General features: G+C 40.6%; 18 protein-coding genes, 7 long non-coding RNA genes, 65 other non-coding genes and 1 pseudogene across 96 annotated transcripts; 36 read left to right on the forward strand and 55 right to left on the reverse strand.

The window, feature by feature from the left end:
• Positions 1-2,867: 2,867 nt before the first annotated feature.
• On the reverse strand, positions 2,868-8,509 carry LOC146681878 (uncharacterized). Its single transcript, XR_014917849.1, has 3 exons — positions 8,363-8,509; positions 4,062-4,119; positions 2,868-3,867 (listed from the first exon to the last, which is right to left on the reverse strand). It is a non-coding gene; the product is annotated as an uncharacterized LOC146681878 (long non-coding RNA).
• On the forward strand, positions 6,999-10,937 carry LOC146681879 (uncharacterized). Its single transcript, XR_014917848.1, has 3 exons — positions 6,999-7,184; positions 7,421-7,533; positions 10,052-10,937. It is a non-coding gene; the product is annotated as an uncharacterized LOC146681879 (long non-coding RNA).
• A 3,200-nt stretch (positions 10,938-14,137) lies between these two features.
• LOC146681880 (5S ribosomal RNA) lies at positions 14,138-14,256 on the reverse strand. Its single transcript, XR_014918353.1, has one exon. It is a non-coding gene; the product is annotated as a 5S ribosomal RNA (ribosomal RNA).
• A 356-nt stretch (positions 14,257-14,612) lies between these two features.
• LOC146681881 (5S ribosomal RNA) lies at positions 14,613-14,731 on the forward strand. Its single transcript, XR_014918345.1, has one exon. It is a non-coding gene; the product is annotated as a 5S ribosomal RNA (ribosomal RNA).
• Positions 14,732-16,320: 1,589 nt separating this feature from the next.
• On the reverse strand, positions 16,321-19,323 carry LOC146681882 (uncharacterized). The gene has a single exon (XM_085447607.1). It carries the CDS (start codon positions 19,132-19,134, stop codon positions 16,798-16,800), a length of 2,337 nt encoding a protein of 778 aa, XP_085303733.1. The 5' UTR covers positions 19,135-19,323; the 3' UTR covers positions 16,321-16,797.
• Positions 19,324-19,565: 242 nt separating this feature from the next.
• LOC146681883 (uncharacterized) lies at positions 19,566-24,705 on the forward strand. The gene is made up of 2 exons (XR_014918262.1): positions 19,566-20,096; positions 22,042-24,705. It is a non-coding gene; the product is annotated as an uncharacterized LOC146681883 (long non-coding RNA).
• A 19,077-nt stretch (positions 24,706-43,782) lies between these two features.
• On the reverse strand, positions 43,783-48,782 carry LOC146681884 (uncharacterized). The gene is made up of 2 exons (XR_014917893.1): positions 48,250-48,782; positions 43,783-46,305 (listed from the first exon to the last, which is right to left on the reverse strand). It is a non-coding gene; the product is annotated as an uncharacterized LOC146681884 (long non-coding RNA).
• A 244-nt stretch (positions 48,783-49,026) lies between these two features.
• Positions 49,027-65,312, forward strand: LOC146681885 (uncharacterized). Its single transcript, XM_085448801.1, has 3 exons — positions 49,027-51,483; positions 58,915-59,035; positions 62,424-65,312. The coding sequence occupies exons 1-3, from the start codon at positions 49,169-49,171 to the stop codon at positions 64,833-64,835; spliced, it is 4,848 nt and encodes a 1,615-aa protein (XP_085304927.1). The 5' UTR covers positions 49,027-49,168; the 3' UTR covers positions 64,836-65,312.
• LOC146681886 (uncharacterized) lies at positions 56,996-62,172 on the reverse strand. The gene is made up of 2 exons (XR_014917845.1): positions 61,579-62,172; positions 56,996-59,679 (listed from the first exon to the last, which is right to left on the reverse strand). It is a non-coding gene; the product is annotated as an uncharacterized LOC146681886 (long non-coding RNA).
• Positions 65,313-71,161: 5,849 nt separating the features above from the next.
• Positions 71,162-72,091, reverse strand: LOC146681887 (E3 SUMO-protein ligase ZBED1-like). The gene has a single exon (XM_085448802.1). The coding sequence runs from the start codon at positions 72,089-72,091 to the stop codon at positions 71,162-71,164; it is 930 nt and encodes a 309-aa protein (XP_085304928.1).
• Positions 72,092-76,289: 4,198 nt separating this feature from the next.
• On the reverse strand, positions 76,290-164,813 carry LOC146681888 (OX-2 membrane glycoprotein-like). 2 transcript variants are annotated; one of them, XM_085449698.1, is made up of 3 exons: positions 164,716-164,813; positions 79,907-80,245; positions 76,290-77,079 (listed from the first exon to the last, which is right to left on the reverse strand). In XM_085449698.1, exons 1-3 carry the CDS (start codon positions 164,768-164,770, stop codon positions 76,766-76,768), a joined length of 708 nt encoding a protein of 235 aa, XP_085305824.1. In that variant the 5' UTR covers positions 164,771-164,813; the 3' UTR covers positions 76,290-76,765. The 2 variants fall into 2 exon arrangements, 1 of the variants encoding a protein (XP_085305824.1); XR_014918261.1 differs by lacking the exons at positions 76,290-77,079; positions 79,907-80,245 and adding an exon at positions 162,461-162,592 and having other exon boundaries at positions 164,716-164,778.
• Positions 91,259-94,590, reverse strand: LOC146681889 (OX-2 membrane glycoprotein-like). Its single transcript, XM_085449173.1, has 5 exons — positions 94,123-94,590; positions 93,609-93,947; positions 93,160-93,486; positions 92,908-93,002; positions 91,259-92,754 (listed from the first exon to the last, which is right to left on the reverse strand). Exons 1-5 carry the CDS (start codon positions 94,175-94,177, stop codon positions 92,725-92,727), a joined length of 846 nt encoding a protein of 281 aa, XP_085305299.1. The 5' UTR covers positions 94,178-94,590; the 3' UTR covers positions 91,259-92,724.
• On the reverse strand, positions 97,188-111,667 carry LOC146681890 (OX-2 membrane glycoprotein-like). Its single transcript, XM_085449130.1, has 8 exons — positions 111,609-111,667; positions 107,275-107,330; positions 101,007-101,345; positions 100,591-100,923; positions 100,476-100,514; positions 100,276-100,375; positions 98,601-98,651; positions 97,188-98,350 (listed from the first exon to the last, which is right to left on the reverse strand). The coding sequence occupies exons 2-8, from the start codon at positions 107,327-107,329 to the stop codon at positions 98,218-98,220; spliced, it is 1,050 nt and encodes a 349-aa protein (XP_085305256.1). The 5' UTR covers position 107,330; positions 111,609-111,667; the 3' UTR covers positions 97,188-98,217.
• Positions 113,449-113,567, reverse strand: LOC146681891 (5S ribosomal RNA). The gene has a single exon (XR_014918398.1). It is a non-coding gene; the product is annotated as a 5S ribosomal RNA (ribosomal RNA).
• On the forward strand, positions 113,925-114,043 carry LOC146681892 (5S ribosomal RNA). Its single transcript, XR_014918447.1, has one exon. It is a non-coding gene; the product is annotated as a 5S ribosomal RNA (ribosomal RNA).
• On the reverse strand, positions 114,902-115,020 carry LOC146681893 (5S ribosomal RNA). Its single transcript, XR_014918399.1, has one exon. It is a non-coding gene; the product is annotated as a 5S ribosomal RNA (ribosomal RNA).
• On the forward strand, positions 115,378-115,496 carry LOC146681894 (5S ribosomal RNA). The gene has a single exon (XR_014918448.1). It is a non-coding gene; the product is annotated as a 5S ribosomal RNA (ribosomal RNA).
• Positions 116,351-116,469, reverse strand: LOC146681895 (5S ribosomal RNA). Its single transcript, XR_014918400.1, has one exon. It is a non-coding gene; the product is annotated as a 5S ribosomal RNA (ribosomal RNA).
• Positions 116,827-116,945, forward strand: LOC146681896 (5S ribosomal RNA). Its single transcript, XR_014918449.1, has one exon. It is a non-coding gene; the product is annotated as a 5S ribosomal RNA (ribosomal RNA).
• Positions 117,800-117,918, reverse strand: LOC146681897 (5S ribosomal RNA). The gene has a single exon (XR_014918417.1). It is a non-coding gene; the product is annotated as a 5S ribosomal RNA (ribosomal RNA).
• LOC146681898 (5S ribosomal RNA) lies at positions 118,276-118,394 on the forward strand. The gene has a single exon (XR_014918437.1). It is a non-coding gene; the product is annotated as a 5S ribosomal RNA (ribosomal RNA).
• On the reverse strand, positions 119,232-119,350 carry LOC146681899 (5S ribosomal RNA; annotated as a pseudogene).
• LOC146681900 (5S ribosomal RNA) lies at positions 119,708-119,826 on the forward strand. The gene has a single exon (XR_014918450.1). It is a non-coding gene; the product is annotated as a 5S ribosomal RNA (ribosomal RNA).
• Positions 120,681-120,799, reverse strand: LOC146681901 (5S ribosomal RNA). Its single transcript, XR_014918401.1, has one exon. It is a non-coding gene; the product is annotated as a 5S ribosomal RNA (ribosomal RNA).
• Positions 121,157-121,275, forward strand: LOC146681902 (5S ribosomal RNA). Its single transcript, XR_014918451.1, has one exon. It is a non-coding gene; the product is annotated as a 5S ribosomal RNA (ribosomal RNA).
• On the reverse strand, positions 122,113-122,231 carry LOC146681903 (5S ribosomal RNA). The gene has a single exon (XR_014918402.1). It is a non-coding gene; the product is annotated as a 5S ribosomal RNA (ribosomal RNA).
• Positions 122,589-122,707, forward strand: LOC146681904 (5S ribosomal RNA). The gene has a single exon (XR_014918452.1). It is a non-coding gene; the product is annotated as a 5S ribosomal RNA (ribosomal RNA).
• Positions 123,550-123,668, reverse strand: LOC146681905 (5S ribosomal RNA). The gene has a single exon (XR_014918364.1). It is a non-coding gene; the product is annotated as a 5S ribosomal RNA (ribosomal RNA).
• Positions 124,026-124,144, forward strand: LOC146681906 (5S ribosomal RNA). The gene has a single exon (XR_014918453.1). It is a non-coding gene; the product is annotated as a 5S ribosomal RNA (ribosomal RNA).
• On the reverse strand, positions 124,982-125,100 carry LOC146681907 (5S ribosomal RNA). The gene has a single exon (XR_014918403.1). It is a non-coding gene; the product is annotated as a 5S ribosomal RNA (ribosomal RNA).
• Positions 125,458-125,576, forward strand: LOC146681908 (5S ribosomal RNA). Its single transcript, XR_014918454.1, has one exon. It is a non-coding gene; the product is annotated as a 5S ribosomal RNA (ribosomal RNA).
• On the reverse strand, positions 126,419-126,537 carry LOC146681909 (5S ribosomal RNA). Its single transcript, XR_014918404.1, has one exon. It is a non-coding gene; the product is annotated as a 5S ribosomal RNA (ribosomal RNA).
• On the forward strand, positions 126,895-127,013 carry LOC146681910 (5S ribosomal RNA). Its single transcript, XR_014918455.1, has one exon. It is a non-coding gene; the product is annotated as a 5S ribosomal RNA (ribosomal RNA).
• On the reverse strand, positions 127,792-127,910 carry LOC146681911 (5S ribosomal RNA). The gene has a single exon (XR_014918405.1). It is a non-coding gene; the product is annotated as a 5S ribosomal RNA (ribosomal RNA).
• Positions 128,268-128,386, forward strand: LOC146681912 (5S ribosomal RNA). Its single transcript, XR_014918456.1, has one exon. It is a non-coding gene; the product is annotated as a 5S ribosomal RNA (ribosomal RNA).
• Positions 129,229-129,347, reverse strand: LOC146681913 (5S ribosomal RNA). The gene has a single exon (XR_014918419.1). It is a non-coding gene; the product is annotated as a 5S ribosomal RNA (ribosomal RNA).
• Positions 129,705-129,823, forward strand: LOC146681914 (5S ribosomal RNA). Its single transcript, XR_014918347.1, has one exon. It is a non-coding gene; the product is annotated as a 5S ribosomal RNA (ribosomal RNA).
• Positions 130,661-130,779, reverse strand: LOC146681915 (5S ribosomal RNA). Its single transcript, XR_014918365.1, has one exon. It is a non-coding gene; the product is annotated as a 5S ribosomal RNA (ribosomal RNA).
• Positions 131,137-131,255, forward strand: LOC146681916 (5S ribosomal RNA). The gene has a single exon (XR_014918457.1). It is a non-coding gene; the product is annotated as a 5S ribosomal RNA (ribosomal RNA).
• On the reverse strand, positions 132,093-132,211 carry LOC146681917 (5S ribosomal RNA). Its single transcript, XR_014918407.1, has one exon. It is a non-coding gene; the product is annotated as a 5S ribosomal RNA (ribosomal RNA).
• Positions 132,569-132,687, forward strand: LOC146681918 (5S ribosomal RNA). The gene has a single exon (XR_014918350.1). It is a non-coding gene; the product is annotated as a 5S ribosomal RNA (ribosomal RNA).
• On the reverse strand, positions 133,530-133,648 carry LOC146681919 (5S ribosomal RNA). Its single transcript, XR_014918366.1, has one exon. It is a non-coding gene; the product is annotated as a 5S ribosomal RNA (ribosomal RNA).
• LOC146681920 (5S ribosomal RNA) lies at positions 134,006-134,124 on the forward strand. Its single transcript, XR_014918458.1, has one exon. It is a non-coding gene; the product is annotated as a 5S ribosomal RNA (ribosomal RNA).
• On the reverse strand, positions 134,962-135,080 carry LOC146681921 (5S ribosomal RNA). Its single transcript, XR_014918408.1, has one exon. It is a non-coding gene; the product is annotated as a 5S ribosomal RNA (ribosomal RNA).
• On the forward strand, positions 135,438-135,556 carry LOC146681922 (5S ribosomal RNA). The gene has a single exon (XR_014918352.1). It is a non-coding gene; the product is annotated as a 5S ribosomal RNA (ribosomal RNA).
• Positions 136,399-136,517, reverse strand: LOC146681923 (5S ribosomal RNA). The gene has a single exon (XR_014918367.1). It is a non-coding gene; the product is annotated as a 5S ribosomal RNA (ribosomal RNA).
• Positions 136,875-136,993, forward strand: LOC146681924 (5S ribosomal RNA). Its single transcript, XR_014918459.1, has one exon. It is a non-coding gene; the product is annotated as a 5S ribosomal RNA (ribosomal RNA).
• On the reverse strand, positions 137,831-137,949 carry LOC146681925 (5S ribosomal RNA). The gene has a single exon (XR_014918409.1). It is a non-coding gene; the product is annotated as a 5S ribosomal RNA (ribosomal RNA).
• LOC146681926 (5S ribosomal RNA) lies at positions 138,307-138,425 on the forward strand. Its single transcript, XR_014918460.1, has one exon. It is a non-coding gene; the product is annotated as a 5S ribosomal RNA (ribosomal RNA).
• LOC146681927 (5S ribosomal RNA) lies at positions 139,268-139,386 on the reverse strand. The gene has a single exon (XR_014918410.1). It is a non-coding gene; the product is annotated as a 5S ribosomal RNA (ribosomal RNA).
• Positions 139,744-139,862, forward strand: LOC146681928 (5S ribosomal RNA). The gene has a single exon (XR_014918461.1). It is a non-coding gene; the product is annotated as a 5S ribosomal RNA (ribosomal RNA).
• Positions 140,641-140,759, reverse strand: LOC146681929 (5S ribosomal RNA). Its single transcript, XR_014918411.1, has one exon. It is a non-coding gene; the product is annotated as a 5S ribosomal RNA (ribosomal RNA).
• On the forward strand, positions 141,117-141,235 carry LOC146681930 (5S ribosomal RNA). Its single transcript, XR_014918462.1, has one exon. It is a non-coding gene; the product is annotated as a 5S ribosomal RNA (ribosomal RNA).
• On the reverse strand, positions 142,078-142,196 carry LOC146681931 (5S ribosomal RNA). Its single transcript, XR_014918420.1, has one exon. It is a non-coding gene; the product is annotated as a 5S ribosomal RNA (ribosomal RNA).
• LOC146681932 (5S ribosomal RNA) lies at positions 142,554-142,672 on the forward strand. Its single transcript, XR_014918348.1, has one exon. It is a non-coding gene; the product is annotated as a 5S ribosomal RNA (ribosomal RNA).
• LOC146681933 (5S ribosomal RNA) lies at positions 143,510-143,628 on the reverse strand. The gene has a single exon (XR_014918368.1). It is a non-coding gene; the product is annotated as a 5S ribosomal RNA (ribosomal RNA).
• LOC146681934 (5S ribosomal RNA) lies at positions 143,986-144,104 on the forward strand. Its single transcript, XR_014918463.1, has one exon. It is a non-coding gene; the product is annotated as a 5S ribosomal RNA (ribosomal RNA).
• Positions 144,942-145,060, reverse strand: LOC146681935 (5S ribosomal RNA). The gene has a single exon (XR_014918413.1). It is a non-coding gene; the product is annotated as a 5S ribosomal RNA (ribosomal RNA).
• LOC146681936 (5S ribosomal RNA) lies at positions 145,418-145,536 on the forward strand. The gene has a single exon (XR_014918464.1). It is a non-coding gene; the product is annotated as a 5S ribosomal RNA (ribosomal RNA).
• On the reverse strand, positions 146,315-146,433 carry LOC146681937 (5S ribosomal RNA). Its single transcript, XR_014918414.1, has one exon. It is a non-coding gene; the product is annotated as a 5S ribosomal RNA (ribosomal RNA).
• Positions 146,791-146,909, forward strand: LOC146681938 (5S ribosomal RNA). Its single transcript, XR_014918465.1, has one exon. It is a non-coding gene; the product is annotated as a 5S ribosomal RNA (ribosomal RNA).
• On the reverse strand, positions 147,752-147,870 carry LOC146681939 (5S ribosomal RNA). Its single transcript, XR_014918397.1, has one exon. It is a non-coding gene; the product is annotated as a 5S ribosomal RNA (ribosomal RNA).
• LOC146681940 (5S ribosomal RNA) lies at positions 148,228-148,346 on the forward strand. Its single transcript, XR_014918466.1, has one exon. It is a non-coding gene; the product is annotated as a 5S ribosomal RNA (ribosomal RNA).
• Positions 149,189-149,307, reverse strand: LOC146681941 (5S ribosomal RNA). Its single transcript, XR_014918369.1, has one exon. It is a non-coding gene; the product is annotated as a 5S ribosomal RNA (ribosomal RNA).
• On the forward strand, positions 149,665-149,783 carry LOC146681942 (5S ribosomal RNA). The gene has a single exon (XR_014918467.1). It is a non-coding gene; the product is annotated as a 5S ribosomal RNA (ribosomal RNA).
• Positions 150,626-150,744, reverse strand: LOC146681943 (5S ribosomal RNA). The gene has a single exon (XR_014918421.1). It is a non-coding gene; the product is annotated as a 5S ribosomal RNA (ribosomal RNA).
• LOC146681944 (5S ribosomal RNA) lies at positions 151,102-151,220 on the forward strand. Its single transcript, XR_014918468.1, has one exon. It is a non-coding gene; the product is annotated as a 5S ribosomal RNA (ribosomal RNA).
• Positions 152,058-152,176, reverse strand: LOC146681945 (5S ribosomal RNA). Its single transcript, XR_014918370.1, has one exon. It is a non-coding gene; the product is annotated as a 5S ribosomal RNA (ribosomal RNA).
• On the forward strand, positions 152,534-152,652 carry LOC146681946 (5S ribosomal RNA). Its single transcript, XR_014918469.1, has one exon. It is a non-coding gene; the product is annotated as a 5S ribosomal RNA (ribosomal RNA).
• Positions 153,495-153,613, reverse strand: LOC146681947 (5S ribosomal RNA). The gene has a single exon (XR_014918422.1). It is a non-coding gene; the product is annotated as a 5S ribosomal RNA (ribosomal RNA).
• On the forward strand, positions 153,971-154,089 carry LOC146681948 (5S ribosomal RNA). The gene has a single exon (XR_014918470.1). It is a non-coding gene; the product is annotated as a 5S ribosomal RNA (ribosomal RNA).
• Positions 154,931-155,049, reverse strand: LOC146681949 (5S ribosomal RNA). Its single transcript, XR_014918371.1, has one exon. It is a non-coding gene; the product is annotated as a 5S ribosomal RNA (ribosomal RNA).
• LOC146681950 (5S ribosomal RNA) lies at positions 155,407-155,525 on the forward strand. Its single transcript, XR_014918471.1, has one exon. It is a non-coding gene; the product is annotated as a 5S ribosomal RNA (ribosomal RNA).
• Positions 156,368-156,486, reverse strand: LOC146681951 (5S ribosomal RNA). Its single transcript, XR_014918423.1, has one exon. It is a non-coding gene; the product is annotated as a 5S ribosomal RNA (ribosomal RNA).
• On the forward strand, positions 156,844-156,962 carry LOC146681952 (5S ribosomal RNA). The gene has a single exon (XR_014918473.1). It is a non-coding gene; the product is annotated as a 5S ribosomal RNA (ribosomal RNA).
• On the reverse strand, positions 157,817-157,935 carry LOC146681953 (5S ribosomal RNA). Its single transcript, XR_014918415.1, has one exon. It is a non-coding gene; the product is annotated as a 5S ribosomal RNA (ribosomal RNA).
• Positions 158,293-158,411, forward strand: LOC146681954 (5S ribosomal RNA). Its single transcript, XR_014918474.1, has one exon. It is a non-coding gene; the product is annotated as a 5S ribosomal RNA (ribosomal RNA).
• Positions 164,814-166,964: 2,151 nt separating the features above from the next.
• LOC146681955 (nectin-3-like) lies at positions 166,965-172,120 on the reverse strand. Its single transcript, XM_085449697.1, has 7 exons — positions 172,025-172,120; positions 170,213-170,551; positions 169,799-170,113; positions 169,539-169,638; positions 169,300-169,350; positions 167,870-167,989; positions 166,965-167,162 (listed from the first exon to the last, which is right to left on the reverse strand). Exons 1-7 carry the CDS (start codon positions 172,077-172,079, stop codon positions 167,153-167,155), a joined length of 990 nt encoding a protein of 329 aa, XP_085305823.1. The 5' UTR covers positions 172,080-172,120; the 3' UTR covers positions 166,965-167,152.
• Positions 172,121-174,241: 2,121 nt separating this feature from the next.
• Positions 174,242-179,380, reverse strand: LOC146681956 (nectin-3-like). The gene is made up of 7 exons (XM_085449696.1): positions 179,312-179,380; positions 177,517-177,855; positions 177,103-177,417; positions 176,843-176,942; positions 176,604-176,654; positions 175,174-175,293; positions 174,242-174,461 (listed from the first exon to the last, which is right to left on the reverse strand). The coding sequence occupies exons 1-7, from the start codon at positions 179,364-179,366 to the stop codon at positions 174,452-174,454; spliced, it is 990 nt and encodes a 329-aa protein (XP_085305822.1). The 5' UTR covers positions 179,367-179,380; the 3' UTR covers positions 174,242-174,451.
• A 3,260-nt stretch (positions 179,381-182,640) lies between these two features.
• On the reverse strand, positions 182,641-187,936 carry LOC146681957 (nectin 1b-like). The gene is made up of 7 exons (XM_085448020.1): positions 187,878-187,936; positions 185,551-185,889; positions 184,311-184,628; positions 184,199-184,237; positions 183,987-184,116; positions 183,750-183,800; positions 182,641-183,488 (listed from the first exon to the last, which is right to left on the reverse strand). Exons 1-7 carry the CDS (start codon positions 187,930-187,932, stop codon positions 183,308-183,310), a joined length of 1,113 nt encoding a protein of 370 aa, XP_085304146.1. The 5' UTR covers positions 187,933-187,936; the 3' UTR covers positions 182,641-183,307.
• A 577-nt stretch (positions 187,937-188,513) lies between these two features.
• Positions 188,514-191,945, reverse strand: LOC146681958 (OX-2 membrane glycoprotein-like). 4 transcript variants are annotated; one of them, XM_085449381.1, is made up of 7 exons: positions 191,888-191,945; positions 190,994-191,094; positions 190,399-190,737; positions 189,950-190,276; positions 189,838-189,870; positions 189,635-189,731; positions 188,514-189,481 (listed from the first exon to the last, which is right to left on the reverse strand). In XM_085449381.1, the coding sequence occupies exons 2-7, from the start codon at positions 191,064-191,066 to the stop codon at positions 189,451-189,453; spliced, it is 900 nt and encodes a 299-aa protein (XP_085305507.1). In that variant the 5' UTR covers positions 191,067-191,094; positions 191,888-191,945; the 3' UTR covers positions 188,514-189,450. The 4 variants fall into 4 exon arrangements, with proteins under 4 accessions (XP_085305507.1, XP_085305505.1, XP_085305506.1 ...); XM_085449379.1 differs by lacking the exon at positions 191,888-191,945 and having other exon boundaries at positions 190,994-191,359; XM_085449380.1 differs by lacking the exons at positions 189,838-189,870; positions 191,888-191,945 and having other exon boundaries at positions 190,994-191,359.
• Positions 191,946-199,852: 7,907 nt separating this feature from the next.
• Positions 199,853-207,045, reverse strand: LOC146681959 (OX-2 membrane glycoprotein-like). The gene is made up of 7 exons (XM_085449265.1): positions 206,963-207,045; positions 201,929-202,267; positions 201,536-201,829; positions 201,424-201,456; positions 201,241-201,337; positions 201,098-201,164; positions 199,853-200,453 (listed from the first exon to the last, which is right to left on the reverse strand). The coding sequence occupies exons 1-6, from the start codon at positions 207,024-207,026 to the stop codon at positions 201,122-201,124; spliced, it is 870 nt and encodes a 289-aa protein (XP_085305391.1). The 5' UTR covers positions 207,027-207,045; the 3' UTR covers positions 199,853-200,453; positions 201,098-201,121.
• Positions 207,046-216,228: 9,183 nt separating this feature from the next.
• LOC146681960 (OX-2 membrane glycoprotein-like) lies at positions 216,229-221,971 on the reverse strand. The gene is made up of 7 exons (XM_085448076.1): positions 221,863-221,971; positions 218,034-218,372; positions 217,614-217,913; positions 217,501-217,533; positions 217,295-217,391; positions 217,144-217,208; positions 216,229-216,528 (listed from the first exon to the last, which is right to left on the reverse strand). The coding sequence occupies exons 1-6, from the start codon at positions 221,924-221,926 to the stop codon at positions 217,166-217,168; spliced, it is 876 nt and encodes a 291-aa protein (XP_085304202.1). The 5' UTR covers positions 221,927-221,971; the 3' UTR covers positions 216,229-216,528; positions 217,144-217,165.
• A 2,960-nt stretch (positions 221,972-224,931) lies between these two features.
• Positions 224,932-225,588, reverse strand: LOC146681961 (uncharacterized). Its single transcript, XR_014917926.1, has 3 exons — positions 225,549-225,588; positions 225,370-225,442; positions 224,932-225,123 (listed from the first exon to the last, which is right to left on the reverse strand). It is a non-coding gene; the product is annotated as an uncharacterized LOC146681961 (long non-coding RNA).
• Positions 225,589-225,647: 59 nt separating this feature from the next.
• Positions 225,648-232,590, reverse strand: LOC146681962 (OX-2 membrane glycoprotein-like). The gene is made up of 4 exons (XM_085448803.1): positions 232,512-232,590; positions 226,969-227,031; positions 226,053-226,391; positions 225,648-225,964 (listed from the first exon to the last, which is right to left on the reverse strand). Exons 1-4 carry the CDS (start codon positions 232,588-232,590, stop codon positions 225,648-225,650), a joined length of 798 nt encoding a protein of 265 aa, XP_085304929.1.
• A 2,633-nt stretch (positions 232,591-235,223) lies between these two features.
• LOC146681963 (OX-2 membrane glycoprotein-like) lies at positions 235,224-239,298 on the reverse strand. Of its 3 annotated transcripts, none has more exons than XM_085449295.1 (7): positions 239,156-239,298; positions 237,488-237,826; positions 237,100-237,393; positions 236,970-237,008; positions 236,793-236,862; positions 236,659-236,701; positions 235,224-235,516 (listed from the first exon to the last, which is right to left on the reverse strand). In XM_085449295.1, the coding sequence occupies exons 1-6, from the start codon at positions 239,217-239,219 to the stop codon at positions 236,677-236,679; spliced, it is 831 nt and encodes a 276-aa protein (XP_085305421.1). In that variant the 5' UTR covers positions 239,220-239,298; the 3' UTR covers positions 235,224-235,516; positions 236,659-236,676. The 3 variants fall into 3 exon arrangements, with proteins under 3 accessions (XP_085305421.1, XP_085305420.1, XP_085305419.1); XM_085449294.1 differs by lacking the exon at positions 235,224-235,516 and adding an exon at positions 235,547-236,424 and having other exon boundaries at positions 239,156-239,297; XM_085449293.1 differs by lacking the exon at positions 235,224-235,516 and having other exon boundaries at positions 235,547-236,701; positions 239,156-239,297.
• A 5,357-nt stretch (positions 239,299-244,655) lies between these two features.
• On the reverse strand, positions 244,656-247,351 carry LOC146681964 (OX-2 membrane glycoprotein-like). The gene is made up of 5 exons (XM_085448804.1): positions 247,288-247,351; positions 245,407-245,745; positions 244,991-245,284; positions 244,873-244,911; positions 244,656-244,765 (listed from the first exon to the last, which is right to left on the reverse strand). The coding sequence occupies exons 1-5, from the start codon at positions 247,349-247,351 to the stop codon at positions 244,656-244,658; spliced, it is 846 nt and encodes a 281-aa protein (XP_085304930.1).
• Positions 247,352-255,333: 7,982 nt separating this feature from the next.
• LOC146681965 (uncharacterized) lies at positions 255,334-259,100 on the reverse strand. The gene is made up of 7 exons (XM_085448036.1): positions 259,013-259,100; positions 257,435-257,773; positions 256,992-257,303; positions 256,878-256,916; positions 256,681-256,780; positions 256,541-256,587; positions 255,334-256,275 (listed from the first exon to the last, which is right to left on the reverse strand). The coding sequence occupies exons 1-7, from the start codon at positions 259,074-259,076 to the stop codon at positions 256,049-256,051; spliced, it is 1,128 nt and encodes a 375-aa protein (XP_085304162.1). The 5' UTR covers positions 259,077-259,100; the 3' UTR covers positions 255,334-256,048.
• A 1,141-nt stretch (positions 259,101-260,241) lies between these two features.
• LOC146681966 (uncharacterized) lies at positions 260,242-267,059 on the reverse strand. Its single transcript, XM_085449300.1, has 7 exons — positions 266,928-267,059; positions 263,757-264,095; positions 262,611-262,919; positions 262,493-262,531; positions 262,302-262,389; positions 261,591-261,653; positions 260,242-261,426 (listed from the first exon to the last, which is right to left on the reverse strand). The coding sequence occupies exons 1-7, from the start codon at positions 267,004-267,006 to the stop codon at positions 261,309-261,311; spliced, it is 1,035 nt and encodes a 344-aa protein (XP_085305426.1). The 5' UTR covers positions 267,007-267,059; the 3' UTR covers positions 260,242-261,308.
• Positions 267,060-267,714: 655 nt separating this feature from the next.
• Positions 267,715-269,657, reverse strand: LOC146681967 (uncharacterized). Its single transcript, XR_014918258.1, has 4 exons — positions 268,678-269,657; positions 268,447-268,572; positions 267,929-268,037; positions 267,715-267,767 (listed from the first exon to the last, which is right to left on the reverse strand). It is a non-coding gene; the product is annotated as an uncharacterized LOC146681967 (long non-coding RNA).
• Positions 269,658-273,213: 3,556 nt separating this feature from the next.
• Positions 273,214-276,792, reverse strand: LOC146681968 (OX-2 membrane glycoprotein-like). The gene is made up of 6 exons (XM_085449459.1): positions 276,738-276,792; positions 276,276-276,377; positions 275,857-276,105; positions 275,325-275,639; positions 274,291-274,372; positions 273,214-274,193 (listed from the first exon to the last, which is right to left on the reverse strand). Exons 1-6 carry the CDS (start codon positions 276,775-276,777, stop codon positions 274,142-274,144), a joined length of 840 nt encoding a protein of 279 aa, XP_085305585.1. The 5' UTR covers positions 276,778-276,792; the 3' UTR covers positions 273,214-274,141.
• Positions 276,793-279,302: the final 2,510 nt, after the last annotated feature.

The following is a 279,302-nucleotide window of genomic DNA, read 5'->3' on the forward strand; positions in this document are numbered from 1 at the left end:
CAGAATTAGTGTCACAAAAGGTAAAGAAGTTCATAATTTCATATAACTTTAATAATATGTGTATTGCTCACTGAGTAGAAGTGAATGCAGATGTTAGTGTTGCTCTGCATCTGTAAAAAACAGACCTGACTATTTGTGTGTCATATGTTTGTTTTGTTTGTGTCTTTGTCCCCTGAAAACTCATGTTAAAGATGTTCTGAGCACAAGGAATGTGTTACAAACTGTTACTGTAATCTCATTACATTTTTTAATAATGCAGTAATCTAACTCAATCCTGTATTAAATTTGCTAATTACGTTACTGTTACAATGATGTAAGATGTAAGTGTAAGAGATGGCACCTGTGCTCCTCTGACAGACAACTGGCTGGGAGTAAAGAGAGATAATGGATTCTTACAGGGAAAGTGGCCTGGTAATGCTATGAAATACAGAACTGGATAATACAGGATTTCCTGAACTGAACAAAAAGGGTGGACTGTAACAGTAAGAGCCCCTGGGGGTCTGGTGTGTTCATCTTTAGTTGTGTTTGAGACTTAACCTGCTGGAGGTTCTTATTTGATGATTTTAGTGTCTTTATTTTACATTTTAGGAGTCTTTTAAAATTTGTTTTCAATAAGAAATTTATGCCATATGAAGTTGTATCTCCAGTCCATTGTGTGTTTTTCATGTCCTTATTTAATTTTGGAATATTTAGTTTTTCTCGTGCCTGTGTTGAGCCTTGACTTTTGTTTTAATTAAATACCTTTTTCTTCCCTTTTCTCTGTTGTGTCTGCATTTGGATCCTTATTTGAAATGTAAATCTGAAAAGCAATTGCCTGCAATTCTTAGGTGCACTCAGTTTATTTATGTAAAGAAAAATAATTTAAAGACATTGTCAATAGTTTGGCCACAGGAACTGCTTGCAGGACTCAGCTGTGAATAACAAAGCACATCTGCATGCTATTGTGGTCATTTCTCCTCACATTTGCAATGTTTTTCTGAACCACAAAAAGAGAAGTGTGTTACAATTGGTGCACTAGTGACGTAGGTCTTGATTATTTTTGGAGCTACTTAAAATGTATAAAAACTGAAGCCTCCAGAGCCAAGTGTCAGTTCTTCTGCTTCTGTGACAGAACTGCGTGTCTGAGCTGCACCAGACGTGATCTCTGCTCATCAAGTCTTCACTCCTCAATTGGTAAGAATGTTTTATTTATATTATGTATATTTATACACACCAAATTTATGGATTTATGCTCAAATTTAAATAAACTTTTCATTGAAATCCAGTTTTACTATGAATTCACAGTAATCACTGACACCTTCAGAGCATTACATTCATTAAAGACGTCTTCTCACCTTCTCTTCCAGACGACCGACACATACCTCAACCACTGCAGATTAACCAACCACTCATCAGTAAAGCACAAAATAAGGTAAGTGTCCTCATGTGGAAAGGACTTAAATACAACTCCCATATATTACTAATGTAACAGATCCATTTAGGTAGAGTAAGAACACTACGCTGGATGTCTTTTAATGCAGGAAAGTCCTGTTTTATACTGCACCTCTCTGAGGAGAATATCATTGTTCCTACAGACCATCAGCTCCATCAAAACCAAAGCAGGAAAGACTAATCCTGTGGCAGCAACAAATCATTTACATTTAATATCTGAGGACAGTTTCATGATCCAATATCATAAAATTTTAGGCCTGCTGTCAACAATAACTGCAATGTTGATTCACATGCATACATGCCAACCCTCCCGATTTTTCCGGGAGAATCCCGAATTTCAGTGCCGCTACCAAAAGTCTCCCGGAGCCACCATTCTCCCCAATTTCTCCCGATTTTCCACCCGGACAACAAAATTGAAAAACCATATCCCAGATTGGCCCAGCCAATTCCAGTTTCCAACAATGGATACTACTACTGCAGCTACTTAGTTTTAATTTTACTCTTATTACTCTTTCTGGGTCACAAAATAAACTTTTAACATATTTTCAGGCGACAATATAGCTGTGTAAACTTCAAATATCTGAGCCGGGGAGAACAGCAAACTCCTGGAACATCGTTTTCAAACCCCCGCGGTCTTTCGCTACTCAGGTTAAACATGATATATAAGTCACTTAAATAACTGAAACATGTTTTTGTTATTGGGTTTTATTTGTTCGTGAGTAAATCGGTTTGGCTGAGATTAAAGTTATTAGATTAGATGAGATTAAATAAAACTTTATTAATCCCTCGGGAGGATTCCTCCGGGGTTTTCACACAGCTGAATAAACGTCAAACAGAAAACTGATTAAACAGAAGTGTGAGATGGTCAAAAATTTACGCCAGCGTCCGGTTATATTTTAGATAGCAAGGAGCAGACACCTGAGTTTCACTCCACCGAGAGACCTCGTGACGTAATTCTGAAGGCTAGACCGTCCAATTTCACAGTTGCTCATTTCCGGTCTGCCCGGCTTTTGGAGGACCCAGCCCACTTAGACCACGAAGGCCGGGTCCTCAGGTGGACGCAGACTCTGAATTTGGACACCCCTGGCCTGTTTCCGGCTGGACAATAATAACGGTGACATTTAACTTATTTTATCCGATAAATAAACACTGTAAGATTCAAGTTTTTTGTATATATATATATATCTCTATATATCTATCTATATATATATATCTATATATATCTATATATATATATATATATATATATATATATATATATATCTATATATATATATATATATATATATATATATATATATCTCTATATATATATATATATATATATCTATATATATCTATATATCTATATATATATATATATATATATATATATATATATATATATATATATATATATATATATATAGATATCTATATCTATATATATAGCATGGTGGTGAAGGGGTGATGATTTGAGCTTGTCTTGCAGCTACAGAACCTGGGCCCTTGCAGTCATTGAGTTTTCCATGAATTCCCTTGTATACCAAGTAGTCTACAGTCAAAACTGAGTTTTGGTAATGCAGCAGGACAAAGATCCCAAGCACATCAGCAGAGCTACAACAGAATCAAGGTGTTGCAATGACCAGGTCACAGTCCACACCTCAACCTGAAAAACAGTGCTGGGAAATTAAGAGGGCTTTACATAAACAATACCACAAACCTCAATGAACTGACAAAACGATGTAAAGAAACGTCAGGCGAATGGAGACTAAGAGTCATACAGAAACAATTTGGTGACGCTACTGCTGCTAAAAGGTGGCTCTGCAAGCTACTCACTCATGTACAGTGCTTAGTTTTTCAGAGTACTCTATAGATTCCCATGAAAACACTCTTTTCCACATGACTGTATGTCAGATAAAAGAGATACGATCTGTGAAGAGGATTCTGAGAAGAGAAAACATCTGGGGACCTGTCCCGAAAAGTTCATTTTGTTCATCTGGACGTAGAGTTTTCAGTAGCAGGAACGCTCTGTCACTCATCCGAGTTCGACTTCAGACTTCTTCTGTCTCGGCTCAGTGCAGGTTTCCCCAACCTTTGTTTGAATTTAGACTTTACATGTTGTCCAGTTTCAGGCAAGGGAACTGAAAATTGTGCTGAGGATAAATGATAAATTAGGCAGATGTAAATGAACAACAGCTGCAGGCTGGTGGCTCTGACATCACACCTGATGGACACCTAGAAGGCTAGATTCAATTGTTTTGGAGTTTCTGAAGACCGTCTATGACTCTGGGGTGACATCAATCATCTTTTATGGTGTGTTCTGCTGGGACAGCTGGGGCTTCCCTCTTTCCCCTGCTGGGATGGGCACGCACACGTCGCTGAGATGTGTGGTCTCAGGTAACTGGTACTGCTGGAGGCTGCAGGTGACATAGTCATACTATACCAGTGTAATAACTGAAATAACACAAATAGAAATGAATAAATAAACAGATAACATAGTCACATGAACAAGAGGAGCCTATAGAGATTCTAAGTAGCTGATCTTGCAAAAGCAAAATGTGTTCTGCACCACAATGCATTCAGGTCACAATTCTGATTGCAAAAGCTGGCAGATAGGACAGGATATTAAAAATAAAACAAAAACCCACCTCCCACCACATGCAGGTCATCCTAGCAGCACTGAGCAGCTCCTACAGTGACACGCTGCTGCAACAACAGTGTGCCAGGAGAAATTTCAGATGATATCTTTCCAGCTGCTGTCAGACTCTACAATAGAGTCTTAGTGCCCACTTTAAAATTAGGTGTATACAACATCAGGGGAATAACAACACGTGATATATTACACCGTGCCATTATTTACTTAAGGCCTGAGCATTTCAAAGGTTACTGTGTCTGATGTGGGCCTGTCTGATCATTACTGTGTTTTCTTTGAAAGTAAAATCTCAGCCCACACAAATATATCAACAACAGTGATCACAAAACGGTGTATAACTGAACACAGTAGTGCAATTTTTAACCAGGTCTTCCCATTAACACCTGACCTGTCCAAAGGTTCAGTCAATGAGCGCGTCAATAGCTTCAATGCTAACATGTTAAATGTAATGGACACTATTGCTCCCATTAAGGTGAAGGTTATCTCTGGAAGGAAAAAGTCTCCATGGAGAAACTCCACACTGGTGAAAAAAGAAAAAAGAGAGTGTAGGAAAGCTGAGCGCAGATGGAGAAAAACAAACCTCCAGGTTCATTATGACATTTATAAAGAGAAACTTCACAATTATAATTTACAACTGAGGAATGCAAGGAGGTCCTACTTCTCTGACATCATCACTAAAAACAGCCATAATGCTCGGGTCTTATTTTCTACAGTTGACAGGCTAACAAACCCTCCTGTGTCAGTGGCAGCTGAACTTCATTCGACCATGGCCTGCAATGACTTTGCCAAATTCTTCACTGAAAAAATCCAAAAAATTAGACAAGCAATTGGTACATCAACAGCAGATCCAGGATATGTACTGTGTCCACCAAAAAACTGTTTAAACACCATGAAACAGTTTCAACCTATTAACAGCAAAGACCTGGAGGACATCTTAGGTCAACTGAACTCCTCCTCCTGCTGTTTAGATGTCCTGCCAACAAGTTTTTTCAAAAAGGTCTCAAAGACTTTAGAGTCAGACCTGTTACAGATCGTCAACTTTTCTTTATTATCAGGTGTGTTTCCAGAATCACTAAAAACTGCTGTAATCAAACCTATACTGAAAAAGGACAATCTTGACAAGACACAAATGAACAACTACAGGCCGATCTCAAATCTCCCGTTTTTAAGTAAGATCATTGAAAAAGCAGTTTCTCAACAGCTCAGTTACTTCTTAAAACAGAATAATTGCTACGATGCCTTCCAGTCAGGTTTTAGACAGAACCACAGCACTGAAACCGCTCTGACCAAAGTGTTTAATGACATATGTCTGAATACAGACAGTGGAAAAATGTCAGTCCTAGTTTTACTGGATCTTAGTGCAGCATTTGATACAGTTGACCACAACATATTACTCAAACGACTGGAGAACTGGACAGGTCTTTCAGGAACTGTACTAAACTGGTTCAAAACATACGTAGAAAACAGGAAATACTTTGTATCAATAGGTAACTTCACATCTGAGCAGACAAGTATCACATGTGGAGTTCCCCAAGGTTCCATCTTGGGACCCCTTCTGTTTAACATCTACATGCTCCCACTGGCACAGATTATAAACAACAACAAAATAAACTATCCCAGCTATGCAGATGACACACAAATATATATCACAATGTCACCAGGAGACCGAGGCCCTGTACAGGCTCTTGGTAAATGCATTGAGGAAATCAATGACTGGTTGTGCCACAATTTTCTCCAGCTAAACAAAAACAAAACTGAGGTAATAGTCTTTGGCGCCAAAGAAAAACGATTACAGGTCACCAGAGAACTTCAATCTATACATCTAAAAACCACAAACCAGGCGAGAAATTTGGGTGTAGTGATGGATGCAGACCTAAACTTAGAAAAACACATTAAGACAATAACAAAGTCAGCTTACTATCACCTCAAGAATATATCAAGGATAAAAGATCTGATGTCTCAACAGGACCTGGAAAAACTAGTCCATGCATTCATCTTTAGTAGGCTTGATTACTGTAACAGCATCTTTACAGGTCTACCTAAAAAAATCAGTCAGACAACTACAGCTCATTCAGAACTCTGCTGCTCGAGTCCTCACTAAGACCAAAAAAGTGGACCACATCAGTCCAGCTCTGAGGTCCTTACACTGGCTGCCTGTCCGTCAGAGGATAGACTTTAAAGTTCTGATGCTGGCCTATAAAGCTCTGAATGGTTTAGGACCAAAATACATCAGTGACCTCCTGACCCAGTATGAACCATCCAGATCCCTCAGGTCATCTGGATCCGGTCTTTTATCAGTTCCCAGAGTCAGAACCAGACACGGAGAAGCTGCATTCAGCTTTTATGCTCCTTATATCTGGAACAAACTCCCAGAAAGCCTCAGATCAGCTGAAACACTCAGTTTATTTAAATCCAGGTTGAAGACTCACCTGTTCTCAGCTGCATTTGAATAAAGCACCAAATCCACACTTTAAGCTTAAATTTCAAAACTTACATTTAACTACTGATTTTATCTACTGTTCTGATTTTATCTGTTTTGATTTTATATACTGTTTTGTTTGTTTGTTAATTAGTTAGTTAGTTTATTTGCTTGTTTTAATCAATTTTAAATCATGCTTTTTATTTGTTCTTGTTTCTAATGTCTCTGTAAAGCACTTTGAATCACCTTGTTGTTGAATTGTGCTATACAAATAAACTTGCCTTGCCTTAACAAAAACTAAGCCAAAAGGCAGTTTCTGCACTTTTTTCACAAATGTCAATATTTTTTTATTTACTTATTTTTAAAACATGTGGTTTATTGAATTGAAAAAAAAAATAGCTGCAATTGTTGTAACGCGAGCTATGAGAGACTACCTGCATCTGCACCTGTTGTCACTGGTCCTCACATCATGTTTGCAGCATGTTCTGAACCACAAACAGAGCAGTGCTAACTGGTGGGCTGGTGATGTAGACACTGATGCTAGTTAATTTAAGGTGGGGCTGCTGAAATGTTTAAAAGCTGAAGCCCCCAAAGTTTTACTTGTCTGTGACACAAATGAGCTCCAACCTGCTCAGGTAGAATTTACTAACAGCTGAGCTGCACTAGACCTGGTCTCTGCTCATCTTGACTCCTCGTTTGGTAAGAACTTTTTATTTGTATATTTAAAATCTTTTATAGACAACAGGCTTATTTTGAATAACTCGATCTCCTGCCACACTTATACTCACATTCACTAACCAGATATGGGCTTTAAAACATGCATCATCTGGGTTCTGTGACCATGAATATCGTGAATAAGAAATGTGCATGCACAGGCAGAGGCCTATCTTTTTTTATTTATGTTCAAATAATGTTCAATTTTAATTCCCCTTTAGAGCATTTCATTTACTGAAGACATCTTCACCACCTGCTGTTCCAGACGACTGACTCGTGCCTGAACTCCTGCAGGTTAATCAACCAACCACTGATCAGTAAAGCAAAAAATACGGTAAGTGTCCTCATTTGGAAAAGTTTGCTTAAAAGTTTCATAACTTTCTAATATAATAATTACATTTAACAAGAATGTTGTCATGACTGAGTGCAATGACCGTTTCCCTCTGTAAGGTTCAATGTGTGGATGCAAGTAGAGAAGTTGCCTTTAGATACACCTCATGAACTCATCAACTGAGAGTTAACAAATCATCAAATTTATTTAAATTACTTAATTTGTTGTTCATTTTCACTTGTTTACCATATCTACCATATGTAAGTAAATGATTAAAATTGCCTGTTTTAAAAATATCCAGTAATACTCTAAAAAACGTACACAATATTATTGTTCAACATGTCCTCCAGTGCCTCTGATAAGTTTCAAAATATTTACTGAAGAAAAAAATGACTGGTTTAGATGTTGAATTTTTTGAAGCTGTTATATTGATTTTGATTTTCTTTATTTTATCATTTAATGATTTAAAAGACTACATTAAAGTAACGACAGCTGTTTTTGGTTATTTTTAAATGATGGTTGGCGTTTACTAGATGACCCTCAAGCACCAGGAATTCCTTGCTTACGGCCACACATTGAACCGTAAATGGCGACGTAGACGCGCAAATTATTTTCTAGAGTAGATAGCGAGCCAAAATTAATATTTCAACTGAGGGGTGCTTTGCAGACATATTTTCAGGCACTTTCCAATAACCTGCAGTCTTTACGGTGAGGACACACAAACATTAACCCGACTGGAACATAACTGTATGAAAATATATCACCTGTATTTATGTTCGCTTCGTAGTTACACTGTTTAAAACAAAATATTAAACCAAACTGCGGTAATTACCTGTCCAGCAGAGAGCTCAGGTAAATTCTTTCTGTCTGCTTTGCTTTATCAGAGATCGTCTGTCTTTTCCTTCCGACTTGTCTCTCCGCGCTTTCTGCTCAAGTCAGCCCCCTCCTCTGCCGCGCATGCCCGACGGGGTCTGCGCAGCGCGTGCACCACAGGTGTGGAGAAGTACTGCTTAGTGTTGCAGTTTCAAAATAAAAGCTGCCAAAAAGCGAAACATGCTGCCTTCAATGTTTCAAACCATGTTCCAGGGTTTTTAGTTCACCATGTATAATGTTAAAACAAGAAAATAAAAGACAGATCTGAACGTTTGAAAATGTTTTGGAAAAACTCCATAAAGAATAGATGAAAAACACTGAAATTATCCTTTTATTTATGTTGATCCATTAAGTTGGTTCATTTTTTTGTTACATAAGTTGTTTTTAAAGTTAAACTTGTGTGGGTTTCTATATAAGTCAATAAAAAAAACAACAAGCCATTAAAAATGAAAAGTAAACTCTGCCAAAGAAACTGAGAGGTTCTGGAAGCGTGGAGTTCAGTTTGCAAATTTATCTAATGCAAAAAACATCTATGAATAAAACTTTGTTGGCCAGCAGCTTTTCAAAAAGACAAAAAAGAAAAAAGCTGGTCATAAAAAGAAGCTATTATCTGGGGGGAAATAATCATTTGATCCCCTGCTGAGTTTGTAAGTTTGTTCACTTATATTAAATGATCAGTCTCTAATTTTTTAAAGTATTTTCATTTTGATGTAATGAGACAGAATATCAACCAAAATTCAATAAAAAATATATTTGCTAAAATAAATGAATTGATTTATATGTCACTGAGTGAAGTAAGTATTTGATTTCAAACACAACTTAGTACTTGGTGGAGAAACCCTTATTGCCCAGCACTGCGGTAATATGTTTCTTGTAGTTGGTCACTGGGTTTGCTCACATCTCAGGAGGGATTTTTTTCCACTCCTCCTTCCACAAACTCTCTAAATTCTTTCGATTTCTTTGCTGCTGTTTGGTAACTTTAAGCTTCAGCTCCCTCCACAGATTTTCTTCAGGACTGAGGTTTGGAGACTGCCTTAGCCCCACTCCATGTCCTTGTGCTTCTTCTTTAGCCACACCTAAAGTATGCATCAGTGGTATGTTTTAGGCCATTGTCATGCTGGAAGACCCATCGATGACACATCTTCAGTCTTTTGCCTGAGAGAAAGTGGTTCTTGTCCAAGATTTTGCAGTACATGGCTCCATCTACTGGCCGCCTCAGTGTGGTGAAGTCGTCTTGTATCCTTGGCAGAAAAACAGCCCCACAGTATAATGTTTCCACTTCTGTGCTTGACAGTGGGGATGATGTTCTGTGGGTTACACTCAGCATTTCTCTTCCTCCAAACAAAGTGGGCTCAGTTCATGCCACAGAACGCTTGTTGGGTTGTCGAGGATCAAAAACTTACTTCACTCAATTATATGCAAATCAGTGAAAAGAAATCATGTATTGTGTTTTGTTTCTGTTGGTGTTCTTGTCTCTCTCCAGTAAAATAAAACATCCACAAAAAATAGAGACTGTTCATTTCTTCATAAGGGAACAAATTTACAAATTCAGCAGGGGATCAAATACTTACTTCTGCCACTACAGTGATGACGCTTTTGTTGCATTAAATTCTTGATCTGGAAAATGTTCCTGTTTTTCTCTCTCCAGGAAACAATGAGGATCATGTTTACCTGTTTGCTGCTTGTGCTGCCCTTTGTTACTGGACTCTCAAAACCAGCCAATCTTCAACCCAACCGAATTGAGAAGCGACTGAATGAAACAAATTATGAAAAGTTTAGACGACAGCATGTAGATGCCAAGATGAGCGTGAAAAAATGTGATACAGAAATGAAAAAAAAGAAAATATATGCTGATCGAAACAAATGTAAGGATGTTAACACATTCATCCTCAGTGATTACAAACAGGTCAAAGCCATTTGTAACGGTCAAGGAAGATATGATCAGACGAATGGCACGACAAAGAGTGTAGCAAAGTTTCGCATTGTTAGATGTGACCTAAAGAACAATGGAGCCAGGAAACCCAAGTGTCAGTATAAAGGCACACTTCTCACTAACAGAATAGTTGTGGTCACATGTGAAGGAAAGTTACCTGTGCACTATTGTGGTGATGAAATGACCTTTGAATCCAATAATGCAACTATAGGAAAAATCCCCATGCGCTCTACTTCTGTACCCACAAATTTACATTTCTGAGATAACAAAAGAGCAACATTTAGCATCAGCTCTAACTAAACGTCGCTGGAAACGTCTTCTTCATTATAAGTTTTTATTTGAGTCTGTCTTAGCAATAAGTATATACATTTTTTAACATGTGATCAACCTCTATTTCTTCACATGTTACATGAAATAACACAAAACTATTATTTCCTTCTGATTAGGGAAATTTATATTCATCCCACCAATACCGACATATTAATTGTACTGACTGTAGGATGCTGTGTAGAAATAATCTCTTAGATCCAGCTTGCTTCTAATAAAATATTTTTTATCTGATCACAGAATAAGCATATAATAAATGTCACTTTTTGGTGTTTGTTGGTTTTTATATATTTATTTTTTAACATTTGGAGCATCACCAGTTACAAGACTCACAAGCTGACAAGTTCTTATTCAGCGCCCTGTCTCTTGTTTCTTTTGTTTTTAATGTCATCCAATTTTTTTGTTTTCATTTTGGCATGCGATTCATTTCTAAGACTTTTCTAAACGTCTAAACGTCGTTGCCATAACGGAGGGGGCTTGAGCATTTGCCCCTTTCCTCTTGGACGTCCCAAAAGCCCTGTTCTTGAGGCATTACTATTTTTTAATCTGTGTACATGTGCTGTCTGTGCCCCTCAACAATAACATTTAACTAATAACCCCAATTTTGCTAAATAAAAGGATCTGGCTTCCACTAGTCACATGATGCCCATTAACTAATTCTCGACTTTGACGGCAGAGGGCATTGGTTACGAGATCACAAAGAACATGCACATTTTTTGCCGCCTGGGTGGTGCGGAGCTGTAAGCGAAACACACAAAGTAATTGGGAGATGCAGACTGGTGCAACAAAAACCAGTAAGTAGGTGTAGAGCGTACACTGTAGTCTATAGCAGCGGTCCCCAACCCCCGGGCCACGGACCGGTACCAGGCCTTGAGTCGTTTGGTACCGGGTCAAGAGAGTTGAAGCTCGTACCGCACAGAAAAAATAAATAACTTACATTATTTCCGTTTTATTTATTATCCGACTCTGAACAGTGTTTTATTTGGAAAAAGACTGAATTCTCTCAGTTACTTCAGTCTATGACTGACTCTTGACGCATGTCAAGATACATTAGTTAATATTAAACCCACAAACTAGCAAAATTAGTAAAAAACAGATGTCTTTGGAGGGTTTCTTTGCAAAGGAAAAAAGGCCCAGTGAGGAGACAGAAGAAGAGTCTATGACAACTACTAAGAAAAAGAAAGCTGCATTTAACAGACAACAAGTGGATATATTGCAACAAGTGATTCCCATGCACCAAGCCCGCTCTGCATAATATATGTGGAGACCAGCTCTCCAATGAGGCAATGAAGCCTTCAAAACTGCTTCGTCACTTGGAGACATTAAAAAACAAGCCTTTGGACTAGTTTAAAAGAAAAAAGCAGGAACAACAGGGACAGAAGCCATTACTGAGGGCCTCCACAACAACAAATACAAGTGCACTGAGAGCATCATACTTGGTGGCTAACCGTATTGCTAAGGCTAAAAAGTCATTCACTATTGGTGAAGAATCGATCCTTCCTGCCACTAAAGACATTTGCTGTGAACTTTTCCCCTTAATATTGGTATGATCCCAGCTCAGGCACTGAGCGAGGGGGCGGGGCAGCTGCTGCCTGCGAGTGCGCTGTTGGAGAAGCGCAGCGAGGCAGACAGAGAACTGAAGTTTGACCAGGTTCCAAAGGAAATCATTCGTACTGTACAAATAATGTAAATATGACGGTGCATCACAAAAGATTGATATCAAACTGATCACTTGACCCATATTATGTTACTTGCTCTTCAAGTGAATCAACAAAAGGTGAAATGAAAAGCCGAACAACAACAATGCTGTTTCTTTAGAGAGTCTCAGCTTACATGTGTGTTTATTTCATATTTTCAGTTGTTTCCCTCCACGGCTAAATAAATCGGTTTCAGTTATGCACTGATATACAAGACTGGACATAAGGAGCTTCTTTCAAAGAAAAACTCTGGTAGATGTTATTTTATATATTATGCTTTGTATGTTGTTCAGTATATTTCTATGCAAAACAAAAGGAATTTCAATACACAGCAGTACATTCACAGTTGAAACCAGATATTTACATACACTTTATGGAAAACACAAGAACATTTTTTTACTGTACAACATCAATTTAGAGTAAACTTGTTTTGTTTTGCATAAATAAATATTGAAATATATTTTGAATTAGTTAAAGAGAGAGAGCTGTCTCTTTTTTATCACTTTCACCAAATTTAGGAGCACATATACACTAAGTTTATTGTTAATTAATAAGAAAACTCCAGACGATTCCATTCTGAGCTGAAGAAGCTTCTGATAGGTTGGTGGCACACCTGTGGATGCATATAAGTCAAAACACAGAGCCTGTTTCTGTGACATGGGAACATCAAGAGATGTCAACCAAAACACCTGGAAAAGAATTGTGGAGCTCCATAAGTGTGGCTCAGTTTGAATACAATTTGGTGCCATTTACAATTAAGAAATACAGACAGTTTCTCTCTTTACTCTTAAAGTTAACAAATATGTTTTTTATATTTATCAACATAAAAAATAAACATTTAGTCTGATTTGATGTTACAATTAAAAAAGTGTTTTTGTTTTTATCTGAAGAGTTTGTAAATATCTGGTTTCAACTGTATATTTGATGATGTTGGTGTTTGGTTTGATTGTCAGCACAAAGAGGGAGAGAGAGAGAGAGAGAGAGAGGGAGAGAGAGAGAGGACAGAACAGAGATGAACAAGAGCAGGTGAGACACACATGTTAGTCAAATGGTTGTTTACCAAAAGTATCAGCGTATCATAGGTCCTCATGTATCTCGTACCTAGTGTTTCTTTTTAGGTTTGTTATTTTTCAAATTCTATATTTATTAACTTTTGCAGGCTTGTTTGCACAACAAGGTTAAATAATTATCTAAACTTTTCTGAATCTAAATATTGTACTTTGGTAGAATTAAAAAATAAGTGTAGTGCAGGTCTATGATGATTTTTAGTGCTACTATCATCTAGCTCTGATTCTGGTTCTGTCTTGGTTAAATCCTAAGTAGTCCTGCTTTTGAACTGTTGTAGTCCTGTTTTAATTCCGGATCAGTTCTGGGTCTGGTTGAATTGGGGTTTAGTCCTCGTGTCTTGATACAGCCCCGACTTCGTTCTGCCTTGCTGCTTAATTAAAAAACTACTTTAAGGTGTCCTGCACATGTGATATATTTTTCCCTATATGAATATGAACTCAAAACAGAGCCAATTAATCTTTCAGTCATTTCTTCCCCCCCACCCCCCAAGTCCCAGATGCATACTACCCTTTAGGGCTAAGCCCCGGGTGTATCAAATGTCTGCCTCTGCTCTGCTCTACAACAGAATCACAAAGGTGTCTCCAATAAGCTGCAGAGATGATTGTTGTTTTAATTTTTTAACGGTACACAAGCAAAAAATTAGAAGAGAGGTCATGAAGTTTCTTACTAAACAGTAGCGCCCTCTGCAGTTTGTGTGTGGAAGTGCAAAAGCTTACAGCACCTGGTATTCCCAGGCGGTCTCCCATCCACGTACTGACCAGGCCCGACCCTGCTTAGCTTCCGAGATCAGACGAGATCGGGCGCGTTCAGGGTGGTGTGGCCGTAAGCGAAAGGTCAGCTCAGAAACGGCGTTTTTATACATGCTGTAATGACACATACACGCTTACGTTTTTGTTTTCTATATTTAAGTTAAAATGTCCAAACGACAAAAATGTTGGACTTCCAAATCGACCCAACACACCGTGTGCTCTCTGTCACTTTAACACTGTGCTGTAATCAACGAACATGTCTTCTTATCGTGATGTTACTGCGGGAAAAGCATTTTTGCAGCTCAATTTGAAGCTGCAGTTAATAACGAAGGTTTGCATGTTGTCGCTGTAACATATGAAGTTTAGCACAATAATATAGATCAAACTGTGAGACATTTGCCACCAATAAAAGGTCTTTTTCACAGCTTTGCTTTCGCTTACGGCCATACCACCCTGAACACGCCCGATCTCGTCTGATCTCGGAAGCTAAGCAGGGTCGGGCCTGGTCAGTACTTGGATGGGAGACCGCCTGGGAATACCAGGTGCTGTAAGATTTTGCACTTCCACACACAAACTGCAGAGGGCGCTTCTGCTCCTGCTTGTGCTAAGAGGCATGAGAAGTTAACATTTATGGGTGATAAAATCCTTTTTCTATATTTTTAACATGAGAATATCAGTTTTCCATCTTGTGTTCCAGAGTAATCGGACAAAAGACAAACGTAGAACAAGGAAAAAAGAGGCCAAGTGTCTCACCTATAAAACAAAATAGAATAGAATAGAATAGAATTCAACTTTATTGTCATTGCACATGCACAGGTACAGGGCAACGAAATGCAGTTTGCATCCATCCAGAAGTTCTTTAGTGATATAGATATATTACAATATATATTAGCAATAATATAGATATGTGAGTATATTACAGAAATGGGTCTATTATGGTATGTTATAATGTACACGGTATGAAGTATGTTGTGAATATTCTATAACTATAAGTATGTACAGGCTGTAGTGAGTACAAGCTATGTACAGGATATGAACAGGATATAAATATGAAAAACTATACAGAATATGAAATAAATAACTTTACAGAATCTGGGATATACAGCTATACAGAAATGGGAACTATGCAAGTTGTAAACAGTTGTAGGATTAAAGATTATCGAATGTACAGAATGATTATTTACACAGAGCTATACAGTAGCTGAAAATTACTGTTTTCTGAATAGTCTCACACAGATAAACATTTGCAGGGAATACCTTTTCCTTCAAAACAAACGTCACAGACTGTGTTTTTCTTTACTGATTGTATTTGAGTAGAAACTCAGATTAAAATGGCATGAGTGCTCATAAAACGATTTAACTGTAAAAGTAGGTGTAGTGGATCACTTTGCATAGATGTAGATAAAAGTGCAGTAAGCAAAGACTACAGTGGTCATTGAGCAGCTGTTCCTATAATGTGAATCTGGGATAAAGGCAGAGATTATTTGTTTGCCTTTGTTTCCTGGTTCTTTCTTTCTTATCCAAATGGAAAAAGAGAGCATAAAAGTACTGTTTACAAGCAGCTTATCTACCTCATTGTGCCCACTATCATAAAATCTTGGTTGACTGAGCACTGAGCCATCTACCACTCGAAATTGAACCTGTGTGGGACAACAACAAAGTCCAGTATACTAAGTTTCAGTAATGTGCAGTTTTTTCTGTGGAAGATGTAAATCTAAATAGATGTCGTATTGTATGCATAATATACCACTGAAATGTATAAAACAATTTCTAAAGACAAATTTCAATTTATTTTAGATTTTCTCAAATCCAAACAGCGCTAAAAGCATACACACAGTCAAATATTTTTCATACGAGGTGCTGAAGGTTCTGCAATGTTCTGTCAGTGCGCCCCAGGGCAGCTGTGGCTACAATGTAGCTGCCATTACCAGTGTGTGAATGTGTGAATGACTGAATGTAGTGTAAAGCTCTTTGGGGTCCTTGGGCACTAAGTAAAGCGCTGTACAAATACAGGCCATTTACTGTGCGTGTGTTTATGCTCAAGTGTATGAATAAATTAGTCAGTTTGAAACAGTTGCAATTTAAACAGTAGAAGAGTGGCACTATATTTATATATTTATAAAGAATTTCAAACAACAATTAATTGATGGTCAAAGCAGGTTTATTTAATTAATATCCAGATTTCCAATTAGTTCCGAATTGATTCAGCAGCAAATCACATCACCAGTCACTTCAAGGCTGTATGTATTATTGTAAGGTAGACCCTACAATAATACATACAGAGAACCCAACAATCATATGACCCCCTATGAGCAAGCACTTTGGCGACAGTGGGAAGGAAAAACTCCCTTTTTACAGGAAGAAACCTCCGGCAGAACCAGGCTCAGGTCGGGGCGGCCATCTGCTGCGACCGGTTGGGGTGAGAGACTGAAGACGTTTGTTGTAGGTCTGATTGAAGGACTGATGTGATGGTAAGTTGTCTGCTGCTCCGCTTTGAATATTGAGAGATTAGTTGATGGATTTCAAGCCAAATTGTGCCCAAGTTTAAGACCACATTCATTGGTTGTTTTTGTTGATGTTATTGTTTTGGGCTTTTTTTCCACAAGAATTTCTAGCTCCCCTAGAATTCTGGCCACCCAAACGATGATTGCTGCTGAGAGAGCACAAGGTTTTGTCCCCCTGTACTATTCATGTCAGTGCAGGGGGTTCTCCTTGAGAGGCCAGGGTGGAAAAAGGGATGCTTCAGAACCTCCAAGGGTGTTATGCGCTGATTTGCATCCAAGGCCAACATTTCTTTGATTAGCCTTACAAATAATGTTTGGCCATTTTCCGGTCCTCGCCTAACCTTTAGCAGTTGTTCGAGGTCATCGAGACGCTTAAGTTTTATATATCGAGTTTCTTTAGATCGATAATGTGTCTCGTATTGAAATTGTTCTTGGGTCTTAAATGTCCAGCGCTGTTTGTTGTAGTTATCCTCGATGAAGTAGCAGTCAGTGTACAAGCCAGACTCTAGGAGATGATCTGGTAGCTGACCCTGGGTTTCAATTATGAATTTTAAAACATCATAATCGTCTTCCCCAGGATAGAGAGGCACCCCTGTAGCAAGCTCCACAGCTACCAGCCCCAGAGACCACATGTCGATTGCTTCGTGGTATGGAATGCCAAGCATAACCTCAGGTGCACAATAACCAGTTGTCCCCACACAGTCACCAGGAATCACTGCAGAAGCAGGACATGCGAGGCCAAAGTCTATGAGTTTGACTTTGACGGGAGACTCACTGCGGTTCACAACCATGATGTTTCCAGGTTTGAGGTCAGCATGCACTATTCCCACAGAACCCAGGTGGAACAGAGCATTTGCAAGCTGATGCAAAATTGGCCTGAGTTCTCTCATTGGGAGACCTTGGTTATTCCGGTCCCCAATGTAGTCCCACAGGCTTTGGTCGAGCAGTTCGAAATTCAAGCAAATGCGCTGTCCATCGAGGAAATAGTCGTTCCATTCCACAATGTTGCACCTGTCTGGATCCAAGCGTCGTAGCTGCTCCAGGATGAAAATTTCCAGTTTTGCCTGGAGCAGAATTTCAGGGTCGCTCTTGTTGACTTTAATAGCAACAGTTTTGTTATTTTTTGTATCGCGACATCTGGTTACAACACCAAAGCCTCCTTCTCCAAGGAAGGCCTCTACCACGTGGTGATCTCCTAAAATGGTCCCTTCCGTTATTTGAAGATCATCTTCAGAGGCAGATGGGTTGGCTGAGGTGTTGATGTCTCCTTTTTGAGGAAATTCAACTGAGTTTTGGAAACTGCAGCTGAATTTTTGCGATCCATGACTTTTCCAGCTTGAAGGCTGCTGAGAGAGCACAAGGAGTTCTCCCCCTGTACTATTCATGTCAGTGCAGGGGGTTGTCCTTGAGAGGCCAGGGTGGAAAAAGGGATGCTTCAGAACCTCCGAGGGTGTTATGCGCTGATTTGCATCCAAGGCCAACATTTCTTTGATTAGCCTTACAAATAATGATTGGCCATTTTCCGGTCCTCGCCTAACTTTCAGCAGTTGTTCGAGGTTATCGAGACACTTAAGTTTTATCGATCGAGTTTCCTTGGATCGATAATCTGTCTCATATTGAAATTGTTCTGGGGTCTTAAATGTCCAGCGCTGTTCCTTGTGGTTATCCTCGATGAAATAGCTGTCAGTGTACAAGCCAGACTCTAGGAGATGATCTGGTAGCTGACCCTGGGTTTCAATTATGAATTTCAAAACGTCATAATCGTCTTCCCCAGGATAGAGAGGCACCCCTGTAGCAAGCTCCACAGCTACCAGCCCTAGAGACCACATGTCAATTGCTTCATCATATGGAGTGCCAAGCATAATCTCAGGTGCACAATAACCAATTGTCCCCACACAGTCACCAGGAATCACTGCAGAGGTGTTACATGCGATGCCAAAGTCTATAAGTTTGACTCTGACTTGAGACTCACTGCGGTTCACAACCATGATGTTGACAGGTTTGAGGTCAGCATGCACTATTCCCACAGAACCCAGGTGGAATAGAGCATTTGCGAGCTGATGCAAAATTGGCCTGATTTCTCTCATTGGGAGACCTTGGTTATTCCGGTCCCCTATGTAGTCTGACAGGCTTTGGTCGAGGAGTTCAAAATTCAGGCAAATGCGCTCTCCATCGAGGAAATAGCCGTTCCATTCCACAATGTTGCACCTGTCTGGATCCAAGCGTCGTAGCTGCTCCAGGATGAAAATTTCCAGTTTTGCCTGGAGCAGAATTTCAGGGTCGCTCTTGTTGACTTTAACAGCAACAGTTTTGTTGTTTTTTGTATCGCGACATCTGGTTACAACACCAAAGCTTCCTTCTCCAAGGAAAGCCTCCACCATGTGGTGATCTCCTAAAATGGTCCCTTTAGATATTCCAAGCTCATCTGAGCCGAAGGATGGGTTGGCTGACATGGTGTAATGTGTCTGTTTGCGCTGTGAATTGGTGAGAAACAAAACTGAACTTGTTTTGGTTTCTCTCGTAAATTGCTCTCAAAACTTCTCAAAAGGGTTTTAGTTGCTGCAGGTCAACGTCCGTTAAGCATAAAGTAACAGGTGAGCGCTTCTATTTATAGGTTTTGGATCAAAGCAAAGTTATGACGTCAGAAAGGATCAAAGCAAAGTTACCACGTCACAAGCGATCGAAGCGATTCTAATATGTGCGCATGCGCACATATGAGAAGCGATCGAAGCGATTCTAATATGTGCGCATGCGCACATATGAGAAGCGATCGAAGCGATTCTAATATGTGCGCATGCGCACATATGAGAAGCGATCGAAGGGATTCTAATATGTGCGCACGCGCACACACGTGCTTGTTTGTGTAATATTGTTCACAGTAAACTTGACCCTAATCAATTTAATATCAGTCAATCAAAGAAAATGTTAGTTTTGGAAAATTTTAAAATGACATAACTGACAGTTAAAACATTTTTTGTTCATGTATTTGTATTTGTATTGTCTTCGGGGTTTTTTTGCATACCACGTCAAGCTTTTCTGTATATAGTCATGTCGTAGATTTCGGAGCAAACAAGAAATTGAATTGGATTTTAATATTGCAGTGCTTGGATTTCGGATTTGGTGCTTAAAACTTCTTGAAACTGTAACCGTATTTCATTCACCACAAAGAACTATCTGATTGAATAGTTTTCTTATCAGATAGAGAAATAAAACGAGTCGCAAAGTCTAAAAGCAACATTTGTCTGCCTGGGCTGTACCTCTGCACGTTAGTCTGTTTCAGTGTGTGACCCCCCACCCCCTCCCTGATCAGTCGGGGGTGAGTGCGCTAATGTGCCTGGAGGCCGTTTTAATGAGTGTTTGCTGGAAAACGAAAAATACAAGAAGGATTTGTACGTTTTCACAACGGGGGAGTTGCGTAAGTACTAGTAAATAATTTTCTCGAGTGTGTACGTTACACATGTTATTTGTTTAAAATTGGTATTATTATTTTGCTAGCTAGCAAACTCGCGGGATAAAGGATTGAAGTGCACTCAGTGCGATACAATACGGTGGCGCTATTCTAACAGTTAGTTATTGCAGGGTAACTTGTAGAATATGCTGTGAATTGAACCAAGATTACACAGCAGTAGCAGTAATACGAGTTACTTCCCTCAAGTGAAAGCGTTAAACGTTAACCCGATGCTTAACTAGCCAACGTCAGGCTTTCTGATTGAAGGCTAAAAGCGACGTTGTCACCAAGTAAACAGAATATTGATGATATTTTTGTGTATCGCTGCAGCCTTTTCAAGTATTAACCTGGTGTCTTTGGGAACAGCTTAGGGGGAAATGACGGTAATATGACTGAACCATATGGGAAGAAAGAATAGGCACTTTTTTGTGCTAGCGAAGTTTCCTCGCTTTCATTCAAAATCTGTTTATCATTAAACAATTGAAACATAATGGCTTCAAGCTGACATTGAGGCCTGTGGGGCACTATCAGCCACTGAGACAGTAGACAAGTGACTATTTCACACTTTAAGGCTGCCTGTTTATTTAAGGGAGATGAACAGTACATTCTAACTGTACATAATAATATCAATGATGATAGATTAAATAAATGGGTTTTTGAAAGACGCTTGTGCATTTTTAAAGTCTAAAGTGTTGAATTGATCTGAGTATGTCATGTGTTCAAAGCCTCTCCCAGTCAGTGCTGTTCTCTATGCCTGTCTTACTCTACATGATGTTATTAGCACAAACACTTTAAAGGTGATAATTAGGTCTACAACAATAACACAGACTGCAATGTAGTTAAGCGTCTTACAGTTAGTTTTGAATGAATGAACTTAAAAAACAACACAAGCAAAGATCTGTCTCCTCCTGTTTTTTGTGTCACATAAGAAAGAAGCATCAATATCTGATGAGAAGACTTATTAATTTGGCCTTTCACGTGGTCTTACTCAGGTGATGCGAAGTGAAATATGCATCCTTTTTATGGTAATGTGCTGGAAAATGTTGAAAATGGACATTAAACGTGCTTACAAAGTGCTTGAATTTGACCCTGAAAGGTGTATGAAGCCAGAAAAAGTCACACTTGGAGTAAAAACCTCTCATAGCAAGTTAATCATATTCAATTGATTTGATGCTTTCAGCACAAAATTTAGCCACACAGTCAGGACAGCGTCTGATTTACCTTCATCGGTAAACGTGTTTATGCAGTACATAGTAACAGTGTGGCTGAGTCCTCTGGTTCAAATCAGTTCCAGTACATTTGGAGATGTAAGTCTTAACCTTTCACATGCATCGGGAAGGAAAAAACATTTAATCTGCACAGTACTGCCGAAGTGCAGCGATACATTGTGAAGTGCACATTTGCATTTGTCATACAGTACCGAGCAAAAGTCTTGAACCACCCCCTTATTTTTTCGTGTTTTGCCAGGTCAGTCTGTGTTAACGGTGTTATTAACTGCATTCTTCAACTAAAGAAGTGAGAACAAATGATGTGGGCTTTTGTTTTTTTGCAATAGGCTGCAAGTAAATGTGTACAGATACAATTTAAAATTGGTTCTTTGTTAAGTTTTGTGGTCCTTTCCGTGACTTAGGTGTCTGTTTATGTTTGAATGTTTCAGAGATTAGTGTGAAGGGTCTTAACAGACAAAAAGTGGTCAAATACAAGCCCTGGATTAAAAATCAGAAACACTTTAAAAAGCCTGGAGAGCTATTCCTTAATACCACTTTAAAGATTACAGGGAAGTCCGGATCCCTGGAAGCAAATGAGGGATGGCTCAAGACTTTTGCACAGTGCTGTACATGTCATGTTCCCTGTTTTATAGCTCAGCTCAAACTGACACGTTCTCACTAACTGCTTCTCATTTTCTCCACAGTAAACTTTGACCACTTCCAGATACTGCGGGCCATCGGGAAAGGAAGCTTTGGAAAGGTAATGCAGCCTCCATTTTTCACGCCACTTGTATATTGTTTGCCCTTAATTACCCACCACGGTCGTCATCTCTAAAGAATCAGTGCAAGCGAAGCGAAATGTGCTGGGATTACACTTTAGTTCTCGTGTGCTGCTGTTATTTAATAACAGTTATAAATGCAGCTGATGTAATTATTTCTATAAAGTCAGTTAGAGGAGAGCCGATTTCTATTTCATCTCACTCAATCTAGGTGGGAATTTTGACCCCACGTCTCAATTTAATTACACAGCAGCAAAATTCTGCGGCTCTATTTGTCATCGCGCTCAACGGTTGGGCTGAAGGCAGGAGGAGAACTTAGTGTGTGTGTGATACACAATTGGGGCTGCAGAGATTGGAATAGTTTACCTTCATTTGAAATATCACTGCCCTGTGCACATTGTCGGCTTTAAAATTCAAACTTAAAGAGTTTGTAAGTAAACTGGCTGAGATGAGACAGACGATGCACCGGGTCCTCGTCTGAGTGCTGGCTTTCAGTTGTGCTGTTTCTCTTGCCCAGCCATGCACACACAGACACTGTGCTACACTTACACAGTGAGACAGATGCTCACAGAGACGTCCAGATACATTTTGTCCTTGCTGGAGGTCATCTTGTGTTTTTTGGCCCACTGTGGCCTCACACCGAGCTCCTGCTGTTTTTTGAACACTTTAACAGCACCAGTCTTTAGCTTCCTGTTGAACACACTTAAGTGGGGGAGGTGTTATTATTAGTGGTAAATGATTTGTGTATTTGTTGGATGCACCTCAGAGCAACAGGAAACATGACACGACACGCTCCAGTAACCTGCAGTCTTTACAGTGAGGACACACAAACATTAACCCTCTGCTCCTTACAGAAACTCTCTAAATCCTGTAAGTTTCTTGACTGCCACTTGGAAAGTTGAAACTTCAGCTCCCTCCACAGATTTTCTACAGTACTGATGTCTGGAGACTGACTAGACCACTCCGTGATCTTATAGCACTTCTCCATTAGTACATACTCAGATCAGCTTGCTGTGACTCATTTTCCATTACAATCAAGTACCACCTAATGTGCGTGGGGTCATTACAGCAAAGCGGCCCGATGTCCATGTTGTCATTTATGAGCAACACGAATGCCACAACAAAGGAAGACGTCGCAGCGATGATGTATCTGTGGCTTTTTGTCACACTTGGAAACCACGGTGTTGTGCAGCTATTTGCCTTGTTGCAGGGTTTTAAAAAAACTGCAGTTTTGATTTTAGTGAAAGACACCGTCTCATGACTCATTGAGTGCCGCGACTGACAAGCCAATCCGTGGCCTGCAGTCTGACGATGTCACATTTCCTGACTGCTTGGAACCCCGACTAAGTCGTCCTGTAGCCCACATCATAATGTTTCCATCTCTCTGCTTGACTGCAGGGATGCTATTTTTTGCATCACACTCCTATTTCAAAAGGTCAGTTAAAGCCACATAATTTCGTTTCATCTCCCCACAGCACTTTCTCCAAAGTCTTCCCTGAATCATTTAGATGTTCACTGGCACTTGAGATGGGCCTATACATGTTTCTCCTTGAACAGGTAGCTACCCTATGTTAGCCTAGCTTTCTATCACTGATGCTCTGTATGTATGCTGCTGCCTCTCGTCTCGTGTTACTTAAAAAATTAACCCCACAGGTTCAATAACCGTATCTAAAAATCTCTCAGTGAAAGTTACGGTTGAAGGTTTGGAAACATTTTGGGGTAGCCAGTGTTAAATAGAGACAGTGCCACATTCTTTATCTAGTCATTGTAATGAAAGAAGCACATTAAAAACTATATGAGAGTTTGCTTTTAACAAGCATGTAATGACTCTACTTAAAAACTGAAAGTAGCATTTTGTGGATGTTTTCCCTGCTGCCCGATCCCATCAGTCTCTTAAAGCATCATTTTTTATGCGCCCTGGTGTGACAGAGGTTTCATGGCGCTACAGGTTACCTGAGCACATCAGGTATATTACGGTTGAAAACCAGTGCCCGGCCTTCCAGTGGGTGGTCGACCCCTCGTGCACAGCTCAGGAGTCTAAACGACCCAGCAGTTATGGACATGTGTGTTTTTGGTGTGCTGTCCCTCCTTCTCCCTGCTTGCAGGTGTGTGTGTGTGTGTGTGTGTGTGTGTGTGTGTGTGTGTGTGTGTGTGTGTGTGTGTGGATGCCGGCGTTTCTGAGAGCACCTGTTTACAGGCACCTTCAGGCCTGGTGGGTGTGGCCCTGCCAGGTGGTTGGCCACACCTGAAGACCATCACACAGCTGATCAAGCCTTGTCGGAGGAGCTACTTAAGAATGCGGTGGCGCTCTCTCTGACGCTGGATCATTGCGTGACTTCACGTTAGTCTCTCGGCCAGTCAGTACGGATAGTCTGCCGCATTGTATGTGTCTTACGGCTGCCTGTTTGTTATCTCCCCAGGAGAAGCGTGGAGACGAGAGGGCAGCGAGCACGGGGTGCTCAGACACTGAGGAGCGGAGACAAGGAACACTAGCACTGGGAAGAGGACATTTCACGGGAGTCGGGAACGCACTGCGGATTTATTGTTATTTTCCATTCACTGTAAATAAACGCACTGCTTGCATTCAGAGCTCCGTGCCTGGCTCCTCCTTCCTCACATCCCCACGGTTGACGCTGGACAACCGTGACAAATAGCTGTTCTTAGATTCATTATTAGTTCAACATTGACAAATAGTAGTTGACTAATATCAGGAGCCAAAAAGAAAACAAAAAACAAACTAAATAAATATTTCAGACGCTGAAAATAAATTATTACGGTCGTTTAAATTTGCTGTCAGCAAGTTAGGTCTAATACATGTAGTCAATCTAATGAATCAATATTACATGTAAAAAGTACAGAACTGAAAATAAAACTAAAATATAACGGTAAATGAACTGGTTCTTGTATAAAACCTTTCTACTCTCTACAACTTGCCTCATTCATGCACTCACTTTTTTCTATGCTTTTTCTCTGTAAGTGCTTTCTATCTAACATTCATCCTCCCGATGGATGCATCGGAGAGCAACTTGGGGTTAGCATCTTGCCCAAGGATATTTGGCATGCAGGCTGGAGCAGAGGGGCATTGAACCAGCAACTTTCTGATTAGTAGGTTTCCTGCTCTACCTGAGCTACAGACACCCCAATTTGTGGTGCTCTGGAAACAACACGTTCTCATCCCAACAGGTAACGATGCTATGTGACAAATCATCGGTATGTGTAAATGTGTTTTTTGTTCTAATCATGAATCGCTTTGTAAAACAAGACCTGATAGGGTTAAGGTTAAAGTTATGGTTAGAGTTAATGTTAGGGATAGGGCTGGAATGGACGGCTGGAGCCTCTCCTCCAAGTGTGTGTTACTGCCGCGATCAGCATTCTGTTGTATGCTTTTCTCTGTAAGCGCTTCGAGCCTGTACTTTTTTGCTTTAGCTGAGTAATGAAGTTGAATCAGTACTTTAACTTTCACTGGAACAATAGTATTTTTACTTCTACTTAAGAATGTCTGATCTTTTGCCAACTCTGGCTGACTCTCAGTCTTGGAATACCCACTTGTTGTCCAGCGGTGTCCTGGGAATATGGGAACTAGACAGACTGGGGAAACAATGGGAGGAGACACAAAGATGGAATCACTTTTACCATCTTTGATGTATTTGCTGGTCGTCTTATTTCTTCTATTTTGCAAGCACAGTGTTGCAATCATTGTCTTTGTGGTACAATGACACAGGTAGAATGCAGGTGTTTTCATGTAACACGATGCCAGAAAGATGAGTAATGTGTTTTGAAGAGAAGATAAAACATCATGTTTGAACAAAGATAAGCAGCAGACACGTCTGTGTGTGAGTTATTCAGGTTCAGTAAGAAGGTAATATGTCTGCAGAATTTGTAATTCTTATCAAGATATTGCTTGTACAATAAATAAAATCCCTTTAACTTCTTCTTCTGGAGAGTGTCTTTATATATTTAGTCATTTATTTAGTAGTAACGCTAGTCGGGGATATATATCAGAGTTTACTTTCAGATATGAGCATTGTGTTTCCTGTGGATGAATGAATGAATTATTTATTTATGTATTTTTTGAAAGACTGGCTCATGTAAAATCTCTGAAAGTATGACACAGCTCTCCTGTTACACTTTATGGACTCCTGAGCTTCACCATGAGGGCCTGTCTTTATTCACTGAAATCCACTTTTATAATGAATTCACAGTAATCACTGACACCTTCAGAGCATTACATTCATTAAAGACGTCTTCTACACCTACTCTTCCAGACGACCGACACATACTTCAACCACTGCAGGTTAACCAGCCACTCATCAGTAAAGCAAAAACTAAATGTAAATGTCCTCATGTGGAAAAGACTGAAACACAACTCCCACATATCACTAATGTAACATCCATTTAGGGAGAGTGAGAACACTAGGCTGGATGTGTTTTAATGCAGGAACATTCATCATGTCTTGAGTTCAACAAATCATTTACATTGAATATGTGAGCTGGATGGTTACACGATACAATGTGATTGTCAACAATAACTGCAATGAACGCTGGTTTGAGGGCGGAGTCAAGGAGGCCATTTACGTGAAAAGGGAAAGACCCTCTCTGAATCAAGGAGGGGGCCTAAGGGTACATCTGTCACCATCTTACAATACGAAGCTGTAAAAAAGTAATTATAAAAAAGCATTTTTGTAGCTGAATGTTACTGGATAGCTGTTTCATCTGTAACACATCAAAATAACCTGCTAAGGTTTAATAGGCTATAAGGAACACACTCACTTCCTGAGCCCTGGGCAATAAGAGACGTTTTGTGTTTTATAATTTATTGATATGTTTGATCCTTTCTGACCTGCGTTAATGAAGCAGTCATTAGAGCACCATGTCCGCTATAATAGTTCTGTAGTTTGATGCTTGAGTCGTTGCAGACTTGTTGAAACTCCCTCACCCGTCAAAGCAGCGTCTTTGTTATTGGAGTCCAGCAGATGGCAGTGTTTCACTGTCTGACGGCTGTCTGAAGCTTCAGCTGGATTATCCGTTTGCTATGTTTGCCATGTTACAGTGGGGAGGAAAAACTCCTTTTTAACAGGAATATCTAGACATGAGTGATTACTGCAGTGGGGCACTATCTGTGCTATCTATAAGAAATGTTAGCAACAATAAAACTCTGAGGATCAGGGCTCCATTTCACTCCAGTGTTCAGTGGCATTTTAAAAGAGTGAATACCGACGCTGAATGTCTTTGTAAAGCAAAAGCACTTTGTTAGCCTTTACAGAGCAAAGCTATGGATCAATGTGCAGTGAAGAAAAATCCAGGTGGCCAGTCTGTCCTTTCCTAACCAATCACAGAGCTCCTTACATTGTTGCGCTGGAGAATAACTAAATATAATATAAAGATGATATTGAAAATAATCTTTTGTAGAGTCACTACTTAGTGGGCAGAGGACAGTTATCACTTTGCTGGATGCTTTAAAGTCGCATGTTCTGTATTTGCAGATTAACAGGATATTAACAGATTAACAGCTTTCATTAGACTTCATATGATAATCAACAGTGAAGTGTTTCTCTTTCAGTGTTTATTCTTGCTCATTGAATGATCTCTGTTCAGATAATATGCTGCACTCATCTCATGTTTCTTTAAATACGGCATCACTTGTCCAGCTGTCAAACTCTGAAAGAGTTACAGTTTCACCACTGAGCACTTTGAATGGTTATTCTTTTATTTAAAAGCACTTATTCTAGCTGCATCATCAATACGACAAAAACTGTGACTTCAACAAAAATGTATCTAAAAATATTTAGGGGGAAATGTTCCTACACCCCTCATGTAAACGTTACACCTCCAAAAGGGAGAAATAATCAGAATAAGGCGTAATCATTGTCTTGATAATAATGACCATGAAAATGAAACTAGGCCTACCTTTAGTTCAGCACACTCAGTGTTGCATAAAGACATGCGAACATGCAATCATCCATTCTGGAGCCTACTTTTAAAAAGAGCGAGCTGTTTATTCTGGCTGAGTAGCAAACAGAACCAACCATGAAAACCTAAACTGGGAAAACACTCGGAAACCTTGAACACTGGGAATATGGAGACACAGGGGGTAGGTGAACAGACACTCTGACAAAGGACAGAGGAAAACAGATACAGTATATACACTGAGGGGTGATCCGGGAGTGGACAAACATGGGAACACAGACTAGGATTATCAAAATAAGACAAGAAGTAGCACGAACACAGAGACTGAGATAAGGACACATGAGCTTGACACTAGGATGGAAATAAACAAACATGGGAACACACGACGGACTGAGGAGACAAGGACAACACACAAAGAGAGGGACACTGGAAACAGGTAAAGGAGACAAAAACCCAGAGACAGCACTAAGACACAAAGAGAGGGAGACACAAGACGGGCTGGGGACACTAAGGGGACGCCGAGGACAGAACACAGAGACGAACTCTATGACAGACATTACGTGACAACAAGACTGACATCCACAGGAGACACAGAAAAAACAATAATCAGAAAATTCACGAATGCAGGAAAAGTAAACTAGGAAACTTCAGTCAGTATAAGAACACAACAATAATGATGAAGCAACATTCAAAAGTCCACCAACACAAAACTCTGGGACAAAGACCCAGAACCATGACACACAGACACTGACAGTGTTCTTGTTAATGCTCTGCCTCCTCTGGATCTTTAGTTAGCTAAAGTGGACTGCAGTCTTTCATTTATTGATATCATTAATAGTTTACCCATATTAGACTCTTTAGTCCACCTGAATCAAACATAACAACATGTTACAAGCTGTTTTACTGCTTCCAGTGTCTCAGATCTCATGCAAACAAGTGGCTGGCTCAGTGAATGTTAATTTAGCACATGTTATATCTCTGTTCAGATATTATGTTGTACTCATTTTTTCCTTTATTCAAATAAGAGCAGTTATTGTTCATTTAATCAAACGCTGCTCAATCATCCATGTAATGAAAACTTTGATTCTCTTCATCTGGATGTAACGTTTTCAGAATCAACTTTTTTGGGAGCTGCAAAGCAGTTTCAGCTCAGAGCACCGTTCATGTTCACTTTTGCACCACTTATTGAAGCTGCATCATCATTTCCATCGAAGCTGTGTGTTGACACAGCTTCTTCTGTCATTGCATCCTCTTGTTTTTTTCTTGCTCTTGGCCTTTGTCTTTGAGCCAGAGAGATGGAGGTCCATGGCGTCATGTAAAACTACTTTGAAATTCTGACCATTTGATAATAAATTGTGAAAATGTATAATTTGAACATATTTGTTTTCACTCAGCACTACAAGCTGTATGTTCTTGCTTTTGAGCCCCGCACTCCCTCCTTTTTCCAATTCGTTTACTTCTCATTAGCACTCAGGGATCTGCACAGCTTAGGAGTCGCTGGCTGTCCCCTCTGTGACCTTCCCCAAACTGCAGCTTAAATTCATGCTCAAGCCATCTGCCATTATCTACTAAAAATGCTATCAAACCTAAAAAAAGGATGCGGTCTCAGCTGGTGAAATTGCATTATACACCGCTTTGAGGCAACTGTAGATAATTCATTTATCATTATTCAACATTGACAAATAGTAGTTGACTAATATCAGGAGCCAAAAGGAAACAAAAAAAACAACAACCCCAAACTAAACTAATATTTCAGATGCCGGAAAAAAATGATTACAGTTGTTCAAATTTGCTGTCACCGAGTTAGGTGTGATACATGTACATCAATCTTACATGTAAAAAGTAGAAAACTGAAAGTAAATCTGAAATATAAAAATGAACTGGTTCTTATATAAAACCTTTCTACTCTCTACAACTTGCCTCATTCACCCAATCGCTTCTTTTTTTTCCTCTGTAAGTGCTTTCTATCTAACATTAATACGCATTCATCCTCCCGATGGATGCATCGGAGAGCAACTTGGGGTTTGCATCTTGCCCAAGGATATTTGGCATGCAGGCTGGAGCAGAGGGGGATTGAACCAGTAACTTTCTGATTAGTAGGTTTCCTACCTGAGCTACAGACACCCCAATTTATGGTGCTTTGGAAACAACACGTTCTCATCCCAACAGGTAACGATGCTATGTGACAAATCATCAGTATGCGTTTGGAGGCATGAGAGCCGTTTGGAATGAATCTATACATGTGTAACGGAGCGGAAAGGCTGATTTTATTTCCACAGTGTCGTTTTTTAAAGGAAGGAAACCTTCCTCCAAACAGACAGAGCAGTGGAGCCGCCAAGGGAAAGCACACGATTAAAAAAAACTGTATAATTAAAATATAATTTATTATATTTAAATAGTTAAAAATGCAAAATGAATTAAAACAACCTTGGCCAAGGGGTAACACAATAAAAAGCAATATTTAAATAGTTAAAAATGCAAAATGAATTAAAACAACCTTGGCCAAGGGGTAACACAATAAAAAGCAATAAAACACAACATCAACAGTCCAGTGGCATCCGCCACGATATAAAAGTCCAAACGGTGCAGAAACCAACAGGATTGTCGCCGTCCTGTCGGCCTCTTCATTCTGATGCCAACTAGAAAAAGGAGAGAGGGCCAGCGGCAGTCACCATTCTTAAATTCCACTGGAGGTTCGTCTTAGACGGGATGAATCGGGACTTACCCCAGATGGGCAGAGCTCCTAACTCCGCCCACCACTGTGTTGTGCTTCACACGCGTAGCCATAGACTCGCCGTCCCGGGGACATAAGGCGCCATCCCGCTGCCTCTCTATCCCCTGCCGTGGGCCTCTCTCGGCGAGGAGCTACCTCCCGTCACCACCAGCACAGACCTCTCCGCTCAGCTCCGATCACTCCCTCCAGTGCGCGGTCGTCCGCGATCTCTGGTCTCGTTCTCCTTTGCCGCACGCCTTGGCCAGCTGCCTATAGCCGGGCCTCTGTGCCGCTCTGCGCGGCCGTCGCCCACACCGGTTACCATGCCATGTCTCGCCTCCTCTCAAGCCTTCTCTCAAGCTTTTTCTCCCCCCCGCTGCTCTATGGTCTGCCAGGCCCTCTTATTGGCCTCTCTGGGATCTCTCGCAGGTGTGATCAGTTTACTATCAGGTAGGGGCGGAGTCTTTCCAGGACAATTTGACAGTATAATGAAAACATACAACAACATAACCACTGCACAAAACATGACCAATACATGCAATATAAAAACTAAGTAAATAAACTTCATATTAAAATATTAAAAAGGTAAAACAACAAAACATGCAAAACTTAAATAACTTGTCCCTTTCCACCCCGTGACACATGTAAATGTGTTTTTTGTTCTAATCATGAATCGCTTTGAAAAACACTACCTGATAGGGTTAAGGTTAAAGTTATGGATAGAGTTAATGTTAGGAGCCTCTGCTCCAAGTGTGTGTTACTGCTGCGAGCAGCGTTCGGTTGTTTTCAAATGGGAATCTGGAGCATCTCATAAGGATGCGGAAAGATACCTTTCACGTTACTATGAGATGCCTCAGGCCATGACAAACTTTTGGTATGTTATAAGAACTGAGGGCAGCTGTATTTGGGCCTTTATTGGCTACAGAGATTCATTAGAGGTAAGGGTAAGGAAATGTGGCTTCCAGTAATTGTCCTGAACATACACCTGAGAAAACTTCAAAATCAGAAAAAAAAGCATCAAAGTAATCTTAAAATGTGTAATGTGCTTGTTACTCTGCTACAACTGGGATCATGTACCGCATAAAAAGACTAGATAGTCTATGTGATGTGGATGCTAGAGCGAAAGCCATGGTTGATATTTGACCTTGTAGTATTTTATAGTTTCCTTCCTGGAGCCAAATAGAGAAACAAATGAAGGCCCCAATTGCAAGAAGATGCTAGCATAAAACAAGCAATATAAAGACAACATATTCTGATCAAATAGCGCTGCAGTCATTGTCTTCATACTGGTAGTGATGATGCATTTCTGATAAATGCCTGTAAAAGAAAGACTAACCATATATGGTGCTCAGTGGTGAAACTGCTTTGTAAGTTCCTTACAAACCATTTTATACTGATTAAAAAACCAGAAATGAGAACGCTATATCTGAGCAGAGATAAGCAACAGACAGCTGTGAAAGTAAGATATTCAAATTCACTGAGCCAAAGACGCAGCTACAGAACTCATGACTCAAGAGTTTGCAAAATATATCCTTTCAAGAAACAAAGTTAAAAATGAGCTTATTGTTCATTATGATAGCGAGCGATATTCCACAGGGCATTGACAGATCCAAACCACTTCACACTTCACACACTTTAGAATTAATCCTGAACAGCTCACCACAACATTGTTTTCTCCACGGGATCTGCACACAGGAAAATAAATAATGATGGGACATACTGAACATTTGTGGAGAAATCCAGTACGTTTTTTATGAAGCACGTATCAAGGCTTGCTTATTTAAGAGTGAGTAATGTCTCTGATAAGAAAATTATTAGAGTCTTGCTGTTTCAGAAAGTGGTTTGAGTGCTGGTGTGATTAATGACCATATACAGTGGTCCCTGGTTTATCGCAGGAGTCACTGATAGATGAAATCCATGAAGTAGCCAACTTTATTTTTTACAATTATTATAGATGTTTTAAGGCTGTAAAACCCCTCACTACACACTTTATACACTTTTCCCAGGCAGGCATGAACATTTTCACACTTTTCTCTCTTGTTTGAACACTCTCAAAGTCTTGTAGAAAAATAAGTCCAGTGTTATAGAAGGAAACCAAAGGCACCCGCCAGTGACGATGTTTTGTCGACATTGTTGTGTTTGTTGGGGAGAAAACTTACAAACATACAGTACAGCACGTCAGAGTCACACTGCTAGCGATCGAAGCTTTATGTAAATTTGACCAGCTGAACGCATTCTGTACTGTACAGGAGACACAACACGAGATTGATTGACAATGGTCTAATTGTCTACAGCCAGTCAGGACGCAGAATACAATGCACTTAAAAAAATAAATAAAAAATGCAACAAAAAAGAAAAAATCAGCGAAACAGTGAGGGACCACTGTATGTGCTATTGGATCCCTGCAAAATTCTTCTGCTCATGTTGGAGATTCACCTTTTTCACCTCTTTTTGTGTGTGTGCCAAGCAACTGGGGTACAACAACACCTAATCTATATAATCTAAGCAGAGGTGCATCTATCCAAATCTTTACAGGCTTTCTGTGGGATACCCTTAAACCCCTGCCTACTTAGTACCACGTGAAAGGGTTTTTCTCCAGAGATGGAGAGGTTATTACCAAAAAGAGAAACCGGCTGAGCCAAGGCACAGCGGAAAAAATATTATTTTTAATTAAACTTTATTTTTATAGAACCAAATCACAAAGGTGCTTTATATTGTACGATAAAACCCTACAGTAATACAAGGACAACAGAAGACCCAACAATTATATGAACCCCTATGAGCAAGTAGGGTGACACACAAGCAGGTAGGGATGGCATTCTCAATATCACTTATCAATATGATTCTCTTATTGATTCTTATTGGGTTGTAACTGGCTCCACGTTGAGATCTACAACCATCTCTAAGCAGCATATTAAAGGCATTACATTCATGCAGATGAATTGCATGCTGTGGGTCAAATGTTTGTGCATGTTGGAGGCATCGCCCGTTCTTATAGAGTTCAATACTGGGGAAACATGAACCTAGTCAAAAAAGTAATGCATTACACAGAACAGTGTTCTTAAAAGTATTGCAATGCATTATTTACACATTACATCTGTCATTTTTTACAGTGTGGTATGTTGGAGCAGCAGTTTATCGGCAGCTGAGAGGAAGAGGTTGGATAAACTCATCAGGAAGGCCAGCTCTGTTCTGGGATGCACCCTGGACCCAGTGCAGGTGGTGGGAGACAGAAGGACTCTGGCCAAAATAACATCTCTGATGGACAGAGTCTCCCACCCCATGCATGTAGATGTTGCTGAACTGCAGAGCTCCTTCAGTGAGAGACTGCTGCATCCTAGATGCATGAAGGAGCGTTTCCGCAGGTCCTTCCTCCCTGCAGCTGTCAGACTGTACAATCAGAACTGCTCCCAACAAACATAGATGTTTACATCAATGCTGTAACTGCAATAAGTTAGTTAATTAACCAATTCGCACTACAACCTGGTTTGCCTCTTACCTGTAATTATTTTTATTTAATTTAATAACTGTACAGTACTCTCTGTTTATAGTAACCATTGTCCTTAATGTAAATATGTAAGAAAAATTGTGTATGTTTCTGTTCTGTGTCCTGTGTACTGTTTGTTTGTATATTTGTCTTTTTGGCTGCTGTTACAACCAAATTTCCCCTTGTGGGACAATTAAAGGATTATTCTATTTTATTCTACTTTTGTGTTACTCTGTAAAATAGCTGAAACACATTGTCACATTATAACCAGTAACAGTATAAACCTTAGGAAACAGTCCCACACACCAACACAAATCCCGGTCCTAATGAGGACACACATATGAACTTTCTCTTAGTATTTAGGTATGAACACAATGTAACAATGAAAGCCATGCAGCCTTTAAAGCGATCGCCACAGTGATTCTACTTTGGAAACACGAACAGGTAGAAATGGAGGCGTCAAGCCTGATCGTTCAACCTGATTGTTTGGCCTGCAAATATGCAAGAAAACATTTTTTTTCGTAAAACAGTAGAAAAGCCAGCTATGAGTGACAAACTACATTTGCGTGATGCTGTGGTCATGTGGTATTAAGTTTCTGAAACACAAACAGAGAAGTGGTACATTTTCTTAGAACTGGTGCACTGGTGATGTAGGTGATAATTTAAATGATTACATAAGGCGGTGCTGCTGAAATGTATAAAAATGAAAGTGACAAGAACCAAGTGTTCTTTGTTCCAGTTTGACTGACTTGAACGTAACAGCGTGTCTCAGCTACACTCTGCTCATCTCGAGTCTTCGCTCCTCATTTGGTAAGAATGTTTTGTTTGTGCAATAAAAATATTTAATTCTCAACAGGCTCATGTTCTACACCTCCAAGGAAGTATAACAACCCTCGCTCCTGCCACACTTTACCTACTTTTACAATCCAGACACGGGCTTAAAAACATGCTGACATTATCTGGGTTCTGTGAGCACACAAATCCTGCATAAGCTACATGCATGTACAGTTTGAGACCAGTCTTTATGTTAGATAATCTTTCATTTTCATTCACACTGACTATCAGATGTTGCCTATTCAGTCATGTATTTGATTTATTGTAATCTTTCGCCAGCTTCAGAGCCTTTCACCTGCTGCTCCACACGACCCACTTGTGCCTGAACCGCTGCAGGTTAACCAACCAACCAACCAACCAACCAACCAACCAACCAACCAACCAACCAACCAACCAACAACCACTCATTCACTCATCAGTGAAGCAAAAATAAGGTAATCTCATGCTGGATGCCTTTTAGTGCAGCAAAGGTCGTGAGGTTCTTGAGTTGAGTTTTATTCGTTTTCAGATGTGCAGTACAGATTTGTTATTACAGACCAAGCCACAATACACGAGGAGATGTGAGGAAAGCTTCCAGCGTTTACATTTATGATGATTTCATGTCCGAGTCGACGTTTAAGTTCTTGCAAATTGTTTCATTGTGTGATGTAAAGATTTCTGGCTGGCGATCAGTTTGTGAAAAGACAAAATCAAAATTCTAATGTGTCTCACTATAAGACATTTAGATTCAACAGCAATTTAAGACTCGGCCCCTTAGTTCCAGTAAAAGATACTCTTAATGCTTCTACACACCAAAACACTTATGATACGTTCATGCTCCATAGTCTGTGGGAACAGTTTGGGGATGGCCCCTTCCTGTTCCAACGTCACTGCACACCAGTGCACAAAACAAGATCCATAAAGACATGGATGAGCAAGTTTGGCCTGCACAGAGTCCTGATCTCAACCTGAAAGAACTGCTCATAAATAGAGCAGAGACTGCAAGTTAATGTGTGAGATCAGTGGCTGACCTCATAAATTCCCCATACACTCCTAAACGCTGTGGAAAGCATTTACAGGGAGGTCGACATCATATGGATTAAAAATAGGATGTAATTCAAGTTTATATGTGTGTGTGAAAGCAGAGGAACAGAATCTTTTGGCAACATAGTGTATGTAACAGTAGAATATGAATGAAGGGGAAGGAGTGTATGAGAAGTCCCTGAGCACCCAAAGACAAAAGCAAAGTAACTAAGCAATCATTCAGCAGCTGATCCGACGCTTCTTGCTGGGCTTGAAGCCAGAATAGGAGCAGGCTCAACAGGAGAGGGCTGGGTGATAGTTGAAGCCTCTGCTTCCTGTTAGATTTGTATTGTTGGATTGTCATTTATGCTTAGAAATATATATTTATATATGCTTAGAAGTATATATTCATTTGTAGATTGAAAGAATGTCTCATCCTAGGAGGTCTGTAACAACTCTGTGTAGCATGAAGAGGGGGGTGCGTTCACTCCTCTTCAGAGAGACACTTGGCTCCAGGCAGGTCTCCCTCATGCATGAGTAACACAAAGAACTTTGCCTACTTGTGTCTTGATTTTTGCTGTGTAGTAAACTGTGGTTTATGCTACAAACCTATCACTTCCCATTCTACTTTAGGAACCACAAGTTAGCATGTAGACTCAAATTTATTACATATTTGTTGCAATAATTTGTGCTTTTTCTGGATAAAATTCTCAATCAGAATATTGTTTCTGTTTTTTCTTCACCAGGTAATAATGAGGATCCTGTTTATCTGTTTGCTGCTCATTGCCACTGAGAGTTCAACGCTTGAAGAAACCCGCTATGGCCAGTTTAGAAGACAGCACATAAACGCCAAGATGACTGCAATGGATTGTGATACGGTTATAAGAAGGAAACAGATCTACAATGTTGACAACAGCTGTAAAGATACCAACACGTTCATCCTTGATAATCCAAGTGAGATCAAAAACATTTGTGTTGAGTGAATATTTGATGAAACACTTCAAATGACAAAAAGTCACAAGAAGTTCAAAGTTGTTAAGTGTGAACTAAGGAAGGAGGGAGCCAGAAAACCCAGATGCCAGTATACTGGTAATCTCCTCACTAACAGATATGTTGCAGTTGCTTGTGAAAATAATTTACCTGTACACTTTGCAAGAGACATTCTGGTCTTAGACGGCTAACAACTAGTGTTAAGTATGTTCAGGAAAGCCCCTAATATTATTTTTTCTTTTCTCTTTGGTGGAAGCAAAACTTAGCTGTGAAGACTGTTAACCTGTAGCTAAACACACAATGAATTTGAATCTCTCTAAAACTGCAAAGTAATCACAGAACATCGAACGATTCCTGAAGCTCGTGTTGCTTTGAGTTTGTGGTCCAAAGCATTAACATGTCGTAACAGTAACATGCTGCCACTTGTTCAGTGATTCTGTCATCAGCCATGGCTGGCTTGTGACGCAGTGCCAAAGGTGACTGTGTTTCTGTGATACTTTTACAGTCTGGACGATGTCAATGACTAGTCTCATGATCACACACATTTCACTGAACACACATGAGCTGTTTCTGTCATGAATCGCTGTGCGGCAGGCAGGAGTTGGACCCAAAGTGCAGGACTCACAGACTCAGGGAGGTGAACTCAAAACTCAGCTTTATTTGCTGGCAGGGAAAAAAACATACAAACTAATCTAAACTGGGAACTTGGAAAACTCACAGAGAGACACACAGGGAGATCCACACAGCATGAGGGACGACGCGACACTGACTCAGAGAAACACAGGGTTTAAATACACTGGGAAGTAACGAGGGGAATGAGACACAGAAGGAGGGCACAGCTGGGAGAAATCAGGACTGACGAGACAAGCAAAGCAGGACGCATTCACATGAGACACGGACCATCAAAGTAAAACAGGAAGTATCACACAGAGACGCGAACTTGACACAGTGGAGACAGCAACTAAGAAATACAGAGACATAAACCATAAGGCAGAGGTCTAAGAACCAAAATACACAGGGAAATACTCAGCTGGGAACACAAGAGACTAGACTAGAGAGAGTAACAAAAAACCAACCATGAGAACATAATGCACAATGCAGAGTGACAGAAAACAAGAAACTCAAACATGCAAAGACACACAATTACACAGAACAGAGGGGACACAGAGAGACATGAAGGGCAAGGGATCAAAACTAGAAGCCATAGAATAAATCACACACAAGTACAATAATACAAAAATCACAAAGAACTAAAAACGCTGGGTCAGGTGACCCAGGACCGTGACAGTACCCCCCCCTCAAGGGCTGGCTCCAGACAGCCCAAACACAGAAAAACAAAACCAAACAGAAAACAACCCAGGGCGGGCGGCGGGGGCCCAGGACGGAGGGCTCGGAACAGAAAACAAAAGAAGAGCACAGCAAACACCGGAGCCCAAGAAAACAACCCAAACACAGAGCAGTTCAGGGGGCCGACCATGCGGAAGGCAACGGCGGAGACGTGGAACCAGTTCAGGGGGCCGACCATGCGCAAGGCAACGGCGGCGATGCGGAAACAGTGCAGGAGGCCGGCCGTGCGCAAGGCAACGGCGGCGACGCGGAAACAGTTCAGGAGGCCGGCCGTGCGCAAGGCAACGGCGGCGACGTGGAAACAGTTCAGGAGGCCGGCCGTGCGCAAGGCAACGGCGGCGGCGAAGGAGACAACGGAGCAGTTCAGGGGGCCGACCGCGCGGAAGGCAGCGGCGGCCCTCCAGTCTCAGGCGTGCTGGCCATGGCCTGGTGGGCACAGGACCAGACGAGGCAGGACCAGGCGAAGCACAGGCTGAGGCCGGACCAGACGAGGACGAAGACTCGGAGGCCGGACCAGACGAGGACGAAGACTCGGAGGCCGGACCAGACGAGGACGAAGACTCGGAGGCCGGACCAGGCGGAGCTGCAGAGGCTGAGGCTGGACCAGGCGGAGCTGCAGAGGCTGAGGCTGGACCAGGGGGAGCACAGGCTGAAGCCGAAGCTGGACCAGAAGCAGAGGCTGAGACCGGACCAGGCGTAGCAGAAGCAGAGGCAGAGGCTGGCCCAGGCGTAGCAGAAGCACAGGCAGATGCAGCCGGACCAGGCGACGACGAGGCGGTCGCAGGTGGCGGCTGGACAGGCTCCTCGGGCCCTCCAGCTGATGCGGCGTGAGGCTGAACGGGCCCCTCGGACCCTCCAGCGGAGACAGGAGGCTGAACGGGCCCCTCGGACCCTCCAGCGGAGACAGGAGGCTGAACGGGCCCCTCGGACCCTCCAGCGGAGACGAGGAGGTGCTGGCCGGGCTCACTGGAACCCCCAGCGGACGAAGTAGATGGCGGCGTGGGAGCCGCGGAGTCCTGGATGAGCTCATCCGAGCTTCCAGCAGGAGCTGATGTAGAGCCAGAGAGGTTTGGGACCCCTGGCTGAATGTTAAGCCGAACAGAAGACCGTATTGCTATCGGGGACTGGGCCAATGGTTCAGGTGCGAGCTGAGCTACTGGAGATGCGGATGAGAGTGGGAGCTGAGCTACTGATGGTGGTGAAGTAGATAACTGCACGGGAGACTGAACTGAGGGCGTCTGCACTGGCACAGGGGACTGAACTGATGTCTGTTGTAACGGAGGTGGTGAGAGTGGAGTAGGCAGTGGAGTTGATGACTTCACAGGAGAATGAACCAGAGGTGAGTGCACAGGAGACTGAGCTAGAGGTGGTAGTGATAGTTGAGGGGAAAGTGGAGCTGGTGATTGAGTGGATGACTGTGCTAAGGGATGCTGCACTGGGGACACTGGAGACTGCACTAGAGACTGCAGTGACGGTTGTAGTGGAGGTGTAACGGGTGGAGGAGTGGCTGAAGTGGCTGCGGGTCGGGCAGCTAGTGGCTCAGCTACAGAGTGTATTAACGGCAGGGCTATGGGTTGAATGTCTGACTGAGTAGCAGCCTGAATGGCTGGGTGTAGTGATGGTGGTGGTGGAGGCGGCGACTGGGCTTTAGGCCGGGCGGCTAACTGAGCTGAGGGCTGGGGAACACACAGTTCATTTTTAACCGAACCCTCAGGACCCTTCATTTCAGTTTGTAGCTCACAACCATCTGAGTCTAAAACAGTCTTTGGATCCTTGGAGTTATTGAGCACAGAGACACCAATCTTCCTAGTTTCATGGATAGGCTCGAAAGGAACAGGAGTGACACAGTTTGAATGGCTCAATGGGCCAGAATAATTGTCCTTAAAATAAGCAGTTCTTTCATTTCCGGTGCCGCTTACACAACAAGCCGGCCCGGAATTAACAGTTTTTATTTCTGCAGGAGCCAAAAGAGTAGCTCCACCACTCACCCTAGCCGACTGTACAGGAAGAAATCCAGGCCCTCGCTGGGGCTGTGAATGCTGGCGGGGTGTCTGCCGCTTCCCTGTTGAAGAGGGAGAAGGGCTGGCTGAAGGTGATGTGGGAAAACTCGGCTGCAGTTGCTCCTGCTGCGGTGTGGAAATGTTGGGTGCACTGGGGGGAACAATGATAATCCCCAGCATTTTATAAAATGCCTGTGCTGGCGTGAGCTGGTTGCTCGCAGGCTCATAGTATTCCTCGCGGTGCCGCCTCGGGTGCTTTCCTCGGGTCCGGGTCGCAGGCGTCAACAGTGGAGAGGAAACAGAAAAGTGAGTAGACGGGTTAGTGGCAAACGAAGACGACCGGCTACACGGAGGACCCCCAAGAACCAACCGGGTCCCATCAAAAGCCAAGCGGCGCCTCCTCATTGAGTCCGCTGGATCCTTTTTGTGGTCGCGTCGTTCTGTCATGAATCGCTGTGCGGCAGGCAGGAGTTGGACCCAAAGTGCAGGACTCACAGACTCAGGGAGGTGAACTCAAAACTCAGCTTTATTTGCTGGCAGGGAAAAAACATACAAACTAATCTAAACTGGGAACTTGGAAAACTCACAGAGAGACACACAGGGAGATCCACACAGCATGAGGGACGACGCGACACTGACTCAGAGAAACACAGGGTTTAAATACACTGGGAAGTAACGAGGGGAATGAGACACAGAAGGAGGGCACACAGCAAATTCAAAAGTGTTAAATTTTTTGGTGTTAATAGTCTCCTTGCAAAAGTAGAGTTAATTTTACTCTAAGCAGAGTCACATTCTTTTAATGTAACTCTGAGGTGTAAAATGATAGTAGTTAAAATCGAGTGTTAAAAATGAGTGTTTCTCTGTCAAATCTGGAGGTGTTACAATGGAAACATTAACTCTTGACCTCTTAACTCTGAACTCCTATGTGGGCTATGACACCAACAGAGTAAATTCACAGACTCCGCCCCCAGCACGGCTCCAATCGAAGCTGAAGTGAAGCCGTTTCAGAACATTTGCTCTACATATTTGAGTTGTTTGCCATGCTTGGTAAGTCATTTTTTCAAAGATTGTTTCAATTGTTATTATGAGCTTTTACTTCTGTGGCTCTTTGGAGTTGAGACAAAGCTGTGTGAAAGGCATTAGCCATGTTGCTCGGTGATAGCATAATATTCTGTTTTAGCTAGCTGAAAGGTATTGTTTGCGGGCAAATACCACAGCCTTGAAAAACAGCTTGCATGTGAATTTTCAGTCAAATTTTTGGTCAAATACACCTAAAACAATGTCTAGAATGTGAAATGTTGGTATAATGGTGCTACTTGAAGCCTGAAAACGATCGCCCATAAAAATAAAAACACGAGCTAACAGTAGTAGCTGACGTCCTGACTGGATTCTACGTTAGCATAGATCCCTCCAGAGTTTTGTGCACACGGTTTAGGTAAAAATGAAAAAGGTTGAGGTTTTACATTTAGTTCAGTATTACCTGTTGCCTGCGTCCTTGTCTTTTGGGAAAATACTTTACACAAGTAATGGCTCAAAGAGGATTCCTTTTTTTTTTTTTTTACTGTGCTGCAATTGTTTACTGGATTATTTGTGCCGTTAATTAGTGTCAACTAATTTTTATTCGATCTCCGCACAGGATATGCTTGTGAAGATGGAATATGGGGGAGAGCAGAAGTGCGTTGAAGTTCCACAAAGGGATGAATGAAGGACATGCATATTGTATTGAAGAAATAAGTGATGAGATGCTGTTATTTGCATTTACCATGTCAGACCTTTTGATAAACAAAATTCTAATGAAAGTGAGAACATGTACACTGTTACATCTTTCAGAAAATGTTTTGAAGTTGTGGTGCACAGTTCAGAATAAATGTTTTTCAAAAACCATTGCATCTTTTTAGTAAATGTTTATTTCCAAAAGAAATTTCTAGAAGTTCAGAACAGTAAAATTCCCGCTTTTTAGAATGAATTAGAAGATAACTCTTACGTAGTTAAACTAAAATACTCTTTGAGAGTTAATATATAAACTCTTAACACCAAGTGTTAAATTATCAACTCCAGACAGATTTGGTGTTTAACACTAAATCAGAGTTAACGTACCAACTCTCCAAAAAGAGTTAAATTAACACTCTCTGGTGTGGACCCATATAGACACTTTAATAGTGTTGAAATCAAATCCGACAGTGTTAATTTGGACATGATGGATTTGCTGTGCACAGCTGGGAGAAATCAGGACTGACGAGACAAGCAAAGCAGGACGCATTCACATGAGACACGGACCATCAAAGTAAAACAGGAAGTATCACACAGAGACGCGAACTTGACACAGTGGAGACAAGTACAATAATACAAAAATCACAAAGAACTAAAAACGCTGGGTCAGGAGACCCAGGACCGTGACAGTTTCTCTGTCAGTCACAGCAGGAGGAAGACTGTCACTTTTTTGTCTTTTTACCTTTGACTCTGTCATTTCTTTTGGAGCTTAGTAAACAACCTGAACACGCGTTAGCCACTTTTTAATTTCTTTCTTTGTTTTTAGCAGCATTCCAGGGCTGTGTGCTGCCCAGCAATTTTGTTTTTCAAAGCATGTTTCTTGTGTTTGAGCAATAAAAAAAGTTACTAAAAAAACCATCTGGTTACACGTCATTTTTCTTTATACTACCTGAGCTGGTACATAATAAATACAACAATAAATACTGTACCTTCTACAACACGACTTGTGTAGATGAGTTAGTAATATCTCTCCCGAGCTTGCAGAATTAACTAAATTAAACCACATCCCACTTTTAAAGACAGTAGAAGGCGACCTGGCTAGATGGATTTCTCTACCCATATCACTCATGGGAAGGGTCGCCGCTATAAAAATGATGGTCTTGCCAAAAATAAACTATTTATTTTCAATGATCCTAAATAAGCCATCACAAGATTGGTTCAGATCTCTAGACTCGTATATTTCTAAATTCCTTTGGAAAGATAAATCCCCACGTATCAGCTTAAAAACACTACAAAGGACCAAGGATAAAGGAGGATTAGATCTGCCTAACTTTAATCACTACTTTTTAGCCAACAGGCTTCAGTTCATCTCTAGATGGTTTAAACACATCTTCTTAGATGAAACCTGGATAGATGTAGAACAGGCACTATGTAATAACCTAGAGATTTCAGACCTACCATTTATCAGCTCAAACATCAAACGACATGAATGCTTTAAAAGCATCAATATCAGCTCTTCTCTGACAGCATGGTGGGAGTTTCTAAAATTGACGGCGTCTTCATTAATCCCATGCAAACGTACACCTATCTGGAACTATCCGGACATATTACAAAACAATAACATGATAAACTTTCCAGTTTGGAGTTATAAAGGAATTAAAAACTTGGAACATATATTGGAAGGAACAGACTTTATTTTATTTGACAGACTAGTTACACAATATGGGATCAACAAGAAAATACTTTTGGAATATCAACAAATTAAATCCATAGTAAAAAAAAGAAATTTAATTCCAGTGAAGCTGAATTACAAACACCACCAAGTGTGGTACAATTTTTTAATCTAACCCCCCCCCCAAAATTATTGTCTAAAATATACAGCACACTTTCTAAAGTAGATGAATCAATATCCCTTCCGATTGCAAAATGGGAAGCAGATTTATCAATCAGCTTAGACCAAATCCTTTGGTCTCAGATATGCTTAAAAACCTTTCAATGGATCAGAAATCCCAGTTTGCCATTAATACAATACAAAATATTACACAGAGTGCACTATACTGGTCATAGGATGTTCAAGATCGGCTATACGTCTTCCAACAACTGCTCACACTGCACAGCAAATACACCGGACAATTATATCCACGCTCTTTGGTTCTGTCCACCAGTTCAGAAGTTTTGGCGCAAGATATGTGACGACTTATCAAAGTGTCTGAAATGTAACATTCCAGCCTCCCCTTTAGTATGCTTGCTGGGCAACTTGGATGAGGTCACTACAGAAATAAACACAGCCCACGTTGTTTTTACGGCCCTATGCATTGCCAAGAAAATGGTCCTCATTAACTGGAAAAATAAAAATAATCTTAATTCTAACCAATATAAAAACCATCTAATAGATCACATTAGTCTTGATACAGCCTCTGCCATCACATTTGATCAATCCCTCTGGACTACTTTGATTGGCTTCATCACCTAGTGGGGGTGGGGGGTCATGGTTTAGTTCTGCCTTCGCTATTGTGGTTGATATGGGGGTCGGGACGGCCTTAGGGCATCTAGGGATTCCCTAGGGACGTTTTCCCTGTGGCCATGACCTGGTAAGGGGCTCTGGTGGCTCTTAGATGGTGTTTTCCTTGTGGCTGCTTACAGCGGAGATGGGGGAGGGTCTGTGCTGGTGGACGTTGGTTACTGGCCTGGTAGCCTGGCTGCCCCTGGGTGGGTCCGGGATGGGCGTGGAGGCTTGGGGGTCTGGGGGTGCTCCGCCCCCAGGCTGGGGCTCTGGCTGGGCCTTGGGGCCTTGGGTCCTGGTTGTTGTGTCGCCGGGGTGGTGCATGGGGGCTCAGCCCCGGAGCGGGGGACCTCTGGTGCATCGGCCTGAATGGAGGGCTCTCTAACTGGTGGGGAGGCTGTTACATCTTTGCAGGAGGTCTCCTCTCTACAGGAGCAGACTCTGCAGGTGGGGGAAAGATATTGGAGAGGTGGAGAATGACTCAACCTGGGTGTCTATTGTCTTGTGTAGTCTGGGAGAAGATTGGATGACGGGGTGGGTGCATTTTTCTCTGCAGTGGGGTCGGGTGGGCTGTCCCGGACTCTGTGGGGCCGGGTGGTGCTGCTGCTGTGGGTCCCGGTCCGGATGGGCCTGGGCCCTCTTGCCCCGGTGGGTTCCAGAGTGTGGGGGTGCCTACTGGGGTCAGCGGGGGAGCTTGGGTGTAAGACTCCACCTCTCTGGGGACATCTCGGGCTCTCCGAGGTGTGGAGACCTCTCCCCCCTCGGCACGCTCCCTGCCGGTGGCTGGTGTTGGTGTGTTGGTGGTTCTGGGGGCGACTGTGGCTCAGGGATTTGGGAAGCCTCGCTTCTGTCAGTCTGCCCCAGGGCAGCTGTGGCTACAACTGTAGCTTGCCTCCACCAGTCTTATGAATGTGAGAGTGAATGAATAGTGGAATTGTAAAGCGCTTTGGGTGCCTAGAAAAACTCTATATAAATGCAATCCATTATTGTTATTCGTTTTGGTGTCTGGGGCGGGGCGCTCATGTATTTACCGACTCACTCCTGGTGGCCAATTGGCGGGGCCTGGCACCTGTGGCCCAGCTAGGCCCCTTACGGGGGGTCGGGTGCCCTCAGGCCTCTCGGCCTGATACCCGGTCTTCTCTGGCACAGCTGGCTGCTGGCAGAGCCCGCGGGCACATCACTGCAACCCCCTCTGGCCTCTGCTCCGTGGCTGCTGGGTGACCTCTCGTTTGGGGCTCTCCTCAGCTCTTCCCAGGAGGGTGGCACGTTGGCCCCCTGGTGGTCCTCCTCGGGTCCTCGTACTCTGGGGCCTCTGGATGTCTGGGGCCTGGATCTCCTCCATACCTGCTTCATGCCCTGGGGGACGGGGCTATGGCTCCCCACACTCCCTAGCAGATCGTTACATGGAGAAACCTTTTGAATACAAGCGTGCTGATCCACACAGGTGTGTACACAGTTTATAGAAATAATTACAGAAGCTGCATTTATAACTGTTATTAAATAACAGCAGCACACGAGAACTAAAGTGTAATCCCAGCACATTTCGCTTCGCTTGCACTGATTCTTTAGAGATGACGACCGTGGTGGGTAATTAAGGGCAAACAATATACAAGTGGCGTGAAAAATGGAGGCTGCATTACCTTTCCAAAGCTTCCTTTCCCGATGGCCCGCAGTATCTGGAAGTGGTCAAAGTTTACTGTGGAGAAAATGAGAAGCAGTTAGTGAGAACGTGTCAGTTTGAGCTGAGCTATAAAACAGGGAACATGACATGTACAGCACTGTGCAAAAGTCTTGAGCCATCCCTCATTTGCTTCCAGGGATCCGGACTTCCCTGTAATCTTTAAAGTGGTATTAAGGAATAGCTCTCCAGGCTTTTTAAAGTGTTTCTGATTTTTAATCCAGGGCTTGTATTTGACCACTTTTTGTCTGTTAAGACCCTTCACACTAATCTCTGAAACATTCAAACATAAACAGACACCTAAGTCACGGAAAGGACCACAAAACTTAACAAAGAACCAATTTTAAATTGTATCTGTACACATTTACTTGCAGCCTATTGCCAAAAAACAAAAGCCCACATCATTTGTTCTCACTTCTTTAGTTGAAGAATGCAGTTAATAACACCGTTAACACAGACTGACCTGGCAAAACACGAAAAAATAAGGGGGTGGTTCAAGACTTTTGCTCGGCACTGTATGAGAAATGCAAATGTGCACTTCACAATGTATCGCTGCACTTCGGCAGTACTGTGAAGATTAAATGTTTTTTCCTTCCCGATGCATGTGAAAGGTTAAGACTTACATCTCCAAATGTACTGGAACTGATTTGAACCAGAGGACTCAGCCACACTGTTACTATGTACTGCATAAACACGTTTACCGATGAAGGTAAATCAGACGCTGTCCTGACTGTGTGGCTAAATTTTGTGCTGAAAGCATCAAATCAATTGAATATGATTAACTTGCTATGAGAGGTTTTTACTCCAAGTGTGACTTTTTCTGGCTTCATACACCTTTCAGGGTCAAATTCAAGCACTTTGTAAGCACGTTTAATGTCCATTTTCAACATTTTCCAGCACATTACCATAAAAAGGATGCATATTTCACTTCGCATCACCTGAGTAAGACCACGTGAAAGGCCAAATGAATAAGTCTTCTCATCAGATATTGATGCTTCTTTCTTATGTGACACAAAAAACAGGAGGAGACAGATCTTTGCTTGTGTTGTTTTTTAAGTTCATTCATTCAAAACTAACTGTAAGACGCTTAACTACATTGCAGTCTGTGTTATTGTTGTAGACCTAATTATCACCTTTAAAGTGTTTGTGCTAATAACATCATGTAGAGTAAGACAGGCATAGAGAACAGCACTGACTGGGAGAGGCTTTGAACACATGACATACTCAGATCAATTCAACACTTTAGACTTTAAAAATGCACAAGCGTCTTTCAAAAACCCATTTATTTAATCTATCATCATTGATATTATTATGTACAGTTAGAATGTACTGTTCATCTCCCTTAAATAAACAGGCAGCCTTAAAGTGTGAAATAGTCACTTGTCTACTGTCTCAGTGGCTGATAGTGCCCCACAGGCCTCAATGTCAGCTCGAAGCCATTATGTTTCAATTGTTTAATGATAAACAGATTTTGAATGAAAGCCAGGAAACTTCGCTAGCACAAAAAGTGCCTATTCTTTCTTCCCATATGGTTCAGTCATATTACCGTCATTTCCCCCTAAGCTGTTCCCAAAGACACCAGGTTAATACTTGAAAAGGCTGCAGCGATACACAAAAATATCATCAATATTCTGTTTACTTGGTGACAACGTCGCTTTTAGCCTTCAATCAGAAAGCCTGACGTTGGCTAGTTAAGCATCGGGCTAACGTTTAACGCTTTCACTTGAGGGAAGTAACTCGTATTACTGCTACTGCTGTGTAATCTTGGTTCAATTCACAGCATATTCTACAAGTTACCCTGCAATAACTAACTGTTAGAATAGCGCCACCGTATTGTATCGCACTGAGTGCACTTCAATCCTTTGTCCCGCGAGTTTGCTAGCTAGCAAAATAATAATACCAATTTTAAACAAATAACATGTGTAACGTACACACTCGAGAAAATTATTTACTAGTACTTACGCAAACTCCCCCGTTGTGAAAACGTACAAATCCTTCTTGTATTTTTCGTTTTCCAGCAAACACTCATTAAAACGGCCTCCAGGCACATTAGCGCACTCACCCCCGACTGATCAGGGAGGGGGTGGGGGGTCACACACTGAAACAGACTAACGTGCAGAGGTACAGCCCAGGCAGAGAAATGTTGCTTTTAGACTTTGCGACTCGTTTTATTTCTCTATCTGATAAGAAAACTATTCAATCAGATAGTTCTTTGTGGTGAATGAAATACGGTTACAGTTTCAAGAAGTTTTAAGCACCAAATCCGAAATCCAAGCACTGCAATATTAAAATCCAATTCAATTTCTTGTTTGCTCCGAAATCTACGACATGACTATATACAGAAAAGCTTGACATGGTATGCAAAAAAAACCCCGAAGACAATACAAATACAAATACATGAACAAAAAATGTTTTAACTGTCAGTTATGTCATTTTAAAATTTTCCAAAACTAACATTTTCTTTGATTGACTGATATTAAATTGATTAGGGTCAAGTTTAGTGTGAACAATATTACACAAACAAGCACGTGTATGCGCATGCGCACATATTAGAATCCCTTCCATCGCTTCTAATATGTGCGCATGCGCACATATTAGAACCCTTCCATCGCTTCTCATATGTGCGCATGCGCACATATTAGAATCGCTTCGATCGCTTGTGACGTGATAACTTTGCTTTGATCCTTTCTGATGTCATAACTTTGCTTTGATTCCAAAACCTATAAATAGGAGCGCTCACCTGTTACTTTATGCTTAACGGACGTTGACCTGCAGCAACTAAAACCCTTTTGAGAAGATTTGAGAGCAATTTACGAGAGAAACCAAAACAAGTTCAGTTTTGTTTCTCACCAATTCACAGCGCAAACAGACACATTACATCATGTCAGCCAACCCATCCTTCGGCTCAGATGAGCTTGGAATATCTAAAGGGACCATTTTGGGAGATCACCACATGGTGGAGGCTTTCCTTGGAGAAGGAAGCTTTGGTGTCGTAACGAAATGTCGCGATACAAAAAACAACAAAACTGTTGCTGTTAAAGTCAACAAAAGCGACCCTGAAATTCTGCTCCAGGCAAAACTGGAAATTTTCATCCTGGAGCAGCTACGACGCTTGGATCCAGACAGGTGCAACATTGTGGAATGGAACGGCTATTTCCTCGATGGAGAGCGCATTTGCTTGAATTTTGAACTCCTCGACCAAAGCCTGTCAGACTACATAGGGGACCGGAATAACCAAGGTCTCCCAATGAGAGAAATCAGGCCAATTTTGCATCAGCTCGCAAATGCTCTATTCCACCTGGGTTCTGTGGGAATAGTGCATGCTGACCTCAAACCTGTCAACATCATGGTTGTGAACCGCAGTGAGTCTCAAGTCAGAGTCAAACTTATAGACTTTGGCATCGCATGTAACACCTCTGCAGTGATTCCTGGTGACTGTGTGGGGACAATTGGTTATTGTGCACCTGAGATTATGCTTGGCACTCCATATGATGAAGCAATCGACATGTGGTCTCTGGGGCTGGTAGCTGTGGAGCTTGCTACAGGGGTGCCTCTCTATCCTGGGGAAGACGATTATGATGTTTTAAAATTCATAATTGAAACCCAGGGTCAGCTACCAGATCATCTCCTAGAGTCTGGCTTGTACACTGACAGCTATTTCATCGAGGATAACCACAAGGAACAGCGCTGGACATTTAAGACCCCAGAACAATTTCAATACGAGACAGATTATCGATCCAAGGAAACTCGATCGATAAAACTTAAGTGTCTCGATGACCTCGAAAAACTGCTGAAAGTTAGGCGAGGACCGGAAAATGGCCAAACATTATTTGTAAGGCTAATCAAAGAAATGTTGGCCTTGGATGCAAATCAGCGCATAACACCCTCAGAGGTTCTGAAGCATCCCTTTTTCCACCCTGGCCTCTCAAGGAGAACCCCCTGCACTGACATGAATAGTACAGGGGGAGAACTCCTTGTGCTCTCTCAGCAGCCTTCAAGCTGGAAAAGTCATGGATTGCAAAAATTCAGCTGCAGTTTCCAAAACTCAGTTGAATTTCCTCAAAAAGGAGACATCAACACCTCAGCCAACCCATCTGCCTCTGAAGATGATCTTCAAATAACGGAAGGGACCATTTTAGGAGATCACCACGTGGTAGAGGCCTTCCTTGGAGAAGGAGGCTTTGGTTTAGTAACCAGATGTCGCGATACAAAAAACAACAAAACCGTTGCTATTAAAGTCAACAAGAGCGACCCTGAAATTCTGCTCCAGGCAAAACTGGAAATTTTCATCCTGGAGCAGCTACGACGCTTGGATCCAGACAGGTGCAACATTGTGGAATGGAACGACTATTTCCTCGATGGACAGCGCATTTGCTTGAATTTCGAATTGCTCGACCAAAGCCTGTGGGACTACATTGGGGACCGGAATAACCGAGGTCTCCCAATGAGAGAACTCAGGCCAATTTTGCATCAGCTCGCAAATGCTCTGTTCCACCTGGGTTCTGTGGGAATAGTGCATGCTGACCTCAAACCTGGAAACATCATGGTTGTGAACCGCACTGAGTCTCCCGTCACAGTCAAACTCATAGACTTTGGCCTCTCATGTCCTGCTTCTGCAGTGATTCCTGGTGACCGTGTGGGGACAATTGGTTATTGTGCACCTGAGGTTATGCTTGGCATTCCATACGACGAAGCAATCGACATGTGGTCTCTGGGGCTGGTAGCTGTGGAGCTTGCTACAGGGGTGCCTCTCTATCCTGGGGAAGACGATTATGATGTTTTAAAATTCATAATTGAAACCCAGGGTCAGCTACCAGATCATCTCCTAGAGTCTGGCTTGTACACTGACTGCTACTTCATCGAGGATAACTACAACAAACAGCGCTGGACATTTAAGACCCAAGAACAATTTCAATATGAGACACATTATCGATCAAAGGAAACTCGATATATAAAACTTAAGTGTCTCGATGACCTCGAAAAACTGCTGAAAGTTAGGCGAGGACCGGAAAATGGCCAAACATTATTTGTAAGGCTAATCAAAGAAATGTTGGCCTTGGATGCAAATCAGCGCATAACACCCTCGGAGGTTCTGAAGCATCCCTTTTTCCACCCTGGCCTCTCAAGGAGAACCCCCTGCACTGACATGAATAGTACAGGGGGAGAACTCCTTGTGTTCTCTCAGCAGCAATCATCGTTTGGGTGGCCAGAATTCTAGGGGAGCTAGAAATTCTTGTGGAAAAAAAGCCCAAAACAATAACATCAACAAAAACAACCAATGAATATGGTCTTAAACTTGGGCACAATTTGGCTTGAAATCCATCAACTAATCTCTCAATATTCAAAGCTGAGCAGCAGACAACTTACCATCACATCAGTCCTTCAATCAGACCTACAACAAACGTCTTCAGTCTCTCACCCCAACCGGTCGCAGCAGATGGCCGCCCCGACCTGAGCCTGGTTCTGCCGGAGGTTTCTTCCTGTAAAAAGGGAGTTTTTCCTTCCCACTGTCGCCAAAGTGCTTGCTCATAGGGGGTCATATGATTGTTGGGTTCTCTGTATGTATTATTGTAGGGTCTACCTTACAATAATACATACAGCCTTGAAGTGACTGGTGATGTGATTTGCTGCTGAATCAATTCGGAACTAATTGGAAATCTGGATATTAATTAAATAAACCTGCTTTGAGCATCAATTAATTGTTGTTTGAAATTCTTTATAAATATATAAATATAGTGCCACTCTTCTACTGTTTAAATTGCAACTGTTTAAAACTGACTAATTTATTCATACACTTGAGCATAAACACATGCACAGTAAATGGCCTGTACTTGTACAGCGCTTTACTTAGTCCCCAAGGACCCCAAAGAGCTTTACACTACATTCAGTCATTCACACATTCACACACTGGTGATGGCAGCTACATTGTAGCCACAGCTGCCCTGGGGCGCACTGACAGAGGCGAGGCTGCCGGACACTGGTGCCACCGGGCCCTCTGACCACCACCAGTAGGCAACGGGTGAAGTGTCTTGCCCCGGGACACAACGACCGAGACTGTCGGAGGCGGGGCTCAATCTGGCAACCTTCCAATTACAGGATGAACTGCGAACTCTTGAGCCACGATTGACCTATATACACATATACTTTACAGTACTAGTCAGTGCTTACATACTAGTTCTTTTCCCTACTTTTTCATGCTTACTGGTACAAATGCCTGTTACTAGAGTTAAATGCTATCAATGTATTCTCACAGTTATGGAACTGTACAAATGCATACAAAATAACGCTCACGTAAACATAACTGTGCACTAGTTTGCCCTTATTGCTGCAGTTTGTTTCAAGTTGTTCTCTCTCTCTCTCTCTCTCTCTCACACACACACACACACACACACACACTCACTATGTAACGTTTCAGCAAAAAAATACCGCCCCTCCCCCCCACAGTGACACCACCACCACTAGTCTGCACAGCTGACATAAGGCAGCATGGATCCATCCTTTCATGCTATTTATGCCAAATTCTGACCCGACCATCTGCATGTCAGAGCAGAAATCAAGACTCATCAGACCAGGCAACATTTATCCAATCTTCTCATGTCAAATTTTGAGAACTGTAGCTTCAATTTCCTGTTCTTAGCTGACCAAAACGCTCTTCTGCATTCTTTGGTTGCAACAAATGGTTGTATGAGCTACGGTTGCCTTCCTATCAGACATTTTTCTCTGACCGTTGACATCAATAAGGCAGTTTTTCCAAGAGAACTGCCTTTCACTGGATATTTTCTCTTTTTTGTCACCGAAAAGGGTGTCTGTGTTACTTCTTGTCTTATATATATTGTCTCTGTTTTCCTCTGTCCTTTGTCAGAGTGCCTGTTCACCTACCCCCTGTGTCTCCATATTCCCAGTGTTCAAGGTTTCCAAGTGTTTTCCCAGTTTAGGTTGTCATGGTTGGTTCTGTTTGCTACTCAGCCAGAATAAACAGCTCGCTCTTTTTAAAAGTAGGCTCCAGAATGGATGATGGCATGTTCGCATGTCTTTATGCAACACTGAGTGTGCTGAACTAAAGGTAGGCCTAGTTTCATTTTCATGGTCATTATTATCAAGACAATGATTACGCCTTATTCTGATTATTTCTCCCTTTTGGAGGTGTAACGTTTACATGAGGGGTGTAGGAACATTTCCCCCTAAATATTTTTAGATAAACTTTTGCTAAAGTCACAGTTTTTGTCGTATTGATGATGCAGCTAGAATAAGTGCTTTTAAATAAAAGAATAACCATTCAAAGTGCTCAGTGGTGAAACTGTAACTCTTTCAGAGTTTGACAGCTGGACAAGTGATGCCGTATTTAAAGAAACATGAGATGAGTGCAGCATATTATCTGAACAGAGATCATTCAATGAGCAAGAATAAACACTGAAAGAGAAACACTTCACTGTTGATTATCATATGAAGTCTAATGAAAGCTGTTAATCTGTTAATATCCTGTTAATCTGCAAATACAGAACATGCGACTTTAAAGCATCCAGCAAAGTGATAACTGTCCTCTGCCCACTAAGTAGTGACTCTACAAAAGATTATTTTCAATATCATCTTTATATTATATTTAGTTATTCTCCAGCGCAACAATGTAAGGAGCTCTGTGATTGGTTAGGAAAGGACAGACTGGCCACCTGGATTTTTCTTCACTGCACATTGATCCATAGCTTTGCTCTGTAAAGGCTAACAAAGTGCTTTTGCTTTACAAAGACATTCAGCGTCGGTATTCACTCTTTTAAAATGCCACTGAACACTGGAGTGAAATGGAGCCCTGATCCTCAGAGTTTTATTGTTGCTAACATTTCTTATAGATAGCACAGATAGTGCCCCACTGCAGTAATCACTCATGTCTAGATATTCCTGTCAAAAAGGAGTTTTTCCTCCCCACTGTAACATGGCAAACATAGCAAACGGATAAACCAGCTGAAGCTTCAGACAGCCGTCAGACAGTGAAACACTGCCATCTGCTGGACTCCAATAACAAAGACGCTGCTTTGACGGGTGAGGGAGTTTCAACAAGTCTGCAACGACTCAAGCATCAAACTACAGAACTATTATAGCGGACATGGTGCTCTAATGACTGCTTCATTAACGCAGGTCAGAAAGGATCAAACATATCAATAAATTATAAAACACAAAACGTCTCTTATTGCCCAGGGCTCAGGAAGTGAGTGTGTTCCTTATAGCCTATTAAACCTTAGCAGGTTATTTTGATGTGTTACAGATGAAACAGCTATCCAGTAACATTCAGCTACAAAAATGCTTTTTTATAATTACTTTTTTACAGCTTCGCACTTTTACACAAGTTTTATCATCAGTGTCACAATGGCTGCTGCTAAAATTGAGTACAAGATATTTGTTGGCCTGATTAAAGGTCTTGATGCGTGCTCAATCATCCAGGGAAGTAAATCTCCAAAAGTTGATCCTGTTCTTCTGGACGTAGCGTTTTCAGTCAGAGAAACCAGCCGACTGAAGGAACAATGGGCTGGGAGGTCAGTTCCTTAATCATGATTATGCAAATTCTCATGACCATTGATCAACAACCACTGATCAATGGTCTTGAGTACCATTCACAGAGAGTTGGAGAACGGCTGCAATCACAGCATTGTAAGATGGTGACAGATGTACCCTTAGGCCCCCTCCTTGATTCAGAGAGGGTCTTTCCCTTTTCACGTAAATGGCCTCCTTGACTCCGCCCTCAAACCAGCGTTCATTGCAGTTATTGTTGACAATCACATTGTATCGTGTAACCATCCAGCTCACATATTCAATGTAAATGATTTGTTGAACTCAAGACATGATGAATGTTCCTGCATTAAAACACATCCAGCCTAGTGTTCTCACTCTCCCTAAATGGATCTGTTACATTAGTGATATGTGGGAGTTGTGTTTCAGTCTTTTCCACATGAGGACATTTACATTTAGTTTTTGCTTTACTGATGAGTGGCTGGTTAACCTGCAGTGGTTGAAGTATGTGTCGGTCGTCTGGAAGAGTAGGTGTAGAAGACGTCTTTAATGAATGTAATGCTCTGAAGGTGTCAGCGATTACTGTGAATTCATTATAAAAGTGGATTTCAGTGAATAAAGACAGGCCCTCATGGTGAAGCTCAGGAGTCCATAAAGTGTAACAGGAGAGCTGTGTCATACTTTCAGAGATTTTACATGAGCCAGTCTTTCAAAAAATACATAAATAAATAATTCATTCATTCATCCACAGGAAACACAATGCTCATATCTGAAAGTAAACTCTGATATATATCCCCGACTAGAGTTAGTACTAAATAAAGGCTAAATAAATGACTAAATATATAAAGACACTCTCCAGAAGAAGAAGTTAAAGGGATTTTATTTATTGTACAAGCAATATCTTCATAAGAATTACAAATTCTGCAGACATATTACCTTCTTACTGAACCTGAATAACTCACACACAGACGTGTCTGCTGCTTATCTTTGTTCAAACATGATGTTTTATCTTCTCTTCAAAACACATTACTCATCTTTCTGGCATCGTGTTACATGAAAACACCTGCATTCTACCTGTGTCATTGTACCACAAAGACAATGATTGCAACACTGTGCTTGCAAAATAGAAGAAATAAGACGACCAGCAAATACATCAAAGATGGTAAAAGTGATTCCATCTTTGTGTCTCCTCCCATTGTTTCCCCAGTCTGTCTAGTTCCCATATTCCCAGGACACCGCTGGACAACAAGTGGGTATTCCAAGACTGAGAGACAGCCAGAGTTGGCAAAAGATCAGACATTCTTAAGTAGAAGTAAAAATACTATTGTTCCAGTGAAAGTTAAAGTACTGATTCAACTTCATTACTCAGCTAAAGCAAAAAAGTACAGGCTCGAAGCGCTTACAGAGAAAAGCATACAACAGAATGCTGATGGCGGCAGTAACACACACTTGGAGGAGAGGCTCCAGCCGTCCATTCCAGCCCTATCCCTAACATTAACTCTAACCATAACTTTAACCCTTCAGGTCTTGTTTTACAAAGCGATTCATGATCAGAATAAAAAACACATTTACACATACTGATGATTTGTCACATAGCATCGTTACCTGTTGGGATGAGAACGTGTTGTTTCCAGAGCACCACAAATTGGGGTGTCTGTAGCTCAGGTAGAGCAGGAAACCTACTAATCAGAAAGTTGCTGGTTCAATCCCCGCCTGCTCCAGCCTGCATGCCAAATATCCTTGGGCAAGACGCTAACCCCAAGTTGCTCTCCGATGCATCCATCGGGAGGATGAATGCGTATTAATGTTAGATAGAAAGCACTTACAGAGAAAAAGCATAGAAAAAAGTGAGTGCATGAATGAGGCAAGTTGTAGAGAGTAGAAAGGTTTTATACAAGAACCAGTTCATTTACCGTTATATTTTAGTTTCATTTTCAGTTCTGTACTTTTTACATGTAATATTGATTCATTAGATTGACTACATGTATTAGACCTAACTTGCTGACAGCAAATTTAAACGACCGTAATAATTTATTTTCAGCGTCTGAAATATTTATTTAGTTTGTTTTTTGTTTTCTTTTTGGCTCCTGATATTAGTCAACTACTATTTGTCAATGTTGAACTAATAATGAATCTAAGAACAGCTATTTGTCACGGTTGTCCAGCGTCAACCGTGGGGATGTGAGGAAGGAGGAGCCAGGCACGGAGCTCTGAATGCAAGCAGTGCGTTTATTTACAGTGAATGGAAAATAACAATAAATCCGCAGTGCGTTCCCGACTCCCGTGAAATGTCCTCTTCCCACTGCTAGTGTTCCTTGTCTCCGCTCCTCAGTGTCTGAGCACCCCGTGCTCGCTGCCCTCTCGTCTCCACGCTTCTCCTGGGGAGATAACAAACAGGCAGCCGTAAGACACATACAATGCGGCAGACTATCCGTACTGACTGGCCGAGAGACTAACGTGAAGTCACGCAATGATCCAGCGTCAGAGAGAGCGCCACCGCATTCTTAAGTAGCTCCTCCGACAAGGCTTGATCAGCTGTGTGATGGTCTTCAGGTGTGGCCAACCACCTGGCAGGGCCACACCCACCAGGCCTGAAGGTGCCTGTAAACAGGTGCTCTCAGAAACGCCGGCATCCACACACACACACACACACACACACACACACACACACACACACACACACACACACACACACACACACACACAGATATACCTGCAAGCAGGGAGAAGGAGGGACAGCACACCAAAAACACACATGTCCATAACTGCTGGGTCGTTTAGACTCCTGAGCTGTGCACGAGGGGTCGACCACACACTGGAAGGCCGGGCACTCGTTTTCAACCGTAATATACCTGATGTGCTCAGGTAACCTGTAGCGCCATGAAACCTCTGTCACACCAGGGCGCATAAAAAATGATGCTTTAAGAGACTGATGGGATCGGGCAGCAGGGAAAACATCCACAAAATGCTACTTTCAGTTTTTAAGTAGAGTCATTACATGCTTGTTAAAAGCAAACTCTCATATAGTTTTTAATGTGCTTCTTTCATTACAATGACTAGATAAAGAATGTGGCACTGTCTCTATTTAACACTGGCTACCCCAAAATGTTTCCAAACCTACAACCGTAACTTTCACTGAGAGATTTTTAGATACGGTTATTGAAGCTGTGGGATTAATTTTTTAAGTAACACGAGACGAGAGGCAGCAGCATACACACAGAGCATCAGTGATAGAAAGCTAGGCTAACATAGGGTAGCTACCTGTTCAAGGAGAAACATGTATAGGCCCATCTCAAGTGCCAGTGAACATCTAAATGATTCAGGGAAGACTTTGGAGAAAGTGCTGTGGGGAGATGAAACGAAATTATGTGGCTTTAACTGACCTTTTGAAATAGGAGTGTGATGCAAAAAATAGCATCCCTGCAGTCAAGCAGAGAGATGGAAACATTATGATGTGGGCTACAGGACGACTTAGTCGGGGTTCCAAGCAGTCAGGAAATGTGACATCGTCAGACTGCAGGCCACGGATTGGCTTGTCAGTCGCGGCACTCAATGAGTCATGAGACGGTGTCTTTCACTAAAATCAAAACTGCAGTTTTTTTAAAACCCTGCAACAAGGCAAATAGCTGCACAACACCGTGGTTTCCAAGTGTGACAAAAAGCCACAGATACATCATCGCTGCGACGTCTTCCTTTGTTGTGGCATTCGTGTTGCTCATAAATGACAACATGGACATCGGGCCGCTTTGCTGTAATGACCCCACGCACATTAGGTGGTACTTGATTGTAATGGAAAATGAGTCACAGCAAGCTGATCTGAGTATGTACTAATGGAGAAGTGCTATAAGATCACGGAGTGGTCTAGTCAGTCTCCAGACATCAGTACTGTAGAAAATCTGTGGAGGGAGCTGAAGTTTCAACTTTCCAAGTGGCAGTCAAGAAACTTACAGGATTTAGAGAGTTTCTGTAAGGAGCAGAGGGTTAATGTTTGTGTGTCCTCACTGTAAAGACTGCAGGTTACTGGAGCGTGTCGTGTCATGTTTCCTGTTGCTCTGAGGTGCGTCCAACAAATACACAAATCATTTACCACTAATAATAACACCTCCCCCACTTAAGTGTGTTCAACAGGAAGCTAAAGACTGGTGCTGTTAAAGTGTTCAAAAAACAGCAGGAGCTCGGTGTGAGGCCACAGTGGGCCAAAAAACACAAGATGACCTCCAGCAAGGACAAAATGTATCTGGACGTCTCTGTGAGCATCTGTCTCACTGTGTAAGTGTAGCACAGTGTCTGTGTGTGCATGGCTGGGCAAGAGAAACAGCACAACTGAAAGCCAGCACTCAGACGAGGACCCGGTGCATCGTCTGTCTCATCTCAGCCAGTTTACTTACAAACTCTTTAAGTTTGAATTTTAAAGCCAACAATGTGCACAGGGCAGTGATATTTAAAATGAAGGTAAACTATTCCAATCTCTGCAGCCCCAATTGTGTATCACACACACACTAAGTTCTCCTCCTGCCTTCAGCCCAACCGTTGAGCGCCATGACAAATAGAGCCGCAGAATTTTGCTGCTGTGTAATTAAATTGAGACGTGGGGTCAAAATTCCCACCTAGATTGAGTGAGATGAAATAGAAATCGGCTCTCCTCTAACTGACTTTATAGAAATAATCACATCAGCTGCATTTATAACTGTTATTAAATAACAGCAGCACACGAGAACTAAAGTGTAATCCCAGCACATTTCGCTTCGCTTGCACTGATTCTTTAGAGATGACGACCGTGGTGGGTAATTAAGGGCAAACAATATACAAGTGGCGTGAAAAATGGAGGCTGCATTACCTTTCCAAAGCTTCCTTTCCCGATGGCCCGCAGTATCTGGAAGTGGTCAAAGTTTACTGTGGAGAAAATGAGAAGCAGTTAGTGAGAACGTGTCAGTTTGAGCTGAGCTATAAAACAGGGAACATGACATGTACAGCACTGTGCAAAAGTCTTGAGCCATCCCTCATTTGCTTCCAGGGATCCGGACTTCCCTGTAATCTTTAAAGTGGTATTAAGGAATAGCTCTCCAGGCTTTTTAAAGTGTTTCTGATTTTTAATCCAAGGCTTGTATTTGACCACTTTTTGTCAGACACCTAAGTCACGGAAAGGACCAGAAAACTTAACAAAGAACCAATTTTAAATTGTATCTGTACACATTTACTTGCAGCCTATTGCAAAAAAACAAAAGCCCACATCATTTGTTCTCACTTCTTTAGTTGAAGAATGCAGTTAATAACACCGTTAACACAGACTGACCTGGCAAAACACGAAAAAATAAGGGGGTGGTTCAAGACTTTTGCTCGGTACTGTATGACAAATGCAAATGTGCACTTCACAATGTATCGCTGCACTTCGGCAGTACTGTGAAGATTAAATGTTTTTTCCTTCCCGATGCATGTGAAAGGTTAAGACTTACATCTCCAAATGTACTGGAACTGATTTGAACCAGAGGACTCAGCCACACTGTTACTATGTACTGCATAAACACGTTTACCGATGAAGGTAAAGCAGACGCTGTCCTGACTGTGTGGCTAAATTTTGTGCTGAAAGCATCAAATCAATTGAATATGATTAACTTGCTATGAGAGGTTTTTACTCCAAGTGTGACTTTTTCTGGCTTCATACACCTTTCAGGGTCAAATTCAAGCACTTTGTAAGCACGTTTAATGTCCATTTTCAACATTTTCCAGCACATTACCATAAAAAGGATGCATATTTCACTTCGCATCACCTGAGTAAGACCACGTGAAAGGCCAAATTAATAAGTCTTCTCATCAGATATTGATGCTTCTTTCTTATGTGACACAAAAAACAGGAGGAGACAGATCTTTGCTTGTGTTGTTTTTTAAGTTCATTCATTCAAAACTAACTGTAAGACGCTTAACTACATTGCAGTCTGTGTTATTGTTGTAGACCTAATTATCACCTTTAAAGTGTTTGTGCTAATAACATCATGTAGAGTAAGACAGGCATAGAGAACAGCACTGACTGGGAGAGGCTTTGAACACATGACATACTCAGATCAATTCAACACTTTAGACTTTAAAAATGCACAAGCGTCTTTCAAAAACCCATTTATTTAATCTATCATCATTGATATTATTATGTACAGTTAGAATGTACTGTTCATCTCCCTTAAATAAACAGGCAGCCTTAAAGTGTGAAATAGTCACTTGTCTACTGTCTCAGTGGCTGATAGTGCCCCACAGGCCTCAATGTCAGCTCGAAGCCATTATGTTTCAATTGTTTAATGATAAACAGATTTTGAATGAAAGCCAGGAAACTTCGCTAGCACAAAAAGTGCCTATTCTTTCTTCCCATATGGTTCAGTCATATTACCGTCATTTCCCCCTAAGCTGTTCCCAAAGACACCAGGTTAATACTTGAAAAGGCTGCAGCGATACACAAAAATATCATCAATATTCTGTTTACTTGGTGACAACGTCGCTTTTAGCCTTCAATCAGAAAGCCTGACGTTGGCTAGTTAAGCATCGGGCTAACGTTTAACGCTTTCACTTGAGGGAAGTAACTCGTATTACTGCTACTGCTGTGTAATCTTGGTTCAATTCACAGCATATTCTACAAGTTACCCTGCAATAACTAACTGTTAGAATAGCGCCACCGTATTGTATCGCACTGAGTGCACTTCAATCCTTTATCCCGCGAGTTTGCTAGCTAGCAAAATAATAATACCAATTTTAAACAAATAACATGTGTAACGTACACACTCGAGAAAATTATTTACTAGTACTTACGCAAACTCCCCCGTTGTGAAAACGTACAAATCCTTCTTGTATTTTTCGTTTTCCAGCAAACACTCATTAAAACGGCCTCCAGGCACATTAGCGCACTCACCCCCGACTGATCAGGGAGGGGGTGGGGGGTCACACATTGAAACAGACTAACGTGCAGAGGTACAGCCCAGGCAGAGAAATGTTGCTTTTAGACTTTGCGACTCGTTTTATTTCTCTATCTGATAAGAAAACTATTCAATCAGATAGTTCTTTGTGGTGAATGAAATACGGTTACAGTTTCAAGAAGTTTTAAGCACCAAATCCGAAATCCAAGCACTGCAATATTAAAATCCAATTCAATTTCTTGTTTGCTCCGAAATCTACGACATGACTATATACAGAAAAGCTTGACATGGTATGCAAAAAAAAATTCCGAAGACAATACAAATACAAATACATGAACAAAAAATGTTTTAACTGTCAGTTATGTCATTTTAAAATTTTCCAAAACTAACATTTTCTTTGATTGACTGATATTAAATTGATTAGGGTCAAGTTTAGTGTGAACAATATTACACAAACAAGCACGTGTGTGCGCATGCGCACATATTAGAATCCCTTCGATCGCTTCTCATATGTGCGCATGCACACATATTAGAATCGCTTCGATCGCTTCTCATATGTGCGCATGCGCACATATTAGAATCGCTTCGATCGCTTGTGACGTGATAACTTTGCTTTGATCCTTTCTGACGTCATAACTTTGCTTTGATCCAAAACCTATAAATAGGAGCGCTCACCTGTTACTTTATGCTTAACGGACGTTGACCTGCAGCAACTAAAACCCTTTTGAGAAGCTTTGAGAGCAATTTACGAGAGAAACCAAAACAAGTTCAGTTTTGTTTCTCACCAATTCACAGCGCAAACAGACACATTACACCATGTCAGCCAACCCATCCTTCGGCTCAGATGAGCTTGGAATATCTAAAGGGACCATTTTGGGAGATCACCACATGGTGGAGGCTTTCCTTGGAGAAGGAAGCTTTGGTGTTGTAACCAGATGTCGCGATACAAAAAACAACAAAACTGTTGCTGTTAAAGTCAACAAGAGCGACCCTGAAATTCTGCTCCAGGCAAAACTGGAAATTTTCATCCTGGAGCAGCTACGACGCTTGGATCCAGACAGGTGCAACATCGTCGAATGGAACGGCTATTTCCTCGATGGAGAGCGCATTTGCCTGAATTTTGAACTCCTCGACCAAAGCCTGTCAGACTACATAGGGGACCGGAATAACCGAGGTCTCCCAATGAGAGAAATCAGGCCAATTTTGAATCAGCTCGCAAATGCTCTATTCCACCTGGGTTCTGTGGGAATAGTGCATGCTGACCTCAAACCTGTCAACATCATGGTTGTGAACCGCAGTGAGTCTCAAGTCAGAGTCAAACTTATAGACTTTGGCATCGCATGTAACACCTCTGCAGTGATTCCTGGTGACTGTGTGGGGACAATTGGTTATTGTGCACCTGAGATTATGCTTGGCACTCCATATGATGAAGCAATTGACATGTGGTCTCTAGGGCTGGTAGCTGTGGAGCTTGCTACAGGGGTGCCTCTCTATCCTGGGGAAGACGATTATGACGTTTTGAAATTCATAATTGAAACCCAGGGTCAGCTACCAGATCATCTCCTAGAGTCTGGCTTGTACACTGACAGCTATTTCATCGAGGATAACCACAAGGAACAGCGCTGGACATTTAAGACCCCAGAACAATTTCAATACGAGACACATTATCGATCCAAGGAAACTCGATCGATAAAACTTAAGTGTCTCGATGATCTCGAACAACTGCTGAAAGTTAGGCGAGGACCGGAAAATGGCCAAACATTATTTGTAAGGCTAATCAAAGAAATGTTGGCCTTGGATGCAAATCAGCGCATAACACCCTCGGAGGTTCTGAAGCATCCCTTTTTCAACCCTGGCCTCTCAAGGAGAACCCCCTGCACTGACATGAATAGTACAGGGGGAGAACTCCTTGTGCTCTCTCAGCAGCCTTCAAGCTGGAAAAGTCATGGATTGCAAAAATTCAGCTGCAGTTTCCAAAACTCAGTTGAATTTCCTCAAAAAGGAGACATCAACACCTCAGCCAACCCATCTGCCTCTGAAGATGATCTTCAAATAACGGAAGGGACCATTTTAGGAGATCACCACGTGGTAGAGGCTTTCCTTGGAGAAGGAGGCTTTGGTTTGGTAACCAGATGTCGCGATACAAAAAACAACAAAACCGTTGCTATTAAAGTCAACAAGAGCGACCCTGAAATTCTGCTCCAGGCAAAACTGGAAATTTTCATCCTGGAGCAGCTACGACGCTTGGATCCAGACAGGTGCAACATTGTGGAATGGAACGACTATTTCCTCGATGGACAGCGCATTTGCCTGAATTTCGAATTGCTTGACCAAAGCCTGTGGGACTACATTGGGGACCGGAATAACCGAGGTCTCCCAATGAGAGAACTCAGGCCAATTTTGCATCAGCTTGCAAATGCTCTGTTCCACCTGGGTTCTGTGGGAATAGTGCATGCTGACCTCAAACCTGGAAACATCATGGTGCTGAACCACAGTGAGTCTCCCGTCAAAGTCAAACTCATAGACTTTGGCCTCGCATGTCCTGCTTCTGCAGTGATTCCTGGTGACCGTGTGGGGACAATTGGTTATTGTGCACCTGAGGTTATGCTTGGCATTCCATACGACGAAGCAATCGACATGTGGTCTCTGGGGCTGGTAGCTGTGGAGCTTGCTACAGGGGTGCCTCTCTATCCTGGGGAAGACGATTATGATGTTTTAAAATTCATAATTGAAACCCAGGGTCAGCTACCAGATCATCTCCTAGAGTCTGGCTTGTACACTGACTGCTACTTCATCGAGGATAACTACAACAAACAGCGCTGGACATTTAAGACCCAAGAACAATTTCAATACGAGACACATTATCGATCCAAGGAAACTCGATATATAAAACTTAAGTGTCTCGATGACCTCGAAAAAATGCTGAAAGTTAGGCGAGGACCGGAAAATGGCCAAACATTATTTGTAAGGCTAATCAAAGAAATGTTGGCCTTGGATGCAAATCTGCGCATAACACCCTCGGAGGTTCTGAAGCATCCCTTTTTCCACCCTGGCCTCTCAAGGAGAACCCCCTGCACTGACATGAATAGTACAGGGGGACAAAACCTTGTGTTCTCTCAGCAGCAATCATCGTTTGGGTGGCCAGAATTCTAGGGGAGCTAGAAATTCTTGTGGAAAAAAAGCCCAAAACAATAACATCAACAAAAACAACCAATGAATGTGGTCTTAAACTTGGGCACAATTTGGCTTGAAATCCATCAACTAATCTCTCAATATTCAAAGCGGAGCAGCAGACAACTTACCATCACATCAGTCCTTCAATCAGACCTACAACAAACGTCTTCAGTCTCTCACCCCAACCGGTCGCAGCAGATGGCCGCCCCGACCTGAGCCTGGTTCTGCCGGAGGTTTCTTCCTGTAAAAAGGGAGTTTTTCCTTCCCACTGTCGCCAAAGTGCTTGCTCATAGGGGGTCATATGATTGTTGGGTTCTCTGTATGTATTATTGTAGGGTCTACCTTACAATAATACATACAGCCTTGAAGTGACTGGTGATGTGATTTGCTGCTGAATGAATTCGGAACTAATTGGAAATCTGGATATTAATTAAATAAACCTGCTTTGACCATCAATTAATTGTTGTTTGAAATTCTTTATAAATATATAAATATAGTGCCACTCTTCTACTGTTTAAATTGCAACTGTTTAAAACTGACTAATTTATTCATACACTTGAGCATAAACACATGCACAGTAAATGGCCTGTACTTGTACAGCGCTTTACTTAGTACCCAAGGACCCCAAAGAGCTTTACACTACATTCAGTCATTCACACATTCACACACTGGTGATGGCAGCTACATTGTAGCCACAGCTGCCCTGGGGCGCACTGACAGAGGCGAGGCTGCCGGACACTGGCGCCACCGGGCCCTCTGACCACCACCAGTAGGCAACGGGTGAAGTGTCTTGCCCCGGGACACAACGACCGAGACTGTCGGAGGCGGGGCTCAATCTGGCAACCTTCCAATTACAGGATGAACTGCGAACTCTTGAGCCACGATTGACCTATATACACATATACTTTACAGTACTAGTCAGTGCTTACATACTAGTTCTTTTCCCTACTTTTTCATGCTTACTGGTACAAATGCCTGTTACTAGAGTTAAATGCTATCAATGTATTCTCACAGTTATGGAACTGTACAAATGCATACAAAATAACGCTCACGTAAACATAACTGTGCACTAGTTTGCCCTTATTGCTGCAGTTTGTTTCAAGTTGTTCTCTCTCTCTCTCTCTCTCTCTCTCTCTCACACACACACACACACACACACACACACTCACTATGTAACGTTTCAGCAAAAAAAATACCGCCCCTCCCCCCCACAGTGACACCACCACCACTAGTCTGCACAGCTGACATAAGGCAGCATGGATCCATCCTTTCGTGCTATTTATGCCAAATTCTGACCCGACCATCTGCATGTCAGAGCAGAAATCAAGACTCATCAGACCAGGCAACATTTATCCAATCTTCTCATGTCAAATTTTGAGAACTGTAGCTTCAATTTCCTGTTCTTAGCTGACCAAAACGCTCTTCTGCATTCTTTGGTTGCAACAAATGGTTGTATGAGCTACGGTTGCCTTCCTATCAGACATTTTTCTCTGACCGTTGACATCAATAAGGCAGTTTTTCCAAGAGAACTGCCTTTCACTGGATATTTTCTCTTTTTTGTCACCGAAAAGGGTGTCTGTGTTACTTCTTGTCTTATATATATTGTCTCTGTTTTCCTCTGTCCTTTGTCAGAGTGCCTGTTCACCTACCCCCTGTGTCTCCATATTCCCAGTGTTCAAGGTTTCCGAGTGTTTTCCCAGTTTAGGTTGTCATGGTTGGTTCTGTTTGCTACTCAGCCAGAATAAACAGCTCGCTCTTTTTAAAAGTAGGCTCCAGAATGGATGATGGCATGTTCGCATGTCTTTATGCAACACTGAGTGTGCTGAACTAAAGGTAGGCCTAGTTTCATTTTCATGGTCATTATTATCAAGACAATGATTACGCCTTATTCTGATTATTTCTCCCTTTTGGAGGTGTAACGTTTACATGAGGGGTGTAGGAACATTTCCCCCTAAATATTTTTAGATAAACTTTTGCTAAAGTCACAGTTTTTGTCGTATTGATGATGCAGCTAGAATAAGTGCTTTTAAATAAAAGAATAACCATTCAAAGTGCTCAGTGGTGAAACTGTAACTCTTTCAGAGTTTGACAGCTGGACAAGTGATGCCGTATTTAAAGAAACATGAGATGAGTGCAGCATATTATCTGAACAGAGATCATTCAATGAGCAAGAATAAACACTGAAAGAGAAACACTTCACTGTTGATTATCATATGAAGTCTAATGAAAGCTGTTAATCTGTTAATATCCTGTTAATCTGCAAATACAGAACATGCGACTTTAAAGCATCCAGCAAAGTGATAACTGTCCTCTGCCCACTAAGTAGTGACTCTACAAAAGATTATTTTCAATATCATCTTTATATTATATTTAGTTATTCTCCAGCGCAACAATGTAAGGAGCTCTGTGATTGGTTAGGAAAGGACAGACTGGCCACCTGGATTTTTCTTCACTGCACATTGATCCATAGCTTTGCTCTGTAAAGGCTAACAAAGTGCTTTTGCTTTACAAAGACATTCAGCGTCGGTATTCACTCTTTTAAAATGCCACTGAACACTGGAGTGAAATGGAGCCCTGATCCTCAGAGTTTTATTGTTGCTAACATTTCTTATAGATAGCACAGATAGTGCCCCACTGCAGTAATCACTCATGTCTAGATATTCCTGTTAAAACGGAGTTTTTCCTCCCCACTGTTGCATAGCAAACCTAGCAAACACAAACTATTGTATAAAACGATCTAATTTAAACGAACAATCATATTGAAGCTTCAGACAGCCGTCATATGACAGTGAAACACTGCCATCTGCTGGACTCGAATAACAAAGACGCTGCTTTGACGGGTGAGGGAGTTTCAACAAGTCTGCAACGACTCAAGCATCAAACTACAGAACTATTGTAGCGGACATGGTGCTCTAATGACTGCTTCATTAACGCAGGTCAGAAAGGATCAAACATATCAATAAATTGTGAAATACAAAAAATTACTGTTTCACTGCACACACAAACCTTCTCTTATTAGCACAACACTGCCCAGGCCTCAGAGTGTATTCCATATAGACTATTAAACCTTAGCATGTTATTTTAATGTCTTACAGGTAAAACAGCCAAAAAGTAAAGTTAACTGTAATTTAAAATATTCAGCTGCAAAAATGCTTTTAGCAAATAATTTTTTATGACTGCTGCTAAAATTCAATACTAGATTTTTGCTGGTCTGATTAAAAGGTTAAATGTAGAAGTTTTGGGATAATATATTAATACTTCCAAAACAATAAAGTTGTTGTAGAGAATCTATGTTCATTATTGTTGCTCATCATGGAAAGACAAAGACATTACACCCTCCTACTCTCTGCACACAGTGGTCTGAGGGATCTTCCAGGATCGGGGATTTTATTTATTTTGTTCTTTTTCGGTCTTACTGGTTAGTAGGTGGTGATTTTCTACCTGTTGATCTCACATTTGGAACATGATTTGCTCTGGAGCAGATTAGGTTCAAAGCATGAGTTGACCTGGCATTATGTCTTGGATTACAAAAAAATCCCACATTAAATCTTGAAGTTAACCGGATAAGACAGCGTTGTGTTTCACAGTAAAGGCCTCAGAGAGTTGTTGCTAACCAAATTCCATCTTGTATGGCCACTCAGCATCTTATGATGTTTTGTAACCTGCCACTACAAAGAAGCAGTGAAACAGTTTCTGTTTTAGCGCACATACACTGTGTGCTGAACAGTATAAGGGCAATAAAGTGATGGTACAGAAATCTGCATCTGGTCAGAAGGAAAAGCACGCACACTTGGAAGACTTGGCCAGATTTTTATAAAATTATTGGCTGACAGTGGACAGATGAAAGGATGTGGATGGTCACACCCTCGTGCAGTAAAGACGGCGTTCGGTTCATTGAATACACAAAACCAAACACACAAAAGACACAATAAGACAGCTGATCAGTTTGCTTCACTGACTCATCTTTTTTTTTTTTTTTTTGCCTGTCCCGTTTGGATCTTTAGCCATCAGAATTGTTGTCTGAAGGCCAAGAAAGATGCCAAGCGGCTTTACTTTACCAATTGGATCATCACGGTCTTGCGTTTGGGCCATTTGATTGACCTTTATTATAATTATATATTTATTTGATTTGATTTTTGGTTGTTACAGATGGGACAGACATGACTGGGGGATAGGACAGGGAGAAAGAATGAAAGAAAGAGAGGGGGAGAAAAAAAATAGAGGGGAGAAGAGACGGTGAGAAAGGGGGGAAGAAAAAAAGAAAAACAAACAAAACACCTGGATCACCTGTATGGAGATAAGAAAAAACAGAAGAGAAAACAAACAAGAAAGAGCAACATAATAAATATAGCACCATCACAATAAAACAGCTAACAGTAGATAACAGTAGATACCAAATATTAGATGTTATGTTACAGCACGCAAGATCGACAGCGCACAATGTACTTTCAGGCAGCAGCCAAGAAAGGTGTAGTTTGTGTCTGTGCTGGCTTTCAGTTGTGCTGTTTCTCTTGCCCAGCCATGCACACACAGACACTGTGCTACACTTACACAGTGAGACAGATGCTCACAGAGACGTCCAGATACATTTTGTCCTTGCTGGAGGTCATCTTGTGTGTGTTTTTTGGCCCACTGTGGCCTCACACCGAGCTCCTGCTGTTTTTTGAACACTTTAACAGCTAACAACTTTTAGCTTCCTGTTGAACACACTTAAGTGGTCACTCACTTCCTGTGCCCTGGGCAATAAGAGACGTTTTGTGTTTTATAATTTATTGATACGTTTGATCCTTTCTGACCTGCGTTAATGAAGCAGTCATTAGAGCACCATGTCCGCTATAATAGTTCTGTAGTTTGTAGAGGTGGGAATCACCATACACCCCACGATACGATATTATCACAATACTTAACTCACGATACGATATTATTGCGATTTTTTTTTAATATATTTTTGCAATATTATGGGTATTGCAATACAATATTTTGTGATTTATCACATATTTTTTCTACTGCAGATTTTGTCCATAAAGGTAAACTTTATCATTATTCATTTTATTTTAATAATAAAGTCTCACACTCAGTCTTTCTCTCATGTCAGTCAGTTTTATTGCTGACAAAGTGAACGGTTTGTATAACAGTCTAGTAACCAACTTAACTGAACGTAACTATCTGGTACAATTATAGCTTATAATAAAATATAATTTTACATTAAATAAAAAAGTTTTAAATTTAAATAAAATAAAACATTTCTTAAATTAAAATAAGTAAACTGTCCTGTTTGTTGCTGCCCTAAAAAGTTAAACACATTTGGACAGTGAAGCAATGTCAGCATTCTTGCTCAGAAAAAGGAGCTGATCAACATGCTCTGAAGTCAGAGTGCTCCGTTTTGCTGTGACGATGTCTCCAGCGGTTGAGAAGACTCTTTCAGCCGAGACACTAGTACCTGGGATACAAAGATATCTTTTTGCCAGCGTGGCCAGGAAAGGATAGACTTCCTCATGGGATTTCCACCAGCTTAGTGGGTCTTCTGTGAGTGCCAGTGATGTGACCTCCTGGTATCTTTTCACCTCCTCCTCAGCTGTGGCAGATAATGATTTTGGTGGGGCTCCAACATCACCATAAGTCTGACCAAGCAAGTCTGTTAACCCACGAGACTTCCTCATCTTGGCTGGTATGAGAGGGGGTCTGGGATTTTGTTCAGTCTCGTCGGGTTTCTCATGATGTTCATGGGCTTCTGGCTCACAGATGGGCTGCTGCCTCTTTTCTTCCTGTAGAAAACCCACACACATACAGAGAGAGGGAGAAAATAAATATTTCATATCTTTTAGTATGCAGTAATATGTTAGCAAATTATAATTAATGTATTTAATTGTTAAATAGAATATTACCAATATGACAAAAATATCACCGATCTACTAATATTGTAAGTTATTTAAATTATAACACCAGAATGTTTGCTTACCTGAAGGGTTATAGCCTCAGCAACCACTCTGGCATAGGTTTCCCGTCTTTCCTCCAGTGACAGGAATGGCAGGGTTTTAAAGCGTGGGTCGAGAGCTGATGCTGTGTAGAGGGTGTTCCTCTCGACTGTGCTGGCATATCTCTTCTTAAGATCTTGACTGATACTTTGCTTGATGTTTCTGACCAGTGCTGTGTCACCAATGTTGTCTTGGGTGTCGTGCAACAGCTGTGCTAGCAGCGGTGCTACGAGAGACAGAGTAGGATTCTTTTCCTCAGACATCACAGTAGTCGCGACTTGCATTGACTTCAAGGCCCGGACAATTTCTTCAGTGTTCCCAATATCCGTCTCATTTAGAGTAAAGATATGTGCTACTCTTTCTGACTTCGGGAGACAGCAGCGCTGCACAAATTGCAGGTTGTTGTTCAAGGAAACGCTGGAGCATGTCATAAGCACTGTTCCATCTCGTGCAGACGTCGGTCTTGAGCTTGTGAGTCGGGAGCTGTAACATTTTCTGTTTTTGCTCCAGAGTGTGGTTTGCCACTGTGCTTCTATTGAAAAACCCAGTTATGCGCCGCACTCTCCCCAAGACCCTGGCTACTGCAGGCAGGTTTAAGGCTCGTTGTGATGCCAGATTGAGCGTATGGGCGAAACACTTCACATGCAGGTATCCCGCTAGCTGAGTGGCAATTGTCATATTAGAAGCATTGTCGGTGACAACCACAAGATTTTTGTCGGCAATCCCCCATTCCTGTGCTGCATTTTGCAGGAGATTTGCAATGTTCGCTCCGGTGTGACTTTCATGTAATGTTCGAGTTTGGAGAACGTAAGACAGCAGTTGCCAGTCCGCTGTGAGATAATGAGCTGTTATAGTCACATATGAATCCACAGCCCGCGAGGTCCATGCGTCGCAAGTTAATGCAACCCTTTCTGCTGTGCTCAAACTTTCCTCAACTTTACGCTTCACATCTATGTAGAGATTGGGTACGGCTGTGTCGGCGAAAAAACGTCGTGATGGTATCACATACCTGGGTTCCAGCGTCTTGATCATGTAAGAAAAGCCCTCGTTTTCCACAATGTTGTAAGGACGCAGGTCTTTGCAGATGAAGTACGTGATAGATTGTGTTATTTTCTTAGCTCGCTCTGAATTGGGAGATAGCTTTGCTAAGCTAAGAGCGTCCAGCGTTGGTTGATTTTTCAGTGGAGCTGATTCAGAGCTAGCTTTCCCGTCCGCGGTTAATGCTATATTTGGATGGTGCCGTGTAAGATGGGCCCTCATGTTCGTAGTATTCCCAGAGTACTTTATTTTCATACGACACACCTTGCAAATCCCGTGTGTCATATCCATCTCATTTGTTCCATCCTTGTTAAAAAATCCAAAGTACATCCAGACGTTTGATTTAAACGCAGATGGCGCTTTTCTGATCTCTTTTTCTTCCTCCATCTTTGTTTGATCAATTTTCCCATGTGCTGACCTAACCTCTGCTGACCTCACTAGAGAAAAAGCTCAACCGCACCATCTGGTGGATTGGAAGTTTTTGGAACAAAATATCGATGTCTGCTGTCCCTGTATCGATACATTATTGGCAAACAAAATATCGCGATACTACGCAGTATCGATTTTTCCCCCCACCCCTAGTAGTTTGATGCTTGAGTCGTTGCAGACTTGTTGAAACTCCCTCACCCGTCAAAGCAGCGTCTTTGTTATTGGAGTCCAGCAGATGGCAGTGTTTCACTGTCTGACGGCTGTCTGAAGCTTCAGCTGGATTATTCGTTTGCTATGTTTGCCATGTTACAGTGGGGAGGAAAAACTCCCTTTTAACAGGAATATCTAGACATGAGTGATTACTGCAGTGGGGCACTATCTGTGCTATCTATAAGAAATGTTAGCAACAATAAAACTCTGAGGATCAGGGCTCCATTTCACTCCAGTGTTCAGTGGCATTTTAAAAGAGTGAATACCGACGCTGAATGTCTTTGTAAAGCAAAAGCACTTTGTTAGCCTTTACAGAGCAAAGCTATGGATCAATGTGCAGTGAAGAAAAATCCAGGTGGCCAGTCTGTCCTTTCCTAACCAATCACAGAGCTCCTTACATTGCACCATGTGGCTAATTTGCATTTTACTGATATTGCTGGGCTGCTGTCAATCATTTTGTCTTTATATTACAACAGAGCATTGACCTTTAACCTGTTTAATTCATACTGAGTATTTAAAAAAAATGTATTGTCATAATAAATTCTGCCTCACTGAAACACCATTTTGCATTAGCCTCTATCACCTGACTTGTCACTGATGATATCACTGAGCAGGCGAGCGGTAGCGGCGGGGGGGGGGGGGTGTAGGTGAAGCTCGTGAAGAACAAAAATTCTGTACGAGCAGATGCAGTGAGTCCAATAACCAGGGGTAACTGGAAATAAGGTGTTGTAGGTTGGCTTCCACAGTGTAAAGAGACGCTTCTCCCTCATGCTCTAACAGTTGGTAAATCAATTTAGAAGCAGAGTCGATAACGGCCTCCTGAAGCTCCTTAGGTGGGGTGACTGCCGCTGGATCCATATCTGGCTGGTCCGTACTGTCACGGCGGGTAAGGAGAGCCGTGTGAAAATAATAAATGAGGATCCAATCGCAGGCAGTAGTGGAGAAGTGAAGGTGGTTTATTGAACACAAAAATAAATATGGACAAACAGCAAATGGAGCAGGAACTAAACTAGACTGGAAACAACTAAACTACAGAGCACAAACCTGGACAAGAACGAGCAGAGGAGATGGACAGCAGGGAGAACACACGGGTGAGACATGGTGGATACACAGACGGACCAGCAACTACAATGACAGAGGACACGACTTAAATACACAGAGAAACACAGGGGAATTACACACAGGTGGTGGACACAGCTGGGAATAATCAACAAGACGAGACAGAGGTAAAACTGAACACACTCACATGAGACGCAGACCTTCACAATAAAACAGGAACAAGAAACCATCGCACTAAGACGCAGACTCGACATAGAGAGAGAGACAGAAAATGACACATGGAACTACCGTCTCGCCCCTCCCGGCAGTCTGTATACTTTAAGCTCGGGTAGTTTTTACACAGGATACGGGGGGATTATTGAGAAGAACCTAAGCAAACACGTGACAAGTTTTCAACAGGAATGAATGACAGTAAAAATGTTACCTCACAGATCGTTTTTATGCCATCAGTAATGAGCTGGTTTCAGCTAGACTGGACACACTCAAATGGCAAAGAAGGTTGTGTAGCCTTTGCAGAGAAGATGAAGTGCATTCATGTAAATCAAAATGCATCTTTTAATTGAGGTAGAGGTTTGTCAGAGATATTATTCTCATAATGTACCTTTGTCCCAGCTGATTACAAAAACCTCTTGTGTACCTCTTTTCAACCACTGGGAGGCGCTACAGCTTCATTCCTTTCACACTAAGGCAGCGGTAGGGAACTCCAGGCCTCGAGGGCGTCCCTGCAGGTTTTAGACGTTCCCTACCCCTGCACTAAGGCCTTTGAAATCTTCATTAACACTGAGCTTGAAATTTCTATCAGTCGAATGCAAAGGAGTCCTGTGGTTGTAGGACAGAGGTAGGGAACGTTAATCTGCCATCATTTAGATTATATGACAACAACCTTCAAATCTGAAGTCTCAGAAATCTGCTTCATGTACAAGTTCCTCCAATAATCAGGGCTAATATCACCAAATTGTACATAAACAGACTTTTACATGTTAAATATTTCTCAAATATGGGGAAAAAAACAATATAAAATACTATATTATTAACAAAATATCTTAAGATACAGCTACAAATTGCTTGAAACATTTGCAACGAAATATATAAAACAGCTTTATTGTCAGTGAGGACAAAGTTATAGTGATGCTGTGCTGGAGTGTTCAAAAGAAGACAGAGACATGAAGTATAAATATTGTATAATATTAAATATAAGAAAGAACAAAGTTATAAAAACATTAATAATTGAAATCTGCAACAATATTCACATAAAGTGTAAAATACAGAGTTAACTGTTTAATAGGTAAAGTTTAGGTCTTGCAGTCGAACAATGATCCCAAACACAGCAGCAAATCTACAGCAGAATAGCTGAAAAGCAAGGTCCAATCAAAGTCCAGGCCTCAACCTGGGACATTCAGAGAGCTGTGCTTAAATAAATGCCCACAAACCTCAAAGAACTGAAGCAACGTTGTAATGAAGAGTGGGCCAACATTCCTCCACAACAATATGAGAGACTGATAAAGTCAAGCAGAAAACAATTACCTCACATTCGTGCTGCTAGAAGTGTTTCTAGTTATTCACAGGACTGTAGTTTGAATTTAAAGAAATGTGAAAGTGCACTGAAATTAACATAAAGTTATTGCAATTTAAAAAAAAAAATCAAGAAATCTAAGAGGAAGAAACAATGTAAACCACACAATTTTTTTCCTTATATTCTCCACACGGCAATGCACATAACAGACATAAAATATTTGCATTTATCAATAGAAAATATACAATTTTTCCATAGTCATAGCCAGGCCCGATTACTGCCAAACCTGTGCTGAATCAGTCACTTAAATAGGACCTGTCTGACAAAGTAGAGTAGACCAAAAGATCCTCAAAAACTACACATCATGGCGCAATCCAAGGAAATTCAGAAGCAAATAAGAAACAAAGTAATTGAGATCTCTCAGTCTGGAGATGCAACGTCAAGATGAACAGAATCCAGTTTCTGGGATCCTGAAGGAGAATGTCTGGCCATCTGTTCACGACCACAAGCTGAAGTGCACTTGATCCAAAGCACACCAACAAGTCCACCTCTAAGCAGCTTAAGTAAAACAAAATAAAGACTTTGGAATGGCTTAGCCAAAGTTCATACGTGAATCTGATTGAGGTGCTGTGACCTTGGAAAGGTGGTCCATACTCAAAAACCCTCCAGTGTGGCTGAATTACAACAATTTTGCAAAGATGAGTGGGCAGAAATTCTTCCACCACCTCGTAAAGGACTCATTGCCAGTTATCCCAAACGCTTTATTGCAGATGTTTCTACTCAGGGTGGCCCAACCAGTTATTAGGTTTAGGGGGCAATCACTTTTTCCACACAGGGCCATAATAATGGCCGCCTTAATAATAAATGCCTTGATTTAGGAACTACTTTTAATGTTTACTTGTGCTATTTTGCAAAAAATAAAATCTCTGCAAAAACATCAAAACTGCTGACCGTCTGACCTCAATATGAAATTATTAATCTTTTGACAAAAAACATTTAAATTTGTAAAAAATAAGAAACCATAGAGGAACAAACAATGTTGTTTGCTACGTTCTAACATGGCAATCCAAATAACAGTAATGCAAACATATATATTTATCAATAAAAACAGATCGCCTTTCACTGTTACAAAAGTTAAGTATATCAATGTTTGTTCAGCTTTCATAAATGTAAGTTTATAAGTACATTGTACATTTTTTGGTAAAGTCCAACTTCTTTTAATACATGCAACACATTTCAGAACATTTGGGACAGAGACAACAAAAGACTGGAAATACTTCGTAAAAATCTGGTGAAACACTTTAAAGCCAGTGGGATAAAATGGGAAACATAAAATTTAATACTAGACAAAGACCGATTGAATCATGAAGCAAAGAATTAATAACTAAATCACAAGTAGAAAATGTTATGCAGATATTATTGGATAGATTTTGGTGTAGAAAAAAATGACAAGAAATCAAAAATGAAAGTTATCTCATCTTTTTCTTTAAAGAGTAGCCTACTGCAGAGCAGCAACGCTGACAAACACCATCATCACCAATACTGCAGCTAATACAATGATCCAGGAGGAAACTTGAAAAAGCAGGAAAAATGTGACACTGATCAAAATGAATACATCAATTATTGATCAAAGAGAAAATGCATACTACCACAATGCATTGTTATTGCATCTCAGTTTCTCACCATCACTGATAATCTGACGTCTGCTGGACCTCAGGAATCGTCACCATCACCTCTCTGTGAGGAGCAGAGAGCACTCGTGCTGCACATCCCACCTGTGTGCTGTGTTTACATGAACCTGAGAGCACAGCTGTAGTGGTGACAGTGAATGTAGCGTTGGTGTTGGACACACTGACAGTGTTGTACTGTGAGAAGCTGAGGTCTTGTTGTGAGACACTGAGTGTTACAGTGGGAGCAGGTCGACCAGTGGCTGAACAGGAAACAACCCACTCTTCAGTAGAGTTTGACTCTCTGACATCAACAGCAGGTTCATGCAGCTCTGTGAAGGATCAGGAGATATAAAATAAGGAGTATATTGTTAAAGATACATTGACTTCTAACACATGTAACGCATTAAGGTAAAATTTCTTACCATAAGGATGTGTTACACGATTTATAAACCCCAGTTTGTTAATTATTTGTTCATTATTCATAACTATATACTTAATTTTTTAAAAATTAAGTGTTTTTGGTCAAATGGAATTTCTTTTTGGGTAATTTTAGCCCTCTGCCAAAATGTTTTAACCTTTCTGTCTCTAACAGTAAAACATCGTTCCTTTATCTTCTGTGTCTGGTGTGTTGGTCAGGATTAGCTAGCTTGGCAAAAAGTTCACATTAAACAATTAAAGTGTGTTACTGTGAGGTGTGTGTTCGTACTACGAGTCACAGCTCGAGTTTTCTTGCGGGTGAAGGTTTTTCACCTCGCTGTCATTCTTGCATAAAAGTGTTTGACCCCTTCAGAAAAAAAAAACGAAATTTGGGATTATTTTTTGTTTTGTTCATTGTGTGTATTTGTTTCTACTTTTTACTTTTTCTTTTACTGTGTACAGCACTTTGGTCAACCTGTGTTGTTTTTAGACATGGTTATTGATTGATTGATTGATTGATTGATATGTCTTTGATTAAAATACAGCCTACTCCACATCCTCCAAGTTACAGAGAAGAGGAACCATCTGGGGTGAACTTGTGCACTTGGTATTGGCTGTCATGGTCCCTGTGCCTCTCCGGCTCGCTCATGTTGGCCACAGGTTTGTTTTGTTTTCTCTCCTGCTTCCCTGGGTGGAGCTCATTGTGGGCTCTCACCCTTGGCCCACGCATCTGTGGTGATTTCTACACCTGTTGCTGATCAGGCGGCGTCCCCCTTGCCTATTTAACGCTGCGGCACGGAGTATTCGGCACTGGAATGTTGAACCTCCCATGTTCGTGCTCTCAGCTCTCCTAAGACAAACTCTCTCAGTGTTGTGTGGCGTATTGATCTAATTGGACTCTTTGTGTTTAGATCTCCCCGGAACTGGTGGCAGATCCTGACCTGTGATCCCTGTGTGTGTCAACATAAGTGGAAATTGGAGCGAGAGTGGCTATGGAGAAGCGAGTGTGCGTAAGAAGAGGAGTGGCGGAGTTTGGGCCGAGTGGAGAGCGAGTGTGGATTCCTTCCCCTGGAGCCCTGAAGCCCTGCCCCATTCACTGTATATACACATCACTGTGGTTTCCCTCTGTGTTAATAAATTGTCAACCCTTTGCTTGCCAGAACGCTTCCTGCGTCTGAATCCATCTGTTAGCCCTGACATTGGATACCTGGAAATCAGTGACGGGACCATTAATGCTTAAACTTGTACACAGGTTTGAGAGCAACCACCCAAAAGCTTCTGCTAATAAACACTAGTCTGTGTTTGTGATGCAAATGTTTCTGGCTGTGTTAACAAACATTTAGTAAGGTGAGTGAGGAATATTAATACTTATTATTAGATCATTAGCAGACTGTAGAACTTGACTGCACGCCAAGGTGGCAGTTCAGCCATTTGATTCATGTTGCAGCAGCTCATGAGTGAATGAACATCGTGTAATAAAAGTACTTCTAGAAGTACATTTTTGCAAAAACGTACATTGTGGAGGAATGTAGGGAAGACACGAGGGAGCCCAATATTTTACTCAAACATTAATCGCTGCATCACACAACTGAACATTCAAAGCGCCAAAACCTAACCCTCTCACTTCCCGTTACACTGGGTACGAGTGGAGCTACCTGGTGGTATGTACTTACATTTATTTAAATTTACTTGAGTAGGGTAGAGTCATGCTAATGACCTAATAATTTTATTCAGGTGTGTTGCAGCAGAGATACATTTAAAAGCTTCAGGACGCTGGCTCTCAAGGCCTGGAGTTTGACACCCCTGCTTTACACAAAGATGGGTTAAATCACAGTGCAAAGAATGAATGAATAAATGAAATATAAAAAATAAATAATTATTAAATAGTCTTACACATCAATGTCATTGGTTGACTTTTGAAGTATTTGAATCCTTATTTGGTTCCCTGAGTGAGAGAAGGATTAAAACACTTTAAAATCAGTACTGAAAATATGTGCAGACATTACTAGATAGATTTAGGGTTAGAATCAATAAATCACTATCATGTTAATAAGATAAGACACATTACAAAACGACATACTAGAAAGTGAAAAGGTAACTTTTCTTCAAGCAGCATAGTGGAGCAACAGAAAAAGACAAACCCCAACACCAGCACTGCTGCAGCTATTACAGTGATTGAGGGAAAATCTGTGAAAAAAACAGAAGAACGTGACGCTGACCAACAATAATACATCACTCATGAAGTACTGAAGTCATTGTTATTAGATCCCAGTCAAATTTACCCAAGTATCATCCGTCTCTAGTCTAGTCTGTGGTATACAGAAAGAGTTTCTCACCACCAACAGATGTTTTTTGGACCTCAGGAATCGTCACCATCACCTCTCTGTGAGGAGCAGAGAGCACTCGTGCTGCACATCCCACCTGTGTGCTGTGTTTACGTGAACCTGAGAGCACAGCTGTAGTGGTGACAGTGAATGTAGCGTTGGTGTTGGACACACTGACAGTGTTGTACTGTGAGAAGCTGAGGTCTTGTTGTGAGACACTGAGTGTTACAGTGGGAGCAGGTCGACCAGTGGCTGAACAGGAAACAACCCACTCTTCAGTAGAGTTTGACTCTCTGACATCAACAACAGGTTCATGCAGCTCTGTGAAGGATCAGGAAATATGTTATAAGGACCATGTTGTCAAGAATAAACCAGCTTCTGGTGCATTTAATCACATTAAGGTAAAAGTTCTTACCATAGACTTGGAGGCAGGGTCTACCTGTGAAGGAGCCTTCAGGATAAGTGTTAAACAGACAGTGATAGCATCCTTCATCCTGCTCCGTCACATTCCTGATGACTATGGAGCAGTTCTGTAGTCCAGTGTATTTAAACTTGACTTTATAGTTAAAGCCATCATTCACTCTCTGACCATAGTACTTGCTGTAGGTGGCAACATTTGTCTCCACATCATGTGAGATTTTCTGCCATGTGACCTGAACGACGTCTTTAGTGTCCAAGAGCTGACAGCTGAATTCAGCATCTTCTCCCACTGCTGCCAGCACAGTCTGCTGTGTTTGGACCACTGCTGTTAGAGCTGCATGGAGAAAAACATGAGTTAGAGATGTGGAACTGAGAGGTATTGATGGGAAGGATTAAAAAATAATTCGGGTCATGGAGTAGTCTGTGTTTTAGGCTCAAACAAATTGACATGTGGGTACCACTTAAATGTGATGTAGACTATAAATATAAACCTGACACTCATTGTTTCATACTGTATGTTTCAGGTACATTTTCTATAATCTATAAAAAGTAACACAATTCAGTTAGCTACCAACTAAACAAAGAAAGTCAGATAGATGTACAGATCATGTTTATATTGGTTCTGTTGGTCCATGACCAATTCTGGAGGTCTGTACTGCATTTGAACTTTTTCAACAATTTGGAGGTCCAACCATGATTTAAGCTGGACATCAATATGGCGTTCAACATTAGAACCTTGGACTTGATGTATATTTTTTGGACATCATGTAGATATCTATGACAAGTGCAGGGAATTTAAAGGTTTAATTGAGGTCATATTTTTATTTACAAAATATCAATATTGGGGTTACAAAACAATCCCTTCAGTGGACCAAAAATGAATTATAAAACCCATCACTTCAACATAACCAATACCAGGACTGGTATTGACTGGTAACTCGTGCTACTGTAGAAATTCCCATTGATTTTCTACATTTTCCCAGAGGCCTCCCCTTCTGTGGATTACTGGTATGTTATTTATTAATTTGTGCCTCAATTATTTCAGATCAGTTATTTCACTGGGGAAGCCCTATATTGCCCACTTCCTAATTTCAGCACTGTTTGATCTTTCTCTTTAGCATGTATGTAACTTTGGTTTGTTGAGATTTTGGCATTACTTCTGTCATAAACATTCTCTCTCAGACATAACTGACTAAGATTTCTGTGGTTACCCAGAACATTTTAATAGACTTTTTTGTAATCAATCAAGTCTTCAAGCCCTTCTTTTTAAAATAGTGTATAAACCGTATGTATGTGTGAAAGACTGTTAATGTTTTGATAAATTGTTTATTTTAGAACAATTGGTGAGTGTGTTTAGCCACTTCACACTACTACACTTTGCTCTAAACTACATTCCTTCTCTGAACAGTATATATGTGAATGGACTGACGGATCTTTTAATTTCAAATGTTAAATAATTGTCAGTAAACTACTTATGACCTGAACTCCGTCTCTGTCTAATGGAAATGAGTGCCTTCTTGTTTTTAACTACATTGGGGTTGTGAAACGTCTTTTACATTGTAGGCCACATACAACCCAACTTCTGTTAATTTACCAACCATACATACATAACACACAAACATGTGGTTTATCTATTGCTTTCATCGTAATATGAATAGGCATGGGGCAACCTTTAACAAAACAGTCTAAAGCTGTTTTCACACAGCTCTCAAAACAGTCTCATTAATCTGAATGATGAACAACTCAACACAGAAAGTTGATTTTGTTCTTTTTTATTAGGCTGAGTGTTCAGTGGGAGAAACGTTTTGTCACTCATTCAAACAAAATCTAAACTCTTCAGTAATTGTATCTCCCTCTAATTCTGTCTAAAGACAATCTCTTTGTCACTTCAGAGAAAAGTTCTCACATTTTAGGATCAATTTTTAATTATTACGAGTGAAGGTTCTTGTTTTCTTTTTTTTTTTCTCTTGTCACAATAAATAACTTTGAAAAACAAAAACAACAATACGGAATAAAACTTACCTTTTGAAAAGGCCATAAAAAGAAAAAACAAACACAGAATCCCACAGTTTGACATGGTGCACGTCTCTGTGTCCCCACTGGCTATTGTACCACGTATTGAAACAACGTCGTACAATAGCCAAATTATTGAAAACTCAAATGTCCACGAAGGAAGGAAGAATCTCCCTTCCTTGTGGGACATTCCAAGGCGTGTTAGAATGATCAACTGTACCAAGTAAAGTACAAAAACTTCCCAGTGCAGAGTTTCATCAGTGTTTTAATCAGCAAACTCAATCATTTTTTTCTGCATTTTGAAAATTCAGTAAAGCTGTAGGTGTCAACATTTGTCTCCACATCTTGTAAGATTTTCTGCCATGTGACCTGAACGACGTCTTTAGTGTCCAAGAGCTGACAGCTGAATTCAGCATCTTCTCCCACTGCAACCAGCACAGTCTGCTGTGCTTGTATCACTGCTGTTAGAGCTGCACAAACAAAATAAGAGGCTTTCATAGTCCGTGTTTTATGTTTCATTTAAAAAAAAAAAACAACAACTACATAACAGAATTCACTGAGGTACATACTGAACTTACAGGACAGAAACAAAGTACCAATCCTATTGCAGTAATATATCTCCAGTAACAATACCAGCATTGGTATCAATACTATTGATAACTGCATCAATCTGCCCACCTCTAACTCGTGCTATTGTAGAAATTCCCTGTGAACTTATACATTTTCTCAGAAGCCTTCCCTCCGCGCATTACTGGTATGTTATTTATTATTTTGTGCTCCAAGTTCAGTTATTTCACTGGGGAAGCCCCGTAATGCCCACTTCTTCATTTCAGTACTGTTTGATCTTTCCCTTTAACATGTATGTAACTTTGGCTTGTTGAGATTTTGGCATTACTTCTGTCACCAACATTTTAATGCTATCTTTACTCTGTTATAATCATCTCTCTGTCTCAGGCATAACTGACTGAGATTTCTTTGGAAAAGTTCTCACATTTATGACCTTTTTAGGAGCTTCTTGTTTTGTTTTGTTTTCCTGTCACAATAAATAACTTAAAAAACCAAAAATGACAATATGGAATAAAACTTACCTTTTCAAGAGGCCATTAGAAAAACTAACAAATGTATAATCCCACAGTCTGACATGTTGCACCATTTGCCATGTCTGTCCCCTCACTGGCTATTATACAATGCATAGAAACAAATTAGAGAATTTCACTTAGTCCCTTCCTTGTGGAAATTCCCAGCTGTGAAATAAACACAAAGTAAAGTACAAAAACTTCCCAGTGCAGTAGAGTGTCATCTGTGCATTCCTTGCAGGGCTGAAATCTTTTAATCATCCATCTAAATCGTTATTTTTCTGCATTTTGAGAATTCAGTAAAGCCTCTTCGTCGCTTGGTAATTTTTATTTTTTAGTACCTGCTACTCGAATCAGAAGCTAAGTTGCTCTTGGATGAATAAGTCACATAAATAATATATTTAAAAATAAATAAATAAATATGTATGTAGTTAATTCTCTGCCCCCTTTAATGGGTCGCCAAAGCAGATCACCTGCCTGAATTTCACCCCATCCATCCTCTGCCACACCAACCCTCTGCATGTCCTTTACTACATCCATGTATCTTCTCTGAGGTCTTCCTCTTTTCCTCCTTCCAGGCAGCTTCAGCTCCAACACATTCACCCTCCCTCCTCTGCTCATGTCAAAAAGAACATAAAGTCACGTGTCTGACCACCACCATCAGTTTCAGCTCTCTGCTCTTCTGCTCTTTCACATAGTTACAGATATAGCTGACCTCTCAGGTGGAGGCAGTATTCATCCATAGGAGAGTTGCTTTACTACCAACTAATACACCATGTATGTTAGATGGGCAGAAAAATGGCATCCAAGAAAGTAACAAGTTCTAATAGTGACCAGTAGAAAACCACCACACTCACACTGAAAATAAGGTGCACAAGATTTATTTTTCCTCCAAAGCAGATTGGTGGCTGAGGACACAGTTCCGGTCTGCAATCCAAGGCCCAAAGCTGCCCAAATTATTAGCCTGGTTACAAACAGGAAAAGGTGGTCACTAAGAAGAACAAGCAGCCAAGCACATACAAATTTTGCATCTTCCTGAGAAAGACTTTCCAACCACCTTATCAGACCGTGTGTTGTTAGAGAATGGGTTTCCACACCAGATCCTGGGAGTTCAACTCTCAAGCTCTTCTTCTTCAAGTCTTGAACTCCTCTCATTGGTTACCTGCGAATTCCAGAATAGGGTGTTGCTCCTTGAACTCAGCACACCAAAAGTTTCCAATTCAGTCTTTTTATCACAACAAGTCCACATAAATCCTGATTAAAACGAGTCCTCCCTCCAGTGTCATTTGATTATTTTAAAAGGAAAAGCTTCCAGGCCAGGTTAAAACGATTTTCCTTTGAAATGTTCATTTCTCTAACTGGAGTCTCCAATTTTAACTGGCTTCCCTTCTGCAACTGTGACCTTTCGATCCATCTGTATAAATCTGTAAATAGTCACTGTACCACTCTATTATAAAATTCTTGACAAATATCTGTTGTAATTCTTCTATTCTTAATACTTAATAAATGGTAAAGCATTTAATACTTTAAATGCTCTAGCTCTATTATCCCCAACCCACCCAAAACTATTTTTAAAATCTTTTCTCTTTCCCAACAATTCTCTAACACTTTCTTAACAGGATGACTTTTATTATGACCTGTATCCAATTGTTAACTATTAACTAGTTGTCTTCTAATATATAGTGGACTTTCTTCTGATTCTACTTGTAAAGCACACATTGGCATTGTTTTAACTGCCCTTAAGCAAAGTCTCAGTGCTTGAGCTTGGATAACATCCAAATTTTTTAGCCAATTTTTATCCACTGACCCATATACTACATGTCCAAAATCTATTCTTGAGCAAATTAACGTGACAGACCATTTGTCAACCCTGCTAAACATGTTATAATATTAAGTACCTTTTTACTTTTCCCCATAATGTGCTCTGTGATTTTTTTCAAGTTAATATCTTATTAAAAACTACACCCAAAAAATAGATTGTTTATTAATCTGTATCATCTTCATAATCATATCATCTTCCAGACCTAAAAGAGGATCCATTGTCATCTACTTCTACAATAAATGGCTTATGGCTCTCTGGGTGAATCAGAACTGGAGCAGATGAAAACAAGTCTTTGAGTTTGGCAAAAGCTCTATCAGCTTCGTGAGACCAGGTGAAGGGGAGCTTTGTGGAGTTAAGTCGTGTGAGTGTGCTGCTGCTACCTGACTGTAGTTGTGGATGAAGCACCGGTAGAAGTTAGCTATACAGCGGTCCCTCGTTTATCGCAGTAGTTACGTTCTAAAACCAACCCAGGTGAAATATAGAAAGTAGCTAACTTAATTTGGCTGTAAAACCCCTCACTGCACACTTTATACACTTTTCTCCGACAGGCTCGAACATTTCCACACTTCTCTCTCTTGTTTAAACACTCTCAAAGTTCAAAATTTCGTAGAAAAATAACTCCAGTATTACAAAATAAAGCCAAAGGCACCCGCAGTGGCCTTTGACAATGCAAAACGTTCCATCGACTTTTTGACAATAGGACATACATCACAATAAGAATAAAATGTGTAGCTGCTTCAGTGTTTCTGTCAATTTGTGCACATCTTGACTTGTCAGTAATGTTTGTAGGCTGAGTGCATTTTAAAAACAATTTGTGCAAACTGCACTACAAGGTGGAATATTTGCAAAATCAAGATTACCTCATGATATTTTGTCTCAAAAATTAACCCTATGAATATGTCAGTGCCATTAGAATGTAATTATTGTCTCACCAACATTTTAACATTAGACATGTAATTTTAACAGCCTCTGTAAACTAATATCCTGGCTTGCTCGAGGCTGCCGATTTCTCTGACACTTTCAATCAAAATACAATTTCAGACTGATGTGGGCCAAAGCCTAGCATAGCCTGTAACGTTATTATGAGGGACAAATTTTACGAGTTAACTTGGCTTTAAGTGACTTACAGGTTTCTTTGAAAAATACTTTCTTATATCCAGGTTCTTCCTTTTTGCTGCCGTCCTCCTCTCCTCCTTGCGCGGACCTGCAAGGAGGAGAGGAGCTTGCCGCTGCTAAAACTAAACAGAGCTCCCTGAAAAAGAGGCAAAGCCCAACAGGAACTGTTGTGTTTCTCCATTACCCTTTTCCTTAAGAGACTGTCAATACAAAGCATAAGAGAGGTTAACTCTTCAAAGGTCATAGTCTCATCCCGAGAAGCGAGTGAATCCCTCTTAGTCTGAATTAGTATTTGAATGTATACTCCTGCAATGCTCGATCCAGCCAACCCACCTCTGCTGCAGCTGACCATAAATTTTTGAGGTAATCCGCCGCACTTCTTTTTCTTTTGTCCCTAGCTGGGGATTGGCAGGGGAGGTTGTCAACAAAGCCAATACGTCACTGTGGGTGCAGTAGGGTTTCCATCTTGATCAATGATGCACTTCCAGGCCTTGTGGTCTCTAGCCTTCACCTTTGCTTGCTCGAGGGTTAGATGTCGTTGTTTAAGATCGTCTCCAATTTGCTTGATCCAAGTCTTCTTGAGCGCATCATGCTTGATTCTCCAGTGAGCGGGGTTCTACTGCATCAAAAGGTGATATGGTAGGCAATGGTTGCTTATGTGGCAGATGTGGCCAAACCATTGCAGTGGTTGCTTCCTAATCAGCTCTTCCATTGAGGGCTGCTGGTGACATTGGCTACGTATCACGCTGTTGCTGAGACGATCACGGAGGGACACTCCCAGAATCTGACGCAAACAGCACATTTGGAAGACCTCGAGCTTAATCCGCCATCCTTAATCCGCCAGTCTTCTTTAATTCCTCCAAAAACTCATCACACGAGCAGAACTGGAGTGGACGAGAAGAGAGATAAGCCTGAGCCCATAACAGAGGTTCTACCCTGCAGTGTTCCAATCAGGTAGGAAACTTTGGTGGTTTCATTGGGAAACGATCAGGGAGAGCAGCTGAATACAAATCCCCCACAACTACCCGGCTCTCTGCAAAAGGATCATTACACATGCCAAAAGGCATAACCGTGTACTGCAGGAAGTGGTCGAGCATTACAAAAGCTGAAATTATAATTCACGTTGGCAGTAATGACACCCGTTTATGTCAATCGGAAGTCACTAAAATCAGTCTTGAATTGGTGTGCAACTTTGCCAAAATAATGTTGGACTCTGTAGTTTTCTCTGGTTTCCTCCCCAGTCGGACCAGTAGTGACATGTTTAGCCGCATGTTCTCCTTAAATTGCTGCCTGTCTGAGTGGTGTCCAAAAAACAATGTGGGCTTCATAGATAATTGGGAAACCTTCTGGAGGAAACCGGGTCTTGTTAAGAGAGATGGCATCCATCCCAGCTGGATGGAGCAGCTCTCATTTTTAGAAATCTCAAAGTCTGGCCAAATTATTAAATCCCACAAAATGTGACTATTCAGAGTTGGGACCAGGAAGCAGAGCTGCAGTCTTACACACCTCTCTGCAGCTTCTCTTGCCCCCAAAATCCAATCTCCTTAGATTGGAGATCTATGGCATATATTTAGGGCTGGATCGCATCACCCTGAATCCTCCCTTAGTTATGCTGCAATAGATGTAGGCTGCTGGGGGATTCCCATGATGCATTCAGTATTTCCTTTTCAGCCACCTTTCTCACCCAACATGTGTTAATAGACCTCTCTGCAGTGAATCACACTTTTTATTAATCTCTGTCTCTCTTCCACAGCATGTCTTTATCCTGTCTTCCTTCTCTCACCCCAACCGGTCGCAGCAGATGGCCCCGCCCCTCCCTGAACCTGGTTCTGCCGGAGGTTTCTTCCTGTTAAAAGGGAGTTTTTCCTTCCCACTGTTGCCAAAGTGCTTGCTCATAGGGGGTCATATGATTGTTGGGTTTTTTTCTCTAAATGTGTTATTTTAGGGTCTACCTTACATTATAAAGTGCCTTGAGGCGACGGTTGTTATGGGGCTATATAAATAAAACTGAATTGAATTGAATTGAATTGACATTTCAGATGCTTCCCACACTGTGGCACAGTTGAAGGTTCACGAGAGTTATACAACTTCATCATGTTGACGTGACACAACCGAGTAGGACGTCTACGATCTGGGGTTTGAATAATGTAGTTGGTCTTGCTGAGCTTTTTCTCTACAACATAAGGACCAGAGAATTTAACAGAAACGTAGCTACTAGATGTCTGGGATTCTGGAGAGAAAGGCTTAAAGCGAGTCAGGGTTTGGGAAGCTGCGTCTGGCTTGACCTGGGCACCCGGAGGTGTTTTAAGTAGAGCTTGTTCTTCAGTTCAATCTGGAGAGAAAGGATAAGCAGAGCCTCCGGGGGGGAGCTAGAGAGTCTTGAAAAGGGACCTCAGTCAGGTTTTTCTTTCTGATCATATATAGACTGTTTAAAATCTTGACCATTTGACAAAAAACTTGCATTCCACTGTAGGATTAATATGGTTATAAAAATTAACCACCACATTATCCCTCTTGACTTGCATAACTACTTAGTTCACCCCTTATGTCCTCCCAAATGATGTTCTTCATATCTAAACTATGACATGAATCCTCTCAGTCTTGGACTTCACATCTGATGTTCCATGTATTACTTTCACAATGAATGTCACCATCATCTTCTTCTCTTCCTCTAGTTTCCTTTCACCCATTTCCATTACTCTTTCTATCACTTGTTTCTCCCCTAACCTGGGTTTCCTAATCTGTCTCTCTTGCTCAACCATTTTACATACCTCTACAAATGTCGCTTTCTTTTTTCATATTGACATTTAAGGGCACTCCTTGCTCCTTTACTTCCATTAGTTCTCCTTTCCCCTACTCTTATAGTATTTTTCACGTTAACTTTGCACACACCCAAAAGTTTTCTTGCTTTTTCCACCTGCACTTCTATGTTACAACCAATCAGTAGATTTCCATTTCTGAGTATCTTAGCATATGTGATTTCTCCAACTTGCAGACCTGTACAGGCCTTCGACCGACTCTCCTGCTAATCTCACTCACTAAATCCACTAAGGTAGGTCCTCCTTGGGCTCTCACACTCTGGGGCCTCTGGATGTCTGGGGCCTGGATCTCCTCCATGCCTGCTTCATGCCCTGGGGGACGGGGCTATGGCTCGCTACATCCTCTAGCAGACCATTACATGTGGAAACCATTTGAATACAAGCGCGCTGATCCACACAGGTGTGCACACGGATGTTCACTGCTCGTAGACTTAAATTACACCTTTCTTGGCTGCTACTTCAAAGCACATTGTGCGCTGTCTGTCCTGTGTGCTGCACAACAACATTGAATTTTTAGTATTTACTGCTGTTTACACTTAGCTAGATTAATGCGATGGTGTTGTGTTTAGTATGTTGCTTTGTTTTTTTTGTTTTTTTTGCTTGTTTTCTATTCTTCTCCTCTCAACAGGTGATCCAGGAGATTTTTTTTCTCTCTCCCTTTCCTATCCCTCACTCATGTCTGTCCCGTCTGTAACATCTGAAAATAAAATATAATAAATAATAAAAACAAAGGTCGATCAAATGGACCAATACGGCAATGCCAGGATGATCCATTTGGCAAAGTAAATCCATTGGGTATCCTTGTTGGTCTTCAGACAACAATTCTGATGGCTAAAGGACCAAATGGGACAGGCAAAAAAAAAAAAAAATCCACTTAGGTACTCCTGAAATCCAAACACACACTAACTCCAACAACCACACCATACATGTTGAAAGCACACAGCTCTCCAAACCTCCACTCCTCAACCTCATGTGTCTCCCCCCCCTTTCCCCCATAACCTGTTTTCTCTCCCCTTTATAGAGAAGGGCTCAAATCATCACCAGTCAACTACTCCCTTTACTCAACTCCAAATAGCTGCCAACTGGACTAGAGAAGAATCTCCACTCTCACATGGGTGTGGTCCACATCTCACACAAGTAAGAGATTTACTCAATTATTCCACCACGCCACATTCTGCAACATGTAAACCTGAATTCTGTGTAACAGCCGAGAAGTATGAAGTGGAAGAACACAATGCTCCTTTTACCATCAGATCATACGAGTATTGAATTTAGACTTCAACTGTGACACGTGAGTAAATGCGCTTTTGTTTTCTTGTAATACAATATTGTGTAATGAAAGATTCAGATTTAATTTAAGACACTTCTGATCTTTCTGAAGAAGAAAAAACAACTAAATAAAAGTGGTTTGAGGTGTAATAAATCTATCTTTATTGAGGTCATCTGCGATAATAACACCCCGATTAATTAACACTTTACACCAGCAAAATAGCAAGTAAGAGTGGTAATGCTGGGCAACAAAGCAACAAGGAAAGTCAAAGAGGGACCTGGGAGCATACAGTCTAGAACAGGGGTCGGCAACCTGCGGTTCCAGAGCCGCATGCAGCTCTTTAGTCCTTATACAAGTATTTAACTGAAGTGTATTTTATTTGTGTTAGTTCTTTTAAAAATTGTAATTCTAAATTGAAAGATTATTGCGATCTTGAAATATAAAAATAAAATTATATTTTATTATTTTTCGTCACTCAAAATAAGCGTCACACTTGTGGAAGCCAGTATACCTGCCGTGCATTTATCGAGACTTTCAACTCCAGGTAGGCCAAGTATGGAGAAATGTGAAAAAAGAAAAATATCAGAAGAAAATAGAACATTTAATGATGCCTGGGCAGATTCATTTGCATTTACTTCTGAGGAGGGCAGCCTACCAGTATGCCTAATATGTGGATTGCCGATCTTCGGATCCAGATACGTATGTGACGTTGTACGTGAGCAGCTGTTCTCCACCATGAACTATGTTAAAAACAAACACCGCTCACGCCTCACAGACGAGAGCTTACAGTCCTGTAAAGATGGAAGTGACTTTGTACAGCCCCGATTTGCAGGTGCTGTTTGCAGAGGTTCAGGAGCAGAAGCAATTTTTTAGTAGCATAGTGCTTTTTAAAAAAAAAATTAAAATTCAGATCAAGGCTACTTCTTTGTTCATTGTATGTAGTTTCACTTCCCCTGTCACGTCATTAGTCAGTCAGCCGTTTCCCCATGTGTCCTCTCTTCCCGTGATCACCTCCTGTGTACATTTGTGTCCACTATATGTTTTTGTCAGGTCGTCTGTTATCTCCCCCATAGTCACAGACAAACTGTTTCCTAGTTTTCTTAGTTTTTCTAGGGTCCATGTTTTTCACGTGCCATCATCCAAATAAAAGATTGCTTTTTGTTAAAACCTGCTAATCCTCTTCAAACTCTGCTTCTAGGTCCGTTCAACAAAACACACTGGCGTACCTTGCTGTGATGTGATAGTTCAGCTTTTTAATTCACTGAAAAGAGACCTTAGACTGGGTGTCTTTCTTTTTTGTTATAATTTTTTAAAAGTTCGAAATGTATTCCTTACATACATAAAATTAAATTTTCTCTATAGCACTTCATGGATTTAACAAGCAACACACTATAGTTGTTTATACAAAGCATAAAGAAAAAAAAACAATTTATAGAGTGTTATCTTCATGTTAGATGTCAACACAGTATTTGCGGCCCCCAGTGTTTTCTTTTCCGTGGAAACCAAATCCAGTGACTCTGTGGGTGTTCAAAGTTGCTGACCCCTGGTCTAGAATAATTATAAAAAGACATAATAAATAAATAAAAAAAAGTAGAAGTGGGAACAGTCTTTATATAATCTTTATTAGTAATTTAGTCCCGATTTGTCTCTAATATTTCTGCATAAGATCTATTGTTTTATTCTGGCTCTTTACAATTTTTTTGTTATATTGCGCATTAAAATAAATCATTATGATAGTCCTACTTTGTCAGGCTATATTTCCCTAAGAGGACCTTCACATAAAAGGCAAGAACAGCAATGCTGCACCCCAAACCCAGGAAGTATCTCACACAGCACGCAGGATTGAAAAGCCCTATTGATAATGTGCAAAAACTACAACATTACATTACATGCTGTACTCCAGTGTGACTTTCACATCAAGACAGGGACACAGATAAACACAAATCCTGTATAAAACGTACAAATATGAGAAATATGAACATTATAAAAAGAAAATCAACACTGAGCACAGCACAGCACTTAAGTGTAAAATGCTTTAATGTATTCACAGCCATAAAGTAGAGCCAAAATTATAACCCAGGCTGTTTATGAAAAGGTGACACTATTCGGTTTTTAGCAGGTATGAGAGACTGAAGAAGGGTTAACTAGAGTTTTGAGGGTTTGACCTCAAAAAATTGAACTAACAGGAAGAAAAAATAAAAAACGGAGGTTTTCATGTGACTGGAAGTACAAGGCTGTGCTTTCTATGTGGTCATTATGTTTAGAAACAGGAAGTGTAATGTGATTCACACTGAAAGACTGAAGAGGAGGGGTGCTATGTGATCACCAGATTTTTTTTTTATTACTTAATGAACTAAAACGAAAAGACACACGTTACAGTGGATGTTTTGCTTTTTGAGAGGGCCAGTTTGGTGATCACATCTTCTAAGATAAAAAGTGCTGTGAGGCGACTGTTGTTGTGATTTGGCGCTATATAAATAAAATTGAATTGAATTGAATTTCCTATATAATTCATGAGCTCTTTCAATGGTTTCATCTCTCTATACAATCAAAAATAGTAAAACACTGTTAGACTAGCCTGTGAGGATTTAGCATACACACACAAATGATAGCTGATAGCATCACACGGTTGCTGAAGATTTGTCTGCTCCACACAAAGAATGACAATCTCCTGTTCCAGTACATCTCACAGCTGCTCTAAAGGACTGAGGTCCTGGATTTGGAGACCTGCGGATTTAAACAGTTTAAAGTCAGCGCTGCAGATATTTACAGATATTACTGGATATATGTGGATGTAGACTCTTGGAGTCAATTCATATAATTCTTTTAATAGGAAGAGCCACATAAAAGGCATATATTAAGTCAGAAGAAAAACGTTACCACTTTTTCTTCAAGCAGGAGTGCGATGAGAGCAGCTACTAAAGCAAAAACTGTCAGTCCTGCTATTGTAGCTATTACAATCACTGAGGTGGAATCTGTGAGAAAAGCAGGAACAATGTTACAATGGACAACGCTAATACATCAATTATAGATCACAGGGAAATGTAGGCCTATTGAAGTCATTGTTATTAGATGCAAATTCACTCAGATATCATCACTTTATAAATCTGTGACTTTGAAAGAGTTTCTCACCATTATAATCAGCAGTAGCAGCAGCAAACACCTGCTGGACCTCAGGAATCGTCACCATCACCTCTCTGTGAGGAGCAGAGAGCACTCGTGCTGCACATCCCACCTGTGTGCTGTGTTTACGTGAACCTGAGAGCACAGCTGTAGTGGTGACAGTGAATGTAGCGTTGGTGTTGGACACACTGACAGTGTTGTACTGTGAGAAGCTGAGGTCTTGTTGTGAGACACTGAGTGTTACAGTGGGAGCAGGTCGACCAGTGGCTGAACAGGAAACAACCCACTCTTCAGTAGAGTTTGACTCTCTGACATCAACAACAGGTTCATGCAGCTCTGTGAAGGATCAGGACATATTGCAAAGACTACATTGTCAAGAAGAAACCAGCTTCTGACGCATTTCATAGTAGCTTTATTTGATTGAGTCTAATCTGCTTGAAGAAAGTAAAAGTTCTTACCATAGACTTGGAGGCAGGTTCTACCAGTGAAGAAGCCTTCAGGGTGAGTGATAAACAGACAGTGATAGCAGCCTTTATCCTGCTCCGTCACATTCCTGATGACTATGGAGCAGTTCTGTAGTCCAGTGTATTTAAACTTGACTTTATTGTTAAAGCCATCATTCACTCTCTGACCATAGTACTTGCTGTAGGTGGCAACATTTGTCTCCACATCACGTGAGATTTTCTGCCATGTGACCTGAAGGACGTCTTTAGTGTCCAAGAGCTGACAGCTGAATTCAGCATCTTCTCCCACTGCTGCCAGCACAGTCTGCTGTGTTTGGATCACTGCTGTTAGAGCTGCATGGAGAAAATAAATGAACGGTTAGATGTGAGAATGAGGAAATATTAGTCAGTGAAAGAAGCAGCTTTTCTTAGCTTATCTTTTTATCCTTATCCTGACATGAAGTCAAACATTAACATGATAAAAAAAAACAATCAGCATCAAAGAGAAACACTGGTTACTGTTTCCTACCTTTTGGAAGGACTCCACAGACAAAAAGTAGATAGACAAGCACACAATATGTCATTGCTGTTATAAAGTGTCAAAGTTTGAGATGAACCCGAGAGCTCTGTGGATATAAAAAGATGTCAGGTTTGTATTGAATAAATATATGCATGTACTACACAGAATTCTGTGCAGACATACAACACAATGACTGGCGAGTTTTAAAAACACAACTTCAATTAAAGAAGATACTTCTGTTTTCATGGTTTTCTTTCTGCTTTTTCTCAGGGCTTCTGTAAAAAAAAAGTTAAGTATGAAGTTTCAAATTACAACGGCCACAAAAAAGTGGAAGTGAAAACGTTGCTATTTGCATTTCTCGCATTCCTCATCTGAATCAGATCCTCAAGACAAGATTACAAATAACAACACACCTCCGCTTCGCTGGAATCCTTATTTCAGTGTCTCTGCGAAGTTAAGATCTGGATGGCCTCAAATTTCTCGTGATCATCTTGTGATCATCTTTGGACCAAGCTGCAATTCTAGTACCCCGGATCTTGACCTGCGCAGTTTAGCACCTTTTGTTAAACTGCATGCAAAAAATTTGGGGGTTATACGAGATAGTAAGTTTACCTTTGAGAAACAAATTGACTCTGTTGTATAGTCGTCCTTTTTTAAAATTGAGGCTCTTATCCAAGGTGAAATCCTTTTTATCTTTTAAAAACCTAGAACGAGCAATTCACGCTTTTATCTTATCTCAACTGGACTACTGTAATTCTCTATATGTAGGTGTTAGCCAGTCTTGTCTAGCACGGCTCCAGCTGGTCCAGAATGCTGCAGCTCGTCTCCTGACACGTTCAAAGAGACACGAGCATATTTCCCCAGTGCTCGCCTCACTTCACTGGCTCCCAGGCCGCTTTAGAATTAAATACAACATTTTGTTGTTGACTTACAAAGCACTGAACGGTCCGGCTCCAGAACATCTGTCTGACTTACTGCAGCCACATATACCCCCTAGAGATCTAAGATCAAGTGATCTCTCGCTCTTGGCCACTTTTAAGTCGAGGCTGGTCCACAGAGGTTACTGGGAATTTGTGTTTGTGGCAACGAAAATGTGGAATGATTTACCTCTCCACATTAGAAAGGGCCCGACCATCAGTCTTTTCAAATCCCATCTTAAAACACATTTATTCTCACTGGTTTTCGACACCGCATGAGAGTTACCTGTCTGTCCACCTAATCATCTTTTATCAGGTATTTGTTATTTATGTTATTTGTTACTGTGTAAACTTTTTCCCTTCTTTGTACAGGTCAACATTTTGTTGTTATTATATGTGCTATATAAATAAAGTAAAGTAAAGTAAAACCTCAGTAAATAAGTTTTTAACAGGAATGCATGGAAAAAAATTCAAATAAAGTATTCATCCCATCAGGTATGAACTGGTTTTATCTGAACTGCACACACTCTGACTCTCAAATGACAAACCTGGTTTTAAAGCCTGAGAAGATGAAATGTATTAATGTAAATCAAAATGCAATTTTTAATTAAGGGAGAGATTAATGGACAGTGTCCGTGTCAATGAATGCCATCGGTGGTTTGTCAGAGATAATATTCTCATTTTGTAACTCTGTCACAGCGCATTACCTTCATTAGATAGTTGGAGGATCGAGGGTCTGCAGAATGACACGCAGATTGTAAAATCTTCTGTGTATCTTGTTTCATCCCTGGGGAGACGCCACAGTTTCATTCCTTCATTAACGCTCAGCTTGTAGTTTTTATCACTCTAATGCATAAGAGTCCTCTGATTGCAGCACATGTATGTAGATGAAACATGTTGCTTTCACTATATTAAAGGAGAGGAAATGTTCAAGTCTGAAGTCACAAAAATCTGCTGTTCCAGTTCCTCCTGTAAGATGGACTAATATCACTAAATTATCCATTTAGCCCTACGACAGACTGGCGAACTGTCCAGGGTGTACCCTGCCTCTCGCCCTATGACAGCTGGGATAGGCTCCAGCGCCCCCCGTGACCCTGAAAATGATAAGCGGAAGCGAACGGATGGATGGATGGATATCCATTTATGACTGTTACATGCTGTTGTTGTGTGGCCATTGCCTTGAAATACGTGAAATATCCATCCATCCATCCATCTTCATCCGCTTTATCCGAGGCCGGGTCACGGGGCCAGCAGCCTAAGCAAAGAGGCCCAGACCTCCCTCTCCCCAGCCACCTCCTCCAGCTTATCCGGGGGAACACCAAGGCGTTCCCAGGCCAGCCGAGAGATATAATCTCTCCAGCGTGTCCTGGGTCTGCCCCGGGGCCTCCTCCCGGTGGGACATGCCTGGAACACCTCACCCAGGAGGCGCCCAGGAGGCATCCTTGTCAGATGCCCGAACCACCTCACCTGATTCCTTTCGATGTGGAGCAGCAGCTGCTCTACTCTGAGCCCCTCCCGGATGGCCGAACTTCTCACCCTATCTCTAAGGGAGAGGCCAGCCACCCTTCGGAGGAAGCTCATTTCCGCCCCTTGTATCTGCGATCTCGTTCTTTCGGTCACTACCCACAGCTCGTGGCCATAGGTGAGGGTAGGGACGTAGATCGACCGGTAAATTGAGAGCTTCGCTTTTACACTCAGCTCCCTCTTCACCACGACGGACCGGTGCAGCGTCCGCATTACTGCAGCTGCAGCCCCAATCCGTCTGTCGATCTCCGGCTCCCTTCTCCCATCACTCGTGAACATGACCCGAGATACTTGAACTCCTCCACTTGGGGCAGGAACTCATCCCCGACCCGGAGTGGGCACTCCACCCTTTTCCGGCTGAGAACCATGGCCTCAGATTTGGAGGTGCTGATCCTCATTCCCGCTGCTTCACACTCGGCTGCGAACCGTTCCAGTGCGAGCTGGAGGCCCTCACCCGATGAAGCCAACAGAACCACATCATCCGCAAAAAGCAGATGACGTGAAATATATTATTATTATATTAATGAAATAATTATGTATTTTAAATACAGTTGGAAAATGCTTCAAACATTGATAAGAAGAATCCACACAATAAAACAAACAAACAAACAAACATGTCCCAACAAGCAATTTAAGACAGGACAGCTTTACTGTCAGTGTGCGAGGACAAAGTTACAGCAAACATCCCTCCTGGAATGAGGCATGTGATTAGCAAAATATGAAAAGACATTATTTATCATCCAACAAAAGGTTTAAGATTTAACATTGGATCTCTAACTCTTTCTCTCTCTCTCTCTCACACACACACACACACACACACACACACACACACACACACACACACACACACACTAACAAATCAGCTAAAAACATTAAGCTTGGTGGTTTTCATGTGACCATCATGAGGCTTATGCGCAAGTTCACTAAGGAAGCTCTGTAGTCACACGTCTGTCTGCTTCCCGGGTGTTTGGCAGCTAATGTAAGTTTTACATCACTTCCACTTTCCCATGCTTGTCAAGCTGGTTGTGACATCACGGGTCTAGTCCAATCAGCACTCAGCCCTCCTTCTTTAGGCCAATCAGCCTTCACTCCATGTACTTAAAATCTCACTGCACATCTGTGATTCTTCTTTTTAGATGCCTTCGTACAACCCACCTCCTCCCCATCGCCACCACCTTTCACTCATCTCTGTCAGGCGCCATTCAAGCCTCCATCTTCATCTCCACCACCAGCATCTATACTCTGGGGGTCCTTCCCTAATCGCTATCACAGCTGTGATTGTGTTCTGCTGCGCTGGACCATCGGAGTCTAACCACCAATGCATGAACTAGACGCGTGGTTTCTCTCTCTCTGTCTTTAGCTGTTGGTCACATTTATTTGCAAGTCAGCTGTAGGTTGATGATCCTAAACTATTTCAGCCGTCACACGCTGATGTTGAACTCCACCCGCTGCATCATATCTGCACCTAAATGGCAACTTGAAACAATACTTAAATCTTCATTTCATACATGTAAAGTGACACAATGCATCATTAATGATATATCAGCATCAATGATAACTGAATAATAATAATAACCTGTCGGTAAACTATTAACATAATCACATCAGTGGTTTATAACACAAAGATGTTTTTAATCTCCAGTCACATCAACAATACATTTGTTCAGCACTGCTCAAAATTCAGTCTTCCTGCTGCTTCTGATGAGAACATCAGGTTGTTGTCTTGGTGATTTCTCTCAAACGCTCCTTCGTTTCTGACCTCGCTGCCCTCTGCTGTGAATAAAGATGCTTCAGTCCTTCAATGAAAATAAGAAATAGTTTTATTTGATCACATGATTAAAGTACTCTGAGAAATAGCCTGGACAGAGGAAAGTGAGCAAAGTGTTTAAGTGTTTGTGGTTGGTGTTAGATTAGGCTTGAAATTAAAATGATAACAGAGGACTATGGACACTTATTAGAAGAAATGAAAAATGAAAATAAAAAAGAGCCCGAAGGAAGATTAAAAAATGTCAACAGTGCAGAAAAACAGTATAAAGAGTGACTTACTCCTGACTGTCTCTGATCTTAGTTTCAGATGTCTTATTTATCTTGAGATTCCTGTGTGAAAAACGGAAAAATTTTAAAACAGTTAAAGCTGCAGAAACATTTACAGGGAGTGCAGAATTATTAGGCAAGTTGTATTTTTGAGGAATAATGTTATTATTGAACAACAACCATGTTCTCAATGAACCCAAAAAACTCATTAATATCAAAGCTGAATGTTTTTGGAAGTAGTTTTTAGTTTGTTTTTAGTTTTAGCTATTTTAGGGGGATATCTGTGTGTGCAGGTGACTATTACTGTGCATAATTATTAGGCAACTTAACAAAAAACAAATATATACCCATTTCAATTATTTATTTTTACCAGTGAAACCAATATAACATCTCCACATTCATAAATATACATTTCTGACATTCAAAAACAAAACAAAAACAAATCAGCGACCAATATAGCCACCTTTCTTTGCAAGGACACTCAAAAGCCTGCCATCCATGGATTCTGTCAGTGTTTTGATCTGTTCACCATCAACATTGCGTGCAGCAGCAACCACAGCCTCCCAGACACTGTTCAGAGAGGTGTACTGTTTTGCCTCCTTGTAAATCTCACATTTGATGATGGACCACAGGTTCTCAATGGGGTTCAGATCAGGTGAACAAGGAGGCCATGTCATTAGTTTTTCTTCTTTTATACTCTTTCTTGCCAGCCACGCTGTGGAGTACTTGGACGCGTGTGATGGAGCATTGTCCTGCATGAAAATCATGTTTTTCTTGAAGGATGCAGACTTCTTCCTGTACCACTGCTTGAAGAAGGTGTCTTCCAGAAACTGGCAGTAGGACTGGGAGTTGAGCTTGACTCCATCCTCAACCCGAAAAGGCCCCACAAGCTCATCTTTGATGATACCAGCCCAAACCAGTACTCCACCTCCACCTTGCTGGCGTCTGAGCCACGGGCCCATCCATCTGGCCCATCAAGACTCACTCTCATTTCATCAGTCCATAAAACCTTAGAAAAACCAGTCTTGAGATATTTCTTGGCCCAGTCTTGACGTTTCAGCTTGTGTGTCTTGTTCAGTGGTGGTTGTCTTTCAGCCTTTCTTACCTTGGCCATGTCTCTGAGTATTGCACACCTTGTGCTTTTGGGCACTCCAGTGATGTTGCAGCTCTGAAATATGGCCAAACTGGTGGCAAGTGGCATCTTGGCAGCTGCACGCTTGACTTTTCTCAGTTCATGGGCAGTTATTTTGCGCCTTGGTTTTTCCACACGCTTCTTGTGACCCTGTTGACTATTTTGAATGAAACGCTTGATTGGTCGATGATCACGCTTCAGAAGCTTTGCAATTTTGAGACTGCCGCATCCCTCTGCAAGACATCTCACTATTTTTGACTTTTCTGAGCCTGTCAAGTCCTTCTTTTGACCCATTTTGCCAAAGGAAAGGACGTTGCCTAATAATTATGCACACCTGATATAGGGTGTTGATGTCATTAGACCACACCCCTTCTCATTACAGAGATGCACATCACCTAATATGCTTAATTGGTAGTAGGCTTTCGAGCCTATACAGCTTGGAGTAAGACAACATGCATGAAGAGGATGATGTGGACAAAATACTCATTTGCCTAATAATTCTGCACTCCCTGTATCAGGAGAAAATGCAACACAGACACGTTTTAATAGGATTACCTGTTGTGAGATTTTGTTCTATGATGGACAAAGATGAGTGCAGCAACACAACTAAAGGCAACCAGCAACACAGAGGACAGAATGACTGAAATCCTGATTGCTTTTGAGAAAACAGAGGAAAGAAGGAAAAATTAATTCAAACATAAAATAAAAAAAGATGGAAAAAAACTGAACTCAAAAACATACAAATGTGAATTCACCTAAATTTCTGCGTTTAGATCCAAAGTCTTCATCTAGACCTGGAAAAAAAAGGAAACATTACAATCACAGTGTAATCATCAATTATAAATCAGTGACTTTAAAAGAGTTTCTCACCATCACCATCATCATCATCATCATCATCACCATCACCACTACCATCATCAGGAATCGTCACCATCACCTCTCTGTGAGGAGCAGAGAGCACTCGTGCTGCACATCCCACCTGTGTGCTGTGTTTACATGAACCTGAGAGCACAGCTGTAGTGGTGACAGTGAATGTAGCGTTGGTGTTGGACACACTGACAGTGTTGTGCTGTGAGAAGCTGAGGTCTTGTTGTGAGACACTGAGTGTTACAGTGGGAGCAGGTCGACCAGTGGCTGAACAGGAAACAACCCACTCTTCAGTAGAGTTTGACTCTCTGACATCAACAACAGGTTCATGCAGCTCTGTGAAGGATCAGGAAATATCATCACATCACTATATTATTTTTAGTCTCCTCTTGTTGGTTAAAGAAGGTAAAAGTTCTTACCATAAACTCGGAGGCAGGTTCTACCTGTGAAGGCTCCTTCAGGATAAGTGTTAAACAGACAGCGATAGCAGCCTTCATCCTGCTCTGTTACATTCCTGATGACTATGGAGCAATTCTGTAGTCCAGTGTATTTAAACTTGACTTTGTCTTTAAAGCCATCATTCACTCTCTGACCAAAGTACTTGTTGTAGGTGGCAACATTTGTCTCCACATCACGTGAGATTTTCTGCCATGTGACCTGAAGGACGTCTTTAGTCTCTAAGAGCTGACAGCTGAATTCAGCATCTTCTCCCACTGCTGCCAGCACAGTCTGCTGTGTTTGGATCACTGCTGTTAGAGCTGCACAAACAAATAGACATGTGAGGCATGAGCACCAAGTGTGTGTCTGCTACTTATCAGCTGCAATAAAACCTGTAGGCATCTCACTGTCAAGTTTTTCATAATCACGTTTTGAGTGTATTTTCGATTTCTTATGTTATATTGGAAGTCTGTTTACTTCTTGTTTGGTTATTATTAGTAAGGAGTTAGTTGAGTTTCAGTCTAGTTTAGGTTTTATCTATGTCCCCGTGTTTGTCAGTCTTTTTCTGTATTTTGTGTCAGTCTTTCATGTGTTTCTTGTCTGCGTGTTTCAGGTTATCAAGCTTGTCTTCTCGTGTCCAGTCTCTCCAGCTTTCCTGCTTTATTTCGAGGAGTCCAGTGTTTCCATGTTCAGTGTGTTTTGTTTTACTTCCCCTTGTGGCGTAATGTTCATTTGTATCAGCCGTGTCTCCACTTCCATCGTTACCTTTGTTTGGATTATTTCATAGTTATGTTGGTTGCATGTTCCTGTCCAGTTTCATGTCCATGTCCGTTGTCATCATCTTCATAGATAGTTTTAGTTTTTCCCAGTTTAGGTTTTAGTTTTGTTTCGCCCTAATGTCATCTTGCCTGGTTTTCTGTTTTTTGTGTCAGCCACAATAAAGGCTCACTTTTGGTTAAACTTCAGTACATTTCTCCTGCGCCTGCTTTTGAGTCCGTTCCTTAAACACACGGCCGCTCAGCTGTGTCAAATGTTAAAAACGTTGCCCCTTCAGTGGTCCTCTAGAAGTCTGGGGCCCGGTTCTCCTTCATGCTTGCTTCATAGGGTTTTTTTTAATTAATTTGTGCTTCGTACACAACAGCATTGGTACAATTAATGTTAAATATTCTTTTATTCTCCTCAACTCTAAAACTATACTAAAATATAACGACAGCATCCATCTTGTCATAAAACGACTAAACAGCTGATACATGAACAAAATAACTCACAAGCTTTCAAATTTGAGCATTTTTATTTCCTTGAAATCAGGTTGCCCTCATGTAAATGTGTTTATTTACATTCATTCAAGGAGCTCCCGGGTGTTAAATTCAAACAGGACACCTGACAAACAAAAAATGTCATATTTAACGATATGTTCACATTTAATAATATCCAGAGTACCTTTTAGTTAGAATCACTGCCATGTGGTAGGTTTGCCTCAGCCAAATGGTTAAGGTGTGGTTTACATCCATGTCTGTCCACTTATGGTACAGTATACACATGTAGTCAGTTATAGCCAAACACCTTTGATTACTGAATTACGTTCACTTCATTAATGAAGTGAATGTAATTCACATTTGTCTGAACATTTGTCTGAGATTAACTCTTTGGGGTCTTTACCTTACAATATAACATACTTGACTGTTTAAGTGGTGCCACATGATTAAAACTGAACAGATCTAAAGAAGATGTTCCTGAACTTTGGGTTTATTCGAACAGGACGGATGGATAACCACAGAACTTTTCCCCATATGATAACTAAAACACAAAATAAATTAAGACAGATTACTGTCCCAAACTTAAAGATAAAAGTTCATTTACTGGACTTGTTTTGTCAGTGAAGAGCAAAGTACAATTAGAAGTGCTTGTTCTGATGAAAAGTTAAACTGTAGCAGCGTAGTGAATAAGGATCTGTGTCCACGAATCCTCAGCAGTGACAACACTTACATCATAGTTCAAAATCCTTAATCTTTCACATCTTTCTCTCCACGGGGTTCAAATGCTCTTAGCTGTTTAAGTAGAGGAAAAAGTCTGACATATTTCACGGCCATTAAATGTTAGACAAGACTCTGAAAACGAGGTTACGGTTACAAACAAAAACCTCTGCTTGTGCGCACAGACCCTAAATCACAATAAATAAGACAATAGTAAGACAAATTACTACAAAGTGACACCAGAGGCTGGAGAAGAGCAAGCATAAAGTGACACATTGTGTGTGCACAATTTCTCTTGTTACCACTCTTCATATACCAGTGTGACAAAGTCCTGAATGCAGCCTGCATGTTAGTCCATCAAGGTCCATCTGAGCTTTAAATAAATCTCAGGCTCAGCCATTGAGACTAGTCGCAATTTATTCTGAGGAAAAAAAGAGAAACAACAACACATTTTTAAAAAGTTTGTATTTTTATAATTTTTTTACTTTGAACATAAACAACAGAAACAAAAAAAGGATTAGGGCTGTGCGATATGACGATATATATCAGATGACGATATAAAAATTTCTATCGTTTCATATTATACACTATTGTTTGTTTTGTGCTGTTGCAAAATAAACTGTTTACGGCAATATTTTTTTCATGGTTTTGATGGTCACTGTAGTTGCTATATTATTTCTTAAAGTCCTCTCCTTCTCTTATACTATACAATAACCACACTATGGACGGACACGTGACTGTTTTTACGCGTACTTTCGTTACCAACAATGACGGTAAAACCATCGTGTGGCTCCGCCGTCCACTTGTTTATTTTCCACAAAAACCTTTCACAATAAAGCTCAAGTTTCTGTTGAGACTTTTCAAAATAAACTGAAATGATATACATTATTCTCAAACATAAAATTTCAGAATATGCATCAAACAAATGACCTCAAATAAAAACATCAAGTAACTATAAATGGCGCTTACAGTCACCACGCAGATGAAGGCACAGAGAATACCAGCATGGCCAGCAAGGATGAGGCAGAACCAGCTAGCTCCAAACAGAAGGACCAGTCAAAACAAATCGAGGACCTTATTGTTAAACGAGAGGCTACCTCTGTAGCATGGACATGGTTTGGTTATGAAAAGTCTGACACGCCCCAGAAAACTGTACTATGCAAATTATGCCACAAACTGGTCCCCACCACCACTCAAACACGACAAACCTCTTTAACCACCTACACAAGAATCACATGAAAGAGTTTCGAGAGAGTTTACGGATGAAAAGCAAAAAAGAGCCGTCAGGTGCTCAAAATAATCCTTAGACTCAAACGTTAGAACAGGCTTTTCCTCGCAGCACGCCGTGAAATAAATACTCAGAAAGAAAATGGCAGCCGTTTAAACTCATGTCTAAAAATGTATAGTTTCACGCATTGATCAAAACACTCGACTCCAGGTCGAAACAGGACCCCAGCTGAAAACACTTCACATAAGTCGAGTTGCCCGAGAATCACAGAATTTACAGAAAATGCACTATTTTGTGATATATATCGTTATCAGGAGAGAAATGTCTTATATTGGGATGTGAGACTTTGGTCATATCACGCAGCCCTACAAAGGATTATAATTCACGTTGAGTTGCATACACATAACACCATTCTGTTGCAACAAAAGCAGTTTATAATTAAAGTAACATACATACCTTGAAAAACTAAATCAACCACAACATTAAACTCACCTTGTTTCTGTAGAGAAGGTGATCAGGGTTTTTCTTCATTTCCTGAGACCAGCTGCTCTGGATCATCACCAGCTTGTATCTTCGTCTTTTTTTTCACACGGGGAAGTCTTTCCTTTTCTTGGCCATTGCTCTGCACTGGAAAACCAAAGTGTGTGATCAAAGGTGAAATAAGGGATATTTTTCCACTGCAGGACTTAGAGTGCTTCAAGTAGTGATAGCTGTTGATCCATTTCTCAAATAATCTGTAAGGATCTGGATTTTTAAGAAAGATACAAATATCTCTGCTTATATTTGGCTAAAAGCTTGATATAGACACAACAGTTTATAATATGTCAGGATCCCCCACAAGGCATATAAAGCCCCTGCACACCAGCACTGCGCTTACATTATAGTTCAATCAATAAATAGTTATTAGTCGGTGGTTGCTGGAGTACTTTTCTATGCTGTGGTGTGCTGGGGGAGCAGCACAGCAAAGAAGGACTCATCCAGGCTGGAGAAACTGATCAGGAGGGCTAGCTCTGTGGTCGGCATGAAGCTGGACACTCTGGTGACAGTGGCAGAGAAAAGGACATTAAAGAAACTGATGGACATTATGGACAATGCCAGGCATCCTCTGCACACGGCCATTAACAACCAGAAGAGTCTGTTCAGTGACAGGTTGCTTCTCCCCAAGACAAGAACTAACAGACTTAAAAACTCCTTTGTCCCACACGCCATCAGACTGTTTAACTCCTCTCTGGAGGGGAGAGGGAGGAGAAACAGGAGGACAAAGGAGGGGGGAACAACTAAGCTGTAGTGCCTCTTCACCTCACTGTACAATACCTTGTGCAATACTTTTGTAAATAGTCAACGGTGCAATAGACTCAATACTTGAAATGTGCAATTCACTTGTATTTTTATTTTTATTCCTATTTATTCTATTTATCCCCTTCGTATATTTTATTTATATTGTCTCTGTATTTATATATATGTGTGTGTGTATAACTCTGTAACTTCTGTCGGTGCTGTGCTTTTTTGGAAATCGAATTTCCCAGAGGAACCCACCCGAGGGATTAATAAAGTTCTATCTTATCTTATCTTATCTTATCTTATTATTGATTTATTATTGAATTCTTTTAGTAATAATTATTAGTATTTAATCACATTAGCACAGTGGGTAACAAAAATATTCCACATACTAGAAATGCTGCTCAACATTTCATAAATTACATTTTCAACAAATGTTGGAGTAAAAACACAGTTACAGGGAAAATGTGTCTGTCTGTAAATATTAACTAAACATTTCTATGTGCTACAAAATAGACATAATTGTAAATGTGCTGAGGTGAAACTATACTTTCAATAATATTACCACTACAGCCTGCTAACCACCGAAATAATCTATGCTGGTCAGCTAGCTAAAAGTCTTTACTTTAGCAGCCCAAATCAGAGGCTAACATTAGTAATACCCAGAGAGACACAGACAGCTAACTATAATATTTATGAAAACTGGTTCAGCCACTGAAGGACAAAACCGGTGGTATCACAGTAAAAATTATTTTTAACATTAATTAAAATGGAAAGCTTAAGTCATGTTAAACCTAACTAACGATTATTTAAAAAATGAGTCAGCAAAATATTCCTGACTTGTCTGGAGACAGCCGAAACCAGTTAACAAATAAATTAACAATTCTTTCTAAATAAAAATACGTGGTCTTTTGAAAAACATTATTTTAATAAAAGAAAACATGAGTTTTAATACTTACCACAGAGATTTTAAGGCTCTTGCACTTACTTTTCACTCCTTTTCGGGTTCTTTTTCCCCACAATGCATTGCAGTAGTTGAGACATACAGAAAAATACCTGTAAATGACTAATACGGAAAATTCCTTCACGTTTATACAGTAGATTGTACTGGTTTTTTTTTTTTACAGTGTAAACAATCAAGTGGACCAGTACAGCATAAGGTCCACTTGGGAAAATAAATCTGTTGGCCATTTTTCTTGGCTTTCAGACAGTAATTCTGATTACTACAGTTCTGGACAGGACAGGGAAAAAATAATGATAATAGTAATTCTTAGTTGTAGTATGAAAATGGCCTATCTCATATTTTGTTATCTAACATAAAAAGTGGGAATCAATTAAACATTATGTTTTTACAAAATGAACAATACTCATACTGTACCAAACATCTCCTGACTGCTGAAGATTTTAATGAATACTAGAATGGTGTATTGGGTATACTCCAGTGATAATGTTGTAGAGTTAAAAAAAAATATGGGAAGAGAAAATTAATTAACAAACATGTTCATTAAACCAGTATTAAGAACAGTTTTTTCTTCCGTGTGGAGCATCAGCTGCAGTAAACGCTTAATGAAAATAATCCATATTCACAGAAATAAAATCTAATGTCTCCACTGTTCGTATAGAATCTCTCATGGCTTCAGATGAAAAACAAAAATCATACTTGTGACCTCTTTGAGATCAGTTTCTAATAATTACGAGTGAAACGTTTTTTCTTCACCCATCCACAAAACAGCTTTAAAAACAAAACGGAGAATAGTGAACACAGCTTACCTTCAGAACAGACCATTAGAAGAGAAAGCAAATATACAATTGCACCATCCGCCATGCTGTAAAGAGAGTAACACGAGCTGTTTCTATAGTGTGCGTTTGGTATTTTAAAGACATAAAAAGAAAATTACATTAAGTGGTTCTTACATATGAGGTGGGGGGGATTCCACGCAGTTGTGGAATTTTTCTGTGTTGTTTTTGCTCACGTGTAGTGTTGACTCATTTTTTAGAAACTTTATTTCACCACAGCAGCAAGTTTATTTATCCCAGGTAGATAAAAATAACCCATATTCAGTCTGTAGTGAACGTTCCGATGTATTATTAGGGGCAAATTAAGAAGAAAAAAAAATTGATGTTGAGAATAAAGTTCAAATCATGACATGCCTACAACGCCTTGGGATTGTCACGAGGTGTTCTCTGTGAAGAAAAACCCCTTCTAAAACCGGAAGATCAGTGGAGGATTCAAGGCAATAGAGAATTTAAAAACTAAGTTTCTAAAAAATAAATTATTTCACATGAAAACAACAATAAAATCCCCGCAGGGGCAAGGCTCCGAACTCCGCTATCCTGTGCTCAACGTTCGTGTCTCCTGTCTCGTTGTCTCCCGAGATAGGACGTCCTTCTGTCACTGAACTGCTCACCACTGAGGCTGTTTCTCAAGACTAAATACAAAATCTACAGGAATTATGTACAGATTTAGTTCTTTATTATAAATGATCAGGATAGTGATGGTAAATTTGATTCTTTTTACTGAATTGAGTTTTAATGAGTCACTCACCAAAGTGAATCGGATTTTTTGAGTCATTTGATTCACTGAGTCAGTTGACCAAAGAGTGCAAAAAATGTACATTTTCACTCAAACTTAATTTGTTTCTCTTTTCATGTAAATCCTACTGCTAAGATGAATGATTCTAAAAGAAAACAACTATTATATAGAGCAAAAAAGAGCAAAAACATTTCTAAAATTAAGCAATTTCCTATCAAAATTGCTTAATAAACATTTATTTATTTTTATTTTATTTTGTTTTATTTTTATTTTATTAGTATTTTCCTTAAATGTGTTAAATATATATTTTCTCATCTAAATGTCCACTGAGCTGTGAGCCAGGGGGCAGTAATGCGCCTTAACATTCGTTGCCAACCAAGAAGAAGAAGAAGCTGTGAGCCAAGAGGGAGGGGGTGAGTGAGTGAGTGATTCGTTCGCTCTATGGTCGTGTCCAAATTCATGGGCTGCATCCTCCTGAGGCCGCATTTGTAGACCGATTACGGCATAGCGACGCGCCGAAGGCTGTCCAAATTCGTAGACTCCTCCGAATGCAGCCGACAAATGCGTCCTCCTTTTCCCCGAATTTGAAGGATGGGTCGGGTGTGTCCTTCGTGGCCTACCATATCCCAGAATTCATAGTGCGGCCCAGCCAAACTCCAGTTTCCAACAATGGCGGCCGCTACTAAGTTTTAAAATTACTCATACTAATCTTTCTGGGTCACAAAATAAACTTTTAACACATTTTCAGGCGAGAAAGTAGTTGTGTAAACATCAAATATCTGCTCGGTTTATCAAGATATCGCATATTTGCAAAAGTGCTTCGACGTTTTCGGAGGCATCTGCTACCCACCAGCTCGATAGCTAGCCGGGAGCTCGAGGGTTACTGATGCGGCCGAGAACGGCACAACTCCCGGCACATCATTTTCAGATCACCGTGGACTTTCGCTGCTCGGGTTAAACGTGATATATAAGTGACTTAGACAACCTAAAAATGTTATTGTTGGGCTTTTTTCAGTGTTTTGTTTGTTCGTCAGTAAATCGGTTTGGCTGAGATTAAAGTTATTAGATTAGATAAAATAAAACTTTATTAATCCCCCGGGTGGGTTCCTCCTTGGTTTTTACACAGCTGACTAAACGTCAAACAGAAAACTGATTAAACAGAAGTATGAGACAGTCGAGAATTTACGCCAGTGTCCCGTTATATTTTAGATAGCAAGGAGCAGACGGCTGAGTTTATTAAACTCCACCGAGACAGCAGTGACGCTAATCAGAAGGCTAGACCGTCCAATTTCACGGCCGTTTACTTCCGGCCTACCCGACCTTCTGAGGACCCGGCCCACGTAGACTGCGAAGGCCGGGTCCTCAGGAGGATGCAGCCCATGAATTTGATTCAGCACAGGAAGGAGGGGGTGAGTAGCTCAAATGTGCTGTTAGCATGTTAGCAGAGCAATGCTACTGTGAACCGAGGAGCTATTTTCTTGATATGAGCTTCTACTCAGGTTTTTTTCTTCCATTTAAGAGCAGAAATTTTTTTGTTACGATACTGGATGTTGTGTTTTTCTCCACAATTTCAATTATAAGCTAAATACATTGCTGCTAACAGCAACAGGGATGAGTCACTGAGTCAGTTGGGCTTGTGAATCATGATTCATGAGTTAGTAAAGTGATTCTCGAGTATTGAACGATTTGTTCATGATTCGCGCATCACTAATTCAGACGTTATTCTAAGTTTCGCAAACCGTTACTAAATCCGGCCCCAGATACTACTCTTAGAGCTGAATTTAATTTTCCACTTAAGTTGCAGACTTGCATTTTTTTTCGTTGGCTGACAATACTGGAATATTTCAGTCAGCTGGTTCCCATTATCGGACATCACGCGCACAGAGACTGCGTCATCTCAGGGTTTTTCTCTTTCCTCTGCCACAGGTCTGAGTCTCTCCCTCCCTCTCTCTCTCTCTCTCTCTTTCACACACACATGCACACACACACACGCTATCACTCGTGTTTCGCGGACTTACCCGGAAACTTCCTCTTGCAGTTTCCTGTCTAGTTGCTTAGTTTAGTTTCTCAGAACTAGATTTGCGTGGGCAGCCTGAAACTGATGACTTATTGTGTGGTTGGTTCGCGGTCTGCTTCTTGTTTACATTTTGGCTGGGGCACCCATCTCTGTTTCTTTGTTTTTCTTCGTCCATTTTTAGTAACTATCGCTAAAAGCTTGTTGCATCTGTCCTTTGGGACATTAAGCAACATCGTACAACAACACGTTTTCCAACACAAGCTGACTCTTGCCTGGAAAGATCGAGCGCTGATGTCTCCTGACATACGAAAATTTAGGCAGACTGACAGTCAGCTGCTTCTTTCTGTTGTCAAAATGGAGTCAGAGGTTCGATTTAAATCAGACTAGTTTGCTTTTTTTGGCTGGCTGTACTGACATGCTGCAATAGTATTTTAATTTGAGGCTTTTGGTCTCATCCTTGTTGAACGTAAAATTTAAGTAACGTCACTCCGAGTCTTTAATAAGCTGCCAATTTGAGAAACTTTACAGCACGTTAGTCATTATTATCCCCTATTCACTGTACAGCGGAACATCCCGAAGCACTTCAGGCTTATTAACACTCTGAGCCAGAGTTTAACAAGCTTAATTCTGTGCTGCTGTTTCTGTTGCAGTCCTAAATTTTAGTGTTACAATATAACAGTAGCACCCAACCCAACACCACAACTGAAGGGTGTCATGATCTGGATGTATGACTGGAAAATTTCTAGTGATGGGATTTCCGGCTCTTTTTAGAGAACCGGCTCTTTCGGCTCCCAAACCTGTGCTCAACCTCAAGAGGAAAACCTCTTGAGGTTGTTTTGTTGCTTTAATTAATTTATTATTAACAACAACATAAAATTATGCACAAAAGGAATTACTAATGTAAAAAAACCCTGTGGTTTTATTTATATATGTTTATATATAAATATATGCGGTGGCCCCTTGAGACAAAGCACGTACAAACTCCAAAACACATTTCTAGCTTTAACTGAACTTCCAAATCAGAGCTACCTAGATCACTTAAATTACACAATTGAAAGCATAGGTGTATTGTTTGTGAATTTATACACAAGCACTCATATATATTCAAATAATTTAAAAAATGTTCATTTACCTGTTACTACCACACACTACCACACAACACTGCGCCTAGCATCCTGGAGCACTTCTGTTGTGTTTTGTACGTACTTCGGAGTTTTTAACTGTTTTGGAGTTTTTACGTGCTTTGTCTGTAGGGGCCACCGTAAATATAGTTTTATTTATTCACTCCACATAAAATGTAATAAATAAATCATATGATACAATAACCAGCTATTTACATTTCAACTTTTAACTATTTAATTTTCAGCTTTTTCCTTTTAAACAAATTTAAAGTGAAACAACACAAAACATTGCAAACCAACACACAATTAAATATAAATTAAAATATGAAAACTAAAAGAACATGCATATTCTCTGTCATATAGGCCTGCATGAATAAACTTTCTGAATCCTTTATCATCCGCAACCGAAAATAGTTGTGGATGATTACTATACCTTTCTAATGTGACGTTGTTGTCCCTGGCTCTCTTTCTCTGTCTCTCCCTCCAGCTCTGTTCCTGTGCTACTGCTAATGTAACTACTGCCCCTCCCACCTCTTCCCAGCGCAAAGCACAAGGCTCGCATGCGTGCGGAGTGAAGCGGAAAAAAAGTGCGAGAGAGGGTGAGAGAAAGAAAAACAAAAATCCACGGCTCCCAATAAGGAACCAGCTCGCCTCGTTCACTTCAAAGACTTGGCTCTAAGAGCCGTTTCATTCACGACCGACACATCACAAAAAATTTCATCAGGCACCTGAGTTCCTTGGTCTGCACCCCTGGGCGGAGCCAGCATCTCTCCTGCAGTCCCGCACACCTGAAGCTGATTCTGGGTAATAAGGTTGAGGTTTTAAGGTCCACTCAGACTCTCCTTTGCCGCCAGTTTGTCATCGACTTCACGTTGGTGTCTGTTTTGGCAGTAGGTTTTGACTAGTGATGGCCAAATGAAGCTTTCTGAAGCACTGAAGCTTGTATCGAAAAACGGTTCATTACTCGAAGCTTTTCAACACAGTCCTCTCTGGTGACATCTGGTGGCCAGAAATATGAAGCGCAGCTTGAATCCACAAAATAAAACCAACTGCTTCATTATGATTGCCCACTCTACAGAGTGGAATTCTGTCTGATATTGGGCCGCTGTTGTGTTGCTTTGAACGTGTATTCTTTGGTGGTTAAAAAAATGTGTTTTATTTGTTTAATAAATAATTTTGATCAGTAAACTCTCCTTGTTTAAACATGCGCCATGGTTTGGTCTTCCTTTGCTTGTGACTTCTTGATGTTGGTAAATACAATAATTGAAAAATACCACATTACATATAATATACATATAATAATGTACAGCACATTATGGAGTAGGCTTCTGCTGTGAGGTCCTGCCTCCATGCACTTGTGCATGTGCTAGACGGGTATATTTATAAATAATATTATATTAGGGAAATTTTCCAAGACATATTTTTGACCTGGGGGTAGAATTGATTGTGAACTGGAAAGGGAAAATGCTTATGAACTTGCAAATTAAAAACAAATTAAAAAGTAGCCCTTTTTCATTTTTATTTAAGAAGAGAATTTGTTCTAGTGTGTGATGGCCGAACCTGTTCCTTTTCGTGGAGATAATTTGTCCTGCCTTAAGGAACATCCCTTCACACAGATGCAGTTATACAGTCTAACTGGGCCCCACAAACTATCAGATAAAGAGAATAAATGAATTCAATTGCTGCACATTTGGCAGACTAACATTTTCAGATTAATTAAACAATAAAATATATATATTTTTACAACATTACAAGTAAAGAGTCAAGTGGAAGTTTTTCTAAAGTTATTTAATGATATTTATATTATGGAAGCAGATTTTTGACATTTTACTTTTTTCCCGTTTTCAGATCAAATAAACACCCACAAAACAAAAGCAAACAGCCAGAACACAAAGCTGGAAAACCCACCCGATTGACAAAAATCAACTCAAAATACTCCCACACAACAGAACCTCCTCTATTCCTCGCTGGCTCCAAATCTCTCAGTGGAATGATCAGTGGTTCGCTATCTGTCACCATCAAAACACTCCACAAACCTAACACACTGTGTGCGCTCTGTCACTTTAACACTGTGCTGTGAGAAAGTAACATGTGTTATTATGGTGACGTTACCGCGGGAAAAGCATTTTTGCAGCTCAGTGTTGAAGCATTACTACATGAGTGGAAGAGCTCTTTGCGCAAGACTCACTAACCATCCTATTGGAAAATGAGCTTAAAGAGTGCCTCAGATCCGTTTCACTATTTAAACTGTCATTTGTGTGTTGAAATGCAAAAGCTTACGGCACCTGGTATTCCCAGAAAGTCTCCCATCCAAGTACTGACCAGGCCCGACCCAGCTTGGCTTCCGAGATCAGACGAGATCGGGCGCGTTCAGGGTGGTGTGGCCGTAAGCGACGGACTGCTTCACAAACAGCCTCTTTATACATGCTGTGATGACGCAGTCATGCTTAGGTTTTTATGTCCTGTATATAAGTTGAATTGTCCAAAGCACAAAAATGTTGGACTTCCAAATGGTCCTAACACACTGTGTGCTCTCTGTCACTTTAACACTGTGCTGTGAGAAAGTAACATGTGTTATTATGGTGACGTTACCGCGGGAAAAGCATTTTTGCAGCTCAGTGTTGAAGCTGCAGTTCACAACAAAGGTTTGCATGTTTTCGCTGTAACATGTGAAGCTTAGTACAATTCTATATTTTAAAGTGCGTGACATTTGCCAAGTATAAAAGGTCTTTTATAGCGGGTTTCCCTCGCTTACGGCCATACCACCCTGAACACGCCCGATCTCGTCTGATCTCGGAAGCTAAGCAGGGTCGGGCCTGGTCAGTACTTGGATGGGAGACCGCCTGGGAATACCAGGTGCTGTAAGCTTTTGCACTCCCACACACAAACTGCAGAGGGCGCCGCTGCTCACTCAGTGGAGGCAGCTTGAGGAAAAGCTTCATGACAACGCTCCTGATTGCATTTCCCTTTTGTGCAAAACAAAACAAAAGAACAGCAGGAACGAAATATTTAGGAAATACACAAACTTATTTATTCTGTAAATGTAGAGAATGTCTACGGCTAGTCCGTCTGGGCTCAATAGTGAGGAACTCGTTAACCTTGTAGCGTGCAGCGGGCACAGTGTCAACCTGACACTCTTGTGCAACGAGTTTTAACTCTTATTGGCTGCCGACTGCGGCCCCGAAGAATACTGAATAAATGCGCATCAGTGTGCTACCCTGAGCAGGGAACACGATATCATGGAGTTTCTAACATGGAGCAAGGTGAAGGTGACGCGACTATGCAGGACCGCCCCTGGTTACCTTCAGAGATCAGATGAGAACAGGCTGGTATGGCCGTAAGTGAGAGGCTTCCTCGACAACGGGGTTCATGTAGATACTGTAACCCATTTATTGGGATTTAAAAAACAATTTAGAGTGAAGCATATTGATTAGTTTCTACTTTTATTTTTAATAGCTGCCCATGACAGCACAGTTATAATGCATGCATACTTAATGCAGCAATATTCACGTCATAAACAATTGTGAGTGTTTGCACAAAAACATCTACAGGTGCTCTGTGCATGTACAGTGATATTGATGTAACGCTTGAAGAATTTGACATTACTACATGAGTGGAAGAGCTCTTTGCGCAAGACTCACTAACCATCCTATTGGAAAATGAGCTTAAAGAGTGCCTCAGATCCGTTTCACTATTTAAACTGTCATTTGTGTGTTGAAATGCAAAAGCTTACGGCACCTGGTATTCCCAGAAAGTCTCCCATCCAAGTACTGACCAGGCCCGACCCAGCTTGGCTTCCGAGATCAGACGAGATCGGGCGCGTTCAGGGTGGTGTGGCCGTAAGCGAGGGACTGCTTCACAAACAGCCTCTTTATACATGCTGTGATGACGCAGTCATGCTTAGGTTTTTATGTCCTGTATATAAGTTGAATTGTCCAAAGCACAAAAATGTTGGACTTCCAAATGGTCCTAACACACTGTGTGCTCTGTGTCACTTTAACACTGTGCTGTGAGAAAGTAACATGTGTTATTATGGTGACGTTACCGCGGGAAAAGCATTTTTGCAGCTCAGTGTTGAAGCTGCAGTTCACAACAAAGGTTTGCATGTTTTCGCTGTAACATGTGAAGCTTAGTACAATTCTATATTTTAAAGTGCGTGACATTTGCCAAGTATAAAAGGTCTTTTATAGCGGGTTTCCCTCGCTTACGGCCATACCACCCTGAACACGCCCGATCTCGTCTGATCTCGGAAGCTAAGCAGGGTCGGGCCTGGTCAGTACTTGGATGGGAGACCGCCTGGGAATACCAGGTGCTGTAAGCTTTTGCACTCCCACACACAAACTGCAGAGGGCGCCGCTGCTCACTCAGTGGAGGCAGCTTGAGGAAAAGCTTCATGACAACGCTCCTGATTGCATTTCCCTTTTGTGCAAAACAAAACAAAAGAACAGCAGGAACGAAATATTTAGGAAATACACAAACTTATTTATTCTGTAAATGTAGAGAATGTCTACGGCTAGTCCGTCTGGGCTCAATAGTGAGGAACTCGTTAACCTTGTAGCGTGCAGCGGGCACAGTGTCAACCTGACACTCTTGTGCAACGAGTTTTAACTCTTATTGGCTGCCGACTGCGGCCCCGAAGAATACTGAATAAATGCGCATCAGTGTGCTACCCTGCGCAGGGAACATGATATCATGGAGTTTCTAACATGGAGCAAGGTGAAGGTGACGCGACTATGCAGGACCGCCCCTGGTTACCTTCAGAGATCAGATGAGAACAGGCTGGTATGGCCGTAAGTGAGAGGCTTCCTCGACAACGGGGTTCATGTAGATACTGTAACCCATTTATTGGGATTTAAAAAACAATTTAGAGTGAAGCATATTGATTAGTTTCTACTTTTATTTTTAATAGCTGCCCATGACAGCACAGTTATAATGCATACTTAATGCAGCAATATTCACGTCATAAACAATTGTGAGTGTTTGCACAAAAACATCTACAGGTGCTCTGTGCATGTACAGTGATACTGATGTAACGCTTGAAGAATTTGACATTACTACATGAGTGGAAGAGCTCTTTGCGCAAGACTCACTAACCATCCTATTGGAAAATGAGCTTAAAGAGTGCCTCAGATCCGTTTCACTATTTAAACTGTCATTTGTGTGTTGAAATGCAAAAGCTTACGGCACCTGGTATTCCCAGAAAGTCTCCCATCCAAGTACTGACCAGGCCCGACCCAGCTTGGCTTCCGAGATCAGACGAGATCGGGCGCGTTCAGGGTGGTGTGGCCGTAAGCGACGGACTGCTTCACAAACAGCCTCTTTATACATGCTGTGATGACGCAGTCATGCTTAGGTTTTTATGTCCTGTATATAAGTTGAATTGTCCAAAGCACAAAAATGTTGGACTTCCAAATGGTCCTAACACACTGTGTGCTCTCTGTCACTTTAACACTGTGCTGTGAGAAAGTAACATGTGTTATTATGGTGACGTTACCGCGGGAAAAGCATTTTTGCAGCTCAGTGTTGAAGCTGCAGTTCACAACAAAGGTTTGCATGTTTTCGCTGTAACATGTGAAGCTTAGTACAATTCTATATTTTAAAGTGCGTGACATTTGCCAAGTATAAAAGGTCTTTTATAGCGGGTTTCCCTCGCTTACGGCCATACCACCCTGAACACGCCCGATCTCGTCTGATCTCGGAAGCTAAGCAGGGTCGGGCCTGGTCAGTACTTGGATGGGAGACCGCCTGGGAATACCAGGTGCTGTAAGCTTTTGCACTCCCACACACAAACTGCAGAGGGCGCCGCTGCTCACTCAGTGGAGGCAGCTTGAGGAAAAGCTTCATGACAACGCTCCTGATTGCATTTCCCTTTTGTGCAAAACAAAACAAAAGAACAGCAGGAACGAAATATTTAGGAAATACACAAACTTATTTATTCTGTAAATGTAGAGAATGTCTACGGCTAGTCCGTCTGGGCTCAATAGTGAGGAACTCGTTAACCTTGTAGCGTGCAGCGGGCACAGTGTCAACCTGACACTCTTGTGCAACGAGTTTTAACTCTTATTGGCTGCCGACTGCGGCCCCGAAGAATACTGAATAAATGCGCATCAGTGTGCTACCCTGCGCAGGGAACATGATATCATGGAGTTTCTAACATGGAGCAAGGTGAAGGTGACGCGACTATGCAGGACCGCCCCTGGTTACCTTCAGAGATCAGATGAGAACAGGCTGGTATGGCCGTAAGTGAGAGGCTTCCTCGACAACGGGGTTCATGTAGATACTGTAACCCATTTATTGGGATTTAAAAAACAATTTAGAGTGAAGCATATTGATTAGTTTCTACTTTTATTTTTAATAGCTGCCCATGACAGCACAGTTATAATGCATACTTAATGCAGCAATATTCACGTCATAAACAATTGTGAGTGTTTGCACAAAAACATCTACAGGTGCTCTGTGCATGTACAGTGATACTGATGTAACGCTTGAAGAATTTGACATTACTACATGAGTGGAAGAGCTCTTTGCGCAAGACTCACTAACCATCCTATTGGAAAATGAGCTTAAAGAGTGCCTCAGATCCGTTTCACTATTTAAACTGTCATTTGTGTGTTGAAATGCAAAAGCTTACGGCACCTGGTATTCCCAGGAAGTCTCCCATCCAAGTACCGACCAGGCCCGACCCAGCTTGGCTTCCGAGATCAGACGAGATCGGGCGCGTTCAGGGTGGTGTGGCCGTAAGCGACGGACTGCTTCACAAACAGCCTCTTTATACATGCTGTGATGACGCAGTCATGCTTAGGTTTTTATGTCCTGTATATAAGTTGAATTGTCCAAAGCACAAAAATGTTGGACTTCCAAATGGTCCTAACACACTGTGTGCTCTCTGTCACTTTAACACTGTGCTGTGAGAAAGTAACATGTGTTATTATGGTGACGTTACCGCGGGAAAAGCATTTTTGCAGCTCAGTGTTGAAGCTGCAGTTCACAACAAAGGTTTGCATGTTTTCGCTGTAACATGTGAAGCTTAGTACAATCCTATATTTTAAAGTGCGTGACATTTGCCAAGTATAAAAGGTCTTTTATAGCGGGTTTCCCTCGCTTACGGCCATACCACCCTGAACACGCCAGATCTCGTCTCATCTCGGAAGCTAAGCAGGGTCGGGCCTGGTCAGTACTTGGATGGGAGACCGCCTGGGAATACCAGGTGCTGTAAGCTTTTGCACTCCCACACACAAACTGCAGAGGGCGCCGCTGCTCACTCAGTGGAGGCAGCTTGAGGAAAAGCTTCATGACAACATTTCCCTTTTGTGCAAAACAAAAGAACAGCAGGAACGAAATATTTAGGAAATACACAAACTTATTTATTCTGTAAATGTAGAGAATGTCTACGGCTAGTCCGTCTGGGCTCAATAGTGAGGAACTCGTTAACCTTGTAGCGTGCAGCGGGCACAGTGTCAACCTGACACTCTTGTGCAACGAGTTTTAACTCTTATTGGCTGCCGACTGCGGCCCCGAAGAATACTGAATAAATGCGCATCAGTGTGCTACCCTGAGCAGGGAACACGATATCATGGAGTTTCTAACATGGAGCAAGGTGAAGGTGACGCGACTATGCAGGACCGCCCCTGGTTACCTTCAGAGATCAGATGAGAACAGGCTGGTATGGCCGTAAGTGAGAGGCTTCCTCGACAACGGGGTTCATGTAGATACTGTAACCCATTTATTGGGATTTAAAAAACAATTTAGAGTGAAGCATATTGATTAGTTTCTACTTTTATTTTTAATAGCTGCCCATGACAGCACAGTTATAATGCATACTTAATGCAGCAATATTCACGTCATAAACAATTGTGAGTGTTTGCACAAAAACATCTACAGGTGCTCTGTGCATGTACAGTGATATTGATGTAACGCTTGAAGAATTTGACATTACTACATGAGTGGAAGAGCTCTTTGCGCAAGACTCACTAACCATCCTATTGGAAAATGAGCTTAAAGAGTGCCTCAGATCCGTTTCACTATTTAAACTGTCATTTGTGTGTTGAAATGCAAAAGCTTACGGCACCTGGTATTCCCAGAAAGTCTCCCATCCAAGTACTGACCAGGCCGGACCCAGCTTGGCTTCCGAGATCAGACGAGATCGGGCGCGTTCAGGGTGGTGTGGCCGTAAGCGACGGACTGCTTCACAAACAGCCTCTTTATACATGCTGTGATGACGCAGTCATGCTTAGGTTTTTATGTCCTGTATATAAGTTGAATTGTCCAAAGCACAAAAATGTTGGACTTCCAAATGGTCCTAACACACTGTGTGCTCTCTGTCACTTTAACACTGTGCTGTGAGAAAGTAACATGTGTTATTATGGTGACGTTACCGCGGGAAAAGCATTTTTGCAGCTCAGTGTTGAAGCTGCAGTTCACAACAAAGGTTTGCATGTTTTCGCTGTAACATGTGAAGCTTAGTACAATTCTATATTTTAAAGTGCGTGACATTTGCCAAGTATAAAAGGTCTTTTATAGCGGGTTTCCCTCGCTTACGGCCATACCACCCTGAACACGCCCGATCTCGTCTGATCTCGGAAGCTAAGCAGGGTCGGGCCTGGTCAGTACTTGGATGGGAGACCGCCTGGGAATACCAGGTGCTGTAAGCTTTTGCACTCCCACACACAAACTGCAGAGGGCGCCGCTGCTCACTCAGTGGAGGCAGCTTGAGGAAAAGCTTCATGACAACGCTCCTGATTGCATTTCCCTTTTGTGCAAAACAAAACAAAAGAACAGCAGGAACGAAATATTTAGGAAATACACAAACTTATTTATTCTGTAAATGTAGAGAATGTCTACGGCTAGTCCGTCTGGGCTCAATAGTGAGGAACTCGTTAACCTTGTAGCGTGCAGCGGGCACAGTGTCAACCTGACACTCTTGTGCAACGAGTTTTAACTCTTATTGGCTGCCGACTGCGGCCCCGAAGAATACTGAATAAATGCGCATCAGTGTGCTACCCTGAGCAGGGAACACGATATCATGGAGTTTCTAACATGGAGCAAGGTGAAGGTGACGCGACTATGCAGGACCGCCCCTGGTTACCTTCAGAGATCAGATGAGAACAGGCTGGTATGGCCGTAAGTGAGAGGCTTCCTCGACAACGGGGTTCATGTAGATACTGTAACCCATTTATTGGGATTTAAAAAACAATTTAGAGTGAAGCATATTGATTAGTTTCTACTTTTATTTTTAATAGCTGCCCATGACAGCACAGTTATAATGCATACTTAATGCAGCAATATTCACGTCATAAACAATTGTGAGTGTTTGCACAAAAACATCTACAGGTGCTCTGTGCATGTACAGTGATACTGATGTAACGCTTGAAGAATTTGACATTACTACATGAGTGGAAGAGCTCTTTGCGCAAGACTCACTAACCATCCTATTGGAAAATGAGCTTAAAGAGTGCCTCAGATCCGTTTCACTATTTAAACTGTCATTTGTGTGTTGAAATGCAAAAGCTTACGGCACCTGGTATTCCCAGAAAGTCTCCCATCCAAGTACTGACCAGGCCCGACCCAGCTTGGCTTCCGAGATCAGACGAGATCGGGCGCGTTCAGGGTGGTGTGGCCGTAAGCGAGGGACTGCTTCACAAACAGCCTCTTTATACATGCTGTGATGACGCAGTCATGCTTAGGTTTTTATGTCCTGTATATAAGTTGAATTGTCCAAAGCACAAAAATGTTGGACTTCCAAATGGTCCTAACACACTGTGTGCTCTCTGTCACTTTAACACTGTGCTGTGAGAAAGTAACATGTGTTATTATGGTGACGTTACCGCGGGAAAAGCATTTTTGCAGCTCAGTGTTGAAGCTGCAGTTCACAACAAAGGTTTGCATGTTTTCGCTGTAACATGTGAAGCTTAGTACAATTCTATATTTTAAAGTGCGTGACATTTGCCAAGTATAAAAGGTCTTTTATAGCGGGTTTCCCTCGCTTACGGCCATACCACCCTGAACACGCCCGATCTCGTCTGATCTCGGAAGCTAAGCAGGGTCGGGCCTGGTCAGTACTTGGATGGGAGACCGCCTGGGAATACCAGGTGCTGTAAGCTTTTGCACTCCCACACACAAACTGCAGAGGGCGCCGCTGCTCACTCAGTGGAGGCAGCTTGAGGAAAAGCTTCATGACAACATTTCCCTTTTGTGCAAAACAAAAGAACAGCAGGAACGAAATATTTAGGAAATACACAAACTTATTTATTCTGTAAATGTAGAGAATGTCTACGGCTAGTCCGTCTGGGCTCAATAGTGAGGAACTCGTTAACCTTGTAGCGTGCAGCGGGCACAGTGTCAACCTGACACTCTTGTGCAACGAGTTTTAACTCTTATTGGCTGCCGACTGCGGCCCCGAAGAATACTGAATAAATGCGCATCAGTGTGCTACCCTGAGCAGGGAACACGATATCATGGAGTTTCTAACATGGAGCAAGGTGAAGGTGACGCGACTATGCAGGACCGCCCCTGGTTACCTTCAGAGATCAGATGAGAACAGGCTGGTATGGCCGTAAGTGAGAGGCTTCCTCGACAACGGGGTTCATGTAGATACTGTAACCCATTTATTGGGATTTAAAAAACAATTTAGAGTGAAGCATATTGATTAGTTTCTACTTTTATTTTTAATAGCTGCCCATGACAGCACAGTTATAATGCATACTTAATGCAGCAATATTCACGTCATAAACAATTGTGAGTGTTTGCACAAAAACATCTACAGGTGCTCTGTGCATGTACAGTGATATTGATGTAACGCTTGAAGAATTTGACATTACTACATGAGTGGAAGAGCTCTTTGCGCAAGACTCACTAACCATCCTATTGGAAAATGAGCTTAAAGAGTGCCTCAGATCCGTTTCACTATTTAAACTGTCATTTGTGTGTTGAAATGCAAAAGCTTACGGCACCTGGTATTCCCAGAAAGTCTCCCATCCAAGTACTGACCAGGCCCGACCCAGCTTGGCTTCCGAGATCAGACGAGATCGGGCGCGTTCAGGGTGGTGTGGCCGTAAGCGAGGGACTGCTTCACAAACAGCCTCTTTATACATGCTGTGATGACGCAGTCATGCTTAGGTTTTTATGTCCTGTATATAAGTTGAATTGTCCAAAGCACAAAAATGTTGGACTTCCAAATGGTCCTAACACACTGTGTGCTCTCTGTCACTTTAACACTGTGCTGTGAGAAAGTAACATGTGTTATTATGGTGACGTTACCGCGGGAAAAGCATTTTTGCAGCTCAGTGTTGAAGCTGCAGTTCACAACAAAGGTTTGCATGTTTTCGCTGTAACATGTGAAGCTTAGTACAATTCTATATTTTAAAGTGCGTGACATTTGCCAAGTATAAAAGGTCTTTTATAGCGGGTTTCCCTCGCTTACGGCCATACCACCCTGAACACGCCCGATCTCGTCTGATCTCGGAAGCTAAGCAGGGTCGGGCCTGGTCAGTACTTGGATGGGAGACCGCCTGGGAATACCAGGTGCTGTAAGCTTTTGCACTCCCACACACAAACTGCAGAGGGCGCCGCTGCTCACTCAGTGGAGGCAGCTTGAGGAAAAGCTTCATGACAACATTTCCCTTTTGTGCAAAACAAAACAAAAGAACAGCAGGAACGAAATATTTAGGAAATACACAAACTTATTTATTCTGTAAATGTAGAGAATGTCTACGGCTAGTCCGTCTGGGCTCAATAGTGAGGAACTCGTTAACCTTGTAGCGTGCAGCGGGCACAGTGTCAACCTGACACTCTTGTGCAACGAGTTTTAACTCTTATTGGCTGCCGACTGCGGCCCCGAAGAATACTGAATAAATGCGCATCAGTGTGCTACCCTGCGCAGGGAACATGATATCATGGAGTTTCTAACATGGAGCAAGGTGAAGGTGACGCGACTATGCAGGACCGCCCCTGGTTACCTTCAGAGATCAGATGAGAACAGGCTGGTATGGCCGTAAGTGAGAGGCTTCCTCGACAACGGGGTTCATGTAGATACTGTAACCCATTTATTGGGATTTAAAAAACAATTTAGAGTGAAGCATATTGATTAGTTTCTACTTTTATTTTTAATAGCTGCCCATGACAGCACAGTTATAATGCATACTTAATGCAGCAATATTCACGTCATAAACAATTGTGAGTGTTTGCACAAAAACATCTACAGGTGCTCTGTGCATGTACAGTGATATTGATGTAACGCTTGAAGAATTTGACATTACTACATGAGTGGAAGAGCTCTTTGCGCAAGACTCACTAACCATCCTATTGGAAAATGAGCTTAAAGAGTGCCTCAGATCCGTTTCACTATTTAAACTGTCATTTGTGTGTTGAAATGCAAAAGCTTACGGCACCTGGTATTCCCAGGAAGTCTCCCATCCAAGTACTGACCAGGCCCGACCCAGCTTGGCTTCCGAGATCAGACGAGATCGGGCGCGTTCAGGGTGGTGTGGCCGTAAGCGACGGACTGCTTCACAAACAGCCTCTTTATACATGCTGTGATGACGCAGTCATGCTTAGGTTTTTATGTCCTGTATATAAGTTGAATTGTCCAAAGCACAAAAATGTTGGACTTCCAAATGGTCCTAACACACTGTGTGCTCTCTGTCACTTTAACACTGTGCTGTGAGAAAGTAACATGTGTTATTATGGTGACGTTACCGCGGGAAAAGCATTTTTGCAGCTCAGTGTTGAAGCTGCAGTTCACAACAAAGGTTTGCATGTTTTCGCTGTAACATGTGAAGCTTAGTACAATTCTATATTTTAAAGTGCGTGACATTTGCCAAGTATAAAAGGTCTTTTATAGCGGGTTTCCCTCGCTTACGGCCATACCACCCTGAACACGCCCGATCTCGTCTGATCTCGGAAGCTAAGCAGGGTCGGGCCTGGTCAGTACTTGGATGGGAGACCGCCTGGGAATACCAGGTGCTGTAAGCTTTTGCACTCCCACACACAAACTGCAGAGGGCGCCGCTGCTCACTCAGTGGAGGCAGCTTGAGGAAAAGCTTCATGACAACATTTCCCTTTTGTGCAAAACAAAAGAACAGCAGGAACGAAATATTTAGGAAATACACAAACTTATTTATTCTGTAAATGTAGAGAATGTCTACGGCTAGTCCGTCTGGGCTCAATAGTGAGGAACTCGTTAACCTTGTAGCGTGCAGCGGGCACAGTGTCAACCTGACACTCTTGTGCAACGAGTTTTAACTCTTATTGGCTGCCGACTGCGGCCCCGAAGAATACTGAATAAATGCGCATCAGTGTGCTACCCTGAGCAGGGAACACGATATCATGGAGTTTCTAACATGGAGCAAGGTGAAGGTGACGCGACTATGCAGGACCGCCCCTGGTTACCTTCAGAGATCAGATGAGAACAGGCTGGTATGGCCGTAAGTGAGAGGCTTCCTCGACAACGGGGTTCATGTAGATACTGTAACCCATTTATTGGGATTTAAAAAACAATTTAGAGTGAAGCATATTGATTAGTTTCTACTTTTATTTTTAATAGCTGCCCATGACAGCACAGTTATAATGCATACTTAATGCAGCAATATTCACGTCATAAACAATTGTGAGTGTTTGCACAAAAACATCTACAGGTGCTCTGTGCATGTACAGTGATACTGATGTAACGCTTGAAGAATTTGACATTACTACATGAGTGGAAGAGCTCTTTGCGCAAGACTCACTAACCATCCTATTGGAAAATGAGCTTAAAGAGTGCCTCAGATCCGTTTCACTATTTAAACTGTCATTTGTGTGTTGAAATGCAAAAGCTTACGGCACCTGGTATTCCCAGAAAGTCTCCCATCCAAGTACTGACCAGGCCCGACCCAGCTTGGCTTCCGAGATCAGACGAGATCGGGCGCGTTCAGGGTGGTGTGGCCGTAAGCGAGGGACTGCTTCACAAACAGCCTCTTTATACATGCTGTGATGACGCAGTCATGCTTAGGTTTTTATGTCCTGTATATAAGTTGAATTGTCCAAAGCACAAAAATGTTGGACTTCCAAATGGTCCTAACACACTGTGTGCTCTCTGTCACTTTAACACTGTGCTGTGAGAAAGTAACATGTGTTATTATGGTGACGTTACCGCGGGAAAAGCATTTTTGCAGCTCAGTGTTGAAGCTGCAGTTCACAACAAAGGTTTGCATGTTTTCGCTGTAACATGTGAAGCTTAGTACAATTCTATATTTTAAAGTGCGTGACATTTGCCAAGTATAAAAGGTCTTTTATAGCGGGTTTCCCTCGCTTACGGCCATACCACCCTGAACACGCCCGATCTCGTCTGATCTCGGAAGCTAAGCAGGGTCGGGCCTGGTCAGTACTTGGATGGGAGACCGCCTGGGAATACCAGGTGCTGTAAGCTTTTGCACTCCCACACACAAACTGCAGAGGGCGCCGCTGCTCACTCAGTGGAGGCAGCTTGAGGAAAAGCTTCATGACAACATTTCCCTTTTGTGCAAAACAAAACAAAAGAACAGCAGGAACGAAATATTTAGGAAATACACAAACTTATTTATTCTGTAAATGTAGAGAATGTCTACGGCTAGTCCGTCTGGGCTCAATAGTGAGGAACTCGTTAACCTTGTAGCGTGCAGCGGGCACAGTGTCAACCTGACACTCTTGTGCAACGAGTTTTAACTCTTATTGGCTGCCGACTGCGGCCCCGAAGAATACTGAATAAATGCGCATCAGTGTGCTACCCTGCGCAGGGAACATGATATCATGGAGTTTCTAACATGGAGCAAGGTGAAGGTGACGCGACTATGCAGGACCGCCCCTGGTTACCTTCAGAGATCAGATGAGAACAGGCTGGTATGGCCGTAAGTGAGAGGCTTCCTCGACAACGGGGTTCATGTAGATACTGTAACCCATTTATTGGGATTTAAAAAACAATTTAGAGTGAAGCATATTGATTAGTTTCTACTTTTATTTTTAATAGCTGCCCATGACAGCACAGTTATAATGCATACTTAATGCAGCAATATTCACGTCATAAACAATTGTGAGTGTTTGCACAAAAACATCTACAGGTGCTCTGTGCATGTACAGTGATATTGATGTAACGCTTGAAGAATTTGACATTACTACATGAGTGGAAGAGCTCTTTGCGCAAGACTCACTAACCATCCTATTGGAAAATGAGCTTAAAGAGTGCCTCAGATCCGTTTCACTATTTAAACTGTCATTTGTGTGTTGAAATGCAAAAGCTTACGGCACCTGGTATTCCCAGAAAGTCTCCCATCCAAGTACTGACCAGGCCCGACCCAGCTTGGCTTCCGAGATCAGACGAGATCGGGCGCGTTCAGGGTGGTGTGGCCGTAAGCGAGGGACTGCTTCACAAACAGCCTCTTTATACATGCTGTGATGACGCAGTCATGCTTAGGTTTTTATGTCCTGTATATAAGTTGAATTGTCCAAAGCACAAAAATGTTGGACTTCCAAATGGTCCTAACACACTGTGTGCTCTCTGTCACTTTAACACTGTGCTGTGAGAAAGTAACATGTGTTATTATGGTGACGTTACCGCGGGAAAAGCATTTTTGCAGCTCAGTGTTGAAGCTGCAGTTCACAACAAAGGTTTGCATGTTTTCGCTGTAACATGTGAAGCTTAGTACAATTCTATATTTTAAAGTGCGTGACATTTGCCAAGTATAAAAGGTCTTTTATAGCGGGTTTCCCTCGCTTACGGCCATACCACCCTGAACACGCCCGATCTCGTCTGATCTCGGAAGCTAAGCAGGGTCGGGCCTGGTCAGTACTTGGATGGGAGACCGCCTGGGAATACCAGGTGCTGTAAGCTTTTGCACTCCCACACACAAACTGCAGAGGGCGCCGCTGCTCACTCAGTGGAGGCAGCTTGAGGAAAAGCTTCATGACAACATTTCCCTTTTGTGCAAAACAAAACAAAAGAACAGCAGGAACGAAATATTTAGGAAATACACAAACTTATTTATTCTGTAAATGTAGAGAATGTCTACGTCAACCTGACACTCTTGTGCAACGAGTTTTAACTCTTATTGGCTGCCGACTGCGGCCCCGAAGAATACTGAATAAATGCGCATCAGTGTGCTACCCTGAGCAGGGAACACGATATCATGGAGTTTCTAACATGGAGCAAGGTGAAGGTGACGCGACTATGCAGGACCGCCCCTGGTTACCTTCAGAGATCAGATGAGAACAGGCTGGTATGGCCGTAAGTGAGAGGCTTCCTCGACAACGGGGTTCATGTAGATACTGTAACCCATTTATTGGGATTTAAAAAACAATTTAGAGTGAAGCATATTGATTAGTTTCTACTTTTATTTTTAATAGCTGCCCATGACAGCACAGTTATAATGCATACTTAATGCAGCAATATTCACGTCATAAACAATTGTGAGTGTTTGCACAAAAACATCTACAGGTGCTCTGTGCATGTACAGTGATATTGATGTAACGCTTGAAGAATTTGACATTACTACATGAGTGGAAGAGCTCTTTGCGCAAGACTCACTAACCATCCTATTGGAAAATGAGCTTAAAGAGTGCCTCAGATCCGTTTCACTATTTAAACTGTCATTTGTGTGTTGAAATGCAAAAGCTTACGGCACCTGGTATTCCCAGAAAGTCTCCCATCCAAGTACTGACCAGGCCCGACCCAGCTTGGCTTCCGAGATCAGACGAGATCGGGCGCGTTCAGGGTGGTGTGGCCGTAAGCGAGGGACTGCTTCACAAACAGCCTCTTTATACATGCTGTGATGACGCAGTCATGCTTAGGTTTTTATGTCCTGTATATAAGTTGAATTGTCCAAAGCACAAAAATGTTGGACTTCCAAATGGTCCTAACACACTGTGTGCTCTCTGTCACTTTAACACTGTGCTGTGAGAAAGTAACATGTGTTATTATGGTGACGTTACCGCGGGAAAAGCATTTTTGCAGCTCAGTGTTGAAGCTGCAGTTCACAACAAAGGTTTGCATGTTTTCGCTGTAACATGTGAAGCTTAGTACAATTCTATATTTTAAAGTGCGTGACATTTGCCAAGTATAAAAGGTCTTTTATAGCGGGTTTCCCTCGCTTACGGCCATACCACCCTGAACACGCCCGATCTCGTCTGATCTCGGAAGCTAAGCAGGGTCGGGCCTGGTCAGTACTTGGATGGGAGACCGCCTGGGAATACCAGGTGCTGTAAGCTTTTGCACTCCCACACACAAACTGCAGAGGGCGCCGCTGCTCACTCAGTGGAGGCAGCTTGAGGAAAAGCTTCATGACAACATTTCCCTTTTGTGCAAAACAAAACAAAAGAACAGCAGGAACGAAATATTTAGGAAATACACAAACTTATTTATTCTGTAAATGTAGAGAATGTCTACGGCTAGTCCGTCTGGGCTCAATAGTGAGGAACTCGTTAACCTTGTAGCGTGCAGCGGGCACAGTGTCAACCTGACACTCTTGTGCAACGAGTTTTAACTCTTATTGGCTGCCGACTGCGGCCCCGAAGAATACTGAATAAATGCGCATCAGTGTGCTACCCTGAGCAGGGAACACGATATCATGGAGTTTCTAACATGGAGCAAGGTGAAGGTGACGCGACTATGCAGGACCGCCCCTGGTTACCTTCAGAGATCAGATGAGAACAGGCTGGTATGGCCGTAAGTGAGAGGCTTCCTCGACAACGGGGTTCATGTAGATACTGTAACCCATTTATTGGGATTTAAAAAACAATTTAGAGTGAAGCATATTGATTAGTTTCTACTTTTATTTTTAATAGCTGCCCATGACAGCACAGTTATAATGCATACTTAATGCTGCAATATTCACGTCATAAACAATTGTGAGTGTTTGCACAAAAACATCTACAGGTGCTCTGTGCATGTACAGTGATATTGATGTAACGCTTGAAGAATTTGACATTACTACATGAGTGGAAGAGCTCTTTGCGCAAGACTCACTAACCATCCTATTGGAAAATGAGCTTAAAGAGTGCCTCAGATCCGTTTCACTATTTAAACTGTCATTTGTGTGTTGAAATGCAAAAGCTTACGGCACCTGGTATTCCCAGGAAGTCTCCCATCCAAGTACCGACCAGGCCCGACCCAGCTTGGCTTCCGAGATCAGACGAGATCGGGCGCGTTCAGGGTGGTGTGGCCGTAAGCGACGGACTGCTTCACAAACAGCCTCTTTATACATGCTGTGATGACGCAGTCATGCTTAGGTTTTTATGTCCTGTATATAAGTTGAATTGTCCAAAGCACAAAAATGTTGGACTTCCAAATGGTCCTAACACACTGTGTGCTCTCTGTCACTTTAACACTGTGCTGTGAGAAAGTAACATGTGTTATTATGGTGACGTTACCGCGGGAAAAGCATTTTTGCAGCTCAGTGTTGAAGCTGCAGTTCACAACAAAGGTTTGCATGTTTTCGCTGTAACATGTGAAGCTTAGTACAATCCTATATTTTAAAGTGCGTGACATTTGCCAAGTATAAAAGGTCTTTTATAGCGGGTTTCCCTCCCTTACGGCCATACCACCCTGAACACGCCCGATCTCGTCTGATCTCGGAAGCTAAGCAGGGTCGGGCCTGGTCAGTACTTGGATGGGAGACCGCCTGGGAATACCAGGTGCTGTAAGCTTTTGCACTCCCACACACAAACTGCAGAGGGCGCCGCTGCTCACTCAGTGGAGGCAGCTTGAGGAAAAGCTTCATGACAACATTTCCCTTTTGTGCAAAACAAAAGAACAGCAGGAACGAAATATTTAGGAAATACACAAACTTATTTATTCTGTAAATGTAGAGAATGTCTACGGCTAGTCCGTCTGGGCTCAATAGTGAGGAACTCGTTAACCTTGTAGCGTGCAGCGGGCACAGTGTCAACCTGACACTCTTGTGCAACGAGTTTTAACTCTTATTGGCTGCCGACTGCGGCCCCGAAGAATACTGAATAAATGCGCATCAGTGTGCTACCCTGAGCAGGGAACACGATATCATGGAGTTTCTAACATGGAGCAAGGTGAAGGTGACGCGACTATGCAGGACCGCCCCTGGTTACCTTCAGAGATCAGATGAGAACAGGCTGGTATGGCCGTAAGTGAGAGGCTTCCTCGACAACGGGGTTCATGTAGATACTGTAACCCATTTATTGGGATTTAAAAAACAATTTAGAGTGAAGCATATTGATTAGTTTCTACTTTTATTTTTAATAGCTGCCCATGACAGCACAGTTATAATGCATACTTAATGCAGCAATATTCACGTCATAAACAATTGTGAGTGTTTGCACAAAAACATCTACAGGTGCTCTGTGCATGTACAGTGATACTGATGTAACGCTTGAAGAATTTGACATTACTACATGAGTGGAAGAGCTCTTTGCGCAAGACTCACTAACCATCCTATTGGAAAATGAGCTTAAAGAGTGCCTCAGATCCGTTTCACTATTTAAACTGTCATTTGTGTGTTGAAATGCAAAAGCTTACGGCACCTGGTATTCCCAGGAAGTCTCCCATCCAAGTACTGACCAGGCCCGACCCAGCTTGGCTTCCGAGATCAGACGAGATCGGGCGCGTTCAGGGTGGTGTGGCCGTAAGCGACGGACTGCTTCACAAACAGCCTCTTTATACATGCTGTGATGACGCAGTCATGCTTAGGTTTTTATGTCCTGTATATAAGTTGAATTGTCCAAAGCACAAAAATGTTGGACTTCCAAATGGTCCTAACACACTGTGTGCTCTCTGTCACTTTAACACTGTGCTGTGAGAAAGTAACATGTGTTATTATGGTGACGTTACCGCGGGAAAAGCATTTTTGCAGCTCAGTGTTGAAGCTGCAGTTCACAACAAAGGTTTGCATGTTTTCGCTGTAACATGTGAAGCTTAGTACAATCCTATATTTTAAAGTGCGTGACATTTGCCAAGTATAAAAGGTCTTTTATAGCGGGTTTCCCTCGCTTACGGCCATACCACCCTGAACACGCCCGATCTCGTCTGATCTCGGAAGCTAAGCAGGGTCGGGCCTGGTCAGTACTTGGATGGGAGACCGCCTGGGAATACCAGGTGCTGTAAGCTTTTGCACTCCCACACACAAACTGCAGAGGGCGCCGCTGCTCACTCAGTGGAGGCAGCTTGAGGAAAAGCTTCATGACAACATTTCCCTTTTGTGCAAAACAAAAGAACAGCAGGAACGAAATATTTAGGAAATACACAAACTTATTTATTCTGTAAATGTAGAGAATGTCTACGGCTAGTCCGTCTGGGCTCAATAGTGAGGAACTCGTTAACCTTGTAGCGTGCAGCGGGCACAGTGTCAACCTGACACTCTTGTGCAACGAGTTTTAACTCTTATTGGCTGCCGACTGCGGCCCCGAAGAATACTGAATAAATGCGCATCAGTGTGCTACCCTGAGCAGGGAACACGATATCATGGAGTTTCTAACATGGAGCAAGGTGAAGGTGACGCGACTATGCAGGACCGCCCCTGGTTACCTTCAGAGATCAGATGAGAACAGGCTGGTATGGCCGTAAGTGAGAGGCTTCCTCGACAACGGGGTTCATGTAGATACTGTAACCCATTTATTGGGATTTAAAAAACAATTTAGAGTGAAGCATATTGATTAGTTTCTACTTTTATTTTTAATAGCTGCCCATGACAGCACAGTTATAATGCATACTTAATGCAGCAATATTCACGTCATAAACAATTGTGAGTGTTTGCACAAAAACATCTACAGGTGCTCTGTGCATGTACAGTGATACTGATGTAACGCTTGAAGAATTTGACATTACTACATGAGTGGAAGAGCTCTTTGCGCAAGACTCACTAACCATCCTATTGGAAAATGAGCTTAAAGAGTGCCTCAGATCCGTTTCACTATTTAAACTGTCATTTGTGTGTTGAAATGCAAAAGCTTACGGCACCTGGTATTCCCAGAAAGTCTCCCATCCAAGTACTGACCAGGCCCGACCCAGCTTGGCTTCCGAGATCAGACGAGATCGGGCGCGTTCAGGGTGGTGTGGCCGTAAGCGAGGGACTGCTTCACAAACAGCCTCTTTATACATGCTGTGATGACGCAGTCATGCTTAGGTTTTTATGTCCTGTATATAAGTTGAATTGTCCAAAGCACAAAAATGTTGGACTTCCAAATGGTCCTAACACACTGTGTGCTCTCTGTCACTTTAACACTGTGCTGTGAGAAAGTAACATGTGTTATTATGGTGACGTTACCGCGGGAAAAGCATTTTTGCAGCTCAGTGTTGAAGCTGCAGTTCACAACAAAGGTTTGCATGTTTTCGCTGTAACATGTGAAGCTTAGTACAATTCTATATTTTAAAGTGCGTGACATTTGCCAAGTATAAAAGGTCTTTTATAGCGGGTTTCCCTCGCTTACGGCCATACCACCCTGAACACGCCCGATCTCGTCTGATCTCGGAAGCTAAGCAGGGTCGAGCCTGGTCAGTACTTGGATGGGAGACCGCCTGGGAATACCAGGTGCTGTAAGCTTTTGCACTCCCACACACAAACTGCAGAGGGCGCCGCTGCTCACTCAGTGGAGGCAGCTTGAGGAAAAGCTTCATGACAACATTTCCCTTTTGTGCAAAACAAAACAAAAGAACAGCAGGAACGAAATATTTAGGAAATACACAAACTTATTTATTCTGTAAATGTAGAGAATGTCTACGGCTAGTCCGTCTGGGCTCAATAGTGAGGAACTCGTTAACCTTGTAGCGTGCAGCGGGCACAGTGTCAACCTGACACTCTTGTGCAACGAGTTTTAACTCTTATTGGCTGCCGACTGCGGCCCCGAAGAATACTGAATAAATGCGCATCAGTGTGCTACCCTGCGCAGGGAACATGATATCATGGAGTTTCTAACATGGAGCAAGGTGAAGGTGACGCGACTATGCAGGACCGCCCCTGGTTACCTTCAGAGATCAGATGAGAACAGGCTGGTATGGCCGTAAGTGAGAGGCTTCCTCGACAACGGGGTTCATGTAGATACTGTAACCCATTTATTGGGATTTAAAAAACAATTTAGAGTGAAGCATATTGATTAGTTTCTACTTTTATTTTTAATAGCTGCCCATGACAGCACAGTTATAATGCATACTTAATGCAGCAATATTCACGTCATAAACAATTGTGAGTGTTTGCACAAAAACATCTACAGGTGCTCTGTGCATGTACAGTGATATTGATGTAACGCTTGAAGAATTTGACATTACTACATGAGTGGAAGAGCTCTTTGCGCAAGACTCACTAACCATCCTATTGGAAAATGAGCTTAAAGAGTGCCTCAGATCCGTTTCACTATTTAAACTGTCATTTGTGTGTTGAAATGCAAAAGCTTACGGCACCTGGTATTCCCAGGAAGTCTCCCATCCAAGTACTGACCAGGCCCGACCCAGCTTGGCTTCCGAGATCAGACGAGATCGGGCGCGTTCAGGGTGGTGTGGCCGTAAGCGACGGACTGCTTCACAAACAGCCTCTTTATACATGCTGTGATGACGCAGTCATGCTTAGGTTTTTATGTCCTGTATATAAGTTGAATTGTCCAAAGCACAAAAATGTTGGACTTCCAAATGGTCCTAACACACTGTGTGCTCTCTGTCACTTTAACACTGTGCTGTGAGAAAGTAACATGTGTTATTATGGTGACGTTACCGCGGGAAAAGCATTTTTGCAGCTCAGTGTTGAAGCTGCAGTTCACAACAAAGGTTTGCATGTTTTCGCTGTAACATGTGAAGCTTAGTACAATCCTATATTTTAAAGTGCGTGACATTTGCCAAGTATAAAAGGTCTTTTATAGCGGGTTTCCCTCGCTTACGGCCATACCACCCTGAACACGCCCGATCTCGTCTGATCTCGGAAGCTAAGCAGGGTCGGGCCTGGTCAGTACTTGGATGGGAGACCGCCTGGGAATACCAGGTGCTGTAAGCTTTTGCACTCCCACACACAAACTGCAGAGGGCGCCGCTGCTCACTCAGTGGAGGCAGCTTGAGGAAAAGCTTCATGACAACATTTCCCTTTTGTGCAAAACAAAAGAACAGCAGGAACGAAATATTTAGGAAATACACAAACTTATTTATTCTGTAAATGTAGAGAATGTCTACGGCTAGTCCGTCTGGGCTCAATAGTGAGGAACTCGTTAACCTTGTAGCGTGCAGCGGGCACAGTGTCAACCTGACACTCTTGTGCAACGAGTTTTAACTCTTATTGGCTGCCGACTGCGGCCCCGAAGAATACTGAATAAATGCGCATCAGTGTGCTACCCTGAGCAGGGAACACGATATCATGGAGTTTCTAACATGGAGCAAGGTGAAGGTGACGCGACTATGCAGGACCGCCCCTGGTTACCTTCAGAGATCAGATGAGAACAGGCTGGTATGGCCGTAAGTGAGAGGCTTCCTCGACAACGGGGTTCATGTAGATACTGTAACCCATTTATTGGGATTTAAAAAACAATTTAGAGTGAAGCATATTGATTAGTTTCTACTTTTATTTTTAATAGCTGCCCATGACAGCACAGTTATAATGCATACTTAATGCAGCAATATTCACGTCATAAACAATTGTGAGTGTTTGCACAAAAACATCTACAGGTGCTCTGTGCATGTACAGTGATACTGATGTAACGCTTGAAGAATTTGACATTACTACATGAGTGGAAGAGCTCTTTGCGCAAGACTCACTAACCATCCTATTGGAAAATGAGCTTAAAGAGTGCCTCAGATCCGTTTCACTATTTAAACTGTCATTTGTGTGTTGAAATGCAAAAGCTTACGGCACCTGGTATTCCCAGAAAGTCTCCCATCCAAGTACTGACCAGGCCCGACCCAGCTTGGCTTCCGAGATCAGACGAGATCGGGCGCGTTCAGGGTGGTGTGGCCGTAAGCGAGGGACTGCTTCACAAACAGCCTCTTTATACATGCTGTGATGACGCAGTCATGCTTAGGTTTTTATGTCCTGTATATAAGTTGAATTGTCCAAAGCACAAAAATGTTGGACTTCCAAATGGTCCTAACACACTGTGTGCTCTCTGTCACTTTAACACTGTGCTGTGAGAAAGTAACATGTGTTATTATGGTGACGTTACCGCGGGAAAAGCATTTTTGCAGCTCAGTGTTGAAGCTGCAGTTCACAACAAAGGTTTGCATGTTTTCGCTGTAACATGTGAAGCTTAGTACAATTCTATATTTTAAAGTGCGTGACATTTGCCAAGTATAAAAGGTCTTTTATAGCGGGTTTCCCTCGCTTACGGCCATACCACCCTGAACACGCCCGATCTCGTCTGATCTCGGAAGCTAAGCAGGGTCGAGCCTGGTCAGTACTTGGATGGGAGACCGCCTGGGAATACCAGGTGCTGTAAGCTTTTGCACTCCCACACACAAACTGCAGAGGGCGCCGCTGCTCACTCAGTGGAGGCAGCTTGAGGAAAAGCTTCATGACAACATTTCCCTTTTGTGCAAAACAAAACAAAAGAACAGCAGGAACGAAATATTTAGGAAATACACAAACTTATTTATTCTGTAAATGTAGAGAATGTCTACGGCTAGTCCGTCTGGGCTCAATAGTGAGGAACTCGTTAACCTTGTAGCGTGCAGCGGGCACAGTGTCAACCTGACACTCTTGTGCAACGAGTTTTAACTCTTATTGGCTGCCGACTGCGGCCCCGAAGAATACTGAATAAATGCGCATCAGTGTGCTACCCTGCGCAGGGAACATGATATCATGGAGTTTCTAACATGGAGCAAGGTGAAGGTGACGCGACTATGCAGGACCGCCCCTGGTTACCTTCAGAGATCAGATGAGAACAGGCTGGTATGGCCGTAAGTGAGAGGCTTCCTCGACAACGGGGTTCATGTAGATACTGTAACCCATTTATTGGGATTTAAAAAACAATTTAGAGTGAAGCATATTGATTAGTTTCTACTTTTATTTTTAATAGCTGCCCATGACAGCACAGTTATAATGCATACTTAATGCAGCAATATTCACGTCATAAACAATTGTGAGTGTTTGCACAAAAACATCTACAGGTGCTCTGTGCATGTACAGTGATATTGATGTAACGCTTGAAGAATTTGACATTACTACATGAGTGGAAGAGCTCTTTGCGCAAGACTCACTAACCATCCTATTGGAAAATGAGCTTAAAGAGTGCCTCAGATCCGTTTCACTATTTAAACTGTCATTTGTGTGTTGAAATGCAAAAGCTTACGGCACCTGGTATTCCCAGGAAGTCTCCCATCCAAGTACTGACCAGGCCCGACCCAGCTTGGCTTCCGAGATCAGACGAGATCGGGCGCGTTCAGGGTGGTGTGGCCGTAAGCGACGGACTGCTTCACAAACAGCCTCTTTATACATGCTGTGATGACGCAGTCATGCTTAGGTTTTTATGTCCTGTATATAAGTTGAATTGTCCAAAGCACAAAAATGTTGGACTTCCAAATGGTCCTAACACACTGTGTGCTCTCTGTCACTTTAACACTGTGCTGTGAGAAAGTAACATGTGTTATTATGGTGACGTTACCGCGGGAAAAGCATTTTTGCAGCTCAGTGTTGAAGCTGCAGTTCACAACAAAGGTTTGCATGTTTTCGCTGTAACATGTGAAGCTTAGTACAATCCTATATTTTAAAGTGCGTGACATTTGCCAAGTATAAAAGGTCTTTTATAGCGGGTTTCCCTCGCTTACGGCCATACCACCCTGAACACGCCCGATCTCGTCTGATCTCGGAAGCTAAGCAGGGTCGGGCCTGGTCAGTACTTGGATGGGAGACCGCCTGGGAATACCAGGTGCTGTAAGCTTTTGCACTCCCACACACAAACTGCAGAGGGCGCCGCTGCTCACTCAGTGGAGGCAGCTTGAGGAAAAGCTTCATGACAACATTTCCCTTTTGTGCAAAACAAAAGAACAGCAGGAACGAAATATTTAGGAAATACACAAACTTATTTATTCTGTAAATGTAGAGAATGTCTACGGCTAGTCCGTCTGGGCTCAATAGTGAGGAACTCGTTAACCTTGTAGCGTGCAGCGGGCACAGTGTCAACCTGACACTCTTGTGCAACGAGTTTTAACTCTTATTGGCTGCCGACTGCGGCCCCGAAGAATACTGAATAAATGCGCATCAGTGTGCTACCCTGAGCAGGGAACACGATATCATGGAGTTTCTAACATGGAGCAAGGTGAAGGTGACGCGACTATGCAGGACCGCCCCTGGTTACCTTCAGAGATCAGATGAGAACAGGCTGGTATGGCCGTAAGTGAGAGGCTTCCTCGACAACGGGGTTCATGTAGATACTGTAACCCATTTATTGGGATTTAAAAAACAATTTAGAGTGAAGCATATTGATTAGTTTCTACTTTTATTTTTAATAGCTGCCCATGACAGCACAGTTATAATGCATACTTAATGCAGCAATATTCACGTCATAAACAATTGTGAGTGTTTGCACAAAAACATCTACAGGTGCTCTGTGCATGTACAGTGATACTGATGTAACGCTTGAAGAATTTGACATTACTACATGAGTGGAAGAGCTCTTTGCGCAAGACTCACTAACCATCCTATTGGAAAATGAGCTTAAAGAGTGCCTCAGATCCGTTTCACTATTTAAACTGTCATTTGTGTGTTGAAATGCAAAAGCTTACGGCACCTGGTATTCCCAGAAAGTCTCCCATCCAAGTACTGACCAGGCCCGACCCAGCTTGGCTTCCGAGATCAGACGAGATCGGGCGCGTTCAGGGTGGTGTGGCCGTAAGCGAGGGACTGCTTCACAAACAGCCTCTTTATACATGCTGTGATGACGCAGTCATGCTTAGGTTTTTATGTCCTGTATATAAGTTGAATTGTCCAAAGCACAAAAATGTTGGACTTCCAAATGGTCCTAACACACTGTGTGCTCTCTGTCACTTTAACACTGTGCTGTGAGAAAGTAACATGTGTTATTATGGTGACGTTACCGCGGGAAAAGCATTTTTGCAGCTCAGTGTTGAAGCTGCAGTTCACAACAAAGGTTTGCATGTTTTCGCTGTAACATGTGAAGCTTAGTACAATTCTATATTTTAAAGTGCGTGACATTTGCCAAGTATAAAAGGTCTTTTATAGCGGGTTTCCCTCGCTTACGGCCATACCACCCTGAACACGCCCGATCTCGTCTGATCTCGGAAGCTAAGCAGGGTCGGGCCTGGTCAGTACTTGGATGGGAGACCGCCTGGGAATACCAGGTGCTGTAAGCTTTTGCACTCCCACACACAAACTGCAGAGGGCGCCGCTGCTCACTCAGTGGAGGCAGCTTGAGGAAAAGCTTCATGACAACATTTCCCTTTTGTGCAAAACAAAACAAAAGAACAGCAGGAACGAAATATTTAGGAAATACACAAACTTATTTATTCTGTAAATGTAGAGAATGTCTACGGCTAGTCCGTCTGGGCTCAATAGTGAGGAACTCGTTAACCTTGTAGCGTGCAGCGGGCACAGTGTCAACCTGACACTCTTGTGCAACGAGTTTTAACTCTTATTGGCTGCCGACTGCGGCCCCGAAGAATACTGAATAAATGCGCATCAGTGTGCTACCCTGCGCAGGGAACATGATATCATGGAGTTTCTAACATGGAGCAAGGTGAAGGTGACGCGACTATGCAGGACCGCCCCTGGTTACCTTCAGAGATCAGATGAGAACAGGCTGGTATGGCCGTAAGTGAGAGGCTTCCTCGACAACGGGGTTCATGTAGATACTGTAACCCATTTATTGGGATTTAAAAAACAATTTAGAGTGAAGCATATTGATTAGTTTCTACTTTTATTTTTAATAGCTGCCCATGACAGCACAGTTATAATGCATACTTAATGCAGCAATATTCACGTCATAAACAATTGTGAGTGTTTGCACAAAAACATCTACAGGTGCTCTGTGCATGTACAGTGATATTGATGTAACGCTTGAAGAATTTGACATTACTACATGAGTGGAAGAGCTCTTTGCGCAAGACTCACTAACCATCCTATTGGAAAATGAGCTTAAAGAGTGCCTCAGATCCGTTTCACTATTTAAACTGTCATTTGTGTGTTGAAATGCAAAAGCTTACGGCACCTGGTATTCCCAGAAAGTCTCCCATCCAAGTACTGACCAGGCCCGACCCAGCTTGGCTTCCGAGATCAGACGAGATCGGGCGCGTTCAGGGTGGTGTGGCCGTAAGCGAGGGACTGCTTCACAAACAGCCTCTTTATACATGCTGTGATGACGCAGTCATGCTTAGGTTTTTATGTCCTGTATATAAGTTGAATTGTCCAAAGCACAAAAATGTTGGACTTCCAAATGGTCCTAACACACTGTGTGCTCTCTGTCACTTTAACACTGTGCTGTGAGAAAGTAACATGTGTTATTATGGTGACGTTACCGCGGGAAAAGCATTTTTGCAGCTCAGTGTTGAAGCTGCAGTTCACAACAAAGGTTTGCATGTTTTCGCTGTAACATGTGAAGCTTAGTACAATTCTATATTTTAAAGTGCGTGACATTTGCCAAGTATAAAAGGTCTTTTATAGCGGGTTTCCCTCGCTTACGGCCATACCACCCTGAACACGCCCGATCTCGTCTGATCTCGGAAGCTAAGCAGGGTCGGGCCTGGTCAGTACTTGGATGGGAGACCGCCTGGGAATACCAGGTGCTGTAAGCTTTTGCACTCCCACACACAAACTGCAGAGGGCGCCGCTGCTCACTCAGTGGAGGCAGCTTGAGGAAAAGCTTCATGACAACATTTCCCTTTTGTGCAAAACAAAACAAAAGAACAGCAGGAACGAAATATTTAGGAAATACACAAACTTATTTATTCTGTAAATGTAGAGAATGTCTACGTCAACCTGACACTCTTGTGCAACGAGTTTTAACTCTTATTGGCTGCCGACTGCGGCCCCGAAGAATACTGAATAAATGCGCATCAGTGTGCTACCCTGAGCAGGGAACACGATATCATGGAGTTTCTAACATGGAGCAAGGTGAAGGTGACGCGACTATGCAGGACCGCCCCTGGTTACCTTCAGAGATCAGATGAGAACAGGCTGGTATGGCCGTAAGTGAGAGGCTTCCTCGACAACGGGGTTCATGTAGATACTGTAACCCATTTATTGGGATTTAAAAAACAATTTAGAGTGAAGCATATTGATTAGTTTCTACTTTTATTTTTAATAGCTGCCCATGACAGCACAGTTATAATGCATACTTAATGCAGCAATATTCACGTCATAAACAATTGTGAGTGTTTGCACAAAAACATCTACAGGTGCTCTGTGCATGTACAGTGATATTGATGTAACGCTTGAAGAATTTGACATTACTACATGAGTGGAAGAGCTCTTTGCGCAAGACTCACTAACCATCCTATTGGAAAATGAGCTTAAAGAGTGCCTCAGATCCGTTTCACTATTTAAACTGTCATTTGTGTGTTGAAATGCAAAAGCTTACGGCACCTGGTATTCCCAGAAAGTCTCCCATCCAAGTACTGACCAGGCCCGACCCAGCTTGGCTTCCGAGATCAGACGAGATCGGGCGCGTTCAGGGTGGTGTGGCCGTAAGCGAGGGACTGCTTCACAAACAGCCTCTTTATACATGCTGTGATGACGCAGTCATGCTTAGGTTTTTATGTCCTGTATATAAGTTGAATTGTCCAAAGCACAAAAATGTTGGACTTCCAAATGGTCCTAACACACTGTGTGCTCTCTGTCACTTTAACACTGTGCTGTGAGAAAGTAACATGTGTTATTATGGTGACGTTACCGCGGGAAAAGCATTTTTGCAGCTCAGTGTTGAAGCTGCAGTTCACAACAAAGGTTTGCATGTTTTCGCTGTAACATGTGAAGCTTAGTACAATTCTATATTTTAAAGTGCGTGACATTTGCCAAGTATAAAAGGTCTTTTATAGCGGGTTTCCCTCGCTTACGGCCATACCACCCTGAACACGCCCGATCTCGTCTGATCTCGGAAGCTAAGCAGGGTCGGGCCTGGTCAGTACTTGGATGGGAGACCGCCTGGGAATACCAGGTGCTGTAAGCTTTTGCACTCCCACACACAAACTGCAGAGGGCGCCGCTGCTCACTCAGTGGAGGCAGCTTGAGGAAAAGCTTCATGACAACATTTCCCTTTTGTGCAAAACAAAACAAAAGAACAGCAGGAACGAAATATTTAGGAAATACACAAACTTATTTATTCTGTAAATGTAGAGAATGTCTACGGCTAGTCCGTCTGGGCTCAATAGTGAGGAACTCGTTAACCTTGTAGCGTGCAGCGGGCACAGTGTCAACCTGACACTCTTGTGCAACGAGTTTTAACTCTTATTGGCTGCCGACTGCGGCCCCGAAGAATACTGAATAAATGCGCATCAGTGTGCTACCCTGAGCAGGGAACACGATATCATGGAGTTTCTAACATGGAGCAAGGTGAAGGTGACGCGACTATGCAGGACCGCCCCTGGTTACCTTCAGAGATCAGATGAGAACAGGCTGGTATGGCCGTAAGTGAGAGGCTTCCTCGACAACGGGGTTCATGTAGATACTGTAACCCATTTATTGGGATTTAAAAAACAATTTAGAGTGAAGCATATTGATTAGTTTCTACTTTTATTTTTAATAGCTGCCCATGACAGCACAGTTATAATGCATACTTAATGCTGCAATATTCACGTCATAAACAATTGTGAGTGTTTGCACAAAAACATCTACAGGTGCTCTGTGCATGTACAGTGATATTGATGTAACGCTTGAAGAATTTGACATTACTACATGAGTGGAAGAGCTCTTTGCGCAAGACTCACTAACCATCCTATTGGAAAATGAGCTTAAAGAGTGCCTCAGATCCGTTTCACTATTTAAACTGTCATTTGTGTGTTGAAATGCAAAAGCTTACGGCACCTGGTATTCCCAGGAAGTCTCCCATCCAAGTACCGACCAGGCCCGACCCAGCTTGGCTTCCGAGATCAGACGAGATCGGGCGCGTTCAGGGTGGTGTGGCCGTAAGCGACGGACTGCTTCACAAACAGCCTCTTTATACATGCTGTGATGACGCAGTCATGCTTAGGTTTTTATGTCCTGTATATAAGTTGAATTGTCCAAAGCACAAAAATGTTGGACTTCCAAATGGTCCTAACACACTGTGTGCTCTCTGTCACTTTAACACTGTGCTGTGAGAAAGTAACATGTGTTATTATGGTGACGTTACCGCGGGAAAAGCATTTTTGCAGCTCAGTGTTGAAGCTGCAGTTCACAACAAAGGTTTGCATGTTTTCGCTGTAACATGTGAAGCTTAGTACAATCCTATATTTTAAAGTGCGTGACATTTGCCAAGTATAAAAGGTCTTTTATAGCGGGTTTCCCTCCCTTACGGCCATACCACCCTGAACACGCCCGATCTCGTCTGATCTCGGAAGCTAAGCAGGGTCGGGCCTGGTCAGTACTTGGATGGGAGACCGCCTGGGAATACCAGGTGCTGTAAGCTTTTGCACTCCCACACACAAACTGCAGAGGGCGCCGCTGCTCACTCAGTGGAGGCAGCTTGAGGAAAAGCTTCATGACAACATTTCCCTTTTGTGCAAAACAAAAGAACAGCAGGAACGAAATATTTAGGAAATACACAAACTTATTTATTCTGTAAATGTAGAGAATGTCTACGGCTAGTCCGTCTGGGCTCAATAGTGAGGAACTCGTTAACCTTGTAGCGTGCAGCGGGCACAGTGTCAACCTGACACTCTTGTGCAACGAGTTTTAACTCTTATTGGCTGCCGACTGCGGCCCCGAAGAATACTGAATAAATGCGCATCAGTGTGCTACCCTGAGCAGGGAACACGATATCATGGAGTTTCTAACATGGAGCAAGGTGAAGGTGACGCGACTATGCAGGACCGCCCCTGGTTACCTTCAGAGATCAGATGAGAACAGGCTGGTATGGCCGTAAGTGAGAGGCTTCCTCGACAACGGGGTTCATGTAGATACTGTAACCCATTTATTGGGATTTAAAAAACAATTTAGAGTGAAGCATATTGATTAGTTTCTACTTTTATTTTTAATAGCTGCCCATGACAGCACAGTTATAATGCATACTTAATGCAGCAATATTCACGTCATAAACAATTGTGAGTGTTTGCACAAAAACATCTACAGGTGCTCTGTGCATGTACAGTGATACTGATGTAACGCTTGAAGAATTTGACATTACTACATGAGTGGAAGAGCTCTTTGCGCAAGACTCACTAACCATCCTATTGGAAAATGAGCTTAAAGAGTGCCTCAGATCCGTTTCACTATTTAAACTGTCATTTGTGTGTTGAAATGCAAAAGCTTACGGCACCTGGTATTCCCAGGAAGTCTCCCATCCAAGTACTGACCAGGCCCGACCCAGCTTGGCTTCCGAGATCAGACGAGATCGGGCGCGTTCAGGGTGGTGTGGCCGTAAGCGACGGACTGCTTCACAAACAGCCTCTTTATACATGCTGTGATGACGCAGTCATGCTTAGGTTTTTATGTCCTGTATATAAGTTGAATTGTCCAAAGCACAAAAATGTTGGACTTCCAAATGGTCCTAACACACTGTGTGCTCTCTGTCACTTTAACACTGTGCTGTGAGAAAGTAACATGTGTTATTATGGTGACGTTACCGCGGGAAAAGCATTTTTGCAGCTCAGTGTTGAAGCTGCAGTTCACAACAAAGGTTTGCATGTTTTCGCTGTAACATGTGAAGCTTAGTACAATCCTATATTTTAAAGTGCGTGACATTTGCCAAGTATAAAAGGTCTTTTATAGCGGGTTTCCCTCGCTTACGGCCATACCACCCTGAACACGCCCGATCTCGTCTGATCTCGGAAGCTAAGCAGGGTCGGGCCTGGTCAGTACTTGGATGGGAGACCGCCTGGGAATACCAGGTGCTGTAAGCTTTTGCACTCCCACACACAAACTGCAGAGGGCGCCGCTGCTCACTCAGTGGAGGCAGCTTGAGGAAAAGCTTCATGACAACATTTCCCTTTTGTGCAAAACAAAAGAACAGCAGGAACGAAATATTTAGGAAATACACAAACTTATTTATTCTGTAAATGTAGAGAATGTCTACGGCTAGTCCGTCTGGGCTCAATAGTGAGGAACTCGTTAACCTTGTAGCGTGCAGCGGGCACAGTGTCAACCTGACACTCTTGTGCAACGAGTTTTAACTCTTATTGGCTGCCGACTGCGGCCCCGAAGAATACTGAATAAATGCGCATCAGTGTGCTACCCTGAGCAGGGAACACGATATCATGGAGTTTCTAACATGGAGCAAGGTGAAGGTGACGCGACTATGCAGGACCGCCCCTGGTTACCTTCAGAGATCAGATGAGAACAGGCTGGTATGGCCGTAAGTGAGAGGCTTCCTCGACAACGGGGTTCATGTAGATACTGTAACCCATTTATTGGGATTTAAAAAACAATTTAGAGTGAAGCATATTGATTAGTTTCTACTTTTATTTTTAATAGCTGCCCATGACAGCACAGTTATAATGCATACTTAATGCAGCAATATTCACGTCATAAACAATTGTGAGTGTTTGCACAAAAACATCTACAGGTGCTCTGTGCATGTACAGTGATACTGATGTAACGCTTGAAGAATTTGACATTACTACATGAGTGGAAGAGCTCTTTGCGCAAGACTCACTAACCATCCTATTGGAAAATGAGCTTAAAGAGTGCCTCAGATCCGTTTCACTATTTAAACTGTCATTTGTGTGTTGAAATGCAAAAGCTTACGGCACCTGGTATTCCCAGAAAGTCTCCCATCCAAGTACTGACCAGGCCCGACCCAGCTTGGCTTCCGAGATCAGACGAGATCGGGCGCGTTCAGGGTGGTGTGGCCGTAAGCGAGGGACTGCTTCACAAACAGCCTCTTTATACATGCTGTGATGACGCAGTCATGCTTAGGTTTTTATGTCCTGTATATAAGTTGAATTGTCCAAAGCACAAAAATGTTGGACTTCCAAATGGTCCTAACACACTGTGTGCTCTCTGTCACTTTAACACTGTGCTGTGAGAAAGTAACATGTGTTATTATGGTGACGTTACCGCGGGAAAAGCATTTTTGCAGCTCAGTGTTGAAGCTGCAGTTCACAACAAAGGTTTGCATGTTTTCGCTGTAACATGTGAAGCTTAGTACAATTCTATATTTTAAAGTGCGTGACATTTGCCAAGTATAAAAGGTCTTTTATAGCGGGTTTCCCTCGCTTACGGCCATACCACCCTGAACACGCCCGATCTCGTCTGATCTCGGAAGCTAAGCAGGGTCGGGCCTGGTCAGTACTTGGATGGGAGACCGCCTGGGAATACCAGGTGCTGTAAGCTTTTGCACTCCCACACACAAACTGCAGAGGGCGCCGCTGCTCACTCAGTGGAGGCAGCTTGAGGAAAAGCTTCATGACAACATTTCCCTTTTGTGCAAAACAAAACAAAAGAACAGCAGGAACGAAATATTTAGGAAATACACAAACTTATTTATTCTGTAAATGTAGAGAATGTCTACGTCAACCTGACACTCTTGTGCAACGAGTTTTAACTCTTATTGGCTGCCGACTGCGGCCCCGAAGAATACTGAATAAATGCGCATCAGTGTGCTACCCTGAGCAGGGAACACGATATCATGGAGTTTCTAACATGGAGCAAGGTGAAGGTGACGCGACTATGCAGGACCGCCCCTGGTTACCTTCAGAGATCAGATGAGAACAGGCTGGTATGGCCGTAAGTGAGAGGCTTCCTCGACAACGGGGTTCATGTAGATACTGTAACCCATTTATTGGGATTTAAAAAACAATTTAGAGTGAAGCATATTGATTAGTTTCTACTTTTATTTTTAATAGCTGCCCATGACAGCACAGTTATAATGCATACTTAATGCAGCAATATTCACGTCATAAACAATTGTGAGTGTTTGCACAAAAACATCTACAGGTGCTCTGTGCATGTACAGTGATATTGATGTAACGCTTGAAGAATTTGACATTACTACATGAGTGGAAGAGCTCTTTGCGCAAGACTCACTAACCATCCTATTGGAAAATGAGCTTAAAGAGTGCCTCAGATCCGTTTCACTATTTAAACTGTCATTTGTGTGTTGAAATGCAAAAGCTTACGGCACCTGGTATTCCCAGAAAGTCTCCCATCCAAGTACTGACCAGGCCCGACCCAGCTTGGCTTCCGAGATCAGACGAGATCGGGCGCGTTCAGGGTGGTGTGGCCGTAAGCGAGGGACTGCTTCACAAACAGCCTCTTTATACATGCTGTGATGACGCAGTCATGCTTAGGTTTTTATGTCCTGTATATAAGTTGAATTGTCCAAAGCACAAAAATGTTGGACTTCCAAATGGTCCTAACACACTGTGTGCTCTCTGTCACTTTAACACTGTGCTGTGAGAAAGTAACATGTGTTATTATGGTGACGTTACCGCGGGAAAAGCATTTTTGCAGCTCAGTGTTGAAGCTGCAGTTCACAACAAAGGTTTGCATGTTTTCGCTGTAACATGTGAAGCTTAGTACAATTCTATATTTTAAAGTGCGTGACATTTGCCAAGTATAAAAGGTCTTTTATAGCGGGTTTCCCTCGCTTACGGCCATACCACCCTGAACACGCCCGATCTCGTCTGATCTCGGAAGCTAAGCAGGGTCGGGCCTGGTCAGTACTTGGATGGGAGACCGCCTGGGAATACCAGGTGCTGTAAGCTTTTGCACTCCCACACACAAACTGCAGAGGGCGCCGCTGCTCACTCAGTGGAGGCAGCTTGAGGAAAAGCTTCATGACAACATTTCCCTTTTGTGCAAAACAAAACAAAAGAACAGCAGGAACGAAATATTTAGGAAATACACAAACTTATTTATTCTGTAAATGTAGAGAATGTCTACGGCTAGTCCGTCTGGGCTCAATAGTGAGGAACTCGTTAACCTTGTAGCGTGCAGCGGGCACAGTGTCAACCTGACACTCTTGTGCAACGAGTTTTAACTCTTATTGGCTGCCGACTGCGGCCCCGAAGAATACTGAATAAATGCGCATCAGTGTGCTACCCTGAGCAGGGAACACGATATCATGGAGTTTCTAACATGGAGCAAGGTGAAGGTGACGCGACTATGCAGGACCGCCCCTGGTTACCTTCAGAGATCAGATGAGAACAGGCTGGTATGGCCGTAAGTGAGAGGCTTCCTCGACAACGGGGTTCATGTAGATACTGTAACCCATTTATTGGGATTTAAAAAACAATTTAGAGTGAAGCATATTGATTAGTTTCTACTTTTATTTTTAATAGCTGCCCATGACAGCACAGTTATAATGCATACTTAATGCAGCAATATTCACGTCATAAACAATTGTGAGTGTTTGCACAAAAACATCTACAGGTGCTCTGTGCATGTACAGTGATACTGATGTAACGCTTGAAGAATTTGACATTACTACATGAGTGGAAGAGCTCTTTGCGCAAGACTCACTAACCATCCTATTGGAAAATGAGCTTAAAGAGTGCCTCAGATCCGTTTCACTATTTAAACTGTCATTTGTGTGTTGAAATGCAAAAGCTTACGGCACCTGGTATTCCCAGGAAGTCTCCCATCCAAGTACCGACCAGGCCCGACCCAGCTTGGCTTCCGAGATCAGACGAGATCGGGTGCGTTCAGGGTGGTGTGGCCGTAAGCGACGGACTGCTTCACAAACAGCCTCTTTATACATGCTGTGATGACGCAGTCATGCTTAGGTTTTTATGTCCTGTATATAAGTTGAATTGTCCAAAGCACAAAAATGTTGGACTTCCAAATGGTCCTAACACACTGTGTGCTCTCTGTCACTTTAACACTGTGCTGTGAGAAAGTAACATGTGTTATTATGGTGACGTTACCGCGGGAAAAGCATTTTTGCAGCTCAGTGTTGAAGCTGCAGTTCACAACAAAGGTTTGCATGTTTTCGCTGTAACATGTGAAGCTTAGTACAATTCTATATTTTAAAGTGCGTGACATTTGCCAAGTATAAAAGGTCTTTTATAGCGGGTTTCCCTCGCTTACGGCCATACCACCCTGAACACGCCCGATCTCGTCTGATCTCGGAAGCTAAGCAGGGTCGGGCCTGGTCAGTACTTGGATGGGAGACCGCCTGGGAATACCAGGTGCTGTAAGCTTTTGCACTCCCACACACAAACTGCAGAGGGCGCCGCTGCTCACTCAGTGGAGGCAGCTTGAGGAAAAGCTTCATGACAACATTTCCCTTTTGTGCAAAACAAAACAAAAGAACAGCAGGAACGAAATATTTAGGAAATACACAAACTTATTTATTCTGTAAATGTAGAGAATGTCTACGGCTAGTCCGTCTGGGCTCAATAGTGAGGAACTCGTTAACCTTGTAGCGTGCAGCGGGCACAGTGTCAACCTGACACTCTTGTGCAACGAGTTTTAACTCTTATTGGCTGCCGACTGCGGCCCCGAAGAATACTGAATAAATGCGCATCAGTGTGCTACCCTGAGCAGGGAACACGATATCATGGAGTTTCTAACATGGAGCAAGGTGAAGGTGACGCGACTATGCAGGACCGCCCCTGGTTACCTTCAGAGATCAGATGAGAACAGGCTGGTATGGCCGTAAGTGAGAGGCTTCCTCGACAACGGGGTTCATGTAGATACTGTAACCCATTTATTGGGATTTAAAAAACAATTTAGAGTGAAGCATATTGATTAGTTTCTACTTTTATTTTTAATAGCTGCCCATGACAGCACAGTTATAATGCATACTTAATGCAGCAATATTCACGTCATAAACAATTGTGAGTGTTTGCACAAAAACATCTACAGGTGCTCTGTGCATGTACAGTGATATTGATGTAACGCTTGAAGAATTTGACATTACTACATGAGTGGAAGAGCTCTTTGCGCAAGACTCACTAACCATCCTATTGGAAAATGAGCTTAAAGAGTGCCTCAGATCCGTTTCACTATTTAAACTGTCATTTGTGTGTTGAAATGCAAAAGCTTACGGCACCTGGTATTCCCAGGAAGTCTCCCATCCAAGTACTGACCAGGCCCGACCCAGCTTGGCTTCCGAGATCAGACGAGATCGGGCGCGTTCAGGGTGGTGTGGCCGTAAGCGACGGACTGCTTCACAAACAGCCTCTTTATACATGCTGTGATGACGCAGTCATGCTTAGGTTTTTATGTCCTGTATATAAGTTGAATTGTCCAAAGCACAAAAATGTTGGACTTCCAAATGGTCCTAACACACTGTGTGCTCTCTGTCACTTTAACACTGTGCTGTGAGAAAGTAACATGTGTTATTATGGTGACGTTACCGCGGGAAAAGCATTTTTGCAGCTCAGTGTTGAAGCTGCAGTTCACAACAAAGGTTTGCATGTTTTCGCTGTAACATGTGAAGCTTAGTACAATTCTATATTTTAAAGTGCGTGACATTTGCCAAGTATAAAAGGTCTTTTATAGCGGGTTTCCCTCGCTTACGGCCATACCACCCTGAACACGCCCGATCTCGTCTGATCTCGGAAGCTAAGCAGGGTCGGGCCTGGTCAGTACTTGGATGGGAGACCGCCTGGGAATACCAGGTGCTGTAAGCTTTTGCACTCCCACACACAAACTGCAGAGGGCGCCGCTGCTCACTCAGTGGAGGCAGCTTGAGGAAAAGCTTCATGACAACATTTCCCTTTTGTGCAAAACAAAACAAAAGAACAGCAGGAACGAAATATTTAGGAAATACACAAACTTATTTATTCTGTAAATGTAGAGAATGTCTACGGCTAGTCCGTCTGGGCTCAATAGTGAGGAACTCGTTAACCTTGTAGCGTGCAGCGGGCACAGTGTCAACCTGACACTCTTGTGCAACGAGTTTTAACTCTTATTGGCTGCCGACTGCGGCCCCGAAGAATACTGAATAAATGCGCATCAGTGTGCTACCCTGAGCAGGGAACACGATATCATGGAGTTTCTAACATGGAGCAAGGTGAAGGTGACGCGACTATGCAGGACCGCCCCTGGTTACCTTCAGAGATCAGATGAGAACAGGCTGGTATGGCCGTAAGTGAGAGGCTTCCTCGACAACGGGGTTCATGTAGATACTGTAACCCATTTATTGGGATTTAAAAAACAATTTAGAGTGAAGCATATTGATTAGTTTCTACTTTTATTTTTAATAGCTGCCCATGACAGCACAGTTATAATGCATACTTAATGCTGCAATATTCACGTCATAAACAATTGTGAGTGTTTGCACAAAAACATCTACAGGTGCTCTGTGCATGTACAGTGATATTGATGTAACGCTTGAAGAATTTGACATTACTACATGAGTGGAAGAGCTCTTTGCGCAAGACTCACTAACCATCCTATTGGAAAATGAGCTTAAAGAGTGCCTCAGATCCGTTTCACTATTTAAACTGTCATTTGTGTGTTGAAATGCAAAAGCTTACGGCACCTGGTATTCCCAGGAAGTCTCCCATCCAAGTACCGACCAGGCCCGACCCAGCTTGGCTTCCGAGATCAGACGAGATCGGGCGCGTTCAGGGTGGTGTGGCCGTAAGCGACGGACTGCTTCACAAACAGCCTCTTTATACATGCTGTGATGACGCAGTCATGCTTAGGTTTTTATGTCCTGTATATAAGTTGAATTGTCCAAAGCACAAAAATGTTGGACTTCCAAATGGTCCTAACACACTGTGTGCTCTCTGTCACTTTAACACTGTGCTGTGAGAAAGTAACATGTGTTATTATGGTGACGTTACCGCGGGAAAAGCATTTTTGCAGCTCAGTGTTGAAGCTGCAGTTCACAACAAAGGTTTGCATGTTTTCGCTGTAACATGTGAAGCTTAGTACAATCCTATATTTTAAAGTGCGTGACATTTGCCAAGTATAAAAGGTCTTTTATAGCGGGTTTCCCTCGCTTACGGCCATACCACCCTGAACACGCCCGATCTCGTCTGATCTCGGAAGCTAAGCAGGGTCGGGCCTGGTCAGTACTTGGATGGGAGACCGCCTGGGAATACCAGGTGCTGTAAGCTTTTGCACTCCCACACACAAACTGCAGAGGGCGCCGCTGCTCACTCAGTGTAGGCAGCTTGAGGAAAAGCTTCATGACAACATTTCCCTTTTGTGCAAAACAAAAGAACAGCAGGAACGAAATATTTAGGAAATACACAAACTTATTTATTCTGTAAATGTAGAGAATGTCTACGGCTAGTCCGTCTGGGCTCAATAGTGAGGAACTCGTTAACCTTGTAGCGTGCAGCGGGCACAGTGTCAACCTGACACTCTTGTGCAACGAGTTTTAACTCTTATTGGCTGCCGACTGCGGCCCCGAAGAATACTGAATAAATGCGCATCAGTGTGCTACCCTGAGCAGGGAACACGATATCATGGAGTTTCTAACATGGAGCAAGGTGAAGGTGACGCGACTATGCAGGACCGCCCCTGGTTACCTTCAGAGATCAGATGAGAACAGGCTGGTATGGCCGTAAGTGAGAGGCTTCCTCGACAACGGGGTTCATGTAGATACTGTAACCCATTTATTGGGATTTAAAAAACAATTTAGAGTGAAGCATATTGATTAGTTTCTACTTTTATTTTTAATAGCTGCCCATGACAGCACAGTTATAATGCATACTTAATGCAGCAATATTCACGTCATAAACAATTGTGAGTGTTTGCACAAAAACATCTACAGGTGCTCTGTGCATGTACAGTGATATTGATGTAACGCTTGAAGAATTTGACATTACTACATGAGTGGAAGAGCTCTTTGCGCAAGACTCACTAACCATCCTATTGGAAAATGAGCTTAAAGAGTGCCTCAGATCCGTTTCACTATTTAAACTGTCATTTGTGTGTTGAAATGCAAAAGCTTACGGCACCTGGTATTCCCAGGAAGTCTCCCATCCAAGTACTGACCAGGCCCGACCCAGCTTGGCTTCCGAGATCAGACGAGATCGGGCGCGTTCAGGGTGGTGTGGCCGTAAGCGACGGACTGCTTCACAAACAGCCTCTTTATACATGCTGTGATGACGCAGTCATGCTTAGGTTTTTATGTCCTGTATATAAGTTGAATTGTCCAAAGCACAAAAATGTTGGACTTCCAAATGGTCCTAACACACTGTGTGCTCTCTGTCACTTTAACACTGTGCTGTGAGAAAGTAACATGTGTTATTATGGTGACGTTACCGCGGGAAAAGCATTTTTGCAGCTCAGTGTTGAAGCTGCAGTTCACAACAAAGGTTTGCATGTTTTCGCTGTAACATGTGAAGCTTAGTACAATTCTATATTTTAAAGTGCGTGACATTTGCCAAGTATAAAAGGTCTTTTATAGCGGGTTTCCCTCGCTTACGGCCATACCACCCTGAACACGCCCGATCTCGTCTGATCTCGGAAGCTAAGCAGGGTCGGGCCTGGTCAGTACTTGGATGGGAGACCGCCTGGGAATACCAGGTGCTGTAAGCTTTTGCACTCCCACACACAAACTGCAGAGGGCGCCGCTGCTCACTCAGTGGAGGCAGCTTGAGGAAAAGCTTCATGACAACATTTCCCTTTTGTGCAAAACAAAACAAAAGAACAGCAGGAACGAAATATTTAGGAAATACACAAACTTATTTATTCTGTAAATGTAGAGAATGTCTACGGCTAGTCCGTCTGGGCTCAATAGTGAGGAACTCGTTAACCTTGTAGCGTGCAGCGGGCACAGTGTCAACCTGACACTCTTGTGCAACGAGTTTTAACTCTTATTGGCTGCCGACTGCGGCCCCGAAGAATACTGAATAAATGCGCATCAGTGTGCTACCCTGAGCAGGGAACACGATATCATGGAGTTTCTAACATGGAGCAAGGTGAAGGTGACGCGACTATGCAGGACCGCCCCTGGTTACCTTCAGAGATCAGATGAGAACAGGCTGGTATGGCCGTAAGTGAGAGGCTTCCTCGACAACGGGGTTCATGTAGATACTGTAACCCATTTATTGGGATTTAAAAAACAATTTAGAGTGAAGCATATTGATTAGTTTCTACTTTTATTTTTAATAGCTGCCCATGACAGCACAGTTATAATGCATACTTAATGCTGCAATATTCACGTCATAAACAATTGTGAGTGTTTGCACAAAAACATCTACAGGTGCTCTGTGCATGTACAGTGATATTGATGTAACGCTTGAAGAATTTGACATTACTACATGAGTGGAAGAGCTCTTTGCGCAAGACTCACTAACCATCCTATTGGAAAATGAGCTTAAAGAGTGCCTCAGATCCGTTTCACTATTTAAACTGTCATTTGTGTGTTGAAATGCAAAAGCTTACGGCACCTGGTATTCCCAGGAAGTCTCCCATCCAAGTACCGACCAGGCCCGACCCAGCTTGGCTTCCGAGATCAGACGAGATCGGGCGCGTTCAGGGTGGTGTGGCCGTAAGCGACGGACTGCTTTACAAACAGCCTCTTTATACATGCTGTGATGACGCAGTCATGCTTAGGTTTTTATGTCCTGTATATAAGTTGAATTGTCCAAAGCACAAAAATGTTGGACTTCCAAATGGTCCTAACACACTGTGTGCTCTCTGTCACTTTAACACTGTGCTGTGAGAAAGTAACATGTGTTATTATGGTGACGTTACCGCGGGAAAAGCATTTTTGCAGCTCAGTGTTGAAGCTGCAGTTCACAACAAAGGTTTGCATGTTTTCGCTGTAACATGTGAAGCTTAGTACAATCCTATATTTTAAAGTGCGTGACATTTGCCAAGTATAAAAGGTCTTTTATAGCGGGTTTCCCTCGCTTACGGCCATACCACCCTGAACACGCCCGATCTCGTCTGATCTCGGAAGCTAAGCAGGGTCGGGCCTGGTCAGTACTTGGATGGGAGACCGCCTGGGAATACCAGGTGCTGTAAGCTTTTGCACTCCCACACACAAACTGCAGAGGGCGCCGCTGCTCACTCAGTGGAGGCAGCTTGAGGAAAAGCTTCATGACAACATTTCCCTTTTGTGCAAAACAAAACAAAAGAACAGCAGGAACGAAATATTTAGGAAATACACAAACTTATTTATTCTGTAAATGTAGAGAATGTCTACGGCTAGTCCGTCTGGGCTCAATAGTGAGGAACTCGTTAACCTTGTAGCGTGCAGCGGGCACAGTGTCAACCTGACACTCTTGTGCAACGAGTTTTAACTCTTATTGGCTGCCGACTGCGGCCCCGAAGAATACTGAATAAATGCGCATCAGTGTGCTACCCTGAGCAGGGAACACGATATCATGGAGTTTCTAACATGGAGCAAGGTGAAGGTGACGCGACTATGCAGGACCGCCCCTGGTTACCTTCAGAGATCAGATGAGAACAGGCTGGTATGGCCTAAGTGAGAGGCTTCCTCGACAACGGGGTTCATGTAGATACTGTAACCCATTTATTGGGATTTAAAAAACAAGTTAGAGTGAAGCATATTGATTAGTTTCTACTTTTATTTTTAATAGCTGCCCATGACAGCACAGTTATAATGCATACTTAATGCAGCAATATTCACGTCATAAACAATTGTGAGTGTTTGCACAAAAACATCTACAGGTGCTCTGTGCATGTACAGTGATATTGATGTAACGCTTGAAGAATTTGACATTACTACATGAGTGGAAGAGCTCTTTGCGCAAGACTCACTAACCATCCTATTGGAAAATGAGCTTAAAGAGTGCCTCAGATCCGTTTCACTATTTAAACTGTCATTTGTGTGTTGAAATGCAAAAGCTTACGGCACCTGGTATTCCCAGGAAGTCTCCCATCCAAGTACTGACCAGGCCCGACCCAGCTTGGCTTCCGAGATCAGACGAGATCGGGCGCGTTCAGGGTGGTGTGGCCGTAAGCGACGGACTGCTTCACAAACAGCCTCTTTATACATGCTGTGATGACGCAGTCATGCTTAGGTTTTTATGTCCTGTATATAAGTTGAATTGTCCAAAGCACAAAAATGTTGGACTTCCAAATGGTCCTAACACACTGTGTGCTCTCTGTCACTTTAACACTGTGCTGTGAGAAAGTAACATGTGTTATTATGGTGACGTTACCGCGGGAAAAGCATTTTTGCAGCTCAGTGTTGAAGCTGCAGTTCACAACAAAGGTTTGCATGTTTTCGCTGTAACATGTGAAGCTTAGTACAATCCTATATTTTAAAGTGCGTGACATTTGCCAAGTATAAAAGGTCTTTTATAGCGGGTTTCCCTCGCTTACGGCCATACCACCCTGAACACGCCCGATCTCGTCTGATCTCGGAAGCTAAGCAGGGTCGGGCCTGGTCAGTACTTGGATGGGAGACCGCCTGGGAATACCAGGTGCTGTAAGCTTTTGCACTCCCACACACAAACTGCAGAGGGCGCCGCTGCTCACTCAGTGGAGGCAGCTTGAGGAAAAGCTTCATGACAACATTTCCCTTTTGTGCAAAACAAAACAAAAGAACAGCAGGAACGAAATATTTAGGAAATACACAAACTTATTTATTCTGTAAATGTAGAGAATGTCTACGGCTAGTCCGTCTGGGCTCAATAGTGAGGAACTCGTTAACCTTGTAGCGTGCAGCGGGCACAGTGTCAACCTGACACTCTTGTGCAACGAGTTTTAACTCTTATTGGCTGCCGACTGCGGCCCCGAAGAATACTGAATAAATGCGCATCAGTGTGCTACCCTGAGCAGGGAACACGATATCATGGAGTTTCTAACATGGAGCAAGGTGAAGGTGACGCGACTATGCAGGACCGCCCCTGGTTACCTTCAGAGATCAGATGAGAACAGGCTGGTATGGCCGTAAGTGAGAGGCTTCCTCGACAACGGGGTTCATGTAGATACTGTAACCCATTTATTGGGATTTAAAAAACAATTTAGAGTGAAGCATATTGATTAGTTTCTACTTTTATTTTTAATAGCTGCCCATGACAGCACAGTTATAATGCATACTTAATGCTGCAATATTCACGTCATAAACAATTGTGAGTGTTTGCACAAAAACATCTACAGGTGCTCTGTGCATGTACAGTGATATTGATGTAACGCTTGAAGAATTTGACATTACTACATGAGTGGAAGAGCTCTTTGCGCAAGACTCACTAACCATCCTATTGGAAAATGAGCTTAAAGAGTGCCTCAGATCCGTTTCACTATTTAAACTGTCATTTGTGTGTTGAAATGCAAAAGCTTACGGCACCTGGTATTCCCAGGAAGTCTCCCATCCAAGTACCGACCAGGCCCGACCCAGCTTGGCTTCCGAGATCAGACGAGATCGGGCGCGTTCAGGGTGGTGTGGCCGTAAGCGACGGACTGCTTCACAAACAGCCTCTTTATACATGCTGTGATGACGCAGTCATGCTTAGGTTTTTATGTCCTGTATATAAGTTGAATTGTCCAAAGCACAAAAATGTTGGACTTCCAAATGGTCCTAACACACTGTGTGCTCTCTGTCACTTTAACACTGTGCTGTGAGAAAGTAACATGTGTTATTATGGTGACGTTACCGCGGGAAAAGCATTTTTGCAGCTCAGTGTTGAAGCTGCAGTTCACAACAAAGGTTTGCATGTTTTCGCTGTAACATGTGAAGCTTAGTACAATCCTATATTTTAAAGTGCGTGACATTTGCCAAGTATAAAAGGTCTTTTATAGCGGGTTTCCCTCGCTTACGGCCATACCACCCTGAACACGCCCGATCTCGTCTGATCTCGGAAGCTAAGCAGGGTCGGGCCTGGTCAGTACTTGGATGGGAGACCGCCTGGGAATACCAGGTGCTGTAAGCTTTTGCACTCCCACACACAAACTGCAGAGGGCGCCGCTGCTCACTCAGTGGAGGCAGCTTGAGGAAAAGCTTCATGACAACGCTCCTGATTGCATTTCCCTTTTGTGCAAAACAAAACAAAAGAACAGCAGGAACGAAATATTTAGGAAATACACAAACTTATTTATTCTGTAAATGTAGAGAATGTCTACGGCTAGTCCGTCTGGGCTCAATAGTGAGGAACTCGTTAACCTTGTAGCGTGCAGCGGGCACAGTGTCAACCTGACACTCTTGTGCAACGAGTTTTAACTCTTATTGGCTGCCGACTGCGGCCCCGAAGAATACTGAATAAATGCGCATCAGTGTGCTACCCTGCGCAGGGAACATGATATCATGGAGTTTCTAACATGGAGCAAGGTGAAGGTGACGCGACTATGCAGGACCGCCCCTGGTTACCTTCAGAGATCAGATGAGAACAGGCTGGTATGGCCGTAAGTGAGAGGCTTCCTCGACAACGGGGTTCATGTAGATACTGTAACCCATTTATTGGGATTTAAAAAACAATTTAGAGTGAAGCATATTGATTAGTTTCTACTTTTATTTTTAATAGCTGCCCATGACAGCACAGTTATAATGCATACTTAATGCAGCAATATTCACGTCATAAACAATTGTGAGTGTTTGCACAAAAACATCTACAGGTGCTCTGTGCATGTACAGTGATACTGATGTAACGCTTGAAGAATTTGACATTACTACATGAGTGGAAGAGCTCTTTGCGCAAGACTCACTAACCATCCTATTGGAAAATGAGCTTAAAGAGTGCCTCAGATCCGTTTCACTATTTAAACTGTCATTTGTGTGTTGAAATGCAAAAGCTTACGGCACCTGGTATTCCCAGAAAGTCTCCCATCCAAGTACTGACCAGGCCCGACCCAGCTTGGCTTCCGAGATCAGACGAGATCGGGCGCGTTCAGGGTGGTGTGGCCGTAAGCGAGGGACTGCTTCACAAACAGCCTCTTTATACATGCTGTGATGACGCAGTCATGCTTAGGTTTTTATGTCCTGTATATAAGTTGAATTGTCCAAAGCACAAAAATGTTGGACTTCCAAATGGTCCTAACACACTGTGTGCTCTCTGTCACTTTAACACTGTGCTGTGAGAAAGTAACATGTGTTATTATGGTGACGTTACCGCGGGAAAAGCATTTTTGCAGCTCAGTGTTGAAGCTGCAGTTCACAACAAAGGTTTGCATGTTTTCGCTGTAACATGTGAAGCTTAGTACAATTCTATATTTTAAAGTGCGTGACATTTGCCAAGTATAAAAGGTCTTTTATAGCGGGTTTCCCTCGCTTACGGCCATACCACCCTGAACACGCCCGATCTCGTCTGATCTCGGAAGCTAAGCAGGGTCGGGCCTGGTCAGTACTTGGATGGGAGACCGCCTGGGAATACCAGGTGCTGTAAGCTTTTGCACTCCCACACACAAACTGCAGAGGGCGCCGCTGCTCACTCAGTGGAGGCAGCTTGAGGAAAAGCTTCATGACAACATTTCCCTTTTGTGCAAAACAAAACAAAAGAACAGCAGGAACGAAATATTTAGGAAATACACAAACTTATTTATTCTGTAAATGTAGAGATGAGTGGATTAATACAGGAAAACAGCACTGCAGGATAGTCAATCACTGAACTGAACTACAAAAAGTCAAAAGTGCCCATCAGGTAGGCTGGAATCATACACGTTACCATCAACAATATAATTGTGAATGTTACACATACTTAAAGAAAGTTTACAACGAGCGAGATGTACAGACAATAGCCAAACACGGGTAAATGTGTAGTAAATGGCAGTGCAGTAAATCTGCCTAGTATGACATTAAATACACTTACTACTTCATATATCTCAGATCGTTTGTAACGAGCCACGGAAAGCAGTTGTAGCCACTGAAAAGATGGGCATAATACATTAGATGTCGGCTAGCGCGCGGCTAACATTTACCACAAAGAAAAAGGGTTAAACGCGCTATTCAGCGTCGTGTAATTTCCGCTAAATCCAGACTCTGTAAGTTAAGGTAAACACAGAAGAAATGCCAGTTTCCATTAAAAAAAATAGCGGACTTTCCGGCTTCTTCGCTCCTCCGCTGCGTGTTGTTGTTGTTTTGGTGACGCAACTTCCGCCGAACAGACGATTGGTCGTCTACAGTGGGATTCGGCGCTCCTATCGGCCCGAGTCTACAGTGTCTATGCTCACCGTAGACTCCGGGCCAATGAAAAGACGTAACCGTCTACACACAGCGTAGACTTTGCACTACCGTAGACTCGACTTTCTTCTTGTACTATCTGCTGTGACATCCCCCACCAAAAAAAAAAAAAAAAAAGTTGCATAAGTTTATCTTATGCGGTGCCATTCTTAACTATAACGGCAGATTCTGCGTACACTGCTGTCATCACTTATTATGAACTCCTGCTCATGACTTCAAGCTTGGTTTGTTTGTTTGGTTTTTTTGAAGTAGCCATGGAAAACATGCTTACTCCATAAAGAGGATTTTTTTGTGAATTTAATATTTAATCTAAAAAATATTTCGAACATGAAATAATATTGCTGTCATTATATTTTCAATCGGTAAATAAGTTATTTAAATAAACGTCAAAACGAAGTCTAGCAACCAGGAGGGAATCTGTAACATTACAAAAGTTGTTTTTTTGTTTGTTTGTTTGTTTGTTTGTTTTTAATACATATAAAAAAGGTGTATCTATTTTAGCTGTCGTTGTCCTTGGGCAAGAAACATACCTACCGCCTACTGGTGATGGCCAGAGGGGCCGATGGCGCGATAAGGCAGCCTCACTTCTGTCAGTCTGCCCCAGGGCAGCTGTGGCTACAACTGTAGCTGCCTCCACCAGTGTGTGAATGTGAGAGTGAATGAATAGTGGAATTGTAAAGCGCCATATAAATGCAATCCATTATTATTATTATTATTATTATTATTATTATTATTATTATTATTATTATTCGTTTATTAAATATTACAAGTTCTGAATTTTCAAAGGTTTCCCATAGGTCAACTAAAACTGAAGAGGCATTTTGGATTCCAAATTAAAATATTGTTCTGGAAAGCGATCGTAATGATTCAACAGCATAACTTTGTAATGGAATGAAAATTACCTTTTGAAAAGACCGCCAGTAAACAAGCAAAACATAACACATTCAAATAAAGTGCCAATAAATACTTTTACTTAACAGATGGGAACCACTCAAGTTCTAAAACATAATTTGTTAGTCAAGAACGGGAAATAATCTCTGCTGGGCATATAAAAATGGAGGGATAAAATAATTCAGTGTCCCAAAGGGATAAAATACAAAGTCCAAAGCCAGGGCTAGCTAAGCCACAAATCACTTACACTTCACAGGTTGATAACTTCTCCTGGTAACAATAGTTACCATGTGCGTAGCAGGCTGGCAATTATACGGGCCTCAGGGAGGTATTGTAGGCCGTGGCACATAGACAGAAAATATCGCAGCGGCGTTTGCAGTGTGGGCTGTAAGAAGAGTATGAATGTAATCAAACAAGCAATACCACCTCCAGACGAAAGCACAGAAATATGGAGGTGAATTAATATGCAGGTGATTCCAGGGAAACTCCTTTCCAAAAAAATATCCACACCAAAACCCGACGGCAACCTTTTATCCACCAAAGAGGGTTTTGTTCTGGCACAAAACATTAGTTTGTCTGGCCCGTGGACATATATAATTATCTGATTTGGTTACATTTGTGTTTGTTAATAAATGTAGTGATACTCTATCATATCAACAGGGGCAATTTTCTTCTCTATAATGAGAGAAAGGCTGTGCACATGTTAGCACAGACATAACAGCAGGATACAAACTCTTGAGAAATTAATAATAAAAAAAATCACAGATATTATAGAAAGGAAATAATTTCTGTGATCCATTCTCACCTTGCTGAGGAGAATCAACCATTTCCACAGAAATGGTTCAAATATAGCAGCTCGATCAGATTCCGAAATACATGTGAAACAAACTGTTAGAAATAAGTCAACTTCTGATTTACACTACACCGGACAAGCGATTTAACTGTTAAAGTCAACATAAACTGGTGCTTCACGCCACAATGAAGCACCAGTCTGCACAAGTCTGTTGCAGTTTCATCTCTGTATATGTAAAGCTGGAAAAGGAGCACCCTAGAAAAAGGGGGGAAACAGTTTATTCCTCTCAAAGGACGTGTTTAGACTGCACTAGCTGAATTCGACATCTTCTCTCAGCACAGTCTGAGTTTGTCTCTGACAGAAATTTACAGATGTGATGACTGAACTAATCTCTACAAAACAACAGGGAGGGGAAAAGGCTTCAGATCAATGTTCATTTAATCATTCACTATTTTAGTCAGGGGACTAAAATATATTTTTGTTTGGTGGTTTGACAGAAGTGGAAAGAGATTCAAGTCAAATTAAATTAACGAGACAAGCGGTTATAATCTTGAATGTAAAGCGCCATCTCGTGGCCATTTTTAATGAAATAGCAGGTGAAAATCCGCATCACACACTTTTTTCACATTTGTGAATATAGCATCTATTATTTACCAAAGTTAATAAATAGCTGTGCAAAGACGTCTCATGCTGCTTCTTGTCTGATCTCACTCACAATTATTGAATTATAACTGCGTGGTTAAAGTACTCAGAGTGCAGTAAAAGGACTGAAAGTGAGCAAAGTATCTGAGTTTGTGGTACACTGGATTGGACTTAATAACAGAAGGATAAAAAGCACAACAGAGACAAGTTAGAAAATTTGCATTATTTATTTATTTATTTTGGACATTAAACAGTTACGTGCAGTAACACAGGCCACAACCACAGACGCGATTATGAATATCTTAAGAAAAAGACTGAGAAAGATGTAATAAAGTCAAGCACTATAAAGGTAAAACAGACTGAACAGGAATTTATAAATATGTGAAAGCAAACATACTAAACTCTCTAGTGATGGATCCAGATTTTTCATCCAAACCTAGAAAAAGAAAATGCAGAAACATTAAGGTTGCTGTGTGATCATTTATCATAATCATTGATTTTAAAAGAATTTCTCATGATCATCTTCTTCATCTTCAGGAATCGTCACCATCACCTCTCTGTGAGGAGCAGAGAGCACTCGTGCTGCACATCCCACCTGTGTGCTGTGTTTACGTGAACCTGAGAGCACAGCTGTAGTGGTGACAGTGAATGTAGCGTTGGTGTTGGACACACTGACAGTGTTGTACTGTGAGAAGCTGAGGTCTTGTTGTGAGACACTGAGTGTTACAGTGGGAGCAGGTCGACCAGTGGCTGAACAGGAAACAACCCACTCTTCAGTAGAGTTTGACTCTCTGACATCAACAACAGGTTCATGCAGCTCTGTGAAGGATCAGGAGATATCATCAACATGTTCTTACAAACACACCAGCTGCTCACACATTTATATCAACTATGTTTGTTTGAGGTAAAAGTTCTTACTATAAACTTGGAGGTAGGGTTTCCCTGTCAGAGAGCCTTCAGGATAAGTGTTAAACAGACAGTCTTCAAGAGCTGACAGCTGACTTCAGCATCTTCTCCCACTGCTGCCAGCACAGTCTGCTGTGTTTGGACCACTGCTGTTAGAGCTGTAGGAGAATAACATCAGTTAAAGATGAACTGAGTGCTCTTGATGGGAAGACTGAAACAATAATTCAGGCTAGGGATTAGACTGAGTTTAATTTATGGCACTAAATAATAACAATGTATCAGGTTTCACATATGTGAATAAAATAATGTACTTCAATGATATTATTGGATGTCTAATATGGAATTTCAAAAACAAAAACAGTGCTACCAGTAAGATGTGTGTTATGTTTCTTTTTGGCAAATCAATTAAATTCACAATATTAATAAAGACGTGCAGAAGTATTATGTAGGATCTACATGTGTTCAAAAGACAAACACTTGGCTCTCTAATTATCCACTATGTTTGTCATTCCGAACTCATCCAAATTACAAATGATAATTAAAGACATTAAAAAGGTGCATCTCCTTGAGACTCTCTTTCACCTCCACGTTGCCTCTTACAGTTGTTTATCCCAGGAACTCTTCTGACATTACGTCTTTGTGTTTGACATTTAGCAACAATGATCCTGCTTTTGATCAGCTTTTTCATCAATAAAAAGGAGGAAGAAATGGTTAATATGATATCTGAGTATTTATTAATAGTTATCTGCATCTTATACCTGCTGAAATCAAGCTGTGACGAACTAGTTTGAATTATTTATCTACACTGCAGACTTTTCAATATAATGCTGGAAGTTTTACTACGTGACAACTAAATGACAACTATGTTGATCAATTACTGTTCACCAGTCACTGATCAACATAGTTGTCATTTTAATAGACTGATTACCTATAGACTATATTCAGACTTTAAATATAATACATTCAGCCCAATGAGACGTGTTACATTGGAAAATAAAAAAACAAACAAACAAACAAAACCCTTAATTAACACAAATAACATTACCTAACCTGCCTTTCTAATTCTAATTATTACTGTTGGTACCGGTATTGTCAACACCAGCTCCGTATTAACTTGTTATTGGCTCATTACCAAAAATTAGAGTATTGAGTATTAAGGTATTAAACACGGAATTGGTTGACTGATTGCGACCCGGTGTGAGAGCTTAACTTGCATCCAATTGTTCTCTGCAGTCCCTCATCAACTAAACGCCTACTGTGAAAGCTGCGTCTGTTAAAACAGACCCTTAAAACGTTTAAATATCACCGTTTTATGGCTGTAGGTCTACCTGTTAGTGACATCCGGCGTTTCTTTTTTGTCAGATTTGATGTAAATGCAGCTTTTATGTTCCAACCGTGTTAGGTATTTTAGTACCATGGGAGCATTTACTGGATATTGTTTTATAGTGACATTATGCAGGAAAACTCTGTCATTCAATAAGGCCCCTTTGTTTTAGTTATTTTTCTCTTTGACCCAAGAATTGATGTGTGAGAATCACAGGCTGGTACAAGGTTGAAATACCACAGAGATCACTCCCTCAGCTACATTAGTTTCTTAATCTTTTAGACGCCTGTTGAAGGCCAAATGGTTTGTTTCAGATTTCACTAATGTAAGAACTCTTCGTTTTGTGCCTTGAAAATATGTCGCTGAGATAATCACAATTGTAGCTGAACTAATAAACTACACAAAGGATGCTTCTTCACCCAAGGGCAGGAAGACGCTCCCTTATCTTGGTCTGTACTGGTTTAAACTGATAAATCTGCTGTCTCGTGAATTTTACCCTCTATATAAACTGTTGTACTTGTGAATAAAGTTGAGTCACTTTGGGAAGACAATCTAAAGCAGTCTCTGTTTTCTTGTTCTCCCAAGCTGCTCCCGAGCTGCTCGTACTAACACGCTGAATGGCATGCTTGAATATTACTTGAGAATATATTTGACTGTGTTACAGACTAAGGGACATTCTCTGCTGATAGGTGAAGGTACATTCTCTGCTGATAGACGTCCACGCCTCGGAGGAAGCCGATCCACGGAGTAGGCCCTGGAAACAGTTTCCTTCAAACCGTGAAAATGAAAGTTAGTCGAGATCACGCTTCATCAATTTCAATTTAAGCTGATGACTTTCTTTAGTAACACTTTCTTAACTCTAAATTTATACTCGTTCAATATATGTTGTGATTTCTTCTGTCTATCGCCCAAATTCATATAAATAAATTCAGAAATGAAACAGTGTATCTCACTCACCGTTTGGAAAAAACGCCAGCAAACTAGAGACAAACGTGATTGCGCGTCCTGCCATGTTGTCTGTTTATCGCTAAATTTCTTCTTCTTCTTCTTCAGTCAAGTTTAACGGCAGCTTGCATCCAAAACTGTTGCATTACCGCCATCTCCTGTCTGGTAACCGTCCGTCACTCCTGAATCCTCAGATCCTCTTGATGAGACCAGTACTTCTCAAAAAACGAAAAACCACCACTTTCCCTTCACCATGACTTAACTTATTAACCACTTTTTCAAATGTAAGTTCCCTTCCACCGCTCATTTCACCCCACATCACCCTCCTGTGACTTACATACTTCCTACACCGCTAAATTTCAAAACTTCAAACTGCACAAGAGAAGCTCGGCCAGTCCATGTCACAGGGTGTGTAGTGAGAACGACAAAGCAAAACATGATCCCTCTCATTAATCACAGCTACAAAATTACTATTTTGTAAAATCTCTCGGCCGTTTGACATCACGCTTATTCCTCGTTGTCCCCTCTTCAGTGTGTAGTGGAACAGACCAACAACTTACTTTCACTTTCGTTTTAAACGCACAGCCAGACTGACAAATGTAAGATGAAACTCTTCAAACACCTCAGATTAAGTTGTGAAACATATCTAATGTATTTAGACGAGCACTTGCAGTCTATGAAACTGTAAACAAAACATGAGCTCTTTCCACATAAGCAGGACTGACTGAATCTCACTGCTGCTCAAATTTGCAGTGTTCATATTTAATCTGCACTTATGGGGTCACTGACTTCAACACAAGAAGAAAGAACATCACACACTTCACATCTTACACTCCATGTTACAAAATATCAAAACATTATATCTAATTAATTGTTTTTAACAGTATGATACTAAGATTTGCCCATGAAACAGAAGTAGAAGCTATTATTTATCAGAGTTACGGACATTATGAAGTGGTGCAAAGCTCGATTAGTTAGTTAGTAAAACAGCTTTGTGAAGTATCAAGACATGTAAGGAGTATTTAATACATGAAAGACCACGAAAAGGAGTACTTTTTCTTGGCACGAACTGCAAAGACTAAAGAGAAGAGGGAGAAAATCCCAGAGAAGACCCAGACTGCAGAGACAGAGGCTCACTGTCAGTCCTTTCAGAGAGGCAATGAACCACATAGCTCTTGTAGTGGTGAAAGTAATGTTTCAGTCATGACTAATAGAGAATCTTGTGCATTATTTAATGCATATTTACGAATTCTGAATTTTCAAAGATTTCCCATAAATCAACTAAAACTGACGAGGCATTTTGGATTCCAAATTATAATATTGGTCTTGAAAGCGATCATAATGATTCAACAGCATAACTTTGTAATGGAATGAAAATTACCCTTTGAAAAGACCGCCAGTAAACAAGCAAAACATTAAAAATTTGTCATCCTGAAAAATTCAAATAAGGTGCCAATAAATACTTTTACTTGGTAATAGATGGGAACCACTCAAGTTCTAAAACACAATTTATTAGTCAAGAACGGGAAATAATCTCTGTGTCACGACCTGCAGGATCAGCAAGGCGCTGATCATAATATCCCTGCTCCTGGCTCTTTCTCTCTGTCCCTCTCTGGGCAAGGTCTCCTTTTCACATTCTCCTCCACGTTTCATGCTAGCTGCTAAAGTGACTGTCCACTCTGCCTCCCACTCCCTTCAGGCACTGATTGACTCCGGGGTGGAGCAGAGTTTCATGGATGCTTCCCTGGCTCTCGAACTCAAAGTTAACACACAAGCATTTCCCCACTCCTTGCAGGTCACCACCTTAAATGGTCAGCGTCTTCCCAATATAACTCATATTACAGAACCCGCGTCCCTAACTCTATCTGGTAATCACAATAAAATGTTACAGTTCTATGTTTTAAATTAACGAGACAAGCGGTTATAATCTTGAATGTAAAGCGCCATCTCGTGGCCATTTTTAATGAAATAGCAGGTGAAAATCCGCATCACACTTTTTTCACATTTGTGAATATGGCATCTATTATTTACCAAAGTTAATAAATAGCTGTGCAAAGACGTCTCATGCTGCTTCTTGTCTGATCTCACTCACAATTATTGAATTATAACTGCGTGGTTAAAGTACTCAGAGTGCAGTAAAAGGACTGAAAGTGAGCAAAGTATCTGAGTTTGTGGTACACTGGATTGGACCCAACAACAGAAGGATAAAAAGCACAACAGAGACAAGTCAGAAAATTTGCATTATTTATTTATTTATTTATTTAGGACATTAAACAGTTACGTGCAGTAACACAGGCCACAACCACAGATGCGATTATGAATATCTTAAGAAAAAGACTGAGAAAGATGTAATAAAGTCAAGCACTATAAAGGTAAAACAGACTGAACAGGAATTTATAAATATGTGAAAGCAAACATACTAAACTCTCTAGTGATGGATCCAGATTTTTCATCCAAACCTAGAAAAAGAAACCCAAACATTAAGATTGCTGTGTGATCATTTATCATAATCAATGATTTTGAAATTAAAATGTTAAAAGTGCTTCAACCATTACAATAAAAACCTACACTAAACAAATATGTGTCAACACACAATTCAAGGTTCAACAGCTTCATTGTCAATGTAAAAATGGAAAGTTACAGTAATGCAGTTTTTTAGTGTGGTGTTCAAAAGAAGATAACAAAAATATTAAAAAGTGCTAATAAAAAATGTAGTCCACAACAGTGTTCACTTAAGGTGCGAAATACTTAAAAGAATCAAATTTGCAACGACCAAAGTCCAAAACTCATCCTGATAAAAATGCTGCAGCACTCGTTTTAACGAGCAACAGCTCTCTACTGTTACAACATGTTGCTGCTGTTAATCAATACAATTTAATACAGTTGTGCTTCAAATAGAACAAAAAATGTGACATGACAAATAATTAGGTCACACAAAAGGCTCTTACACTCAAACAGATATACATGTGTTTGCTATACCATATATCAGCAAGAGAAGATACGACCTCTCCTAGGTGTGTGATCTATGCCAGAACACTCTGTAGAGGAGTGAACGCACCCCCCTTCATGCTACACAGAGTTGTTACAGACCTCCTAGGATGAGACATTCTTTCAATCTACACATGATTATATACTTCTAAGCATATATGAGTAAATATTTATTTACAGCTCAAGTTTTCTTGCTGCTCGTGATGGTGGTTTTATGGGATCATTTGTTGGGCTGTTGTTATTTGGTGTTTGTTGTCTTATCTCCTCGCTCTCCATCTTGATTAAAGGTGTTTGGTTCCTTTAGATAAAAACAAAATATGAGATCATTACTACTTTCAATAACGCCACCACATTTCTAAAGCATCTGAATTCTGTTTGTCGTGTAAAAACAATATACAACAATTTAAAAATACATTTAAAATGTATATTTAAATAAAATGGTACAAAGACAAAAAAATGAAATATTAAAACTGAGACATTTTAATTATATGAAAAAAAAAATCTCATTTGAATTTCATGCCAGGAACACATTTCAGAACATTTGGGACAGAGACAAAAAAGACTGAAGATATTATGCAATGCATACAAATATCTGGTGAAGTATGTTATAATCAATGAGATAAACTGGCAACAGGTAACAGAAATGATATATAATGATATGATAAAATATAAAAAGAGCCCCAGAGGTAGCTGAGTCTTTGGAAGCGTGGTCAGGCAAAAGCCTCTGTGCTCTGAAATGGCTCAGGTTTACACATTTGAATGTGAACAAACAACAACACTTCTGGAACAATCTTTGTCCAAACATTGTAGAGTTTCCATCATCTGCTCTATTTAAAGATTCAGAGAATCTGGCGATATCTCTGCACACACTGAGTGATCATCATCTTTGGACTCTCAGGCTACACTGAAAACAGACGACACTGTGACAGTGAACAGAAAACCAAACTAGATCCAGGAATGACACCACCCTCTCTGGGACCGTGGGACTGACACAAAGTCCAAAACTGTTGTGTGGTCTGACCGATCACCACCTGAAATTCATCTTAGAAATCATGGACCACATCCTCAAAGTTACAGAAGAGAGGGACCATCTGGGGCGGACTCGTGCACATGGTGGACATCGGTGAAGAGACCATTAATGCTGAAACATGTAGACAGGTTTGGGAGCAACCACCTGGAAAACATCTGCTAATACTAGTCTACTTCTACTAGTGTATGTGCAGCAGATGTTTGTGGCTGGGTGTTCAAAAACACGGCATGCATTTTTAATTTCTCCTTGATATTTGGCCCGATGAATATTATGAATATTGGGGCCCGATGAATGTAAAAACAAAGAATTACCAGATTTTTTTTTACCTGATTTTTGTTTCTAAGAAAAATGAGAGCCACATGAGGATATTCATTTAAAATTTTGATAGAACAGTAGCAGTATAATGTCCTCGTAAGTGGATATCAGGCCCTAGAGCAAAATTTTGTATTTTGGTCTAAATAACCCAAAATGTGATGTCCACATATGTGGATGCCAGGTCCTAGCAGGTTAAATGATATTCCCACGAATTAATGAAAAAAATAACAAAAAGAATTTGAATAATTATCAAACAGTCTTACCCGTCCATCTTATTGGTTGACTTTTGTGGTGTTTTGCTCTTCTCATGGTCCCTGAGTGACAGAGGGATTTAAGGTTTAAAGTTTAAAGTCAGTACTATAAATATCTGCAGATATTACTGGATAGATGTGGGTTAGGTTCTTAGGGTCATAAATCATTATTATATTAACATATCCAGGAATGACACCATATATTATCATATTAACAAGAAGACACATATTAAACCACATGTGAAAGTTACCTCTGCTTGTCTTTTTCTTTAAGACGAACAGTGACGAGCAGAATTACACAACCAAGGACCAACACCGGTACTACAGCTGATACAATTATCACGGTGGAATCTGAGAGAAAAGCAAGGAAAATGTGACACTGAACAACACGGATACATTAATCATGGATAAAAAGGAAATGCAGAAGTACTAAGTTCATTGATATTAGGTCTCAGTCGAACTAACCCAGATATAATCGATCTATAAATTTGTGACTGAAAGAGTTTCTCACCATATTCATGATCAGACGTCTGCTGGACCTCAGGAATCGTCACCATCACCTCTCTGTGAGGAGCAGAGAGCACTCGTGCTGCACATCCCACCTGTGTGCTGTGTTTACATGAACCTGAGAGCACAGCTGTAGTGGTGACAGTGAATGTAGCGTTGGTGTTGGACACACTGACAGTGTTGTACTGTGAGAAGCTGAGGTCTTGTTGTGAGACACTGAGTGTTACAGTGGGAGCAGGTCGACCAGTGGCTGAACAGGAAACAACCCACTCTTCAGTAGAGTTTGACTCTCTGACATCAACAACAGGTTCATGCAGCTCTGTGAAGGATCAGGAGATATCATCAACATGTTCTTACAAACACACCAGCTGCTCACACATTTATATCAACTATGTTTGTTTGAGGTAAAAGTTCTTACTATAAACTCGGAGGTAGGGTCTCCCTGTCAGAGAGCCTTCAGGATAAGTGTTAAACAGACAGTGATAGAAGGCTTCATCCTCATATGTCACATTCCTGATGACTATGGAGCAGTTCTGTAGTCCAGTGTATATAAACCCAACTTTATCTGTAAAGCCATCATTCACTCTCTGACCATAGTACTTGCTGTAGGTGGCAACATTTGTCTCCACATCAGGAGAGATTTTCTGCCATGTGACCTGAAGGACGTCTTTAGTCTTCAAGAGCTGACAGCTGACTTCAGCATCTTCTCCCACTGCTGCCAGCACAGTCTGCTGTGTTTGGATCACTGCTGTTAGAGCTGCATGGAGAATAACATCAGTTAAAGATGAACTGAGTGCTCTTGATGGGAAGACTGAAACAATAATTCGGGCTAGGGATTAGACTGAGTTTAATTTATGGCACTAAATAATAACAATGTATCAGGTTTCACATATGTGAATAAAATAATGTACTTCAATGATATTATTGGATGTCTCATATGGAATTTCAAAAACAAAAACAGTGCTACCAGTAAGATGTGTGTTATGTTTCTTTTTGGCAAATCAATTAAATTCACAATATTAATAAAGACGTGCAGAAGTATTATGTAGGATCTAGATGTGTTCAAAAGACAAACACTTGGCTCTCTAATTATCCACTATGTTTGTCATTCCGAACTCATCCAAATTACAAATGATAATTAAAGACATTAAAAAGGTGCATCTCCTTGAGACTCTCTTTCACCTCCACGTTGCCTCTTACAGTTGTTTATCCCAGGAACTCTTCTGACATTACGTCTTTGTGTTTGACATTTAGCAACAATGATCCTGCTTTTGATCAGCTTTTTCATCAATAAAAAGGAGGAAGAAATGGTTAATATGATATCTGAGTATTTATTAATAGTTATCTGCATCATATACCTGCTGAAATCAAGCTGTGACGAACTAGTTTGAATTATTTATCTACACTGCAGACTTTTCAATATAATGCTGGAAGCTTTACTACGTGATACCGATCAGTGTCTAACAATGCCACCTGTGAAATCTGACATGAAGAACAGGTCGATGAAGCTCTGCAAAGGATGAAGGTTTCAAAATATAACATGTGCGACAGTTTTTACAAGCAACTCAACTTTTGGCTCACAAATGCTGGTACACCATGGTTGGAAACAATAAGATTTGTGACAAGTGACTTAACCATTAAAGTGAATATAAATTTTGACTAATTATTGTTAATCAATTACTGTTCACCAGTCACTGATCAACATAGTTGTCAACAATTCTAATTATTACTGTTGGTACCGGTATTGTCAACACCAGCTCCGTATTAACTTGTTATTGGCTCATTACCAAAAATTAGAGTATTGAGTATTAAGGTATTAAACACGGAATTGGTTGACTGATTGCGACCCGGTGTGAGAGCTTAACTTGCATCCAATTGTTCTCTGCAGTCCCTCATCAACTAAACGCCTACTGTGAAAGCTGCGTCTGTTAAAACAGACCCTTAAAACGTTTAAATATCACCGTTTTATGGCTGTAGGTCTACCTGTTAGTGACATCCGGCGTTTCTTTTTTGTCAGACTTGATGTAAATGCAGCTTTTATGTTCCAACCGTGAAAATGAAAGTTAGTCGAGATCACGCTTCATCAATTTCAATTTAAGCTGATGACTTTCTTTAGTAACACTTTCTTAACTCTAAATTTATACTCGTTCAATATATGTTGTGATTTCTTCTGTCTATCGCCCAAATTCATATAAATAAATTCAGAAATGAAACAGTGTATCTCACTCACCGTTTGGAAAAAACGCCAGCAAACTAGAGACAAACGTGATTGCGCGTCCTGCCATGTTGTCTGTTTATCGCTAAATTTCTTCTTCTTCTTCTTCAGTCAAGTTTAACGGCAGCTTGCATCCAAAACTGTTGCATTACCGCCATCTCCTGTCTGGTAACCGTCCGTCACTCCTGAATCCTCAGATCCTCTTGATGAGACCAGTACTTCTCAAAAAACGAAAAACCACCACTTTCCCTTCACCATGACTTAACTTATTAACCACTTTTTCAAATGTAAGTTCCCTTCCACCGCTCATTTCACCCCACATCACCCTCCTGTGACTTACATACTTCCTACACCGCTAAATTTCAAAACTTCAAACTGCACAAGAGAAGCTCGGCCAGTCCATGTCACAGGGTGTGTAGTGAGAACGACAAAGCAAAACATGATCCCTCTCATTAATCACAGCTACAAAATTACTATTTTGTAAAATCTCTCGGCCGTTTGACATCACGCTTATTCCTCGTTGTCCCCTCTTCAGTGTGTAGTGGAACAGACCAACAACTTACTTTCACCTTCGTTTTAAACGCACAGCCAGACTGACAAATGTAAGATGAAACTCTTCAAACACCTCAGATTAAGTTGTGAAACATATCTAATGTATTTAGACGAGCACTTGCAGTCTATGAAACTGTAAACAAAACATGAGCTCTTTCCACATAAGCAGGACTGACTGAATCTCACTGCTGCTCAAATTTGCAGTGTTCATATTTAATCTGCACTTATGGGGTCACTGACTTCAACACAAGAAGAAAGAACATCACACACTTCACATCTTACACTCCATGTTACAAAATATCAAAACATTATATCTAATTAATTGTTTTTAACAGTATGATACTAAGATTTGCCCATGAAACAGAAGTAGAAGCTATTATTTATCAGAGTTACGGACATTATGAAGTGGTGCAAAGCTCGATTAGTTAGTTAGTAAAACAGCTTTGTGAAGTATCAAGACATGTAAGGAGTATTTAATACATGAAAGACCACGAAAAGGAGTACTTTTTCTTGGCACGAACTGCAAAGACTAAAGAGAAGAGGGAGAAAATCCCAGAGAAGACCCAGACTGCAGAGACAGAGGCTCACTGTCAGTCCTTTCAGAGAGGCAATGAACCACATAGCTCTTGTAGTGGTGAAAGTAATGTTTCAGTCATGACTAATAGAGAATCTTGTGCATTATTTAATGCATATTTACGAATTCTGAATTTTCAAAGATTTCCCATAAATCAACTAAAACTGACGAGGCATTTTGGATTCCAAATTATAATATTGGTCTTGAAAGCGATCATAATGATTCAACAGCATAACTTTGTAATGGAATGAAAATTACCCTTTGAAAAGACCGCCAGTAAACAAGCAAAACATTAAAAATTTGTCATCCTGAAAAATTCAAATAAGGTGCCAATAAATACTTTTACTTGGTAATAGATGGGAACCACTCAAGTTCTAAAACATAATTTATTAGTCAAGAACGGGAAATAATCTCTGTGTCACGACCTGCAGGATCAGCAAGGCGCTGATCATAATATCCCTGCTCCTGGCTCTTTCTCTCTGTCCCTCTCTGGGCAAGGTCTCCTTTTCACATTCTCCTCCACGTTTCATGCTAGCTGCTAAAGTGACTGTCCACTCTGCCTCACTCCCTTCAGGCACTGATTGACTCCGGGGTGGAGCAGAGTTTCATGGATGCTTCCCTGGCTCTCGAACTCAAAGTTAACACACAAGCATTTCCCCACTCCTTGCAGGTCACCACCTTAAATGGTCAGCGTCTTCCCAATATAACTCATATTACAGAACCCGCGTCCCTAACTCTATCTGGTAATCACAATAAAATGTTACAGTTCTATGTTTTAAATTAACGAGACAAGCGGTTATAATCTTGAATGTAAAGCGCCATCTCGTGGCCATTTTTAATGAAATAGCAGGTGAAAATCCGCATCACACACTTTTTTCACATTTGTGAATATGGCATCTATTATTTACCAAAGTTAATAAATAGCTGTGCAAAGACGTCTCATGCTGCTTCTTGTCTGATCTCACTCACAATTATTGAATTATAACTGCGTGGTTAAAGTACTCAGAGTGCAGTAAAAGGACTGAAAGTGAGCAAAGTATCTGAGTTTGTGGTACACTGGATTGGACCCAACAACAGAAGGATAAAAAGCACAACAGAGACAAGTCAGAAAATTTGCATTATTTATTTATTTATTTAGGACATTAAACAGTTACGTGCAGTAACACAGGCCACAACCACAGATGCGATTATGAATATCTTAAGAAAAAGAAAGATGTAATAAAGTCAAGCACTATAAAGGTAAAACAGACTGAACAGGAATTTATAAATATGTGAAAGCAAACATACTAAACTCTCTAGTGATGGATCCAGATTTTTCATCCAAACCTAGAAAAAGAAACCCAAACATTAAGATTGCCGTGTGATCATTTATCATAATCAATGATTTTGAAATTAAAATGTTAAAAGTGCTTCAACCATTACAATAAAAACCTACACTAAACAAATATGTGTCAACACACAATTCAAGGTTCAACAGCTTCATTGTCAATGTAAAAATGGAAAGTTACAGTAATGCAGTTTTTTAGTGTGGTGTTCAAAAGAAGATAACAAAAATATTAAAAAGTGCTAATAAAAAATGTAGTCCACAACAGTGTTCACTTAAGGTGCGAAATACTTAAAAGAATCAAATTTGCAACGACCAAAGTCCAAAACTCATCCTGATAAAAATGCTGCAGCACTCGTTTTAACGAGCAACAGCTCTCTACTGTTACAACATGTTGCTGCTGTTAATCAATACAATTTAATACAGTTGTGCTTCAAATAGAACAAAAAATGTGACATGACAAATAATTAGGTCACACAAAAGGCTCTTACACTCAAACAGATATACATGTGTTTGCTATACCATATATCAGCAAGAGAAGATACGACCTCTCCTAGGAGGTGTGTGATCTATGCCAGAACACTCTGTAGAGGAGTGAACGCACCCCCCTCTTCATGCTACACAGAGTTGTTACAGACCTCCTAGGATGAGACATTCTTTCAATCTACACATGATTATATACTTCTAAGCATATATGAGTAAATATTTATTTACAGCTCAAGTTTTCTTGCTGCTCGTGATGGTGGTTTTATGGGATCATTTGTTGGGCTGTTGTTATTTGGTGTTCGTTGTCTTATCTCCTCGCTCTCCATCTTGATTAAAGGTGTTTGGTTCCTTTAGATAAAAACAAAATATGAGATCATTACTACTTTCAATAACGCCACCACATTTCTAAAGCATCTGAATTCTGTTTGTCGTGTAAAAACAATATACAACAATTTAAAAATACATTTAAAATGTATATTTAAATAAAATGGTACAAAGACAAAAAAATGAAATATTAAAACTGAGACATTTTAATTATATGAAAAAAAAAATCTCATTTGAATTTCATGCCAGGAACACATTTCAGAACATTTGGGACAGAGACAAAAAAGACTGAAGATATTATGCAATGCATACAAATATCTGGTGAAGTATGTTATAATCAATGAGATAAACTGGCAACAGGTAACAGAAATGATATATAATGATATGATAAAATATAAAAAGAGCCCCAGAGGTAGCTGAGTCTTTGGAAGCGTGGTCAGGCAAAAGCCTCTGTGCTCTGAAATGGCTCAGGTTTACACATTTGAATGTGAACAAACAACAACACTTCTGGAACAATCTTTGTCCAAACATTGTAGAGTTTCCATCATCTGCTCTATTTAAAGATTCAGAGAATCTGGCGATATCTCTGCACAGACTGAGTGATCATCATCTTTGGACTCTCAGGCTACACTGAAAACAGACGACACTGTGATAGTGAACAGAAAACCAAACTAGATCCAGGAATGACACCACCCTCTCTGGGACCGTGGGACTGACACAAAGTCCAAAACTGTTGTGTGGTCTGACCGATCACCACCTGAAATTCATCTTAGAAATCATGGACCACATCCTCAAAGTTACAGAAGAGAGGGACCATCTGGGGTGGACTCGTGCACATGGTGGACATCGGTGAAGAGACCATTAATGCTGAAACATGTAGACAGGTTTGGGAGCAACCACCTGGAAAACATCTGCTAATACTAGTCTACTTCTACTAGTGTATGTGCAGCAGATGTTTGTGGCTGGGTGTTCAAAAACACGGCATGCATTTTTAATTTCTCCTTGATATTTGGCCCGATGAATATTATGAATATTGGGGCCCGATGAATGTAAAAACAAAGAATTACCAGATTTTTTTTTACCTGATTTTTGTTTCTAAGAAAAATGAGAGCCACATGAGGATATTCATTTAAAATTTTGATAGAACAGTAGCAGTATAATGTCCTCGTAAGTGGATATCAGGCCCTAGAGCAAAATTTTGTATTTTGGTCTAAATAACCCAAAATGTGATGTCCACATATGTGGATGCCAGGTCCTAGCAGGTTAAATGATATTCCCACGAATTAATGAAAAAAATAACAAAAAGAATTTGAATAATTATCAAACAGTCTTACCCGTCCATCTTATTGGTTGACTTTTGTGGTGTTTTGCTCTTCTCATGGTCCCTGAGTGACAGAGGGATTTAAGGTTTAAAGTTTAAAGTCAGTACTATAAATATCTGCAGATATTACTGGATAGATGTGGGTTAGGTTCTTAGGGTCATAAATCATTATTATATTAACATATCCAGGAATGACACCATATATTATCATATTAACAAGAAGACACATATTAAACCACATGTGAAAGTTACCTCTGCTTGTCTTTTTCTTTAAGACGAACAGTGACGAGCAGAATTACACAACCAAGGACCAACACCGGTACTACAGCTGATACAATTATCACGGTGGAATCTGAGAGAAAAGCAAGGAAAATGTGACACTGAACAACACGGATACATTAATCATGGATAAAAAGGAAATGCAGAAGTACTAAGTTCATTGATATTAGGTCTCAGTCGAACTAACCCAGATATAATCGATCTATAAATTTGTGACTGAAAGAGTTTCTCACCATATTCATGATCAGACGTCTGCTGGACCTCAGGAATCGTCACCATCACCTCTCTGTGAGGAGCAGAGAGCACTCGTGCTGCACATCCCACCTGTGTGCTGTTGCTACGTGAACCTGAGAGCACAGCTGTAGTGGTGACAGTGAATGTAGCGTTGGTGTTGGACACACTGACAGTGTTGTACTGTGAGAAGCTGAGGTCTTGTTGTGAGACACTGAGTGTTACACTGGGAGCAGGTCGACCAGTGGCTGAACAGGAAACAACCCACTCTTCAGTAGAGTTTGACTCTCTGACATCAACAACAGGTTCATGCAGCTCTGTGAAGGATCAGGAAATATCATCAACATGTTCTTACAAACACACCAGCTGCTCACACATTTATATCAACTATGTTTGTTTGAGGTAAAAGTTCTTACTATAAACTTGGAGGTAGGGTTTCCCTGTCAGAGAGCCTTCAGGATAAGTGTTAAACAGACAGTGATAGAAGGCTTCATCCTCATATGTCACATTCCTGATGACTATGGAGCAGTTCTGTAGTCCAGTGTATATAAACCCAACTTTATCTGTAAAGCCATCATTCACTCTCTGACCATAGTACTTGCTGTAGGTGGCAACATTTGTCTCCACATCAGGAGAGATTTTCTGCCATGTGACCTGAAGGACGTCTTTAGTCTTCAAGAGCTGACAGCTGACTTCAGCATCTTCTCCCACTGCTGCCAGCACAGTCTGCTGTGTTTGGACCACTGCTGTTAGAGCTGCATGGAGAAAAACATCAGTTAAAGATGAACTGAGTGCTCTTGATGGGAAGACTGAAACAATAATTCAGGCTAGGGATTAGACTGAGTTTAATTTATGGCACTAAATAATAACAATGTATCAGGTTTCACATATGTGAATAAAATAATGTACTTCAATGATATTATTGGATGTCTAATATGGAATTTCAAAAACAAAAACAGTGCTACCAGTAAGATGTGTGTTATGTTTCTTTTTGGCAAATCAATTAAATTCACAATATTAATAAAGACGTGCAGAAGTATTATGTAGGATCTACATGTGTTCAAAAGACAAACACTTGGCTCTCTAATTATCCACTATGTTTGTCATTCCGAACTCATCCAAATTACAAATGATAATTAAAGACATTAAAAAGGTGCATCTCCTTGAGACTCTCTTTCACCTCCACGTTGCCTCTTACAGTTGTTTATCCCAGGAACTCTTCTGACATTACGTCTTTGTGTTTGACATTTAGCAACAATGATCCTGCTTTTGATCAGCTTTTTCATCAATAAAAAGGAGGAAGAAATGGTTAATATGATATCTGAGTATTTATTAATAGTTATCTGCATCATATACCTGCTGAAATCAAGCTGTGATGAACTAGTTTGAATTATTTATCTACACTGCAGACTTTTCAATATAATGCTGGAAGTTTTACTACGTGACAACTAAATGACAACTATGTTGATCAATTACTGTTCACCAGTCACTGATCAACATAGTTGTCATTTTAATAGACTGATTACCTATAGACTATATTCAGACTTTAAATATAATACATTCAGCCCAATGAGACGTGTTACATTGGAAAATAAAAAAACAAACAAACAAACAAAACCCTTAATTAACACAAATAACATTACCTAACCTGCCTTTCTAATTCTAATTATTACTGTTGGTACCGGTATTGTCAACACCAGCTCCGTATTAACTTGTTATTGGCTCATTACCAAAAATTAGAGTATTGAGTATTAAGGTATTAAACACGGAATTGGTTGACTGATTGCTACCCGGTGTGAGAGCTTAACTTGCATCCAATTGTTCTCTGCAGTCCCTCATCAACTAAACGCCTACTGTGAAAGCTGCGTCTGTTAAAACAGACCCTTAAAACGTTTAAATATCACCGTTTTATGGCTGTAGGTCTACCTGTTAGTGACATCCGGCGTTTCTTTTTTGTCAGACTTGATGTAAATGCAGCTTTTATGTTCCAACCGTGAAAATGAAAGTTAGTCGAGATCACGCTTCATCAATTTCAATTTAAGCTGATGACTTTCTTTAGTAACACTTTCTTAACTCTAAATTTATATGTTAGAGTGATTTCTTCTGTCTATCGCCCAGAAACCATCCGTCAGATCACTTTAGAGCAAACTGACTACAGCAGATCGAATTAATATAAATAAATTCATAAATGAAACAGTGTATCTCACTCACCGTTTGAAAAAAACGCCAGCAAACTAAAGACAAACGTGATCGCGCGTCCTGCCATGTTATCGGTTTACCGCTAAATTTCAAAACTGCAAACTGCACAAGAGAAGCTCGGCCAGTCCATGTCACAGGGTGTGTAGTGAGAACGACAAAGCAAAACATGATCCCTCTCATTAATCACAGCTACATAAAATACAAAGCATTCATTGGGAAATCTAATAAGTCACTGATTTGATAAACATTTTACTATTTTGTAAAACCTCTCGGCCATTTGACATCACGCTTATTCCTCGTTGTCCCCTCTTCAGTGTGTAGTGGAACAGACCAACAATTTACTTTCACTTTCGTTTGAAACGAACAGCCAGGCTGACAAATGTAAGATGAAACTCTTCAAACATACATACATGAAAGACCACGAAAAGGAGTACTTTGTCTTGGCACGAACAGCAAAAGAGTAAAGAGAGGAGCAGTAGCGGTTTCAGATAGGGGCGACCCCGGCGGTTGCCCGGGGCGGCATCGTGGTGGGGGGCGGCATCACGGGCAGCGGCAAAAAAAAAATAATAATAAAAAATGCTCGTACTGGTGCTGCCCCGACGTCATGCCAGCGCATATTGGGAATGGCAGAGCCACCGATCGGTTTTCTATCGCCCATTTGCTGGGAGTAAGCGCGCCCTTCGTTTGCGAGGTGCGCCTGCTGCTTGCAGAGAGGAGAGCCGGCTGGAGCAGCATCTAATAACCAGCTCGCAAAATAAAAACAAACCAACAAACAAACACGAAAACACCAGACATCATAATACAGACTTATAATTTGCACCGATGTTTTTTCGAAATTCTATACACGAAAAGTGAGCGCGAGAGCCCTCGGTGCGCCTGCTCGCTGCTGAAGTCAAAGTAAACTTTATTGTCATCTCCGCTACATACAGTCCAGTATATAGAGAGACGTGACGACAAGGCTCCAGTTACAGCAGTGCAAGTAAACGAACAATAAATATAAGAAGAGTAAGAAAATAAATATACACGTTAGGACTCGGGGTAAAGGGATCAATAACAATTTAAAATGTATAATTTACAGTTTGCTGATTTAAAGTCTCACACAACCCGTCGAAAGGGGAGGGGGGGCGGCTGCTTCCAAATAGAGCACATTTCATTTATAATGTTGTAAATCCAAGCCCATTATGTATTCATGATTTGAATCCTGGGTTGTGTGAAATCCCAGAAATAAACCCTCGACAAAGTGAATCTGTGAACTAAGGTGTAGGTGTGTTAGATCATGTTGGGGTGATCCTTGGGTTGAGGGATGGGTGTTCATACTGGAGTGCAAAATTAAAACCAATGGAAGATGGACAAGAAAAGTTCAAAGCCATCAGGTGCTCAGTTTAGAAAAAAGAGAAAAGAAGAGGAGGAGAAACGAGCAAAAGATGCAGGTAAGCAGATGTGTGATTGGATAATGGCAGCTCATCCTGAAACAATCAGAATCAGAATACTTTATTAATCCCTAAGGAAATAACTTGAGTTACAGTTGCTCCAAGAAGAAATGGTAAAAATAGTAACAGTAACAGACTAAACTCCAAACAATACATTATGTTACAGATTTTAATATTAATTAGTCATTGTCAATTGTTGATTTGTCCTGTTCTCATTGTATGACAAATTATGATGGCTGTTTAGTATCCGTTTGCATGCATACTCTCGCTCTCCTCATATCTATGTGTGTGTACAACAGCTTTATGTTAATGTACAATCCTTAATATGTTTTGTGTGTGTGTGTGTGGGGGGGGGGGGGGGGGGGGCTAGAGGGAGTGTTCGCCCAGGGCGCCAAACGGGCTAGGACTGCCACTGGACAGGAGGGTGAAAATCGAAGAGAAGACCCAGAGTCCTAGTGCAGAGACAGAGGCTCACTGTCAGTCCTTTCAGAGAGGCAATGAGCCACATAGCTCTTGTAGTGGTGAAAGTAATGTTTCAGTCATGACTAATAGAGGATCTTGAGATTTATTTAATGTGTGTTTAAAGTGTTTTTGGTGGCTATAGCTATTACTTCAGTAGACTGATTTGTCCATTGTTGCAATGGTTTTAAGAATTTGATGATTCATAAAAACATGTGGCCACCAGGGTGCATCGGTTAGACTGTAGCTCCTTTATTTAAATTGAGTGGAAAGAACACCTGTGCTCTTGTTTCTATATATGTTTGTAGTTTGATTGGGTTAGTTTTAGGGCATACTTACATTTCAGTTTCAGTTGAAAGGTGTATTTTACTGTGTTAACTAATTATTGTGGAAAATAAAAGTAATTGAAATGTGTTTAGAATTTACAAATTACAATTGATTGATCCCTCTGGGGTGGGGTTTGTTTCTGTGTTTTGAATATATATATATATGTGTGTGTGTGTGTGTGTGTGTGTGTGTGTGTGTGTGTGTGTGTGATATATATGTATATAATATATATGTAGAGAGAGAGGGAGAGAGAGATGGACCCAAAACAAAAAATGCTATTAAGAACATAATTTCTGAGTTTCTGGGGCGTACTCAGGGAGCATAGAGCAGCTCTCCAGTTTTTAGAAGCACAATAATTAGTTACTCATCAGCTATTTGGAAATCAAACTGAAAGCACTAGTTTTATTAAGATTATGTTTGGTCAATTTCAATTTAAGCCGATGGCTTTCTTTAGTAACACTTTCCTAATTCTACCTTTTATACAGCTTAGAGGATTTCTTCTCTCTTTCGCCCCGTTACACTGGAACCGTCTGTCAAATCATTTTAGACACTTACCACAGAGCAAAGTGAGAGCAAGTCATTTTAAAATCATTAAAAATAATAAAGAAAACAGTGTCTCTCTCACCTTTTGAAAAGACTGCCAGCAATGAAAGGACAATTGTGACTGCGTGCTGCCATTTTGTCTGCATATTACCAAATTTAAAAAGCTAACAAACAACGCCCAATTTTGAACTTACGTTGAACGTTCGGCCAGTCCAAAATGTCACTGGGAGTGTAGTGAAAAACAGCAAAGTGAAAGTCATCCTTCTTCCTAATAACAGCTACACAACATTTCATGGTGTTTGATGTGATAGCTAATAAGTCACTGACTTGATAAACATTTTTCTTTTTGTAAAACCTCTTTGCTATTTTACAGCTCATTGTCCCCTCTTCAGTGTGCAGTGGAACAGACCAACAACTTACTTCTACTTTCGTTTAGAATACTCGCACAGACAGACTGACAAATGTAAGATGAAACGCTTCAAATACCTCGGATTAAGTTGTGAAACATGACTAATCTGTTTAGACAAGCACTTGGAGTCTATGCAACTTTAAACAAAACATGAGCTCATAAGCAGGAGAAAATAGGAGATACAAATTGATTTATTTAGAGTTTTGCCATAAGATAATAAAAACATTATACTTATATAATAATAACTAACCAGAAACACCGTTAACATTTGGTTTTCTTAGAGTAATGTTTACAGGCATGGTCCTTTGACAGTTGCAAAACTTCCTCAGTTAGTTTGAACCAACAGTGCCATCATGTGCTCTTTCTGTGTATATTAGATGCAGATCTGCAGCACACACTGAGTTACATTTGGAAATAAATCACATCTCTGCAGTCCTCATTTAATCTGCAGAAACAACTTAACACACTTCACAGCTTATTTTACTCTATTACAATCCATGTTACAAAATATCAAAACTTTATAACCAATTACATGTTAACAGTATGATATAACAAACAAATGTCTATGAAGCAGAATAACTATTATTAATCAGTTGTACATGTTATTCATTCAGCCCACCTCCTCCCTGTCTCCACCTCACAGACAGCTCAGTCAGAGCTCCATCCAAGCCTCCGTTCTGACGTGGCGGGTCATCAGAGTCTAATCACCAAGTACATTAAATTCTCTATTTTAATAACTCATGTTCATTTCTTCCCACTGATCTCTCTTTATTGAATTCTTATTAGTGTTGTCTAGAAATATCAGGTAGGAATCTTTGTTGTTGACACGGTCCTCTTTATTTAATCAGCCAGTGATGCAGTTTGTTCATCTATTTTAGTTTTGATTGACTGATCGTCTCCAAACAGTCTTTTTGCTGCTAATGGGTTAGGGTCTTTCCTGCTGATGTTTTTTGGAGTTTTCTTTGTAGACGTCCGCTGCCTGAGCTGCTCGTTCTCGTGCGCTATTAAAGGTGTTTTGTTCCTTCAGACAGAAACAAGACATGAGTTCATTTCCACTCACACAGCAAATGATGACTGTATATATACATGAAGATTAAAGTTCATGAACAATGCATACATGAAGGAGATGAAACAATCAAGTGTGATTAACTTAAGTGTGTGATTCACTGAAACACTTCAGTTTCATCAGGATGAAGTTAAGCTGACAGACAAGAAAATGGAAAAAACAAAACTGACAAAGAAAAAATGCTGTAAAATATGAATAGTTATGAAATATACTTACTCATCAATGTCTTGCTTTGATTTTAGTGGTGTGTTGGTCTTCTCTGGGTCCCTGAGTGATGAAAACATTTAAAGGATTTAAATTATATACTGCAAAAACATATAAATGGTATTTATTGGGGTTTTTCTGAAAAGATTTATAGGTGTTCATGTGAAGTTTCTTAATGTCAGTAAATCATTACTATATTAACAGTGACAAACTTACATTACGAGGAGACTATATTAAAGTGAAAATTACCCAGTCTTGCTTTGTTGTTTGAAATGAGCAGTGAAGAAAGCCGAGATCCAATCGCGATGAACCACATACAACATCACCACTAACACTGCAACCACCAACACCATAACTAATACAATGATCCAGGTGAAATCTGGGAGAACAGAGGAAAACTGTGACTTGGAGCACCATTCATAAAGCACTTACAAATTACACACATGGAAAGGCAAACTTACTTGATTCACTGCTATGGGATGTGATCTTCTCATAAGAGCCTAAAAACAGGAACCCAAATATTAGAGTGGCAGGGCATCGATCTATAAATCTGTGAATTTGAATGTTTCTCACCATCCTCAGTAGCATCAGGTGTCTTTTGGACCTCGTAAATCATCACCGTCACCCCTCGCTGAGGGGCAGAGAGCACTCGTGCTGCACATCCCACCTGTGTGCTGTGTTTACGTGAACCTGAGAGCACAGCTGTAGTGGTGACAGTGAATGTAGCGTTGGTGTTGGACACACTGACAGTGTTGTACTGTGTGAAGCTGAGGTCTTGTTGTGAGACACTGAGTGTTACAGTGGGAGCAGGTCGACCAGTGGCTGAACAGGAAACAACCCACTCTTCAGTAGAGTTTGACTCTCTGACATCAAGGACAGGTTCATGCAGCTCTGCGAAGAAAATATATTTAAGAAAAGTCACCATTAAATGTGGAAATAAAAATCCAAATAAGCCTGTGTGTGTTGCTGATTTGTATACTATAGCTGTGCAGTGTTTTAGGCAATCGCATTCTCTATGTAAATAGATTTACTGTGAAGAGTGGTGTAAAAACTTCTACAAAATGATTTAACATTGGGGATAGGAAACAAAATATTATTCTTTTAATAAAATATTTTAATTTCTAAACAGAGTATTTGTGAATAAAGTATGAAATACAAATTTTCACAGTCTCTTTCCTTACCTGTCTTTTGAAACCCTGCATACTAAGCACTAAGGGTGGAGGAAAACCCGATGCAGAAGAGTATTTCAATATTTTGCATGGTGATATTATATCATTACAGGGACACCAAATATGAAAATGTTATTGAATAAATTACAAAACAAATGTCTGGGAATACCTAATAAAATGGCTCATCTCATGCACTACTGTGCAAAATTACATTAAATCAACTCAACCAAAAAAACATTCAACGCACCCATCTTGACAAAGCTATCTCCTAATAAAAAGACACTTTTGAGTTTTTATCAATAAGCACAACTAACGGGGACTCAACTGCCAGGATGTATTCTAGTTATATTCATATAGAAGAGGAAGGTTTTTCAGTATATTGTAAAATGTTAGGAATTGCAATAATATTAATTTGTGAGTGTAGCATTGAGATAATATTGTATCGAGGTAAAACTGGTACTTCCCAACTGTACTGAGCAATTCCTATTTTTAATATATTTTGTATTTTTTTTCACATTTGTTTTGTTTTCTATATTATTGCCATTAACAGTAAATACCACAAGCACTGTGGGTGCAGATGATGTAGAGATCTAGTTTTAGCTGTGGATAGGTTTCCTCTATAACTCTAGACCACGTGTCCTTACCGTAGACGTGGAGGCAGGTTCTACCTGTGAAGGCTCCTTCAGGATAAGTGTTAAACAGACAGCGATAGCAGCCTTCATCCTGCTCCGTCACATTCCTGATGACTATGGAGCAGTTCTGTAGTGCAGGATTTTTAAACTCCACTTTCTTTGTAAACTCAGGATTCACTCTCTGGCCAAAGTACTTGTTGTAGGTGGCCATATTTTTTTCTGAACTTCCTGAGATCATCTGCCATGTGACTTGAAGGACGTCTTTAGAAAGCATGAGCTCACAGTTCAAGCAGGCCTTATCTCCCACTGCTGCCAGCACAGTGTGCTGTGTTTGTATCCCAGATGTATGACCTGCACAGAGAAAATGACACGAAAATTATGAATGGCTTGAGCAGCATATGAACCACAGGCTGATGGTTATCCCTGCTGATGCCACAGAAACAGTTAAGTCACCACATGGGCCACCTTTACCCTGTCATGATCATACATGTCCTCTTAAAGGTTCTTCTGTTTCTAGCTAGAACTACAGAACAGGATGTAGCATAAATGGAGAAACTTGAAGTGGCAGACAAATTCAAAATAAAGACAAATATGCTGTTCTGATCGCTCAGCACCTTAAACTTTACAAAATGGAAATTTAAAGGTTACATGTAATCTCTTAAATCAACTTAGATGTTTGTAACCAGACAGCAGAGCTGTACGTGACGTGCTGCTGAAGTTATCTAATTATGTCACATTGTGGAATATCTTTCAAAGTAAATCACATGATAATGATTTCATGATATGCAAAGGCTAAAATGGAAGTTCAGTGCAGGCTAAGCTTTGTGTTTTGCACTATTGTGGTATAGTTCACAGTGACAGCCTGTAGCATCAGTGACTGTTGCTAGGTTAGGTCCTGGGCAACAACAGAGACATACGAGAGATGTGGGACCAGGCACAGTGCCCAGATTTGGATGGGCCAGAGTGTAATTTGGGCTGGATCTTTTAAATAATCTTATAAATTAACGAAACAGTGGATTGTATTGTAAAGATCTATATAAGCTTCATCTTTATCTTCTTGTTATTATTATAATTATTGTTATTATTTCTGTTACTCTATTGATTTTCCTTTGTCTCATTTACTTTGCCCGCCTCCTCTTCTTGATGTCCAAAGTCACCCTACAGACGACCCTGCGATGCTTCCCCTTACATCAGCTTGCAGTCTCCTGCCTCTTTTAGATTGCACCTTTGAATGAGATGGACTCCACCTTCCTCCACTCTTATGTTACTCCAGCTGGTAACTCCCTAACACCCGGAGCCCAAATGCTGTACAGAATTCTTCCTTCTTCAGCTTCCACCAATGGAGGATGTTCATTCACTTAAACACCAAGATCCAAAATATAAATAATAAATAAACTATCTTATGAATGAAAGAGAAAGAAAAGCTCTCACTCCTGTTTTTCTAGGTTTTTATACTTTTATACTTTCAGTATAAAATGTATTCGCTGTGTTAAGTGACTTTATTGTCACTCTAACCTCTTTGCCAGCAGTCTATTACAAACTGATGTAAAGCCCATTTGTGCTGTAAAAACAAACAAATAAAAAAAACTGTGTAAACCACTAAAGAAAATGCAACAATGCACATCCAACAATTACAGGTGACCTATTAGTTAATAATTTACATGATAATTGAGTTGCTTAGATTTGAGAGGTATTCGTCAGTGTAAAATGACCTGTTATGATCGCTCAGAATTCACCTGTGGTAACTTCTTAAATGCTTTTACTTTTGTAGAACAGAGAGCACATTTGAAAAACTGAAAATAAAACCAAAGAAATCACTTCTGATTGGCAGCCAGGATGGGGAGGCCCCTCCCACCTGTAGGATGGCAGTGAAGTGAGGGGATTTTCAAACAGCAAACATGCTGGTTGTTATACTTCCAGGGATAAAACTTTATAAAGCTTTGTGTGCAAAGTCAGCAAATTTTTAAGTGTTTTATTATTTTTTTACAGTCAAATTTGACTCGATGTTCTGCACGTGCACTTTTATGTCCCGCTCACTATTAAAATAAAAGTTAATTTAGGTATTGCTTCAAATGAGGTGTTCCTCAGTGTGCCTGCTGACTAACAGCATTTGCTTCTAAAGGAAGCAACTTGACTTGAATTTAAGCTGTTGATGTTCATAGTGTCACAGTAACAAATTCCATCTTATTCACTAACTGTATCTATAACTGTAAAACAAACTACCTGCCAAACCCACTTTGACTGTCTGCAGTGGATTACACTTAAATTTATACACTCCCCACAGAGCAAACTGACTACTACAAATCAATAAGTCATAAAGAAAACAGCATCTCTCTCACCTTTTGAAAAGATCGCCAGTAAAGAAAAGATCAGTGTGATTTTACGTCCTGCCATGTTGTCTGTGTGCCGCCAAATAAAAAAAAGAAAAATTTGAATCTTACCGCTTGACCAGTCCGTACCATCTCTGGGTGTGCAGTGAAAAAAAAAAACACATAATAAAAGATTATCCCTTTTATTAACAACAGCTACATGTCATATGATGATGTTCACTTGGATATCTAATAAGTCAGTAATCTGATAATATTTACTATTTTGGAAACCCTGTCTGTCGTTTTACAGCACATTTATTCCTCATCGTCCCCTCTTCACAGTGCAGTGGAACAGACTTACTTTCACTTTCGTTTTGAACTCGCAAAAAGAATGAACGTGCCTTTGTTTCTCTAAAAGGAGACGCAACACCTCAGACTGTGGTGTGAAACACGCCTGATCTCTTACATGTACTGATCACATTTTGTCTATTTCATTCAACAAAACAGGAGAAGGTGAAGCTCGCCGCAGACGCTGAGTCATATTGGGGAATAACTCCCATCTAATAATGAATGACTGAATCTCACTGCGGCTCAAACCAGCCAAAGTTTTCATTCAGAGTTCACTGATGAGATTATTTACTTCCAGACAAGACAAAGCAGCATTGCTCAGCTTATTAATTGCTTTATTCTCAATCATACAAAACATCAAAATAAAATCACCAAAACAGCTTTCCGTGTTCATTATCTATATTTATTATTATTAAAATATTAATAAGATGAACATGAAGGAAGAAAGAAAGATGGGTTCCCACTTCCCCTGTATTCACCAAAAACGAACAACCTCACAAAGTGCTTTCAGTTTGTTATAACTTCATGTACACGTTGGAGTATACATCCGATTACATTAATTCTATAGCATTTTAGCAAAAAATAAATATTTCTCATAAGCAGTGCAGTGTTGTTTGTGTGTTTATCAAATCAAATATGAATAAAAAATAATGCTAACAATATTTGATGGTTTAATGGATTTTTAATGGAACTAGATAGAACCAACATTCCTGGGTTAAGTGAAAACTTTAACCATATGTATGCGCTATATTTTTGTATAGATGCTGACAAACTGAATTGTAAAAATCTGTAAAATTTCACAACAAACAGAGAACTTCAATTTCAGCAATGGGAGCAAAAATGACTAAAGTGAAAATTTTATGTTGATCACTCCTGTTGATTTTCAAAGTTTTCATTTGAAGTAATTAAGTGTAATAATATCCACCAAAAAATAAAAATAAAAATAAAAATCCTTTTTTATCACCAACGTTTCCCTTTCCTTAATAATTTATGTATAAAAAAAACCTTTAAAAAATGTAGTAAAATTTAGCACAAACATAATAGTTGCAGCATGAACACCAGGAAAGCTTCTTGAATGCTTCAGTGGAACAGGTTTTTGTGTTTTGTGTTTGTCAAACTCTAGCACCATTTTGTTCAGAAATGCCACACTTCATTAAAGAGAAATCAACAATGGTCAAGATCAGATCTTCATCCTGATAAAGACGTGAGCCCTGGATGGTCTCCCTCAGGATGTTTGTGTTTTCTGAGCGGATTGTCACCTCATCTGACTAAAAGTGTTTTGGTTCCTAAATTAAAACAAAATGAGAAGATAAAGAGTGACTTACATCATTGATCTCATTTGTCTCGAGCTCGCTGTGTGACAAATACAGTTAAAACTGCAGAAACATTTAGCAGCTGAATCAAATTGACAAACAGTAACAGAATATAAGAAAGAGTACCTGCTCTGAGATTTCTTTTTAGGCCAGACAAAGATGAGTGTAGTAAAACAGGCCAACAACAACAACAACACAGAGGATAGAATCACTAAAATCCTTCCTTTGACAAAAACAGAGAAAAGAAGGACATAATCATTGAAACATCTACTAAATAACAATAGAGTGAACAGAAAACCTGAGTGTAAAGCATTCAAATGTAAACACACCAAAATTTCTGTGATAGGATCCATCATTCAGACCTGTTAGAAGGAACCTCAACATTAAAATCACAAAGTAATCACCAATTTATAAATCAATCATTTTAAAAGAGTTTCTAACCATCATCATAATCATCATCATCATCATACTCCTCCTGGACCTCAGGAATCGTCTCCATCACCTCTCTGTGAGGAGCAGAGAGCACTCGTGCTGCACATCCCACCTGTGTGCTGTTGTTACGTGAACCTGAGAGCACAGCTGTAGTGGTGACAGTGAATGTAGCGTTGGTGTTGGACACACTGACAGTGTTGTACTGTGAGAAGCTGAGGTCTTGTTGTGAGACACTGAGTGTTACAGTGGGAGCAGGTCGACCAGTGGCTGAACAGGAAACAACCCACTCTTCAGTAGAGTTTGACTCTCTGACATCAACAACAGGTTCATGCAGCTCTGTGAAGGATCAGGAAATACTATAAGGACTATGTTGTCAAGAAGAAACAAGCTTCTAAACCATTTTACAGCATCATGGTTTCTTTCGGTCTAATCCGGTTAAAGAACATATAAGTTCTTACCATAGACTTGGAGGCAGGGTCTACCTATCAGAGAGCCTTCAGGATAAGTGTTAAACAGACAGTGATAGCAGCCTTCATCCTGCTCTGTGACATTCCTGATGACTATGGAGCAGTTTTGTAGTTCAGTATGTTTAAACTTAAATTTCTCTGTAAAGCCATCATTCACTCTCTGACCAAAGTACTTGTTGTAGGTGGCGACATTTGTCTCCACATCATGTGAGACTTTCTGCCATGTGACCTGAACGACGTCTTTAGTCTCCAAGAGCTGACAGCTGAATTCAGCATCTTCTCCCACTGCTGCCAGCACAGTCTGCTGTGTTTGGATCACTGCTGTTAGAGCTGCAGATAAAGGTGTCAAGCAAGACAAACACTCTCTTCAAATTCAACACTTACTGAAACAGAAAGTCCAGTGTTACTCCCACAGGTCTGACATGACACACATTTTCACCTTCACCTTACTAATAATTCTCCCACCACCACAAGTAAAATCCTTTGAAACCTGAGCCTGTACCTGTGGAAAAAAGGAATGAAATGAGTCTTTACTGTTAAAATTGTCTTAGATCTCATATTGTAATTAACATACAGTTTATCTCACCTTTGTCAAAGTTCCAAAAAATGAAAATGACAGCAACATAAAACTCGTAAAGTAAAACTCCAATGTTCGCCATTTCATTCAATGCGAGGTGAACTGTAAGGCTGCACAGGAAAAGCATGTGTGACTTGTTTGACCACATAAAGGGAAAGTCAAGAGTTTTAAACTTCTGTCCAGTAATTTACATCCATTATAGCATGTACTGGATGAACCAACCAATCAAAATTTGTGTTACTCATATCAGCACTAAGAAAAGGGGCTCTTTGTTTGCTTTCTGGTTTAACCAGTGGTTTAACTTCTCCTAAGGTTTTTCTGACCGTGCAGAAAAGAGAGATTAAAAGTTTCTGTAAAAAGTCAAACGTTTTCAGATTATTTTTAAACTAGAAATATTACATCTCTGTGTTGTGTGGTTATGTTTTTATGTAGTTGCAACTAAATTGCATGTTGATGATGTGGATCAAACTAGTGTTTAAGCTATGATGTTTCACTGAACAAGCTCCATCCCACAATGTAAAGCTACAGATCTTAGCAACCTAACTGAGGCTCCCCAAGATAAGAAAATCCTGTATGTTCGTTTATTTACATCTTAATGTCATAATTGCAAACAAAAACACTGTACACAAGTGAAATTACAAACACCATTTACCATAATTAATTAGCTGGACAAAAGTAAATATGTGGAACATGAGACAATAAATTGTTACATATACATACACATGTATAATTTTTCAGGGAACACTGTAGAAAAACTATGAACACAAAAATAACACTGTGTGACTAAAAGTGTTGCAATAATAGAATCTGCAGTCACAACAACCTAAAAAGACCAAACAGCAAAAAACACTGAGAAAGGAAACACATTTTTTATCAGTGAAAAAATATGTGTCTCTACTTCACCTCGTTATATGATATGGTACAAAGAAGAAAGGCTTAAACTTCAGTGAGTTCCATTCACAACACAACACAGAGTACTGAATGAAAAGAACAATCAACATTTGTGTTACAGGTTGGTGGCTGGTGACACCTTGTTATCCAGCATATTTGTTTCAGGCTGGTTCCACTTGTCAGAGAACAACAAACAGTGATAGAAGCCCTTAATCCTGCTCTGTCACATTCCTATTATTATGGAGCAGTTCTGTACAGTACAGGTTTAAACTTGAGCAAAGCCACGATTCACTCTCTGACCAAAGTACTTGTTGTAGGTGGAAACATTTGTCTCCCCATCATGGTAGATGTCCTTCAAGTGATGTCATGTGATCTAAAGAATGTCCTTCAAAGCCAAGGATTTCTGTTCAAGTTCAAGTCCAACACAAAGGACAGACCTGTAAAAAAAATCTGTCCTTTGGGGAAAACAGCCAGCTCAGTCCCTCCCCTCCCCTCAGTGGCCAGAACATACAGACAGAGATCTGATGACAAAATCCTCAGTCAGTTTTAACTGTTGTAATTATATATGTCAATGTCTGTGTAGGTTCTCAGTCATCGTATACACTCAAAAAAGTGAAATTTGGTGGTTATTGCATTTACAAGACTAACATGTAATTTGAACACAATGAATTTATGTTTCTAAGGTGAACGTAATAAAATCATATAAGATCTACAAGAAATTTACCAACTTAGCGCCTCTTAAATTTATTCTTGTTGATATGACATGATAAAATCTAACAAGAGTGGTTAGCTGCCTTAAAGACTCGCGATATCATAAGATCACGTGAGATTCTAAACAACAAGAGGCAGGAAAGCACATGGTTTGCTTCACGGTCATCTTGGAAAGGTAAGAGTGAATCTATCTTCATCCATCTTGATGAAAATACTTTTTGCACAAAGGTATCATTAGTTTGTCGATTCTTTTCAGTTCTATTTATTCACATTTGTTTTTTTGTTTTTTTAAAAAAAAATATCTGTTTGTTTATGCCATTCTAGCTAGCTAACACGTTAGTGCAAGAATATAGCACAATGTCATGCTAGCATGATAGCCTAATATGAAAGACTTAGCTACTCCAAATATAGATATTGTTTATAATAAGCTAGTTTGGCTATACCACAGAGACTGTTGTGATAAATTTACATTTTACGTGTGGGTTGTTGAAATTTGTAAGTTTGTAAGTTGCAACTGATGGACAGTGGTTTATTTAACAATTTATGTGTTTTTAGTACACTGAGGAGGAAAGACAAAACATGAACAGATATGTTTTCCTGTTTTTTAATTTTTTTGAAATTAAATATTTTTCTACTTAATAAACTTGCAGACTTGCAGTTCCCTCCTGTAAAGATAATAAATGTTTAATCTTATCAGGTGGTGAAAGGTCTGGAGAGCTGACAGGCCAGTTCATCAAATTCATAGTGAGCTAATATTTTTCTTAAAAGTTATCACATTCCCATGTTAAAAATGTAATATTTTCATTTGTAAGTGACATATAGTTTTGAGACCAAGAAAACATTGCATTCTGATTTTATGTACACATCATCTAAACTTTCTTGAATTGGGGGTATGGCATGATTAAATTAATACACAAATTACAAAACAATATTAAAATGACAGACTTGTCTAAAATGCATAAATACTATTTGAAAAGATTAAGACCGTAAAACAATAGCCTCTGTATTTCTCACAAATTCCTGGTAATTCAACTAAAAGTTCTTTAATCCCACTGCTAGGTCGTTGAGATGGATTTCTGTATATATTTGTTTTTTTCCCCCTCTGTGTATAAAGACTGATGCTGTTGAAATCAGAAGAGAATACATCGCCAAAGGTCTTTGTGTGTACCTGAATGAAGATCCTGAGAAGCTGGTGAAGGATTACCTGGTATGTTAACTTGCCTGTATCCTTAACTAAGGAGATGATCAAAGATAAGCTTGAACTACATACAAAAAGTTTCAGGGGATGGGGTTTTCCTATAAATTACCGGTGGCTGTAAAAAATACCTTTTAAAATAGGAAAAGTAAGAGCTTTAAGTTTCTCACTGGATACTACACGCACCATTCTTGAGTGTTTTATACTATCATTATTATAATATCATTATAATAACCTCATTCATACACACATTCATACAAGATTTTTATGTAACATTTACACTTCAATGGATGCATCAGGAGCAACTTGGGGTTCAGTATGTTACCCATTGATAGTTTTAGTATCAGATTAGAGAAGCCAGGGATTAAACCAGTAGACAACTTGCTCTACCTCCTGTGCCACAGTCACCCCTATCACAAGATTTTGAAAGACAGGACATTGTTGAGGTATTGAATGAACTTCTCATGAGTCAGGAAAAATATCGGGCAGTCATTTTTGATTACATTTACATTATTATAAGGCTTGAATGAATAAAGCTTTTAGGTATTTTACATTAATGTAAAACAGATATTTACTTTTAAAACTGTTTGCAATGGACATTAGTGAGAAATCATTATCTTTTTTTTGTTTGTTTTATTGTCACAGGAAGTTGATAAAAAGCATCGCCACTGCCATAGCAGAGACAGTCTTTGGAATCTGTGTCATTCGGTCAGAGGGTGCGGAGCCTGGCGATGACCCTCAGGATGTTGTGATTGTTCTAGAGGGGGTGGAAGTGATGGGTGAGTTGGGCAATGTAGTTTTTGCAGTGACAATGTTGCTTGGCCTGGTCTATTCACTGAACCTGAGCTACCCTCTGGAACTCAGGTACACCTTTGAGGTCCTGCAGAAGATTCTTATGGAATTAGATGCACACGAACTATCCAACAGCACACAAAGTACAGGTTCTCAAAACACTATTTTCTCGTTGAGAAATGTTCCCATTACAACAGCTACACCATGTATCTGGACCATGAACCTAAAATAATTGCAGATATTTTCTTTTTTGAAAGTGCATCTGTTGACCTTCAAAGTAGTTGTATTGGTCATCGGAAAATCACCTGCTTCAGCCATTCATTGTTGTTAAAAAATTGTTTTAACAGGTTAACTTTCCACTTTGTCCACTACTTTTTTTTCTGTTATGTAACTTGTACTTGCATTTCATGTATTCTTTATACATTATGTGAAATTTGCTATAAATTCAATAAATTGGAGAAAACAAAAAGATGTGTATGACAAATTTTTATCTACCTTTTAGATGTAATAGTGAAATGTATGTTAACCAGACTCTAGACTTTGTTAAATGCTCCAAAAAATTACTCTTTAAATTAACTTAAAATACTCATGGAAAGAATTTCCACGTGATTAAATTGCTTTCTATTAGCATTAAAGACTTGTGTTGGAATAACTTAATTTGTATGAGTTGGTTCAACTCAATTAACTTAAGCTGGGACCAAATTTAGTAAATTAGTTGAAGAAAACCTACTGAATTGAGTTGGAACAAAACTCTTTAAGTTGGATCAACACTATTAAAATATATTGGATCAAAATGCAGTAAATACGTTGATTCATCAATCTTTAATTAAGTTGGTCCAACTTGAGTGCATTAAGTTGGAGTAACAGAATTGCATAATGCTAAAATAAAGCAATTTAATCACGTGGAAATTCTTTCCATGATTTTTTTATGTTCATTTAAAGAGTTATTTTTTTCACCTCTCATCCAGTGAACTAAAGAAGCCTCCAAGATGAGAGGTGAAACATCTTCAAGGAACTTAAAGAAGCCCAGTCACTTTCTTTCCAAGTTCCTTGGAGTATATAGAGCATTAAATTCTATATGCATATTAGCATTTTACGCTGGGTGTTGCCCTACAGCAGGTGGGCAATTCCAGGCCTCGAAGGCCGGTGTCCTGCAGGTTTTAGATATCACCCTGGGTCAACACACCTGAATCACATGATTAGTTCATTACCAGGCCTGTGGAGAACTTCAGGACATGTTGAGGAGCTAATTTAGCCATTTAAATCAGCTGTGTTGGTTCAAGGACACATCTAAAACCTGCAGGGACACCGGCCCTCGGGGCCTGGAATTGCCCACCCCTGCCCTACAGTCTACTTAAAACACATTTGGATTCTTATGTCTTTTATTCAAACAAAAAACAAAAGAAATCCAAAAGTTTTACACTGACTTAACAAATGCTTAGTCCTTTTAATAATAAACTTCAAATCTGTTCTCCTCAACACCTCAGCATTTTTATCATGAATAATAAGGCACCCTCAGGGGCCATGTTATTCAATTTTAGCTGAAAATCTGTTGGGAATTATTTAAATTTGGTTGTTGGTATTAATCATATCAATTCCAGCAACAAAAGAAATTATATCAATCAGCCAAAGGTACTGAAAAATGCTTCATGTTAGTCACTCACTCCTGCTGACTTTCATTTAAAGTCATTTAAAGTAAGTCAAATTGAAAATATAAATATCAATCAATCAATCAATCTTTATTTATAAAGCACTTTTCATACAGAAAAAATGTAGCACAAAGTGCTTTACATAGTTAAAAGCAGCCCACCCCACCCTCCAACTCACTCCCCACACTCTCAATACACATATATCCCCCCACCCCCACCCACACACACATACACACACGCGCACACTTAAAGAGTAAAAATTGGGCTGGGCTCGCATGAGCCAAGTGAGGAAACATTATAACAGAGAGCCGTCTGCACCGGGAGCCGGTCACAGACCGCAGCCTCCAGGCTGGGCACACAGCCAGAGGGAGGCAAAGGAGCCCCCCAACCAGGCTGAGAGGACCCCAGAGACCCAGCAGCCACGGTCAATAACAGCCCCGGTGCAGAGAGCGCCCTCCGAGGAAACACTGGAGATATGACGCAATACGATGTATACAGGGTAAAATGATAAAATAAATAAGAACAGGATACAATATAAATATAAATATAAATAGAGTAAGAAGATTAAAAAATGAATAAGAATAAAATCAATAAATATTAGGTAAATCCTAAATTAATAATAGAATAACAGGATAGAATAAATAAGCATAAAAAATAAATAAACGCTAAGTAAAAGCTAAATTAAAAAGGTGGGTCTTGAGCCTGTTCTTGAAAACATGTACGTTCTCTGCGGCCCTGAGCTCCTCCGGCAGGCTGTTCCACAGACGAGGACCATACCACTGAAAAGCTGCCTCTCCGTGAGTATGTGTCCTGACTTTAGGGACAATTAAAAGGCCAGTACCAGAGGACCTCAGGGTCCGCGAGGGTTCGTATGGTAAAAGCAGATCTGAGAGATAAGAAGGCCCAAGACCATTAAGACATTTAAAAACCAATAAAAGAACTTTAAAATCGATCCTGAAACACACGGGGAGCCAATGCAGCGATTCTAAAACCGGTGTAATGTGGGCCCGCCCTCTGGTCTTCGTCAGCACACGAGCTGCCGAGTTTTGCAAGAGTTGTAAAGTTGAAATATTCTTCTTAGGAAGACCAGAGAGCAGGGCAGTAATCAATGCGACTGGTAATAAAAGCATGCATCAGCATCTCCGTGTTGGCCCGAGAGAGAATAGGGCGGACTCTGGCTATATTTTTTAGATGATAAAATCCAATTTTGGTTACATGTTTAACATGTGGGATAAAACCAAGCTCAGAGTCAAAAATAACACCCAGGTTTTTCACTTGTAGCGAAGGACATAGTGAAAATGCCTCTAATTTAGACAAGAGTTTCTCTCTCTGTGCCTCAGGACCGACAATTAAAACTTCAGTTTTGTCCTGGTTAAGCTGTAAAAAGTTTTCTGCCATCCAAGATCGTATATCTAAAATACAGTTAAAAAGGGCATCCATTGGTCTGGTGTCATCAGGAGACACGGAGATGTACAGCTGCGTGTCATCAGCGTAACTGTGGAAGTTCACTCCATGCCTACTGATGACACTGCCGAGAGGCAACATATACAAATTAAAAAGTACAGGGCCTAGAACCGACCCTTGAGGCACACCACATGTCATTTTATGGATCTTAGAGGAGCATGTATCCATACTCACCATAAAAGATCTGTCAGAGAGATAGGAAGTGAACCAGTTGTGTACAGCACCAGAGAGGCCCACCATGTGTTTCAGTCTGTTTAAAAGAATAGCGTGGTCTACTGTATCAAAGGCTGCGCTTAGATCCAGTAGCACCAGGACTGAGAGCTTTTGGGCGTCCCAGTTACATCTAAGATCATTTAAAACCTTTAGGAGAGCCGTCTCTGTGCTGTGGTTCACCCTAAATCCAGACTGGAATATCTCCAGGATCTGTCTATCATTGAGAAAATCAGTAATCTGAGTAAAAACAAGTTTTTCTAAGACTTTACTTAAAAATGGTAAGTTGGATACAGGTCTGTAGTTATTAAAATCATTACAATCCAAATTGCTCTTCTTCAGAAGGGGCCTCACTGAAAGAAATCTCCGTCCCGGGTTCATCCGTGGATCGGGTTTCCTCCGAGGCGTGATCACCGATAAGCAGAGTTTTGTCCTTTCCTTATAAGACTCCTAATTATTCAAAGTAACGCTTAAGTATGCCGTTCAGCGGGTTAGTTACAGCGCCGGGAGCAGTTAGGAGAACAAAGTGATACATAGACTGTTTCAGGTTGCTCTCCCACAATCAACTCAAAGGTTTATTCATCAGACAACAGTTTATATAGAAGAAAAAAAGGTTCGTGTGTCAGCAGGTTCTCAGTTCAAACCGGTACAGACCAAATAAGGAAACGTCTTCCTGCCTTCTGAGCAAAGAAGTATCCTTTGTGTAGTTTTTCAGTTCAGCTACAATTTATGATCATCCCAGCAAAATACACTCCTAGACATAGAATACAGAGTTCTTTCATTAGTGAATTCTGAAACAAACCACCTGGCCTTTAACAAGCTCTTTTCTAAAGGATAAGGAAGGGAGAATGGGAGTAAGGGAGTGATCTCTGTGGTGTTTTCAACCTTGAGGTACCATCCTGTGATTCTTACACATTAATTCTTGGGTCACAGAGAAAGAGAAAAACAACTAGTAAATGGGCCTTATTGAGTAACAGTTTTCCTGTATAATATCACTATAAAACAATATCCTGTAAATGCTACCATGGTATCAAAATATCACAACACTCACCACCGCCGTTTTAAAGGCAGCAGGGAAGACACCCAACTGAAGAGAGCAATTCATCATGTATAAAAGCTCAGCCTCAAAAAATCCATAAAGTGTTTTAAAGAGTGAAGAAGGAATTGGATCTAAAAGACATGTGGTGGATCTCACTGTGGAGAAAACTTTCTGAAGGTTCTCAGCATTAACCAGGACAAAGCTGTCCAGTGTCTCCTCAGGTACAATCGAGCCCTCAGATGTGTTTACAATCATATCGCGATTAGATAAAATATCAGATCTGATGGCGCTGATTTTTCCCCTGAAGTGGTCTGCAAACTGCTCGCAGAGTGAGTCTGTGGGGGTTCTTTTGGAGCTTTTAAAATCAGGGTTAAATAAATGATCTATGGTGGAAAAGAGGACCTTGGGATTATTTTTGTTAATACTGATTATTTTGGCGAAGTATGAATTTCTTGACTTCCTTAATGTATTATTGTACATTTTAAGTTGCTCGGAAAATATTTGATGGTTGATATTATTTTTATTTTTCCTCCATCTCCTTTCTGCTGCCCTGCAATTTCTTTTGAGTTTTTTGACTTCTTCGTTTCTCCAGGGTGATGCATGTTTTACGTTAATCTTTTTGGTAGTGAGTGGAGCAACGGAGTCAAGGCTTTTCTTCAGTTTGCTGTTAAAATAACTAAAAATCAAATCGCAGGGTGCAGGTAAAATCACAGGGGGGCATTTGACTAAAACCCTGGTAAAATTTGCAGCCACTTCAGAGGTTAGATAGCGCCTCCTCACAGTTCGCACCGAGGTCTTCCGCTGAATAAAACCGGTGATGTTAAAAAACACACAGTAGTGGTCAGAGACAGCCAAGTCAACAACAGAGGATATCTGTAAAATGACAACAAAACATTACTTTTTACAGTACATTTTTATTTTCTTGCATTTTCAATTTTTCTTTCAAATATTTAAAAAAACAGTGGAAAAAATAAACAGCAGAAAATTGAAATGTACAGGATAATAATATTATTTAACAGTTTGCAAATGTTTCAGTGCAACACATTTTAGTGCTTTGTAAACAGAACTTCAGTGCTGTTTTGTTAAGGGACAACATGGTCTCTGGTTTCCAAATATAAAAAGGTATAACAACATTAAAAACTGGTGAAAAAATAAATAAAATAAATATGCTATAAATATATAGCACAAAGTGATGATATAAAAGCTGCAATTTCCCTGTAACAATTACCATTTTCTTTAGTCCAACGTTAGTGCAGTTATTTGTCAAATTAGCACCATTGTTTTAGAAAATACACTCTTCTTGATAAAAAAGCAAAAAGTAAACACAAAAAGCAAAAATCTGTCAACCTGTAGTTTTGATGCAAATGAATTTCCAAAAGTTGATTCTGTTCATCTGAACGTAGCGTTTTGTGGGAGAAACGTTTCATCACTCAAAGGCCCCAATATCATGATGTGGTGTCAGCAGGCATTCGCTTTTTGCGCTGACTGACACGTTGTTTACCTGAAGATGTTTTAGTCCTTTAAAATAAAATAAAAACAACATTATATCATTGCTCTGTCAATATTACAGAATCTAAGTATTGTAAATAAAGCAATAGCTTAGTGGAAAGATATATGCATCAGTTTGGTTGACATGCAGTTTACATTAGTTTACAAAGGAAGTAAAAGAATAAAAAGGAGCTCTGGAGGTAAGTCAGAAAATTCCAAATGTCAAAACATATTTTTAATTTTAACTTTCCATTGCATGTTTTATTACATTATTTTCCAAGTTCACAATCTTAAAAGTCAACATCTGGCCATTTTCTGACAAACCCTGTCTCTTTAAAATCCTCATTTTATACTTCTAGCATTTTGACAGTTAATCTAGTTAGTTGTAAAATGTTCTTCCAGTTTTTTCTTTCATTTTGAACTTTTGGTGTCCTGTGGCAACATTTTTGAGATGCATTTAGAGACACCAAATCCAAAATAAGCTAAAAATTTCATTATTTCATTAGATTTACATTTCATCAATTTGATATACCTTCAACATTCTATTATGATAGGTTTATAAAATGTTCTAATTACTGCATTATACTTTTATTCGTATTTAACAGCATTCCAAATTTTTCATAGCTGGGTTTATAACTTTGTAGATGCAGAATGATGCATCAAGCCTGACTTACTCCTCAGTATCTCTCATTGTAGCTTCAGGTAGCCATGTCATTCATCTCAACCGGCCGATGTGACTGACTGTAAGATTCAAGAACAGTTACATCTGCACAAATATTTATCAGCTGGACAAAAAGCAACGCTGTTAAGAGGATACCTGCTCTGAGATTTCTTTCTAAGCCAGACAGAGATGAGTGCAGAAACACAGGCAAACAACAACGCAGCAGAGGATAGAATGACTAATGTCCTGGATCCTATGGACAAAGAGGGGGTATTACATTTTAAATATCAACAGATGGAAAAGAAAAACTGGCTTTAAAAAGTGTACATTTTGACATACCGAAATTTATGTGATTAGATTTTTCATCCAAACCTGGAAGAAGGAACCCAAACATTTGAATAACAGGGTAATCATTAATTTATAAATCGATGACTTTGAAAGAGTTTCTCACCATCATCATCTGGAGTTGTCACCATCACTTCTCTGTGAGGAGCAGAGAGCACTCGTGCTGCACATCCCACCTGTGTGCTGTGTTTACATGAACCTGAGAGCACAGCTGTAGTGGTGACAGTGAATGTAGCGTTGGTGTTGGACACACTGACAGTGTTGTACTGTGAGAAGCTGAGGTCTTGTTGTGAGACACTGAGTGTTACAGTGGGAGCAGGTCGACCAGTGGCTGAACAGGAAACAACCCACTCTTCAGTAGAGTTTGACTCTCTGACATCAACAACAGGTTCATGCAGCTCTGTGAAGGATCAGGAGATATCATCAACATGTTCTTACAAACACACCAGCTGCTAACACATTTATTTCCAGTATGTTTGTTTGAGGTAAAGGTTCTTACCATAAACTCGGAGGCAGGGTTTCCCTGTCAGAGAGCCTTCAGGATAAGTGTTAAACAGACAGTGATAGCATCCTTCATCCTGCTCCGTCACATTCCTGATGACTATGGAGCAGTTCTGTAGTCCAGTGTATTTAAACACAACTTTATCTTTAAAGCCATCATTCACTCTCTGACCATAGTACTTGCTGTAGGTGGCAACATTTGTCTCCACATCATGTGAGACTTTCTGCCATGTGACCTGAACAACGTCTTTAGTGTCCAAGAGCTGACAGCTGAATTCAGCATCTTCTCCCACTGCTGCCAGCACAGTCTGCTGTGTTTGGATCACTGCTGTTAGAGCTGTAGGAGATAGATCAAGCTGTGAGGCACTTTAAATATTCTATTCAAGTTCAAGTGCAATCCTTACTGACACAAGTCTAGTACCGTTAGCTATCATTATTCCTGCAATTAACAACCTTTTTTTTTTGCCTCCACACTCACATTTACATTCTGCTCAAACAAATACAATATCAAATTAAAGAAAGGATCAAAGCCAGCACCTTATGAAAAAGCTGCAATCCGCAATCAGCATTCACATCAGCATTGGTCCATACGCATCAGATAATACACAAAAAAAAAACCCAAAACAGTTTATATGCTTGATTTGCCAAACACACTGACAGGCTGAAAATCATCTGCTATTGGAATGCTACTGCTGCAAGGAAGAGCCAGGATGACAGGTCAGGGAGGCGATATCATCACCCCCACCCGAGATTGGGTACCAAGCCCCAAGTGTGATGTAAGGATCGTTGAGTGTGAGAGGAACTGACCTGAAACATAGGATCATGATGAAACTTGAAACCTGGATCTTCCATAGCCGGTTACCAAGACTACTTGAAGTACCCTATGAGGATCGACTTGATGATGTGAATGCAGTACTATGGAAAATGCCCACTGTGACTATTACCAAAACTAACCAGCTGATCTACACTATAGCAGCAGTGATCAGTGAGATGCTTGGCTACAAGTTGAACAACCACAAGGAGCAGTACCCTCCATGAAGGAAGCTAGAGGCCAAGATCAAGGTAGTACAGAGGGAGGTAAGCCAACTATCAGAGTGTCAGAAAGGTCAAATGAAGAAGGTGCCTAAAAAGTACAGCAAACTGTTGATACCTGAGGCCTTGGAAACTGCCAAGCAAAGAATCACAGCCTTGGCCAGCCGTTTGAAGAAGTATACCCGAGAGATCGAAGGCAGGAGAATAAACCAGCTGTCTCGCCACAGAACCATCCAAGTTGTACTCTCAGTGGTAGGGGGAACAATATGAGAACAGCACCACCAAGGCTTGAGATGGAGCAATACTGGACACCCAGTATGGCTTACTGAAGGCCGGACAGCCCTAATTCCCGAAGACCCCCAGAAGGGACAGTCCCATCTAACTACTGGCCAATAATCTGTACCACACGGAAGCCCCTGTCAGGCATCATAGCAGCTAAGATGAACAGGCACATGGCTCAAAAACTTGAGCGGGGCACAGAAAGGCAGGAATACCAGAGGAGCGACCGACCAGCCTGTGCACTGCCTGGATTGACTACAAGAAAGCCTAAGACTCGATGCCACACACATGGATCCTGGAATGCTTATAATTGCATAAGATCAACAGGATCCTAAGAGCCTTCATTGGGAGCTCACTGGGGATGTGGCGTACAACACTACTTTAAGTCCATAGCACAAGCACAAGTCACAATCAAGTGCAGGATCAAGGAGATGCTGTCCCTGCTGCTGTTCTGCATAGGCCTGAACCCTCTCAATGAGATCATTGACAGGACTTTTTGGTTTAGCACCTGAAGCTCTCAAACTTTTACACAAAATACCCACTTTTATTTCCAATGAATGGGATCTATTCAAAGCCCTGCAAGAAAAGACCTCGTGTGTTAACATTAAATTTGTTACAATGTACCCTAATATCCAGGTGGGTTGTAACAAATGCTGGGAAGAATTGTAACAATTAGACAAAAGAAACAGAAAAACAGAGCCCACACCAGAGGACATGCTTCAAAGAGTGGTTTATTGCACTCATTGGGCCACGTTTGGTACTGGGCCAAGAGAGTTGAGGCCCAGGTGTGAAATTTATGGTTTTCAGGGTTTTTATCATTAACTCTATTTCCCTGGGTCTTTTCCTGTGTTGTAGTTGTGTGTCTTATTTTGAAAGAAATACCAGAGACCATTAAAGGACAGAGAGGAGGATGTTGCTCTCAATGTTGTTGGCACATTTCAGGAGGACGCTACTAATAAAGTAATTTAAAAAATACCACAGTTTTAGTGTTGGTCGTATCATTTTATTTTGTTGTATTTATCCGCGACACCTTAAAGGCCGGTCAGTGAAAATATTGTCTGACATTAAACCAGTCCGTGGTGCAAAAAAGGTTGGGGACCGCTGGTCTATTGGAATAAAAGAACTCTCTTTGTGACTAAACATAACTCAAATGCACTCTGCTGTGTGTGGGTGTGTAAATTAGCTTAAGAGAACAAACACAAATACTCAATAAACAGTTCAGTGACAGGTACAAACAGGTACAATGCACCTGTCTGAAAAAGATGTAGGTCTTTCTGGTTGGGTGTGTTCTGTGGCATGGCTGCAGGGGATGAGTGGACCAGCAGGTTCAGGGTGTGGTTTGGTGTGTTGTTAAAGCTCAACACCACACACACACACAATGTTGTTGTATATTATCTGTATCAAAAAAAACCAATGGCAGTGTGCATGTATTAATCAGATTCACAATGTTGACAGATGAATGTTGGTAGCTCTGCAGTGCAGGCTTGGTGGGCCCAAAGACTGCACAGGGTAAATTTTACCCAAACTTTTTTTGCCTTTGAGTTACCAATGCAAAGGTTTTCATCATTCATTGTCTCAGAATCTTCAGCGTTATTTTTCAAATTTTTGGGGGGCAGATTTCACTTTCTTTTTCTTCTGCTTGCATATATTTTTCCTAAGATATTCTTTTTCCATTCTTTTTTCTGTTATTCTTCCATAAGCTTTTGCAATGACTTGGAGTATCTGCTCAGTGTTACATGGAAGATCTGACTGACTCACCCTTCGTTGAGACCTCATCAGATGCCTTTTTCTTTTTTTTTTAAATATTAGCAGGCATACCTTGATCAGTTTTTCTTTTCCACTATCTAGACATGCTGTAAAAGTACATGTGTTAGCATATTTAAAATCAATAAGCTATTCATACTTTGGGGAAGGGAATTGTTGTAACACATTGAAAGTATATGTTACAACTCACCCCACCCTTGTCGGTCATTGTTTATCTAACTTTATTAGCATAGCGGCTTAAAATTAGCAGGGGGCAAATGTATTACAGCTTGCCTATTTAATATACTGTTAGTCATATTATTTGGTCTGCAGCTGTTTAACTCCTAACAAAGCTTAGTGCTGGTCAAAAGAAGTAATTTCATAAGTCAAAATCAGTTTTCTACAATCTACATGCAGTTGCTTACAGCCATGATAACCACCATGTGAAATAATAATAATGGATTGCATTTATATAGTGCTTTTCGGGGCCCTCAAAGCACTGTACAATTCCACTATTCATTCACACACTGGTGGAGGCAAGCTACAGTTGTAGCCACAGCTGCCCCACAGCCTGGGGCAGACTGACAGAAGCGAGGCTGCCACATCGCGCCATCGGCCCCTCTGGCCAACACCAGTAGGCGATAGGTGAAGTGTCTTGCCCAAGGACACAACGACCGAGACTGTCCGAGCCGGGGCACGAACCGGCAAACCGGCAACCTTGCGGTTACAAGACAAATTGCCAACGCTTTGAGCCCCAATTGCCCCATCGCCCCAAATCAGGGATGGAAGTGGCTAAACACTGAAGTGATCATGGGATGAGATAGGAGTCATATGATCAATTCAGTGATCCCAATGTTACAACTATACCAGGTCTCTCCTATGTGGTGCTATGGGGTCACCTGACATTGCAGTAAGGTTATTTTTCTATAAACCCCACAAATACAAGCATAGTAGCACACACTTGTGTACAGATCACTACCCTGTTTGCAACAATTGCCTTTCGGTGTTGGAAAAAAGGCAAGTATTAACTCACAGGGCATATTAGAGTCATAAGATTCAGAACTCTGTCTGTATAAACACGCTTTCACTGAATTATGCCGGAGAATGCAGGAGAAACAAAGACAGGTTTGTGTTGACCCATCACCATCATTTCCATGAACGTTAAGTACGTTGGAAAATGTCAGAGTTTGTAGAATCAAATGTCAGAATGTGTCTTCTTAGTCTGTAATTTGTTCTATAGATGGAAAAAAAAAGACTGATGACTGGGGCAGCAGTTGGGGCTGAGTCTAAAGACACTGATGATTTTACTGCAGTCTGTGATTACAGCCACGAATGGAGGGCAGTGGACCAAGCTGTGCACGTCTATAAATCCCTCTTTAAATCATTGCAGGGTGGAGAAATAGGAACTCCTGAGTGATGAGGACTGTTGTTTTGTCCTTAACAGTGAGCCTGGTAGCTTTTTATACTCTTTGAGTTCCCAGCAATTGATGTTTCTTGAGTAAAAAGTGATTACAAAGTAGTTAAAGCCAGAACCCGGGAATCGTAAGTGCAGAGGAAAAAAAAACCCTGAATTTTACTTTTTTTATGTTCATCTAAAATATCTTTTTAATAATGTAGTTATTATATTTTTTCAAACTATAAATTATCGTATTTGCTTATTTAAATGAGAATTGATATGAATAATTCACAGAACAATAGCTGAAGTGCCTTTCCTGCACACATCAGGATCATCCACACACCCCTGATGATAGTAATGCCTAAATACTCAGCTACACCCACAGAAAACACTCTTTTATGCTGTCTGTGGTTGTACCTGTATCACAACATTATCAAAATGGTTACTTCACCTTAGCGACCTCTCCCACCACCACAACTGAAACCAGTCATTTTCTCACGAGGGAACAAAATAAATGAACTTTTACTTTATAAAAAGGTCAAACTCATATATTATAATAATTAACATGCAGTCTCTTCTCACCCTTTTCAAAGGCTCCAGAAATAAAAACAGCAACAACATAAAGCAAAACTCCGAAAAAGGACATTTCACAAAAACTTCATTCATTCAGGTTGACTCTTTGTCTGGCGTTGGGCTCAGCTACTACAGTTACGGGTAAACTTTCAGCTGGTCTGATGCATATAAACGTTTAACAGGTTAGCTAAAAAGAATCATAAGATAATACATGTGTACATGATCATATAGTGAGACAAATAACAAAATATAATCGAGAATTATCAATTTAAAGTGCGATGTAAAGGCACGTGTGGCCATTTTGCCCCCTTTTATAATGGTACAGTCGATATGTCGCATGCGCTGTAGCCACTCCCCACACAACTAAATCTCCAGTGTTAAATTAACACTAGAGAATGTCTATATGGGTCCACTCCACTGAGTGTTAAATGAACACTTCTGACAGTGTTATATTTTTAAAGGTAACCTAGTCAGTTTTGAAGATTAACAATGACTAACGGTTCTGATTTTCTAACACTGGAAAATAACTCAAAATGTTAGAAATATTCCAGTGTCAGAAAATCAGCACTGCTCAGATTAGTCATTGTTAATCTTCAAAACTGACTAGGTTACCTTTAAAAATATAACACTGTCAGAAGTGTTCATTTAACACTCAGAGGAGTGGGCCCATATAGACACTCTCTAGTGTTAATTTAACGCTGGAGATTTTGCTGTGCATGGATCACCGAACATCTGCAAATTACTTACATGTCGACGACCTAAATCTGATGATTAACTTTTAAGGTTGAATTAAACTGGCTTCATACAGGAGTCCACAGTAAACGCCTTCACTGGACTTTAGTTAGTTTACATCTTCATGTCACAGCACTGTACACAAGTGAAACCCTGCATTATCATCCATCCATCGGCTTCCCATTTCCAGTTCATAGTCGCAGTCGTAACCCAGCTGACATAAAGCGAAAGGCGAAAAACATTCTTTCTCCACTAAATCACAGAGCAGTGTTGCAAGTTTTCCTCAAACACAGCGAGCAAGTTCTGGCGATAAGTGGAAACAAGGAAATGTCCTGTGCACTGACGCTGTAGTGCCATCTAGTGGGCTCACTCGGCAAGAAAGAGACAAATCCACACGAATGCAATGGTTTCAACCTAATATCAAGGCACGGGGTACTTTGGTTAGTCCCCCCTCACTCTCAACACATGATGTTTTTAACGCATCAGCCGCATCAGCTCAGGGACAACACATATTGTGTGCCAATAAACATCATTTTTTCCATCATTTTTTTCACCACAAACATCAATGAAATCTTTAAAAATGGGGGGGAATTAACTGCACAAAGTACTCACACAAAAACTGCAATGTGCAATTAATATTTTCAGAATGCTTCAGTGCATCAGTTGTTTGTCAAGCTTTAGCACATTTTTTTTTTACATTTTCTTTTGTTTACTTTTTATTTTGTCTGGAAAGGCACACACAAAAAGAGAAAGAAAGAAAAAAATTGTCAAAATTTAGTTGGTGGTGACGGTGATTGTTTAGTTGGTGTCACCATCACCTCTCTGTGAGGAGCAGAGAGCACTCGTGCTGCACATCCCACCTGTGTGCTGTGTTCACGTGAACCTGAGAGCACAGCTGTAGTGGTGACAGTGTATCTACTCTATGCATATGTACATGTGTGAACTGTTTAAATGACTTTCATTCTTGTGTTCCGATTTTTTACAATCAGATAATCAAAAGCTTCCATCCGATCACGTTTTCTAAAAGATTTGTGGTGGAAATCTGATATAAACCATGCAAGACACATTTTGTGAAATTTATTTAACTTTCAAAATGTGTTTATCAGCAGTACAGTGAGAATGTCAACAGTCTGCATGTTTTAAGACGAACACACTGTAAGCCTGCAATATTGAACTAAAATAACCTGCCATGCTCACAGAATACAGTCTGTTATCTTAATGTGTGCAAAGGAACTCATCTACATGTAGTAAATCTTCAGGACTACATGGAAACTTTCTTTCAGGAGGTTCAGTATGACACAAAGAACTTACAAAATCTTAAAAGTTTTATAGAGTTTCAGGTGAAAAGCTGCTGACATTTACTACACACATCTTCGATAAAGAGCACAGTGTTGATTGCACATTTACCATGAGAATAAACCGTTATACCCACAAAACCTGACAAAAATCGTCGTCGTTTTATTAGGTTGACAAATATCTCAACACTGAGTAATTGTAATATGACAGGCAAACGATTTAAGAACAGTTAAATCTACACGAACATTTATCTTCTGAAACAAAAAAGCAATCAACAGTGTTTAATACGAGTACCTGCTCTGAGATTTCTTCTTATACCCGACAAAGATACTGCACAACAACACCACAGACGACAGAATGACTGAAATCCTGATACCTTTTAGAAAAAAATGAGAAAGAAGAGTATAATAATTTGAACAACTATAAAAAAAAATAAAAGACTCAATGAGAAAACTGACTTTAAAACACTCCTAAATTCCTGGGATTAGATCCTGATTTCTCATTTAGCTCTGTTAGAAGAAACATAAGCATTACAATCACAAAGTAGTCATCATTTTATAAATCAGTGACTTCAAAAGAGTTTCATCATCATCATGAATCTTCACAGTCACCTCTCTGTGAGGAGCAGAGAGCACTCGTGCTGCACATCCCCCCTGTGTGCTGTTGTTACGTGAACCTGAGAGCACCGCTGTAGTTTATTTACACCTATTTACATCTTAATGTCATAACTGGAAACAAAAACACTGTACACAAGTGAAATTACAAACACCATTTACCATAATTAATTAGCAGGACAAAAGTAAATATGTGGAACATGAGACAAAACATTATTACATATACGTGCACATGTATACAATGTATATACAGTGTATAAAACACAGAGTACTGAATGAAAAAAACAATCAGCATTTGTGTTACACGTTCATCCGGCTGGTAACACCTTGTTATCCAGCATATTTGTTTCTGGCACTTAGCTGGTTCCACTTGTTTGAGAACCTTAAGGGTTAAACAAACAGTGATAGAAGACCTCATCCTGCTCCGTCGCGTTCCTGATTATTATGGAGCAGTTCTGTACAGTATGTTTAAACTTGAGCAAAGCCATGATTCACTCTCTGACCAGCAGTAGCGGTTTTTGATACGGGCGACACGGGCGGTTGCCCGGGGCGGCTTCGTGGTGGGGGGGCGGCATCACGGGCATCGGCAAAAAAATAAATAAAAAATACATTGCTCGTACTCATGCTGCCCCGATGTCAGCCAGCGCATATTGGGAATGGTACAGGCACCGATCGGTTTTCTCTCCCATTTGCTGGGAGTAAGGGCGCCCTCCGTTTGCGAGGTGCGCCTGCTGCTTGCGGCACAGGCACAGGGAGGAGAGGGCGGGGCGGCGGATGATTCACTGACCGGCTGGAGCAGCATCTAATAACCAGCTCGCAAAATAAAAAAAAAAATGAAAACAAACCAACAAACACGAAAACACCAGACATTATGATACAGACTTATAATTTGCACCGATGTTTTTTCTAAATTCTATACGCAAAAAGTGAGCGCGAGAGCCCTCGGTGCGCCTGCTCGCTGCTGAAGTCAAAGTAAACTTTATTGTCATCTCCGCTACATACAGTCCAGTATATAGAGAGACGAGACGACGAGGCTCCAGTTACAGCAGTGCAAGTAAACGAACAGTAAATATAAGAAGAGTAAGAAAATAAATATACACGTTAGGACTCGGGGTAAAGGGATCAATAACAATTTAAAATGTATAATTTACAGTTTGCTGATTTAAAGTCTCACACACAACATGTCAAAAGGGGAGGGGGGGCGGCTGCTTCCACATAGAGCACATTTCATTCATAATGTAAATCAGAGCCCATTATGTATTCATGATTTGAATCCTGGGTTGTGTGAAATCCCAGAAATAAACTAAAGTGAATCTGTGAACTAAGGTGTAGGTCTGTTAGGTTATGTTGTGGTGACCTTCGAGTTGGGGGATTTGTGTTCATACTGGAGTGCAAAATGAAAACCAATGGAAGATGGACAAGAAAAGGCCAAAGCCATCAGGTGCTCAGTTTAGAAAAAAGAGAAAAGGAGGAGAAACGAGCAAAAGATGCAGGTAAGCAGATGTGTCATTGGATAATGGCAGGTCATCCTGAAACAATCAGAATCAGAATCACAATACTTTATCAATCCCTAAGGAAATTATGTGCGTTACAGTTGCTCCAAGAAGAAATGGTAAAAATAGCAACAGTAACAGACTAAACTCCAAACAATACACTATGTTACAGATTTTAATATTAATTAGTCATTGTCAATTGTTGATTTGCCCTGTTCTCATTGTATGACAAATTATGATGGCTGTTTGGTATCCGTTTGCATGCATACTCTCTCTCTCCTCATATGTGTGTGTGTGTGTTTCTCTGGTGAAATTCAGTATGGTTCCTACAACAGTTTTATCCTTAATATGTTTTATGTGTGTGTGGCGGCGGGGGGGGGGGGCAGGCTAGGACCGCCACTGCTGACCAAAGTACTTGTTGTAGGTGACAACATTCACCTCCCCATCATGGGAGAATGGTAGATGTTGTTCAAATCATGTCATGTGATCTAAAGAATGTATTTCAAAGCCAAAGGATTTATGTTGAAGTTCACAAGAAATTTGACATTACATGTCCCAGTCATTTGTTCCAGTAGCCAGAGATCGGTGTGCCAGGGTCTCCTCTCTTTGCCACCATGTGGCACACATTGCACCTGACCATTACGGCGCTCCCTGTGGGTGGTGACATGTACGGATCATACATGTCTCCTCTTCATGCTGTGCCGAACCAGGCCCCATGGGCTAAGGCCTGGTCAACAGGCACTCTTCCTTGAGCACCCTCCCTGCTACAGGTCCCTGGTAATCCTTTTCCAGCTAGGGTTGTAGAGAACAGTTTTACAACAATTTCAACTGTTGTAATTAAATATGTCAATGTCTGTGTAGGTTGTCAGTCATGGTCGTGAGATCATGGTAGCAACTGGGCTTCTTTAAGTTTCGTAAAGAGGTTTCACCTCTCATCTAGTGAACTGAAGAAGCCTCTAAGATGAGAGGTGAAACATCTTCAAGAAACTGAAAGAGGTCCAGTCGCTTTCCTTCCAAGCTGCTTGGACTACATATATTTTATATGCATATTAGCATTTTACTCTGGGTGTTGCCCTACAGTCTACTTAAAACACATTTGCGTTCTTATATCTTTTACTCAAAAAAAATTAAAAGAAATCCAAAAGTTTTAAACGTACTTAACAAATGCTGAGTCCTTTTAGTAATAAACTTCAAATTTGTTCTCCTCAAAACCTCAGCATTTTTATCATGAATGAACAGACAAGCTCAGGGGCCATGTTATTCGATTTTACCTGAAAATCTGTTAGGAATCATTTACATTTGGTTGTTGGTATCAATATCAATTCCAGCAAGAAAAGAAATTATATCAATCGGATAAGTTTGGGCAATCGTGGCTCAAGAGTTGGGAGTTCGTCTTGTAATCGGAAGGTTGCCGGTTCGAGCCCCGGTTTGGACAGTCTCGGTCGTTGTGTCCTTGGGCAAGACACTTCACCTGTTGCCTACTGGTGGTGGTCAGAGGGCCTGGTGGCGCCAGTGTCCGGCAGCCTCGCCTCTGTCAGTGCGCCCCAGGGTGGCTGTGGCTACAATGTAGCTGCCATCACCAGTGTTTGAATGGGTGGATGACTGGATGTGTAAAGCGCTTTGGGGTCCTTAGGGACTAGAAAAGCGCTATACAACAACAACAACAACAACAATCTTTATTTATAGAGCACATTAAAAGCCCGGGGCATGCCAAAGTGCTTTACATGAAACAATAAAACAATAAAATGATTTACACTAAAACATCAGAATCATATAGGTGTGGGATTATGTTCACAGGTAAAAACCACTAATAGGAACAGTCAATAGCACACAGCTGTAGCAAGAGAACTGTACCATCATACACAGTGATAGAGGACATAGGCAACGCAACAATAAAATAATAAAATAATTAAGACTATAACGTCAGAGTCATATAGTGTGAGATTATGTTCACAGGTAAAAACCACTAATAAGAATAAACTATAGCACAGAGCTATAGCAGAGTAAAGCTGTAAAGCTGAACCATCAAACACAGTGATGGAAAACATTGACAGCACAGGACAACGCAAAACAACCAGACACATTAGAACATTAGGACAACTCACTAGAAGCAAGGCGAGAAATTAACTGGTAGGAAAAGCAAGTTCAAACAGATATGTTTTAAGCCGTGATTTAAAAGATTGAATAGAATCAGACGCCCGGATGCCAATCGGGAGACTGTTCCACAGCTCAGGTGCAGCTAGAGCGAACGCTCGATCACCTCTAGACTTCAAGCGAGATCTGGGCTGAACCAACAATGACTGTGAGGAGGATCTTAAGGCCCTCGTAGGAAGATATGAATTTAAGAGTTCCTTAAGATAACTTGGCCCTGTGTTATTAGTAATTTTAAAAGTAAACAACAGAATTTTAAATTGAATACGAAATTTCACAGGCAACCAGTGCAGATCAGCAAGGACGGGAGTGATGTGAGCAAACTTCCTAGTTTTAGTTAGAATGCGTGCAGCGGCATTCTGGACTGTCTGTAATCTATGTAAAAGGGTAGAGTGGAGACCATAATAAAGTGAATTACAGTAATCTAGTCGTGACGTAACAAAGGCATGGATAAGCTTTTCCAAGTCATTGTGCGGGATGTAATGTTTGGCCCTGGAAATAAGGCGAAGTTGGTAGAAACTAGATCTAACGACAGCAGATACTTGTTTGTCAAGTTTAAATGAGCTGTCAAGTAGCACACCCAGATTCCTAACAGTGTCAGGGAAAGAACTGGTGAGAAAACCAAAAGCATCATGAAGTTTGGCACGAAGAGCGTCACTGCCAAAGATCATAATTTCAGTTTTCTTATCGTTAAGGATAAGAAAATTTGCCAGAAGCCATTGCTTGACCTCGCACATGCACTCTCGAAAGTTACTCACGGACATAGCTAGATCATCATTCAGCTCAAAATAGATCTGGATGTCATCAGCATAATAGTGAAAGGCAATGTGGTATTTCTCCAAAATGACACTTAAAGGAAGCATATACAGTGAGAACAGGGTAGGGCCTAGCACAGATCCCTGGGGAACACCACAGCAAACAGGTACAGCGGAGGAGGAGGAGGTAGCCAAGTGAACCGAAGAGAGCCGATCGGAGAGGTAAGATTTAAACCAATCCAAGGCGGTGCCCTTGATGCCTACAGTGTGCTCTAGTCTCGCCAATAGTATGTTATGGTCAACCATATCAAATGCCGATGAAAGATCCAATAGCACTAGGACAGAGGGGCGTCCATTGTCAGCCATTAGTAAAAGGTCGTTAAAAACTCGAAGCAGTGCTGATTCAGTGCTATGGTGTTGTTTAAAGGCCGATTGATATTAAATTCTCAAGCGTATGTGGGGTAAGACAGTCTGACGTAGTAAATGAAAAGTTCACAAAAGAATTAGAAAATTTCAACAGAGTATCGGCATTCACAGTACGCGTAGGACAAAGAGGAGCCTCAAAGCGTGATCCGGTGTTGCCAAGGTCAAGATCGAAAATAACCGGAGAATGGTCGGAAAGTCCAGTGTTTCTAATTTCCTTAATACATATATCCACATCGTATGAAAAAACCAAATCAAGGGTGTGGCCCTTAACATGGGTAGGCTCATTCACCCATTGGGTAAGATTAAAAGAAGCAGTTAGTGCTAGAAAATCGTTGGCCAATTTGTCATCCATACAACAGACATGAATGTTAAAATCACCAGAAATAATAACAGAACCATATTTAAAAAGAATGGATCCCAAGAAGTCAGCAAATTCAGAAATAAACATCTTGTGGTATTTAGGCGGACGATAAACCACAACACACAGAGTAGTCCGAGGGGCAGTCAATTCCAATAACTGGGCTTCAAAGCTAGAATAGGTTGGGGAGGGTAGCAGCCGTGCTTCATGTTTGTTTTTAAAAACCGAGGCTAGGCCACCACCTCTACCAGTGAGCCTTGGTGAGCTAAAGAAGGCACAGTCAGGAGGGAGAAGCTCAGAAAAGGGGATAAACTCACCCGGAGAAGTCCATGTCTCCGTCAGAAATAGAACATCCAGTCCCGTGGTAAGGAAAAAGTCATTTAAGAGAAAGGCCTTATTTGAAAGAGACCTAACATTAAATAAAGCCATCCGAGTCCGAGGAGCTAGGTCATTAGCGGTAGCCCGTCGCAGGGTGTTTAGATTGCTGTGTTGAACACCGCGGCCAGGCGGTGTAATCCAAGACCGAGCAGAGTGATAGGCCACTGGGCAGGTAGGATAGGTATGAGGGCCAACAGGGCATATCCAGCGATGACTTAACAATTTAGCCGCAAAGCAGCTCCTGGAGTAGAAGATAAATCGTGACAGCTCACGACTTGCAGAAGGGTAATCCATAGCCATGGCTCTAATATAAGCCTTGACGCGAACGCGGGCACCACTCCTTCTACCCCGTTTCCTGAAGCGTTTCCTATGCAGAAAGGGAAAAGGTAAGTAGGTCGTTCTGGTGGAGGAGACGGGCGGCAGAGGAGTGGCACCACCCATAGCCCCATAACTGTCCAGACGTTGAGGACAGGAGAACCGAAGATTCAGGAGCGTGTCTCTATCATAAGTTATTAGCGTACAATCGCCTATAGAACATAAAACCAAGGATAAAATAACAAAGAGTACTACGCCGAAGCGCAGTTGAGGTCGCAGACGGTCAGCCATGCACACCGGCGCCATCTTGATTCCAAGCGACAAATACAGACCATTTACCAGGCCATAAGTTACTGACAATGTTTCATGTTAGCCACTCCTGCTGACTTTCAATTAATTAAAGTGAGTTAAATTTAACCCATGGGGTCAGAGCCGACCCCATTGGTTTACTAGGGAAACCATGGGGTCAAGTTTGACCCCAAATTTTTATTTTCTTGGATTTTCAATTTTTTTTTTCAAATATTTAAAAAACAGTGTAAAAATTAGATAGCATCAAGTACATGAAAATGGAAATGTACAGGACAATAATATTATTTAATGGTTTGCAAATGTTTCAGTGCAACACATTTCAGTGCTTATTGAACTTTTGTGCTATTCTGCTAAGGAAGAACATGGTTACATGTTTCTAAATGTAAAAAGGAATAACAACATTTAAAACTGTTGAAAAATAAAATAAAATAAAAATACATGTGCTATAAATACCGTATATAGCGCAGAGGATTATAAAAAAATTGAATTGTAACAATTTTAACTGTCAATGTAAATGTAACATTTGACATTTTCTTTAGTACAACTTTAATGCAGTTATTTGTCAAATTTTAGCACCGTTGTTTTAGGTAACACACTCTTCTTGAAAAAAATAAGTAAACAAAAAAAGTAAAGATTTTTCATTATGTAGTTTTGTTGCTGTTCATCACCACCACATGATGACCCAGATCATCATTTGGTGTCAGCAGGTACCCACTTGTCACGGTGTTTACCTGAAGATGTTTGAGTCCTTTAAATTAAAAAACAAAATCAAAGAAACAAGCATTATATCACTGCTCTGTCAATAATACAGAATCTAAAAATTCTAAACAAAGTAATAGCTTAGTGGAAAGACGCATCAGTTTGGTTGACATGCAGTTTACATTAGATTGTAAAAGAATAAAAAGCAGCTCTGGAGGTAAGTCAGAGAACTTCAAATGTCACAACATATTTTTAATTTTTACTTTCCATTGCATGTTTCACTACATTATAATTATGAGTTCACAATCTTAAAAGTCAACCTTTAATCAGTTGTAAAATGTTCCTCCAGCTATTTCTTACATTTTGAACTTATGGTGTCCTGTGGCAACATTTTTTTAGATGCATTCAGACAAACCGAATCAAAAATAAGCTAAATATTGTCATGAAATTATTTCTATTATTTTCACACAATAATAAAATGTCACATTTTATTACTTCATTACATTTGATATGCTTACTATATTCTGTTGTTATTAAATGATAGGTTCATGAGCTTTTCTAATTATTGAAATATGTTTTCATTTATATTTAACAGTAACCCAACTTTTTCACAACTCGGGTTGTAACTTCGTGGGTCCAGAATGACGGATCAAGAGTGACTTACCCCTTTATTTCTCATCGTAGATTCAGGTAGGTATAACATTCATCTCAACCTGCCTGTGTGACTGACTGAAATATTCAAGAACAGTTAAATCTGCACAAATATTTATTAACTGGAAAAAAAAACAATCAACAACACTGTTTAAGACGAGTACCTGCTCTGAGATTTCTTTCTATACCAGACAAAAATGAGTGCAGTAACACAGGCCACCAACAACATCACAGACAACAGAATGGCTGAAATTCTGATTCCTTTGATACAAACAGGAGAAAGGAGAATATAATAATTTATGCAGCTATCAGAAGACAATAGACTCAACAGGACAAAAAGTACATTTAAAACACTGAAATTTTAACGCACCTAAATTCCTGGGATCAGATCCTGATTTCTCATCTAGCTCCGGTAGAAGAAACATAAAAGTTACAATCACAAAGTAGTCATCAATTTATAAATCACTGAGTTCAGTTTCTCACCGTTATCATCATCATCAGGAATCGTCACCATCACCTCTCTGTGAGGAGCAGAGAGCACTCGTGCTGCACATCCCACCTGTGTGCTGTTGTTACGTGAACCTGAGAGCACAGCTGTAGTGGTGACAGTGAATGTAGCGTTGGTGTTGGACACACTGACAGTGTTGTACTGTGAGAAGCTGAGGTCTTGTTGTGAGACACTGAGTGTTACAGTGGGAGCAGGTCGACCAGTGGCTGAACAGGAAACAACCCACTCTTCAGTAGAGTTTGACTCTCTGACATCAACAGCAGGTTCATGCAGCTCTGTGAAGGATCAGGAAATGTAAGGAATATCTCTTTAACTTCACCAGCTTCTTACATTTTCATATCCACTATATTAGTTTGAGTCTTCTGTGGTTGGTTAAAGAAGGTAAAAGTTCTTACCATAGACTTGGAGGCAGGTTCTACCAATGAATGAGCCTTCAGGATAAGTGTTAAACAGACAGTGATAGCAGCCTTCATCCTGCTCTGTCACATTCCTGATGACTATGGAGCAGTTGTGTAGTCCAGTGTATTTAAACTCAACTTTATCTGTAAAGCCATCATTCACTCTCTGACCATAGTACTTGCTGTAGGTGGCGACATTTGTCTCCACATCAGGAGAGATTTTCTGCCATGTGACCTGAAGGATGTCTTTAGTCTCCAAGAGCTGACAGCTGAATTCAGCATCTTCTCCCACTGCTGCCAGCACAGTCTGCTGTGTTTGGACCACTGCTGTTAGAGCTGTAGGAGATACAGATCAAGATGTAAGGCACTTTGAATGTTCTAATGCAACAATTACATTAGCTCTCATTATTCCTGTATTTAACACCCAGTTTTACCTCCACTCTCACACTACTGTAAATAAGTAAAAAGGATTTTTAAAGCACTTTTAACAAAAAATAAAAAATCTCAAAGCACTTCACAATAAAATAAGAAATGAATATACAACATATTGATGTAAAAAAAAAGAAAAAAACTAATTAATTAAAAGCTGGTCTATCTAAAAATGTCTTCAGATGCTTTTTAAAACAGTTAATGGCGTCTTTACAGCATAAAAACAGTGGAAGAGAATTCCACGACCTGCCACTGTCTGAAAGACCGAATCACCCTGAGTTTTAAGTCGTGTGAGGCCACCAGCAGCCTCTCACATGATGACCTTAGAGCTCGGGAAGAGGAATGAACTTTCAGCAGGTCAGCTATATACTTGGGAGCTTGACCATGTAGCGCCCTAAAGGTTAAAATCAAGATTTTAAAATGAAACCTAAAATTTACTGGCAACCAATGAAGAGAAGCCAAAATTAGAGTGATATGTCTCTGCCGTAGGGGAGATCAGGTATGGCTGCAACCCCTTTTGCTTTAGCACAGGTAACTCAATTAAATTTGGGGCTAGAGCGCTCAAGCTTTTACACAAAATACCCACTTTTGTTTCCTATAAATGACATCTATTCAAAGCCCTGCAAGAATGCCACAGACCTTGTGTATTAACGTTAAATACATTGCATTTCTTTTTTACAATCTGCCCCAATATCTGGGTGGGTTGTAACACATGCTGGGGAGAATGGCAAACATTAGACAAAAGAAACAAAAAGGGAGTCCACACCAGAGAACATACTTCAAAAAAGGGGTTTATTGGAATACAAGAAGAGTCTCGATCTGTATTTCTCTGACTGATCATAATGTTTTCTGTTACATTAATTATGTTTCTCTTTCTTTGAGTTACCTGATTTGGGGTATGGCTGAGGACTTTAAAAACAAAATGTCAAAATACCAACCATGTGCTATCAGAAACAGGGGTGCTTAGGTTTATGTGCGCTATTCTGTGCTTATTTAGTACAGAATAGTCCCCCTCCACTATATTTAAGTGACCTGCTAGGGGGCTTGCTAATTATGTCTTTGAATTCTGTCCTTTTGCAATTTTTTTGAGTGTTAAAATAAAAAAAAAACATTTTGAAGACATTTTTCCTGTGTCCTCTTTGCTGCTTGGTCCCTCACAATATTCTTTTAACTTTGTTACTTTTTTCCTGTTACTCTTCTGTCAGCTTTTGCAATGGTGTGCAGTATCAGCTCAGTGTTACATGGCAGAGTCGACATTCCTTTGTAACTGATGTTACTGACTCGCCCTTCGTTGAGACCTCCATCAGATGCCTTTTCTATTTTTAAATATCAGCAGGCACACCCCTATCAGTCTGTCTTTTCCACTATGAAGGCATGCTGTAAAAGTATATGCGTAAGCATATTTAAAATCAATTTTTCCGCTACAACACCACAAATACAAGGATATTTGCACACACTTGTGTAGAGATCAGTATCCTGTTTGCAACAACTGCCTTTTTGTGTTTGACAAAAGGCAAGTATTAACTCACAGGACATATGAGAGTCATAAGATTCATAACTCTGTCTGCATAAACACGCTTTCACTGAATTATGCCGGAGAATGCAGGAGAAACAAAAACCGGTTTGTGTTCACCCGTCACCAGTTAAATCATTTCCATGAATGTTAAATATGTTGTTAAAGTTAAAGAGTTTGTAGAATCAAATGTTAAAATGTGTCTTCTTAGTCTGGAATTTGTTCTATATATGGAAAAAAAAATTGTCTGACCACTGGGGCAGCTGTTGGGGCTGAGTCTGAAGGCATTGATGATTTTACTGCCATGGGTGGAGGGCCAGTGGTCCAAGCTGTGCACGTCTATAAACCCCTCTTTAAATCATTGCAGGATGGAGAAACAGGAATTCTTGAGTGATGAAGACTGTTGTTTTGTCCTTAATGATGATCCTGCTAGATTTTTATACTCTTTGAATTCCCACCAATTGATGTTTCCTGAGTAAAAGGTGATTACAAAGTAGCTAAAGCCAGAGCCCTGGAATCGTAAGTGCAGAGACTAAACCAAGTTTATTATTATTATTATTATTATTATTATTATTATTATTATTAATAATAATAATAATAATAATAATATATAGTATACTATATTTATCCCCGTGGGGAAATTCCTCTCTGCATCTCGTGGCAGTCCTAGCCCGTTTGGCGCCCTGGGCGAACACTCCCTCTGGCGCCCCCCCCCACACACACACACACACAAAACATATTAAGTAAGTAATAAAGTATTCTGATTCTTAATGTTTTAGGATACATGACCTGCCTTTGTTGACCGCAGCACAACGAGTTTCCCCTTGTTGCATGAGAGTCTGTGATGTTTTAAGAGTTTGAATCGCGAGCCGATCACATTTCTCTGTAAAAATTTCAAGCACTTCAATAAACAAGCGAGCAATTCCACCTCTCATTGCGTAAAGTTGACAGCGCGTCAGGCAAATAGGCAGGCTCAATCCCCGGCCTCTAGCGACTGTGGAAGTCGCTACACTCCTCCTCTTCTTTTCTCTCTTTAAACTTTAAAAACGGGTTGTGTGTGAGACTTTAAATCAACAAAATATAAAATATACATTTTAAATTGTTATTGATCCCTTTACCCCGAGTCCTAAAAAGTGTATATTTATTTTTTTACTCTTCTTATATTTACTGTTCGTTTACTTGCACTGCTGTAACTGGAGCCTCGTCGTCTCGTCTCTATATATGCTCGACTGTAAGTAGCGGAGATGACAATAAAGTTTACTTTGACTTCAGCAGCGAGCAGGCGCACCGAGGGCTCTCGCGCGTATAGAATAGAAAGTCTGTATCATAATGTCTGGTGTTTTCGTGTTTGTTGGTTTGTTTTTATTTTGACAGACAGAGAATCCCCCCCGCCGGCCCGTCCTCTCCTCCCTGTGCCGCAAGCAGCAGGCGCACCTCACAAACGGAGGGCGCCCTTACTCCCAGCAAATGGGCGATAGAAAACCGACGGTGCCTGTATCATCCCTATGCGCTGGCATGATGTCGGGGCAGCATGTGTACGAGCAATTTTTTTTTTTTGCCGATGCCTGTTATGCCGCCCCCCACCACGATGCCGCCCCGGGCAACCGCCCGTGTCGCCCGTATCTAAAAACGCTACTGCCCCAATGATAGTAACGCCTAAATACTCAGCTACACACACAGAAAACACTCTTTTATGCTGCCTGTGGTTCCACCTGTATCACAACATTTTCTAAGAGGTTACTTCACCATAGCGACCTACCACCACTACAACAGAAATGTGCCATCACCTTATGAGGGAACAAAATTAATTCATTTTCACTGAAGTCTCAAAAGTCTCACAAAAAACTCATATAGTATAATCATTAGCATGCAGTCTCTTCTCACCTTTTTCAAAGGCTCCAAAAATAAAAACAGCAACAAGATAAGGTGAAACTCCAAAAAAGGACATTTCATATAAACTTTATTCAGGCTGACACTTTGTCTGGCACTGGGCTCAGCTACTACAGCAAACTGCCGCATGTGCCACTCCCCATGATCACTGAACAGCTGCAAATGATTTACATGTAGATCCAGGGCCGTGCAGAGACGTTTAAAGGGGCGGGTGCTCAAAGTTAAAAAGGGGCACATTGAACCAGGCTGAATAACAACAACACACATTCATCAAGAATCTAATATGGGCAACAAGGCAAAGCAAACGTAGCCTATGTTTTACCTGATGGGTACAATGTTGCTGTTGAGGTGTTTCTGCTGCTCCTGCTGCTGATAGGAGGGCAGGGCTGTGTTGATCTGAGACTGTAGGCATTAAAAAGTCCACAGGAGAGATGGTAGCTGATTAAACAAGTGTCATGAGATAATAACAAAATGCAAAGATTGGTGACAGCGCTTGGAACCATAAGGCAACAAAAATCTGTGAGAAATAATTTAGGCTCTGCCTGTGAATCACTCTTTGCTTCTCTTCTTCCTTCCATCATTTCATATATCACTCTCCACTTGCTGTCTATCTGAGAACAAGGCACAACTTGCTATTGCAATAAACTATAATCTAATTATCCACACCTAACAACTCTTGCACTTAATCTATAATAAAATGATGACAGAAAAATGTTATAGCCCTGCCTTTAGTAGCCTCATACAGCTCCTACTGTTTCCTCCTCATGTCCTTACCAGCCATGTCTGCACAATGTTATATCATGAGTAATATTTTTTTTTAAAAATCCATCTAAATAAAACACACACATGCACACACACACAGTGACATTTTAGACCTTCTTCAGAATACTGTATATACTATGGGCATCACTGTGCTGATCCAGAATCCTTACATTATTATTTATTACTAGAGCTACAATAATAAAGCAATGAGGAGGGGGAAGTAATAAATATGAAATAATGTATTTATGATGATTCCATTTGTTTCACTATCCACTCTGTGCAGGGCAAAGCTTATTACACTTTTAAACTGTAGAGATACAATCATTTTACTGCTGTAAAATCCAAATTTTTGTCTTATTTAAAACATAAATCTAATATAATCTGCATCTTAATGTATGTTTTTTTAAAATACAGCGTGTGTTTTTAATATATTATGATTATAATAATAATTATGTGGACATGCATATTAGATCGTTTTTAGTGAAATATAATCCCCCCAGAAGGGCAGGAAATGCTCTGTAACTTACTTTAAAACTAAATATGTTCCCTAAAACGGTGACAGAGCTACAGACCCATGACAGCCTTACACAGGTAGCCAGCAGCTATGACTACTTGTGCAGTTAATAAAAGGACAGGTAATGTTTGTCACGCTGTTGCACACACAGCACGCTCGTTTGTTTCAGTTCGTCAGCTGCAACAAGACAGCTTACCAACGTGTACGTAATAAGCTAATACTCCTGTGTGCTACACACTACAGTGTACGCTGTACAGCTACTTACTGGGTTTGTCGCATCAGTCTGTGTCTCTGAGTTAACTTGTGTTTCTCCTACAGCTCCGGACCGCAACAAATGCGCGTGCTCTTTGTGAGCTCGTTCCCGGCTCGTAACCAGCGCGTTCTGCCGTCAAGGGCGATCATTGGTTAAATGTGATCATGTGACTGATGCAAGCCAGATCCTTTTATTTAGCAAAACTGTGATTAATAGTTAAATATTATTGTTGAGGGGCACAGACAGGACTCCGCACGCACACACACATTAAAAAAAAAAAATGTTTTTTTTTTTAAAAAGTTGCCTCAACAAAAGGGCACCTTGGGCACCCATCAGGAAAGGGGCGGGTGCTCAAGCCCCTCTAGCCCCCCACATCACATGGGCCAGCATCTGGCCAATCCACCACCTTTCATTCATTTCATTCATTGTTACAAAAAAACAAACAAAAAAAAAACCAAAAAAAAAAAAAAACCAACGGCCCATAAAAACGAAAAATCACAAGACATGGAAATTTTGTATTTACATTCAGTCTGAAAAAATGACATCTGCTATGTCGGCCTATATACTGAGTTACATGTGCAGCGGTACAAAGTTAACTGAGCCACAGCATTAAGATTTTTGTGTTTCAAAACATGCTTTAATCCTTAAAATGAAAGTAAAACATACTTTCTCCACTACAACACAGAGCAGTGTCGCATGCTTTCCTCAAGCACGGTGAGCAAGTTTTCGTGATAAGTGAAAACGAGGAAATGTCCTGCGCACTGACGCTGTAGTGCCATCTAGTGGGCTCACTCGGCAAGAAATATAATCCACTCAAATGCAGTGGTTTTAACCCAGCATTACGGCACGGCCTGCTTTGGTTAGGCCCCCTTCACTCTCAACACATAGTGTGTTGAACTTTAACACGTGCTGCATCAGGTCAGGGACAACACATGTTGTGTGCATTTTGACACAATGTGTGCTTGTGTGCTTCCTCAGGAAGTTCAGTATGACACAGAGAACTTACAAAATCTCAAAAGTTTTATAGAGTTTTAGGTGAAAAACATTTACTACACACATCTTCGATAAAGAGCACAGTGTTGATTGCACATTTACCATGAGAATAAACCGTTATACCCACAATACTTGACAAAAATCGTTGATATCGTTTTAGTAGGTTGACAAATATCCCAACACTGAGTAATTTAAAGTTTGAACAATGTATATGTTGATTTAAAAAAGAAAAAACCTATTGTTTTATTGACCAGTAAATGTCTCAACATGCTCCCCATGAATAAGCCGAGACCCCCAGTGGCCGTTTTTTGCAACTTCAGGTTTTCATGGTTGCTTGTATTAGGAGGAATTACTGCAATAAAAGCAATTTAATCGATCAGCTAAAATTATTGATGAGAACAATTTCAGGTTAGTCACTCCTGCTCATTCTTACACTTTTTGTTTCAAGTAGCTTAATGTTAAAAAATCTGCCAAAAACACAATATTGAATAAATATAAAAATAGATAAATAAAAGCAGAAACTACTGAAGTAGAAACTGCAACATGAGTAAAAAGGAATGCTTTGTGTGTGAGTGTTTTTCTTTTATCTTTTCAAATTTTGTTAAAAAAAGACCAAAAACAAAAACAGAAGATGGACCAGTAGAAACAATTTGTCAAAACATTTCTTGCTGGTAAAGGTGAAAGTCGTGGATCGTGGTGTAATCGCTGAAACCTCTATTAAGATGATCCAGATCTACAAACACCAGAAAAAGAAAAATATTGCATGTCACTCTTAAGGTTGCAAAATCAGAGTATTCTGGAAAGAGGGATGGCTTGGAAAAAACAAATACAAGTTCATCAGAGTTTGATTAGTCAGAAGATGAGCTCTCTCTGTGACAGACAACAGATTTAACAGTTAAATCTGCGCAAACATTTATCAGCTGAAACAAAAACAAACAAACAACAACATCGTTTAAGACGAGTAGATTTCTTTCTATACCAGAAAAAGATGAGCGCAGCAGCACAGAGCACCAACAACACCACAGACGACCGAATGGCTGAAATCCTGGTTCCTTCGAGGCAAACAGCACAAAGAAGAGTATAATAATTTAAACAACTATCAAAAGTCAATAGACTCAATGATAAAACTTACTTTAAAACATACAAATGTTAACACACCTAAATTCCTGGGATTAGATCCTGATTTCTCATCTAGCTCTGGTAGAAGAAACATAAGCATTACAATAACAGTAGTCATCATTTTATAAATCAGTGACTTCAAAAAAGTTTCTCACCATCATCATCATCATCAGGAATCGTCACCATCACCTCTCTGTGAGGAGCAGAGAGCACTCGTGCTGCACATCCCACCTGTGTGCTGTGTTTACGTGAACCTGAGAGCACAGCTGTGGTGGTGACAGTGAATGTAGCGTTGGTGTTGGACACACTGACAGTGTTGTACTGTGAGAAGCTGAGGTCTTGTTGTGAGACACTGAGTGTTACAGTGGGAGCAGGTCGACCAGTGGCTGAACAGGAAACAACCCACTCTTCAGTAGAGTTTGACTCTCTGACATCAACAACAGGTTCATGCAGCTCTGTGAAGGATCAGGAGATATCATCAACATGTTCTTACAAACACACCAGCTGCAAACACATTTATGTCAAGATGGTAAAAGTTCTTACCGTAAACTTGGAGGCAGGTTCTACCAATGAAGGAGCCTTCAGGATAAGTGTTAAACAAACACCTATAGCAGCCTTCATCCTGCTCCGTCACATTCCTGATGACTATGGAGCAGTTCTGTAGTCCAGTGTATTTAAACTCAACTTTATCTGTAAAGTCAGTATTCACTTTTTGGCCAAAGTACTTGTTGTACGTGGCAACATTTGTCTCCACGTCATGTAAGCTTTTCTGCCATGTGACCTGGAGGACGTCTTTAGTCTCCAAGAGCTGACAGCTGAATTCAGCATCTTCTCCCACTGCTGCCAGCACAGTCTGCTGTGTTTGGATCACTGCTGTTAGAGCTGTAGGAGTTAAAGATCAAGGCACTTTAAATATTCAGTTCAAGTCCAACCCTTACTCACACCGAATGTAACACATGTAACACACACTTATACCTTCATTCTCACACTCACATGCTGCCCAAGTAGTTCTGATGCTAAATAAACGAAAGTATCAAAGAAAATGTTTTTCGTATTAACTGAATGTGTACCAGTCAAGTACATTTCGTTTGACCAGATTCCATTCAATGCAACACTTTACATTTTTCTTATGAGATCACACTTTTTCTTTGCTAACCTCTTCCTTTGAGTACTTTCCTCTAGCCCACACTCTTCCTTCTTAAATTAGTAAATACTCTTAAATGAGTAAATAAACCATCATGTGGATAAGAGAGAAACAAAGAGACCGTTGAATTGTCAGCAGCTCTTAAGAAATTTCACCTCCTTTAAGTTTATTACCTCCTTCTGCTGCTCCGCTTGACAGGAACCACCCGTCAAATCTACTTTCTGCAGTGAAATCCACTTCACTACAGAAGCTCACCACAGAGCAATAAATCGCCACGCATTAAGTGTCATAAAGAAAACACAGTATCTCCCTCACCTTTAGAAAAGATGGCCACCAAAGACATGACGATTATGACTGCGAGAGAATTCAACAGACAGCCTGTTCAAGAATAAATGATTTCAAATGGGCCCCTTACCTTCAAAACAGGAGGGGGCGGGGTGCTTCCTGATAAAGCTAATTTCATTCATAATATCGTCAATCCAAGCCCATTATGTCACAATTAATTCTTCCTGGTTTGTGCCAATCGCAGGGGAAAAACGATACAAACCAAATGTGCGCACTAAGGTGCAGGTCTATTAGTTTACGTTATGACGATTCTCCGATTGGGAGGGGTGTTGTTACGGAGTGCAAAATGAACACCGATGGAAGATGGACAAGAAAAGGTCAAAGCCATTAGCTGCTCAGTTTAGAAAAGGGAGAAGAGGAGGAGAAGCGAGCGATGTGTCATCATGGAGAATGTGTGACGAATTATAATAGCTGTTGGTTGGCTGTTTGCATACTGTGCTACGCTAAAACCGGATGACAGTATAATGTTGTAGTCTAGCTGACTTTGCAAAACAACAAAAATCCTCACACTATTAAGTTGCATTATTTAGGAACTTACTGTAATTACAAAGTAATGTATTACAATAGTCATGAACACCACAACTCCATGAAAGCATGGAAAAAATGGTAGTGAGGATTAAAAAGGTGAAACAATTAGCAAACAAGAGACGGCACTTCTGCAGGCTGAGAAAATAAGATAGAGAGCAGTACTGACTCATAATGCAGGAGTGCATTAACCTTGTCCAGAAAGGCTCTTGCAGTCACAGCAGCTACCATGTTACCATGTACAAAACAAACTAGCAGGATCACTTCAACAATGGTTGATGATGTCAAGCTTGGAAATTTTTTTCTCCATAACTCTAGATTGCACTACAGATAGCCACACTGAACATCTGTCGGTTGTGATTCGGATTGTGTCATTACAAGAGAAAATAGTGAAAGAGGTTTTGATTGAGTTGAGAAACCACACCAAAGCCCAGTCTTTGTCTGAGGAGGTGGGATTATACAGATTCAGCATTTGTACAAGGGTGTGGTATGACATCCTGAACCAAACCCACCATGTGAGCAAACTCATGCAGTCTCCCAACATGCATGCGATGTAGCAGTCAACCTGCTCAAAAAGACAGAGCGAGGTCTCTACAGCTACAGGGCAACAGGCTTTGATTCTGCACAAATGTCAGCCAAGGATATGTGTGAGGACATGAACATAGAGGCTGTTCTGCCACAGAAAAGACTGAGATCTACAAAGCAGCACTTCTCTTACAAATCATTTGATGAGCCATTGAGTGATGCCTTAAAGAAGCTGTAGGTGACCTTTTTAATGTTGCTGTTGATGCTGCAGCGTCTTCCATCCATTCGGGATTCACCACATTAGAAAACTAACACATTTTCCAAATCTCTCAAATGATGACCTCACTGAACAGTGTGAGGCCCTCAGTGCTACTTTGCTTTTTCAAGGCCAATTAGAGTTGGATGCCAGAGATTACGAATTTGCCTGACTTAGCATCAACATCGCTGACCTCTCTTGAGCTGCTGAACGTTTTGCATGACAAATGTAACCACATTTCTGGACTGCTCTGAGAATTGTAGTCACTCTGCCTCTGACTGTGGCTTCAGGAGAGAGGAGCTTTTCAAAGCTGAAGCTTGTGAAGAGATATCTGAGGTCCACTATGTCTCAGGAACGCCTCACTGGCGTTGCCATCATCAGCATCAATCATGCAATTGCTGACCAGATTTCATATGATGACATTATTGATGACTTTGCACCAAGGAAGGCAAGAAAGGTTCTGATTTAGATGACAATTATTTCGTATCAGTGTGTGTTATGCAAAGTGCAATCATGTTAATTCTGCAATTTGGGAATGCCTTATTCTAATTGCGTCTGCCATTTTTACTTATTTAATATTATAGTGTTATAAGCATGTCTTATTTTGACTTCTGTGTGTGCCTGTTTCACAATTAAAGATCAGTTTCTTCCAATTTACATTTAAGTTACTATATTTGCTGATTTGTTTATAAATTCCATCTTATACACTAAGTTTATTTTCCCAGAAACCACATGCCAAATCTCACTGTATGTCCTGTCTGCAGTGAAGTACACTTTACTTTATACGATCACCACACAGCAAACTGACTACAGCAAATCAGCACGCATTTAGGTCGTAAAGAAAACAGTCGCTCACCTTCTGAAAAAAATCGCCAGCAAAGAAGAGACCAGTGTGATTGTACGCCCAGCCATGTCCCTTTCATTAATAACAGCAACATGACATATTACGCTCAGTGTGATATCACTGATTCCATAAGATTCAATATTTTGCAAAACGTCTGCTATTGTACAACACACTTATTCCTCGTTGTCCCCTCTTCTGTGTGTAGTGGAATAGACCATTGTGCATAAGTTACTTTCACTGGTTGAATGGTGCACATAAAGACTTCTGTGCCAAACACATTCAAAACTTTCACCTTTTGTTCCATACTTCCACTGACATCACTGAATCACGTGGCTCCTTTACATAAGTCAAACTTTCTGAACAGTCTAAAAAACAAAATAAGTCAAATTAATTAACATTAAAAACATACAGAAATGTCGGAAATCACTTTCTGGCACAACATCCAGCAAAGAGGGACTCGTGGAAATGGGTCGAACAGAAAGGAGTGGGTGTGGGTTAATCAATGGGCGCCGTTTATGGGCACCGACCAGGGAGTAACGGGAAGGAGAGGGTGGTTACGGAGCTGATCAGTTATTGATTCTGACAGACTGAAGCACAAACTCAACTTACGTTGCTTTTTTTTCTGAGAGCTTTGTGAGTTTAAGCATCATGTATACGATCTCTTCGGTGGCCTTTGAATACAGAAGGATATTTTGAAAGTAGCGCCGTTGTTTCCTGCATGTGTTGCTGAATGTAGCTAGCTAGTTAAACATCAACACTAACTCCGCTTACTTCTCACAGCAAAACATAAAGTCGTCATGTCAACAGCATCTGAAAAAATTATTTTTGGTGGTTTTTATGTGCTGCAATTTTGTGTTGTGCGTGTACTTGGTGTTTGGTGTATTTTCATTCATTAATCTCTTTCACCGTGTGAGGTGCATTTACCCACATCCTCATCCAGCAACACACAGCAACATGCTATCACTGTTATGAAACACCATGCTGTTTTTAGAGGAAATACTCAGGTACTTAGTACCGATAAAGTGTCAAAAATGTACTCGAAGAATGACAAATGTAGTTAAAGTGCAACTGTAAAAGCACATTACACAGATTCAAGTCAACTTAATGCATGAACTGATTCTAGGCTCTGAGGTCACAGCAAGAATAAATTATTTCAAATGTAAGCCAGCCAGTGTTTACATCCACTTAGGAGACGCACAGCCTCATAAAACATGATCTGAAATACAAAACCGAAGCACTTTTACATTCCACAACTGACTTTCAGCCAGGGGCGTAATTTCCAGGGGGGTTAGGGGGGTTATGACCCCCCCCCCCCCCCCCCCATAATCAGATCCAACCAATATAGCCCCCCCCAATAAAAGTATGAATTATCTTGCAAAAATAGGCTGTTGATTTTCTTTACTCATTTCAGTTATTACCAGCAAAATAGTTGCATTTTTAATCATCTGGGAATTTACCCAGATTTAATTACCCCCCCAATGTTCAGCACAAAGTTACGCCGATGCTTTTAGCTCATAGTGTATTAACCCACTATCGCTTTCAAGCTGGCTTTCTTTAGCCCCTCCCATTTCTGCATAAAGAGTAAAAGGAAAAAACAAACATTCATCAGTGAAGTTTTGGTGAAATGATGGTTCCTTCTTAAGAAAAAAGCAACCAGTTATTTTCTTCAGCAGGTGTCATCACACAAAAAAGACTGTATTCTTGCATATGACAGTGTTGACGAGACTGCACACTTTAGTGATACCATCAACATATACTGTTAATGGTTCATTCTATTGACCTAATTGGACCAAATTAAAAGAGATTCACCAAACTGCTGGATTATTCTTAAATTGCTTTTTCAAAGTTTTAGCATTTAATTTCAACACGAAATCTTGGCCATCAGCACAAAACCTACAAGTGTAAAGACATACCCGCGAAAGGAACAAAGCTTTGTCAAAATCCATGGTGACATGAAATAGGAGTACTTTTATAGGCATCTAACCAGGAAAACAAGAATATTTTAATTATCGTTCAACAAGTACTGCATCAGAGCATCTCGTACTCCTCTGCAATGAAAATCACAAGAAGTCTCATAAGTCTCTCCATGATTTTCACGCAGATTGTTCAGAGAACTACAATTCTCTTTCCAGACAGAAACAGGAGTAAAACCTTTGCTTATATTGTTTTTGTTTGTTTGTTTTTTGTTAGGCTCTTTCACACTCCTTCATCATGTGTGTTCATTGTTGAGCCACTAATTTGCGCTGTTCCTTGTAGGTCATTATTGAAAGGAACTCACTGCAACTTTCTATATAAATTGGGACACTGTTAGTAGAGAAAATAGAAACGGAACAGGACAGCCGTGCTCTGCCAGCACCACACCTGTTATTAACATATTTAAAGTGAAAATTAATATTAATTACCCCTGATAGTCCCTAATCCCCTCTTAAATACTCATCTGCACTCACTTTAAAGAATTTTCTTTCAAAAGGTCTAACTTACATATTATCATTAATGTGCAGTTTCTTCTCAACTTACTCAAAGGCTCCAGGAATTAAAACAGCAACAGCATAATGTGAAACTCCGAGCACTGACATTTCATCCAAACGTTATGTACTCAAACTAATTTTCAGTGTCTGGTTCGTCACCTCAGCGCTTCAGGTCAGAAGCGCAGCAAACACGAGAGCAGTTTCTAATGTCTCACTGAGTGGGCCAAAGTCTCCCACTCTACATCGTTATAACGAGGCCAGAGATCTTTCTGATGTATCTTGAGTCGATCTGTCCCTGTGTTAATGAAAATAATGTTTCTGCGCAGGGTGCGTAAATGTGCATGTCTTTTTCAGCGGGCGGTGTGCTCCGGGTACTTATAAAAATTCTAGTTTCTAAGGTATAAAATACGTAGTAGTCCATTCCTCTTTTTACATTCCAATATACTGTATCTCCAAAGTACGTTCGTCTTGCAACTACCACCACACGGCAGACAAGACAAAACTGAACCTCAGTGGTCTGCACAGGGCACACATGTCAGGCGCGCGCGCGCGCACACACACACGCGCACACACAGACACACGTGTGCAATTCTTACAACTGCGATGTTTCTTAAGACACAACAGTCAATGTATGTAATAAACCTATTTGCGCACAGCTGACCACTTATCTTAGAACTTATCTTTTTCTCTCTCTCCTCGCAGTTCAAGAGCAAGACCAGATTAATGCGTTCCCTCCAAAATCAGAAAACCTGTCACAGCAGCTTCACCCACCACTCTTAATGGGTTGTGTGCTTGTAACAAATTAATGGACGTGATCTGTCGTTGTGTAAAAACGTCTAACTCGCATGCTGCCACACACCTATGTGTGTAATATTAATGTACACTTTTTACTCACCTTTGTGAAAGAGTCCACAAGTAAAAACGGCAATAACGTAGTTTACAGTTCCAAACTGTGACATCTTCACTCCATACATCCCTCCAAAGATTGAAACAAGCGCAAGACGCTTCCACGGTGATGCCTAAAGTATTCTTCACGAGAGCACATAAGCCAACAGCAAAAATGATATGTGCGGGAGAATATTACAATATCTTAATTCAGTACAATCCTAGTCAACACGCATCGCCTAATTACCGCTGTTAACTGCGCGTGTAACCCGGTTTTCCCCTCCTCTCATTCTCTTTATATTGTGCAATCCTCGCTCTCCACCAGACGAAGTGTTTTCCTGTCTCCTCTGCTCAACCCGCTACTGTACTCGATGAAAGAGTAAATGAACGCTTGAGCACTCATATATCAGAGGTAACGGCCTACTTTGTTTTCTTTCTGCAAAGGTAATATAAATGACACATGAAATGAAATCCCGTACATAGAAATCACAAGCACTCCGTGTGTTGGTGGTAGAAACTAGAATCAGCAAACTGATGTGCTGCCAAGTATCTGTGTACTACAGCTGTGCAATGTTTCAATCAAACACTTCTCCAGGCACAGTTTATTCTCATAAATAGATTTACTGTAGCAGGTGAGAGAGAAAAAAATCATAAACATGAAATAGATAGCAGGAGGAAACATCTGATGCTTCCTAAGAAAAAATATCACATTAACTTCTAAACTGAGAGAATTTGAGAACCAGTATATCGATGTGAAAAGCCTCGCTTCTGCCACATTTTGGTTGGGTGTATTATGAATGTGTGGATGCATTTATCAGATAGGAATATTGTTTCTCCGTGATTCCAGGTCAAAACGTCTTACCTTTAGACTTGGAGGCAGCTTTGTGAAACTAACAGACTTTATCTCTCTGCCACCTTCTTGGTGACTGTTGAGCAGTTCTGCAGTGCACAATTTTTAAACTCCAATTTCTTTGTAAAGTCTGGATTCGCTTGTTGACCAAAGAACTTGTTGGCAGTCATCTTTCTTTTCTGTTAAGATTTTCTGCCATATGACTTGAGGGACATGTTCAGAATGCATGAGCTCAGGATTTCTGCTATTGCCAGTCTGCTGTAGATCTGCACGGAGAAAATGGCAGGACTGTTACTGGTGCAGGGCTTAAGCCGTGTCCGACACAGAACGATTAAAACATTGACAGGACTGAAATTACAGTGAAACTCAGCACTCCACGTCACACGCTTCTTAAACTGAAGGTAACGAATCATTTTACAACCAAATCAAACTGATACAGAAAACAAATTATTTGTCTTACTTTTGGAACAAAAAACGCCATCAAAGAAAATATAAATATGACTGTACGCTCTGCCATTGGCCCGCCAAAATTCAAAACACATGGCTCTTGAATCAGTAGGTGTTCCGCTCAGTCAGGCTACAGTCTCACTGAGTGAGTGCGTGCGTCAAAACAGCAAATTAAATAGGGCCTCCTCCATTAATAAAAGTGACATGACATATCACAAATTTCACTTAAATAGCTAACGAGTCATCGATTTCATAGGTATTTGCTTTTTACAACACATATATTTCCCCCTCCTCTTCAGTGTGTCATGGAACATCCTCCCAACTATCAGTTTCGATCTGAGTGTACTGAGATTAGTCCAAGCCGAAACTGTGCGCTTTTCTTGTTTAAGTCTTAGATGACAAAATGCGCATGAAAGTCATGAAGTCTTCAGTGAACTCTCTGCGCACTGTTCTTGAGTTAGTCTGAAGACCACATGAAGCTTAGAGGTTTTCAGTGACTGTGCAAAAGTTATGTGACATATGCGCGCTATGAGCCTCAAGGTCCGCTCTGTGATTTTACGTAACCGTATTTCATGACTGCACTTGTTGCACAGGTGGAATCCTATCACAGTACCACACTGCAGTTCTCCAGGCTTCTTTCACAAATGTCTGTAGAACAGTGTAAATGCCTGGGTGCTTGATTTTATACACTATGTGGACATGGAATGATTGAACACCTGAATTCAATAACTCTGAAGGCTGAATGAATTATTTCCACTTGTGTGTGATGTGTTCTGTAGTGCTCATTGTGTCTGCTGTTGGTCCTGAGTGTGAACACACAAATGATGTCCTGCAATATTTGTTCCATGTGGTGCACTGGTTCAAGGTTTTTTTCACACACACAATAAGTCTCATTTGTCATTATTTATCATATTTACCGTGCACTGTGCAGCTGGTAACTGCAACACAGAGCTGATTAGTGAAGCGAAAGCAAGGAAAGATGTTGTAGGAGGTCATCCTACGGCTGTAGTGCCACCTAGTGGAAAAAAGTGCAAACAAAGGCAGTGGTTGGTGTGGCTCACCAAGGAACCCTTCCCAACAAATCTGAATGGATACATTCACGAATCAAGAATTCCTTCTTAATGTCCACAACAAAAATTGAACTACAGCTGAATTTAAAGGATTATTCCATATTCTTCTTCTAAATTTGAATCCATATTATGACCAGGTGGTCATTTTGAGCAATAGCAGGTGAGTGAGTCACATTTAGGCATAAATTACAACTAAACAGGCGCAATATGGAACCGTTATTATTCTATAGAGTAGTTATACTTGAAGTCACAGCAACAACCCAATATCCGCCAATCGGCAACACAAGTACGAAAGGAAAAAAATGATCTATTTAACAGAACACTTCACAGATCAAAGATGCTTTTATTATTTGGAAATCACTTTTTGGCACAACACTGGGATTTCTTTTCTTTTTCTTTTTTAATTATCGGGAGGAGGCCCCAGGACACGCTGGAGAGATTACATTTAATGAAATACAACTGCATCTCTTGGCTGAGCTGGTCTGGGCTTGTCTGCCACCTTCACTTCAGGTAGTGGACGAAAAATTGTTTTTTTCATGTGTGTTCAGTATATGTAAAACAAACAGTTTTACGTGCAGCTGTGCATGTGCCGCCAATCAAAAGCATCCATCTGATCATCTGTTTGATGAAAACATTTTTTGTAGAAATCTGAAATAAACCAAGACAAAAACAAGCAGGTTGACTTTGTGAAATTTATTTACCTTTGAAAATGTGTCAGTCAGCAGTACAGTGAGAATAACAGCAGTCTGCATGTGTTTAGACTGACAAACTGTAAGCCTGAAAATTGCTGTCTTTATGTGTGGAAAGGTAACTCATATCAACAGATAGTATACCTGCAAAACTACATGGAGACAATAAGGAGTGTTTTGCATTAAGTCCAGTTTGACACAGAGAAGAAGCAAAAGCGTCAAATGTTTCTTTACACTTTCTGATGAGCAGTGCAATGTTTGCAGATAAAAAAAACATTAAAACATTATTAAAACAATACTTGACTAGCACTAGGATGGTCTTACATTACTAAGGTGATAAATATTCCTGGTCTGAGTAACTGAACACAAATGTATGTGTTGGTTTTTTAACAATACACGTAGTAATAAATTGAGCATAACATGTTCACAGTGAACAAACAGAGACCTTCAGCTGCCATTTTCTGCAATTTCAGGTGGAAAAGTGTTGTTATTTACAAAAGCACAGTGCAGTTTTCATTGTAGTTGTCTCTGGTAGTATCAATTTAATCAATAAAATCAATTTAATCAATAAAATCAATTTAATCAAAGTTATTGATGAGAAAGGTTCATGTTAGCCACTCATGCTCGTTTTCACAGTTCGCATTTCAAGTAACTTAATGTTTAAATATCTGACAAAACACCAAAACATGACTTTTTATAAACAGCACCATTTCAAAGATATACAAAAAATAAATAAACAGCACAAAGCACTGAGATACAAAAAAAAAGTAACACTCTGGCATAATGAACTGACACTCCTCAGGAGGTGTCTGCCTTCTGCCGCTGAGTGTCTGAGTGTCCCTTCATTTGACTGAAAATGGTCCAGTTCTAAAAATAAAAACAAAAACATTTTAGCATCACTGTGTTAATATTGCTGAATAAAAATATTTTTGAACAAAGAACAATAGCTTAGACAAACCAAAGACGGGTTTGATGAATTAGAAAGAAAGTAGAAAAGTAAAAGGTAAGTTGGAAAGAATTGAAATGTGAAAATATCCTGAAGAGTGAAAAAGAAACCAGCAACTTTCCGAGTGCAGTCTGGCAGGATGAAGAGAGACTTACTCCTGAGTGTTTCTTGTTTCAGTTATAATTCACCATGAGCTCTCTGTGTGACAGAAAACAGATTTAAGAACAGTTGAATATGTAAAGATGCTGTAATATCAGCAGACGACCTGCTTTGAGATCACTTTTTATACCTGACAAGGATGAGTGCAGCGACACAGAGCACCAACACCACAGACGACAGAATGACTGAAATCCTGATTCCTTTGAGAAAAACAGGAGATAGAAGGATACAATAATGTGAACAACTATCAAATGACAAAAAAAATTGATCATAAAAACTGGCTTTAAAAACACAAATGTTAACACACCTAAATTTCTCTGATTAGATCCTGACTTCTTATCCAAACCTGGAAAAAGAAACACAAACATTAGAATCACAGAGTAATCATTAATTTATGAATCGGTGATGTTGAAAGAGTTTCTCACCATCATCATCACCAGCATCATCAGGAATCGTCACCATCACCTCTCTGTGAGGAGCAGAGAGCACTCGTGCTGCACATCCCACCTGTGTGCTGTGTTTACGTGAACCTGAGAGCACAGCTGTAGTGGTGACAGTGAATGTAGCGTTGGTGTTGGACACACTGACAGTGTTGTACTGTGAGAAGTTGAGGTCTTGTTGTGAGACACTGAGTGTTACAGTGGGAGCAGGTCGACCAGTGGCTGAACAGGAAACAACCCACTCTTCAGTAGAGTTTGACTCTCTGACATCAACAACAGGTTCATGCAGCTCTGTGAAGGATCAGGAAATATGTTATAAGGACCATGTTGTCAAGAATAAACCAGCTTCTGGTGCATTTAATCACATTAAGGTAAAAGTTCTTACCATAGACTTGGAGGCAGGGTTTACCTGTGAAGGAGCCTTCAGGATAAGTGTTAAACAGACATGGATAGCAGCCTTCATCCTGCTCCATCACATTCCTGATGACTATGGAGCAGTTTTGTAGTTCAGTATGTTTAAACTTAAATTTCTCTGTAAAGCCATCATTCACTCTCTGACCATAGTACTTGCTGTACGTGGCAACATTTGTCTCCACATCATGTGAGACTTTCTGCCATGTGACCTGAAGGACGTCTTTAGTGTCCAAGAGCTGACAGCTGAATTCAGCATCTTCTCCCACTGCTGCCAGCACAGTCTGCTGTGTTTGGACCACTGCTGTTAGAGCTGTAGGAGATAGATCAAGCTGTGAGGCACTTTAAATATAATGTTCAAGTCCAACTTGCTGACACATGAGGTCCAGTGTTACTGGCTATCCCAGTTCCTGCAACACACAGTTGTACCTTCAGCCTCACACTGACACTCTGCCTAAACAAATCTGGTAACTGTGTTATTGCAACAGGAATCAAAGTTGCTTCCAGCTGTTTCAGGTTTTTTAGTACATGTTTTTTTTAGTTCTACTGCAACACCCCGAACACAACCATAGAGGTGCACACACACATGTGCAGATCACTATCCACCCTTTCTAGCCACAAGGCAAGATTTTAAGGTTACATAATATATTAGATGTAAGATTCATCCCAGTGTCTCCATAGACAGACTTATAATTATGCCAAGGAATGTAAAAAAAACAAAAACAAAAAACAGGCTGTTTTGAGCTTCATTGTTAGCGCCCAAGGTCAAATTTGACTTATCATTTTGGCTAATATATCATATGAAAGTTAAAGTACATGCAATAGTATGTAATGCTTAGAGGTCATACATCACAGGTCAAGGTCAAACTTTTTTTTTCAGTTTGCATTTTAGGAAAATCTCCAAATTTTAAAGCTAAACCAATAAATGACTCACTGGGGGACATATGCACTTTCTCTGTTTGAGTTCTTTAAAAAACATTTGTTAAAACAACATTATAAAATGACTATTATAAAAACTCCATTCAGCATTAACAATTCTCACATTACCATGTTTGATAAATAATACATTGTGTGGATTATGGCATGAACCTGTGCAAACATTTTCAGACAAACGTCACTCAGGGCATCATTAGCCATCAAGCCGGATACACTTCCTTAGATCGTAAGCTGACATAATATCACAACTGCCACGTTGTCCCTTTTGCCCTTCTTGTTCTTCTACTTTTTCTTCTTCTTTGCCGGTCGACACCAACAATAAGCTGCAGGACCTTATTACTTTTTCAAACTATGACATTCACATATTGAAAATTGATTCAGAGTGAGATTAATTCACCCCCCCCCCCCCCCCCCCCCACACACACACACACACACAAAAGAAAAAAACATACTGGGAATGCTGAAGTGTTGCTATGATTTTCCTAAAGAACAAGCTCCAACAGCCCCGTGACCGTCACTAACCCCTCCTAAATATTCAGAGAAACCACAGAAAATAAACTTTAACACTGTCGGTGGTTGTACTTGTCACAACATAATCTAAATTCTCAGGTCACCTTAGTGACCTCTACTGTATAAAAATAAAAATAAAAGTCTATTCTATAAAAGGGTCTAACTCACATACATACAGAAATACATTTTTTCTCACCTTTGCCAAAGGTTCCAGAAATGAAAACAGCAAGAAAATAATATAAAACTCCAAAGGAGGACATTGCATTGACTCGCCATTCATTTAAACTCCAGGTTCCTGCTTCTGCAGTTCCTCGAGTTTGATCCAATCAAATGCGTACAGCTCGCGTGGAGTCAAGTTACTCAACGTTTCACGTCACTTCCAGCTCTAAAAGTCGGAGCAGCTCCACCATCATCTCTCAGTTCGCTGTCCAAACGGAGATGTGAACGCACTCGAGGACAATAAATTACGCTTAAAGTGTTTCGTTCTGACAGAGTGGGCTTTCCACCCACCCCATTAATGCTCCTGTTCAGTCTTTCAACAGACTACCTGCATGTCTCTGGACAGGGATAGCGTTGGTCGAGTGCTGATTGATTGACAAGTGGACGGGAATAGAGTGAAAGCGGAGTTTACCAGGAGCGGCAGAAGCACAGAAAGCTTACATAATAACACGAGAGGATTAAAAGCACAGACAGCGGCTGCACTGAACACGTTTCAATGTTCGTAACTTTCGATTTCTCTTCAGATCTTTTTCCAGGTCAAGAGCAGCACAATCCTACAGACTGTTTGTACACACGTGAAACTCCAATCAGCATTCAAACATTTTAATTGTTTGTTGTTTTTACGATTTTTCCCCCTAAATATCTGCAGTTACAAGTCGTTCAGCTGTTCAACTGTCTGATTTTTACACGCGACTTTTGCTACTCTTCTCCTACATCTGATCTGTGCAGAGATTCATTTGTAATCTAAAGCTCGTTAACCCCGAGCTTCTCATGCTCAGTGTACATGTATACCAGCAGGTGGCGTAGGCTACTCAGTCTTCATCACATTAGTTGGTAGTGATGGTTGCGCGATGCAGGGCAGGTTCAGTCACAGATCACAGTACATCTACCATATGCTTGTTGTAGCGACGTGTTTATGTTTTTCAGTAGTTGTCATAGGTAGCTGGTTTTGGCACTTTGTATAAAATAAAATGTTAACTGAACAGTTGTGACTGCTCAGCCTATGGTTCAACAGCAAACTCTTACATCAGTTGGCAGAGAGGAAACAAAAAAGTCTCACTGTATAGGAGTCAGTGGGTTATCACATACAATAGCTGCAACAGCATGAAAGGCAATAATAATAATAATAATATAAACATGTGCAGCCTGGAACTACAGCAAGACGTTACCTTCTTGTAGTTCCTTCTAGCTACGTTGGTACCTGACTTTAACACATATTCAGAGTGTTGAGGCAGACTAGAAAAATATGGTTGATGGAAGAATGGTCAGTTTACTCGCTTTATTGTATCACACTGGAGCATTTATGAAATGTTAATAAGCAGAATAACCATCTACAGATACTTCTGTCTCCTAAGCCTGGTCACCATAAATAAGGAGGCACGTCTCTCTGCAGCAGTCTGTTCTGAACGTAACCACAGTCATTTGTTTTACATTTTGTCATGTTACTGTCTCATTCAGTTCATTTTCACCTTGAAACTCTGCACACAATACGCCACAGTGACAAAGTGAAAATGTTTGCTTGTAATTCTTGCAAATTTATTAAAAAGAAAACCAAAACTATAACACACACAACTATTCACAGATGTTACCATGACACTGGAAGTTGAGCTCAGGTGTATCCTGTTGCCAATGATCATCTGGCAGATGTTTCTATATGTGTGATGAATTCAGTTGAATTGGACAGGATTTTAAAAGGCGCACACCGGTCTCTATCAGGCCACATAGGTGACAGAGCACAAACCAAGCCATGAAGTCCAAGGAATTGGTTGTATATCTCTGAGACGGGATTGTAGGAAAGTGTGCAGAAAAATGTGTGCAGTATTGAAGGTCCCAAGAAGCACATGGAAACACACCTGGACTTTACCAAAAGGCAAGGACTCTCAGAACATGAGAGACAAACTTTTCTGGTCTGATGAAACAAACATGGAACTCTTTGGCCTGAATGCCAAGCATCATGTCTGGAGGAAACCAATACCATCCCTATAATGAATGCAATTCCTAATGAACGAAGCCTTAGCTTGATGCTCTCAACTTCTTCTTTTTTTTTTTTGTATCCAATAATAAACATATAATGTGAAAAGATCCCCAATAAATTACCTTATATGTGGTGACATCCAAAAGTGGGGATCTATTAATGTGTTTTCAAAAACATTTCCTGTGTAAATTTTTTAAATAAATCAAGGTTCACACAACTAGGTTGTCTTTGTGAGTTTGATTTACCTTTGCAAAGAGGTCAAACAGCAGTGCAGTGAATAAACTGTTGCATTAGATTTCATTTCAGCAACACGAGCAGCTTGTTTGTTCATTTTCACAATTCTCACTTAAAATCACTTGATGTCAAAATATTTGACAAACAAGACAAAATTTTACCTTTTATGAACAACAGTTTTTCCTAATAATAAAGAAATATACAAACATACAAATATACAAAGTTTTAAAATTAAAAGTGCATTTCCCCCCAAAAAAGCAGAGTGCAGTAACAAAGACCGACTAAATAAATGACTGAAATCCTGATTCCTTCGAGACAAACAGTGGAAAGAAGGATATAATAATCTGAACAGCTATTAAATGACAAAACACTGAACATAAAAACTGGCTTTAATAACACAGATGTTAAAAGACCTAAATTTCTGTGATTAGATCCTGATTTATTATCCAAACCTGGAAAAAGAAAAACAAACGTTAGAATCACAGAGTAATCATTAATTTATGAATCAATTACTTTAAAAGAGTTTCTAAACAGTCACTTCTCTCTGATAGTGACAATTTGCATTCATTAATAACCAAGAAACTGACCTCACAGCATGAGTGGTGCTGGTTTCAGTCATTATGGAAATGTATTGTTTATAAGTTTGGGGAAACCTGGAGTCAGCTGAGACTGAAGAATTCACTTGGCTGAGTAACAAAACATTTCTCCCACTGAAAACGTTACATCCAGATCAACAGAATCAACTTTTTTGGGACCGAGAAAGAGTTAGAGGAAAGAAAGTTTTGGCACTGTGTCACGGACCGGCTCTGGAGGACTCAGGGGGCCGTGAGCAGTTATTATTATTATTATTATTATTATTATTATTATTATTATTATTATTATTATTACTATTTGGGGTCTGTGTCGTCTTCTGTTCTGTCCACGTTTGTATGTAGAGTGCGTGTGTCTGCTTCTCTCTCTCTCCCCCCGTCCTCGGGGCTGTTGACGGAAGCGCGCGTCGTGGGAGAGGCGTGTCCGGGCGACTGTCGTCATCGGGAGTCCCTCTTCGCTGTTGCCGTGGCCCACCTGCAGCTGATTACCTGACCAGCTGGTGGTAATCATCCCTCCCGGCTAGAAAGAGGTATTTAACCTGGACCCACGGCGACAGTCGACGTGGGATTATTACTCCTGACCGGTATAGTCTGTGCGCGACGTGTGCTCTTGGTAGTCGGCTAGCGTGTGTGGCTAATTGTGGTTTTTCCTTCTTCCTCCAGGAAAGTCGAGCGAAGAAGCGAGTTGGGGAGCACACACACTAAGGGGGCTACAGCACGGGACGCACTGGGAGCAAGTGATGGGCACCATTGACAAATTACATCTGAGTTAACTGTTGGACTGACCTGTCTATTCACTGTAAATAAAGTGCACTGTGGCATCGCAGAGTCTTGCGTTTTGGGTCCTACTTTCCTCATCGCCACGGTCTGCCAGCCAGACCGTGACACACTGTGCTCAAAGCTTTGACTCTGCATTTTCTGCTCCTCAGTAATTCTGCAGTTTTTATGAAACAGAGCAGAACTGAAGATGAAGCCTCGGGGTCAAGGAGGAGAGCCACAATAAAAGACACACACAGACAATCAACTGAGTTTTTACAGTGACTTCTTTCAGATATGTATACACATTTTGTAATCGGTCCATGATGAACAAAAACTGGAGTCAAACACACACAAACCTCTGCAACATTACAAATCAATTTCATGTAGTTTTTCCTTCTCTCAGACCTGCACTACAGCCTACAGCACATCTGTCACGATGCTGCAATTAGTGTCACTCATATTAGAAGTGAGTTAGATTCATGTCTGAAACTTTTGGTACAGAATATTGACTTTAATAAATGTCTGCAATGTTACAGGTCATGCAGGAAGTAAAAAAGACCTGACTGTGAATAATGTTTTGTGCTCTTCTGCACATTGGACAGTCAGGTGTTACAAAGTTACAAAGACTTCATGTTAATGGTGCAGGAGTTTCTAACAAAGCAGCCCTCCTCTGGATGAATCCTGAGCTGTCACATACACACACAAATACACACACTGTTACGTCCCGTGGCCTCGTTTCCAGATTTCTGTATTTCAAGTGGAAGGTTTTCTTTCTCAGTGTTCAGCTGTTATAGTTTCACAGATTTTTAAATATTTTGCAGGTTGATCATGAAGATCCTAAAACGTTTGTTTCAGCTGTGAGATACTGATGCTGAACTAAACAGACCGTGAGCCCAGAATTACTAACACACTAAATAACACACAGACATTAAATTAGCCTCTACTTACTTCACTTAGTTGAGGCGTCATGTCTGATTTGCTGTAATGTATTTAAAGCATAAAGTAAAGGGGACAAAGCTGAATGGCATGTAAGGTTATGGTGTAAGGATAAAAGCAGTTTCCAGTTACGACGTAAGTTAGGAGGAATAAGCAGAATAAGCCAATATTTATGTAATGCAACTTTGGGTTCTGGTGTTTAGGTAAATCGATAAATAGATAAACAAATAAATAGCACAAATCACTAAGAGTAAAATTGCAATGTACCATTATATTAATTAATATATCTAGCTAGCTATCTTTGTTTCTTATTTTGACTGTCCTGTCTGGCAGCCGTTGCAAGCAGAGTGTGGTCTGTGGCTCCGCTGCAAAGGAGGGGCTGTGCCAGGGAGGCTGGCAGGGCTGCTGGAAGCAATTCAGTAACTATGCTCTCCATATTTCAGAGACTCCAGGACCTGGAAAAAATGAGGACAGGTGGAGATAGACTCAGAATTGAGTCTAGCTGGCTCTCATAAAGATGAAAGTCCTGGATCATCATGGTTGGTGTCTCCTAGGAGTCCATTATCTGAGGTGATTATCATCGTGTTTCAGTGGAGGTGTTTCAGTCCCATAAAAAATAATAAAAAACACTGCAGCAGTTGTCTGTTAATAGTGCAAAATCAAAGCATTCTGAGCAGATTAGCTTAGACAGAACAAAGACAAATGCAGCAGAGTCTACTGAGGTGTAGTACACATCAGATTGGAGGGGGGGGGGAGCTCTAGAAGCAAGTTGGAAGATTTGAAATGTGACAACATAACAGAGTGAAAAAGAATGACAAAAATTTCCACGCACAAAATGACAGGATGATAAATAACCAATAAACCTGAGTGTGTCTGGCTTAAGGTTTCAGGTGTTTCGTTCATCTTGAACTGTGTGTGCGACAGACTGAAAGATTTATGAAGCTGCACAAACATTTATGAGGGGAATCAAAAGGAGAAAGTGTTTAAGAGGATTTCCTGCTATGAGATTTCTTTTTCATATAAGCCACAAAGATGAGTGCAGCGACACAGAGCACCAACACCACAGACGACAGAATGACTGAAATCCTGATTCCTTTGAGAAAAACAGGAGATAGAAGGATACAATAATGTGAACAACTATCAAATGATGAAAAACATTGAACATAAAAACTGGCTTTAAAAACACAAATGTTAACACACCTAAATTTCTCTGATTAGATCCTGACTTCTTATCCAAACCTGGAAAAAGAAACACAAACATTAGAATCACAGAGTAATCATTAATTTATGAATCAGTGATGTTGAAACAATTTCTCACCAGCATCATCAGGAATCGTCACCATCACCTCTCTGTGAGGAGCAGAGAGCACTCGTGCTGCACATCCCACCTGTGTGCTGTGTTTACATGAACCTGAGAGCACAGCTGTAGTGGTGACAGTGAATGTAGCGTTGGTGTTGGACACACTGACAGTGTTGTACTGTGAGAAGTTGAGGTCTTGTTGTGAGACACTGAGTGTTACAGTGGGAGCAGGTCGACCAGTGGCTGAACAGGAAACAACCCACTCTTCAGCAGAGTTTGACTCTCTGACATCAACAACAGGTTCATGCAGCTCTGTGAAGGATCAGGACATATCATCAACATGTTCTTACAAACACACCAGCTGCTCACACATTTATGTCCAGTATGTTTGTTACAAGCACTTGTTGTTTGTTAAAGAAGATTAAAGTTCTTACCATAGACCTCGAGGCAAGTTTGACCAGGGAAGGAGCCTTCAGGATAAGTGTTAAACAGACAGTGATAGCATCCTTCATCCTGCTCCGTCACATTCCTGATGACTATGGAGCAGTTCTGCAGTCCAGTGTATACAAACTCAACTTTATCTTTAAAGCCATCATTCACTCTCTGACCATAGTACTTGCTGTAGGTGGCAACATTTGTCTCCACATCATGTGATATTTTCTGCCATGTGACCTGAAGGACGTCTTTAGTCTCTAAGAGCTGACAGCTGAATTCAGCATCTTCTCCCACTGCTGCCAGCACAGTCTGCTGTGTTTGGATCACTGCTGTTAGAGCTGCATGGAGATACAGTTTGAGATGTGAGGCACATTCAGTTTTTGTTCAGGTGAACTGTAACACACAAAGTTGCAGTTTCACTGCTAAAACTTTTTTGTTATTTTTCTCACTGTTCATAACATGTTTTACAGTCTTTTTATTTTATTTTTTTTTTGAGTTTCCTTCCTGAATAGAACTGCCCCAATAGTATACAGTAACTGCTGCAGGGGATTTTCTAACACTACAAGGAGGATTTTAGTATTGACCGACATTTCAAAAAGAGCATTGCAAATTAAGAGTAAAGAAATGAGCAGACCTGACGAAACATTAAATATGAATATTTAAAAGCAAATAACAGAGTGTAAGTGTTTTTCTGTAAACAGCGCGGCAATTCGGCTAAATGAGAGGAGGCCGAAGGGCAATTATTCTGTTTTTGATATAAGATTGAACCAGTCAGGGGACTGTGAGGTCCTGAGACTCAGGGAGTATCCAGAGAAATCTGAGGTATTACAAACTGCTCCACTATGAACCTCTAAATCTCTGTGTAACAGCTGAGTTATACAGTGGACAGAAGAACATTTATGATCAGAGCCCCAACAGTCCCTGTGTTAATGAAGATACTGTAACTGTCCCTTTTGCTGTGGTTTGCAGGCAGTGAGCAGAAAAAGTACTTACCAAAAGTCATTTAGTGTGAGACATTTTTCATTATGTGCCTCTGTGCAGAAATGTGACTCAAATCCTGAAACCCTGCAAACTTGTCTGCTCACTCTCAGTACAGAATATCGACTTTAGTAAAGGACAACAGTGTGCACAGTTATTACGTAAGCTCATATTTATTCTAATGGTTCAGGGTTTGACTGTAAATAATGCTCTGTGTTCTTCTTCACATTGTACACGTGAGCTGTTAAAAAGACTTGATGTTCGTGGTGGAAGAGTTTGCAATGAAGCAGTCCTCTGGATGAAACTTGAGCTGTGCAAGGACACGCAGGAACATTTATCCACACGCAGCTTTTTTTAACACGAGCCTCTCTGATATTAAACACACTGATTTTCCTTCAGCTGCCTCTCGTTGCGCTGAGTCATCGTGCTGTTTCTGGAGAGAAACACGTGCGTGAAAGCGGCTCCATTACTGCACACTCATTACTGTTCTCCTGTCAGGATTGTTTTTGATCCGCTAATTTGCCAATTTTTCCCAATTTGTAAATTTGTAAAAATCAGATAACCTCACCCCTCATTGTTAGTTACTGCATTGCACAGTTTACACAAACTCAAGTTCTCATTTATCATAACTTGAGTAATATCTGTCACTTTGACGCCTACGTGCTGAACATGGGAAAGTCCAAATACTTCAAATGATTACAAAGTTAGTAAAACTGAGTGGTAAACTATCGAACACACACACAGATATATATATATATATATATATATATATATATATATATATATATATATATATATATATATATATATATATATATATATATATATAGAGAGAGAGAGAGAGAGAGAGAGAGAGAGAGAGAGATTGTATAGAGTTGTATTAACACAGACTTTGTTCCCACCTTTGTCAGAGACTCCAAGAATAAAAATAGCAATCACATAAAATGAGACTCCAAAAAGCGACATCGTGGCTCCACACTTACCGCTAAAACTTCAAACTGAACGGAAATGTGAATGTTCCGGGGAAACACCTCCGACACTGAGTCACAGTATATGTATCTACTGTATAGAGAGAGAGAAACAAAGAGATATTTATTTATATTAGCAAGTGCGCTTAAAGTGGTTAAAAAACTGTCTGTCCATAAAGAAAATAGAGTTTAAAAGCTTTTATAATTCATGTGTTCTAAGATGTTTTTGTGTATACTTGCTGCTAAATTGCAGGTTGTTCATGTGAAACTAAACTGTTGGCTAATTTCAGGTTGATCAAAACGAGCAGCTTAACGAGTGCACATGAGAACAAAATTATTAATATCATTATTATTTTTATGAAATGATTTTCTTTCTCGGAGCAAAATATAAAAATGCAAACATCCAAAATTCAAACTGGGACGTTTGGAGAAGCTGCGTTTAAAATACTTTGCTCTGCTAAACAACACCTTGAAAATAGTTTTTAAAAGGAGAACTATTCATATGGGCCTAATAACCCCTCATCTGTCTCTGAAGGTAAGTCTTTATCTTTAAAAAGAAAAAAATAATACTTACCTTGTACACAGAACTACTGTGTTTTTGCTACTAAATCATTCGTGAAGGAGGGTTTTTGTGTGAATTATCTTGTAGCAAGTGTCACCTGGCAGTTTGCTGCCTTCCGTCGTGTCAGCAGAGGAGCTTTGAAAAGTTAGGGTGAGTGACGTGAGGTCAGCGCTCTTCTGTGGGAAGTTCCACAGACGATTAACTCAGAGACTTTGGCTGTTTGATTTTGATTATTCAGTATTGTAGGTGCTCATTTTTAATGCGTGTTTTTCGACTTTCTAGTGTGACCAAGGGTTTTAATGGTTGAATCAATCAAGTTCTAGATCGGCTGTGAGCGGGGAAATCAATCAATATAGTACGTATATTGATTGTTTTTAGTGAGCATTGTAGTGCTATTTGCTTGGACCTTTGGTTTGATAGGTCTCATGTGCGGCTGGGATATTAGTAGAATTTGTTGTAAATCCTGTCTGGGAATGAAGGGGAAATGTATGCTTAACTGATGGAATAATAAATGAAACATTTATTTCTTTGGATATTCTATTCGACACTTCAGTGCTCGGTTAAAATCTTTTTATTAAAGTTTTCGTTCTGAATTCAAAGTCCGTCCAGCTCCGAGTTAATTGGTAGTATAGTCGTTGCCTCATGTGAACCACTTCCATGATAGACTCACTAGATGGCACAATAGCCCCAGTGACTACATTTTTTTTTCTTTTTCATTTTTTTGTAAAGAACTTTAATTAACTGTGCATCTGGACGTAGCGTTTTTACAAGGAGAAACGATTAGTCACTCATTCAAGTGACTTCTTCTTCAGATGGTTATTTATAAATGGCCTTCTTGACTCCGTGCTTAAACCAGCGTTCCTTCCTGTCCAGGATGTTACATCCTCATCATTGAAAGAGTGTCCACTGGCCTGTAGGTGTAAATAGACTGCAGAGTCTGGGCCTGATAGCTCAACTGTGTTGTGCCATCCGCTTCACCAGAGGTTGTTTGGTTTCCCCGATGTATAAATCCTGGCAATCCTGCTGGCACTTAACAGCGTACACTATGTTACTGTTAGTGTTGGGGGACCCAATCCTTGGGTGGACCAGTTTTTGTGTGTTGATGTCGCTGCCAAATAAAATATAAAATGACTAAAACACTATACAACAATACCTGACAAGAAACACTGGCATGGTCTTACATGATAAACATTACTGGACTGAGAACTGAAAACTTTATAAATGTAAATATCGATATACGTATTTCTATTTTGTGTGTCTTTTGTACACATTTTGAAAAGCCTCTATAAATTCATCATGAATAAACAAAGACCTCATGTGGCCTTTTTGTGTAACTTCACTCAAAATCTGTTGACGGCTAAGTGTTTAAAATATGGGACTTTAATTATGTTTATTTGTTTTTGAAGAGTGTTCAGCAACAAAAGCCGTTTGACCAGTCATCCAAAATTATTGAAAAAATAATTTTAATGTTCAAAAAAGTAATAAAAAAATAAAACAAAGAATTTACATAAAAAAACAATGCACAATACAATATTATTAATCTGGTTTTTCTGTCTCAAATCTTAACACCACACTGTAAGGAAAGTCGAGAAAACTCAACACAAGTAAACTGTAAACTCTTGCTTCAATCACATTCAGTTCAGGTTTTGAAAAACACAAATTCCTGCTGAGTAAACAAATGTGTGAGCTGCTAATAAGAGATCTTCTGCTGTTCAGTCAGGTGCACTAACCACTACACTGCAAATCCACACAAAACGTATGTTTATCCAGAAAAAACCGTGTATCTGCAAAACCTGCAGCCCAAAAAAAGTCAACGCTGTCAAAAAGCATGTGTTTGTGCTGGTGACGGTGAAAGGGTTGGATCATGGTTTAGTTGGCTTCTCTCAGGTCTCCACTTTTTAAACCAGTTTTACTCAGTGACTCAGTGAGGCAGTGGGCAGCCATTGGGTGCCCGGGGAGCAGTGGGGACGGTACGGTTCTCATGGTTCCTCATTTTTCCGAAGTTGTCATTTAGGAACGTGTTGGGTGCCCGAAAACGTGACATGTTGATGATTTGTCACCCAGCGTTAAATGTTACACTTTGGGAGTGAGAACGTGTTGCAGCAGTACCTCAGGGTAGCCATCTATTGGATTCAAACCCCTGCCCTGCGATCATGGGGCCATCACTCTACCTACTGAGCTATCCCCCCCCCCCTCCTTTTTTTTTTTTTTGAACAGTGAAATTTGTTTTATGCCCAAATTATTCTGCAGATCATCAGGATGAAAAGTTATTGGCTGTGTTTGCACAGCCCTTTTTAAAAAAAAAATGCTTTCATGACATTATTGTGTGTCAGGTGGTGTCAGGGATATCCAGACTGACAAGTAGGACATTGAATGTTACCTCTCCGGTGGGAAGGGAGCCTGAGATTGTCTAAATTGTGGTCTGTTCTATAGTAAATGCAGATTTAAAAAAATTAAGAAAACAAATAAGATGGGGTTCTACAGAATATGATTGTTTGCTTGCAGGACACCAGGAGAGATGAGTTCTCTATGACAGATGGTGTGGTCAGTGAAGATGGCCGCCTGCAGGTTCAAGGTCATTGAATCTCCAGCCCAAATCCACTGCCACTGTACTTAAGGGAAGAGAAGTTAAAGACTTTCTCCTGCACTTACATTTGGATCACCTAAATCCATGACAGTCATTCAGGAAGTAATGTCTGGACTGGAAACAAGCCATCCTTAAAGTATTACAACATACCAAGCTTCTGTGTTTGAATGCAAAACAAATGTATTGTTTGATCTAGAGACTGCACTTATGACTGAACAATATATAATGAAAATAAAATGCATGTAACTTGTAAAACAAAATTGTAGGAAGTCTAAACTTAGTTTCAGAATCATGAAATCGGAGACTTTGTTATTAACCTCACAGTGAAACAGTGTTGGCAGTATAATTATTTGTTGTTCAGAAGAACAGTGTCCAGTATGTTGGCTGATTTACTTTTTTGCATTTGGAAGTAAAAGTTGGGCTGATTTTGACGCCATTACAAGAAGTGTTGTTAACTATTCTTTTTGAATCATACTTGCATTCAGTGTTGTATTAATATAAGTGTTGTACTAGAAATTGTGATAAAACAATGTCAAGTTCCCACAAATTGCTCAATTTCCCACAAATTGATTTTTAATTTAGAACTTAAAACGTTATTCTTAGTACTATATACTTGAAATTAATAAGTTGTCATAACATATTATCTTAAGTAAGCTTTACTCAGTTTTTTGAGGCGAAGAGTTTGAATAATGTTTTTGAAGTTCTGGGAAATAGATTGTTACGGAGCCCCGGAAAGGACACTGGAGAAAAAAGTCATTAAGAAGAACTTTTACAAGATTTTGCAAAACCTTTGCGAGATCCCGAGTTACTTTTGCAAGATCTCGCAAAAGTTCTTCTTAATTTTTTTTTTCTCCAATGTCCCTTGCGGGGCTCTATAGCAAACTGCTCCATTGTACAAACCTGAAATCTGTGTGTAACTGCTGAGCCGTACGATGGGCAGAAGAACATTTATGATCAGAGCTCTTTTTTCTAATACAGCTCATACAGCAGGAGTGTATGGGCTGCTTTTGAACTGACACTCAAACAAGATTTACAAGTAAACCAGGATTAAAAATGATCAATGATGACACATATGATCTAAACATGTAAACACAGTTATGACCACCATCATGCACCTGACCAAAGACATGACTTTCTTACAGTCTCATTAACTAAAAAGAAACTGCGTTACAACTGTGACTGCTATATTGCGAACTCTGCGCGCTGAACACTTGACCGCTGATGCAAAGCTCATTTTGGTGCGCTTACTGTGTTTACATCTTCAGGGGTATTCAGAGCAGGGAAAGTTTCACACACTCGACTGACAGCTTTAGGTCCATGTCACCATTGTTCATTCTGTTTACATTTCTTTCTCATTTTGAATAACTCAACACTTTATATTTGGAATGAGAGAAGGGGAGGAAAAGAAAACAGGAAATTAAGGAGCAGGACTTCCAATACTAAACCTTTAATAAAGACACTTTATTAACCAACATTACTTTAAAAAAAACCCAAAACCCAAAACAAACCAAGGTTCGCTGCCACGATGCTGGCCTAGTTAAAATAGCAGCTCAATAAAATAGTTAATGGTGGAGACTGGCCACCAGGGGAGGCAACCTACAGAGAGGAATGCCCAAGGGGTGCCACTAATTACTCACCCCTGCAGTCTCTCTGCAATCCTTACTACCACTCTTACTGCAACTTAAAATGTTGCACTATATTTGCTTTTCAGTGTGTACACTCACATGCATGAGAGGGAATTCCACCACAGGTGGAAGCAGTTGTGTCTCCACTAAAGCAAATAAAATTAAATCTATAAATCAAGCAATACAAAACACGAAACACCTCAATAAATAATAGAGAAAGAAACAGTAACACACACACAGAGACACACGTACACACATGCACTTTAAAATACAACTTCAATTAAAAGCAACATCTGGCACATCCAAGCTGAACACCAACTGAGTGCAGTGCAGCAGAGGTACATGCAAATGGTACACCAGCACCATTAAAACGTAATAAAAAGTTAACACTAAAACACCATAAAACAAAGAATAACCAATCAATGCCAGTCAACATGACAGCAACAAAGCAACACGAGACTACAACAAGACAAGAAGATGCGACATCGTGGCTCCACACGCTAAAACTTTAAACTGAAAGGAAATGCACGGCTGAGAAAGTAATGGGTTATTGTTCCGGCGAAACACCTCAGATCATTGAGTCACAGGATATCTATATATAGATATTTATTTATTTTAGCAAGTGCATTTAAAGTGGTTAAAAGAAACTGTCTGTTCATAAAGAAAAGAGAGTTTGGAAGTTTTTATATTTGTTCTAAGATGTTATTATGTATTTGCAGCTAAAGTGCAAGTTGTTCATGTGACCCTAAACTGTTGGCTAGTTTCAGCTTCAGAGTCACTGATGCGGATCAAAACGAACTGCGGCTAAACTGAACCTGCTTTAAGAAAAGAAATTACTGGGCATGAGCTATGTTCATGTCAACATCTGAAACACAGGCAAAATCCATTAAACAAATCAGCTGACCAACAATAAATCTATGGAAATTGAGACATTAATATATTAAAGATAAATCAGTAAAAAACAATCATGAAACAGGTTTATAAGGCAAACATTCAGCATTCAGTCAAAACTCCAACACTTAGATGTCACGGACCCTCAGGGGTCCGTGAGCAGCTATTATTATTATTATTATTATTATTATTATTATTATTATTATTATTATTATTATTATTATTATTATTACTACTACTATTTGGGGTCTGTGTCGTCTTCTGTTCTGTCCACGTTTGTATGTAGAGTGCGTGTGTCTGCTTCTCTCTCTCTCCCCCCGTCCTCGGGGCTGTTGACGGAAGCGCGCGTCGTGGGAGAGGCGTGTCCGGGCGACTGTCGTCATCGGGAGTCCCTCTTCGCTGTTGCCGTGGCCCACCTGCAGCTGATTACCTGACCAGCTGGTGGTAATCATCCCTCCCGGCTAGGAAGAGGTATTTAACCTGGACTCGCGGCGACAGTCGACGTGGGATTATTACTCCTGACCGGTATAGTCTGTGCGAGACGTGCGCTCTTGGTAGTCGGCTAGCGTGTGTGGCTAATTGTGGATTGTCCTTCTTCCTCCAGGAAAGTCGAGCGAAGAAACGAGTTGGGGAGCACACACACTAAGGGGGCTACAGCACGGGACGCACTGGGAGCAAGTGATGAGCACCATTGGCAAATTGCATCTCTGAGTTAATTGTTGGACTGACCCGTCTATTCACTGTAAATAAAGTGCACTGTGGCATCGCAGAGTCCTGCGTTTTGGGTCCTACTTTCCTCATCGCCACGGTCTGCCAGCCAGACCGTGACATTAGATCTCTGATTAGAAATTATCTGCTTAGCTCAAGCTGAGTGAAATTCTGACTAACGGGAAGTGAACATGAGGATTAGTTTGAAAATGTGCACACATTAAAAATATAAAACGACTTTCTTATCCTGTGTTTTCGATTGATTAACCTTGTTTATGTAATTTTTATTCTTGATCAGTCAGGACCCGTCATACACAGAAAAGCAAAATTATTAATATCATTTTTATTTTTATGAAATGACTTTCTTTGTGTGAGAAAAATAAAATAATGCAAACATCCAAAGATCAAACTGTGTTTCAAATTCTTCGCTCTGTTAAACAGCACCTGGGAAATAGCTTTTAAAAAGTGAAATTTTCTCATTTGCTAATAATTCTGTCCTCCTCTGTCTCTAACGGTGAGTCTTTATCCTTTTTTTTTAATGATGACCTTCTACACAGAGCTACTCTGTAAGGCGTATGTCCTTGAGATCACTTCCCACACGTTACCGTGCTTCGTGAAAACGTGTGCTGTTGCGGTGACTGTAACTCTGCATGAGACTAAAATTTACTGCATGAAAGTTTACATGTTATCTTCAAGTGTATATTTTTTCTGCTCTGTGTGTCTTCACATCACTAATTAGACATTCTGTATTTTTACACTCAGTTGAAATATGAGTAACAACATGCAGGTCCACTTTTTATAAAGAAAAAAGCTACCTGCCAACTTAATTCACAGTCCATATGGACCTAACAGAAGTGTTTGTAATGCTCACGTTGGACAATGTGTAAAGGCCACTGATCATACAGATTTCCTTCCTTTTGTTTAACCCACAGAGACACCAAGAGGAGGAAGGGAGGAAACAGTTTCTGAGTGTGGACATAACATTAAACAGACAATTAAAAATTGAAAAATAAAATACAATCGTTAGTATGAAATATCTCTCATTTTTTGCCTCAATATAACTGCAAATAATTTGCAGGTTGATGATGAAAATCCTAAAACTATTCTTTCAGCTGTGAGCTACTGATGCTAAACAGGCTCAGGATTACTTACACACCAAATAACAGACAGGTAACCTAATTAGCATCTTTATAATTCACTTCGTCGAGGCTTCGTCTCTGATTTGCTGTATTATCAGACTAAAAGTACTTTTCTAGATAAACAAAAGTACTAAATAAAACCACTAAAACACTATACCAACAATACCTGACAAGAAACACCAGCATGGTCTTACATGACAATTATTACTGGGCTGAGAACTGAAAACTTCATGAATGTAAATATAAACATATGTATTTGTGTGTCATTTTTTCAAATTTTGAAAAGCCTCCATACCTTCATCATGAATAAACAGAGACCTCATGTGGTCTTTTTGTGTAATTTCACATGAAAATCTGTTGTCGTCTAAGTGAACACAATATGGGATTTTAATTGTGGTTATTCGTATTTGAAGAGTATTCGGCTGCAAAAACAGTTTAACCAGTCATTCAAAATTATTGTATAAAAAGGTTTAATGTTTAAAAAAAGTTATAAAAAAATAGTACAAAGAATTTACATTAAAAAAGCAAATCACAACACATTAATATGATTCTGGGTTTGTGTTTCAAATCTTAACATCACACTGTAAAAGTGAAAAAGCAGAGAAATTTCAAAACAAGTCAACTTTAAACTCTCACTTCAATCACATTCAGTTCACTTTTGAAAAACACAAAAATTCTTCCTGAGTAAAAAACACATGTGAGCTGCCAATCAGAGGCCTTCTTCTCTTCAATCAAGCGCATAACCCACTACACTACAGATGCACACAAAACTTGGTCTCTGTAAATTAAGTACATCCAGAAAGTAAACTGAAGATACATAGAAATTATTCACATGATACAGTCCTGATCAAGTGATCAGACCTCTGGTAACAAAACAGTTATACTGTTTTGTTGTTTTTTTATACCTTCACCCTAAAGAAATTTTGAGGTATCGGCAAAAGTTGTGTTCAAACAATCGAGGTATTAAAGGTTTTACAGAATTGCTACACCGCTAACATCTAGTGTTTGAAATCATTTGAGCACGTTTTCAAAGATCAAGTGAATCATTAGTGTTGTACAAATTAATACTGGCACTAATTTGTTTTCAAAGACAAAGAGGGCGAGGACACTGATTACTGAAGGAAATGGAAGTGAAAACAGACACTTTAGTTACTGTAAATTCAGTTTTAACTGATTAAGCCAGTTAAAAAAAGAGTTCAGAACATGCTAGCTGTCCATTTAAACGTGTGCCGTCCAGAAAAGCCGGACATCTAGCTGCAAACCCTGCTCCAAAAAACAAGTCAATGCTCTTAAAACGTAAGTCTTTGTGCAAGTGAAGGTGAAAGGCTTGGATCGTGGTTTGGTTGGTTTCTCTCAGGTCTCCGCTTTTTAAGCCTGTTTTCACTTTGGTTGACTGAAGGTGTTTCATGCCTTAACATACAACAAAAACAGTGAATCATGACTCTGTTAATACTGCAAAGCAAAGTATTCTGGACAGATTAACAGCTTAGACAGCACAACGGAATATGTATCAGAGATTGTTTGATGTGCAGTAAACATCAGATTACGAATAAATGAGAGAAAAAAGAAGCTCTAGAGGTAACTTAGAGGTCAAATGTCTCAGCATATCAGAGAGTGAAAAAGAATGAAGTAACTTTCCAAATGTGAGATGACCGGATGATAAAGATGGAATTACTTCTGATTGTGGTTTCAAGTGTTTTAATCGTCTCCCTGTGTGACAGACTGAAAGATTCAAGAACAGTTAAAGCTGCACAAACTTTGATCAGATGAATGAAAGAGAGAAAGTGCAACACAGATGATGTTTAAGACGAGTACCTGCTCTGAGTTTTCTTTCTGAGCTGGAGAAAGATGAGTGGAGCTAAAAAGCCACAGGCAACCAACAACACAGAGGCAACCATGACTGAAATCCTGAGAACTTTGAGACAAACGGGAAAGGAGAAAAAAAAAATTAATCTGAACACCTAGAAAGTAACAATACACTGAATCTGTAAGAAGTACAAACATTAACATACCTAAATTTCTTTGATTAGATCCTGATGTCTCATTTAACCCTGGAAAAAGAAACACGAACATTAGATTAGAGTAATGATTCATTCATAAATAAATGACTTTGAAAGAGTTCTCACCATCATCATCATCATCATCATCATCATCAGGAATCGTCACCATCACCTCTCTGTGAGGAGCAGAGAGCACTCGTGCTGCACATCCCACCTGTGTGCTGTGTTTATATGAACCTGAGAGCACAGCTGTAGTGGTGACAGTGAATGTAGCGTTGGTGTTGGACACACTGACAGTGTTGTACTGTGAGAAGCTGAGGTCTTGTTGTGAGACACTGAGTGTTACAGTGGGAGCAGGTCGACCAGTGGCTGAACAGGAAACAACCCACTCTTCAGCAGAGTTTGACTCTCTGACATCAACAGCAGGTTCATGCAGCTCTGTGAAGGATCAGGACATATCATCAACATGTTCTTACAAACACACCAGCTGCAAACACATTTATGTCCAGTAAATGTTGACATAAATGCCTGAAGCATTTGTTGTTGGTTAAAGAAGATAAAGTTCTTACCAAAGACATGGAGGCAGGGTTTCCCTGTCAGGGAGCCTTCAGGATAAGTGTTAAACAGACAGTGATAGCAGCCTTCATCCTGCTCCGTCACATTCCTGATGACTATGGAGCAGTTCTGTAGTCCAGTGTATTTAAACTCAACTTTATTTGTAAAGCCATCATTCACTCTCTGACCATAGTACTTGCTGTAGGTGGCAACATTTGTCTCCACATCATGTGAGATTTTCTGCCATGTGACCTGAAGGACGTCTTTAGTGTCCAAGAGCTGACAGCTGAATTCAGCATCTTCTCCCACTGCTGCCAGCACAGTCTGCTGTGTTTGGATCACTGCTGTTAGAGCTGTAGGAGATACAGTTTGAGAAGTCAAGAACTTTCAGAAAAGTAAACTGTCATTATCATGTCACTCTTATTAAGGCCTGTCATTGTCCTAAAGGAATTTTTCATACCTTTTTTTAAATTCAAATTTCAAATTCACATTCGTTTTTTTTCTACCACTATTGTGTGCATAAATGTTTAACTATTGTGAAATGTCCATCTTTCTTAGAGGTCAAAGGTCCAAACTGTGATTTTTATTATTTATTTCAAGTATATCATAATACATTTGTGTGAGTTTATTAGCAATAAAAATCTTTTTCAAAGGCAGTAACTTTTATGATGATAACAGAAATATAAAGCAATAAAAAGAAACAAAGAAAGTTCTGTGGGCGATGTCCATAATAACGTCTATGGACAAAGGTATCACATCGTAACGTGACGTGATAGCTTTGTACCTTAAAAGCTGCTGGTAGCTGCGTCTGCTTTTAAAATGACAAGCAGCAGAAGTATTTGAAGAATCTCAAACTGTAGGCTGAGCAAAATCAGGAACAGCGTTACTTCATTTAGACAACCTTCATCTTGCTGAACGTAACCTTTCTCTTTTCTTTTGTTTGATACAATAATGAGTGAAAAATAAATTAGGTTATTTACACTCTGCGCCGTTGAAGTCACGTCATGTAAAATCAACTTTTCCTGTAGCCCCTTTCAAATTTAAAACGCTGTAAAAGAAACACTTCGTTTCTTAACAAGGCGTTTATTTGAAATTTGACGAACTCGTGTAATATCACACTCAACGCTTACCCACTGAAAAGCGGTTCCACAATTCAAATTATACGAAAAAAAGAGTGTAACACGTCCGTGTGGTCTAGGGTGACCAACCGTCCCCGCGCCTAATGATGTTTAAAAGATCCCAAAGCGCAAGTGCATCTTTTCAGACGAACTGCAAAAGAATTTCCCTCGTACCGACCCAGTACTGGTATTTTTTCTTATGTAGATGAGGCATTATTTCTGTACCATTATTTAATTCCAGAGGCTTTTAAGTTATTTTTTGCAATTGTTGACTTGTAAAAGCCTATATGACATATTTTATTCCATAATTCATTAACCGCACAGAGAAGGCATCGTTTAAATATGTTATAAATATGTTTCTAAGCAAGTTCTTCATGACTGAGCCAAGTGTCCTCTTTTTTTGGAAATAAAATAAGATCACCCTATGGTCACATACATAGACGTAGGTATTCTGGAATAAAAGTTTCTTCTTACCTTTGTCAAAGACTCCAAAAATAAAAACGGCAGTGACATAATGTGTAATTCTAAGCTGTGGCATTGTTGCTCCATGCTGCACCGCCAGAAGTACCGCCAAAGCTGGACAGTATGGTTGCGAAAGAAACCGCTACTACTTCCGGGTAAATTGTTGTAATAATTTCTGTAATGTATGTAAAGAAGCAATAATGCCTGATGATAAAACACATATTTCATGATTATAAGGACATAGTAACAGAATTTGTCAGTAACTGATGGTTACTTATTACTTAAAAGTGCAATAACATACATCGCAGTTGCCTTTATGATCCCCGTATGATAATAGTACAGTCCAGAATCATATTATCTTTTACTACATTTCATGTGGTTTAAAAAAAAGCATTTCTGTCACTAAGAGAAAAGAAATGTTAGAATTTTCTCTAAAGTCATGTTTTCAGATGGGATATTAAGCTATAGGACATTTGTTGTGAGAGGTCTCTCTGTGGAAAGCTGTTATATTCTCATCTATTTACAACTAAATTGCAGGTTGTTTGTATAGATCCCAAAGTCTTTCAGCTGCTGAACACAGATGTTCATCAAAACCAGCTGCACATCGTAGTGTAAAGTTACCAGATAAACTGAAACTCTTTGAAAAGAAATTAATATTGAATACACGATATTCTCATGTGAGTCAAGAACAATATTCAAATGAAACATACTATAAATATATATTTATTCTACTGTTTCACAAATCCTTTGTTTTGTTATCTTTCTACAGTTACACGCATAATTCCTTTTAAAATATGGCATTCCCCTTTAGAGAGAGGTGCCAAACATTCATAATGAATAAATATACATATATATTTAATGATTCCAAAATAAATCAATAAATCACACACTTAAATAAATCAACACTGAGCAGCACGGTGGTTAGCACTGTTGCCGCACAGCAAGAAGGTCCTGAGTGCAATTCCACCATCAGGCCGGGGTCTTTGTTATCCCTGTGTTTGCGTGGGTTCCCTCCGGCTTCCTCCCACCGTTCAAAGACATGCAACTTGTGGGGATAGGTTAATTGGATAATCCAAATTGCCACTAGGTGTGAATGTGCAAATGGTTGTCTGTCTCCGTGTCTTGGCCCTACGACAGACTGGCAACCTGTCCAGGGTGTGCCCCGCCTCTTGACCTATGACAGCTGGGATAGGCTCCAGCCCCCCCCTCCCACTACCCTGAAAAGGATAAGCAGAAGCGGATGGATGGATATATTTAATGATTACAAAATAAATCAATAAATCACACACTTAAATAAATCAACACTGTCGCTCATTTTTTACAATTTAAAGTAACATGATGGGCCAAAACAAAACAAAAACAATTATATGCAGTATGTGTATTTTTTACATATTTGATTACTTCTCTAACCTAGAACACTAAAAAGAACAACAACATGAAAATATGCACAGTGAAAACAAACAGACATATTTTTCATATTTACAGTATGTTACATAATTACAGACACGGTACAGTTGTGTAAAAAATTCATTATGGTAAACAGAAAGTTAATTAAGCCCCAGTACGATGATTTCTTTTGGTGTAGTCCTTTGTTTTTCTTCAGGATTGAACTTCTTTGTTGTTACCGTTGTTGTGGAAGTTTTCCATTAAATAAAGCCTGCAGACAAGTGGTGAGCGGTAGCTAACATTCTTTAATCAAAACAAAGAACAGAAAACTAAGCTTGGTGGAGAGACGGTCAGCAGAGTCTCTCAGGCTACGTCCACACTAGCCTGGATAGATTTGAAAAAGGCGTTTTCATCACACTAGCGTTTTCAGTCGTTTCACAGAGTTGTGCGTCCACATTGAAACAGCCGAAAACGCTTATGTTCCAGCACTGCGCATGTCAAAATTGAGAGCCATCAAAACAACTGCTGTATAATGCACTCCACTATCTTTGTTTAATTGGTCACATGACTGCATCACATGACTAAAATGCGTCTTTCGTGTTAGAAAGTCTGCGTTTTCAGGAGAGTTTTCAAGTCTCAGTGTGGACACGAGGCCAAAACGGAGAAATACGATGCATTTTCAAACCAAAACGCATTAGTGTGGACTAAGCCTAAGAGACAAAAGACTCTTCCTGTGGAGTGGTCTGCTTCCCCCAACATCCTTACCAGGCCCCCACCATCTGTCGAACTGCATGAATGTGAAACATGCTAAGGTCCAGTGGCACTAAGGCAGTATAGGATTAATTAATGTGACTAATACATAAATAAAAGAAGTTCTTATACACCATCTTGTGGGATACTTTCTGTCATTCAAATCTTTGTTTCAGTTTTCATCAAAAATGAGTCTTCTTGCGGGTGCTGATGACAACACTTGGTTATGATTTTGTTGAGTTCGCTCAGGAGTCTCTTGTCTGACTTCCCTGCACTCTTGTGTATCAGTCCTTAAAATGAGAGCAAACAAAAAAGTTACATTTTTTAAATATTACTGTATGATTGAGAATAAAGTTACAGCAAAGTGTGAGAACATTTAAAAGATTGAAAGTGAAATGTAACAACAGAGGCTGAAATTTCCAGTTGTACATTCACAGGATGAAGAATCACTTACTCATCAGTGTCTCTGTTTGCAGTTTCAGGTGTTTCATTCAACTGAATCGCCATGTGTGAAAGACTGAAAAATGTAAGAAATTTATTAGATTTATTATTGCTAATACACTCACACAAATGCATTATGATATACTTGAAATAAATAATAAAAACCATAGTTTGGACCCTTGACCTCTAAGAAAAATGGACAGTTCACAATAGTTCTGAAAGTTCTTGACTTCGCAAACTTTATCTCCTACAGCTCTAACAGCAGTGATCCAAACACAGCAGACTGTGCTGGCAGCAGTGGGAGAAGATGCTGAATTGAGCCGTCAGCTCTTGGAGACTAAAGACGTCCTTCAGGTCACATGGCAGAAAATCTCACATGATGTGGAGACAAACGTTGCCGCGTACAATAAGTACTTTTGCCAAAAAGTGTGTACTGACTTTGCAGATAAGATTGAGTTTAAATACACTGGACTGCAGAACTGCTCCATAGTCATCAGGAATGTAACAGAGCAGGATGAAGGATGCTATTGTCTGTTTAACACTTATCCTGAAGGCTCCTTCATTAGTAGAACCTGCCTCCAAGTCTATGGTAAGTTCTTGAAACAAACATAGTGGACATAAATGTGTCAGCAGCTGGTGTGTTTGTAAGAACAGGTTGAAGATATTTGCTGCACAAAAATCTATCAGGACAACATGCAACATAGACACGGTTTAAGAGGAGTACCTGTTCTGAGATTTCTTTCTAAGCCAGACACAGATGAGAACACCAAGCACCAACACCACAGAGGATGAAGTCACTGAAATCGTGATTCCTTTACGACAAACAGGAGAAAGAAAGTGATAAAAATTTGAACATCTATCAAAACAAAATAGGATCAGGAAAGCTGACTTTAAAACATACAAATGTTAACACACCTAAATTCCTTTGATTAGATCCTGATTTCTTATCAAGATCTGGTAGAAGAAACACAAACATTACAATCACAAAGTAATCATTAATTTATAAATAAATGACTTCAAGAGAGTTTCTCACCATCATCATCATCATCATCATCATCAGGAATCGTCACCATCACCTCTCTGTGAGGAGCAGAGAGCACTCGTGCTGCACATCCCACCTGTGTGCTGTGTTTACGTGAACCTGAGAGCACAGCTGTAGTGGTGACAGTGAATGTAGCGTTGGTGTTGGACACACTGACAGTGTTGTACTGTGAGAAGCTGAGGTCTTGTTGTGAGACACTGAGTGTTACAGTGGGAGCAGGTCGACCAGTGGCTGAACAGGAAACAACCCACTCTTCAGTAGAGTTTGACTCTCTGACATCAACAACAGGTTCATGCAGCTCTGTGAAGGATCAGGAGATATCATCAACATGTTCTTACAAACACACCAGCTGCTAACACATTTATATCAACTATGTTTGTTTGAGTTCAATTCGATTCAAATTAGGCCTAATTATTCAAGACCTTGCATGTGAGTTGTCAGGATATCAAGATTTTAAATTCAAATCTAGATTTAACAGGGATCCAGTGTAGAAAAGTCAATATAGGAGAAATATGCTCTCTCTTTCTAGTCTCTGTCAGGACTCTTACTGCGGCATTTTGGATTTGAAGGCTTTTCAGGGAATTTTAGGACATCCTGATAATAATGAATTACAGTAATTCAGCCTAGAAGTAATAAAAGTATGAACTAGTTTTTCAGCGCCATTATGAGAGAGAACATGTCTAATTTTAGAGATATTGTGCAAATGGAAGAAAGCAGTCTTACATATTTGTTTAATACGTGCAATGAAGGACATAGCCTGGTCAAAAATGACTCCAAGGTTCCTCACAGCGTTACTGGAGGCCAAGGGAATGCCATCCAGAGTAAGAATCTGGTTAGATACCATATTTCTAAGAAATTTTAGTGCCAAGTAAACCACATTTTATCTGAATTTAGAAGCAGGAAGTGAGAGGGCACACAGGTCATTACTTACTTAAGACATCCCGGCAGTTTAACTAAGTGTCAACTGCATAACAGTGAAACTGCATGCCCTAAACCTGTTTCTGTACTGCGATGAGGGTACAGTATTCTTGAAATAAGCCATTCCTCTGCATATGATTAGTTAGCTGTTTTACAACTTCAGTTCTAATCTGTCATCAGAGTCACTTATTGTTGGAAAAGGAAGGTTTAAGTTCTCACCATAGAGTTGGAGGCAGGGTCTACCAATAAAGGCTCCTTCAGGATAAGTGTTAAACAGACAGCGATAGCAGCCTTCATCCTGCTCCGTCAAATTCTTGATGACTATGGAGCAGTTCTGTAGTCCAGTGTGTTTAAACTCAAATTTATCTTTAAAGCCATCATTCACTCTCTGACCAAACTGCTTGCTGTAGGTGGCAACATTTGTCTCCACATCATGTGAGATTTTCTGCCATGTGACCTGAACGACATCTTTAGTCTCCAAGAGCTGACAGCTGAATTCAGCATCTTCTCCCACTGCTGCCAGCACAGTCTGCTGTGTTTGGATCACTGCTGTTAGAGCTGTAGGAGATATAGTTTAAGATGTGAGGCACATTCAGTTTTCAATTAGTCCATTTTTTTCAGTTTTCTGTTTAAATTCAACGTCAGTATTTGCAGTAGTCATTAGTCTATGTACCGTCATTAAAGTTTTACTATAAATATGGTTGCTAAATATAGGTTAAGTGCTTCCAACATATATTAAATGTGAATATTTTCAATAGGAATAACTTTGTAAATTTTGTCATAGGCTGCCATTTACACATATGTCATTACTTTGCTTAAACACATTAACTCCAGTTCAGTTCTGCTCAGTCATCAGACTGTATTGAATTATGTCAAAAGTCCTCCGCGAGATAAAACATAATTTAATGGCCAATCTGCAGCAAACACATGTAACTGCACATACTGTGAGTGGACGGAAATGCTTCAGGACCTGCCTTAGAATCTCCTGGATTATGAGATTGCCTTAAATTAAAGTATTCTAATGGTAGTTATTAGTACTTGCACTCATAAACTCCAGAAAATGACGGTATTTTTAATTTATTTTCAAGAACAAACACGGTATAAAACAGCGGTCACGTTGCCGCACGGTGCAACTCGAGGTTGTTTCGTACTGCTTTGAATGTCGCCCATGTTCCCTTTTGGCTCCGCCCTCCAAACTTTGAAAAGTCGGTGAATGGCGGGCTCACCGTTCAGTTTGGGGAAAGCGGAGCAGCCAGAGGGAGCACTGAGAGCTCAGACTACGCGCGAGGAATTTGAACGCGAGAGCTGCATACCTGCACCCGTGAAAATACTTTGTCGTGATTACGCTTTCTCTCCCGATGAAACGCTGGACAGAGAGAGGACTTTTTGTCTCTTCTTAAATTTGCTCGAACATTTTTACAGCGCCATCATAGATACGTAAGCGCGCCTCTGCGTGTACACTATAGAGACCTAAAAACCAACTGCGTGTAAATCTGCCTCCCACTTAAATACTCAGTTAAACCCAAACAGTCCAAAGTACCAGTTCACCTTAATGAACATCCTCACGTTTAACAAAGAAGAGGAAGAAGTCAGTATTTTCGGGAAGAATCGCTTATTGGCCCATGCGCGTGTGTAACATTGACACCCAGTTTCAGCTCACCTTTGTGAAAGACTCCGAAAATAAGAAGAGTAGTAACATAATAACATGTAACTCCAAAGCGCGGCATCATGCCTCCGTACTTTACCGCCAAAACATTCAAACTGATTTGACGTGTAGGCTGGGCAAGTCAAAGCAGTTCCGGGTTAATTGTTCATCACAGCACTTATATATTCACATATAAACTAATAAAGTAGCTAAAAAAAAGATAAAATCACACCTGAGTGGTATTATAATATAATAACAAATAAATTATTCAACAGGCAATGTTCAGTTATCACTTCAACATGCGATATGAAGAGCGAGTCTCCCCTCTTGTGCTGCAGTGGTACAGTCCTCTTTTTATGTAACCACATACCAGCGCACCAAATATCGAAGTCAACTTTTCTGTTACATTGTCCAAGTTTTTTTTTCCAGCTTGTTCTGAAACTTCCTGACAGGAAATCACAGCAAAACAAAGATAATAACATTTCAGGTATATAAATTGTGGGTTTATCTTGAGAATCCCAGAGAGGCTGTAGGCTACCCTTTTGTGTAAATTACATAATATTCTCAGCACCACTGAAGACCTTAGAGTGAAAAAAATAGAGCTGAAACTTTTTTTTTATCATCACATACAAATAAACAACCAGTATGCAAAAAATGACACAATATATCAGTAAAGACACAGAAGAAGAAGCATTTAATGAGATATTGTGGAGAAACAAAATATCACATGTGTGTTTGCATTTTCTCCATTTTGCACAGTTGTTGTTGACTTTACAAAGATTTATACATTTAGACAATTCTTCTGGCAACCTCCTTTATCAAATTACAATATTCCTGTGAGGTTAACAGTGTCATGTATTTTCTATCTCCCCTGAAGCTGGGTTTGTGTTTCTTTTCATTTACAAACCAGGAACCTTTTATGCATTATGCAAATATGCTATGCATGATGGCAGCAAATAAAACTTTGCCTTTAAAGATCAGGGACATTTATGTTTCCATAAACTCATGTAATGCTGAATAAATAGATAGTTTACTCCATGAAACATCACATGGTTCTTAACAAGTCAACAAGTTCATTACATACTGCCTGGCATACAACATGTTTAAATTAATTATACGTGTGTGTTACACTGATGACATTATCTCCCACTGGCTATTTTGGTTTTTAGTTGGCTTCTATCACTATATAACATCAGGTCATTGTGATTTAAGAAAACTTGTATTTCTTTATTGCACTATTCCGCAGCCACACAAATCTAAATGAGACTGGAGTTTTCTGCAGGAGATCAGTGGCAGTTCCACAGCCGGTTCTTTCCTTAAGGAAAAATTCACAGCTGGGTTCTTCAAACAGTGTCAATCACCATTGTGTTATAAATAATGTGGCACCAAGAGAAAAACAAAAAAACTCAGGAACTTAACAATCATGGCTTCATAGTTAGCTAACTTTCATCAGTTAGTTAAAAAAAATTGTCCAAGTTGGTTGATCCTCCTGTCTAAATCAGTCTGTTACTGGTTTTCTATAAAATCTTCACACGCTCCTCCTAAACACTCAAATTGTGAATTCTTTTTTCAAATTTTTGCTTTATTTGACATTACCAGATGGACAAATATTCCTTCATTAAATACCTGAGAACTATGACTTCATATGTTGTGTTTTTTGCACAGATGCTGTGCACTTTAATTATACTCTGCATTACAAAAAAATGCAAAAAAATAAATAATTAACTCTACAGAGAGAAACCTACTCAAGATATATTTCCAATTGTGACTCGTCAGTGAGCGGTATTCTGATCTGGGCAGGAAGGATTGTCGAGTGCATCCCATTGTGACAGTACTTGTGTCTCAAGCTTCGATGCAGTTTTTTCAGGTTCAACATTGGTCAACATTCTTTTCAAATTCAAATTCAAATTCAAATTTTATTTGTCACGTACACAGTCATACACAGTACGATATGTAGTGAAATGCTTGGACAACTGCTCGTGACCTAAAGAAAACAAAAAAGGAAAAGGCTATGAATAAGATAGGAAATAAATATGAAAAATTAAAAAGGGTAAATTTAACTAGGAAGGAATAAAATATAAATTAAGGTTAAAAATGAAATAACTGTACAACACAAATTAGAATGAAGGGTAAATTTAACTGGGAAGAATAAGATAAAATACATAAATTAAAGTTGAAAATAAAATAACTGTACAACAAAATACACAATACACAATATAGAACTATATAAGAATGTATGAAGAAATCTAAATATAAATAAATATATACACAATAACAGCAGCTGTACAAGTATTAACCGGAAATGAAGAATATAGTGACCAGTGTTGTGCAAAACCAAAGTCCAGAAAGTCCAGTGTGTGTGTAAGAACTGTATGTGTGGGTCAGTACTGTGTGGTGGTGTGATTGAGAGACCGTATCGCCTGCGGGAAGAAGCTCCTCCTCAGTCTCTCTGTGTTGGTCTTCAGGGAGCGGAATCGCTTTCCTGACCTCAACAGAGAGAACAGTCTGTTGTTGGGATGGCTGAGGTCTTTTTCTGAAGAGGCGTTTGTTGTCTGAGATCGCTATTAAATAAATGTCCTCTACCCCTTAAAACAAAGATAAAATATGTTTTCACTCATAATTTTCATCAATACATTAATATTGGATGGTATGTTTTATGAACAAATCAATAGCTTTAAACAGTGGAATGCTGGACACGTGCAATAAATAACTTTGCAAGTACAGAAAAGGATAAAGAGTGACTTACTTGTGAGTGTCTCTGCTTTTAGGTGTCTTACTCATCTCAAGGTCCATTTGTGAGAGCCTGAAAGGTTTATTGACACTTACACAGAGAGCACTCGTGCTGCACATCCCACCTATAATAAATGTACAAAAATGATTTTCAGTTTCCTTTGGTGTCATGTTGTACAATTTATAAAATGTCCCTGATCTAAAAATCACAGATTTTCCTGTAAAAAATAATATAACAAAGAGAACTGTCATTTGAGCCGAAATTTAGCTCTGATTGCAGTTTGAGTCTCACTCAGCCTCCGTCTGGGATTTTAAGGGGTGTAAAAGCCGTAATGTAAGCAGAGATCCCGCTTATTATTAACACACGACAAAGCCTGGGATCCACTCGGATGTTTAACAAGCAAATAATCTGATAGTGTAATATAGATTTTTTACATTGATGAAAGCAATTTTACAGTACCCAACTCCTGATTGTCCCTATTCCTAAAAGTGGAAAAACACATAAAACATTTACTTTCACTACTGATCACCTACTGATCGGAAGGTTGGTGGTTCGATTCTTGGCTCCTCCAGTCTGCATGTCAAGTATCCTTGGGCAAGATATGAACCCCAAGTTGCTCTGCGATGCGTCCATCGGAGTATGAATGTAGTTAGAGAGCACTAAGTATAGATAAAGTGCTTGTGAGAATGGGTGTGATTGGGCGAATGTGGCATGCTGTATAGAGCGCTTTGAGTACTCCGAGAGAGTAGAATCAGTCTATTTACCATTATTGGCTACAAAGCATGGATCTTCCATTTGTCAGTCAAGTGCACTGTCTGCTACAAATAAACATAAAGGTTTATCTTGATGAATCAAGGTTTTTCATTCTGCTGTAATAATGCTTAAGGAATGCTGAATAATGTAAAGAGGATGTAACCGTCCCCGAAACACTTAAATATATGTGTTTGCTTTATATGTTTGTGTGATACATTCCTGTTTAAATTAGTTCATTTATTTGTAGGAAAGGGTTAAAAAATTATTGGATAAGATGATAAAAAGGGTAGCAATGATTAAAAACTTGTCTAAAATATGTGATTACAAAATAAGAGTTTGTCAAATGTGTAAAGTGTGTAAGGTTTGTTTGAGGTAGAGTTTGTAATGGTCACATGACCAGAGTTTAGCTGAGAGCACAGTCATTGAGGGTCAGAGCATGGACACAGAGCTACATATGTGGCTAAAGTCACAACAGTAATGTTATTCTGCATGTTGTCTAAGAGGCGCACACAGTAATGGTTTTCATATATATTGTGTATATAATATTGTATGTATGTCTTACACTGGCAGTAAGAGGACATTTTCAGTGATATCCATTATATTGCATTTTTATTTAGCTCAAGACTGTTTATGGACACTAAGATGAGAGACTTTGATACAGTCAGAGATATTTGCGTTGTAAACGTTGTGTTTTCTTCAGTTTTCACAATGCCTGAAGAAAATAAGAGAGAGAGAAAAATAAACTTCCGAAGACATCAGTGTGATGCGTGGCAATTGTTTGTTGAACCCCTGTAGTTACAGAACACAAAGCTGAATGCTAACAGAAAGTGCAACCAGGGTCACCTGCCAATCAAGCATGAATCTGACCACGTTTTTCTATACAACCTGCCTAACACACGTGTGTTACACAGGCTTGTTGAATGAAGCCTTGAATATAATTCAACTACTGAACTCAACTTCTTCATTATATTAATTAAAGTAAAAGGAACTTCCGCTTTTTTAGCAGTCAAGTTCCCTCACCCATGATGTAAAAACTGAAAAAACATTTTCAAGTAACAACAGTAACAAGCTAATATCTAAAAGCTGTCTGCTTTTAGAGCTGATTTTCAACTGACAGAAAGTGTCCTGAATTGTTAAAATAAAATAAAATAAAATAAAATAATGTAGCGGTACACTGTTGATATTGCACAATCAAGAGTTTGCCTGATATTTGCAATTCACACCAGATTAGAAAGGAAATAGAAGCATAAAAGAAACTCCAGAAATAAGTTTAAAAAATTTCACAATGTCACAACTTATCAGAGACTCAAAAGGAATGATTTCACTTTATAGGTGTAAATCAAAGGATGATAAAGAGTGATCATCGCAAACTTTTATCATCTGAATTAGCTGATAAATAAAAGGTACATAAGCAATTTTAAGAGAAGTACTTATCCTGAGATTTCTTCCTAAGCTCGACAGAGATGAGAGCAGCTGATGATCAACAACACAGACAGGGTATGATGACTGAAATCCTGATTCCTTAAAGAAAAAGACAGTCGAGAAGGAAATATTAACCTGAAAACCTATGAAGCAGCAACAGATTGATTGAGTCATTGAATTTTTTAACCAGGCAGTGGTGACAGAGCTCAAGGAAGACTGTTATAGCGGACGCCCTGGACCACTATCTCTGAAACGTGATTCTGTACCCTTCGCTGGTAATAACGTCCGGTCAGAGACAGGGAATGACGTCAGAATGGAAGAACTTTATTTACCACGAGCCCACATCAAACACACTCTCGTTGGCAAGTAAGGATGTGTGTCTGAAATTAATACAAATAAGAAATAATATAATGTTTAGCATTTCTCACACTTCAGTATTACAGAGAACACCATACCAGATTACAAATGAACAGAACCAGAAAAAGAGCTTATCATAACAACATAACAGGATGGCATAAACACAGAATCATAATCAATTTAACCCTGGAGAAGCCATGGGGTCAGAGCCGACTCCATTTGTTTTCTAGGGAAACAGGGTCCTCCAGGGTTAAGCCAATTCCCTCATTTATGAGTCAACACCACCCTCTAGTGGACACAATTACTCACTCAAAGGCCGCCAGGTTTACGCAGGCTTTATAAACAAGAACAAACTCGTATGCTAACTTAGTAACTCCATCAGGTAAAATCTTTGTGAACATTAACTCTCGGCAACAACTGAAACAACTTATAAATAAGGAACATCCTGTGGAGCCAGGCGACAACTTACTTACCTACAGCTGCTAACACACAAGGCAATAATAACAGCTGTTTACATTGATACATAACAGCAACAGAAATAAAATACTTTCCCAATGTGACTTACTGCGTCTATGAAGGCACACTTGCACGTGTTGTGCAAAAAACTGATTTTCAATGTTTCTGTGTGTTTTTTATGTGTAATATCGTTACATATGTTGCTAAATAGACTTTGGTGAACAGGTATTACAAAGGGGTTATATACAAAATTAAAGATTTACCTGTTTCTCAAGTATCTTTGTAACTGTGTTATTGTACTTACATTATAATCAATCAGCTCCCTTTTGTCCACTTAAAAATTGGCAAATACCGGAAATCAGTTTTTGGAAGACAATCACGTTTTGGCACAACACCCGCCTTAGTCTGATTCAATCCAAGTCCATAACTTGCCTGCAGGGAGACACAGCAAGGAGAGAACGGGTGTGCACTCTGATTGGCTATTGGCCCCTGGGGGAGTCATGCTCCTCCCATTCAGGTAACGCATGCCCTGGCAGGAGGACTTTTTAGCAAGGACCTTGACACTGTTGAAAGAATTTGCTTCCATAGAGACAAAAACCTGCAGATCTTTGAAGGATCATTTGGGAATCTCTAAACAGTGAAATAGTAAAACAACACAGTGATGGTGCGCATGAGGGAAAGAGCTTATACAGAGGTTAGATCCTGCCTTGAGACAGACACACGACTTATATCAGGTGGTAGCGTTGTTGTAGTCACTCCTGTCATCTCAATATGTACCCCACATATTTCTGGTGCTCAACAAAACTGCTTCCTCTCATTGACATGTCTCATTTCTGGAGAGGAAACGCATGTGTAAAAGTTGCACCTTCACTATAGTATTTCTGTCCTTCTCTTCTGTTCTTCTACCTTTAGCTTTGCTTGTTTTTGATCTGCTAATCTTTGCTACTCTTGGTAGAATGCGTTTATTCCCACAATGAACTTGCTGTTGCTACATTCGCGCATTATTGATATATCACCACCAATCGGAGTAATACATTCAAGTTTACTACTATGGTCAAATCGCATTAGAAATTAACAATTAAAAATTAACCTGCTAATGCAGGCTATTCCTTGAGTGAGGCCTATTTAAACAAATTACACCACACGAAGTGAGAAAATATATGTTTATACTGTACAAGGTTGCACCATTAAACTCTCTAACATGCCAGCTCACCATGATGATCATCACTAAAAAATGTAAACTTTCCCATCTATAACTAAAATACCTAACTCCCATATCGTCATATATACATTTGTTTTATTAAGATACAACTTCTCATATTTGTCAAGGACTCCAAAATATAAAAACGGAATTAACATAGTTTCATACTGTGCCGCCAAAAATTCAAATTGTACTGAACTCAGTTTCAGGTAAATTGTTCATCAGGTCACCATGGAAACACATAAACTAACAACTGAGTAAAAACCCTAAGACAAAAAGATAATATGTGAATATTATTATACAATAAACAAAGGCTATATTTAACAAGCACAGTCTTATTCCCAGTTTAAAATATGTGTCAGTCTGGTTTTCCCCTTCCATTTTAGTGGTATAGTTCACCCAAAGTACTATATGATTGACTAAATACTTCTACTATTACTCAACTCAGTTTAAAGAAAAAACCCAACATTCATATGACCGCTTTGACCAAGTACTTGTCAACAGTGAGAAATAAAAACTCCCTTTTAACAGGAACTGCTGGCAGAACCAGGCTCAGGGAGGGACAGCCACCTGCTGTGACCGGTTGGGAGTGAGATGAGGGAGACAAGACAAAAGACACACTGTGCAAGAGAGCCAGGGATTAATAATAACTAATTAAATGCAGAGAGGTGTATAAACACATAAATAGGGGAAAAGAAGAAACACTCAGTGCATCATGGGAAGCCCCCAGCAGCCTAGAGCCATTGCAGCGTAACTAAGGGAGGATTCTGCCACTACTACCATTATTACTACGGCTACTACAGTTACTTCTAATCATAAGGATCAGTTTTTGTGTTAATGGTGTTAACACAAACATGTTTCCTTTCTAGATCTGTATGTGTTTCAACAAATTATGTTTAACCTGGACTGAAAGTCTTTATGACAGGTAAGTAAAGAAAAAGAAAAATCCTTGTTTTGGTTTGCAAATTGTAGGTTTATCACAAGGATCCCAAAGAAGCTGTATGTCATAAATTACAGTATATTTTCAGCCCAACCAGAGCCCTTTCAAGCAAAAAAAAAAAAAAAAAAAAAAAGAAAAATGAAAGAAATATTGTACAAATGAAATCAGACACACGGTTTAGACACATTTAATTAGTTCAACAATAAATAATATTTGAAAATAAATTATTAAAGATACATCAGTGCAAACATTTAGGATAACCACACCACAGGTTAATAACACATAATAAAGACTGGGACTAACTCACATTCATTTCACCACAGCTAAAGCTGGCATCTAGCTTAAATGTAAATTAAATGCATTTAAGCTAAATGCCAGCACATTTGCATACTGACTGCACTGTATTACTTAAAATAATATTTAATAATAGTACAAACACTGGAGTGCAAACTGCCAGAAAAGTGCCAAACTGAAAGTACACATTTACTACATAACATTTAAACATAGAAATTATTTTGTTGAGGTATTTGTTCAGATTTGCTAGGAACGTTTCCTTGAGTTGCCTCATGTGAGCCATGTGGACCCTGCATCCGTCTGTGCTTCACTGTATTCCCTGATAGGACCACTAGATGGCAGCACAGCCCCAGTGTAATACCGCCTACGGGGTATTTCCTTACTTCCACACACACACACACACACACACACACACACACACACACACACACACACACACACACACACACACACACACACACACACACACACACACACACACTCCGGTTTACTGCTTAAATGTTCTGCATGCAATTCAGAAAAAACGAAAGCTATATTCCTATCACATCCTTGTGGCTTTGCACCGCTTCTTCTCCATGATATTTGTGTATTTTAATTTTTTTACATTCAGAGTCGGATGAAACATGTTTTGCTCAAAGCTCCATGACATTAAAGTGCTGAGTAGCGCCGTTCATAAGAAATGTCAATGGACAGGTCCACGCATGTGAAAGTTTGAAGCTACCTGCCAATGCTTGACCTTAATTCACAAAGGAAAGGGGTTTGTAATGCTTGCATCGCAAAAGGCAGCTAGAAAGTCTAACATTGGTTATGCATGCATGGAACATGATCCTTCTCTCTGGTTGTGCTTCCTAGAACTCCTAGAAAGAAAGAGAAAATAAAAAGAAAACAGTTTATCAGCTGGCTCATCTGTTAAGTAACTGCCTAAGATGCTATAAAACAGCACTAAAAACTCACCTTTTAATCACATACACTGCAACAGCTATACAGCAAACAATTATAGTGATGCAGATCAGTGCGATCGCTGACGGAGACGGTCCTGTCCCGGGAGAGAAAGAGCACCTGGTTAGTTTGTTCCAGAAACAAAATGACTGACGCTTCTCTGAAAGAGGAAAGGGGGGAGGGGGGATTTACATGGTCACACATTTACTGTTAAAGCCAAACAACTAATGTCCATCATCCGTCAGATGACCTCCCCAGAGAGCTACAGCTCATCAGCACCGCTCACTGTATCGTGACGTGGGTTTTTTTTTTTAACTCGCCAGAAGCGAAACTGGCGTCATCGCCGTACTGAAAGCATCAGCTGACTCACAGCATAGCATTCACTCAGTCTGCTCTTAGTCACTTTTGTTTGTTATCTTTCTAGTGCGACACTCCTTGACTGCTTCATTGTCACGCAGTTTGTCCCAAGTCATCAGGAAATGGATTTAACATGACTTGGAATTTCAGGGAATTCCTGCGTTCCTGATAAGTGAAAAAAGGAACAAACAAACAAACAAAAACGACGCAGTTTAGTGAGCCTGAATTTTCCTGTTAGCTCTTAATCACAAACAGTGGTCTATGTTTTAGTTTGATTAGCACCAAATAGAACACAAAACCTGTTTAAGCAAGATTTGCATCCAAATATCACACTCTGGGCAGGCTGTGGTGCAGGAGTGACATCACTTTCAGTCAGTGCGCACTCTGCTGGGAACGTTCCAGGAAGCTGGGACCAGATCACCACAGGGACTTCCTACCTGCATCATTTTCTAAACAACCGCAGCTAAGGTGTCACTCAAAACTCTGTCTCATAATTTCACTCTTCACTTCCCGATAGTTAGATATTTAGTAATAGTTTCATGGAAGTCTTTTTCCCTGTAAACTCCACCTACGCTTGAATTAGATGATTAGAATGAACTCCCAGCGCTTGTTCATTTATTAGGAATATTTGTTTCCAAGCATTACGCCAGTGTTATACATAAATGCGGTTACATAAAATGACTCGTGCATACCTCTCTGCTCGTCCCCGTCCGCCGATGCAGAGGAGGAGAAAGCGATCCTCTCTTCCCTCTCTCCAATTTTTCCACGGTTCAGAACACACGCCGCGTGTCCACTCCAACCGGGAGGTACTTTCACAGTTATGTTGCTGCTGGTGTTGAACGTGTGGTCGCTGTTTTTTACTGTCACTGTCTGTGGTTCTTCTGCGATTGTGGCTCCATCTGAAAGGTTCCACTCTATGGTGGGAGCTGGTTTGCCTGTGGCGGAGCAGCTAAACACAACTTCTCCATCTTGCTTTGCGTGGTGCATTGTGTTCACCTTTGATATCCCTTTACGGACAAATTAAATATTGATCAGTTTGAGAACTGCAGCCAGCTTAATGTCACAAGTAACAGTAATAATAAAGGTCAGGATTTTTTCCTCTCTTTAACAAAAAAGAAAAAGAAAAAAAAAGCTTGCTCTATTTTTTTCTTAACATAACGGCTCTCTCAATTTCAGAGGTTACTTATAATGTCCGTTCATATGAATGGGTTTGCAGCAATCTACCTTGCACTTTGAGGCAAATCTGTCTGCCTTTTGAGCCGCCAGGAAAGGTGTTAAAGGCGCAGAATAAACAACTCTCATCCTCCCATGTGAGATTCGTCAGTTTGATCGCCGAAGGGCTGAAAGACTCTTTCGTAACGAGCACTTTTCCACGGTAGGGCGTTTTTACTTCTATTCCAAAGCGCTCGCTGTATGTTGCCATGTCCTCCACTGTCCCCTTGACGAACCTTTGCCAAGTAACCTGCAGCACACCTGCCGGTAAAAGCCAAAAGGTAATCCAGTAAGCACCCTGCATAGAGTGTGTTAATATTTAACTAATGTTCTGGATAACATCAGCAGCTCAGAGATTAGGATCTGGGCAAGGACAACAACTAAATAATAGAATTCATAATAATAATAATTTAAAAAACAAACAAGCGCACCTGTGGAGTTTGACAGCGCGCACCTGTAGTGCGCATCACTGCCGTACTCAGCTGTTGTGTCTCCGTGTACACTGACTGAAGCCGAGGCTGAAATACTGGAAGCTGAATGAAAGTAAGTGCAGATTCGATAGGAAAAAAAGCTTTTATGCTACTCAGTAATGCAGCACAGTAAAAAGGAACAGACCTGACAGTTAATCTCCTATATAAACTGTAAATTTCACCAAAATACAACTCGCACAATTTTTTATTTTTTTTTGCATTTTTACTTTAAAATCCTGGTACAACTCTTTAAATGGTATAATACATAATAATACATTTCCCTCTGCATATTAAAAGTCTGGATCTGGATGATCTGGATCATAAAACCATAAAAAGGCAGGGTTGTAAAATTCTGTATCATATTATTATGATTAATATAATAATAGCAAATAATATAAAGGAGCTGCGTTTAGAGAGACTTACCTTTGAATAAACAAAAAACAATCAGGAGGAGGGACATCATCTTTGCTTCACTGCTGTGTAGTCAACACTTTCGTTTTGTCCCTGTACCGGCTATTTATGCTGCTCAAAATGAAACTTTAACAGGGAACTCCCTGACTGAGTGCGGACCCATATGAAACCCTTTGAGGTAAGACAAACGCATGATTTCTGGTTGTATTTCAGCTCATAAGCTTCTCATAAATGAGGCACTGATTGGTGGTTTGATATATTTTTGCAAGATATGAAAAAAAAAATTAAGTCAAATACACGGTGTGCCTAAAACTTTTTTGAAGAAATACTTGATTAATGCAAATAAATGTACATTAATTGATATATTTTCATTGCATTCATTCTGTTTGATATTCCATTTCTTCCCATTAATTTGCCAATATAATCATATTTTTTTCAGGCAGTATTTTGGCACATTGATTAGCACGGTTGAGTTCAAGTCCACAATCAAGCCAGGCTCTCTCTGTGTGGAGTTTTCATGTTCTTCCCATGTTTCTCTCTGGGTACTCTGGCTTCCTCCCAAAGACATGCAGTTAGTGCTGTTAGGTTCATTGTCGATTCTAAATTGCCCATAGGTATAAATGGTTGTCTGTCTCTATGTGTTAGCCATACAACAGACTGGTTACCTGTTGCCCTAAGACAGCTGTGATAGGCTCCATGACCAGTTTGCTCGTCTTTGTTCTCACGTCAAAGAGGGGTTTCCAAAAGTCATTATTAAACTAAGCTGGAAATCCCTTTGGAAGACCTTGTAGACCGGGGGTGGGCAACTCCAGGCCTCGAGGGCCAGTGTCCTGCAGGTTTTAGTTGTGTCCTTGATCCAACACAGCTGATCTAAATTGCTAAATGACCTCCTCAACATGTCTTGAAGTTCTCCAGAGGCCTGGTAATGAACTAATCATTTGATTCAGGTGTGTTGACCCAGGGTGAGATCTAAAACCTGCAGGACTCCGGCACTTGAGGGCTGGAGTTGCCCACCCCTGTTCTAGACTATGGGCAAACTGTAAATCATTGTGCAATAAAGGGACTATGTCTATGATCAGCATAAAGGACTCTAGAGAACAACGTTTGACCTTTGATAAATCTCGCCTTGGAAATTTTTGGAGATCTTTTTGGCACATTATTTTTCATCCACTCTTCCTTATCTTGGGCCTCTGATAATTTTGTACTTGTTTCTGCAGGACTAAGCAGGTATCAGTCATCATGTTGGCAAAAGAAATCACAGAAAAGCAAAAACGTGTATCCTGATACTGAAAACCCCATTTTTTTTAAGGCTTTCTCCAACATAAGACTATCTGCCCCAATGACAGGAATGACCCACACCTTTTTTACATCTTGGCTCATCTGAAGAATCATATGATGACTAGTGGGTTGATGACCCTCAAGACAGCCCACACCGGGGGTTTAATAAACTGTGACTCTCCACCAGCTGTTGTAGAACTGAAGAAGCTTCTTGAAAAAGAGATAACACATCTTCAAAAACCTAAAGACATCCAGTTGCATTTTTTAAGCTCTCAAGATTAGAGAGAAGATATACAGAAATATTAGAAAGAGAACTCCTTAAGCGCCTTGAGGTGACTGTTGTGATTTGGCGCTATATAAATAAAATTTAATTTAATTTAATTCAATAATCTGATGATCCTCGATGAGCAAGTATCTGGCGAGAGTAGGAAGGAAGGGCCCCTATTTAACAGGAAGAACAACCAGATTCAGGGTGTCATGAAATGAGGAGGAGGACCCCCAAATGCTGTCTTCAACAGACAGATTTAAAGGAAAACTTAAGTGAAGGTTTTGCAGATAACATAGTCCAACAGGAAGCTAAAGCCGTGGAATCCAGAAGAGTCATGTGATCAAAAAACTTACTGGCAACACACCATGACAGATGACTAATCCACCAATAAAACAGATTAGAGGGCGTCTTTTAAGCAAGAGCCACTTAGGGGAAATGAATACAACTATGGAGAACACACAGGTATCAACAATCATGGAAAAAAGACTAGGGGAAATACAACTGATTACTAAACATGTGAGACAAACACTACCAAAGTAAAACAGGAAACAAATAACATTTTACAAAGATAGCAAGATACAGGAAACATGGGGGAACCAGAACAAACAGAATCAGGGAATATAAGCAAACTATAACCGAGAACTAAAATAGACAGCAAAACTAAAACTAGGGATAGCCTGAGGATATACGCAAAGAAACCAACCATGAATATCTGCAAGAAAAAAAATAGCAACTCAAAGCACAATAACAGAAGAATCACAAAAAGAAACACAAACCTTAAAACAAAACCTAGTGTCCGTGACATAGAGAGGGACAGTCATCTACAGCAAGAACAAGCAGGACAAAACAAGGATCCAAGGATTTCATGTACAAATTTCATCATCATCATCATCATCATCATCATCCATAACAGTCTACAATTCAGATCTCGGATGCAAAATATAGGCTATGTGTCTTGACAGGCTAAATTATGCAGATATATTCTAAATATCAATTGCCTGCATGTTATATTTTTACACTCGACATAAATA

Source organism: Copadichromis virginalis, linkage group LG23, assembly GCF_057382275.1.
Source record: "Copadichromis virginalis isolate Kocher_CV1m ecotype Utaka linkage group LG23, C_Virginalis_male_GT1.1, whole genome shotgun sequence".
Classification (NCBI taxonomy): Eukaryota; Metazoa; Chordata; class Actinopteri; order Cichliformes; family Cichlidae; genus Copadichromis; species Copadichromis virginalis.

Excerpts from the sequence above, each read along its gene's own strand:
- LOC146681882 (XM_085447607.1), bottom strand. The coding sequence starts at position 19,134 with ATGTCAGCCAACCCATCCTTCGGCTCAGATGAGCTTGGAATATCTAAA.
- LOC146681885 (XM_085448801.1), top strand. The coding sequence starts at position 49,169 with ATGTCAGCCAACCCATCCTTCGGCTCAGATGAGCTTGGAATATCTAAA. Across the intron at positions 51,484-58,914 it reads TTCTCTCAGCAGCAATCATC|GAAGCTAAAGACTGGTGCTG; the intron begins GTTTGGGTGGCC and ends TGTGTTCAACAG. Across the intron at positions 59,036-62,423 it reads AAATGTATCTGGACGTCTCT|CAATTTACGAGAGAAACCAA; the intron begins GTGAGCATCTGT and ends AAGCTTTGAGAG.
- LOC146681887 (XM_085448802.1), bottom strand. The coding sequence starts at position 72,091 with ATGAGGGCCCATCTTACACGGCACCATCCAAATATAGCATTAACCGCG.
- LOC146681889 (XM_085449173.1), bottom strand. The coding sequence starts at position 94,177 with ATGACATATTGTGTGCTTGTCTATCTACTTTTTGTCTGTGGAGTCCTT. Across the intron at positions 93,487-93,608 it reads AACCTGCCTCCAAGTCTATG|AGCTGCATGAACCTGTTGTT; the intron begins GTAAGAACTTTT and ends GATCCTTCACAG. Across the intron at positions 92,755-92,907 it reads TCCTGCTTGAAGAAAAAGTG|GTCTCCAAATCCAGGACCTC; the intron begins GTAACGTTTTTC and ends TTAAATCCGCAG.
- LOC146681890 (XM_085449130.1), bottom strand. The coding sequence starts at position 107,329 with ATGGCGGATGGTGCAATTGTATATTTGCTTTCTCTTCTAATGGTCTGT. Across the intron at positions 101,346-107,274 it reads TCTAATGGTCTGTTCTGAAG|CTCTAACAGCAGTGATCCAA; the intron begins GTAAGCTGTGTT and ends TTGTTTGTGCAG. Across the intron at positions 98,652-100,275 it reads AGAACAAAATCTCACAACAG|GAATCTCAAGATAAATAAGA; the intron begins GTAATCCTATTA and ends TTTTTCACACAG.
- LOC146681888 (XM_085449698.1), bottom strand. The coding sequence starts at position 164,770 with ATGGCAGGACGCGCAATCACGTTTGTCTCTAGTTTGCTGGCGTTTTTT. Across the intron at positions 80,246-164,715 it reads GCTGGCGTTTTTTCCAAACG|CTCTAACAGCAGTGGTCCAA; the intron begins GTGAGTGAGATA and ends TTCTCCATGCAG. Across the intron at positions 77,080-79,906 it reads ACCCTGCCTCCAAGTCTATG|AGCTGCATGAACCTGCTGTT; the intron begins GTAAGAACTTTT and ends GATCCTTCACAG.
- LOC146681955 (XM_085449697.1), bottom strand. The coding sequence starts at position 172,079 with ATGGCAGGACGCGCAATCACGTTTGTCTCTAGTTTGCTGGCGTTTTTT. Across the intron at positions 170,552-172,024 it reads GCTGGCGTTTTTTCCAAACG|CTCTAACAGCAGTGATCCAA; the intron begins GTGAGTGAGATA and ends TTCTCCATGCAG. Across the intron at positions 167,990-169,299 it reads TCAACCAATAAGATGGACGG|GAACCAAACACCTTTAATCA; the intron begins GTAAGACTGTTT and ends TTTTATCTAAAG.
- LOC146681956 (XM_085449696.1), bottom strand. The coding sequence starts at position 179,366 with ATGGCAGGACGCGCGATCACGTTTGTCTTTAGTTTGCTGGCGTTTTTT. Across the intron at positions 177,856-179,311 it reads GCTGGCGTTTTTTTCAAACG|CTCTAACAGCAGTGGTCCAA; the intron begins GTGAGTGAGATA and ends TTCTCCATGCAG. Across the intron at positions 176,655-176,842 it reads AAAGAAAAAGACAAGCAGAG|GGACCATGAGAAGAGCAAAA; the intron begins GTAACTTTCACA and ends TCTGTCACTCAG.
- LOC146681957 (XM_085448020.1), bottom strand. The coding sequence starts at position 187,932 with ATGGCAGGACGTAAAATCACACTGATCTTTTCTTTACTGGCGATCTTT. Across the intron at positions 184,238-184,310 it reads ACCTGATGCTACTGAGGATG|GCTCTTATGAGAAGATCACA; the intron begins GTGAGAAACATT and ends TCCTGTTTTTAG. Across the intron at positions 183,489-183,749 it reads TCAAAGCAAGACATTGATGA|GAACAAAACACCTTTAATAG; the intron begins GTAAGTATATTT and ends TTCTGTCTGAAG.
- LOC146681958 (XM_085449379.1), bottom strand. The coding sequence starts at position 191,132 with ATGTGGTCAAACAAGTCACACATGCTTTTCCTGTGCAGCCTTACAGTT. Across the intron at positions 190,277-190,398 it reads ACCCTGCCTCCAAGTCTATG|AGCTGCATGAACCTGTTGTT; the intron begins GTAAGAACTTAT and ends GATCCTTCACAG. Across the intron at positions 189,871-189,949 it reads TGATGATGATTATGATGATG|GTCTGAATGATGGATCCTAT; the intron begins GTTAGAAACTCT and ends TCCTTCTAACAG.
- LOC146681959 (XM_085449265.1), bottom strand. The coding sequence starts at position 207,026 with ATGTCCTTTTTCGGAGTTTTGCTTTATGTTGTTGCTGTTTTTATTTCT. Across the intron at positions 202,268-206,962 it reads TTCTGGAGCCTTTGAAAAGG|CTCTAACAGCAGTGATCCAA; the intron begins GTGAGAAGAGAC and ends TATCTCCTACAG. Across the intron at positions 201,338-201,423 it reads ATCTAATCACATAAATTTCG|GATCCAGGACATTAGTCATT; the intron begins GTATGTCAAAAT and ends CTTTGTCCATAG.
- LOC146681960 (XM_085448076.1), bottom strand. The coding sequence starts at position 221,926 with ATGTCCTTTTTTGGAGTTTCACCTTATCTTGTTGCTGTTTTTATTTTT. Across the intron at positions 218,373-221,862 it reads TTTTGGAGCCTTTGAAAAAG|CTCTAACAGCAGTGGTCCAA; the intron begins GTGAGAAGAGAC and ends TATCTCCTACAG. Across the intron at positions 217,534-217,613 it reads TCCTGATGATGATGATAACG|ATGAGAAATCAGGATCTGAT; the intron begins GTGAGAAACTGA and ends TACCGGAGCTAG.
- LOC146681962 (XM_085448803.1), bottom strand. The coding sequence starts at position 232,590 with ATGTATGGAGTGAAGATGTCACAGTTTGGAACTGTAAACTACGTTATT. Across the intron at positions 227,032-232,511 it reads TTGTGGACTCTTTCACAAAG|GCTGTCTGTTGAATTCTCTC; the intron begins GTGAGTAAAAAG and ends ATTCTTGAACAG. Across the intron at positions 225,965-226,052 it reads AACCTGCCTCCAAGTTTACG|AGCTGCATGAACCTGTTGTT; the intron begins GTAAGAACTTTT and ends GATCCTTCACAG.
- LOC146681963 (XM_085449295.1), bottom strand. The coding sequence starts at position 239,219 with ATGTCCTCCTTTGGAGTTTTATATTATTTTCTTGCTGTTTTCATTTCT. Across the intron at positions 237,827-239,155 it reads TTCTGGAACCTTTGGCAAAG|CTCTAACAGCAGTGGTCCAA; the intron begins GTGAGAAAAAAT and ends TATCTCCTACAG. Across the intron at positions 236,702-236,792 it reads GCTGCACTCATCCTTGTCAG|AGAGCTCATGGTGAATTATA; the intron begins GTATAAAAAGTG and ends TCTGTCACACAG.
- LOC146681964 (XM_085448804.1), bottom strand. The coding sequence starts at position 247,351 with ATGTCGCTTTTTGGAGTCTCATTTTATGTGATTGCTATTTTTATTCTT. Across the intron at positions 244,912-244,990 it reads GACGATTCCTGATGATGCTG|GTTTGGATAAGAAGTCAGGA; the intron begins GTGAGAAATTGT and ends TTCTTTTTCCAG. Across the intron at positions 244,766-244,872 it reads ATCTAATCAGAGAAATTTAG|GAATCAGGATTTCAGTCATT; the intron begins GTGTGTTAACAT and ends TTTTTCTCAAAG.
- LOC146681965 (XM_085448036.1), bottom strand. The coding sequence starts at position 259,076 with ATGCCACAGCTTAGAATTACACATTATGTCACTGCCGTTTTTATTTTT. Across the intron at positions 256,781-256,877 it reads ATCTAATCAAAGAAATTTAG|TTCTCAGGATTTCAGTCATG; the intron begins GTATGTTAATGT and ends TTTGTCTCAAAG. Across the intron at positions 256,276-256,540 it reads ACTTGAAACCACAATCAGAA|GCATGAAACACCTTCAGTCA; the intron begins GTAATTCCATCT and ends TTGTATGTTAAG.
- LOC146681966 (XM_085449300.1), bottom strand. The coding sequence starts at position 267,006 with ATGGGATGCACTCGACAATCCTTCCTGCCCAGATCAGAATACCGCTCA. Across the intron at positions 264,096-266,927 it reads CAATTGGAAATATATCTTGA|CTCTAACAGCAGTGATCCAA; the intron begins GTAGGTTTCTCT and ends TATCTCCTACAG. Across the intron at positions 262,920-263,756 it reads ACCCTGCCTCCAACTCTATG|AGCTGCATGAACCTGTTGTT; the intron begins GTGAGAACTTAA and ends GATCCTTCACAG.
- LOC146681968 (XM_085449459.1), bottom strand. The coding sequence starts at position 276,777 with ATGATGTCCCTCCTCCTGATTGTTTTTTGTTTATTCAAAG. Across the intron at positions 275,640-275,856 it reads GATTTGCCTCAAAGTGCAAG|GGATATCAAAGGTGAACACA; the intron begins GTAGATTGCTGC and ends TTGTCCGTAAAG. Across the intron at positions 274,194-274,290 it reads GCAGTGTATGTGATTAAAAG|GAGTTCTAGGAAGCACAACC; the intron begins GTGAGTTTTTAG and ends CTTTCTTTCTAG.